Consider the following 288,358-nt stretch of genomic DNA (forward strand, 5'->3'; position numbering starts at 1 on the left):
TTGTGGTTGAGATGTTAAATGTTTCATATTGTTGCTATGTGCCTGGCTGAAAAGATTACGCTGTATACTATCAATTGTACTGACTGTGTGCAGTGGATCTGCGGTTTTCCTTCCCATACAATAAAACCCCGGCTCGAATTCTGTGTAACCTTCAAAAGTGCCATATTGGCCGATATTCGTTCTGTTCATGTTGGCTTTTCCCGAATTTCTTCTGTCATAGCTAAAGAGGGGAATGCTTTCTTTGCGTTTTTGACTCCTGTTTTGTATTCTTGTGTTTTTTTGTTTTTTTTCTTTTCCATTGACAGATTTTGAAGCTTTTACAAATGTTTGTAAATATTTTTTTAATGTAAAAAGAAAGTCTAAAATGTAACAGCCCAGTAAAGCGAAGCTGTCCATGACATCGAGGTGAATAAAAACACTGAAGTAAAGGCTGGTCTCTTTATTGAGTTGAAGCTGCTGCTGAGTAATGTGCACCACACAGGGTACAAACTTCACCCCAAATGTTCATAGTTCAGAAACTTCCTGGACTTTTTTTTTTTTTTAATGGTCCTGGTGGGCAGTTTTCTCCTTCCTTTAGTTAAAGGATTAGAGTGCAAGTTCATCTTTACAGAAAATCTGTAAGGTGAACTTACACTGGACCCCCTTCCCATCGCGCCTGGTCCCGCTAGCCTGGAGTCCGGCGATCACCCGTTCTGACAGATCGTATAGCTACTTTTACCAGTCTGGGGATTTGAAATCCCCACGACTTTCTCTCCTCTTCGCCAGTGGTGACAGAAAGGGCTGCGTGTGTTCTGATTGGTCAGCCCTGCATAATTAGAATGTTTCTATATGTACCTCCTTACAAGGTACATGAGATTCAGCCAAGGGGATTTCTAAGCCCCAAACCGGTTAGGCGGCAATACGAGGTCTCCTAGCAGGTGATCGCTGAGTTCCAGGTCAGTGGGATTTGGGGAGGGTCCAGTGTTAAGTTCACTTTTAAAGATTTTTCTGTAAAGACTGGAAGTGTGCAAATGTCCACCTATTTTAAGGGGGAAAAAGTGCGTGTTATACGCTGATAAATACGATATATTAATAAATTTATTTTGTTTTAAAAAATTTACATACGTGCCCTTAAAGTCCATCTTTGCAAACTCTACATACCCTATAGGACGTGGCACCTTTTTATTGTTTTAGGTGCCTCACTACCATCTAAAGGCACCAACCACCCAAATTTCCATGACATCATATTCAGGCACGGCCTCTGCCAGTCTAGCCCTCCTCCCCCACTGGAACTGCACATGCGTGGTTCCAAACTGATGATCACAGCCATATTTTTTTACTGGCAACCTTTTCCTGTCACTGGCAGGAGAAAAGTGCCTGTTTTTTTTTTTTTTTACTGGCTACTAGTAAAAATACTGACGGTTGGCAACACTTTTTGTTTTAGATGTTCACACAGAAAAGATTCTTCAGTTAATGATTATGCATAAAATATGTTAAAAGCGCATATAATCTTATTAGAAAATCGTTGTTCAAATGAATGGTGTGGAGACAGGGTCTCTTTGAGGCCCCATTCACACTTGAGCTCAAGTTATAAATACTGTGTAGCTGCTGACTTTTTCTTGTTCAAAATTTTTACTAGATAGGTAGTATATTACAGCAAGGAATACCTCATTCATGAATAGAGAGGATAGTGCCTTTACACAGAGAGGATCACAGAGCACTGGTTATGGGTTATAGCAAGTAGCACTACATTGACTATTAATATCAACATCAAGATTCTCACATCAGGACAGGAGTGTAGCAAACAGAAAATATCTCAACAGTATATCTTCTGTATTAACATTAAGACACCGGAGTCATAGATGTCTATCGGGGGTTATAACCCCTAGGTGAGCCTGAGAACATTTTACAATGTATCCAAAACATGGGGGGGGGACAGGAAAAGAGGATAAATAGCAAAAGAGAAGGGTAAGGACAAATAGGGAGGGGGTAACATGGGTTGGGCACCAGGCAGCGGGACCAGCCCAAACAGGTTCAAAATCAGATGGCTCTACCTTTCAGGGTTCCAGTAGGGTTTCATCAGTCAGGGCGCAAGAACTTGTCCATTCATGGCTGCTATATTTTGACATAGCCACGGACCTTGTCCTGGAGGGTAGCCTTAATCCTTGCATGTATAAATATTTGCGGAATTCTATGTTTGGTTGCTGGAGAGCAAAGCTTGGTGTCCTCCAAGATCTAGCAATTATTTGTTTAGCAGCCGTTGTGACTTGGAGGAGTTTAAATTGGCCTTTGATCAAGTCTGGCGGGCAACTGTTTAACAGTACAGCGAGACTGTGATATTAAATAGAGAGGAAATAAATTAAAATATGTTTATTTCCAGAAGGCTTGCACTATAGGGCAGGTCCACCACATGTGTAAATGAGTACCCGATACCCCCACAGCCATGAAAGCAGTGGGACGGGTAACCTGGAACATTTTTGGCTATTCTCTCTGGAACAAGGTAGTTGTCTCCAAGGCTGAAATGTCTTGAGAGGAGCTGTGGGTGGCTTACCAAATGGCGGTCCAGTCTTCTGTCTCTAGTGTAAGGTTTAAATCAGCCATCTATCTGTTAATGTAAGTGGGTCCAGGAGCATTCGAGGCAGTAAGTAAAATTTTCTAGTTTGGAGATCACTCCCATCAGTAGTTTCTTACTTAATAAAATGACACTCAACTGTCCAGGGATCCAGCACTGTCTTCACTTGAGCCAGTTCTTTGCCAGTCTTCAGGTCCCTGTTGCCGGTATGTTTAGTGTGGGAAGCCGGATTCACACTGCAAATGCACAAACTGCACCTCACTTTGTAAATGGTCCTGCAACCTTCTGGGACTTGTGATGTGTCCCAGAAGGCTATGGGCAAAGAAGGGCAGGCTGAACTTCTGCTCGGATCGCCTAGTCGGAGAGGGTACCTGTCAAAACAAGGTACCCGCTCCCCAGAAAAATAAAGTGCCAAAAGTTGAAGAAGAGGCAGGGAGGAGGTGGAAAAGCAGGACTTTTGGGTGAAATTCCCTTAAAGCGGAGATCCACCCAAAAATTGAACTTCCGCTTTAAGGGAAGGTGACCCCCTGACATGCCACATTTGGCATGTCATTTTTTTTGGGGGGGGGGGGGCGGTTACCCAGCTCCCACTTCCTCCCGATGCACAGCGGCACCGGAAGGGAGATCACCTCTCCCCCCTCCCTCTCGGCAGTCATCTGGGACATGTCACAGGTCCCAAATGACTGCCCGGCCAGTCACAGCACGCCGCATGGCTTGTGCATGCGCAGTGCGTGCCCGGCTGTGAAGCCACAGCTGGGTGCCACAGTGACAATGACAGCGCTGCAGAGAGGAGGGGGAAAAGAGCAGGGCTTCGATCCCCCGCATCGCTGGACCCTGGGACAGGTAAGTGTGCGATTATTAAAAGTCAGCAGCTGCAGTATTAGTAGCTGCTGACTTTTTTTTTTTTTTTTAAGCGGAACTCCACTTTAAGGAAAGGTTCACCTTTAGTAACATGTTACACTTGTATTTGGGGTGTAACATTTACCATGCTATGCTATAGCCCTCCTCACCTCCTAAACCCTCCCTGTGGCAGTGGGCTGGGGGTTCTTCTTGCCGTCGCTGTCGCATTCCAAGATCAGTGCGGCTGTGCGAGGCTCTGCCTGCACAGCTGCATCCGTCATTCACAGGTATCTGTAAATGAATGAACTACAAGTCTATCTTCCACTGCGGCAGATGACATGATGTTTTTTTAATGGACTGCAAAGGTACTGGTGAGTACCCTTATGGTGGTTGTGGGGGTCTGCGGGCGGGGGGCTTATCGAAATCTGGAAGCCCCCTTTAACAAGGGGACCACCAGATCCCGGCCCCCCCCTGTGTGAAATGGTAAGGGGGTACTTACCCCTACCATTTCACTAAAAAACTGTCAAAAATGTTAAAAATGACAAGAGACAGTTTTTGACAATTCCTTTATTTAAATGCTTCTTCTTTCTTCTATCCTTCTTCTTCTTCTTCTGGTTGAGGGCATGTGGCCTGGTACGGTTCAGGAGGGGGGGGGGCCCGCACTCTCGTCCCCCCCTCTTTTCCTGCGGCCTGCCAGGTTGCGTGCTCGGATAAGGGTCTGGTATGGACCTTTGGGGGGACCCCACGCCGTTTTTTTTTTTTTGGCGCAGGGTTCCCCTTAAAATCTACCAGACCTGAAGGGTCTGGTATGGAATTTAGGGGGAACCCCACGTCATTTTTTTTTTTAAATTTTGGCCGGGGTTTCCCTTAATATCCATACCAGACCTGAAGGGCCTGGTATGGAATTTAGGGGGACCCCCACGTCATTTTTTTTTTTTTTTTTAATTTTGGTTCGGGGTTCCCCTGTGGGGAATTCCCATGCCATTTTTATCAATGAACTTCTATGTGTATTGTCGGCAATGCAATAGCCGCGAGTAGTTTTAAATGGGTTTTTTCCTTCGAAATGTCATTTTGCTGTCAGACTGTTCTAAACACGGGAAACATGTGCCCCTTTACAGGCATACTATAGACACCCCCCAGCTACCAAATTTAAAGGGATATTACACTTTTATTGTTTGACTTTAAGCATTATTAAAATCACTGCTCCTGAAAAATGGCCGTTTTTAAAACTTTTTTTTGCATTGATCCATGTCCCCTGGGGCAGGACCCGGGTCCCCAAACACTTTTTATGACAATAACTTGCATATAAGCATTTAAAATTAGCACTTTTGATTATTCATGTTCGTGTCCCATAGACTTTAACGGTGTTCGCGCATTCAAACGAACTTTTTTCCTGTTCGCATGTTCTTGTTTGAACCGAACAGGGGGGTGTTCGGCTCATCCCTAGATTTGATTTAAAATATATATTTGTATGAAAATTTTAAAATTGTATTATTATTTATTTAATATTCATTATTTATTTTTACTCTGTAGTCCAAAGGTGTTTTTTGTTTTTTTGAACATGTGACCAACAGCAGAGGACTAGAAGCTCCTCCTGCTTATGTTTCCCTGCAGACAGGCTGTGAAGATCCGGGTCATGTGACAGCTGTATATCGATTAGGAAAAAGGTACTTTTTTTTTTTTTTTTATTAAAGGGTTTGTTACCCCATCCATATAAAACTATGCCAGCCCCTCTATTAGAGGCGGGCATAGCACACTATGTCAGTAGTTTTAAAAAATCTTATTAGAAAACTTGAGTTATAAATACTGTGTAAATACCTCATTTGAGCTGTCTTTAGGACGCTTTACAGCTCCGATGGATTGCTTCTGTGGAAGGGGCCATGATCTCCCTTCTGGCATCAGATGGGGAGATCACGTGACCGCTCGTCTAGTCCACAGAAGCCATGCATCATAGCTTTAAAGCGGCCGCCAGTCACGTGACCGGCCTGAAAACAGCTCAAATTAGGAATTTACAGCGCTCATTTTTGAAAACTAGTGACATAGTGTACTATGCCAGCTTCTAATAGAGAGGCTGGCAGTGAAATTTTTTTAATTTTAATTTACAATAATAGTGGCGGGGCGGGGGGGGCTGGGCGAGTCAGAGACAGACACAGAGGGGGGTGACAGGCAGGAAGGAGGGGGGAGAGAGGAGTGAAGAGCAGGGCAGCCTATCACAGAGGGAGGCACTTTGACCACGATGATCAGGGCAGAGTAGCCCTGATTTTCGTGGTCTGTTTAGAGAGGCCATACAGGAAGTGGCATGTTCAGTTTTTTTTTTATAGTTTAGATGGGGCAGATTACACAGCACAAGCTCTGTGCTGTTAAATCTGCTTTAAGGGATCAGAATCTGCATTTTTTTGGGGGGTTAACAAACACTTTAAAGTAATTACAGTGCCATCGTCCACATACAGAAAAGGGGCATTGTAAATTAAACAGCGTGTGTTTAGTATCACATTAAGGATTTGACCTCTCCTCTCTAAGACCACACCCACTTGTCTCTGGTCACACCTGCTTTTTGGCCTGCATACACTTCCTCTTCATAGAGTGTCCCTCATTGTCAAGTTCAAAAGTAGAGAGATATGCCTATGGGAAGGTATTTGTTGAAATTAATCACCTGATGACAAGACTCTGTACTTGCATAAGCAGTTTGCTAATTCACCACAAGGTGGTACTGTGGTATCATTTATGGTAAATCTGTTACTAAAAGTCCATTGGCTTTGTCTGTAATAGGTTATTGTTACTAAAGATTGAATCAAATAACTGATGATTCTCCTTTATAGTTGCAAATATATGCATCTTCTCAGCATAGAATCCGGGAATCCAAGTGAATCATGAATTGTTTAATCTTCTCCTAATTGGACAAACCTGCATAGATATACTCAGGCCAATCAAAAATGTAAAATGTCAAAATGTCAAATGTCAAAACGCCTCTGCACTCCTCTCATGCTCTGCACTCCTCTCCCGGACATACTCGCACCTTACACCCGGTATACTCTTCTCCTGCACATACTGCCACCTTACACCCACAACATTCTTCTCCTGAACACACTGCCACCTTGCACCCGGTACACTCTTCTCCTGCACATACTGCCAACTTACACCCGATACACTCTTCTCCTGCACATACTGCCACCTTACACCCACAACACTCTTCTCCTGTACATACTGCCACCTTACACCCACAACACTCTTCTCCTGTATATACTGCCACCTTACACCCGGTACACTCTTCTCCTGCACATACTGCCACCTTACACCCACAACACTCTTCTCCTGCACATACTGCCACCTTACACCCACAACACTCTTCTCCTGCACATACTGCCACCTTACACCCACTACACTCTTTTCCTGCACATAGTGCCACCTTACACCCACAACACTCTTCTCCTGCACATACTGCCACCTTACACCCACAACACTCTTCTCCTGCACATACTGCCACCTTACACCCACAGCACTCTTCTCCTGCACATACTGCCACCTTACACCCACTACACTCTTTTCCTGCACATAGTGCCACCTTACACCCAAAACACTCTTCTCCTGCACATAGTGCCACCTTACACCCACAACACTCTTGTCATCTCCCTGACACCCCTCTCCTACACATACAACCTGTCATCATACCTTCTCAAGCACATACTGCCCTCTGTCATACCCTCCACTAGAGTTTGGCAAACAGTTTGAGCCAAGCACAAGTTCAGCCCGAACATCGCCTGTTCACCCGTTCAGCAAACACCGGAATATGCGCGGAACTCGGAAGGATGTTTGCCTGCCATGCGCCCCACAATGCACTGCGTGCTGCACAGTGCATTCTAACCCCTGATTGGGCAAAGTGAATAGTTGGTTGTTAAGGAGTGGGCCGGGAAACTGTACGCTGCGTCCTTAACAACGGATGAGTCAATGGGCTTCTCCTCTGACAGCAGAATGAAGAAAACATTGCCGGCAATAGAAAAATGTGAAAAAAAAAATGGCGTTGAGTCTCCCCCCAGTCATACCAGACCCTTACCCGAGCACGCAGCCTGGCAGGCCAAGAAAGGGAGGGGGCGAGTGAGCATCTCCCCCCTCCTGAACTATACCAGACCACATGCCCTCAACATGGGAGGGGGGTTTGGGGCAGGGAGGTCTCCCCCCCACAACACCTTCTTCCCATGTTGATGGGGGCAAGGGGGCCCCTTCCCCACAACCCTGGGCTGTGGAGGTCTGCGGGCAGAGGGCTTATCGGAATCTGGAAGCCCCCTTTAATAAGGAGGCCCTCAGATCTTGGCCCCCCATGTTAATGAGCATGGGGTAATAATAAAAAATATGATGTAGATCCATCGTCACTCACGATGCCCACGTCACTGCTGGACCTGAAAAAAGAGAAAAAAAAAAAAGCTCTGTCCACAACGATGGCTAACCGACATCGGCCTGCTCCGCCCTCTGACAGTTCTTAAATAGGTAAGGGACGGGCCACCTGGCGACGTCACCTGGTGGCACTGCCCCCATGTGACGTCACTGACCCATCATGCACCGATCGGTGATGTCACATGTGGGAGGTGCCACCAGGTGACGTCGCCAGGTGGCTCTTCCCCTTAAATTTTAAGAACTGTCAGATGGCGGTTAGTCTGTGTCACAGATGGAGCTTTTTTTTTTTTTTTTCATAGTCAGGCAGTGGCAGCGGCATCATGATTGACGATGGATCTACATTGGGGGACATTGTTTTTTTGTTTTTTTTAATAAAGGAAAACAAAAACTGTGCTTGTGTTTTTATTTCTTTTTGACACTTTTTTGGTGAATAGATAGGGGTACTCCATACTCATTCACATGGAGATGGCCGGGATATAGGGGCACCCTTGTTAAAGGGGGCTTCCAGATTCCAATAAGCCCCCTGCCTGCAGACCCCCACATCCACCACTAAGGGTTGTCAGGAAGAGGCCCTTGTCCTCATCAACATGCAAAGCACCCTCTCCATGTTGAAGAAATGTGGCCTGGTATGGTTCAGGAGGGGGGGCTCGCTCACCCCCCCCCCCCTTTCCTGACCTGCTGGGCTGCATGTTTGGATAAGGGCCTGGTATGGGGCCATGCCATTTTATTTTAACATTTTTGTATTGCCGGAAATAGTATTTTATTGCTGGCAATTTAAATGTCTTTTTTTTCTTTATAAATGTCAGTTTGGCTGCAGCAGGTTTCATACACGGTACAGAAGAACTAAGAGTACCCTTCAATCACAGGGACTATTATGGGCACAACGGACAAATAACCCCCAAGGCAAGGATATGTAAAAAATATATATAAATTTGATTAGGTAACAAGATAAAATAGTCTAAAATAGAGGCAAAAGACAGGGCTTATATGCATATATACAGCAGCAACAAAAGGACCACACACACAGAAGACCTTAAACATAATTTGGAAGATAACGTTTTGATATTTCAGGTTTACAATCTTCAGGGATGCTCGTATGCTACGTATATAGGCATTCTATAATGCAAAAACAGTATTAGGTCTACAGTAAACACACGGTATCTCACAAAAAATGAGTACACCCCTCACATTTTTGTAAACATTTTATTATATCTTTTCATGTGACAACACTGAAGAAATGACACTTTGCTACAATGTAAAGTAGTGAGTGTACAGCTTGTATAACAGTGTAAATTTGCTGTCCCCTCAAAATAACTCAACACACAGCCATTAATGTCTAAACCGTTGGCAACAAAAGTGAGTACACCCCTAAGTGAAATTGTCCAAATTGGGCCCAAAGTGTCAATATTTTGTGTGGCCACCATTATTTTCCAGCACTGCCTTAACCCTCTTGGGCATGGAGTTCACCAGAGCTTCACAGGTTGCCACTGGAGTCCTCTTCCACTCCTCCATGACGACATCACAGTGCTGGTGGATGTTGGAGACCTTGCGCTCCTCCACCTTCCTTTTGAGGATGCCTCACAGATGCTCAATAGGGTTTGGGTCTGGAGACATGCTTAGCCAGTCCATCACCTTTACCCTCAGCTTCTTAAGCAAGGCAGTGGTCATCTTGGAGGTGTGTTTGGGGTCGTTATCATGTTTAAATACTGCCCTGCAGCCCAGTCTCCAAAGGGAAGGGATCATGCTCTGCTTCCGTATGTCACAGTACATGTTGGCATTTATGGTTCCCTCAATGAACTGTAGCTCCCCAGTGCCGACAGCACTCATGCAGCCCCACCACCATGCTTGACTGTAGGCAAGACACACTTGTCTTTGTACTCCTCACCTGGTTGCCGCCACACACACTTGACACCATCTGAACCAAATAATTTTATCTTGGTCTCATCAGACCACAGGACATGGTTCCAGTAATCCATGTCCTTAGTCTGCTTGTCTTCAGCAAACTGTTTGCGGGCTTTCTTGTGCATCATCTTTAGAAGAGGTTTCCTTCTGGGACGACAGCCATGCAGACCAATTTGATGCAGTGTGCGGCGTATGGTCTGAGCACTGACAGGCTGACTCCCCACCCCTTCAACCTCTGCAGCAATGCTGACAGCACTCAAACGTCTATTTCCCAAAGACAGCCTCTGCTTTTGGCACTGAGCATGTGCACTCAACTTCTTTGGTCGACCATGGCGAGGCCTGTTCTGAGTGAAACCTGTCCTGTTAAACCACTGTATGGGCTTAGCCACCATGCTGCAGCTCAGTTCCAGGGTCTTGGCAATCTTCTTATAGCCTAGGCCATCTTTATGTAGAGCAACAATTCTTTTTTTTAGATCCTCAGAGAGTTCTTTGCCATGAGGTGCCATGTTGAACTTCCAGTGATCAGTATGAATGAATGAGAGCGATAACACCAAATTTAACACACCTGCTCCCCATTCACACCTGAGACCTTGTAACACTAACAAGTCACATGACACCTGGGAGGGAAAATGGCTAATTGGGCCCAATTTGGACATTTTCACTTAGGGGTGTACTCACTCTTGTTGTTAGCGGTTTAGTCATTAATGGCTATGTGTTAAGTTATTTTGAGGGGACAGCAAATTTACACTGTTATACAAGCTGTACACTCACTACTTTACATTGTAGCGAAGTGTCATTTCTTCAGTGTTGTCACATGGAAAGTCATGAGAATAGGCCACTGGCCAAAACTTGCCCAGTATGCAATTGAGCTGCTGGGCTGCCCTGCATCCAGCGTGCTTTGCGAATGGGCATTAAAGGGGAGTTCCAATTAAAAAAAAAAATAAAAGTCTGCAGCTACAATAAAAAATTACCTTACCTGTCCCAGGGTCCAGCGATGTGGGGGAACGAAGCCCCGCTCATCTCCCCCTCCTCTCTGTGGCGCCGGCATTGTCACTGTGGGCGCCCGGCTGTTGATTTACAGCCGGGCACGCACTGCGCATGCGCAAGCCGCGCTGCGTGCTGTGACTGACCGGGCAATCATCTGGGACCTGTGAGGGAGGGGGGAGAGGTGATCTCCCTTCCAGTCCCAGTGCGCCGGGAGGAAGTGGGAACTGGAACCCTCTAAAAAGAGGGTTTCTGCTCCCCCCCAAAAAAATGACATGCCAAATGTGGCATGCACCTTCCCTTAAAGCGGAAGTTCCATTTTTGGGTGGAACTCCGCTTTAAGTGCTGCTGGAGGTTTTGTTACTTATAATAGAGCACATCTGTCCACAGACTCCATGGACCGGCTGACATTTGTCAAAATTATTCAGTCCTGGATTACCAGCAGCTATGAAGCCCCTGATGCCGATGATTAAGTGTTTTTGGGATGTGGAATCTCTACAAGATTTCTAGGCTGCCTAGCTTTGTGGTTGTTGATTTCATCTGGAAGAAATTTTTTGGTGTAGGTTTCATGGGCACCATGGACACCCAAAGACCATTTTTTCAGCACCTGTTACTTCTATCCAAAATCTGCAGAAGAGACACCAAAATGTATCCAAAAATCTCTAATCTTGTTCCCAGTGCACTACATTGTGGCCTCATCATACAGACTAGCCCCGCAAGCCGTTGCTTACAAAATAAAGATAGCTTGCAGGGAAAATGTCCTTAGCAGGTTGGAGCATGGATGTATATACAACCCTGGCCAATTAGAAGGGGATGCAACCCAAGGAATGCTGGGTACCTGTATTTAAATCTGAACAGCACAAGGGCTCGTGGTCCAGTCTCCATCATTACATCATTACGGTGATGTAATGATTAAGCGCACTTGGAGTGTGTGAAATGCAGCTACCAGCTTTCTGTCAACACTTTGGGATGTTCTGAATAAAAGAATTTTGATCGAGTACAGAGTGCGGACATTTCTTCTTTAGAAAATACCATGTAACTGGCTGTGGATTAATCAGTGGGAGACCCAGGTACAAATATTCAAACAGCTCCTGTGGGGGTAGTTCTACATATATATTTGTATTTTTGTATAAACCCAAATGGTTCTCCACTCTTCTAGAATTCAGAAATTAGAGGAATTTATGGGACATCTGGGGAAAGCAGAAATCCCAGGACTTTTCCAGTCAACGACCTGTGACTCTCTCCTCGGCTATCAGGAACAGTTGGTAACCATGCATCACTCAAAGGATGTAAATGTATATTTAATGATTCTTACAATAACCATTTCCTAATATATTCATTAATTTGTTAATGAGTCATCAATTAAAGCAAATGATCTTCCTAAAGAGTCCTCCTCAGCCGTCATGTCTTATAGAGAATGACATATTTGCTCCAAAGCACTTTGGCGGTAATTGAACATGCACAATGGAGGGCTGTCATAATTACCACACTAATCGTTTATTTTGCAGAGAAGTGAACGCAGTGTGACAGGCAAGAGGCTGCGGAGGAATGCAGTGTTTGGCATGCTATAAACAGGTCTTTTACTGACAATTCCGTCTCTCTGGTAAACTGCAGGGGGAAATTATTAGAAAGGATATAGACTTAAAATTTAAAGGAGAACTCTGGCCAAGAGTGGCCTATATGGCCAAAGCATTGTGGACACCTGACCATCACACCTATATGAGCTTGTTGGACAATGGACATCTCCTTTCAAAACCATGGACATTAACCACTTGACCTCCGGAAGGTTTTACCCCCTTCATGACCGGGCCATTTTTTGCTGTTTAGCACTGTGCTACTTTAACTGGCAAATGCTCGGTCATACAACACTGTACCCAAATGAAATTTACATAATTTTTTCACACAAATATAGCTTTCTTTTGGTGGTATTTCATCACTACTGGGTTTTTTATTTTGTATTATATAAATGAAAACAGACCAAAAAATTTGAAAAAACCCTCATGTTGTAAAGCACTGCGCAAACTATTGGCGCTATATAAATCCTGTATAATAATAATATCCAGTAAAAATCTAATTTCTACATACATCTAGGCCAAAATGTATAATGCTACATATCTTTGATAAAAATAAAAAAATCCCAATGAGCGTATGTTAATTTTTTTGTGAGAAATTTATAAGGTCTACAAACTATGGGATATATACTGGAATTTACACCGCTATAGACATTATACTAGTTATGGTGGTGATCAACAATTTATAGTGTGACTGTGATAGTGTGGCAAACAACCAGGCGCTAACTGACTGATGTCGCTAGTGACACTAATACAGTGATCAGTGATAATACTGTAAATTCTGATTCCTCCTGAATCCTCCTGTATTGAATTGTATTGTATCTGTACTGTAATGTCTGCCCTCATGTTGTAAAGTGCTGCGCAAACTGTTGGCGCTATATAAATCATGTATAATAATAATAATAAACTGTATTATTGACACTAATGGGGGACAGGGGTGATCAGAAGGGCAATCAAGGGGCAGCTATATGCCTACCAAGCGTATGTGTGCTGTTTTTACTCACAGGATCTGGCTGTTTTTTCTCCCCGAACTCAGAGCTGATTTCAGGGAGAAGAAACGGCCTGTGCTGTGATTGGCAAAATCATTGGCTGTAACCTGCGGACAAACTTGTGCTGTGTCTAATCACAGAATAGATCAGCAGGGGGCATGTTTTTAGATTGGCTTTTAAAATGTACAAATGCAGCAATTTAGAAATTAGATGAAAGGTTTAGCACTGGGAAACACTTTTTGAAAGATAAAAAGTGCATTTTATATACAACTATACAGATATACATTGCTCCAAATCAGGGACAGTTGGGAGCTATGTCTATGCACTAACCCAAAAAAAATAAAATAATGGACAGGTAGTAGTTTCCAAAACACATTGAACACATTGAACTGCAGCACAGAGATCGGAACAGGGTCTATTTTTATTATGGGGCACCTGAGTGTGTTTACTCGCAATGTAATGCATACGTTACAATGCAACAGTGTGAATGGGCCCTAACGGTTAGGTTTGATGTATTTCTTTGGTCATTTTTGTGCACAATTCTGTTATATATCGATAAATGTACCTGAAGTTTGAAGCTTTGTCTAGGCTAAGGAACCTTGGAGGAAAATACAGAGACAGACTTCTGGTAGTTATATTAGCAGGACTACAGTTACGTTGAATCATGCCAGTGAACCTGTGAACTGCAGGGTGATTCTTAAAGTGGTTCTAAAGTCTACATTTTTCTTTTACCTTACTGCATTCCCTGCATTAAGGTTAAAAAAAAAAACAACAAAAAAAACACCCCTATCCCCCCCATCCCTAAAGACTTACCTGGCTCCTTTCACCGATCCAGCACTGTCTCGGCAGCAGCACTGCTCCTCTTACTTTGGCTTGGGCCTTTTTTTGCCTAAACCCCTGAACTCCCTTCAATAGAAGTCTATGGGGTTGATTTACTAAAGGCAAACAGTCAGTTGTGCCAAATCTTAGTAAATGAGGTAAAGCTTCAGTTTGCAAAGAATACCCAATCACATGCAAGGAAAATAAAAAAAAAACAGCATTTTTCTGCATTTTTGCAGAAGTCAGCAGAACATATGCTCATATACTAAGCTCTGGAGCAACTGCAGTGTATTTGCCTTTAGCATTCAAGAGAGGAGCTTTAAGGGATTTAAAAAGGCAGAGTGCACCTAAACGCATCTAGGCGTGCCTAAGCGCTAGGCACGTTTGACGCTTAAGCATTTATTCCTTTCAATGACCAGAATAAATTACAATTCTGTACAATTAAATAAATGCCCAACTGCACCTGAACACATCTAAACAGGTTTGAAAAAATTGCAACCCAGGTACATTTTTAATGCTTATTTTTCCTGTCAGGAGAAACAGTGTTTACAATAAACCAGTTTGCATGAGGGCTAGTGCCCCGTACACACGAGCGGAATTTCCGTTGGAAAAATCTTGGGTGGTTTTTCCGACGGAATTCCACTCAAGCTTGGCTTGCATACACACGGTCACACAAAAGTTCTCTGAACTCTCAAGAACGCGGTGACGTACAACACTACGACGAGCCAAGAAAATGAAGTTCAATGCTTCCGAGCATGTGTCGAATTGTTTTCCGAGCATGCATGATTTTTTTTGCGCATCGGAATTGCATACACATGAACGCATTTTCCGATAGGAACTTTTTCCAACCGAAAAATAGAGAACCTGCTCTCAATCTTTTGCTGGCGGGAATTCGGCCAGCAAAAGTCCGATGGAGCATACACATGGTCGCATTTTCCGACCAAAAGCTCACATCGGTCTTTTACTGGTGGCATTTCCGCTCGTGTGTACGGGGCATTAGAGGAAAAAAGCTTTCTGATCCAAAAACTCAGGTCACCCAAAGAGTTCATCTTTATACCATGGCAAGTCCTGTTCCGTGCCCTACATATGTACTATACCCCCTTCCCTCTGTACGGTACCAGGAAGGCCATAAGAAAAGAATAAGGTAATGGATGGAGTCTGGAGTGGTTTTTAGGACAGTGCTGCTTTTCAGAGGACAGGTATGGTAGCCCTGAGCATCATTCCAGTGCGTGGGGCCCTGATGCGATCAAATGGCAGAAGGAATGAACTGCCAACTGAGCAAATTCCTTTCATACAAAAGGCCTATTCTCCTCCACAATCCTATTCCTGGCTTTTCACTGTAAATGCTTTGATTTCGGACTGTTTACCAGCAAAACACATTGACCTCCGAAACACCGCACAGCCCCTCACAACCCTTTGTCGTCCATATAGCTGTGGCATCCATTTTGTGTGTTGCAGCTCCCAAAGCAACTGCTGAAAGCGTTGCAGAGCAGATAAAATGGCTGCCACAACATATACAATGTGATCCACAAATTGGCTGTGTCGGGGAAATACTGGCTCTGTAACTGGTAGAGGCCACAAAGAATAAAAGGTTGTTAGGTGTGAGCCCAGTGTATGAACTGATTTGGATTTCCAGGTCCGCCAATAAAGTGAGCCGCCATTACAGCCATGACAGAAAGTTTAGTCAGACCAGTCAGCTTCAAACACACAATTAAAGGACGTGTTCAACAAGCTAAACTGGGGATCTCCAATACAGGGGTGGAGTTCAGCGTTCAAAACAGAGATACTGTAACAAGACGGAAACTCTGCCCTTAGTGAATCCACTGTAAAGTACCTTTATGAGGCCTGCCACTGTAATATAAAACAGGGCATTCCATAAACAATTATTTTTTTCCACTTGCAATGTGTCTCAACTAGCAAATTTGACTAGTCAGTTCCCTAGCACAACCCCTTACCGTCTGTGCTGGCATAGCTCCTCCACCCCTCCCCTCCTCGCCTAATAAATCTTTTATGCAGCTGCCAGTGGAAGAGTGAAGAGGAATACTATAGAGGGGCACTTGAGTGACATCTATAAATCTGCTGGGGCTGCTGACATCATATCCAGAATGGCGGCACCTGACAGTGATCTCAGGGCTTTTGGATGTCTACACAAGGGAGGACTTTACAGGTAAGTACATTAAGGGCTCCTTCACACCAGCAAGCGACTCTGAACACAGTTACTGGTGTACACTGGAAGGAACAGTATTTACAGAACTCTATTGAAATGTCAAAAGTGACATTTAATATATATATATATATATATATATATATATATATATATATATATATATATATATATATATATATATATACATACACACACACACACAACCAATCAGCCATAACATTATGATGACCCCCCCTAATATTGAGTAGGTCCCCCATTTGCTACCAAAACAACCTTGCCCCATCAAAGCATGGATGCCACTAAACCTCTGAAGGTATGCTGCACCAAGCTGATGGTAGCAGATCCTTTAAATCCTGTAAGTTGTGCGGTGGGGCCTCCATAAATCAGACTTGATTTTCCAGTACATTTCACAGATACTCTTTGGATTGAGAGCTGGAGAATTTGGAGGGCAAGTCAACACCTTAAACTCATTGTTATGTTCCTCAAACCATTCTTGAACCATTTTTGCAGTGTGGCAGGGTGCATTATCCTGCTGAAAGAGGTCACCTTCATCAGGGAATACCATTTCCATTAAGGAGTGTACTTGGCCACAATGTTTATGTAGGTGGTACGTGTCAAAGTAAACATCCACATGAATAGTAGGACCCAAGAAGCAGAAAACTGTCACAAAATAGGCTTAGAACTAGCACTAAATAGGCTGAAAACTGGCGCTAAATGGACTGAAAACTGATGTTTAAAAATGCCGCTAAAGAGGCTTAAAACTGGTGATAAATATTAATGTTGAAAACAGGTGCAAAATAGGCTAAAAACCGGTGCCAAAAAAAGGCTGAAAACTGGCACTAAATGGGCTGAAAACTGATGCTGAAAACTGGCACTAAATGGGCTGAAAACTGGCACTAAATGGGTTGAAATCTGATGCTAAAAACTGGCGTTAAATGGGCCAAAAATGAATGCTGAAAACTGGTGCAAAATAGGCTGAAACTGGTGCTAAATGGGCTGAAAACTGATGCTGAAAGCTGGCACTAAATGGGCTGAAAACTGGAGCCAATTAGGCTTAAAACTGGCGCCAAATAGGCTAAAAACTGGTGTTAAATTAGATGAAAACTGATGCTCAAAACTGGCGCTAAATAGGCTGAAAACCGGAGCAAAATGGGCTTAAAACTGGTGCTGAAAACAAACACTCTTGCGCACAAGTATGTTGATCAGGTGATCTACAGTTCGAAAAGGGATAATGTCTCAGGCCTTGCTGCCCTCCAGGATGGGGGTATCCTAGCAGTCAAAAGAGGAATAGAAAAAAGAGGGCGCACCAGCCTTGTGCATTATCCTTAGATGAGTTTATTAAATAACAATATAAAAACTACTCACAAACATGTGAAAGAAACTGCAATATAAGAAGCCTTTAAGTGATGGCAATCGGTTTGATGGCCACAGTCTCCAAATGATGAGAGAGGACACAAAGACCACCGCTGGCTGACGCGTTTCGAAGGATAACCTTCTTCCTCAGAGCCTCTGAGGAAGGTTATCCTTTGAAACGGCTCCTCAGAGCCTCTGAGGAATAAGGTTATCCTTTGAAACGCGTCAGCCAGCGGTGGTCTTTGTGTCCTCTTTCATCATTTGGAGACTGTGGCCATCAGACCGATTGCCATAACTTAAAGGCTTCTTATATTGCGATTTCTTTCACAAGTTTGTGAGTAGTTTTTATATTGTTATTTAATAAACTCATCTAAGGATAATGCACAAGAATGGTGCCCTTCTTTTTTGTTTTCCTCTTAAAACTGGTGCTAAATGGGCTGACAATTCATGCTGAAAACTGACACAAAATTGGCTGAAAACTGGAGCAAAATAGGCTTAAAACTGGCGCTAAATAGGCTACAAACTAGTATTAAATGGGCTGAAAACTAGCGCTAAATTGGCTGAAAATTGATGTTGAAAACTGGTACAAAATGGGCTGAAAACTTAGTTACATAGTTACATAGTTAGTCAGGTTGAAAAAAGACACAAGTCCAGTTCAACCATAAAAATAAAAAAAAAAATATTGTACAATCCAATATACCCAATACTATACCCACAGTTGATCCAGAGGAAGGCAAAAAACCCCAGCAGAGCATGACTGATGAACTGATGCTGAAAATTGGCATTAAATGGGCTGAAAACTAGTTTAAAATAGGCCGAAAAATGGCAATAAATGGGCTTCAAATTGATGCTGAAAACTGGTGCCAAACAGGCTGAAAACTGGCACTAAATGGGCTAAAAACTGATGCTAAAAACTGGCACTAAGTAGACTGAAAACTGGTGCTAAATGGGCTAAAAACTGGTGCAAAATATGCTTAAAACTGGCACTAAATGGGTTGAAACTGGTGCAAAATAGGCTGAAAAATGGCAATAAATGGGCTTCAAATTGATGCTGAAAACTGGGACAAAATTGGCTGAAAACTGATGCTGAAAACTGGCACTAAATGGGCTAAAAACTTATGCTGAAAAATGGCACTAAATGGGCTGAAAACTGGAGCAAAATAGGCTTAAAACTGGCGCTAAATGGGCAGAAATTAATGCTGCAAATTGACACTAAATGGGCTGAAACTGGTGCAAAATAGGCTGAAAATGGCAATAAATGGGCTATAAATTGATGCTGAAAACTGGCACAAAATTGGCTGAAACTGGTACTAAATAGGCTGAAAACTAGCGCTAAATGGGCTGAAAACTGATGCTGAAAATTGATGCTGAAAACTGGCACTAAATGAGCTTAAAACTGATGCTGAAAACTGGCACTAAATGGGCTAAAAATTGGCGCTAAATAGGCTGAAATCTGGAGCTAAATGGGCTTCAAATTGATGCTAAAAACTGGCACTAAACGGGCTGAAAACTGGTTCTAAATGGGATGAAAACTGATGCTGAAAACTGGCACAAAATAGGCTGAAACTGGCACTGGTCTGATGAGTCTCAATTTCAGCTGCGACATTCAGATAGCAGGGTCAGAATTTGGTGTAAACAACATGAAAGCATGGATCCATCCTGCCTTGTATCAACGGTTCAGGCTGTTCCGAAGGTGAGGGTATCATGCTTTGCTTCAGTATGTCACAGTTGGCATTCATGGTTTCCTCAATGAACTGTAGCTCCCCAGTGCCGGCAGCACTCATGCAGCCCCAGACCATGACACTCCCACCACCATGCTTGACTGTAGGCAAGACACACTTGTCTTTGTACTCCTCACCTGGTTGCCGCCACACACGCTTCACACCATCTGAACCAAATAAGTTTATCTTGGTCTCATCAGACCACAGGACATGGTTCCAGTAATCCATGTCCTTAGTCTGCTTGTCTTTAGCAAACTGTTTGCTGGCTTTTCTTGTGCATCATCTTTAGAAGAGGCTTCCTTCTGGGAAGACAGCCATGCAGACCAATTTGATGCAGTGTGCGGCGTATGGTCTGAGCACTGACAGGCTGACCCCCCACCCCTTAAACCTCTGCGGCAATGCTGGCAGCACTCATACATCTATTTCCCAAAGACAACCTCTAGATATGACGCTGAGCACGTGCACTCAACTTCTTTGGTTGACCATGGCGAGGCCTGTTCTGAGTGGAACTGTCCTGTTAAACCGCTGTATGGTCTTGGCCACCGTGCTGCAGCTCAGTTTCAGGGTCTTGGCAAACTTCTTATAGCAGTGGTCATAAACAGGCCAGGTTTGCAAGATAACTGAAATACATCACAGGTGATATCATTTGCTGCTCAGTGGTTGCAGTATTCTAGTCTGCATCTCCCCAAGGTAATACATAAAACCTGGCCTGTTAGTGGGCCCTGAGGACAGGGTTGATGACCACTGTCTTATAGCCTAGGCCATCCTTATATAGAGCAACGATTCTTTTTTTTCAGATCCTTAGAGAGTTCTTTGCCATGAGGTGCCATGTTGACATTCAAGTGACCAGTATGAGAACGTGAGAGCGATAACACCAAATTTAACACACCTGCTCCCCATTCACACCTGAGACCTTGTAACACTAACGAGTCACGTGACACCGGGGAGGGAAAATAGTTAATTGGGCCCAATTTGGACATTTTCACTTAGGGGTGTACTCACTTTTGTTGCCAGCGGTTTAGACAATAATGGCTGAGAGTTGAGTTTTTTTGAGGGGACAGCAAATTTATACAGTTATACAAGCTGTACACTCACTACTTTACATTGTAGCAAAGTGTCATTTCTTCAGTGTTGTCACATGAAAAGATATAATAAAATATTTACAAAAATGTGAGGGGAGTACTCATTTTTGTGAGATACTGTATATACACACACACATACAGCGGGTAAAATAAGTATTGAACACGTCACCATTTTTCTAGGTAAATATATTTCTAAACGTGTTATTGATGTAAAATTTTTACCATACAGGGTATCAACCCATGCAATCCATACATGCAAAGCCAAACATCCATACATGCGAAACCAAAACAAATAAGTTCAGAAATTAAAATTTATGTGTAATAAAATGGAACGACAGTTTTGAACATGCTAACCGAAATGTATTCAATACTTCTTACAAAATCCTTTGTTGATAATGACAGCTTCAAGACATCTGTATGGAGAAACTGTTTTGCATGCATTGCTCTGGGGTCAGGGCCGTCTTTAAGGCAGGGCAAAAGGGGCAGCTGCCCTGAGCTCTGTCATTGTTGTGGGGCCCAAAGCAGCTGCCTCATACTTGCCAACTATCCCAGTTTAAATTCCCTTGTCCCTTGAAGTTTTAGTCCTGTGCTGTGTCCCGATATCTCAGTGTGAAGCGCTGCTAATAATGCTGCTCAGCTCTGCCCTATTGTTGTGTACAGGTGACTCACCCGCAGACCCCGTGTTTACATGTAAATAACCGCCATTCATATGTAAATAGCGGAGGCATTCATAAGTAAATAGCTGCAGCTAGCGGCATTGATATGTAAATAAAGGCGGCATTCATATGTATATCATGCCTCCCTGCAGTGAGGAGATGATGTGCTGTAACCTCTAGCAACCAATCAGTGAGCAGTATTACTGTACAGTAATCTCTAGCAACCAATTAACAAGCAGAAATAATTTGCTGTAACCTCTAGCAACTAATCAGTGAGCCGTAATGTGTGCTGTAACCTCTAGCAACCAGTCAGTAAGCAGTAATGATATGCTGTAACCGCTGGCAACCAATCGCAATTGCTGCCTGATCTGATACAGTAACTGATTTTAAGTCTAGCTGCTATTTATTGTATGTCTCAGAGTAGGTGAAGAGCGAAATTGCATGGGGAGGCCCAAGAAAATTTTTGCCCAGGGTCCAGTCAATATTAAAGATGGGCCTGTCAGGGGTTATTTTGGCCCATTCTTCCCACACAGTCTTTAAATCTTGAAGCTTTCATGGGCCTCTTCTATGAACTCTGATCTTTTGTTCTTTCCATAGATTTTCTACTGGATTCAAGTCAGGTGATTGGCTGGTCAATTCTAGCAGCTTTTTTTTTCTTTCATTGAAACCAATTGAGAGTTTCCTTGCCTTTGTATTTGAGATGATTGTCTTGCTGAAATGTCCACCCTCGTATTATCCTCATCATCCTAGTAGATGGCAGCATATTTTTATCAAGAATGTCTTGGTACATTTTTCCATTCATCTTTCCTTCAACGATATGAAGTCTGCCAATACCGTATGCTAATAATACGGTCCCACGCCATGATGTTCCCACCTCCAATCTTCACTGTTGGTATGGGGGGTGTTTTTGGGGTGATGTACGGTGCCATTTGACCTCCAAACATTGTGTGCATTATGGCATCCAAACAATTCAATTTTGGTCTCATCTGACCAGACTATATTCTCCCAGTATTTCACAGGCTTGTCTAAATGTTGTGCAGCAAACTTTAAACAAGCTTCAAAATTCTTTTTCTTCAGCAATGGAGTCTTGCATGGTGAGTGTGCATACAGGCCATGGCGGTTGAGTGCATTACTTATTGTTTTCTTTGAAACAATTGTACCAGCTAATTCCAGGTCTTTCTGAAGCTCTCCACAAGTGGTCCTTGGCTCTTGGAAAACTCTTCTGATAATTATTTTCACTCCTCTGTCAGAAATCTTGCGAGGAGTACCTGGTCGTGGCCAGTTTATAGTGAAATGTTGTTCTTTCCACTTCTGGATTATGGCCCCAACAGTGCTCACTGGAATATTCAGAAGTTTAGAAATCCTTCTGCCATCAGTATATTTTGCTACAATAAGGTTGCGAAGGTCTTGAGAGAGCTCTTTGCTTTTACCCATCATGAGATGTTACTTATTTGACACCTTGGTATCGAGACACGTTTTTATAGACCATCAGTTGAGACTGAACCAGCTGATCTTAATTTGCACTGACATACGGTCAGGATTGCTGTCTAATTACTGATAGATTTGAGCTAGTGTCTTGGTTTTCCATGCCTTTTTACACCTCCCTTTCTTCATGTGTTCAATACTTTTTCCCTGTGTCATTCCATTTTATTACACATAACCTCATTTCTGAACTTATTTGTTTTGGTTCCTTTGGATTGCATGGGTTGTTACTGACATGGTGAAAATTTCATGTCAATAGCGGCTTTAACAATATATTTACCTAGAAAAATGGTGACGTGTCCGATACTTATTTTACCCACTGTGTGTGTATATATATATATATATATATATATATATATATGTGTGTATATATATATATATATATATATATATATATATATATATATATATATATATATGTGTGTATATATATATATATATATAAAAATATTCTTTATTATTATTGTTAAAATGGATGTTCCTGCCTAAGAACAGCTGAAGGATTATCCCGGCACCCCCTTTTTTTTCCTTCTTATACCCTTATGTATCTGACAAACTTTGAAGAAAAATCAATGCTCGTGTATACAGAGTTTTTAATATACCGGCATAAAAGGAATATATTTTCTCTGTCAACTTCTACGGAATCTAATACAGTGTAACAAAATAGAAATCCATCCACTTTATATACAGCACTTTGGAGGAAAAAATACAACAAAAAAAGTATTTTGGTCTTTACCAAATAAAAATCTACAAAGTCCTTTTTAAGATTTTTTTTTTTTTGTTCCCAGATATCCTTCAAATAAAACCTATACCAGCAATGCTCTGCTCTGGAGAAAGTGCACAAAACACAAAGGGTTGGAAAACGATCCCAGAATTCTCGAAGCTACGCTTCTTATTCTATACAAAAATATCCAGATTTTTTTGTTCCAACGCTATTAAATAAAACAATCAAAATTCTTTGTGTGGTTTTCCGTGGGGGGAATTATCCAGTGTGTAGCTAATTTGCCTCATTAAAAGGTCGGAATGGTCAAACAGAAGTAATATTTGCACAAAAATTCATTGGTTGGTCTAAAGTCAGGTGGGGCACAAGCGACAGCTGTTTGGTCAGGCTAGACATTGTAGTCCAACAGGTAAAGAGCCAAAGACCCCCGAAGGCCCCCATCTTAACTCCAGAACAGTGATCTATAGGATGATGTTTGTGTGAGAAGAAGGAGACACTTAGTGGTTTTATATCCCCCCTCTTTTTTATCTACCATATGTACAAGTGATATAGAATACAAAATAAAGGGTCCAGTAAAATCAGCAGACATATGTACACTCTATTGTGTCTCCAGCTTATCTAACGACCTCAAGTCACAGTATACAGAGTTCATTAATACAAGTGCCTTGGACAAATTCTTCCTCTAAGGGAAGAGTAGGGAGATTTTGTTCTACAAAGGTCCTTTGAACTGGTTTCCGGACAGATGTTGCCTGATTGAAGGTTTGGAATTGGCGGCATCCCCCAGTTTTCTCCATACCACCTGCAAAAGAACAGACAAATGTATGTACAATACATAATAATACAAATACATAATAAAAAGCACAGACAAATCAAGTGTTATAAATGTTTTATTGCAGAGGGGGTTTTTTTGTTTTCCTTTCCATAAAATACTTTTTCAAATTCACTTGCAATGTGTCTTTGAACTTGCGAGAAAATAGAATGAATCCAGGAAGAGTCAATTCCCTAGCACAGCCTTCTCCCTCTATGCAAGTCACAGCCCTTTCCCCTTTTGGGAGTGTCCAGTTACTTTCTGTGCTGGCCAAACTCCTCTGCCCCTCCCTATATTATCACAATATCACTTCTGCGCTAAGGTGTGGCAGCAATCCTGATGGAAGAATTATTTTAAAATTACAGGCATCTCCGGCACACAACCCAGTTCATAGTCTTCTAGCAACCACTTGGCCTTGTTGCCCACCTCTGGCTGGGGGATCCATACACATTGGGGTTGATGTACTAAAACTGGAGGCTGCAAAATCTGGTGCAGCTCTGCAGAGAAACCAATCAGCTTCCAGGTTTGTCAAAACTTAATTGAACAAGCTGAAGTTAGAAGCTGATTGGCTACCATGCACAGCTACACCGGATTTTGCACTCTTTAGGTTTCGTAAATCAACCCCACTGTACATAAACAAAAAAAGGGGGCACCAGCCTTGTGCATTATCTAGGATACCTTTTCTTTAACAATACAATGTAATATACTTCTTTTTAGCTCTGAAGAAGAGGGGGCACCCTTGAAATGCATAAGTATCTTCAGGACTCAGGGACATCTTTCTATCAAGAGGGGTGTTACCAGTTCTGGCTGAGTTGTTGGAAACTTGCATTGGGCTTAAAGCTCCAAGTGTCTTGGGAGTATATTACTTTTTATTGCTAAGTAAAAGGTGTCAGTTAACCTCTTGCTGATCACCAGCGGTACATTTACTGCTAGCGGCCGGCAGCCCCAGGCATTGCGATGTACCCGTACATTGTAGTGTACTTCCTGGTTTAGAGGCTCATATGCACGCACCCCCTGCTAACCTGTACAGTGATTGGACACAGCACAAATTTGACAGCAGGTTACAGCCAAACTTGGCTGTATACCTGCTGATTGGCTGTGGCCAATCACAGCAAAAAGATCTGGATGGATTTGTCCCTGCTATCAGTTACCGTACAGAAATGGAGAGACCCAGCCAGATGAACTGTGAGTAAAAGCAGCACACATACACTTGTTAGGTACACAGTCAACCCCTTGATTGCCCCCCTGATCACTTCTGTCACCTAGGCAGTGTCATTAGTACAGTGTACATTATTATCACTGATCACTGTATTAGTATCACTAGCGAGTCAGTGTCAATCAGTGTCCCTCCCAGCCAGTGCCAGTTAGCGACAGATTTCCCACCACACTATTATAGTCACAGGTTACCGATCACCACCATTACCAGTATAGTGTCTGTACGGATCATTATCTTGATCAAGAGCAAAACTATACTGGTGTCCCCAAAAATGCAGTGTTAGTAGGATCATCCCAGATCACTGTGACATGTACCAGAATAAATTTTGCCCTACACTTATGAAAAAATTTGATTTTATTAGGGATTTTTTTTTCTAAATTTTCGGTATTTCTTTTTTATATATAATAAAAAATAAAAAAATAATAAAAAGTGATCAAATAGCACAAAAATAAAGCTCTATTTGTGTGGAAAAAAAAATTATATAAATTCCATTTGCGTACAGTGTTGCACGGCCGAGCAATTGCCAATTAAGTAGCATGGTGCTAAATAGAAAAAAAAATACCCTGGTCTTGAAGGGGTTAAAACCTTCCAGGGCTCAACGAGTTAATGCACAAAGCAAGTGAGCCCTCTTGTTTTTTTATGTAAGTGTATGGACCCATCATACATTACTTTTTATATAGCTGTTTGTGTCATGGAGGGCCCATTCACACTAGATGCGGTCGGACTGCATTGGGCAGCTATTCCATTGCAGTCCCACCACATGACAAGGTAAAATGCTTTGTCTCCTTCTCTCGTCAGTTCACACCAACGCGACTTCTGAGAAGGAAACTCGGGGCCAAAGCTATTTTATAATAAGTTGTGGGTCACAGCAGTACGATCATTTTGTCCTCCTGTGACCCAGTGTCAGTTGAAAACAGCCTATTACCTATTAACAGCTGACGGGGCCAGAGCTCGAGAAGCATTCCTGACAACATTGTCGGGATCCACCCTGGGATCCATGGTCTTTCAGCGTGTGGGTGAGAGCCAGAATCAGCTCTCACCCACACGCTCCAGACTGATGCTCCAGTAAAACTGGCAGCCACTGCTCTCCACTTGGAGCAGACTGAGAATTAATCAATCAGCGATCATGTGATCACTTAGTTCCCAAGCTTACAGCTAACATGGGACAGCTGCAGCATCACACTGATGCTGCAGCATGGATGTAAGTATGTAGGTTTTTTTCTTATTTTTTTAAAATCCTTACTTGTATGTACTCTTAAGTCAGAAAAGTCCCTTCTATTCTTTTTAGCCTTCTCCAAATTCCTTTTTTTTTACTTGGTACCTGGTACTTGGTACCCCTACCCATTCACCTGGGGGAAAAAGTGTCAATAAAAAAAATACACTACACAGGTTTTTAAAGTAATTTATTAGACAGCTCCGGGGGTCTTCTTCTGACTTCGGGGGTCTTTTTCCGACTTCGGGGGTCTTTTTCCGACTTCGGGGGTCTTCTTCCGACTTCGGGGGTCTCTCCGGTCTCTTCTCCTGGTGTTCGACCTCTTCTGCCAGCTCCTCTGCTATCTTCTTCCGCTCTTTTGCTAGTGGTGGCCTGGACTTCTGCCTTCTGCCTTCTTGTCTTCTTCCGATGTTGACAGAACGCTCTCTCTGGCTCTAATGCTCTCTGAGCGCTCCGCTATGACTTATATAGGCGGTGACCACGCCCCCTTACGATGTCACAGTCCCTGGGCATGCTGGGACTATGACGTTTTAGGGGGCGTGGTCATCGGGTGATGTTGACCACGTCATAGTCCCAGCATGCCCAGGGACTGTGACGTCTTAAGGGGGCATGGTCACCGCCTATATAAGTCATAGCGGAGCATTCAGAAAGCATTAGAGCTGGAGAGAGCGTCGTGTCAACATCGGAAGAAGAGAAGAGGGAAGAAGACAAGAAGGCAGAAGTCCGGGCCACCGCTAGCAAAAGAGTGGAAGAAGATAGTGGAGGAGCCGGCAGAAGAGGTCGAACACCGGGAGAAGAGATCGGAGAAAAGAAGACCACCGAAGTCGGAAGAAGACCCCCGAAGTTGAAAGAAGACCCCCGAAGTCGAGAGAAGATCCCCAGAGCTGTCTAATAAATTACTTTAAAAACCTGTGTAGTGTGTTTTTTTATTGACACTTTTTCCCCCAGGTAAATGGGTAGGGGTACCATGTACCCCATACTCATTCACATAGGGTGGGGGGCCGGGATCTGGGGGGCCCCCTTATTAAAGGGGGCTCCCGGAATCCGATAAGCCCCCCCGCCCACAGACCCCAACAACCAACGGCCAGGGTTGTTGGGAAGAGGCCCCCCTCCCCCAAAGCACCCCCCCATGTTGAGGGCATGCAGCCTGGTACGGCTCAGGAGGGGGTGCACTCGCTCGTCCCCACCCCCTTTCCTGCCCGGCCGGGCTGCGTGCTCGGATGGGGGTCTGGTATGGATTTTGGGGGGACCCCACGCCGTTTTTTCGGCGTAGGGGGGTTCCCCTTACAATCCATACCAGACTAAGGGCCTGGTATGCCCCGCGCTTGCCGCAATAGGAATATTTGTTTTTCCTATTGCAGCGAGCGTGAGATGCAGTACCCTGCCTTGCGTCGTATCTGGTCCGTCGGACCAGCATACAGACGAACGGGCTTTCCGTCAGGAACTGAGTCCGGCGGAGTTACGACATAAAGATTTGAAGCAAGTTTCAAAGCTATAGTCCATTGGATTTCTGACCGAAACGGTCCGTCGGAAGTCCAATGCAGCCCACACACGGTCGGATTGTCTGCCGGATTCGATCCGTCAGGCCAGTCCAGTCGGAAAGTCTGCCGGTGTGTACGCGGCATTAGACTGACTACGTTTGTTCTCCATGGTCCCACTGTATGTAGGAACATGGCTACCCTCTCTTGCTCACTCTTGAGATAAACTATGGACTATGGGATCTGTAGTCAGCATAGAACAGTAAACATGACAGCAACTAACATGCCCTGCTCATTCCCAGAAGCGAGGGGGAAAGTTGTGTTTGGCAGGACGTTATAAGGAGCCAGAAAAAGTAAGAAAAGCATGAAAAATAGATTACAGGGCCATTAAGTAGGGGATGAGTATCAAATATTTTGTGAGAATAAGAATATTGCTTAGTGTCACTTTAAAGCGGAACGTCAGTAATTTTTTCATCTTTCCATCTATTTAATCTTCTGCACTTGTTGTTTTAACTTTGATTAGTAAAACATTTTTTTTTTCTGCCAGTAAATACCTTATACAGACCACTTCCTGTTTCTTGTCTGGTCATTAGCCTAGGCTTATGACATCATAGACAGCTCTCTCTCTCACTCTTGTGAGAGTTTGCCAGAAAGGGGGGTCATAAGAGGGCCAATCAGAGCTGCAGAGCTGGAGGTGTGCCTCTGTGTAAATCCAGGAAGTAAACAGGCAGTGGCTTCAGCTGCCCACAGTTAAAATGGCTGCAGCCAGTCTTAGTGGAGGGAGATCTCTGCAGCATAGTAAACAAGTACAGAATCACAGTATATATATATATATATATATATATATATATATATATATATATATATATAAAATAATATGCAAAGTGGTTGGAGGGAAGCTATAGAATGGCATAGATGTTTTTATTACAAATTATATGAGCAGACTGCAGTTCCTCTTTAAGATGACCATACACTATTAAATTTTTTTTCATTCAGCCTGTAGGCTATACAGTATGGTCTGACAAATCGCCCCCCTGGGCTATTGTATACCCAAACAGCGACTGTACCTGACTGCATGCAACTGCTGTTTGGCTGACAATTTTTCACCCAGCTCCTTCTATTAAAAACTCGAAAGAAACCGGGTTTCTTGTCAGGTGGGTGGGAGTGAGCCAGCAGGGCCACCCACTAATCGAATTTTGGCAAGTTCATCAAGATCCGGCCCCCCAATTCAATCAATGTATGGCCAGCTTAATATCGGTTGCATCAAGATACCCAATTCCAGCGGTAGGCGGCGCCATGGGTGAAATCTGTAACTGCAGACCCTCATTCTACAAATGCCAATTGCTTGGCTGTCTGTGTCAATACTTTTTCTTAAGCTGAACAAGCAAAGTTATAACTACGGATCTGCATACTGGTTCTGGGTCAGTGATTTGGAAAATTATTGAAGCCAGTGAGTCGGCACAACAGCCAGGTACCTGGTATTTTCCAGAGAAGAGGTCGGCAATGTCCTCATTTGCATTTCTTTCAGTAAAAGCTTCCTTAAAACCATGTAGAGGACACTACTGCCTGTGCCTATGTGAGGTTACCAGTGAAACACTGGCTGAACAGTATGTACTTACGTTGCACATTTCTCGGACAATTGCCTTTTCCTTCTCGCTGAGGTCCTCCTCATAGCTGTCCGCTACCTGTCTGTCCAGATTTTCATGCACTTCTAGCACCTGTGCGGGAAAAAAAAGTGTTTGTGATCCACATTTTCTATAAGACTAAACAACTGAGAAATGGTATATTCTATAGGTAGGGCTCTCCAGGTGGCTGGGGACTTTGCAGGGGCAGTGTAGGAGACTGAGGCAGGTGGGGGCAGTGAGGGACATTGTTAAGGTTTAGGTCACTATGGGGGGGCTGAAGGTGCTGCAGGGGGCTGGGTGGCACTGTAAGAGGCTGGAAAGTACCATTTGAGGTTGGGGGGGGCACTGTGGGCCACTATGGAAGGTTGGGGGGGGCACTATAGTAGTTGGTAGGCACTATGGGAGGGAAGGGGATCTGCAGCTGGCCGGAGACCTGGAAAAAGGGAGGCCACAGCCTGGAAGTAGACCATGGCCCGGTGGTTGAGGACCAGTGTTATAGAGTTACATAGTTGATAAGGTTGAATAAACACACCGGTCCATCCAATTCAACTTGTGTGGGTGTGTTTATGTCAAAACCATTTCCCATATCCCTGTATATTACATTCTTTAAGCTGTCCATCTAGGAGTTTTTTTTTTTTTTTTTATTGACACTTGCCACTGACACCACGAATTGTGGAAGGGAGTTCCACATCCCCACCGAAAGAAAACAAGTTGTGATTTTTTTTTCAGTGAAAAAAAATATCTGAATATTCAATTTTATGAACTTTCTTAGGCAAGCTTGAGCAATTATTATTTTGATCTTTTTTTAGCTTGATCTGCTTTAGGTCTTATGCCGTGTACACACGGGCGGACTTTTCGACCGGACTGGTCCGACGGGACGAATCCGTCGGACAATCCAACCGTGTGTGGGCTTCATCAGGCCTGCAGCGGACTTTTTTGGTTGAAAATCAGACGGACTTTAGATTTGGAACATGTTTCAAATCTTTCCGACGGACCCAAGTCCGGTCGAAAAATCCGCTTGTCTGTATGCTAGTCCGATGGACGAAAACCGACGCTAGGGCAGCTATTGGCTACTGGCTATGAACTTCCTTATTTTAGTCTGGTCATATGTCATCACATATGAATCCGTCGGACTTCCGTCCGTCAAAAATCCGTCGGAAAGACCGTCGGACCTTTGATGCCAAAAAGTCCACCCGTGTGTACACGACATTAGGCTAGAGAGTAGGATTTGCCCGACCTGACATACTGTTTTGGAGCGCCTGCTTTTAGTACCGAACATTCATGTGAACCTTGTGGGGGTGATTAGCTGCATAACCCGGCAGCCTCCCATTGCTTTCAATGGGGCTGCCTATACACAGCTAATCGTGGGAACCCTCGCTCGGGTTCTTGTGGCTCATCGCGCACACGGTGCGTTCGCAAGTGTGAGCGCACCCTCAGTAACCCTTCATTCACAAAATAGTACAGAAGACAGGCATCATGCAAGTTGTCAAAACAGGACTTACATCAGTTTCAAGATATAACCCAAGGCTTGGTTCACACCTACAAGAGCGACCAAGTGTGGGTGCGTCTCCATGGTAGGGCAACCCATTCATTTCAATGTGCTGCCCTATGAGCAAGAAACACAGAAAAGTAGTTCCTGATTCTTTTCCAAAAATGCAAAACACCGAACCACACGGTGAACACATCTGCAGATGCTTTGGCGGTGCTATCAACAGTGAATGGCATCTGCTAAAGGGCCGCGCATTTCTGTGCATGCCAGGAAGGCGCGAGAGTTTTCACACATTTCCGACACGCATAGATGTGAATCTAGCCTAACTGGAATCTTGGAGCTGCTTCAATATTTTCTCTTTTTCCCTATCTACGTACCTTCATCGCATGAACTACTGCTTCTGGTTTCTGCACCACTGAGATGTAACCAGTAGGGGGAGTGGATGAGATGTCTGATGTTAACCGTGCCGGACCCTATAAGACAAATAACGACAAGTCAGCTTGCATCACACTATTTTCACAAAGCCATCACAATTCAAGCGCAATTAAACCCTCCTATCCTTTACAACCATGGAAGTTGCCATCTTAGCCTCTGATCTGCAGTCATCATGGAGCTGCATATGTAATCAATTATGACACTAGACATTTGATGGCTTGACGGTTTGTTTGAAAGCACAAGCAACTGTGACAGTCATCATTCACGGCATACCTTGGATGGAAATTGATGGGTTAAGCTCCATTTTGAGATGCAAGAAAAGCTAAAAAATTTTTCCCCAATTGGAGTGCTACACCTCCTCAACCCTATACCCGGAATAAACACCCTTCTCCATCTCTGGGCTCCCTCTGACTTCAGACTAAACTACTGATATGTTGAAGGCTGTCTGTCTACAGCGATGGCTGGGTGCCATTTCCTAGGATGGATTTCCCAATGGTGGTAACAGTGGACCATGGCCCTCTAAACTCTACTGTTTGGGTGGTATTGTAACTGTACTGTCCCCCTTCTATAAATCCAGTATAATAATAATGCACAGCTCAATGTACAATTTTGGCATCTACGGAGACAAATGATCTCTCGCTCATATGCAGGAGTGACGTCATCTCAGCCCAGCCAATCAAATCGGCCAAAGAACGGAACTCGGAAGAAAATGAGGAAGCTCCAGGACACTGCAGTGCCTTAGTGAAGGGGAGTATAGTTCCACTTTAATCACTTGCGGACCGGCCACGCTACATATACTACGGCTTGGCGGCCGCTTTGTGCCAGATCACATACCTAGGATGTGATCTGACACTTCCGGTGCGCACTGTCCTCTCCCGCTGTAATCACACACAGTGGGAGCCCAGCGGCAGGTACAGCGGACTCGATGTCCACCGGCACCCCTTGATTATACAATACACAGGCAGATTGCCGTTCTGTCAGTAGGGAAGGTATTAATCCTGTGTTCCTGCAAAGCAAGATCATGGATCAATGCCTTCCCCTTGTCAAAGCACCTCCCACGCAGTGAGAAAGCACAGGCTAGGTACACAGTTAACCTTTTGATCGCCCCTGATGTTAACCCCTTCCCAGCCAGTGTTATTAGTACCGTGACAGTGCATATTTTTAGCCCTGATCACTGTATTAGTGTCACTGGTCTCCAAAAAGTGTCAGTGTCCGACACGTCCACCGCAATATCGCAGTACTGCTATAAGTCGCTGATCGCCGCCATTACTAGTAAAAGTTTTTTTTTTAAATAGAAAAAAATAAATACAAATATTCCATAGTTTGTAGACACTATAACTTTTGCGCAAACCAATCAATATACGCTTATTGGGATTTTTTTACCAAAAATATGTAGCGGAATACATATTGGCCTAAATTGATTAAGAAATTCGATTTTTCCATTTTTTTTATTGGATATGTTTTATAGCAGAAAGTAAAAAATATATATATTTTTTTCTAAATTGTCGGTCTTTTATTGTTTATCTGCTGGATTTTGCTTCTAATCCCCTTGTGGAGACTTCCATTTGTGGATGGACATTTTATGGTTACATAGCCCATCACATTGCTTTAATCTTTTTATATGGACTATAGACTGAATGACCTATAAATAAATGGTTGTGGAACTAATCATTTGAGTTTCCATTATTTCTTATGGGGAAATTCGCTTTGATATACTAGTGCATTGGATTACAAGCATGTTTCCGAATTATGCCCGCAATCCAAGGTTTTACTGTATAGATGTTTATTGTCACATAGAGTATTTTTCACTAATCAATAATCAATCACATCAATTTTGTATTTTCACTAAAGAGGGTCCACCGCATAATTGTGTATTAATACTGCTGGGGTATGGGGGGCAGAGGACAAAAAAGATTTAAAATGAAGAGTGCACCTACCAGAACGAGGGACAATGTGCTGTGGATTTAAAAATATATATATATATATATCTAAGGGCTCTGCACTAGCGGTTTGGGGGGCAGTAACCCCATGATTGAGCCACATTTTACCACTCCACCTTTAGCTGGAAACGCAGAGGCATGGGGGGGGTTACATGCTGCGGCCACAATGCATTGTTTCGTGGCCGCGGCAGAAACTATACCCCCCCCCCGTTTGGTGGGCACTAATGCCCGCCGAACGCGACCCACTCAAGTGAAAGGGGGCCATGCTGCAACGACCCTGCAACCGCGGGCGATCATTTAAGAGGTTCAGACAGATGGTGAGTAGGTGATAAAATGCTTCTCACCGCCTGCAATGCCCTGTACACACGGTCGGACATTGATCGGACATTCAGACAACAAAATCCATGGATTTTTTCCGACGGATGTTGGCTCAAACTTGTCTTGCATACACACGGTCGCACAAAGTTGTCGGAAAATCCGATCGTTCTGAACGCGGTGACGTAAAACACGTACATCGGGACTATAAACGGGGCAATAGCCAATAGCTTTCGTCTCTTAATTTATTCTGAGCATGCATGGCACTTCGTGCGTCGGATTTGTGTACACAAAATCAGAATTTAAATCGATCGGATTTTGTTTTCGAAAAATTTTATAGCCTGCTCTCAAACTTTGTGTGTCGGAAATTCCAACGGAAAAAGTCCGATGGAGCCCACACACGATCGGAATTTCTGATCGCACATTTTCCGGCGGAAAATCTGACCGTGTGTACAGGGCATTAGTCTGTTTGGAATGGTGCTGTTGGGTCTCTTGCACACCGATGCATACATACAAAGACTGTAAAGGAAATTTGTAAGTTCTGTATATAACTGTATTCTATTTTGTATGTATTGCACACTGCCCTCACTGTGCACACGGCACTAATAATGTTTTCATTACATGTTTGCATTCTTTCGAGTCCTGATTAGAATTAGTCTGCCTATGTTACGCCCCTTGTTACCATAAAAGTACAAATGTAATATTAATATGATACCTACATAATCATGTGTATAAAAACCTTCAACTGCGTCATAATAAAGCAGAACAGTTATTTGGAAAGATGCGGAGTGTATCTTTTGTGTCTGTTCCCTACTGCAGTAGTTATTATTAATTTGGAACCACTAATCAATATAAGGATAGGAGTTGCCCATCTATAAATTCCCAGGTCACTATCCATTCTCAAGTTTTTTAAGCAGGAATCGAATGTTCATACATCAATACTGTGAGCAAGTACATGAATCTTAACCCCCCCAAAAAAAGTGTTTTCACTGACACCGTGGCATATTATTTTCTCCAGCAGTACAGGTGCTCTTTGAAAAGTAAAATGCCGGGATCACTAGGCAGCTGTGTGCTGAACACCCAGCGGAGTAGGTAAAGCAATGTCATCCACGAAAGGTCCTGTCTCAAGCCGAGCGCCGTCTCTCAGATCTAACACAAAATGTGACAGCTGTAGCATCTGTTCAGCAATCATTCTGGTTATGTAAGGTGACACCTTGGAGAGGGAGCGATCACGCACACAGATGGGCACGGGGGAACGTTAAGGAGAGATTCTGAAGCGGCTGGACCACTGCCAGCCATCATTAAATAAGCCAAAATAAACCTCGCATTAAAACGAACCTGTCAGGATGCCGGTTATCTGTCACAGCCGAGAAGCCACCGCCGGGCCGACGCGGAGAAGCTCCAAGGCAGAGCATTGCCCATACAGCTTACTGCACGGTTTATAAACACAATGACCACCGGGGCTTGCTGTCACATAAATGAACCAATTAACAAACAGCCCCAAGAGAACAGAATCATGGGTATCTCCCAGAATCCCACGGGCCAGTGTTAGGGATGATTCTCTATTGGAATTAATCTGGCCCAGCATTGATAAGGACTCGTTAGAATGAATTGAGGAAAGTGGAAAATGGCACTGGACCCGTAGCGTTAGCTGACTGGTATTGCAATCTCCAAGTATTGATGTGGATGTAAATGTTCTGGTTCCCGGGCAGGCACCCAAGAGGATCTCCACGGCATATAGTGCAATGTAACAAAAATGGAAATTGAAGCGCCACACCACTGCTAAAAGGTCTAGATACAACTTTATTCCAATAAAGGTCAGGAGGACAATCCAAAGATTACCCAACGCGTTTCAGGGGTCCAACAGCCCTTCACCAGGGCTTGATTGACAACAATGTGAATAGCCTAGACGTGAACCGAACCTATAATGGTATTTCTTCCAGTGTGATTACAAGCACAGGCCTTGTCAGCAGCTGGTTTAGTAGCCTGCTAAACCACCCCTGGTGAAGGAGGGAACCCTTGGACCACTGAAACGTGTTAGGTACTTGTGTATTGACTTTTATTAGAGTAAAGTTGTATCTGGACATCTTAGCAGTGGGGTGGTGCTTCAATTTACATGTTTGTTTCGTTATTAGAATGGTTCCATTGTAGAGTAGAAGCCGCACGGTAATCACCTTCAACCCCACACAGGGCAGGATCAGTAAAAACAAAAGCACCCCCCAAAAATGACTTTTTTTATTTTTCATTTTTATAAAAAAAAATGGCGGATGGGTAGCTGCGTTAATTTTTCCACCCTATACAGGCAGGTCTTCTTTGCTTTAATCTACAACACTGACCATCATAGGTGTGCACAGGGGGTGTGCAAGGGCACACCCTAATCACTACATGCCGATTTCCCCTACTGACCGGGCTCCCCACGTGTTGCATCCTTTCCCCCCAGCAGTGCCGCTAGCTTCCCTCCTCTCCTCTCATCTGGCTGCTGCAGGGGATGTTTCAGAATGGAGAGTAGGGGAAAGGGCTAGTAAATATTTCATTTACCTTCCCCTTCCTTTTCTAAATGAACACAGTGAACACACTCACTCAATGTGTTCATTCTTAACTGAAGCATGGTAAACTGTGTTCATTATGACTCAGTTTGTGAATGAACAGGAAACCGCTCAACACAGAGCACTTCCCATTCATTCCCTGTCCTGTGCAGCTGAGGCTGCAGAGAAAGTCATGCGTGTTTGAGCTTTGGGATGCATAACATAACAGGCTGCGCACACCTATACTGACCATCCAATGGACACCTCTTACCTCCATTTACGTGGGCTAGCGGATACATTGCACATAAAATCCCCCTGTGTTTCTGCCTGTCCTCCTGGGTACTGTGACCACGCTGACCAAAATCTCTTTGGAATGCCGCCCCAGAAGAAAGGAGCCTCAAAAGGATTCCCCTTGGTCAGCACTGTCATATGCTCAACTTTTTGACCCCGTCCCCGACCTAACCTTAACCACTCCACAGATGTATACTTACCTCAATCAGGCGGCTGCAGTTCCACTGTTTGTTTACAACCAGCACTGCAAGTCTTTACCACCCTGGCCAGGCTGCACTTGCACATTACAGCCCTATAAACTTGTATGGGACCACCTCCCTTCATCTCCAGCCTTGGGGCACAGTCCTATAGGGGTCTATAGGGCAGTGATGGTGAACCTTGACACCCCAGAGGTTTTGGAACTACATTTCCCATGATGCTCGTGCACTCTGCAGTTTAGTTGAGCATCATGGGAAATGTAGTTCCAGAACATCTGGGGTGCCAAGGTTCGCCATCACTGCTATAGGGCATTAAGATGCAAATGCAGCCAGGGCAGTACTGCTGAATGTAAACCAGTGGTCTCCAAACTGTGGCCCGGGGGCTGGATGTGGCCCTTTGCTTGCCTTTATCTGGCCCTTGGGGCACTGTTCCACCAATTGACACCAATGATGGAGCACCATTCCCCCTACTGACACCATCATTGGGGCACTATTCTTCTCATTAATCTCAACAATAGGGCACTATTCCTCCTATTAGATCCAATGATGGGGCACTGATGCCAAAGCATTTTCTACTCCCACTGGCCACAGTCTGGCCCCCCTAAAGCCTGAAGGACAGTAAATTGACCCTTTGCTTAGAGAGTTTGGAGACCCCTGATGTAAACAGAGGAACAGCGGCCGCCAGATGAAGTAAGTCTGTGAAGGGGGATGGCCTCTGCTTTCAGAAAAGATCTGTTTGGAGGTTTTAACTAATCTTCAGGCCTAAAATATGGATTGAATGCACGCAACAACAAAAAAAAGAAAAAAAAAGGTAAAAACAGCCCTGGCAGTGATAGGATAATATAGGGTTGATAGGGTTAAACTTTGGGACAAGGTGCACTTATCCTCTTTGCCGCCTTCTCTTAACCTGGCCCACCCTTCCTTTCAACAGGTCATACTTACCTCAAATTCCACACACTTGTTTCCAGCGTTTGTTTATGTCCAGCCATGCAAGTCTTACCCATCGTGGATGCACCCGCTTATTACAGTCCCATCAACTTCTGTGGAACCACCTCCGATCGTCTCTGGCCTCAGGACACAGCCTCATAGAAGTTTAGCAGGTTTTCAATATGCAGACAATAAAGGTTAGGTCAGGAAAAGGGATGAAAAAGATAAATGCACTTTGTTTGAAAGTGGACTTGTGCACATTGTTTAAAAGTGGACTTATCCTTTAAATACACAGCTTAGCAGCCAAGTGTCCCTGGAAATAATACAGTACAAAGCGTAAAAGCCCACTCGTACTTAGGACGCAGACTTACATTGTATCAGCCGGGGAGTTAAAAAAAAATAATTGAAAGCCACAAAGAGAAAAATATTCTCTTTGAAAATCTCCACGGCAGATGTCTGCGAAGACGGTAACAAGTGAAGGCTCTCTTTGGGAAACAGATGTGTAATGTGTTTGCAATCCTCAGTAACATTAAAGGATCAACGCGCTTTTCTGTTTCCAAATCCCGTGTTACTCACTTTCACTCCACTCCTGGATGGTAAAAGTAGAACTATGGGCAACATCAAAAATGGTTTATACGCAACAGTATGTCAACCAGCATTAAAGCTGAACTCCGGGGACAAAAATATTTTTGCACATGTGCGATCTGCCAACAAATGACCCCCAATTACGTGTGCCCCATGTGTGGATAGCTTGTTAAAGATGTAAGTTTCATTCATTCCTGATAATAAAGTGCTGAACCTCCGGCACTTACCTGCGACCTCATACAGTGCATACAGTAAAAAAATATATATAAAAAATACAAAAAATACTGTATCGCGTGCACTCCTACTCCTCCATTCAGAAAACAGCTTGTATTCTTTTCGCCAAACACAAGGTATTCTGTGATTGGAGGAGAGGGGTGGATAGACAACACAATCTCCAATCACAGAACACCCTGTCAAGATTATACAAGACATTTTATGAATAACCGGGGTGTGTAGACTTTTTATATATCCACTGTACTGTACCTTCTTCATTACATCAAGTTTTAATGTTTACTTGTTTCATTTTATCTAAAGGAGTAATATCACTATCGCTATGTAGCACAAGTAGCTAGTGTGCTAGGTCTAAATATGTTTACTTGTTAATGCAGGAAAATTTGGCTTGGCTGAGAGCCAGGCCTGGGTTGTGAACCTGGGTCAGGGATTAGTGACTTAGGGGCTGGATGACTCATCCTGACAGCTCTTCTGGTGCCTCCCCCTGTTCTCTGGAACATTGGAAATTGTTCTAGACATAGTGGGTGGAAACTAGGAGGGACTGTTAGGAATATTTATGAGGACCTCAGCCTATCCCCAGTAGGGGGGTGGCAGGGGGCATGCCTCCTCATGCCTCCCTAGTCTGGGGGGGGGGGGGGGGGTGACCTCGGACTTGGGACTCGGGTGCTGGAAGAATCCCCCTACAACACACAGAGGAAACCCTTCCTGGAGGCACAGGCACAGTGGGAGCAGGTCAGCACGTCCAGGAGATCTCCTAAAAGTCAGCCGGGTAGGTTGGTGAGTGTCAGTCTAGTGGGCTGACAGGGCCTGAAGAGGTGGTGCTGGGATCAGTGATCACAGAGAGAACGTGCTGGGAAAGTGTGAGCTGTGTCACCCTATCTGTTCTTCAAGTATAGGGGCTGCAAGTCCCTGCTGTAATGGGCCTTTGCTACAAAAATTACTACCGGGTGCCATACCTGGGTTCTGCCAGCAAGAGTGTGCTGGAGGAAGAAGAGGAGCTGTATATAGAGACTGTATGTAGGAAGAGTTGTCCCTGATGTTTGTTCTGAAGTCAAATGGGCATCTTATATTCTCCCATCTCTATTCAAGTTATTACCCCCAATAAAACATTTTGACCCAAGTGTGCCTGTGAAGATTGGTTGTGCCTGGCTGTGTAGGGTGGGGGATCCCATGCTACTTGTGGCTCCTTAGGGGGTGCACTAAAAAAAGAACCATGTTTGTTTAATAAAGACTAAGGCCTTACATGGGACACCTGCACCTGTTTTATTTAACCACACCCTGCCCGGCCTACAGCAGAATGAGGGCCCAGTGAAGGATCAGTTATCCTAAATGGGCGTTATATGACGTCCAGCAGGATAAGCTGCTCGTACGCGCCCCTGGGGACGTGCAGAGCGCCAATCGGTTGTGTGATGTGTCACTCTGACACACCACATCTCCGATCTTGGTAAAGAGCTCATGACGTAGGCTCTTTACCAAGTGATCAGCTGTGACCAATCCCAGTGGTAACCAGGAAGTGCTGGTAATCGGCTCTCCTCAGTTCGCGCTGACAAAGCACGGCAGAGGAGAGCCGATCATCTCCTGGCCCGGGGGGTGGGGGTCTGCGTTGATAATCGGAGCATTGGTTATCAGCACAGCCCCCATCAAAGGTGCCCACCACAGATGCCAATCAGTGCCAGTCTATAGAAGAATGTTCCATTTCCTATATAATTGCTACTATATCATATTGTGACCCTGTCACATACCTAAACTATATTCAACCAGCATGTAAAGAACAGAGGGAATACTTACCTTTCTCGCTGCTCAGTTTTCCAGGGAACCATTACTCATGAGTAGGGCGAAGTTCACAGGCGAAGGTAAGTATTCTCTCTGATCTATACAGGCACATGCTTGCTGGATATACAGTATCTCACAAAATTGAGTACACCCCTCACATTTTTGTAAATATTTTATTATATCTTTTCATGTGACAACACTGAAGAAATAACACTTTGCTACAATGTGAAGTAGTGAGTGTACAGCTTGTATAACAGTGTAAATTTGATGTCCCCTCAAAATAACTCAGCACACAGCCATTCAACCGATGGCAACAAAAGTGAGTACACCCCTAAGTGAAAATGTCCAAACTGGGCGCAAAGTATCAATATTTTGTGTGTTCACCATTTTTTTTCCAGCACTGCCTTAACCCTCTTGGGCATGGAGTTCATCAGAGCTTCACAGGTTGCCCCTGGAGTCCTCTTCCACTCATCCATGACGACATCACAGAGCTGGTGGATGTTCGAGACCTTGCGCTCCTCCACCTTCCATTTGAGGATGCCCCACAGATGCTCAATAGGGTTTAGGTCTGGAGACATGCTTGGCCAGTCCATCACCTTTACCCTCAGCTTCTTTAGCAAAGGCAGTGGTCATCTTTGAGGTGTGTTTGGGGTTGTTATGTTGGAACACTGCCCTGCCGGCCCAGTCTCCGAAGGGAGGGGATCATGCTTTGCTTCAGTATGTCACAGTACATGTTGGCATTCATGGTTCCCTCAATGAACTGTAGCTCCCCAGTGCCGGCAGCACTCATATAGCCCCAGACCATGACCCTCCCACCACCATACTTGACTGTAGGCAAGACACACTTGTCTTTGTACTCTTCACCTGGTTGCCACCACACACGCTTGTCACCATCTAAACCAAAAAAGTTCATCTTGGTCTCATCAGACCACAGGACATGGTTCCAGTAATCCATGTCCTTAGTCTGGTTGTCTTCAGCAAACTGCAGGCTTTCTTGAGCATCATCTTTAGAAGAGGCTTCCTTCTGGGACGACAGCCATGCAGGCCAATTTGATGTAGCGTGCGGCGTATGGTCTGAGAAGTGACAGGCTGACCCCCCACCCCTTCAACCTCTGCAGCAATGTTGGCAGCACTCATACGTACATTTCCTAAAGACAACCTCTGGATATGACGCTGAGCACATGTACTCAACTTCTTTGGTCGACCATGGTGAGGCCTGTTCTGAGTGGAACCTGTCCTGGTAAACCGCTGCATGGTCTTCACCACTGTGCTGCAGTTCAGTTTCAGGGTCTTGCAATCTTCTTATAGCCTAGGCAATCTTTATGTAGAGCAACTATTCTTTTTTTCAGATCCTCAGAGAGTTCTTTGCCATGTTGATCTTCCAGTGACCAGTATGAGAGAGTGAAAGTGATAACACCGAATTTAACACACCTGCTCCCCATTCACACTTGAGACCTTGTAACACTAACGAGTCACATGACACCGGGGAGGGAAAATGGCTAATTGGGCCCAATTTGGACATTTTCACTTAGGGGTGTACTCACTTTTGTTGCCAGCGGTATAGACATTAATGGCTGTGTGTTGAGTTACTTGTAGTTTACATTGTAAAGTGTAATTTCTTCAGTGTTGTCACATGAAAAGATAGAATAAAATATTTACAAAAATGTGAGGGGTGTACTCACTTTTGTGAAATACTATATATATATATATATATATATATATATATATATATATATATATATATATATATATACACACACACACACACTATACATAGACACACACACATACAGTGTGTGGGTATGCTGGTCCTTTCAAACAAATTGCAGTTTCAGCAATGGCCACATGGGGCAGTGTTGTATTATTTATAAATATTTCCAGCTCCCAACCCATTAACCCCCCAAAGCCCGCAGCAAATGTTGATGTGTGTTATTAGGTTATTTTTTATAAGGGTAAATAGCATTCATAGGCCATTTATATGTACAACTCCAAGCCACACCAGACTATTACAAAATGATTCAGTGTAATAACTCGGCTGTAAAATGCATAATTACAGAGCTGGGAAGGGAACAAGGGATGCGGGACTGTAAAGGCTCTTTATACGCTGGGTTTTGTCACCATCACAAATGCACAAAGCTGACATTAAATTTCCCCATCCCAGTCACTTCCTCCCGGTAAATTCTGTCTTCCTTCTGCACCTTATCACAAATGGGACTGGCTTGTCAGGGGCAGACAGGCCGGACAATAAAGCAGATTATATTATATAAATTCTTCAGCAGCAATTTATGGGAATCCTTGGGGATGAGGTTCTATACATATTCATGATCTCCGCTATTAGGGGGCATAAATCCCCCCTCATTGTCTGCGCTTATAAATATTCATCCTGATGGAGGAGAGGGAATGGGGACCTGTCTTCTCTTCCTGCCATATATACACACATGTCACCAGTAAATTAGAGGCGGCGGAGGGTTTCCTTACGTTCTCCTGGTAGGGTGTGAGCGATGACAGCTGGGATTCTGAGTGGTACGGCGATAAGCCTTTCCGTAAACTCCTCAAGTCATTGTGGCTGGAATGCTAAAACACAAAAAGGAAAAGCGTGACGTTTTTTAGCAGGCGAGGGGCAGACAGATAATTATAGATTTATCGAGATTATGAAATGGGACTACAGTTTAAAATACATATATGAGAGCGGTTTTACCTGCCAAAAGGATTTGTATTTCTGTCCATCCAGTCCTGAGATGTACACAGCTCTGCCACACACCCCACCCCTATCTGGCAGGGCAAAAGAGCTTATTTTTCTTTGTGTACGTTAAAGCGGTATTAAACCCAAAAATGTAATATATTGCAGCTTAGCAAATCATTAGATGTGGTGGCTGCATTCCTTTTTCTTTTTTTAGGCTTTTGTTTTCACTTGGTGATCTGGCCAGTAACACATCTCCTGTTACAGAGGTACAGAGCATGGATACTAGGCTGAGGGTCAGGTATGGAGCATGCATACTAGGCTAAGGGTCAGATAAGGAGCATGCATACTAGGCTAAGGGTCAGATAAGGACCATGCATACTAGGCTTAGGGTCAGGTAAGGAGCATGCATACTAGGCTTAGGATCAGGTAAGGAGCATTCACCCTAGGCAAAGGGACAGGTGTGGTGCATGCATACTAGGCTAAGGGTCAGGTAAGGAGTATGCCTACTAGGCTAAGGGGCATGTATGGAGCATGCATACTAGGCTAAGGAACAGGTAAGGAGCTTACATACTAGGCTTGGGGTCAGGTAAGGAGCATTCACCCTAGGCAAAGGGACAGGTACGGAGCATGCATACTAGGCTAAGGAACAGGTAAGGAGCATGCATACTAGGCTTAGGGTCAGGTAAGGCCCATGCATACTAGGCTTAGGATCAGGTAAGGAGCATTCACCCTAGGCAAAGGGACAGGTGTGGTGCATGCACAATAGGCTAAGGGTCAGGTAAAGAGCATGCATACTAGGCTAAGGGTCAGGTAAGAAGCATGCATACTAGGGTAAGGGGCATGTATGGAGCATGCATATTAGGCTAAGGAACAGGTAAGGAGCATACATACTAGGCTTGGGGTCAGGTAAGGAGCATGCATACTAGGCTTAGGATCAGGAAAGGAGCATTCACCCTAGGCAAAGGGACAGGTGTGGTGCATGCATACTAGGAGCATGCATACTAGGCTTAGGGTCAGGTAATGAGCATGCATACTAGGCTTAGGATCAGGTAAGGAGCATTCACCCTAGGCAAAGGGACAGGTGTGGTGCATGCATACTAGGCTAAGGGTCAGGTAAGGAGTATGCATACTAGGCTAAGGGTCAGGTAAGGAGCATTCACCCTAGGCAAAGGGACAGGTACGGAGCATGCATACTAGGCTAAGGAACAGGTAAGGAGCATGCATACTAGGCTTAGGGTCAGGTAAGGCCCATGCATACTAGGCTTAGGATCAGGTAAGGAGCATTCACCCTAGGCAAAGGGACAGGTGTGGTGCATGCACAATAGGCTAAGGGTCAGGTAAAGAGCATGCATACTAGGCTAGGGGTCAGGTAAGAAGCATGCATACTAGGGTAAGGGGCATGTATGGAGCATGCATATTAGGCTAGGGTTCAGGTACAGAGCATGCATACTAGGCTAAGGAAAAGGCAAGGAGCATGCATACTAAGCTTAGGGTCAGGTAAGGCCCATGCATACTAGGCTTAGGGTCAGGTAAGGAGCATGCACCCTAGGCAAAGGGACAGGTGTGGTGCATGCACAATAGGCTAAGGGTCAGGTAAAGAGCATGCATACTAGGCTAAGGGTTTTGGGTAAGGAGCATGTATTCTACGCTAAGGTGCAGGTATGGAGCATGTATACTAGGCGTTGGGTCAGGTAAGAAACATGAATACTAGGCTAATTGTCAGGTTAAGCATCATGCACCCTAGGTAAAAGGCCGGGTAAGGAGCATGCATACTAGACTAAGGGTCAGGCAAGGAGCATGCGTACCAGGCTAAGGGTCAAGTATGGAGCATGCATACTAGGCTAAGAGTTAGGTAAGGAGCATGTATACTAGGCTAAGGGTCAGGTATGGAGCATGCATACTAGGCTAAGTGTCAGGTAAGGAGCATGAATACTAGGCTAAGAGTTAGGTAAGGAGCATGTATACTAGGCTAAGGGCCAGGTAAGGAGCATGCACCCTAGGCTAAGGGACAGGAATGCAGCACCCCTTCTAGGTAAAAGGAAAGGTAAAAAGCATGCACCCTAAGCTAAGGGTCAAGTATGGAGCATGCATACTAGGCTTAGGGTTAGGTAAGGAGTATTCACCCTAGGCAAAGTGATAGGTATGGTGCATGCATACTAGGCTAAGGGCCAGGAAAGCAGAATGCGCCCTAGGCTAAGGGACAGGAAAGCAGCATACCCCTAGGCTAAGAGACAGGAAAGCAGCACCCCTCCTAGGTAAACGGAAAGGTAAAGAGCATGCACCCTAGCCAAAGGGATAGGTAAGAAGCATGCACCCTAGGCTAAGGGTTGGATAAGGAGCATACACCCTAAGCTAAGGTGCAGATGAGCAGCATCCAACCTAGGCTAAGGTACAAGTAAGGAGCATGCACTCTAGGCTAAGGGATACATAAGGAGCATTCACATCTAAAGGGATGCCTGAAAAGCCTTCTTCATATATTTACAGGAAACATTACAGCTTTCTCCTACTCCCATCAGCACATGTCCTTGTATTCATTTTTGCGGTATTTCACTGCATGTACTATATAAAAAAAATGATTTTATGGTTGCTAGAACTGAATCAACCAGTTATGAAGTGTAACAAAATAGCAGAATTTAACAGAAAAATAAACTATTGTCCAAATAATGAAAACAGAAATATAACAAATATCAGTTTACCATGTATACATCATTGTCCTTTCTAGCAGAAATCTGTAAATATCAGTATTTTTATCCAAAACATGCAAACAGCAGACAATGGCAATTTAGCACCCAACCCCAGAGCCATCGCTCTGTTCCCCTGATTGCAATTTTACTTAAACCAAAAAAAAAAAAAAAGAACATGTATAAAACAAATAAGACCCAAGTCACAATGCACATGGGGCCATTTGCCAGTAGACGCAGGAGACCCAGCAGGAATTCCCTTCTGCTAAGTCCTGGGTGGGAAAACCCATTGAAAACAATGGAAAGCTTACAACTCCTGCAGCCATTAGCGGCCGCTCACATGTAATCACTCATTGAGTGTTTAACTGCGAATGATCAGTTCTGGACGCAGATTATATAAACAATCTTCTCTTATGTTTAAAGGTCAGTCAGGTCACACCTATGAACTATAAATTATATTCGGAGAGCAGTTCTGCCATCCCTATACATTTTGACGTTATTAATCAAATATGGAAATCATCAGGGGGATCGGTCATGTGATGGCGATTTCACATTCCAAGTTGGAATTAATATTTTAAATAAACACAGACTCCACGGTTTTCATTCTCTCTTGAATGGTAGAGTTACTGCTTTATAAATATACTCCTTTATGTAATTTCTTAAAAAGAAAACAAGATTCTGATTTCTGCCATTAGATAACATTATATATTACTTAAGAGAGAATGGGGAGGGATTTGGCTATAACGCAACATGTTATTTACCAGCTTTACATCTGGGCTTAGATGACAAAGAAGGAAAAATGGCAATAAGAAATGTAAAACTGATAAGATTTAATAATTCTTTTTAAAGAGAAGTGAAAGAAAAACTCCACATAAACATTTAAAAGTCAATCTTTAACCCAGGTATGTATTTATCAAGTATTATTAGCATAACACATATATCCTAAATGTGTGTTTATATTCGTTTATTATAATCCTTGTACAGCAGGGCTCAGTTGGGAAAGGCAGCACTGTGAGCAAGTCATTATTTGTTGCACTGGATAGTGCTGTCACTCTAACAGCGAATTTACCTACATGAGGTGAGAGCACAAATTGTTCTTTAGGTGTGAGGGGGAGAGGTGACCAAGGAAGCTGAACTTCAACAGCCATTTTTGTCATCAGATATCTATCAGAAGCACATTAATTGTTAAAAAAAAAAAAAAAGAAGTCAAGCTGGTCATTCACCATTCAAATTTTAAGCAAGTTCCTACTTAATCAGCTGAAATTTGCACAGTGGATGCCCTCTTGGCCGCTTCCTGGCCAACATCCTTAAACTGAAAAATCATTTCAACCATTGTTGTTATGTATGGATTTTCTCCTGGATGCCTGCAGAAATTCAAAAGGTATGCAATGGGTCACTGCACTAACACCAACTGGCCACTGTAAATATTTTTTAAAAAAGCTAACCTGTAAATACGAACAAAAAGAATTGGTGGACTCTGGTTCTGGCTTATGTAGAGAGGGAAAAACAAGAGTAATCAATCATATTCAATATATCCCCATGGCTAGTCAGTTAACCCAGGGCATGTACCACAATTGTCTGGTCCCTATAGGTATCTTAAGCCTTCCCAATGACTGTGCCACTCTAAAGCTACCTGCAACCTTCCCAATAATGATCAGGTCACTTTAGGGCTACCTACAGCCTTCCCTATAATGATCAGATCTCTCCAAAGCTACCTAGAGCCTTCCCAATAATGATCAGCTCTCATACCTACAGCCTTCCCAATAATGAGCAGGTGTCTTCAAGGCTACCCACAGCCTTCCCAATAATAATCAGGTCTCTTCAATGCTACCTACAGCCTTCCCTATAATGATCAGGTCTCTCCAAGGCTACCTACAGCCTTGCCAATAATGATAAGATCTCTCCAAAGCTACCTAGAGCCTTCCCAATAACGATCAGCTCTCATACCTACAGCCTTCCCAATAATAATCAGGTGTCTTCAAGGCTACCTACAGCCTTCCCAATAATAATTAGGTCTCTTCAAGGCCACCTAGAGCCATCCCAATAATGATTAGATCTCTTCAAGACTACCTACAGCCTTCCCAATAATGATCAGGTGTCTCTAAGGCTACCTACAGCCTCCCAATAATGATCAGGTCTCTACAAGGCTACCTACAGCCTTACCAAATAAGTTTGTGTCACTCTCAGGCTACCTTCAACCTTCCCAATAATGATTGGGTCTCTCCAAGGCTACCTACAGCCTTCCCAATAAAGATAAGGTCTCTCCAAGGCTAACTACAGCCTTCCCAATTAAGTTTGTGTCACTCTAAGGCTACCAACAGCCTTCAGATAATGTCTGTCAATCTAAGGCAGCCTTTCTCATCCTTAACATGGATGAACCCTTAAAATACTTTTCTGGGTTCAGGGATCCCCTGATAATAAATTACTACATCTACAGCTCACAGTACAATAGTGGTGGTCGGTAGGAAGAATGCAACGGAGTTCCAACGAAACGGACTTGCATACACACGATCACACCAAAGTCCGATCGTTTCGAACGTGATGACGTACAACCGGACTAGAATAAGGAAGTTCATAGCCAGTAGCCAATAGCTGCCCTTGCGTCTTTTTTTGTCCGTCGGACTAGCATACAGATGAACCGATTTTTCGATCGGACTCAAGTCCGTTAGAAAGATTTGAAACATGTTCTATTTCTAGGTCCATCGGAATTTGACAGAAAAGGTCAGATGAAGCCCACACACGATCGGAATGTCAGATGGAATCATTTCCGTCGGACCTTTTCTGCTGGACAGTCCGCTCCTGTGTACGCGGCATTAGAAGTTGCTCCATGCTCAAGGAGCCCCTAGCAACCACTGGAGGAATCCTTGGGTTCCACAGAACCCTGATTGAGAAAGATTGTTGTAAGGCTACCCTACAACCTTCTGAATAATGATTGGGTCACTCTACGGCTACCTACAGCCTTCCCAATAATGATCGTGTCACTCTTGGGCTACTGGCAGCCTTCCCGATAATGACTGTGTCACTCTAAGGCTACCTACAACCTCAGAAATAAGCTGACACATTTACAAGCATGTAAAGACCTTCTCAAACACCAGTGACTCTGATACTTGCATTTCATCATGTCACCTCTGAAGGACTTTAAACCAGTTTATTAGTCAGGAACAGCCCTTGGTATGTGCAGAAGAGATGAGACACAAGCTAATTATCACATTTGTCGCATCAGGAAGGATTATAAAGATCAGAGAATAGGGAGGATTGCCCAGCAGGTGATAAACTCCTGGATGCTTCTGAAAACTGGTCCATGAACTGCCAAGCTGCACCTGTCCAGGAGTATAAGCCCCACCTAATCACTTAAGACTTGACACCAAGTGAGTCTTCTGCAGTGAACTTCCAACCTTGCATAATCACGTCACATGACGTCTATTAAACCAGATCCTCTGCATGTCTAGAAATACAGAACAAAGACTCTGCAAAACACAATAGGAAGTGCTGGAAATGTGTTTGAAGAAAGAACAATTCTTGTCCATAGACACCAGATTGTCCGTCTTCATTTTTCTATACGGCACTAGAGAACTGGAAAATGGAAGCCAATTGATTGCTACTGGCAGCAGGAACACCTACCAAAATGATTATTTTTAAATAAAAATAGACTCAATTAGACCCAATCACATCTCACTGTTCACCACCAACCTGCTTTTATCGATACAGAATAAGTTAGAGGAAAAATCCTCCTGGGTCTTAAGATTTTAACTGATGGTCTTTATGTGTATCATTAGTTCATGGGGCCAAAATACTCAACACTTTCAACACACATAGGTATGGGGGGGGGGTTGGGGCTCTGTGGCCAATCTAATCACCAGGCATTTTGAGGGAAGTGGTGGGCCCTTAGGGCTCCAACCAGATTGACTTGGGTATCATGAAGGGCTGGTCTCTCCAGCAGTCAACCTGAGCAAACAGTGGGTGAGTATATGTGGGGTGGGGGTGGGGTGTCCTGTACAGCTAAAGAGGGCCTGTTGCTTTTCCCAGGAAAAAAAACAAAAACAATATGTATACACGGACAGAGCACCAGACCAAAAGACAAAAGAATCCAGATTCATTTATTCGTTTTGTGCTAGAAGACAGCCAACGTGTTTCGGGGGTCAAATGAACTTAAATGAACTCCCTCTTCATCAGGGCTTCAGTTAAAAATGAGAACCTTGAATTGACGCAAAGTAAGCCTTTCCTGTGTGAATCTGTGTAGGGAAGCTAAATGCTGGATTAGAAGGATTTGTATTCCTGTCCATCCTGTGCTGAGATTTGATCTGTAGGGCAAAGCAGAAGACCTGATTTTTTTTTTGTTGCCGTTAACTAACACTTACAGGTCTTGTCTCTCCCCCCAGCCAGTGACTTGACAGTCAAAGGAGAAGACATTCTGTTCTATATTATTTTCAACATGTGCATCACAGCACAACTGACTAATTTCTTGTGCTGCTACTCCCTCTCCCAGGCTGTTCCTGACCCACTTTTATGTATTTTTTCTGTGTTTTATTGAACGGCATGGGGGTATTATTGTTCTATAACATGCTGACATCTTGTGGCGATCTGGGCCACTACAGCTTGTTTACTTATGTAAATTGTTATCTCCCTCTGTCCTCCCCTCCTGTTTAGTGCTAGTTAGTTCAGTCCTAACTAGACCCTTCCTGTTTCTTCCACATTCCCTCAGTCTCTGTAAATGAGTTGCAGAGACAGTGCTTAAAGTGTTACTAAACCCACAACAGTAAAATCAGTCTGTATATGCAGCATAGCATGCTTGTTATACTCACTGTGGAACTTAAGGGGTTCATCCTCTGCACTGGGTGCAAAAAGGCTGTTTTATCCTGTATGCACAGATCCTCCCCCTCCTGCACTGTCTATCTGGGAAGGCCAGCTAACACAGGCAGTGTAACCGACCTGCACATGCTCAGTTGTGTCTTTTATGCTGGAGAGAACAGTTACTTGTTCTCAGAGCTAGCCAGGTCACATGATATTGACATCACACGTATGGGTGTGTATACAGGCTGTAGTGGAAATTTCCTCCCACCTGAACTCTCAGCTCTGGAGAAACTGTGCAGTTTATCATGTAACCGTGGTAAGCAGATCATCCGAAAAGGTATATAGTGATATAGTGGCAGTATTTTAATGTAAAAAGAAGATTTATAAGCTGTGGGCACTGTGGGGGGGGGGGGGGGGGGGGGGGGTTGGGCAGGCGGGTGAACTATTTTCATATAACTGGGTTTAGTAACACTTTAAAGTGTTACTAAACCCAGGACTCTGCATTCACTATATCTGGTCTCCCACAGTACACAGAACATGGAAATGCAATTATTTCAGAAAATATAAACTGCTAAATACCTTTTCTCATCAGCAGTATATAGCAGTCTTATGACTTCTATCAGTGCCTGGTTAAAGCGTGTAGGAGGAGGTTTCATACAGCACTGGCTGTCCTACGAGGATGCAGGACCCCTGACCTTCTGTCTGGACAGTACTGATTGGCCCTGTTTTGATCACATGCACTCTCCCCAGAAAAAAACTCTCTAGAAATACACACCAAACTGAACATGTGCAGCCTGACTACAGTAACTCTGCCTTATAGAGAACATGTTTTGGAAACGATGCAAGAAGAGGAGGCTCTGTGCATACAGGATCAAACAGCCTTTTTACACAATGCAGAGGGTTAACCCCTTAGGTTCCACAGTGAGTATAACAAGCATGCTTTACTGCATATACAGACTGATTTTACTGCTGTGGGTTTAGTAACACTTTAAGGAAGTTATTGTCTTGTTATAATTCAAAAAACTGGAAAAATATCCTTTGTACTGCAATTATCTTAAGTAGAATTGTGTTGGATTCAACTTCTGTGTCTGACTGAAGAGTTAAAACGGAGGTCCGTCCACCGCTGCAAAAATTAAAAGTCCGCAGCTGCACATACTGCAGCTGCTGACTTTTAATAATCGGACACTTACCTGTCCTGGAGTCCAGGGATGTCGGCACCGCAGCTGATCTTTCCATCAGCTGTCGGGTGCTGCTGCCTCCATTGCGAGTAAGGGAATCCGGCAGTGTAGCCTTGCTGCTTCACGCCGGGAACCCTACTGCACATGCGCGAGGCACCGTTCCTCTCTCCTACTGGCCTGGCAACAGGGGGAGGAGGAGAGAGCCCCGCGGTGTTGTCAATACCCGTGGCTGAGGCTCCTGGAAGTGGGGACAGCATACCTGTGAAAGACAGGTATCCTGCCCCCCCCCCCCCAAAGGCGCCAAATGTGGCACCGGAGGGTGGAACTACGCTTTAAGCGAATTTTTTTGGCTCAACATTTTATATCCCCCTTTTTTCTGTGGTATCAATTTGATATGCTAATTGTTCAAAGGTGGAGTCTGTGTAGGTGTATGTGTATATATATGTCTTGCCATATCGATTTCAAACTAGCTACGGCTAAGGCTATTGCCGAAACGCGCCCGGGCTATTGTTTTGCTGTCACTCTGATGTACCAATAAATGGCACTTCAAGGATTTCAGTGTTGCCGGCTCTTCTTACTATTTATTACGTTGGAGTGTGATGGGATACATAGAGCCTAAGCACCTGTGAGTGGATCTGGTGTATGGATTGGGTTCTCCCTGCAGAGAGCACTGTTGCCTTTCTCTCTCCCCAAGGAGTTAAGTTGCCTGTGGATGGTGCCAAATCAGCAGGTGACCATAATATCTGGAAAGACTGGGTCTAAGGAGGTATGTCAATGCGTAAAGCGGCATTTGAGACCAAACGCAGTCTGAGTTCTGCTGTAGAAGAGTCTGAAAAAGGCTAATACAAAGTACATAAACATTTCAGGATGCAATAATAGATACAGAGCTGCTAATTTGTATCTAATATATCTTTTATAATCAGCTTTAAAGACACCAGATCAGCATGGCAGCCAGGCAACTAGCATTTTCAAGACAGGTCAGCAAAGGCAGCTTCAGTATTCTTTTATTACAGCTTTCCTTTAAGTCCTTACCACAACGGTTTTTCTTTGGAAATGCTGTAACACCTAATGTGGGAATATATTGAAGGTCAAAGAAAACAGAGCGGGTGACATCAAATGGTTGCTATCTATATCAACGTGTTCTGTTTTTTGATAAAGCAAACACGCAGTGCTGAAGAATTGCCTGGCTTCCTTCTGATCTCCAGTGTGAATAAACAGACAGCTCTGGATGAGTCTTCAGAATAAGCGTGATGTATTTTCACTTGGAAGAGACTGACCCAATAACTTGTCTGAAGCAGAAGTAATGCGCTGCTATGGAAATAGTGCTTTCTGCTTACTGCCAAACTTCACGTGCAATTAAATCACTCCTCTCTCTCCTTGCCAGATAAAGCGGAAGAGCCTTAAATCTCCTCGCCCTGCCCAGATAAGCGGTGATGTGGAGGCACAGGACGCCTGGAAAAGTCTTTAGAAACCTAAAAAAAGTCAATGGCACCCTGTGTGGGATTGTTAAACACCAGCTAATATATGATGCTGTGTTGTCATGACTAGATATTAAAGCAAGCTCAATGCAACACAAACTCAGATATATAAGTAAAAGAGCAGTAAATTTAAGCAGCTAGTGAAAAAGTGTTCTTCATTGTGCTCACTATGAACCAATGACAGGCTGTGTCAAGAAAAGGCAAGGCAGGGACAGGAAAGAAAGGAGAGACGAGGCAGGGAGGAAAGAAAGAAGGGGAGACGAGGCAGGGAGGAAAGAAAGAAGGGGAGACGAGGCAGGGAGGAAAGAAAGAAGGGGAGACGAGGCAGGGAGGAAAGAAAGAAAGAGAGACGAGGCAGTGAGGAAAGAAAGAAGGGGAGACGAGGCAGTGAGGAAAGGATAAAGGATAGACGAGGCAGGGAGGAAAGAAAGAAGGGGAGACAAGGCAGGGAGGAAAGACAGAAGGGGAGACGAGGCAGGGAGGAAAGGATAAAGGATAGACGAGGCAGGGAGGAAAGAAAGAAGGAGAGACGAGGCAGGGAGGAAAGAAAGAAGGAGAGACGAGGCAGGGAGGAAAGAATAAAGGATAGACGAAGCAGGGAGGAAAGAAAGAAGGAGAGACGAGGCAGGGAGGAAAGAAAGAAGGAGAGACGAGGCAGGGAGGAAAGAAAGAAGGGGAGACGAGGCAGGGAGGAAAGAAAGAAGGAGAGACGAGGCAGGGAGGAAAGAAAGAAGGAGAGACTAGGCAGGGAGGAAAGAAAGAAGGGGAGACGAGGCAGGGAAGAAAGAAAGAAGGGAGACGAGGCAGGGAGGAAAGAAAGAAGGGGAGATGAGGCAGAGAAGAAAGAAATAAGGGGGTACGAGGCAGGGAGCAAAGAAAGAAGGGGAGACGAGGCAGGGAGGAAAGACAGAAGGAGAGACGAGGCAGGGAGGAAAGAAAGAAGGGGAGACGAGGCAGGGAGGAAAGAAAGAAGGGGAGACGAGGCAGGGAGGAAAGAAAGAAGGGGAGAAGAGGCAGGGAGGAAAGAAAGAAGGAGAGACAAGGCAGAGAGGAAAGAAAGAAGGGGAAACGAGGCAGGGAGGAAAGAAAGAAGGGGAGACGTGGCAGGGAGGAAAGAAAGAAGGGGAGACGAGGCAGGGACAGGAAAGGAAGAAGGAGAGACGAGGCAGGGAGGAAATAAATGCAGAAAGGTAGAAAATAAGAGGCAGGGAAGGAAGAAAGAATAGGAGAGTGAAGGAAGAAGAGGAGGGGTAAGGAAGGAAGAAGAGGAGAGCCAGGAAAGAAAGAATGAGAGGATAGACAAGGAAGAAAGGAAAGAAGGATAGGTAAGGCAGGTAAGGGAGAAAAACAGTTGAGGTGAGTCAGGGAACAAAGAAAGAAGATGGCTAGGGAGGGACAGAGGAAGGAGAGGTGAGAAAGGAAAGAAAAAGGTGATGTGAGGCAGGGAAGGGAGGAATGAAGGAGAGGCTAGGCAGTAAAGAAAGAAGGAAGGAGACGCTAGGCAGTGAAGAAGGAAGGAGACGCTAGGCAGTGAAGAAGGAAGGAGAGGCAAGACAGGGAGGAAGGAAGGAAGGAGAGGCAAGACAGGGAGGAAGGAAGGAAGGAAGGAAGGAAGGAAGGAAGGAAGGAAGGAAGGAAGGAAGGAAGGAAGGAAGGAAGGAAGGAAGGAAGGAAGGAAAGAAAGAAAGAAAGAAAGAAAGAAAGAAAGAAAGAAAGAAAGAAAGAAAGAAAGAAAGAAAGAAAGAAAGAAAGAAAGAAAGAAAGAAAGAAGAAAGAAAGCAGAGGCAAAGCAGGAAGGAGAGGTGAGGCAGGGATGGAGCAAAGGGGGAGAGGCAAGGCAGAGAGGAGAGGAAGGCTAGCAAGAAAGAAGGAAAGAAGCAAGAAAAGAGTTAAAGAACAAATAGGAGAGCCAGAGAAGAAAGACAGAGGGGAGGAAGGAAGAAAAAACAAGACAGGGAAGGTAGAGGGGAGGCAAGGAAAAAAGGAAGGAAGGAAGGAAGGAAGGAAGGAAGGAGAAGCAAGCAAGGCATGTAAGGAAGGAAGGAGGAGAGGCGAGGTGAGGAGAGGAAAGAAAGAAGGAATGAAGGGGAGGCTAGGCAGGAAGCAAGGAAGCAGAGGTGAGGCGGAGAAGGAAGAAAAGGGGGGGCAGTGAAGGAATGACGAAAGGAGAGGCAAAACTGGAAAAGAATGAAAGGAAGGGAGGGAGGAAGGATGGAAGGAAGGAAAAAAAGAAAGAAATGAAAGAAAAAGGAGAGGTGAGGCAGAAAAGGAATGAAGTACCAAGAGGAGAGACATGAAAGGAATGAAGGAAAGGAATGCGAGGAAAAGCAGGGAAGGAAGAAGAGACGAGGCAGGGGATGAAAGGGAAACAAGAAAGGAGAGACGAGGAAAGGTAGAAAGGAAGGTAAAAAACAATGAATGTGGAGAAAGAAAGATATGATTATGACAAGAGAGCAGAAAGAAACAAAAAAAAAAAGGGGGGAAGGAAAGGAGACAGGAAGGATACAATGCAGGATGAATATAATAGGAAAACAGATGGAAAACAAGAAAATCACAGATATTTTATGTCTAAATCCAGAATTACTTCAGCACATGAAGACCTTTAGTGCTTGGACTTAACTGCAAATAAATTGTGAGTTTGGTCTCAGTTGCTCTGCAATACAGAAAAGAAATACTGCTATTATCTCCCTCTCCTTTATGACTGTTGAAAGCCATAAGCTACTACTCTTTTTGAAAAACTGTTCAGAGGGGCTCATAGTAAACGAGAATATAAAATAATAACCTACTATACAGCAGCTGCTATTTTATCTATAACACACGTTCATCCCATTATGACCTGGGGATCAATTAAAATCAATTAAACGTTTCACAGATCAAATTTTATATTTCTGTGTCTGGCGAATTCCTCGAGGTGACTCGGAGTGATCTGAGGACAAGAACATTATTGACAGAAGTGGGAGTAAATGAATATTGCTTTGTATGGATGCCTTCAACAAGGGTGTATCAACATCCATCTCTACCTGAACAGATACAGGTTTCCATTAAAACAGTGGATGATTTTTCACAATTAGAGGGAATAAAATACATCTATGGAACTGCCTATCTCTCTTCCTTTCTACCTTTCTCAAATAAGGTCAATTGTGATATTTATCAAATTCCCTTCAATGTAAACTACTGCAGAGACATTAAACTAAATGAAACCACAACTAAACATTTTACTATTGTATTTTATTTTTTTTGCACAATTGTACTAAAAGCCTCAGTCAAACAGGCTCTTACACCCATAGTCTGTGAATTGGCATGGTCTTTAAGTAGCTGGGGCCACCAGGTGCTGCATGCAGACGGGCCGGCCATTCATTTGTATGGGAAGGCAATTGCTGCACAAACAGTTTAAAAGCCGCGCGGGTGAGAGTGAGCCGCCCCAAATGCACGTTGTCTGCATTCGGGGCCACTCACTCACACCCACATGGATGTCAAATTGGGAGGTGTGGCTAAAGCTGGCAATACATTGACCATTATTTTTGGTTGAACAAAAAAAGAAAAAAAGACCCAATTCCCCCATCCACACATCCGAATCAGGTGGGGAATCACTCCCACTGAGTTATTGTGTTCTGCTGATGAGTAGACTTCCCCGCTGTCAGAATATACTAATCAGTGCTGCTGGCTATAGCCGGCAGCACCGAGCGTTCGGGAAAAAACAGAGAGGCTGGTTGTACAGAAGTCGATCTGCCCATACATGGATCAAAATTCTGTGGATCCCTGCTGAACCAGTTGAATTTCGATCCATGTATGGCCGCCATGCAGCCCCTGCCTATAGACATGCATCAGCTGCCTGCATGCAGCAACTGGCAGCTCCAGCCATTTAAAGCCAGAGCCCATTCATGGAGTGCAAGTGTAAATAATACCTAACAATTATGTTTAAACCCAAAAGCAAAAATGTAGTATACTGGAGTTTACCAGTCCCTAATGTGGTTGCTGCATTCGTTTTCTTTTTTAACTGGCAAGAGCAATAGATATTTTATATGCTTCTTCTAAGCCTGAAAAATTAAAATGAATGCAGTCACCAAGCTTACCAGATAAGAACTGGACAGATGCAATATATTACATTTTTGTTCTTGGGTTTATTTATCATTCTTGTAACAAGGATGTTAACTATATTAAAATAATGGCACATGCCATAAAATGGATATAAATAATGTTAGAGATGCACTGAAATTCCTTTTTTTTCAGATAGAGAAAAAGATGCTGATAATGGCACTGAAAACACACACGATTTTTCAGCGATTTTGCCACAATTTTTCTGTGCATATGGTGTATTTTTCATAGGTCGTGTGACTCAAATACCGCATCAAAAACAAAACGTGACACAAGTGCGTTATTGATGTGTTCTTGCTGCGTTTTCAATGCATTTCAACGGGGAGGTGCGTTTTTGGGGCAGTTTTTTTAACTGGTCAAAAAATGCAGCAAGCAAGATTTTTACCACCACAACAGAAGCGCAATGGACCAGTGTGAAGACATACATAGAATTTAAAGGGATGCATTTTTCTTGAGTTCTTCTTGCGCTAAAGGTGCCGATAATGGTCGACAATAAATTCATATTCATTTAAAATTCATATTAATTAAAAAGTCGAATATAATACAATTATGTATAAAAAAAATATATATTTTTTTAAATGACAGTTTTTAGTTTCAGCCAAGTGCATCCTGAATTTTCTGTTTTGGCACCTCTAAAAAGTGTTTATGAAAACAGATTTATTAGGCAGTGAATCTGATATTTACCAAATATTCACTACAGATTAATCTTTCTGGTGCATGTGTTTTAAATGACAGTGATTTATTCACCACCAGTAAATGGTGAATATCCACAGCTTTATAAATATGCCCCTTAGGGCTCATTTACTAGCTGCGCCCTCTGAAGCGCAATCCGTGGTTGATCAATTTTCAGAGGGCATTTGACTTGCGGTGAGGAGGTGTCATGTCGCCTCCTCACCGCCTGTTTTAACCCCTAAACACCCGCACCACCACGCTGCAAATGGATGCATTGCATGGGTCGCTTTCAGCAGGCAATACTGACCACTAAATATGATTGGGGGGGGGGGGGATGTTTGGTGCAATGCAAAGCATCAAACAAATGTTTTCACTGTCCCCCCAACCACAAGTGAAAATCTAGCCAAAAAGTGTAAAAATATATACTTGAATAACACTACAAAATTAGCACTAGCATTAGTTTTCCTTTAGTGCCTTTATCTCCATAGAATGCCAATGTCATTAGATGGAAAAACACCAACAACAGAAAGATGAACCGAGAAATAATCAAGTAATCATTTCTAGAACACATGCCTTCCATGGCGTGTTGAAAGCTTTTTATGTGCTACTAAGTGTTTCTTTTTTAATGATAAAGCCACTTAGATGCTTTTCACAAAACTTTCAGGATGCCTGCATTTTACAGTGTGGATGCAAGGAGGGTAATCAAGGATGTATTGAAATCTCAGAGGAGGACTAGACCAAATATAAAGAGAAGATAAAACCAAGAGATGGGGAGAGGGAAAAGCTGATGAAGGAGAGGAGAAATCAGGAAGAAAGAAATAAACAAAGGAAGGGAAGAAAGGTAAGGGAGAGAAGAAAAGGAGGAAAGGTACAGGAAGAAAGGCAATTGAGGAAATGCAAGGGAGGAGGGAAGAAAGGGAAGGGAGGAAAGGAAGGGAAGAAAGGTAAGGGAGGAAAGGAAGGGAGGAAAGGAAGGGAAGAAAAGGAAGGGAGGAAAGGAAGGGAAGAAAGATAAGGGAGGAAAGGAAGGGAAGAAAGGCAAGGGAGGAATGGAAGGGAAGAAAGGCAAGGGAGGAAAGGAAGGGAAGAAAGGTAAGGGAGGAAAGGAAGGGAAGAAAGGTAAGGGAGGAAAGGATGGGATGAAAGGTAAGGGAGGAAAGGAAGGGAAGAAAGGCAAGAGAGGAAAGGAAGGGAGGAAAGGAAGGGAAGAAAGATAAGGGAGGAAAGGAAGGGAAGAAAGATAAGGGAGGAAAGGAAGGGAAGAAAGGCAAGGGAGGAAAGGAAGGGAAGAAAGGCAAGGGAGGAAAGGAAGGGAAGAAAGGTAAGGGAGGAGAGGAAGGGAAGAAAGATAATGGAGGAAAGGAAAGGAAAGAAGAAAGCGATGGCAGGGGAGGGGAAGAGAAGAGGGGAGGAGAGGGGAGGGGGAGGAGAGGACAGGAAAAACAGAGTAAAGAAAAATGAAGAAGGGAGGAGAAGAGAGGATGAATGATGGAAGGGAAGGGAATAAAAGAGGGGAGGAATACGAGTTGATCCACACCTATGCATGTATGGACACTCATTGGGTCACTCATAATGAGCCGTTGAAAGTGACTGTTGCTATTTAAAAAATAAAATGTTATGCTGCGTACACACGACTGGACTTTATGGCATACTTGGTCCGGCGAACCGGAGTCCGTCGGACAATTCGATCGTGTGTGGGCTCCAGCGGACTTTTTTTTCTCAAAAGTTTGACGGACCTAGAAATGAAACTTGTTTCAAATCTGTCTGACGGACTCGAGTCCGGTCGAAAAGTCTGCTCGTCTGTATGCTAGTCCGATGGACTAAAACCGACACTAGGGCAGCTATTGGCTACTGGCTATGAACTTCCTTATTTTAGTCCGGTCGTATGTCATCACGTGCGAATCCGTCGGACTTTGGTTGATTGTGTGTAGGCAAGTCCGTTCATTCGAAAAGTCAGTCGTAAAGTCCATCGAAAAGTACGCCGAACAAAGTCTGCCGTAAGGTCCGCTCGTGTGTACGCGGCAAAACAAGCGAAGCCAGCAAAAGAAAAAAACAGTGGGTATGGAAAATAATCACCCCCATTAAAATAACAACATTTTGTTGCTTTGCAGCCCTAAAAAAAATTCAAAAATGGAATCACTAAGTTGGAAAAAGTATCACCAACCCTCCCCCCCCTTCTAAAAATGACTTGAAAACTCAATCAGGTGTAGCTAATCACCTTCTCAGTGGCACACAAAGCCATTTGACTTTCAACTGTGATATGCTGTGGTCATTTTAATTAGCTCAGCATGAAAAGAACTTTCCTGGAGCTTTTCAGTCCCTGATAGTACAACTGAAGCAAACAATCAACTATAGGTGGCAATGCACTGTCAAAAGATCTCCGGAATAAAGTTGTGGACAGGCATAAATCAGGAGATGGATACAAAAAAAAAATCAAGGCTTTATCAATGCCTAGAAGCACAGTGAAGTCTATTATTAGGAAGTGGAAGGTATTTGGTACAACACAGACCTTCCCTGGATCAGGACGCCGCTGGAATTTGGATAAAAGAACCAGGAAGAAACTGGTCAGAGAGGCTACCAAGAGGCCTACAGCAACTCTGAAGCAGTTGCAGGAATTTATGACAAAGAGTGGTCATTGTGTGCATGTGACAACAATATCACAAATTCTCCACAAATGTGGCTTGTATGGGAGGGTTGCAAGAAAAAAGCCACTCCTCAAAAAAGGCCACATGTAGTCGCAACGGAGCTTTGCCAAAGCGCACCTTGAAGATTCTGAGGCCACATGGAAAAAGGTGCTATGGTCAGATGAGACTAAAATTGAATTATTTGTCCACAACACCGAACGATATGTCTGGCAGAAATCCTATACAGCTCACCATCCAAATAACACCATTCCTACAGTAAAACCTGGAGGTGGTAATATCCTGCTATGGGGTGTTTCTCTGCAGCAGGGACTGGAGCACTTGTCAGGATAGAAGGAAAAATGGATGGGGCAAAATACCATCAACTTATTGAGGAAAATCTGCTGCCCTTTGTCAGAAAGTTGTCAATGGGAAGAAGATTTATCTTCCAACATGACAATGACCCAAAGCACACAGCTAAAATGACCACACAGTGGTTGAAGGAGAAAAAGGTGAATATCCTTGTGTGACCGGTCCAGTCAGAGTTCAGACTTAAACCCCATTGAAGATCTGTAGAAGGCACACTACTAATCCCATAGTCCATAGTGGGACCATGGAGAACGACTGTAACCATCCTCTAAAAGGAAATCAGAAAAAAAAAAAAAGAATTTGGAGATTTGGTGGAGGCTGAGAGCAATAGAAGGGACTTTTTTTGAAAACTTATGTGAATGTGAATTGAATTTAGTGTAATTTTAAGCTGGCCATACACTAATAGAATTTTGTTCAAAAATGTTTGTTTTTCTAATGGTTCGTGGGGTCAAAACAACGATTGTTTGACTGTACAGTAGTAATGAGACAATTTGAAGGAGCCGGAAAAAAATGTTTTTCTTGAATAAACCAATTTCTAACAGTGAATGTGGTTTTTGTTCAGGAAATTCTGTTCATTCCAAAATCAAATATTTAAAGCAAATCAAATTTTTAAGTACTTTCAAGCGAGCATTCGTCAAGTATCTGTTTTCGTTATGGAATACACAGATGAGATTTTTAGTATGAATGTTGGTAGAAAAATCTACTAGTCCACAGCCAGCTTAGCTGATTGGAGACTTTTTCAATTGTGTTGTTCAGCGTGCTTGTCCCACCCTCAGACACCCAGATGAATGGAGTATTGATCAATGACCGTATTACAGTGGCGTCACAAATCTCAGCAAAGCACAGCTAATGAAAAACATTAGGAAAGATTTGGAGAGTCATTTATAATTTAATGACTTAATTCCTGCTCAGAATGGGAAGGGCAGCGTCCTATCTCTGGCCAACTCCTGGAAGCAGATGAGACCTCTGCTAATATATGTATGGGCAATTCAAGCCTGGACCTATAAAACAGACCATAAATAACAGTAGATACATTCCCGATGGCAGCTTGGAATAATGGTTTGAAATAGGATGGAATCACATCAGTGCTTCACACTGCCGACCCTAATGAACCACATCACTATCTGAATTATTACTAAACATCATCATTTATCTAATTGTTCTGTCAATACTGTCACAAGCAAGCCTAGGTCAGGGATCTCAATGCAAAACACAGGAAACATACCTAGACTAGAACTACTTCGTCTGCCAAGATATTTCCACTATTTGGAGCCATTATTGTGATTGACAAGCCACAGAATAAAGCCACTGGGTGACCCCACTATTGCAACGCACTATTGCTTGATTGACTGACACCAATGATGGGGGACTATTCTTCCCACTGACCAATGATGGGGCACTATTCTTCCCACTGACACCAATGATAGGGCATATTCTTCCCACTGACCAATGATGGGGCACTATTCTTCCCACCGACACCAATGATAGGGCACTATTCCTTTCACTAATACAAATGATGGGACTCTAGTCTTCCCATTGACATCAATGATGGGGCACTATTCCTTCCACTAACACCAATGATCGGGCTCTATTTTTCCCCCTTACACCAATGATGGGGCACTATTCTTCGCACTGACACCAACGATGGGGCAATATTTCTCCCACTGACACCAATTATAGGAGACTATTCCTCTCACTGACACCAATGATGGGGCACTATTCTTCCCACTGACACCAATGATAGGGCACTATTCTTCCCACCGACACCAATGATAGGGCACTATTCTTCCACTAATACCAATGATGGGGCTCTATTCTGTCACTGACATCAATGATGGGGCATTATTCCTTCCACTAATACAAATGATGGGACTCTAGTCTTCCCATTGACATCAATGATGGGGCACTATTCCTCCCACTAACACCAATGATCGGGCTCTATTTTTCCCCCTGACACCAATGATGGGGCACTATTCTTCCCACTGACACCAACGATGGGGCAATATATCTCCCACTGACACCAATTATGGGGGACTATTCCTCTCACTGACACCAATGATGGGGCACTATTCTTCCCACTGACACCAATGATAGGGCACTATTCTTCCCACCGACACCAATGATAGGGCACTATTCTTCCACTAATACCAATGATGGGGCTCTATTCTGCCACTGACACCAATGATGGGGCATTATTCCTTCCACTAATACAAATGATGGGACTCTAGTCTTCCCATTGACATCAATGATGGGGCACTATTCCTCCCACTAACACCAATGATCGAGCTCTATTTTTTCCCCTGACACCAATTATGGGGCTCTATTCTTCCCACTGACACCAATGATGAGGCTCTATTCTTCTCACTGACACCAATGATGGGACACTATTCCCCCTCCTACTGACCAAAGGCACTATGGAATTTTTTTACTCCCACTGACCACCAAGTTAATGCACCACACCAATGAGGAGGACTATTTTTCCCCCTAGCACCAATGATGGGGCACTATTCTTTACACTGACACCAATGATGGGGTACTATTCCTCCCACTGATACCATTTATGGGGCACTATTCCTCCAACTGACACCAATAATGGAGCATTATTCTTCCCACTGACATCAATGATGGGGCACATTCTTCCCACTGACACCAATGATGGGGCACTATTTCTTCGGGGACTTGTTGGGTTGACTTCGGTACAATCAGCCTGCCCCATACATGGATTGACATTCGGCTGATCCCTGCTTAACCAGATGAATTGCAGTCTATGTATGGCTGGCTTAAGGGGTAGTTGTCAGCCAACTCTTTTCAATTAACTCTGAAGTTTGACCATATTTTGAAAGGAAATCGTTTGGAAGCCCTATCTGCATATAGGTTCCAAGGGTTGCACAATACGTGGCACTGCAAGTGTTAATAAAAATTAATAAGAAAAAAAACGCAATAGTGGACGACACCAGAGAACATCTAACTACACAACAACACAAGTCCTTTTGACATTCTCTGCCAAGATCTCCGGAATAAATCGCCAATTACACGCAATTATTCAAGCGATTACAAGGACCGTTATCAAGAAATTATCTTTGCTAAGAAGAAGAAATTAGATCAGACACAAAAGAGAAAAATCAATTTTCCTGGTTTAATTAAAGTAATCCGTATAACGGCGCCCCAGTGATTAAGTACGCATTACCGCGCCTGCCATGCGGTTGCAACTTAGTAACAAAGTATGAATAAACGCTGGACGAGGAAGGAGGAGACGTCTCACCTGTGACAGGAGTTTATTGTCGTCCTCCAAGAGTTTCACTTTGGTCTCGAGCTGTCGGATGTATGTGGACGATGAATCTATAGAGAGAAAAATGAAATACGATTAAATGTTTCCATTCAAACCCTGGACCATGCATTCGAAAAAACAACGGGATCCAAACCCCAACTGGATGACATTTAGTTTCCAAAAGCGAAACGCATTAAAACACTGCAGCTTTTTTTCCCCATAAAACCAGCTTTACATTTTTTTTTATTTTTGGAAACAAGTTCTACTGTTTTGCTCCAGCCTTTTTCAGCCATTTCCTGTCTCCATGGACTCATTTATGGCGGCTGCACATCATTGCTCTGATAGGGACAACAATAGACCAGCCTGGGCCTGTGGTGCATGTGGTAGGTTGGTGATGTAGCAGCACAACTGAGAGACAATTGTCACCTTTCAACAGGAAGTGCCTGAACAAGAACCTTCATGGCAGGATCCTCAGAGCATCCATATAGGATATGGCAATATACAGTTAACCCTTTGATCGCCCTGTTTAACCCCTTCCCAGTCAGTGTCATTTAAACAAGGCAGAGCTCTGTCCTATCAGCAGGGAAGTAATTGGATCCCCCCCCCCCCCCCCCCCCGGCAAAGCTGGGAATATTATTATTATTATTATACAGTATTTATATAGCGCCAACAGTTTACGTAGCGCTTTACAACTTGAGGGTAGACAGTACAAATACAATACAATTTGATACAGTAGGAATCAGAGGGCCCTGCTCCTTAGAGCTTACAATCTAAGAGGGAAATATATAATCCATTACTTCTCTTAGTAAAAGCACCTCCCGCAGTACACCAAAACACTGGCTAGGCACACATTTAACCCCTTGATCACCCTAGATGTTTGACCGCTTCCCAGCCAGTGTCATTAGTACAGTGACAGCACATATTTTTTTAGCACTGATCACTGTATTATTGTCACTGGTTCCCAAAAAGTGTCAAAAGTATCAGAATGTCCACCGCAATATCGTAGTCCCACTATAAGTCACTGATCGCTGCCATTACTAGCATTTAAAAAAAAAAATAAATAATTGAATACAAATTCCATTATATATCCCATAGTTTGTAGACGCTATAACTTTTGCGCAAACCAATCAATATACGCTTATTGATTTTTGTTTACCAAAAATATGTAGCAGAATACATATTGGCCTAAATTTTAGATGATTTGATTTATTTGAAAATTTGATTGTTTTAATTTTTATTATTGGATATGTTTTATAGCAGAATGTCAAAAATTTATATATTTTATATATATTTTTTTTCAAAATTGTCGGCCTTTTTTTGTTTATAGCGCACAAAATAAAAACCTCAGAGGTGATCAAATACCACCAAAAGAAAGCTCTATTTAGAGGGAAATTTTTTTTATTTGGATACAGTGTCGCATGACCGCACAATAGTCAGTTAGACCCCTTTCACACTGAGGCCGTTTTCAGGCGTTTTAGCGCTAGAAATACCCCCTAAATAGCACCTGAAAACCACCTCCCATTCATTTCAGTGTGTCTTTTCACACTGGGGCAAAACTGGGGGTGTCTTTTCACACTGGGGAAAAGTCCTGCAAGCAGCATCTTTGGGGCGGTTTGGGAGCGCTGTATTTAGCGCTCCCAAAGTGCCCTGCCCATTGGAATGAATGGGCAGCGCTTCCAAAGCTCCTGAAAAGCAATTCGGAAGCAACGCAACACGGGCGCTTTTAACCCCTTCCTTGGGGTTAAAAGCACCTCGCTAGCGGCCGAAAAGCTTTGTTTAAACAGCGGAAAGCATCGCTAAAACGAGTGGCACTTTAGCGCTAACGCAGCCCCAGAGTGAAAGGGGTCTTAAAGTAACGCAGTGTCATGTCAGAAAATATGGCCTGGTCACATAGGGGGGTAGATCTTCCGGGAGGTCAAGTGGTTAAGCAAAGCAAGGCCAGCAAAGCATTGCATCATTTTACTGAACTGTTCTAGTGGTACTTGGACATGGTTTTACATTAGCAATCAAAGATCCTGAAAGATTAGCGCAGTAACTTAATATTCTGTACACATACAAGATATGTGAAAAATGCAATGAAAAGGAGGCGAGCTCTGTACTTCCAGAACACGGGCGGAATATTGGAAAAATCAAATGTTTAGAGAAGGTATTGAAGCTTCTTCCAGGAAAACCTCTCCGATCCGCCCCTATAGGTCTCAGATGTTACATCTCAGGAGACGGGCAAGCCAATCTATATTTTATCCGCCAGATCAGTGAAGTAACGCAACTTTACCCGTATCAGATTATAATGGGGGATGATGGAGGTGGTAACACAGGAAGGAGATACACAAAAACAAACTCTATGTTGGCAATAAAGTTGACTGTAGACCTGAGCTGGTTCGATTTTTACTTGAACGTTCGTATAGAAATTCAGAAAAATCGTTCAACAGAACATTTCTTCTTGCCATCGTTGAGTCAACTCATTTCATTCATCATTCAAACACCCTAAAAAATTTGGTAAACAATAGTGCAACACTAAAGGATATATCTATCTATCTATCTATCTATCTATCTATCTATCTATCTATCTATCTATCTATCTATCTATCTATCTATCTATCTATCTAGATATATATATATCTATCTATCTATCTAGATATATATATCTATCTATAGATATAGATATATATATCTATATCTATAGATAGATATATATATATATAGATATATATCTATCTATAGATATAGATAGATATATATCTATATATATATAGATATATATCTCTATCTATCTATCTATATATATAGAGAGAGAGAGAGAGAGATATAGATATCTCTCTCTCGATAGATAGATAGATAGATAGATAGATAGATAGATAGATAGATAGATAGATAGATAGATAGATAGATAGATAGATAGAGAGAGAGAGAGAGAGAGAGAGAGATAGATAGATAGATATTAAACCGTTTTCATTACAAAATGTACAATTTTTTCCCCCCAAACGTAAACCACGTTCACAGTTGGATCTTCATTTGTCTGACCAGAACTTTCTATCCTGCTTCTTCAACTTTGCTTGTCACTATGGTCCAGAACTGTCATCGGTCATAGAAAGTCCAACGAATGTTCCAAATATTAAAAATTAATTTCTAATGGTGTATTGCCAGCTGTAACTTAGATGAAAATTCCCTGGAGAGGTGACAATTCAGTAAGCCAAGTAAGTAGCAAATAGCCTAGACTCTTATTTAAGTGGATCAACCCCATTGTGATCCCTTGAAGGTTTGTTCCACTCAGGTTGGCCTGCGGCTCTATTTATTTTATTCATCCCCTGTCAGGTGGTTTGATGCAGGATTTTAATCAATGATTATTAGGGTGACGTATTATGTTTTGTAACCCTTTGATAAAACAAATAAAAAAGAATTTAAACACAAAAACATAAATAATTAACAAAAAAAAAAACATTAAAAACCTATATAATAATTCATATATAAGAAAAAACTGTATATTATTTTAAATAACCAATTACTATTGAATATATATATTGATTTTCTTTTCGCTATTATGTTTATTTTACAGATAACACAATTTCAGTTTGCTTTTCCTGAATGGTGCATTAAATAATTAACGAAATAAAACCATTAAAAACCTATATAATACTTCATATACAAGAAAAAACTGTATATTATTCTAAATAACAAATTACTATCGAATATATATTGATTTTCTTTTCGCTATTTTGTTTATTTTACAGATAAACATATAAAATATATATGTATTGTGTTTAAAAATGTATTAACACAAAGTACTAGAATAAAATAGGCCTGAAGCTCTTCTAGTTTTCCATACAGAATTACGCCGAGTATGATAAGGACGATCCTCCTTTTCCCATACTGGTAGTTCAATGGCCTCTCTATCCATTTGGAATGATATATATTCCATTCGTACAGCTCTTTGTGTCTGTTCCCCATGATATCTCTTTCAAGAGGATTTTAATAAAGCACCATTTATTCTGTAAGGTTCAGGTTGGTATATCTGTTGTGGTTTTCTGCTGGGACTCTGATGACTTGTATGTTCTCTGTGCTGTTTATTATAGTCCAGGGTCGTCATGTAGACATCACAGTAAATCTCTACAACAAGAAAGGGCCTGGGATTTCCAGCTACATGATCCTGGCCTGGGCTCACCCCAGGGAAATAGACTTTTATTACTGATGTTTCCTATCATGAAGAATTATACCAGCCATATCTGTCTTGGGGGCCTGTAATACATCACCTATTTTTGTTACCACCTTCATAGATACGTACAAACACAACAGAGATACAGTAAAATGATCCATAGTAATCAGGAAAATGAAAGCTGCACATGGCAGATATAAAAGACACAAATTAATCGTTAAATGTATTTTTTTTTTTGCAGGAATCAGTGCATTTGACTCCCCATCCACGCGATGGGCAGGTTTGTAGTGAGATTTGGTGATTTCTCCACTGTACTGCCCAATGTTCTCCTTCCTGGAGAGGAAGCTGTACCTGAGGACATGCAGTGCAAGGATCTCCCCGCTTCTGCTTCATTCATGCAGTGGGGATTTGTACTTTCTCCTCTCCTGAGGCTTCATGAATATTACCCTACCAGTCATTAGATCACCATCATCAGAGAGGAGCTCTGATATGAGGAAGCAAAGCCCTGCTCCTCTACCAAGATGGTCACAATCATTCGGAGACAGTGTGGAACAAGGCATGGCATGTCAGTAATGGGAAAATCAGCTGCAGATATATACAGCGGGTAAAATAAGTATCGAACACGTCAGCATTTTTCTAGGTAAATATATTTCTATTGATATGAAATTTTCACCACATGTCAGTAACAGCCCATGCACTTCATACATACAAAGAAACCAAAACAAATACATTCTGAAATTAAGTTATGCATAATAAAATTGAATGACACAGGGAAAAGTTATTGAACACGCTAACTGAAATGTATTTAATACTTAGTACAAAATCCTTTGTTAGTAATGACAGCTTCAAGATGCTTCCTGTATGGAGAAACTAGTCACATGTGTTGCTCAGGTGTGGTTTTGGCCCATTCTTCCACACTAATGCCCCGTATACACGATCGCACATTCCGACAACAAAATCCATGGTTTTTTTTTTCCGACAGATGTTGGCTCAAACTTGTCTTGCATATACACGGTCACACAAATGTTGTCGGAAATTGCGAACGTCAAGAACGTGGTGACGTACAACACGTACGACAAGCCGAGAAAAATGAAAACACGATCGGAATTTCAGACAACGGATTTTGTTGTCGGAAAATTTGAGATCCAGATTTCAAATTTTTTTTGTCTGAAATTCCGGAAAATGTTTGATGGAGCCTACACATGGTCGAATTTCCCACACCAAGCTCACATCAAACATTTGTTGTCGGAAATTCCGACTGTGTGAACGCGGCATAACAGTCTTTAAATCTTGAAGGTTCCGTGGGCCTCTTCTATGAACTCTGATCTTTAGTTCTTTCCATAGATTTTCTATTGGATTCAAGTCAGGTGATTGGCTGGGCCATTCTAGCAGCTTCATTTTCCTTCTTTGAAACCAATTTAGAGTTTCCTTGGCTATGTGTTTGGGATTATTGTCTTGTTGAAATGTCCACCCTCGTTTTCTTCATTATCCTGGTAGATGGCAGCAGATTTTTATTAAGAATGTCTTGGTACATTTTTCCATTCATCCTTCCTTCAATAATATGAAGTTTGCCTGTATGCTGAGAAACAGCCCCACACCATGATGTTCCCACCTCCAAACTTCACTGTTGGCATGGGGGGTGTTTTTGGGGTGATGTGCAGTGCCATTTTGCCTCCAAACATGGTGTGTATTATGTCATCCAAAGAGTTTAACTTTGGTCTTATCTGACCGTACTATATTCTCCCAGTATTTCACAGGCTTGTCCAAACATTGTGCAGCAAACTTTAAATGAGCTTCAACATGCTTTGTTTTCAGTAATGGAGTCTTGTGTGGTGAGCGTGCATACAATTGTACCAGCTAATTCCAGGTCTTTCTGAAGCTCTCCACAAGTGGTCCTTGGCTCTTGAATAACTCTTCTGATAATTCTTTTACTCCTCTGTCATAAATCTTACGAGGAGCACCTGGTCATGGCCGGTTTATGGTGAAATGATATTCCTTCCACTTCCGGATTATGGCCCCAATAGTGCTCACTGGAATATTCAGAAATCATTCTGTAACCAATGCCATCAGTATGTTTTACAACAATAAGATTGCAAAGGTCTTGAGAGAGCTCTTTACTTTTACCTATCATGATATGTTTCTTGTGTAACACCTTGGTAACGAGACATGTTTTTATAGGCCATCAGTTGAGACTGAACCAGCTGATATCAATTTGCACTGACAAGGGGAAGTATTGCTTTCTAATTACTGATGGATTTCAGCTGGTCTTCTGGTTTTCCCGTACCCTTTTGCACCTCCCTTTCTTCATGAGTTCAATACTTTTTCCATTTTGTTACACATAACTTTATTTCTGATCTTATTTGTTTTGGTGTCTTTGTATGGATTGCATGGGTTGATACTAGGGTTGTCCCGATACCACTTTCTTAAGACCGAGTACAAGTACCGATACTTTCTTTCAAGTACTCACCGATTCCCGATACTTTTTTTAATGTCATGTGACAGTGTTTTTTTTTGTTTTGTTTTTTTACAATTTTTACAATTTTTTGTTTTTGTTTTTTTTTAACAATGCTTTCTTTTTTTTCTTTTTTTTAGGGAGGGAGGGGGTGGATGGTGTATGTGTGTTTTTTATTTTAATTTTTATTATTTTTTACAATATTTTTTTTTATTATTTATTGCAATCCTTTTTTTTTTTTTATCAGCCCTGTTGGGGGGCTTTGTGAGATATCAGGGGATTAATAGACCCCTGAAATCTCCCCCTTGAGACAAAGAAAGAGACAGAGGATAGAGATTCCCCAGTTCCTTTCTCTGCAGCCTTAGCTGCACTGAAAATGAATGGAGAGAAGACAGCGGCTCCTCTCCATTCAGAAACTGAGACGTCGTAATCACAGGAGATTACAATGTTTCAGTTATGTGAATGGATTATGTTATGTTATGTGAATGATTATGTTATGTTCATACATCAAAGGAAGGAGGATGACATGGAGAGGGACAGCAGAACGGAGGGGGACACGGAGGAAAACTGGAGGGGGACAGCAGCAGAAAGGAGAGGGACAGCAGGAGAACAGCGGGGGACAGCAGCAGAAAGGAGGGTGACAGCAGCAGAAAGGAGGGGGACAGCAGCAGAAAGGAGGGGGACAGCAGCAGAACGGCGGGGGACATGAAGGAAGAAAGGAGGGGGACAGCAGAACAGAGGGGGACAGGAGCAGAACGGAGGGGGACACGGAGGAAGAAAGGAGTGGGACAGCAGAACGGAGGGGGCATGGAGGGGGACTGGAGGAGGATGCGGTGATAGTCAGCGGTGATCGTGTGTGGGGGAGTTACAAGCACAGATCACCGCTGTATATATTTCACTAAAGCAGCTGAAGGGGGGGGGGGAGAAGCTTGTAATTCCCCCACTCACCGATCACCGCTGACTGTACAGGTACAGGTACATTTGTACAGGTACATTTGCCCGAGTACAAGTACTCGGGCAAATGCTTGGTATTGGTGCCGATACCGATACTAGTATCGGTATCGGGACAACCCTAGTTGATACCGACATGTGATGAAAATTTCATGTCAATAGCAGCTTTAGAATTATATTTACCTAGAAAAGTGGTGACGTGTTCAATACTTAATTTACAGGCTTTATATACACACATACACACACATTATATATATTCACATCAAACTGGTCCATTTTTCATATTTATAGAGAACAGAGGGAAACAAGGGACTATACAATTTACAGAGTGCTTTTACTTCCTTGTTTTCATTTTGAAGCCCCCAGAGAGCCCCCTGGACTGTGATTAACGCCAGCGCAGGATTTTGCTGTAATGTTTTGGCAATGCCAACTGCGTGGTGCTATTGATTGCATTATTGAGGCAGTCAGCAGAATTGTAGCAGGAGCAGGCCAATGCAGGGGTGACGCTCCATTATCCTTATTATAAACACTAAGCTGGAGGTAATAAATCAATGTGCTCAGCTTCCAGCTTTCCTACTTTGAAGGCCTCCTGGGTTGGACTCCATTAGCAGAAGGATGGGGATGGGGGGGTCATAGAAACGGTAAAAAGGTCAGGAGTCAGGACTGCATTCCTTTTCCAGTAATACCTGGCGGGCTGGGAATACAGTCAGGAAAAGTCAGTAATAGCTCTGGACATCTCCTGGTAATGAGGTTGAAGAACAAGCCTTGTGCCTGGAAGGCTTCCTATGATCCAAAAAATTCTGCTCCTGACTCCACACTTGGCCAACATGGTATACAGGCATGTCAACCAACTATAAACAGAACATGCTGATTGGGGTAGTCTATAAAATCAAACTAAAAAAAAAATTATTATAAAAAAGTATTTATGGTCCAATGACGTCTAATAAATCAATGTGCTCAGCTTCCAGCTTTCCTACTTTGAAGGCCTCCTGGGTTGGTCTCCATTAGCAGGAGGATGGGGGGGGGTCATAGAAAAGGTAAAAAAGTCAGGAGTCAGGACTGCATTTCTTCTCCAGCAATACCTGGTGGGCTGGGAATACAGTCAGGAAAAGCCGGTAATAGCTCTGGACATCTCCTGGTAATGAGTCTGAAGAACGAACCTTGCGCCTGGAAGGCTTCCTATGATCCTAAAAATGCTGCTCCTGACTCCACATTTCGCCAACATGGTACACAGGCGTGTCAACCAATTATAAACATATAGGCTGATTGGGGTAGTCTATAAAATTAAACTAAAAAAAAAAAAAATTATTATAAAAAAGTATTTATGGTCCAATGACTTCAGATACACTGACATTTTTTTTTCAACGCATGCCAACGCAAGGAACTGTAAATAAAATAAATAAATAAGAAATTAAAAAAAGGTATGTGTGGAGCAGTGGTACACTAGGTTGATATGATTTGCAGTGGAAAAAAAAAAGTAAAGCAAGCCCTCCTGGGTGATCTATGTACATTGCAGGGATATTAAAAATTGTTGCAGAATTCTACATTTTGTTATTCTGAATAGCTGTTTGTTTGTCTGTGTCCATGTGTCTGTATGGGAGTGACTTTATCACTCTTAAAGTAGAGTTCCGACCACAGATTTTTTTTTTCCAGGCATCCCCTCACACTGCAGTAATAAACACACATAAACTATATGTGTATTTGCTAGTGGATAGTAAGCATTTTTATTTTTTTCATCTTATGATTTAAATGATCGTCTTCTAGCCATTGCCATAATGAGTGTGGGCATATGAAGCCCAATCGCAACCTCTTCCTGGATAACCGATCGATCTCTGGTTACCCAGCATGCACCTCTCGATCTCGCGCATGCGTGATGCTCCGAGGGCCGTAGCGCCGTTTAGCAAGTTGCCATAACAACGGGCGGCGACGGGAGGAAGGTCCCACCTCGTTGTTATGGCAACATAGATAACAATATCTATGCAGAGCGAAACCAGGAAGCCTTATCCTTCCAAGCAGCTCAATAATTTGCAGCGTTATGGATAAGGTGAAGTATTCCTGAGATCTTGGCACAAATACTCTTTATAATTATAGACATATATATATGTGTGTATATATATATATATATATAACCAAACACAATATATATATTTATTGATCTATCTATCTATCTATCTATCTATCTATATATATATATATATATATATATATATATATATATATATATATATATATATATATATAGATATCTATATATAGATCTATATCTATATATAGATATCTATATATAGAGATATCTACATATATCTATATATATATATATATATATATATAAAACAAAGGGCTTTGTTCCCTTTTTAAAAATGGCGCTGAGATCCGCCTTAAATCGTGTCATTTCCTGTCTGGAAATAACACGATTTTCACACAATCCTGCCCACTGACTCCTGGGAAATGGGGGGGGGGGGGGGAGTGATTCGGAGCACCACAGAGCCGGAAGTGGCAGATTAGGAGCCACCATCTAGCAACAGAGCACTTTTTTGTAAGTTTAAAAAAGAATTTCACTGCAAATATTTTTTCTTTTTTTTAAGTTATTTTTATTGTAATTTCAAGGTAAATACAAAAACAAAACACAGCCTATTGGGCATAACCAGGCTCGGTCATAAGAATTACACACTAATACAAAGAGAAAAAACATAAAAAAAAAACATATATAGAGAGAAATACCGTATTTATCGGCGTATAACACGCACTTTTTTCCCCTTAAAATAAGGGGAAAATCGTGGGTGCGTGTTATACGCCGATCCCCGCTATTTTGTGATCTGTCGGAGCGATCGCCACCGACATTCACATAGCTTGTATTTTTAAACATGGCGCCGCGGAGTTCGGAGGCACTCGGCGGCGCTCGTTCAGCTGAACGAGCGCCGCCGAGGACACAGTGACTGGGCGGAGCCGAGATACACATAGCCGAGGCTTCTCGGCTATTCTCGGCGCCGTTCACAGTCACGCCCAGTCCCGCCATTGGACCTGTGTTATGTCCATCATAGGGACTGGGCGTGACTGTGAACGGCGCCGAGAATAGCCGAGAAGCCTCGGCTATGTGTATCTCGGCTCCGCCCAGTCACTGTGTCCTCGGCGGCGCTCGTTCAGCTGAACGAGCGCCCCCGAGTCCCTCTGAACTCCGCGGCGCCATGTTTAAAAATACAAACTAAACGTTTGTATGTCCGCGGCGACAAGGCTGCAGGGACCACTGGGGACAAGGCTGCACTGGGGCAAAGCTGCACTGGGGACAAGGCTGCACTGGGGCAAAGCTGCACTGACAAGACTGCACTGGGGCAAAGCTGCACTGACAAGGCTGCACTGGACACTGGGGAAAGGCTGCAGATGAACACTGATGAGGCTGCATTGATGGGCATTTAAATGTAAGTTTTTTTTCCTTAAACTTCCCTCCTAAAAGTTTTTTTCCTTAAAATTCCCTCCTAAACTTGGGGTGCGTGTTATACGCCGGCGCGTGTTATACGCCGATAAATACGGTATATATTCTAACTAAACCACTGTACGCTCAACCACCTGTGCAGAATATTCAGAGTAGTTGCAAATGTTTTTTTATTATTAATAAAGGACTGGGAGGATGGAACTCCGCTTTAATTAGCCGCTGCACTTGCAAAGTTCTAATGAGAAAGTGGCAGGGTCTGCGTCTCTTTAGATGTGATTTCCTTTTGGGAGTGTCCAACCAAACATATGACATTTTTGTTGCAGTGGATACCCAAAATCTGACTTGTATCTTAGAGCAGACTTCTTGGAAAATCAGAGAGCCAATCACACAAGCAGGAAATGACATGGTGTACAGAACACCTTATTGGATTGCATTTTACAGTAAATTACAAAAGTTGCAAATTGAAAATGAAAGGTCATTTTAATAACATTCAATTACAATATGACTATATATTTTTTTTATTTGCTATTTTTTCCCCTTTAAAAGTGGAGCTACCCTTTAATGCAATGCATGTTAATGCAGTTTAACCGCTTCAGCCCCGGAAGAATTTACCCCCTTCCTGACCGCTTTTTTGTGATTCGGCACTGCATCGTTTTAACTGACAATTGCGCGGTCGTGCGACGTTGTACCCAAACAAAATTGACGTCCTTTTTTTTCCCACAAATAGAGCTTTCTTTTGGTGGTATTTGATCACCTCTGCGGTTTTTATTTTTCGTGCTATAAACAAAAAAAGAGCGACAATTTTGAAAAAAAAAAAAACACAATATTTTGTACTTTTTGCTATAATAAATATCCCCATTTTTATTTTTAAAAAAAAAAATTTTTCTCAGTTTAGGCCGATATGTATTCTTCTACATATTTTTGGTAAAAAAAAAAAAATCGCAATAAGTGTATATTGATTGATTTGCGCAAAAGTTGTAGCGTCTACAAAATAGGGGATAGATTTATAGCATTTTTTATTTTATTTATTTATTTCAGGTACTTATATAGCGCTGTCAATTTACGCAGCGCTTTACATATACATTGTACATTCACATCAGTCCCTACCCTCAAGGAGCTTACAATCTAAGGTCCCTAACTCACATTCATTCATACTAGGGACAATTTAGACAGGATCCAATTAACCTACCAGCATGTCTTTGGAATGTGGGAGGAAACCGGAGTACCCGGAGGAAACCCACGCAGGCACAGGGAGAACATGCAAACTCCAGGCAGGTAGTGCCGTGGCTGGGATTCGAACCAGTGACCCTTCTTACTGCTAGGTGAGAGTGCTACCACTACACCACTGTGCTGCATTTTTTTTAATTTTTTTTTTTTTTACTAGTAATGGCGGCGATCTGCGATTTTTATCATGACTGCGACATTATGGCGGACACATTGGACAATTTTAACACATTTTTGGAACCATTGGCATTAATACGGCGATTAAAAATGCATTGATTACTGTAAAAATGTCACTGGCAGTGAAGGGGTTAACACTAGGGGGCGGTGAAGGGGTTAACTGTGTTCCCTGCTACGTGATTCTAACTGAAGGGGGAGGGACTAACTACAGGAAGTGACGGATCGTGGTTCCTAGCCAACAGGAACACACGATCTGTCACTCCTGTCATTACAGAACAGGGACGTGTGTGTTTACACACACTCGTCCCTGTTCTGTGTCTCCTGGTCATGATCGCTCTTGGGTGGCAGCCATCACGACCGTCGGCAACGGCACCCGCGCCATGCAGCGGGCGCACGCGCCTACTATCCGGACCCCGCGAGCCAACGTACAGCTATGTGGTTTTGCGCAGGGGAGCCAACCTGCCGCAGTATAACTGTGGCGGCTGGTCCAGAAGCGGTTAACATGCGTGCAGTAACCAGTGCAAAGGGGGGTTTAATATTTAAATGAATTGCTCCTCAGGCAGTTTCTATGCCAGGCAGTACCCTACAGCAGGGGTCTCCAAACTTTCTAAACAAAGGGCAATGTTTATGATCCTTTAAACTTTGGGGGCTGGAGTGTGGCCTTCAGAAGTCAAAAATGTCCTAATATATCAGTGAAAGCAAAAAATGCCCCATCGTTGGTGCCAGTGAGAGATATAGTGCCCCATCGTTAGTGCCAGTGAGATATAATGCCCACATCTGGCCCCCTGGCTGGAGTTTAAAAACCACTGCTCTACAGTGTAATGCCAGTTGGCATAGAGGCTGTTCCTTTCATAATGATAGTTAAAGCTGCACTCCAGCCACAAAAACTTTAATTGAAATCTATTCCTCAGTAGTCACAAAGGATATACATGCACTCTGTGTGCACCAAACGCCTTTGTGTGACTCTATTAAATAAATTTCTGTATAATGCAACCAGTTTGGTGATTGACGTGCACAGAGTAATTCAGCATGTACGATGATACGGAGCACAGACACACCCGTCCATATCTTCGGGGGGATCGGGGGGGGGGGGGTTCCTGGCTCATGAAATGCCAAGTTTAATTTGCGGCCTATAAGGTGTAGTACGGGCACAACATGCTGAGTCTGCACTCTGAGCCTCACTAATAGAAAACCATGGCATCCCGGTAATTAGCCTGCGTTCAGCTTCATTACATTCATCTTTCCATTAAACACTTTGAGCCGGTGGATAAATGTCAGATAAATCTATGCCTGTCATTTATATTCGTATAACCACCCCCCCACCCCACCCCACCCCCAACCTCCGTTCTGCATCAGTTCTCTCCAACATAACTAACTGGAGCCCAAATGAGGAAAGGAGAGGGTCCTCCGGGGCTGATCTACACCAATAGAAACCAACCAGATCATCATCCATCTTTCATTTTCCATAAAAACGAAAGAATATCAGAAACCCAACCATAGGGTGTGCGCCCCAAAGCTCAAATGTGTGTGTGTGTATATATATAGATAGATAGATAGATAGATAGATAGATAGATAGATAGATAGATAGATAGATAGATAGATAGATAGATAGATAGATAGATAGATAGATAGATATAGAGATATAGATATATAGATATATACATATCTATATATCTATATAGATAGATATAGATATATATAGATATAGATAGATAGATAGATAATAGATATCTATCAGTAGATCAGTAGGGCAATGGACAGAGGGAAAGGGAAAGGGACTGAGGACAGAGATTCCCCAGCCCCTTTTTCCTCAGCCAAGCAACAGGGGGAGTCTGCACAGCACAGGATGATTAGGGTCAGGGCCGTTTTTAAGGCAGGGCAAAAGGGGCAGCTGCCCTGGGCCCTGTCATTGTTGTGGGGCCCAAAGCAGCTGCCTCATACTTGCCAAATATCCTGACTTAAATTCCCTCATCCCTTGAGGTTTTAGTCCTGTGCTGTGTCCCAATATCTCAGTGTGAAATGCTGCTACTAATGCTGCCTAGCTCTGCCCTATTGTTGTGTACAGACGACTCACCTGCAGACCCTGTGTTTACATGTAAATTACCGGCATTCATATGTAAATAGTGGTGCCATTTATATGTAAATAGCAGCGGCCAGTGGCATTGATATGTATATCATGCTCCCCTAGGTCATATCCACAGTAATCTCTAGCAACCAATCAACAAGCAGAAATCATGTGCTGTAACCTCTAGCAACTAAGCAGTGAGCCGTAATGTGTGCTGTAACCTCTAGCAACCAGTCAGTGAGCGGTAATGATGATACACTGTAACCTCTGGCAACCAATCACAACAGCTGTCTGATCTGATTCAGTAAACTGATTTTGAGTCTAGCTGCTATTTATTGTATGTCTCAGAGCAGGTGGAGAGCGAAACTGCATGGGGGGGCCCCAAGAAAAGTTATGCCCAGGGTCCAATCAATATTAAAGATGGCCCTGATTAGGGTGTGCCCAGACACACCTGGCACACCCCATGTGCATGCTTATGAACCCAACAATGAACTCACTGGGGGGAGATTTCCTAAACCTGAAGCACATAGAATCTGGTGCAGTTACCAATCAGGCATGCCATGCCAGGCAATAAGCTGCGACTCGTCATGAGATTCGACATATCAAATTGCATGACAAATCAGTTCAGTGTGAACGAGGGCTAATTGAACAAGTTGAAGTTAGAAGCTGATTGGTTACTATGCAGAGCTGCCCCAGATTCTGTGTGCACCGGTTTTAGTAAATCATCCCCTATGTGTCACAGGTATTTCCACCCGTTTTTATAACAGAACTTGAGAAAAGATAAAGATGGAGACAATAGGCTCAGGATTAGGCAAGACAAAAATCGGAAGCGCCAAGAACCTCCAACGTGGGCAACGGTACTGAGGAATATATGATGCGATCCCGTCTGTGCAAGGAGCACGTCACAATCTGCGTAGATGAAGACAAACTGTGAAATGAGGAATACAACACAGTCTGCTCTGCCATCTGCACCCGTCACCGCAACATGACCGCGTGCCAAACCCAGCAGGGGCGCCGGCAGCTGACTCCGCTTCATAAATAACCAAGTTTGAAGCATTCTTGAAATAAAACTTTTAATGGCAATTAAAAGAAACCTCCTTTTTTTTTTTGTACACACAGTAAAGCCTATCATGTTTAAAATGCAAGATTCTATATTCTGGTGATTGTATTTATAATCCTTGAAGCTATAGTGAAAATAAAGTGGACAGTCACCCTTTTTTCAATGTTCTCCCCCCTGCCTCCCCCTCCCCTTTATAGCACAGTTTAAAAAAAAAAAAACTTTTTTTTTTATAGTAAATATTTTATTTGGGAACCTATTAGAGCTGCACGATTCTGGCCAAAAATGAGAATCACAATTTTTTTGCTTAGATTAAAAAGATCACGATTCTCGCAGCGTAAAATCTTTCGCATTATACAAAAAAAATTGGGCTAACTTTACTAATCAGTTTTTTTTTAAATTCTTTAAAGTGTAATTTTTTTCCCAAAAAATTGTATTTGAATGACTGCTGCGCAAATACAGCGTAACATAAAATATTGCAACAACCACCATTTTATATTTAACCACCATTATATATATAAAATGTTTGGGGGGTTCTAAGTAAAAAAAAAAAAAAAATGATTTTAGACTTGAAACCAACAAAAGTCAGAAAAAGTTTTAGTGTTTAAGTTGTAATTATGTACTACTTACCTCAGATCGAAGCCCCTGCATCGGTCCACGTCTCCCCCTCCGACTGCCGACATGTTGTCGCGGAGTGACTTCCGGGTATCGCGGCTCCGGCGCTGTGATTAGCCGGAGCTGCGATGACGTCACTCCGCGCCATTGCTTCAGTTGTCTTATGCAGCGTACACACGAGCTGACTTTTCGACTAGACTGGTCCGACGGACCGAGTCTGGCGGACAATCCGATCGTGTGTGGGCTCCATCGGACCTTCAGCGGACTTTTCCAGTCGAAAATCTGACGTACTTTAGATTTGGAACATGCTTCCAATCTTTCCAACGAACTCGAGTCCGGTCGAAAGATCCACTCGTCTGTATGCTAGTCCGACAGACGAAAACTCACGCTAGGGCAGCTATTGGCTACTGGCTATCAACTTCCTTATTTTAGTCCGGTCGTACGTCATCACGTACGAATCCGTCGGACTTTGGTGTGATCGTGTGTAGGCAAGTCCGTTCGTTCAAAAGTCCGTCGGAAGTCCGTCAAAAGTCTGACGAAAGTCTGCCGGAATGGCCGTCGGACTTTTGTTGCCGAAAAGTCCACTCGTGTGTACGCGGTCTTAAGTGCGCATGTGCCACATGACGTCGGCACATGCAAATACAGGGATATCTCCTAAACTGCGCAGGTTTTTAGGAGATATCCTTGTTAGCTACAGGTAAGCCTTAATATAGGCTTACCTGTAACATAAAGTTGTAAACAAGGGTTTACAACCACTTTAAACTTCCCTCATTTACACACCAAAGTGTATTCCTTTGATATAAAGGACAAATCGTTACAATGTTTATACTTAAGTTCCACTGCTAACGAATGTTGTGATTCTTGGCTGACTGCCCTTTTTTTTTTTTTTCCTTTCTTTTGACGGCTATCGGCTTGAGCAGGGCAGAGAGAATTCTCTGCATAGAAAGATTGGGAAATCGAAAAATACTTTGTCGAGATCGCAAGGGGGAAAAAAATCACGATAACGATTCTTAACGATTATTCGTGCAGCTCTAGAACCTACAACAAAGTACTAGGGGTGCCGCTCCAGCCTCTTGTCTGTCCAAAACCTGGGACTGCCCGCTAAGAGTACAGGCTAGGGAAGAGCCTTTCTTGGCTCAGTGAATGCGATATGAAGAAGAAATACCCCACACCGACAAAGCCCAACAGTCTCTATAGTGAAAGCAGCCTCAACCCAGGCCATGCCCTCCAGAGCGTTTTGTCCTGCCCACAACGGACTGGACGTCCTCTGTCATTCTCCTGACACGGGCTGACTGATGGGATTGAACCTTTTTTTCGCCAGCATAGACACAGATGTCTGTGCCTGTATATGAGGATCTGTCTCCATTTTCATGGGATTCAAAAAAATGTTGTTCCTTTGATTTGTTACAATATATGGAAAGGTCATATACCATGTATAGATAGTGGTTCTGCCTAAGATCTAATATCACATACCATTGTGTATATCCTTGGACAAGGTCGGGGATAATTTCCATGATTCGAATAACTCCGTGTACATATGTATACAGTATCTCACAAAAGTGAGTACACCCCTCACATTTTTGTAAATATTTTATTCTATCTTTTTATGTGACAACACTGAAGAAATGACACTTTGCTACAATGTAAAGTAGTGAGTGTACAGCTTGTATAACAGTGTAAATTTGCTGTCCCCTCAAAATAACTCAACACACAGCCATTAATGTCTAAACCACTGGCAACAAAAGTGAGTACACCCCTAAGTGAAAATGTCCAAATTGGGTACAAAGTGTCAATATTTTGTGTGGCCACCATTATTTTCCAGCACTGCCTTAACCCTCTTGGGCATGGAGTTCACCAGAGCTTCACAGGTTGCCACTGGAGTCCTCTTCTACTCCTCCATGATGACATCACAGAGCTGGTGAATGTTAGAGACCTTGCGCTCCTCCACCTTCCGTTTGAGGATGCCCCACAGATGCTCAATAGGGTTTAGGTGTAAGTGTATTTTTCCCCAAAAAATTGCATTTGAAAGACCGCTGCGCAAATACAGTGTGATAAAATATTGCAATGACCGTCATTTTATTTTCTGGGGTCTCTGCTAAAAGAAAATAAATTATACATATCTATAGATATATATAATTTTTGGGGGTAATTTTTTAGCAAAAAATACTGATTTTAACTTGCTGTAAGCAATAAGTGTCAAAAAAAGGCCTGGTCTCCAAGTGGTTAATATCACTTTAAACCTTAATAAAAATGTATCTGCAAATGTCATTAAAAACTCTCCTTTGTAACTCAACGTGTAACATACGGTATGATTAGGCCTTTCATTGTCATGTTTTCTTCTCTGTATGCAAATCCCCTTCCAGAGCCACTATTGTCTGCTGAACATGTATGATGGCAACTTCCTGTTCTAACAAAGGAGACGGTAATACGGGTGAGGTAGGTGGGTGAAGAAATACAATTGTGTAGACTTTAATGATTGTCTAGGTATAGTATGACATCTCCCAGGAAGGGAAGTAAAGAGGACAGAATAATAATAATGCAGCCTCATGTACACTGGGAGTCAATGCCACTTTTAGGAGCATTTGACTTTTTTTTCTGCCTTTAAATGCCCCTCAATGTTAGCCTATGTGTCCATGCAAACAGGCTTTTACAGGCATTTAAGAGGCAAAAAAAATGCCACTGCCAGCGTGTTCAGGAGCAGCACCGTTTTGGCAGAAAAAAAACAATTGATGTGCCTAAACACACATTTAGCATTTGATAGTCACCGTAATTCATTTTAATGGTCAGAATAAATTATTATTCTGCCCAATGAAATTAAAGTGATTGTTTTTTTTTTTTTTGTTTTTTTAATAACAAACATATCATACTTACCTCCACTGTGCAGCTCGTTTTGCACAGAGTGGCCCTGGACCATTGCCGCCGAATGTATGACTTGGCCCCGCCCCCCAGCGCCCGCGTCATTGGATTTGATTGACAGCAGTGGGAGCCAATGGCTGCGCTCCTATCAATCTATCCAATCGAGAGCTGAGAACCCCAGGCAGAGAGACAGCGCGTCCCCGTCGGGTCAAGTTCCAGGGCTCAGGTAAGTAAAACGGGGGGGGTGGGGGGTCGGTCACTGCCAGGTGTTTTTTCACCTTAATGGGATGCATTAAGGTGAAAAAACACGAAGGTTTACAACCCCTTTAACTGCCATGCTGGAAGAACTAAGGGGGCATGCTGGAGGAACTAAGGGGGCACGCTGGAGGAACTAAGGGGGCACGCTGGAAGAACTAAGGGGGCATGCTGAAGGAACTAAGGGGGCACGCTGAAGGAACTAAGGGGGCACGCTGGAGGAACTAAGGGGGTACGCTGGAGGAACTGAGGGGGCACGCCGGAGGAACTGAGGGGGCACGCTGGAGGAACTAAACGGGCATGCTGGAGGATGTGAGGGGGCACGCTGGAGGAACTAAGGGGGCACGCTGAAGGAACTAAGGGGGCATGCTGGAGGAACTAAGGGGGCACACTGGAGGAACTAAGGGGGCACACTGGAGGAACTAAGGGGGCACACTGGAGGAACTAAGGGGGCACACTGGAGGAATTAAGGGGGCACACTGGAGGAATTAAGGGGGCACTCTGGAGGAACTAAGGGGGCACGCTGGAGAAACTAAGGGGGCACACTGGAGGAACTAAGGGGGCACACTGGAGGAACTGAGGGGGCATGCTGGAGGAACTGAGGGGGCATGCTGGAGGAACTGAGGGGGCACGGTGGAAGAACTAAGGGGGTACTCTGGAGGAACTAAGGGGGCACTTTGGATTAACTAAGGAGGGATCAAAAGTGCACCAATAATGTAGTATGCAGAACTTTTCAAAATGCACCTCAACCGCAATGAAGTGGTATGAAGAGTCCCATAGGATTTAAACGGAAATATTTTATTGCATTTTTCTTGTGTTTTTAGCAAGGTAAAAATGCATAAGTGTGAAAGGTCCCTAAAAATGCTGCATGCTCCATTTTTGGTGCATGTTTAAAAAGCGCATCAAAAATGCATCTACCCATTAAAATGAATAGAAAATACATCAAAAACTCACTCAGTAATGCATATTTGATGTATTTTTTGGGTCACCTGTCCAAGTTTCACAGGTGCATGATGGCAGTCAGGAATCCATAAAAAATGCACTGAAAACGCATTAAAATATTCTAAATGCATTTTCGCAAACCACAGACTGCTCTTCTAAGCGCACCAGTGCAGTGTGACAGGGCTCTTTAGAGATCCTCGGAAAACACAGACACATAAGACAGCAACTAATGTTAGTAAAATAATGTATGTCACTGCTACAATTTCCAGACGTAATAACACCAACATATTGAAGGAAACAGTTACTTGGTGACAAACGCAGAATGAATTACAAGGGGAGTCGCTGTATTTAGAGATGGCATTTTAGAGTTGCAGTCATTGTGTAGGTGTGGACTGTTTGGGTTGGCAATCTGTTACTGTCTGTTTACCCTCCGCATACAATGCTGCGACTCCACGCTGACGGCAATGAATGTTTACAGACTCTCCTCTTATTAGCTTCAAGGAAGATGAGTTCATAGTCTAGTAAGTCAATTCAGAATTTTCAAAAAGAAAAAAAAAAAGTGATAATTTTGCATGGTGCTGTTCCATATGCCACGCTGCCCTTGGCACGTGCCTTTTGTCATATAGTCTTCTTTTGCAAAAAGAATATTTTACGTGTCTGCAACACAAAGATCCACTATTCACCAATAAAAGATAAAATACAAAAACAAAAACAGCTGTTGCTGCAATATTCACCTCCAGTCCAGAGATGTACCCACTAGATGCCCTCAGTCTGATGGCCCAGCATCATTAAACCCACTTCCTCTGAGCCTAGGTTGTTTTGGACCCACCCCAGGGTCTGTTTTCTCTTCCTATCCGCACATTAGTGTGTAGCAGTTTGTCAATTCATGAACTGATTGGCTCCTTGGGCTGCTTCTTCTACAATCTGAGCTCTGCTACAGAGATGGTAAAAGGCTGAAACCAGTCAAACTCAGAAAAAAACAAAACAACTATTTATGTATTAATGCCTCCAGAGCTGCATTAACTTCCATCTTTTATATATGCTTGGAGTTCATCGGTAATGCTTACTTTGCCATAGAGAGTATTGTGACTCCTCTTAGCAGGCATTGCACAAACTCCCCACTGCAGCTCTTCAGTCAAGTTTAGGCAGATCTTAAGCCAAAAGGTTTCTCATTTCGTTTTGGACAGAGCAGGGAATGGCTGTCTGAAGAGGAGAGCTCTCTAATGGAGAAAATCAGCGCTGAGATAACTGCCCCCAGAACAGGTTTCCCCTTCTGAAGATTTTCCCTCACTTGCTGTTCCGGTGACAACCATAACGCTTTGGATATCTCAACACTTTTTGTGGTCACAATGACAAATAAATGGGTGAATCTCCCCTAAGGAGACACAGACAGCAACAAATACCCGACAGGGGTCCTAACCCCTCACTACTCTCCCGAAAAATATGTCATTCTTCATACATGCCTTGTCATTCTTCATACATTCCGGGGGAAAAAAAACAGGTTTTTACAGCAGCATGTTGAAACATTTTAAAGAAGACATTTGAACCAAGAGATTTTCTACATCTATTTAAATGATTGGATAAGCAACGTTGAGAAAATTGGTTCAGGTGAGATTAGAAGAAGGGATTTTAGGTAATCCAGACTCAGGTTAATGGTCCAGCCATGATCTTTACTGCCAATCAATGTCACAAGTTCTTTAATCCTACTGTGACCACAGACCCCCTTCCTCCATGCGTGGGAATTAAGTGTTAAAAGTATACAGTATGTCAAACCTCACCTTGTAAAACAACCCATTCAGTATAAAATAGAAATGCATGATAAAAACATTTGTGTGTATACATAAAAAAACATTCTAAATACCTTTTTATTTTCTTTTTTTTATAAGTGATCACATAATATCTGTTCTTGGCTGCATAAGAGGCTTAAAGAGGTAGGGGATGGAGAAATAGCAGTACACTGATTTTCCCAGTGAATGGCTGTGCGGGGGGGGTGTCAGCACACGTTTGGGCCATGGGAGGACAGGCAGTCTGAGCTTCCAGCATAGCCAGCAATCTGACCACGCTTGGATGGATGTGCTCTCATCCCTAGCGTGGTCAGTTTGAAACAGGAAATCAGGAGAACTGACAGGATCACCAGGTATTTCACACAAAGGAAGCAGTACAAAGAGAACAGGATACCTTTTAGCACAAGTACGTCGTACAACAGACACATATCAGAAATATGAAATGTTGAGGTAACATACCCTTTAAAGAGGAAGTAAACCCTGGTGGGTTTTACTTTCTCTTTATTTCCCTGCAAAGGTAAAGCATAATGGACTACTATGCATCGCATAGTAGCCCATTATGTGTCACTTACCTGAAACCGAAGCCAGCGATGTCACCGCTGTCCCCACTAGCAGGGAGCGTCCATCTTCGCCCATCTTCCTTCCGGGGCCGTGAACTCCGGCTCTGTGACTGGCCGGAGTCGCGTGACGTCACTCCCGCGCATGCTATTAGAAACGGCACGATGTGCCCTTTCTAAAGTGCGCATGCGCCGATGACCTCGGCGCATGCACCATGGTCATCGGCCCTCTGCTTTTTCGTAAGGAAAGATATTTAGTAGATATTTCCAGCACCTACAGGTAAGCCTTAATATAGGCTTACCTGTAGGTAAAAGTGGTTGTACAGGGTGTACAACTGCTTTAAGTCAGGGATGGTATTGCCTGAATTATTAGCCCCTGAAGTACTCCAACTGGACAGGGGGGTGATGATGTCAAATGGGAACATGTACACATGAATTAGAGGACTTCTGGAAGAGGGATGCAATGTTGAGAGCCAACTCTCCCAACCAAAAGAACACAGGCACCAGGCCCGAGGAATTCCCTTTTGGGCTCCTCACAATTTTCTTGATGGCAGTGCGTCTTGACTTGTCATTCCCTGCCCCAAGACCCCTAGAGAGATGCTAGTAGACACCATGCATAACCCATGACATTGCTGCAATTTGAGGAATAGCACCCAAAGTTCCAATTGTTAAAGGCACATTCCCACTCTTCTTCTGGCCTTTGGGTGACTCGTGTCTATTGTGTTACACACGGACAGAGTTAAAATGACCCACTGGGTCATGCACTCCCCACTAAGCCTCTTTGTGTCCCTCGTGCTATCTTAATCTGCTTAGCATGTGGCGACACTGGGTCACATGACCAAGCAGCTCAGCCAAGCCGATTACTGGTTCCTAGTAGCCCGTACAACAACGCTACCTTCTATTAGATGGCGTGATCTCTTTGTCTGCCCGGATCACATCCCCCAACTAAAACCTGTAATTGCTTAATTATAGAAACAGCAGGGGGTAAAACGTTCGCCCTGTGTGATACAAGCAACAAAGCTAAACACAAATGGCCACAACAATTTCCTTATACAGCACAATTCACAGCAACAGCAACAAGACAGAAAAACGTTGAAATTGTTCAACCGTATAAATTGCCAACAAGCACTTTTCTCAGAGATCAATACAGAGACCCCTGGGGTCCAACCTGCAGTCCTTTGGTATAGAATGTGCGACCCTCAGACCTCATCAGTCTGTAGTGGGAACATTGATTAGGGTAATAGCATTGATCTCTACTAGCCTCATGTTAACATCTTCCCAGCCAAAAATGTAGCATGTGCACACCCTCTGACCCTCACGTCTTCTGTTAGGTCTGTAGTTTCTGACAGTCCTCTCAAGCATTACATACAGTATCTCACAAAAGTGAGTGCACCCCTCACATTTTTGTCAATATTTTATTATATCTTTTCATGTGACAACACTGAAGAAATGACACTTTGGTACAATGTAAAGTAGTGAGTGTACAGCTTGTATAACAGTGTAAATTGGCTGTAACCTCAAAAACTCAACACAGCCATTAATGTCTAAACCGCTGGCAACAAAAGTGAGTACACCCCTAAGTGAAAATGTCCAAATTGGGCCCAATTAGCCATTTTCCCTCCCCGGTGTCATGTGACTCGTTAGTATTACAAGGTCTCAGGTGTGAATAGGAAGCAGGTGTGTTAAATTTGGTGTTATCGCTCTCACTCCCTCATACTGGTCACTGGCAGTTCAACATGGCACCTCATGGCAGAGAACTCTCTGAGGATTGGAAAAAAAATACATTGCAGCTCTACATAAAGATGGCCTTGGCTATAGGAAGATTGCCAGGATTGCCAGGACCCTGAAACTGGGCTGTAGCATGGTGGCCAAGACCATACAGCAGTTTAACAGGGCAGGTTCCATTCAGAACAGGCCTCGCTATGGTCAACCAAAGAGGTTGAGTGCACGTGCTCAGTGTCATATCCAGAAGTTGTCTTTGGGAAATAGACGTATGAGTGTTGCCAGCATTGCTGCAGAGGTTGAAGGGGTGGGGTGTGTGTGTGTGTGTGTGGGGGGGGGTTAGTTCGTCAGTGCTCAGACCATACGCTGCACACTGCATCAAATTGGTCTGCATGGCTGTCATCCCAGAAGGAAGCCTCTTGTAAAGATGATGCACAAGAAAGCCCGAAAACAGTTTGCTGAAGACAAGCAGACTAAGGACATCGATTACTGGAACCATGTCCTCTGGTCTGATGAGACCAAGATAAGCTTATTTGGTTCAGATGGTGTCAAGCGTGTGTGGAAGAAACCAGGTGAGGAGTACAAAGACAAGTGTGTCTTGCCTGCAGTCAAGCATGGTGGTGGGACTATCATGGTCTGGGGCTGCATGAGTGCTGCCGGCACTGGGGAACTACAGTTCATTGAGGGAACCATGAATGCCAACATGTACTGTGACATACTGAAGCAGAGCATGATCCCCTTGATTCATTCAACATGGTCCACATATTACTAAAGCCCAATTGGGCCAGACAGATCCTAAGTAGTGCATTTTTTTCCGATCACAATTCTTTTTGAGTGCTGGTTTAAGACACACAGAGTATTGTGCACACATGACTGAATATCATCTTCTGTCTGTAGACATCTTAATTCTCAAATCTCAACCTTAATGAAGAATTCCAGGTATGAATATTTTATACATACTGCTTGGACGGATGCAACTATATACAGTATAAACCATACCTGGTCGATACCCCTGGAAGCTGGAAATTACTGTAGTAGACACGGCTACTCCAGCAATCTCCACTAGCTTCCAGGTCCTATGCAGAGTATCTCACATGCTGCATTGTGAACACAGACGGTCAACCGCTGGGGCTCCATTCAGGGAATGCTTTGCATTCTTGGATTGTCCCCACGACTCTCCACCTAGACCAATCATTGCATTGGCCAGGTATGGTATATGCATAGTTACATTGTTCCAAACAAGACTAATGCAACTATGTATAAAATATCTGTACCTGCAATTCCTCTTTAAAGAGGAGTTTCAGTCTCCCCCCAATTTTTTTTTTTTAATTCAGCAGCTACAAATATTGTAGCTGCTGACTTTTAATATAAGGACACTTACGTGTCCAGGGGTCCAGCGCTGTCCTCACTCGTCACTGGACTTCAGGTCCCTAGCACCGGCATCTTAACTAAGGAAAACAGGCCGCGAAGCCTCACAAGGCTTCTCATTAAGCATGCACAAGCCACGCTGCACTTTCCCATAAGGCTGCTGGTGAAGGGGGAAGGGTGAACTTCTGGTTGGATCGCCTAACCAATCCGGGCGGAAGTGCAAGCATAATGTGGCATATACCTATAAAAAAAAGTACCCCCCACCAAAAAAAGAAAAACAAAGTGCCAAATGTTAAAGAATGGGGGGGGGGGGGGGGGCTGAGGCAAACAAGTGAAGCTTCCCCTTTTGGGTGAAGTTCCACTTTAAGTTTTAGATGTGGGAATTAAGATGTCTACAGACAGAACACAATGCAACAGGCCAGATGCTCGGCATGAGACCTGGAAGCTAGAGGAGATCATTGGAGTTATGGTGTCTACTACAACGATTCACAGCTTCCAGGGTCAACCGCCAGGTATAGTATATGCTGTATTATAGTTGCATTGGTCCAAAATGGACCAATGCAACTATGTACAATATATCCAAGTGTGGAATTCTTCATTAAGGTTCAGGTTTGGGAATTAAGAGGTCTACAGACAAAAGACGATGTTCTGTCATGTGTACACAATTGTGGCCAGAAAACAATGCACTGCTTAGGATTTGTTTGGCCCAAATTGGGCTTTAGTGAAATGAGGTACTCCAGAACCATGGTATTATCTGTGTTTGCAAATTCATTTTGGTGCACACAAGGTGGATTTATATCCTTTGTGGCTAGTAAGGAAAGCTTTTGTGTTCAGCTTTAACAGTAACGTGTTCTGGAAGAACGTGTACCAATATCTGGCATCCAGTTTCCAGCACTCATTTCTTCTGTCCATGTTTGAAATAAAGACCGGTTTCTTACTGGCTGCTCTAGAGAACCAAAAAAGCTCACTTTTCCCTCACCATCTCTGGGTTCCCTAAGGACAATACAGACGATTTCTTGGAGTGGCATGAATCCCGGCATTAAACAGGTTTGGAGACAGTTGATTTAATAGAAGGTAAATATTTTGTATTAACACAAAAATCGGCATGCAGAGTGGCAATTGTATAATTGCACATACTGTCAATTAGACATCATTATACAATGCGGGTAATTACTATGTATGCTGAGTGTTGTAAGACCTCTGTGGAATCTGGGAGGCAGCAAAGGCTTAAATATGCAATTATTACTCAAGCTGCAGAGTCTCTGTACACAGCAACCACATCAATGACTGCGGGGAAGGATCTATAAACTTTTCATTAATCCCGCAGCGATCCTACCATACCTGGAGAGCAATCACTAATAAGCAACATTTGCAATTAAATCCTATTAAAGTAAACCTATCGCAAAAAAAAATACATATATTAAAATATTTTTCAAAAATCATGGGATGGAGCACAGATCTCATCATCCCATTTTTTATTCAAAATTCTATATCATGAGGAACAAAGAACAACAGTTTCAGGCAACACTGCCATTTCTCAAGTTCACCATTTTTCTTTGCACCTTGGGATATGGAATTTTGAAAAACAGAATAAGAAGTTCTGTGATCTATCTCATCTATTTTTTGGGATTGCAAAAGTATTGGGATGCCTGCCTTTACACGCATATGAGCTTTATTGGCAACCCAGTCTTAATCCGTAGGGTTCAATATTGCGTTGGCCCACCCTTTGCAGCTATAACAACTTCAACTCTTCTGGGAAGGCTGTCCACAAGGTTTAGGAGTGTGTCTATGGGAATGTTGACCATTCTTCCAGAAGCACATTTGTGAGGTCAGACACTGATGTTGGATGAGAAGACCTGGCTTGTAATCTCCGCTCTAATTCATTCCAAAGGTGTTCTACCAGGTTGAGGTCAGGCCAGTCAAGTTCCTCCACCCCAAATTTGCTCATCCATGTCTCTATGGACCTTGTTTTGTGCACTGGTGCGCAGTCATGTTGGAACAGGAAGGGGCCATCCCCAAACTGTTCCCACAAAGTTGGGAGCATGCATTAGTTCAATGTCTTGGTATGCTGATGCCTTAAGAGTTCTCTTCTCTGGAACTAAGGGGCCAAGCCCAACCCCTGAAAAACAACCCCACACCATAATCCCCCCTCCACCAAATGATTTGGACCAGTGCACAAAGCAAGGTCCATAAAGACATGGATGAGCGAGTTTGGGGTGGAGGAACTTGATTGGCCTGCACAGAGTCCTGACCTCAACCTGATAGAACACCTTTGGGATGAATTTGAGCGGAGACTGTGAGCCAGGCCTTCTCAGTGCCTGACCTCACAAATGAGCTTCTGGAAGAATGGTCAAACACTCTCATAGACACACTTCTAAACCTTGTGGACGGCCTTCCCAGAAGAGTTGAAACTGTTATAGCTGCAAAGGGTGGGCCAACTCAATATTGAACCCTACAGACTAAGACTGGGATGCCATTAAAGTTCATGTGCGTGTAAAGGCAGGTGTCACAATACTTTTGGTAAACAAAATACACAGTTAAAGTGGAAGTAAAGTTGTTGCTGAATCAAATAGCTGACAGGCAGGGTATTTATGACAGAAGAGACCCTATTGGTCTCTTCTGTCATAAATGCATCCTTTTGCCTGTCAGCTGTCATGTTCACTGAGGGGCGCATGCGCCCCTCAGCAAACATTTACAACCCCGATTGGGGTCTGATCTGTACCGCGGTGATGTGACTCCCGTGCGCATGTGCTGGAGTGGGGTCATCGCAGCCTGGTCCATCGTAGGGCCGAAGACACTGGACCTGGAAGGAAGAGCGGGCGAAGATGGTAGCGCCGGGGGCCTGCCAGATCAGTTCCAGAGCGCTGTGCTGGAGGACACCATATGACAGATAAGTCTGCCATAAAGAACTAATATGCTGTGCATGCTAGTACATTATGACATAACCCTCCTGGGGGGGGCCTTAAAAAAAAAAAACAATTATACTTCCGCATTAAGAAACACATTTGCCTTTCAGCAAACTGAAACACGTGGGTGTAAATGTTCTGTGCGTTGTGAGCTGCTTTGGCCAAAAACAGTGCAGGTACTTTTTAATGTAAAGAGCTTATAAAGGACCCATTCAAAGTGGATGAGCCACCATAATGCAATGCACAAAAATACGAAAAACAAAAAAAACAAATAGGGCTTCAACATCATAGTTTTTGTAGTGCTAAAAGAGATTGCAAGGTGCATAGTGAGCTGTACAGATTCTACCGGTTACACTCTTATCACACCTCCAGGTAGATTTTGCATTTGCCTTTGCTTGCAGTGTGCTATTACTGCGTTTAAGTCGCTATGTGTGGAATGTAATAAAAATCAGTCTCCTGAGGGCTCGGATCAAATGCTCAGACTTTCTATCTAGTCCAAGGATTATCATAGCAGCTCATCGGTAGGTCTGGCACTCGTCCAATTGTGCCACGGGCCATATGGTGATTTTTATGTCATTGAGGAAAATTGTATCCAAAGAGGTTAAAATGAAGATGGTAGTTAGACGGAACATACACCGTGGAGTTGTGTTTATGACTGACATTCAGAAACTGATACCTCTTCTTGTGTAAAAAACCATCAGGAGCATTCCATGAGGTTCAGCGAGTCTCCATTACCAACATCAACCAATTAGAATCTCCATTTCATGCTCTAATCTGAACGAGACAATGACCGTCCACACACACAAGGTCAAAGAAGATTGTTCCCTATCTAAAAAGGTATAAAAGGGAAGAGTTCCTACATTAGCTGCAAATTCAGCAAGTTTAGGAATTAAAGACCATCTCTAGGCTTTAAAGTGATATTAAAGCTTAATTTTTAAGCAATTTCTACTGCAGATGTTAAGACTTCCAATGTATGCCACTTCAAATGATAGATTGGGTGACACTATATCCGGCACCTCATCCCTATTTATTTAAAAAAAACAGCAACAGGATGATTAGGATTATAGCGGTGCCCATAATTACAAAGAATACATTTTTTTTACATAAAAATAGAACGTTTATTCATAAAATAACACAATTATTGGGTTCAATAAAAAAAAAAAAAAAAAGGAGTATGAGACATATCACGTTAGCGGTCACTGGTGTCCAACTATAAGGTGATCAATACTTGATGTTATATCCCAACGTGTTTTGCCAACATTGGTTTCTTCAGGGGATTTTCACGGACCACCACTTTTCTTAAAGCTCTAATAGAGATAAGATTATATACATAATCAATAATTATTTATACTGTTACAACAATTTTAATACATATTTACATATCATGGTTTATTCTGTCCCTTCCCATATCAAACTCACCCAGAGAGACACGAAGAAAAGTCATCAAGCAAGTCCCCTCCATATTTCTGTGGACTTGCTTGGTGACTTTTCTTCATGTCTCTCTGAATGAGTTTGATATGGGAATGGACAGAATAAACCATGATATATAAATATTAAAATTGTTGTAACAGTATAAATAATTATTGATTATGTATATGATTTTATCTCTATTAGAGCTTTAAGAAAAGTGGTAGTCCGTAAAAATCCCCTGAAGAAGCCAATGTTGGCGAAACATGTTGGGATATAACATCAAGTATTGATCACCTTATAGTTGGACACCAGTGACCGTTAATGTGATATGTATCATACTCAGATTTTTTTTTATTGAACCCAATAATTGTTGTTATTTTATGAATAAACTTTCTATTTTTATTAAAAAAAAGTATTCTTTGTAATTGTGGGCATCGCTATAATCCTAATCATCCTGTTGCTGCTATTTTCAATGTATGCCACTTGTTTTATTCCATGTCCTATCCCACTGATCTGTATTTTTCCATTGTTGTATTAAACTGTATCAGGTTACTGCTATCCAGATGTATGTTGACAACTAGCTAGTGGTGGTGGAGGGAAGCGGGGAGGATGCAGGTACATAATGTCAGAAAATAAATTTTATATTACCATTTATGAAGGATAGGACTGTTTGACTGTGCAAAAGTAATTTTGTTACTGATATGCTGGTGTTAAAAAAATAAATAAATCAGGCTTTAGTGCCACTTTAAATGAAAGGAGTCTCCTAGCTCTTCCCTATTCGAGAAAGGCTACACTTTTTTACATAATTTTACACCTGAACACTTTCTACGGGGGAAAATTAAGTTTTAGTTATTACCACAATGCTGATTACCAAAGTGCTCAAAACTTTTTTCCCATGGAGTTAAGCAAGTGTGGGTGCATTACCTAGCTTCACTCTGGAGCTGTTCTCTACAGTACTCTTTTCATAAGATATCCCCAGTCTTCCAGGCATTTTTCAAGCAAGATGACTGAACCTAGGGTAAGTGTAAGGCACCATGGGCCCACACCATGGTCACCACAGCGCCCTGCATCATATAAGTGCAGGTCTTTGGATCAGGGAAGATTGTCCACTGCTGGGTGAAGACCAAAGAGAAAAACAACCCAGAATATCATATAAGTAACATTGGGAATGTAAAAGAGGAACTCTGGGGTGGGACTGAGCTCACTGTTGGGCTTTATTCCACTCAAAGCCCATTGTTTCCATTTAGTTGCACATGCCTACCTTGGAGTCTTCACCCTTAAAACATGTCAGTGATGGCAACGGATATTACTTGTAAGTCCTATAAATGCCCGTTCAGCAAGACAGACATCCAAGACCAATGTTTTCGCTATATCTTCCCACAGTAGAGGGTCACCCACAGGGGATAGCATTATACGGTCACGATATCTCAACATTATCATAATGAGCTACCATCCAGTCCTGGTGTGAGAGGTGACCACACTACACGGTTATCTCTCGGGTGCAGCTGCAGGCCAGCATCAGGAAAAACTGTATGCGGGTAATAAATATTCTAAGCCCAGCGGACGACGACTAGCATCATGTTTTATCACATCAAACAGACGGACCAGAATTTAAAGGGCTTTTACATCTGAAGTACCTATTTAGTTAATAGCCGGCAGGGGCAAATTCTAGTATAGCGCGTTCCACACTAGGCACAGAGTGCTCTGGAGTGAGAGCAAAATGTGAACAGAATTTTTTCGTGTCGATTGGGAAAGAATATAATTTTGCATGTGTGTGCAGTGTTTCTGTTGATGATATAGCTGAGTGCTTTGGTGGAGATGAGTTGAGCCAACATCTGAGGTTTACCTAAAGAGTGTGGAGTCTAACTTCATCTGGAGTGGCATGTGAAACGTTTTACGTATTCATTTAATGGATGATTACCAAACACAGTAGTGACGTAGAGGTCAGCAGGGGTAAGTATTGAGCGCAGCGGGGGAACCAGGAGGTCAGAAGTGTTGGTTTTCCAGCAGACTTCATAGAATAATATCTTGGGATCATAGTAGCATTCAGTGGTGCAGCCAGCAGGAGGGGCGAATATTCTGTTTTTTCTTTACCGGTACATAAAGATGGATCTATTACTTAAGTGACACAATCTCTTTATGCCGTACACCTTGGCACAGGCACCTGATTGGGCGAAGAAGGAGCAGTAGTACACCAATCATTCACCAGCCTGCTCTCTTCCTCCTGTCTGCAAGTTTCCAAAGTTAGGCTGACAACACAATGCACTGCAGCAGAGCCTGACTGGATCCTAGTGCTGGTCAGGATGGAAACAAGGAACTGGGATACAAGTCTTTGGTCAATGGAAAAGAGTCATTATTTAAAAGAGAACTATGGGTTTTTCTTTTTTTGCCTATTACCTAGGTGGATGCAGCATTGGTCCGATGCTGAATCTGTCCCCCGCCATCTCTGCACTGAGAACCGAGCGATCGAACATCCCAGAGAGAAGAACTGGTGACTGTCAATCAGAAGCTCTTTTCTCTGCTCCTCCACACTGAACTGTGGAGGGGCGGGGATCTCCGTCTCAGTCTCTCAGCGGTTCGCTGAGAGGCTGAGACAGCCATCAGTCCAGGCACCTGGTGGATCCAGACTTCATTGTCGTGATGATGTGGTGCCTGGACTGATTTCAGTGACGTCAGGAGAGAGCGGATTTCAGACCGCTCTCTGCTGAAAACGGGTCGCAGAAGTGTAAAACAAATTACACTCCTGTGACCCATAGGAGAAGCCCAGCCAAACAAGCTCAGGCTGGACTTCTCCTTTAAGCCTGATTGATTAGGATTGGAAGTTCTACACAAGACGAGGGTCCTTCAAAAGATGGGGTCACCAAGATTAAGATAATATTATAATGTGTAAAAGAATCAGTAATAGTGCCAGGACAAGGTCTTGAGAGTCCAATGCCTTCATTAATTCCACAGGCTGCCTGTTGCTTTCCTGCAAAATTAATAAAGGGCTTTGGACTCTCAAGATGTTCTCCTGGCGCTATTACTGATTTTATTACTCATGGTGCCTAGTTCAGTCTCTCCCTCCCCATGTCAAAATCCTGCTGCAAAGAGGACTACAGGAAGCAAATTTAAAGGGGAACTTTACCTATAACAACTTAATAGAAAATAACATTCTTTAGCAAGCAACATACATTCCACAACAATAATTATGCTACCAAAATTATTGTGTGCTATAAATTGCCTCCAGCATTCTTGCCAGAGGTTGCCATTTTGCTGAAGCCCAAACCCCTAAGCCTTTAGTGGCTCTGATTTTCAGCACAATGCCAAAAAAGAAGAGCAACTGAGCATGTGCAGAGCAGGGTGAGACAGTGTATTACTAGATTTTATAGGTATAGGTCCTTTAACAGTTTACATTGCTATACCTGTAAAAAGGTGGAAAGAAACAAGCGCACACCATTTTTCCTTCTAATTCTTTAGATATGCCAAGGACACCCCCAGTCCTAGAGGGCTGCAAAGCCTGAAGCATTACCCCTGACCAAGTGGACCTCCACTTCCACCTAAGCTGGGCCATCATACTTAAGGTGCAGAAGTGGGTTTTTTTCCCGTTTTGTACCTGCAAGAGGGGTCAGCCTGAAGTGATCTTAATTTTCTGACTAAAGACAAGTTAACTTTTTAGGCTTTTCTAATATCTCTAAACCAGGGGTCTCAAAGTGGCGGCCCTCTAGCTTTTGCAAAACTACAAGTCCCATCATGCCTTTGCCTGTGGGAGTCATGCTTGTAACTGTCAGCCTTGCAATGACTCATGGAACTTGTAGTTTCGCAACAGCTGGAGGGCCGCCAGTTTGAAACCCCTGCATGGCCCCCAGCCAGTGATTAGGACATGTATTACAGAGGATAATTGTATTCTAGGATCATGCTGCAATACCACTGGATGCACCAGGTCTCTGTCCTCAGAGATGCTGCCTTGAGTTGTCACACTCCATGGTACTTCCAGTATGGTTAGAGTTTCAGGGTATTCTGGGAAATTCCACATTGATAACTGATGATCTCTCCGGTAATAAGAGGAACATGTAAACTTTTGCTCACTTCCACATTTCATTTTGTGAATATTCCAGAGTGATATTTCAGAGAGGTGAACTTAAGATTAGTAATTAGGTTTTAAATTTGATTTGGACTTTAGATGAAGCTCCAAAATCATGTGACCCTACCGTGATTCATGATAATGCAGGCGCCTCTTTAGAACACACTTCGTCTTAGCTGTGATCTCAATGTCTCGGTATTTTAAGAAAAAGTAGAAATTAAGGTATAATTTTCTTATCTGTTGTAGTTCTTATCATAAATCAGCGTCCTTTAGTTTTTACATTATTGCTCTACTGTCAATATTCTTGATATATAAGGCTCCATTCACACTTGTGCGACTTGTCATGCAACTTTGGACATTAAAGTCGCCTGACAAGTCCTTCCCCATGTTTTCTAATGATAACCATTGATATATGTGCAACGTAAAGTGGCAGCGACTTCAAAGTAATTCATGCACTACTTTGGTCCGACTTGCATGCAAAATGAGGGCCATAGACTTCAATCTTAACCCTCAAAAGTTGCACAAAAGTCATACCTGAATGTTATACAATGCAACAGTTGAGTAATAGTTGTCTATTATCACTGGTCAAGGCCAAAGTTGCGTCAAAGTTGCACCCATCCAAAGTTGAATGAAAGTTGCACTTCAAAGTCGGCTCAACTTTGGAGTTGTACAAGTGTGAATAAAGCCTTAGGCCCCTTTCACACTTGTGCGACCTGAAAGTCACACAATTTTTGCTGTGACTTGAAGCAATGCCTGTGTAATCTTGATGTCTGTGGACCTCAAGTCGCATCAAAGTCGGACCAAAGTAGTGCAGGGACTACTTTGAAGTCACAGAGATATGAATAGTACTCATGGGGTACGACTTGTCTTTGGACTTTGCAATCCCAAGTCGCAGAACAAGTCGCACAAGTGTGAAAGGGGCCTCATGGTGCTACATTTTCTGTGTAATTCACTCCGCACCTGCACCAGAGATGTGTGAACTGGCTTCATTGAGAGCCAGTCACAATCTCCTGTCATGCGAATTGGATGCGGGGAAACCTAAAACTGAGACTTCTTGGTGATGGTTGGACTGCATACCTCCCAACTTTCTGAGCACTCCTAATACCAAAAAGTATGTGGGCAAAGGACACCCCCCATCCCCTGTTATATGGAGAATTAGTATACAAAAATAAAATGATTGGTTAGGCCCACAAGTGCTTATTTACCACTACCATTTGCTTTACACTGGCTTCCGAAATTACCAAAAGCAATCATTTAGAAACTGGGTAAAATATTTAGAGCAGTAAAACACTTTTCAAAGATAAAAAGACCAAAGGAGGGACAATGGGGGAGGAAAGAGACAAAGGGACTTGACTCCTAAACAGGAAGCTATAGGCTTGGTCCACAACAATTTTGGTTCTTTAAAGCGGTGGTCGCCAGATGTGGCCCTTTGCTTGCCTTTATCTGTACTTTGGAGCACTATTACTCCCACTGATGCCAACGATGCCGATCCATTCCTTCCACTGACACCAATGGAGGGGCATAATTCCTCCCACTGAAACCAACAATGGGGGCATAATTCTCCTCAAAGACACCATCAATGGGGGCATAATTCCTCCCAATGACACCATCAGTGGGGCATAATTCCTCCCAATGACACCATCAGTGGGGCATAATTCCTCCCAAAGACACCATCAGTGGGGCATAATTCCACCCAATGACACTGTCAGTGGGACATAATTCCACCCAATGACACCATCAATGTGGCATAATTCCTCCCAATAACACCATCAATGTGGCATAATTCCTCCCAATGGCACCAACAATAGGACATAATTCCTTAAGGTTTAGGCATCAATCCTCCCACTAATGCCAATGATGGGGCACTATTCCCCCTCTTACTGACCACTGATGCTAATTTTCTTTACTCCTACTGATCTCCCAAGCGGAGGCATTGTTTACTCCCATTAATGTTGGGGCATTTTCTACTCCCACATGGCCACAGTCGGGCCCCTCTAAAGTCTGAAGGACAGTAAACGTGACTTTTTTATTTTTTGGAAGGTTTGGAGACCCCCTGTTTTAAAGTTTTGGTCAAATAAGAGTCTTGGTGGGTCCAGACAGATGACCACTATCCACGTTACATAAAGGAGAATCAACATTGCTGTTCTAGAGTTCTTCATCTTCATATATACAAGCGGATAGGTAACAGATGGGAAAGTCGGTTATTGCCCATACAAGAAATTGTTTCACAGCAGAGAAAGTCTACAACTAGCTTGCTATCTCATTCAAATAATGCCTAATGAGGATGTTGGCTTAATTTGCTTTCTTATTCTCCAGATAAATCAGACATAGCTCTCCTGAACCACCCGCTAAAGAAGAACAATGATAAATTAAGAATTTTATGCACTAATTAGCAGAAGAGCTGCATTTTCATTGCTGTACAATTTTTTTCAGCTCTGAATATAATATCAAATAGATCTTGTTGGGAATAAGTGAATCAAAGATTGTTCTCTGGAAACACTTCCTAAAATTATACCACATCCATTAAAATGTAAAAATATTTCTTATGAATTATTTCTTAGTGTTTGCAAATGAGCATGTAGATCATTCTCAAGAAAATTAATACAGTACTACTTTGTAAAGCACTATGCAATTTGTTGGCGGTATTTAAATCCTGTATAATACGTTTTCTTCATCAATTTTTGACTCTTTTCTCATCTGTGCCTTTATATGCTTATGAGGTTTACAGAATTTTAACATTTTACCCCTTGGGGTAATTTCCCTGTACTTCCTGTCTCACATAGACAATAGTAAGTAAGGGGAAATCTCTCCATGTTAGGCAAATTAAGACAGTTGTCACTGGAAAAGTAATTCCCACTTGAAGGTTTCCCTTTTATTCTTCTTGGAATGAACTAAAAATTTGGGATTTTCAGGAACCAAAACCTGATAAGGTGGTGAATATTAAGCAACCCTATCTAAAACAAAAAAAAAAAAAACAATAGGTTTTCTTCTCTAAAATTCCAGTCACGTCAAGTCAATAAAATCGGATATTCTATGCCGTTCCTTGATATTGGTGATCCCAACAAACGCTCGCCATTGCGGAACAGGTGAAATCTAAAGCCGCGTACACACGGGCAGACTTTTCGATCGGACTGGTCCGACGGACTTTCGAACGAACCGACTTGCCTACACACGATCACAGCAAAGTCCGACGGATTTGTACGTGATGACATACACCGGACTAAAATAAGGAAGTTTATAGCCAGTAGCCAATAGCTGCCCTAGCATCGGTTTTTGTCCGTTGGACTAGCATACAGACAAGTGGATTTCTGGGTCCGGCGGAGTTACGACGTAAAGATTTGAAGCATGTCCCAAATCTAAAGTCTGGCAGACTTTCGACAGAAAAAGTCAGCTGAAGGTCCAATGAAGCCCACACACGATCGGATTGTCCGCCAGACTCAGTCCGTCGGACCAGTCCGATAGAAAAGTCCGCTCGTGTGTACGCTGCATTAGTTCCATAATGCACATTGTAAGCCTAACTGCAGGATATGATAATATGGACCACTTTATTAGCATGTAGACCACCTGGATGGTACTTACGATCATATCACTGAGATATCATATGCTATTAGGGAACTATTTTCCCCAAACCTGGCCATGGCGGAGATGAAGAAGGAACACCTCTTCCCTGACTTACCTCCCTTCCCCCTTACTTTTTTTTCACCCCCATCTTATAACCCCTTATACAATTCTATCATTAGTGAATACCCGCTGATCCAGCCTGTATGCCTCACAACACCTATATTTCCAAGATGGAGCCAATATGACAAAACATATGGGCGACTTATTTTTACTTCCACACTTGGTATTGGTAATGGCCTAATATTTTGTTTCTTGATATTACTACCTCCTAATTTATATACCAATGTACAAGATTTACCACCCATGTCATGCCATTAGTTTCTACAATGTATTTCACAAATTACAGACTCAAATTCGTTTGAAAACTGTCTTTGTTGCAAGCAGTTTACAGAAGGAAAAAAAAAAACAAATAAAATTAGATTGAACCAAGTAAAAAAAAATGTTGGCTTTGGATACACTTTACTGAGATTTTCCATAACTTCCTGTTGTGACAACTGTCTGTTAATAAAAATGTTTTATCTTCTCCACTCTATCCAAAACAAAAAAAAGTAGTAGCTAGACTTTAAACATTGATATCCAAAATAGATTCATAAAATTCACTCAAATTTGTATTGGAATATGTCAGAATATATTATGAAATGACACTTGTATCCTCCACGCCAGTGGTCATCATCCCTGTCCTCAGGGCCCACTAACAGGCCAGGTTTTATGTATTACCTTGGGGAGATGCATACTGGAATACTGCAATCACTGAACAGCAAATGATATCACCTGTGATGTATTTCAGTTATCTTGAAAACCTGGCCTGTTAGTGGGTCCTGAGGACAGGAGTTGATGACCACTGATCTACGGGATGCAATGTGACCAGACAGCTGGTAAAATAGTGACATTGTTTTACTCCACCCTACTGGCATTACGGAGGAGACTGTGAAACGTGTCCCCTTTGAACCTGTGCCCTAATCTAAGAAAATTTCAGCTGCAAATTTGTGGTTCCCAAAACAGATCTTTTACTGGTTCCTAGACTGACCTCTTCATGTACAAAAAAAACTGAAAATTGATTTGTTCCTGTACATTAGTCAAATCCTCCAGAAGATCACAAAAGTCTTTAACCTCATAACAGGTGGTCCATCTCTACAGCCAGCTTCCCAAATTATAAACACAACAAAGCCATGTAATAGAACTTCCCTGGATAACCTGAGACACTCGTCGTGATCATCAAAAACATAAAACAAAAACAGGTGATCATCAGAAACATGAAAGATGAGCCATGGGACTCATGGAAACTCTCATCTCAAGCATTACCTATTCATATTAAAATGAACCAGCTGAGGGAACTTCACTATATTTACGACATGCATTTCATTTGAACTAGTTCTCCTTTATGCTGCCTGAACTGATAATGAATTCAACACTATCATTACAATAAAACGTAGGTTCCCCTAGTAAGGTCAATATACTTACCTGTCCTGCCATCCATGCCGACATTTTTCCTGCTTTTCAAGAGCTACGGCGCACAGAGAATCGTCTTTATCCAGCACAGTTCCATGTTGTTTGCATTCCTGGTACCCTGTCGTGACCTGCAGTCAGTTCCCTTGGCTGCTATGTCACCAATGTGTTCTGCAGTGGCATGGGGGGGGGGGGGGGGGGTCTGTGGAAGAATTCACAGTGTTGGGGTTGAGCTTAGGGTTGAGTTTTTAGGCAGCAGTGTGCAAGAGGTCTTAAAAAGTCCAACCAAATATACGTTTCATTGTTTTGATATATATTTGAGAGTAAAAGCTGAACTCCAGGCACAGAGCCAACTATGAAATCAAAATACATACACAGGGGTTGCCTTACATGGCCAAAGGATTAGTAATTCCGTTAAGCCGGTCCATAGATTTACACAAGTCTGCCTTGCATCACATCCTACCTGGTGACCTGTCTTTTCTCTGCTGCATTTAAGCAATAAATTGTGGCAACTTTTCAACCCCCAGCCTGTGACTGCATAGTGAATGAGCAGTAGCAGTTCATAGTTCAAAAAAACTCTCTCCTCCTGTCAACATCTGATTGGTTCCTAATACTGCTCCCCCCCCCCCCCCCCAACAGTAATACCGCACAGAAGGGTAGAAGAACCTGATATCAAGTAAAATACTGGTACTTGACAACACACAAAAGTACCCTTGACCTCTGTCTGGAAGCAGAGGTCTCTCTTCAGAGGTGCAGAGGCTCAACACGCCCCCTGCACAGCTCTGGATCTGACTCAGCAGGGGGGGGGTCTGTCACGTTGGACCTCTACAGAGAGACTACTGCTTCCACACAAGAGAGAAAGGGTCCACCTCTGCAGCTGAATTATAATAATTAAAAAAATGGCATCACACTTTTTTTTTTTTTTTTTATGCACCTGGAATGTAGCTAGCATATTTCAAATGAAATTTAATTTGGGCTTGTAAACCCTTCCATATACCCAGTGAAGTAACTGGCCTCAGATGATACACAGAGATGAAACAAATCATCCTACATAAGTTGTACCTGTTTATCAGCAGCCTTCTCTCCTATACATTCATTCAAAGTCCAGAATTTATAAACTTGCCTGAGCTGTCAGAAACAAGGGCATGGATATCTGAAGTTGGAGAGCTCTGAGAGCTGATTGGAGGCAAGAGACATGCTCCCCTTCACATAGCACATAGGAACAGAGCTGAGGCTGTCGATCAGCTGGAGGTCCCTCCCTTGTCACCATTGTTCTCTTGGTGTCAGAAGTGATTCATGCTATTAGCAGAGGAACAAAGCAACAGACAGAAATGACACCTAGTGCTCTTATTGAGACAAGTACACACAACAGAGGGATATACTTTGTTCATGTTTCATGTGTGAGGTTTGCAGCCACTTTAACACATAATATGTTCTTATGTCTCTCTGGGACCCTAGCAGTGATATTTTCAGCACTGATGGTATAAAGGACATTTTTTTCCTTAGCAGTTTGGCATAAGGGAAATGTATAAACTGGTATATGAAAGTTAGGCCTCTTTCAAACAGGCACCTTCCAATCCAATCAGCAAAAGATTTGTGAACATATCCTCTACGGAACTTGAGCAGAACTGTGCGGGTGTCACTTTTGTCAAATCCTTGCTGGTTCCGTTTTTTTTCTGCACAAGCCAGAGCTTTCCAGATCCATATTGGTTCTATGGCTGGCCCAATGGAAACGGCCTTGCGTCTCTTGAGATCAGACTACCTCCAACCTGTCACAATTGGGTCCATAAAAACAGAAAAAGGACACAGACCGACTCGGTGGTAGTCGCATGTAAATAGACGCACGTCTGATCACATCTGCCTGCTCATGGACTTACGTGGAGCTTCCCAACAGGTCCATCTAAAAAACTGTGTACATGAAAGAAGCCTTAAGAAAAACAAATTACGGTAATAAAATTGACATTTAGGTGAGATTTTTAATATTATTAACGCAAAATGTACATAAAAAAAATATATATGTGTATCCTGTCATTTTATCCAGCATTTGTAGCAAGCGCTTGTTCTACTTTATTATAGCGTTGCTGCACAGCTGTTTGCATTTTGGAGCAGGGCCGGGCTGCTGCCCTAAGAAAACATATTTAAATATTGGACGTGATTTTATGTTTATGCTGCAGGGAATGTCCAGGGCTTGTCAGGGATCCAATTAGTCTCATTTCAAAATAAATAAGGTCCAATGGGACTTGGCAAGGCAAATCAAATTGATTGGTAGGACAGCAGCAAGTGAGCGCTTCTGACACATAAAAAAAAAAAAAAAAAAAAAAAGAAAAACAAATATATAGGCAAACAGGTAAAAACAAACAAACAAAAAACTACCATTTAAGAAAATGTATCTGCTGTGAATTCAAAACTGTACATATGTCTTAAAGTGACACCAAACTCTGATTTAAAAAAGAAAAATCTATTCAAGTATGAATTCTTAACTCAGAAAAAAACCCTTCTATTGTTCCCAGCCTACTCCCAGTGCCTAGGTGAGGTCACCAACCTTACTCCTGGTGCCTTAGTGAGAGGGAGGTCACAATCCATCTCAGCAAAATTCTGGTATACAGTATATCCCAGTATGCCCCAGTTGAAGACCTTTTGTTGTCGAAACACGTCGGGCTAGCATTTCTTTGCCTTCCACATTGCTTTTAGATGTTTTTTATCGTTTTTTTGGTGATCACTTTTACATTTCATATCTTGCATACCGCTGTAAGATTTTTTATCTGAATAAACCATCCCTGGTTGACCTGCATCATATGGAGCCCTCTTCTTTTTTTCCTGTTACTATTTGGTTTTGCTGACCATTCGCCCACCTCTACTTCCTGGATTGTCCTGGACCCATCCAGCTGTGGGGTGTCCGTTGCTTCTCGTCTTCACGATTTGGAGCCATACACCTTCCATCATATCCACAGTGACATCTCCAAGAACTGAGGATTTTCGAGCTTGTTTGACTCACTGCCATACGGTATGTGGGTCCCTCATATCCGGTAAGGGTACCCCACCTCTTATTTGTAAATCCACATAAGTGTCCACAGGCATACCATCTGGCCTATCGGGAGTATACATTCCAGCCCATTCAGGAATGGGGGAATAACCTCTATCTCCACTTCTTATGGACTTGGCAGTTAAAATGGTCCCCTTATGTTTTTTCAGCTGTTACGGTATAGGATGCTAAGTCAATTTAGTTTGGCTCCTGTGTAGTCTAAATATTTATGCGACCCAGCCAATCTCTCGGAGGCATGCCCAGTAGGTGGCCAAACAGCACATAAATAGTCTGACGCCTGGGGCAGAGTGAGCTGACCCTGGGTCAAGTCCTGCAGGAGGAGCCCCCTTGTCTAGAGGGCCCTTGCCTCTAGGACAGTCTTCTGGATGTTCATTGAAGTCTTAGCTGTGGCATAGCTGGAGGGCCTACTTTTCTAAAGTTCTAGACTGGGATTTTGGTCTGGAGAGTGCTCAGTGAAAGTTAAAGGAGGGTATCCAGCTGGGTATCCATGAGGGTATCCAGGAGGGTATCCAGCTGTCCTGTGATATCCTTTGTTTCTCCCTCACTGAAGAGTACCCGGTGGATATCAGATGGTGGCATTTTGCATACTGACCTAAATTCTGAACCCTAGTGTCTGTAAGCTGGTTCTCTTTTTTCAGAGGGCTCTTGTAACTGTTCTGCCTGAGGTGGCCTTTGAGAGAAATTGATTTCAGATACTTCTCCTGCCCTGAGGCACAGAGACTGTTAAAGTAGAACTATAGGCAAAACATTCTTTTTTATTTTGGATAGAGCAAGGGAAGGTTATAACCCCTGTCAGATTTTTTTTCGCCATCTGTTTCCCATTGTGGATATTTCCTTTCACTTCCTGTGCCATAGCTAATCAGGAAGTGAGAGAAAATCCCTGCAAATTAAGGGAATTCCTTGGGGACCCCCAGGTGACCAGAACTAGTGTCCCCATTGGAAGATTTGCCCTCTATTAGTTGTCTGGGGACAACCCAAAATTTGGGATTTTCATTTACTTTCACTTTCAATAACAGTAAACAGGACAAATAAGGAGAGTGAATGTCCTTAACGGGCACAGAGAGCGATAAAAACTGATAAGCGTTCTAATCCTTTTCCATTCTATCCAAAACAAAAAAAATAATGTTTTCACTTTAAGTAGTAGGAGAGATGTCCTTGGATTATTCAGTGTTCTTGGGGTATTCCAATTTCCCCCCACTCCTTTCAAGTTTAAACTGCAATTAAAAAAAAAAAAAAGGATATAAGACACTCCCTAGACTGTTATTGAGTCAGAGAGAGCAAGAAAAAATGCTGAGCACCTGGCTATCTTTGCACTAAATTTGGGCAATATATTGTTTTTATCATTAGTGGCTTCTTTGGGGTGCGCCAGAGAGTTTTCCTGGGGTTCATAACACATATCCCATATTGGATCAGATCTGGATCCCAGCCACAGCCTTGACAACCATGGAAGGAAGACCTCTTTGCCACCAGATACTGAGGCCCCGTGGATCTCCATGTAGGCGGAGGGCCGCATCATCTTGAGTTAATCGCTGGCTTTTAGAAAACCCAGGCAGCCATTCCCAGCTTCCTTTGTCTGCCAGACAAAAGGCCCTGCACAGATGGCATGGAAGCGTGAATCACACGCCTTTCACTAATTGTTCATTCTGGATGGAGACGGCGGGGATCCTGGAAACTCAAAGACAGAACTGTGTCTCTGCAAATGATCTAGAGATGCTAGCATCTGCTCCCCTCCGCTCTTCAGTCCAAGGCCTGCTCAGGAGGGTACACTAAATCACCGTGATCCTGTCACTTAGCCTCCGCTTTCCATTCACTGTCTTCTCCAATGCTTCTGGGAAAAACGTTGAGGGCCTGTTCACCAGCGTCACTCCGAAAACACAGACTGGCATTTCACAAAACAAAAAAACGCATCCCCCAAATCAATCCATTTTGTGACCATTGACTCATGCCCAACCACACGGTGTCATCGGCATTATTTGAGCAAAGGGTCTATTAAACACCAAGGCCATTTTACTAATGAACTTTCCCTGACTTACAAGCAGATTTGGCACAACTAGAATAGCAAGGACAAGCTTTGCCTTCTAGCGCCAGGAATGTACCCACTCTGCAAAGCATGAAAGGGAATTCAGTGTTGCAAGTTTGTACAAGACATGTTCTACCTTTATATTTAACCTGCAATTAAATTAAGTACAAATACTAATTAGGAAAATAAGGTTCACTTTTGCTAAACTGGAGATAAAACCGGAGCTTTACAGATATAGGGCAAACCAGATTCACCTAAAAGAGATGTAGGAGTTCTTTTTTTTTGGAATCTTACTTACCTAGGTGTATGCAACATCCGTTCAATGCTGCATCTGTCCCCCGTCACCTCTAAAACTGAGAACCGAGCGATCAAACACCGCCAATCGCTGGGTTTTCAGGGCACTCTGAGCAGAGAGCTGGTGACTGTCAGTCAGCAAATGAGCTTTGGCTGTACTACTCCTTTAAAGTGGTTCTAAAGCCAAAAAGTTTTTTCTGTTATCCCAATGCATTACCTGTTCTATTAATTCTTCAACCCACCCCTCCCAGTCTTAGTCCGTAGGGTTCAATATTGGGTTGGCCCACCTTTTGCAGGTATAACAGCTTCAAACTCTTCTGGGAAGGCTGTCCACAAGGTTTAGGAGTGTGTCTATGGGAATGTTTGACCATTCTTCCAGAAGCGCATTTGTGAGGTCAGGCACTGATGTGAATGAGAAGGCTTGGCTCGCAGTCTCAGCTCTAATTCATCCCAAAGGTGTTCTATCGGGTTGAGGTCAGGACTCTATGCAGGCCAGTCAAGTTCCTCCACCCCAAACTCGCTCATTCATGTCTTTATGGACCTTGCTTTGTGCACTGGTGTGCAGTCATGTTGGAACAGGAAGCAGCCATCCCCAAACTGTTCCCACAAAGTTGGGAGCATGAAATTGTCCAAAATAGTTGGGAGCATGAAATTGTCCAAAATGTCTTGGTATGCTGACACCTTAAGGGTTCCCTTCACTGGAACTAAAGGACCAAGCCCAACCCCTTCAAAACAACCCCACACCATAATCCCCCATCCACCAAATTATTTGGACCAGTGCACAAAGCAGTTTATAAAGACATGAATGAGCGAGTTTGGGGTGGAGGAACTTGACTGGACAGAGTCCTGACCTCAACCCAATAGAACACCTTGGGATGAATTAGAGTGGAGACTGGGAGCCAGGCCTTCTTGTCCAACATCAGTGCCTGACCTCACAAATGCTCTTCTGGAAGAATGGTCAAATATTCCCATAGACACACTCCTAAACCTTGTGGACAGCCTTCCCAGAGGAGTTGAAGCTGTTATAGCTGCAAAGGGTGGGCCAACTCAATATTGAACACTACGGACTAAGACTGGGATGCCATTAAAGTTCATGTGAAATCGGACCTGAAATGGTGAATGGAGACGCTGCGATCTTTAGTGTAAACCCAGCCTTAATAGGTCATGTGTATGGCTGAAAGAGCCTTGTGACGGTGGGAAGATTTATCTACAGGAAGCCTCCTTTTTACAAGCTGAGGGTTTGTCTTGTTTCATTATCTTTCATTTGCAAAAAAAAAAATGATTTTCTCATGTTCTCTGCCAAATCAGCACAATAAGAACTTTTCACAGCATGCAGAGCCACAAACTGTGCCGCATGGTTTACATAACTGCTGTCATAATTGCCTGTGCATTAATTGTTATCATCCAGCATTCTCCGCAGTGCTACACAGTTCATTACACAACGATTCAAAACGGAGGTGAAAGTACTCTGGAGGAGATCAAAGGGGCCTATTGTTTCAGGTTTTTTTTTAAACAAGAGGACAGCCTTCATCTTAGACCGGCCATACACAGAGCATTTACAGTTGTGTGAAAAAGTATTTGCCCCCTTTCTGATTTATTTATTTTTTGCATATTTGTCACACCTAATTGACTCCAATCATCAAACTCATTTTATTATTACACAAAGATAACCCGAGTAAATACAAAATGCAGCTTTTTAAATGAAGGTTTCATTTATTAATGCCGCGTACACGAGCGGAATTTCTGTCAGAAAAATCTTGGATGGTTTTTCTGACGGAATTCCGCTCAAACTTGCCTTGCATACACACGGTCACACAAAAGTTCGCTGAACTTTCGACCATCAAGGACGCGGTGACGTACAACACTACGACGAGCCGTGAAAAGGAAGTTCAATGCTTCTGAGCATGCGTCGAATTGTTTCCGAGCATGTGTAGGAATTTTGCGCGTCAGAATTGGTACAGACGATTGGAATTTCCGATCAGAACTTTTTCCGACCGAAAAATTGAGAAGATGCCCACAATCTTTTGCTGGCTGGAATTCCACCAGCAAAAGTCCGATGGAGCATACACATGGTCGCATTTTCGGACCAAAAGCTCACATCAGAATCTAGCGGAATTTCCGCTCGTGTGTACGGGGCATAAGGCAAAAAAAGCTGTCCAAACCTGCCTGGCTTTATGTGAAAAAGTAATTGCCCCCTAAACCTAATAACTGGTTGTGCCACCCTTGGCGGCAAAAACTGCAATCAAGCATTTGATAACTGGCAATGAGTTTTTCACATTGCTGTGGAGCAATTTTGGCCTGCTCTTCTTTGCAGAATTGTTTTAATTCAGCCACATTGGAGGGTTTTCCAGCATAAACGGCCTGTGTAAGGTCAAAATACAGCATTTCAATTGGATTTAAGTTCGGGCTTTGACTAGGCCACTCCAAAACCTAAATTTTGCTTTGTTTGAGCCATTTGGAGGTGGACTTGCTGTTGTGTTTCGGATCATTGTCCTGCTGCTTATGCACTTGAGCTTGAGGTCAAGAACTGATGGCCGGACATTCTCCTTTAGGATTTTCTGGTAGAGCTCAGAATTCATGGTTCCATCAATTATGCAAAGCAGCCCCAGACCATCATGCTACAACCACCATGTCTGACTGTTGGTATGATGTTCTTGTTATGAAATGCTGTATTATTTTTATGCCAGATGTAACGGGACGCACACCTTTCAAAAAGTTACATTTTTGTCTCATCAGTCCACAGAATATTTCCCTAAAAGTCTTGGGGATAATCAAGATGTTTTTTGGTAAATGTGAGATGAGCCTTTGTGTTCTTTTTGGTCAGCAGTGGCTTTGGCCTTGGAACTCTCCCATGGATGCCATTTTTGCCCAGTCTTTTTCTTATTGTTAAATCATGAATATGGTTCTTACCTGAGGCAAGTGAGGCCTGCAGTTCTTTAGATGTTGTTCTGGGTTCTTTTATGACCTCCTGGATGAGTAGTCGTCGCGCTCTTGGAGTAATTTTTGTAGGCCGGCCACTCCTGGGAGGGTTCACCACTGATCCAAGTTATCTCCATTTGTGGATAATGGCTCTTCCCGTGGTTCACTGGAGTTCCAAAGCCTTAGAAATGGCTTTGAAACCCTTCCTAGACCGATACATGTACATTACTTTGTTTCCAATCTGTTCTTGATTTTTTTTTAGATTGTCATGATGGCTTGATGTGTGGCTTCTTGTGACCCTAGCGAAAAATGCAAGGGAATCCAGCAGGCTGGTTGTACCCAAGTTGATTCATCGATCAACCTGGTACATTAAACCTGCCCATTAATGATTCGAATCAACAGGAACCGGCCGAGATTTGAACCATGTATGGCCGGCCTTACTCATTCTCCTCAATTGACTGATGTGATTGACATCCTCTTCTGATCGGTGGCACTGCTCAGGCTTGGGAACCTCACAGCGTGGAACTCACATTCACGCCCCAGACACAAGTCCATGTAGTTCATCCAATGGAAAAAAATAAACAACTAAAAACATCCATGTACACAACCCTTTACCCACAGATGATCCAGAGAAAGGTTAAAAAAAAAACAAAAAAACAAAACAATAAAACATGGTCCAATTTGCTCCAACCGGGGAAACAAATTCCTTCATAATCACCCAGGAGGAAAATCCTCTGGATCAATTAAACATGGTGTTATTACGTGGAAGCGCTGATTCACACCAGATGCAGTCCAGTGGGTTTATTTTTTTCTGGACGCTCGGACAGTAGATTATATGGATTCCAATAGCCAAGTTCATACCAGTGCTGTCAGTTCCAGTGCAGGAAAAAAAAAATAAAAAAAAGTAGAACATGCTGCATTTTTTTCCTGCACAGAACTGTACTGGAGCGTGACAAAACACATCAAAAATGCACCGGAAAGTAACTAAACTCACAAAAAACCTATTACAGCAAGAAAACCTCCCAGGAAACTTTGAAAAAAAAAGGAGGGGAAAAAACGCATTGAAAACACATGAAAAGTGCATCAGAAAGCATTTAAACTCATAAAAACCCATTACAGCCTCCCAGTAAAAGACAACCTCCCAGGAAACTTTGAAAAAAAAAGGGGGGGGGGGGGACACATTGAAAACACATAAGAAATGCACTAGAATGCAGCAAAAACGGGCATGCAGAATCGCATCCAGAACGTATTCAGACTGCGTTTCTGTGGTGTGATCCGGCCCTAAATCTTAATATCCACTTATATTTTGCACATTTACCCTTCATTCACATCTATGTGTTTTGTAGTGCATTTTGCAGAAACACACTACAGTCCATTTAACATGGTTTCCTATGGATCTAGTTCACATCTGTACGCTTGCAGATTGCAGCAGATTGCATTTTGCATGTAATAGACTTCAATGCACCAAAAGCACGACTGTTGTGTTTTTGATGCATTTCACTTGCGACTGTGATGCAACTTTGATGCTCAAAAACACAACACATTGCAAAGCGCACCGGAAAAATGCATCAACCGCAAACTGCATAGACGTGAGCCTAGCCTTAGGAATACATCCAACACAATCTACTGAACTGACCAGAACCAGTTCTTGAGGGAGTCTACCCCACATTTCCACAGCTCTTACCCTAATGCCGCGTACACACGATCGGAAATGCCGCCAGCAAAAGACCGATGTGAGTTTTTGGACGGAAACTGCGACCGTGTGTATGCTCCATCGGACTTCTGCTGGCGGCATTTACGCCAGCAAAAGATTGAGAGCAGGTTCTCTATTTTTTGGTTGGAAAAAGTTCCTATCCGAAAATACGTTTGTCTTTATGCAGTTCCGACGTGCAAAATTCCTACGCATACTCGGAAACAATTCGACGCATACCCGGAAGCATTGAACTTCATTTTCTCGGATCGTCGTAGTGTTGTACGTCACTGCGTACTTGACGGTCGAAAATTCAGAGGACTTTTGTGTGACCGTGTGTATGCAAGTCGGCCCATCCATTAGGGAGCGCCACCCCCTCTATCCATGGCCACCACCCCCCCATGCTCTATCCACAGCCGCTATTTTGCAGGACGCCCGGCATGTGAATTACAGCAGCGGGGGTGTTTTTTTTGAAGCACCTGATTAGAGCCAGAGGTTTGCCGCCCCCCCCAAAAAAATTTACCACCGGTGGCCACTGAGTTTTGGTGTTAAAAATATATATCTGATTCCTCCTGTATTGAATTGTATTGTAACTGTGCTGTCTGCCCTCATGTTGTAAAGCGCTGTGCAAACTGTTGGCGCTATATAAATCCTGTATAATAATAATAACATATATCCTTTACATCCGCAAAATTTTCAGCAGTAAGGACTCTTGTCCTATCTGCTTTGTCCTTCCCAGTAGGAATCTATTTGTGTCGTTCAAATTCCAAGCTGCACACTCACGGCGGCGTGCCTGGCTGCTAACGAATTCATCGAGAACTTCATTAACAGGCAATTCCTGTGATCTAAGTAACTGCAGGGGGAAAAAAAAAAAAAAAGTTGAACTAAACTTTTAGAGGTTGCGGCGTCTTTGAGAATGGCAAGGTATCAAAGCAAATTAAACAGAGATCCAACTTCACAGTCCACCACCAGCCTCTGAAGGATTACATTTCCTCGGCGACGGCAGAGCGAGGGTCCCTTTTAACAAGATTCTTTACAATTCGCAAAGACCAAATTTAATTCTGTACCGAGAATGACCTGCTCCCCTATGGTGCCGCTTCTCTATTCTAAAGAATCCACGAAATTTGGACTTAAAGGCAACCTCCCATCAGAACATACAGGACATGCATTAGAAGATGTGGATGACCTCTTCTGTACTTAGTAATACATTGAATAGCCAATTTCTTCTCCTCTTGTTACTCCCGATACACCTATAAGCATGTGGTCATCTTCTTTTGAAGTGGTAGAATGATGGCGTTAGAACTTAGAACCATGGGTAACTGGTGCTTTACTACCCGAGATTGATTGTATAGCAACTACAATATACTGATAATGACGGAATAGGGCATCTGGATGATATGTAGGCTGCTTCTTTACACCGAGGAACTGCCACAGAAACCTCAGAATGTGAAAGCGTTGTTTGAGCCTAAAAACTGAAGAGCCACACCAAGAATTATGCCCCGTACACACGAGCGGAAATTCCGCCAGCAAAAGTCCGATGAGAGCTTTTGGTCCGAAAATGTGACCGTGTGTATGCTCCATCGGACTTTTGCTGGCGGAATTCCAGCCAGCAAAAGATTGAGAGCAGGTTCTCAATTTTTCGGTTGGAAAAAGTTCCCATCTGAAATTCCGATCGCCTGTACCAATGCCGACGCACAAAATTCCTACGCATGCTCGGGGGCATTGAACTTAATTTTCTCGGCTCGTCGTAGTGTTGTACATCACCGCGTTCTTGACGGTCGAAAGTTCAGCGAACTTTTGTGTGACCGTGTGTATGCAAGCCAGGCTTGAGCGGAATTCCGTCGGAAAAACCATCCAAGATTTTTCAGAGGGAAATTCCGCTCGTGTGTACGCGGCATTAGTGTTCAAAAAAAGGTTTTATCCCAAATATATAAAAAGTACAATAGTCCAGTAATATGCTGTCTCACCCTGCTCTGCACATGCTCAGTTGCTCTCCATTTTTTAGGCACTGTGCTGAAAATTAGAGACACTGGAGGCCAATCTGCCTAAAGATTTACTTCTGCTCAGGGGCTCCAGACTTCAGCAAAACGGCAGCCTCTGGCAAGAAGAGACAGGAACAATGCTGGAGGCAATTTAACCACTTGCCGACCAGCCGTTGTCATTATACTGCGGCAGGTCGGCATGTTCCCACGAATCGCCGTAGATGTGCGTCGGCTCCTTTAAGAGCCACTGCAGGCGCACGCGTTCGCCCACTGCACTGCGGGAGACAAGATGCGCGTGGCCGGCGGTCACGATGTCCGCTGGCCACACACGATAGCAGGCATGAGAGCCAGAGCGGGGATGTTTGTGTGTGAACAGAGTCAACAGAGGAGAGACAGATCGTGAGTTCCTAATAAGTAGGAACAGCGATCTGGCTCCTCCTCTAGTAAGTCACATTTTCCCCATACAGTTAGAAACATCTAGCAGGGAACACATTTAACCCCTTGATCACCCCCTAGTGTTAACCCCTTACCTACCAGTGACATTTACACAGTAGTCAGTGCATTTTTATAGCACTGATCGCTGTATAAATGTCAATGGTCCCAAAAATGTGTCAAAAGTGTCCGATCTGTCCCCTGCAATGTCGCAGTCCTGCTAAAAATCGCAGATCGCCATTACTAGTCAAAAAAATAAAATATAAAAAAATGCCATAAATCTATACCCTATTTTGTAGGTTATAACTTTTGCGCAAACCAATCAACATACGCTTATTGCGATTTTTACCAAAAATATATAGAAGAATATATATTGGCCTAAACTGAAGAAGAAATTTGTTTTTTTTTTGGGGGGGGGATATTTATTATAGCAAAAAGTAAAAAATATTGCTTTTTTTATTAATTGTTGCTCTTTTTTTAGTTCATACCGCAAAAAAACCCCCAAAAAACAAAAAACGCAGGGGTGGTCAAAAACCACCAAAAAAAAGCTCTATTTGAGGGAAAAAAAGGACGTCAATTTTATTTGGGTACAGCATCGCACGACTGCGCAATTGTCAGTTAAAGCAACGCAGTGCCGTATCGCAAAAAATGGCCTGGTCATTAAGGGGGAAATTTTTCTGGTCCTTAAGTGGTTAAAGCACACACTAATTTTCATATAATAATTTTAAATGCAACATGTATGCTTCTTGCCAAAGAAATGTATTTTTTATCAAGTTGTTATGGGTAAAGTTCCACTTTAATAATGATATCTGTCCAGCACTGTCATTAACACAAGGAATCTCTAAGTTCCAATTTCAGAAATTTTTACATGCGCCAATTCAAGTTTGCATGACCGCTTATCGCAGGATCTACCATTGGTCTTTGCATGGGCAGACCCTTACCAGCATACATTAAAAGCTGACTCGGGATATCTTCTGTGTGTGTCCCACCTTGAAAAGCATTCAGCTCATATAGAAAAAGAAAGGATTCCTCTGCAGTAAACTGGCAAGCGTGGCTCATTCTTAGAATGCCGATATCTGTATAGGCGAGAGTCCTCGGAATGTAACACATAAGAGGTAATGACTTCCAGACCTGCTGTGAGTCATAAAGGCATTCATTATTATAGCAGAGACTCAGCATCACAGCTCACACAGCTCAGGAGTCTATAGAAGAATCTTCCATTTCCTATATAATTGCTACTATACCATAACGTGACCCTGTCACATACCTAAACTATATTCAGCCAGCATGTAAAGAACAGAGGGAATACTTACCTTTCTCGCTGCTCAGTTTTCCCGGGAACTGTTACTCATGAATAGGGCAAAGTTCACAGGCAAAGGTAAGTATTCCCTGTGATCCATACAGGCACATGCTTGCTGGATATACATTGTAGTTTAGGTATGTGACAGGGCCCCCCTTTAACCATTTCACATCCTTAGGACGTATTAAACCATCCGGGACTAAAACAAATTAAATAGGAAGTAAACTCTCCCACTCTGATGCTGCTTTTCATTTAGTCCATTTTAATAAATAATTATCAAACTATAGCAACTGTAATCCAGCCCAAATCGCATATTACTTATTGTTTAAAGAAACTTTAAAAAACTTGTTTCCAGGGGTTAGGCAGCGCCATCTTAAGTATTGTTTTCTGAGTCCACAGTAGAGTGTATTTCCGCCCTTACATTGAGCACTTCCTGTACTGTTAACCAAGCCTCCTTCTCAATCCAGCGTTTCTATGGCAACCCTGTTTCACTGCTCATAGCTGACTTGTTTTATTTCATAGTGTTTACTTGTGCCTATGATCTAGTGTTTGCCTGTGTCCGTCTTATCAGCTTCAGCTGATAAGGCTGCAGTAATCCTGTCCGATGCCCAAGTTTACACTCCATGTGATGTCACATGGTCACATGGGGTGTAGTATGAAGCTCTGAGTGATTATGCAGTCTCGTGGGATTTCAGAGTTGTGCCCTAGGAAGATCTGATAATAGACAGATAAGTACACAGAGTGTGCGTAAATCAGGGGAGATCTGGGCATGCTCAGTGAAGTCATTCTAAAGAACAAAAAGGATTACAACAATTTTAAGCAAGTAAGGAGATATCTACAAGCAGTGTTCATTAGGGTTTTTTAGGCTGATTTACATGGGACAAAGTTGTCGGGGAGAGTTTACAACCACTTTAATGGCTGCAGCTGCTGATCACTTTCATGGTAGTGAGAAAGGCCGCCACCCCCCAACTCCCACCGCTGCCTGCGTTGGTTCCCAGGCTCTCCCATTCCTCTAGGGAGCCCAGGACCCAGGTAAACAGCTAGAGTAGTGCAAGATCTCCTCTGTGGCCAATGAACCAGGAAGCCACAATGATTTTACAACTTCCGGTTTCAGAGCAGTCATTCCCTGGCTATTGTAGCCAAGGATGCAGCTGAACAAGCATGATCTGTGCTTGATTAGCTGCTTTGGAGAGCAGGGGAGAGCTTATAAACCAGTGTTCTCCAAACTGCGGCCCTGGGAACAGATGTGGTCCTTTGCTTGCCTCTATCTGGCCCTTGGGGCACTATTTCATCCACAACTAACACCAAGGATGGGGCACCATTTCTCCTACAGGCACCAATGATGGGGTGCTATTCCTCCCACTAATAACAATGATGCACTATTATTCCTACTGACACCCACAATAGGGCACTATACCTTCCACTAATACCAATAATGAGGCGCTATTACTCCCACCAAAACCAATGATGGGACATTGTTTACTCCATAGACGCTGAGGCATTTTTTACTTTCACTGGCCACAGTCCGCCCCCCCCCTCCCCCCCCCAAAGTCTGAAGAACAGTAAACTGGCCCTTTATTTGGAAAGTTTGGAGACCCCTGTTATAGACCCCTGATGTCTTCATAAAAAGGACCTGTCACCTGTCCATGTTATCATATAGGCTGTTCTTTAACCCCCTTGCGATAGCAATAAAGGCAACAAAATCAAAAAGTGTAAAAGATATATAAAAAAATAAAAATAAAGGTTAATAAAGTAATTAAAAAAATAAAATTAAAGGTTCCCCTGCAGCCCCCCCCCAACCCCCCGGTGCATATATATAATCACACATGTAGGTTCCGTGTAAACAGCAGATGCGCTACACACGTGCGGTATCACCATGATCGTTGGAGTGAGACCAATAATTCTAGGGCCATAATTTATGGTCAACCCTAAACTGATAACCTGTAAAGGCTTTAAAGTGTCTGAAAAATGTTACAATAGTTTGTTGCCATTTTTTGGTCGCACACAATTTTTAGTCTGTACATGTTTGGTATCCATCTACTCGATGCACCCCCATCTTTTATATTTTAACAAAAAAATTTTTTATTATGTGTGTACTATAAAATTAATTTTGATGCATTTTTTCCTGAAAATGCAACGGTTTTGTTCTCCAGGGCCTCTGCTTTCAGAGAATATAAAATGTTTGGGGGTTCCTCTGGCCAAAAATCTAATTAGAACGGTTCTATTGCCATGAATGGGGCACGACTTGTCAATCATGCGACTTTGAACTCTCAAGATGACTGGATGACAACACAGAAGCACAGCTGGAAGAAAGGGACAGAGAGTTGTCACCCTATGCCAGGAAGTGCTTGAATAAGAATCTTCATCACCAGGTATTTTAATGAAAGCTGAGATTTGAAATCCAACTCTGGCCATTCACAGAACACCAGGTTTAACAATTGAGCACAGATAACGTTAGTTCACAGATCAACACTTAGCAAAATTGCTGTGCTCAGAGTTGGGCTTTAAAGATATATATGAAATAATAGGACAACATTTAAAATTATTGGGTTTACTTCCAAATTAAATAAGCAGTGTGGGGACCCCCCCCCCAATCTCCCCATCTTCCTTTCAATGGGGGCCATTACCCATTCTGTGCTTTGTGATTCTGTCTTCGGCTGAGACTGGAGGGAGTTTTTCGGTGAGCATCCTGGAAAGCATTGAAATGACAGCACCTCTGCTGGAACCGGTCACATCTCTCCTTTTATAAAGGATTGTGTTTCTCTGTATAACTTGTTCCAGCAGCCATTAAATCTGTGCCTTCCATCCTACAGCTCTTCGGAATTTCAATTTGAAATTGGATTTCCAATTCTTTCCACTTTAGAAGGAGCCAGAGGAGAGCCGGGAAAAGTCGGCCCCCAACTGCGAGGCAGTTAGATAGACTCCAACAAATTTCTGAGCGGTTTGTACCAGGAATTTAACCCCGTCTGCTGAGAGCTTTGTAAAGCGAGGGACCCCGTTATAAAAAAAAAGAAATGCCTTTTATTCCTGCCTGCTAAACCTTACCTGTTTTACCTTTTCCCTATTGAAAAAAGTTTCAGAAGCTAATATGTCAAAAAGGCTAAGGTAGCTGATATACTAAGGAAATTAAAAGGAAAAACAGAATGCACTTCTAAGTGCAGTATTAAGGAGTATTTATTAATTAAAAACGGTTAAAGACACTTACAATGTATTAGATCAAATGAGCATATCAGTCAGCATAATAGGCATCCTGTAGAGCCCTTCACCTCTAGGGGGAGGGATTGCTGGCCCGCAGCTGTGACAGGAGAGGGAGAAGCAAGGAAGCAAGATGGCTGATGGATTTCCAGAACCACGCTGGAAAGCATAGACCAGAGCTGACAAGGGGGCGGTAACACGTTTCGGAGCATGAGCAATTCGCTCCTTCCCTTCGAAAGGCAAGAGGGAAACCCTCCCTTCAAAAGGCAAGAGGGAAACCCTCCCTTCAAAAGGCAAGAGGGAAACCCTCCCTTCGAAAGGCAAGAGGGATACGCTCCCTTCAAAAGGCAAGAGGGATACGCTCCCTTCAAAAGGCAAGAGGGATACGCTCCCTTCAAAAGGCAAGAGGGATACGCTCCCTTCAAAAGGCAAGAGGGATACGCTCCCTTCAAAAGGCAAGAGGGATACGCTCCCTTCAAAAGGCAAGAGGGATACGCTCCCTTCGGGAGGCGGAAGGCAGACGTTGGCCTTGGGAGGCGGAAGGCAGACGTTGGCCTTGGGAGGCGGAAGGCAGACGTTGGCCTTGGGAGGCGGAAGGCAGACGTTGGCCTTGGGAGGCGGAAGGCAGACGTTGGCCTTGGGAGGCGGAAGGCAGACGTTGGCCTTGGGAGGCGGAAGGCAGACGTTGGCCTTGGGAGGAGGAGGGCAGACGTTGGCCTTGGGAGGAGGAGGGCAGACGTTGGCCCTGGGAGGCAGAAGGCAGACCTTCACTTTGGAAAGTGAATGTGACTTTTTTTTTTTTTTTTTACTGTATCACAAAAGGGAGATTTTCCTTTGCTTTTAGCTTCAAACACACTATATGAACTGAGAATAAATCTCCCGAAGGGGAGATCCCCTTAACACACTGGAAACAGGTATCCCTGTAGGAAGATTCATACACACACACCTCCCATTCCTGAGACAACTTTATAGCCTAGTACTTTCTTTAAAGACAAGCTTTTAGGGTCAAACCTGTTTTTTCTTGGTCCAAGCAGTACCAATAAACAAAGGTTTATGTATCAGTAGTACTTGGATTTAGAAGGAGGTAAACCCCTTAAGAGCTTGACCTTAAAAATATGAACTGAAAAAAAAAAAAAGTACTCAACCGTGTTGTTGTAAATATGGCTGCAAACACCTTATAACACCTTTACAACCATATAATTTAGCAAATTTTGGAAATCAGGGAGAGATGATAGCACGGCACTTACGGCTAGCCGACTGCAACTTTCCTTGAAGGTGACTAAGAGTCCCTGAAGGAAAATTATAGTTTAAAACAGGTGGATCCTGCATGAAATAGCACGTTGTAACACTTTCACATATTACGTAAACATCTGCATACGTGTGTGCGCCGGTTCTAATATCCCGAGGGGATGAAATTCACCTTTGCTCTCTGTACTTCCTTCAGTCTGCAGAACTGGAAGTGCAAATGTAAAAGTGAGTCATTTCATACTTTACATATTACCATAGGCTTTAAAAAGGTAACATTGTAATCTGAATGTTTAGATAACGTTGCATTCAGAAAGGTAACAGATAAGAATAAAATTCAAAGACCGGGGTTTTTTTCTCACATGGCTGCCTATTGCCCATACAGTATGTCACCAAGATAGTTTAGGTTGGAATACACTATATGACCAAAATGCTGTGGACACCTGGCCATCACACCTATATGGGAATTAATGTGGAGTTGGCCTCCCCTTGCTTTTATAACAGCCTCCGCTCTTCTAAGAAGGCTTTCCTCAAGAGTTTGGAGTGTTTCTGGAGGGGAATTTGTTGAGCCAAAAGTTTGAGGTGATTGTAGCTGTATTAGTGCACTTGCGACAAACCATTAAGTACTGTCCGTAATACTTTTTTTATTTGCACTAACATACAATTTTTCAGGACAAAGGACCTTGAAGAAGGGGACATACCCTGAAAGCTTGTCCTGAAAAACTGTATGTTAGTGCAAATAAAAAAAAAAGTAGTATCACAGACAGCACTCAATTGTTTTTGAGCCAAAAGAGCATTTTTGAGGTCAGGTACTGATGTTTGAGGGAAAGACCTGGCTGGCAATTAACGTTACAATTCCACCCAAAGGTGTTCAGTGGGGTTGAGGTCAAGGCTCGGTGCATGCCACCCAAGTTGCTCCACCACATTCTGGAACATATAAAGACCTTTTTTTCAAACAGTTTTCACAAGGTTGGAAGCACACAATTGTCTAAAACAGCCTCGCTACCATTTTGACATGGGGGAACCCTAGGAAGAACGCTCTCAGGGAAACCCTACTAATAATTACTACATCTTTAACTCATGGGTTATCAGTGTAGTCAATAGGAAGCACATTATATTTGTGGTCAGTAGGAAGGCTCCCTGCCCTTAGAGATGGACAAAAAAGATCACTGGTGTCAATATATAGCTACTTATCTGAAAGGTTGAAATAGTTAATTTCTTTAAGCGGAACTAAACCCATCAATTTAACAATTTCATATACCAGTTGCATTCCCAGCATGCCGGGAATGCTGTCACATTTCCTTGTGCCATCAACCAACCTGTCAAACCATCAAATAGCTGGTGACATAACTGGTCACATTTGCAGCGTCATGGCAGTTGCAGGTCAAACAGAAGCTAAGATGGCAGCTTTCTTGGCTGTAAAGGATAGGAGGATTTAGTTCTGCTTTAAGGAATCCCTAGCAACCTCTGGAGGAACCCTCAGGTTCCATGAAACCCTGGCTGAGAAAGGCTGGTTGAAAATGTCTTTGTATGCTGTAACATTACCACTTCCCTTCATTGGAAACACCAGAATTCAAACTTGGATGAGTTTTCACATACTTTGGGTCACATAGATAGATGTGATGGTCAGGTGTACCTTTATCCATGGCAGTAGAAATGGCAGTTGAAATGGAACACCCTTGGGGAGGAGTCTACAGTGATATTTGCAATCGTTTCCTCTCCAAGAGCTGCAGGGCCAGATTCCTGTGCTTAATCTGTAGTATTACGTGAATCTCTCCCAACTCCGTTTCCAGAAGTCTAACCTTTGCACATCTATTTCACTTTCTTAGCATGTGCCTCTAGCAATACAGCCTCTGCTTCCACAATTAACCTGTAATTGGTGCTTCTGATGTGAGAGCCCGAATTAAAGAGGACACTCAATCCACCAGTGAGTTTTATATAATCTACTGCAGCCACAAGTAACATGCTTTCCACAAAGTTTATGGGGAAGCACTGCAGTCTTGCAGCCTTTTCCTCATATGATTCTGTGCCATCACCACTACAGAATTAGAGTGCTTGACATCTGTGAACACTTTCACAGGTGTAAATTCTTGCAATTTGACCATCGAAATTAAAGAAGAACTTCACCCCCTTTGTGTTTTTTTAACTCCTCCTAACCCATTATGCTGGGTTGTTCCAGATTCACACACTCACCTGACCAGTGAATCCGGTGCTTTCCTGCTGCTCAGGTGCATGGGTCCTGTATCGCTGACTTGGTCCTCCTCAGTCCACGGAAGTTGGCTAACTCTTCTGGGTTCAGACAGCTGGCGCTCGAAGACCTACTGATCTCTGTGTGTCCTACACCAAACTTTAGTTTTAAAAAAAAAAATATTCAAGTATGAACTCAGTACCTTCTATTGCTCTCAGCCTCCTCCAGGTCTCCTTATTCCTCTCTTTTTTTTTTTTAGAGGGTGGCTACATTCTTTCTTTATGGTCCCATTGTATGTAGGAATGTAGCCATCCTCTCTTCCTCGCTTCCAAGATGTACTAGAGACTATTGAGATTTGTAGTCGCAACACCATAGCGTGAGCAAGCCTTAAAAGACCTGGGGTCAACTGGTGTCAGAGTGGGGGGGGGGGGGGGGGTGTGACATTAGCCCCATCTCATGGAGGGAAGCTTGGGCCTAGCGATTTGTTACAAATATTTATATTTTCTTCAGCCAATCCAGTAGTAGGTTTATGTCACTGGTACATGCTGGGGGAGGAGATAAATATATTGGGACAGGCCATGTGCTAGCTCTCTTCCCCTGGGCTGAGGACTAGGGAAGTGCTGCTGGATGGACCTCTGCTGTTAGGTCCAATAGCCTGGTTTGGGGCCTAACATCTGCTAAAGTGGTCCCAAAGGTGTCCTGCCTGGTCTGGAGGAAGCTGTGCCAAGGAGACCCGGGGGGGGGGGGGGACCCTTGCTGGAGAGAGCCAGGAGGAAGGCTGGCCTCTCAGAAGGGCTTGGCAGCTCACTTGGAGGACGCACTGAAATTTGGGAACGTGCTTACAGTGTTGCCTTAAAGGTTCTGACACTGTGCAGCTGGACATTGATCTGGAGAGTCTGTAAGTGTTCTGAAATAAAACTTTAAAAAGAGAAAAAGTGACTGGTGCCCAATATCCTTTCTTGGCCCTCCATTTTAGCCCTGGTGTGGAATGCTAGCCCACCCCTGGCATGTGGAGGTGCTATCCTACCTTTGGGGTGTCAGAGAGGTGCTACTACAGCAGGACTGGGGGAGTATCAGGGTGGCCACCGCCTCTGCCCTAAACAGGCAAACTGTTTGTGTCTAGGACAAGGTATGTAAGGATAGGTTTTCAAAATCCTTTGCTTTGAACTGTGCATATCCACTGTAGCTTGCCGCTTTGTGATTTTTTTTTCAAAATAGCGGGGAACTTCTCGCTCCCTTTCAAGTGACAAAACAGATATCTGTCACATTCAACCAGAGGTGGCTGTTAGCACAGTCTGTCTCAATCCCGCAGGTTTTCTAAAGCCTCACCAGGACAATTTCCAGATTCAGCAAAATCTACATTATACCTGCTCTTTCCCAGGAAGCCGGTGCACCTACACAGCCCTTTCACAATAGCGCTGAGCTGCGGGAAGGACTGCTAACAATGCAGCCGGAATGAAATCCTGCAGTGACTGATTAGAGCAAGACATTTACCATAACACAGCATTGGCCCCGCGAGAGCTCAGACAGCAGAAGAAGATGGATGGGGCCCCTTTGCTATATCTTTTAGTGTTATTAAATGTAAGTAAAAAGTCATTGAAGGTTTCCCGCATCTGTTACTCGTGCGCCAGCTGGAAATTCATCTAATCAATGAAAAGCACGCTGCAGATGTCAGCAAAGCGACACAGCCATTTAAAAAGGAAGCGAGAAAGGTTTAGGGTCAATTTTATTTTACATTTTTTTAAAAGTCCAATTCATTTTTTTTTCAGCTTGAGTGGGGAAGAGTTAAAGCAGATACTCCAGCCAAAAATAAGTCAAATGAATTGCTCTCTAAAAGATAAAATAAAATATCACCTTTTGCTGCAATATTCACCTTCAATCCAAAGATTTTCTTCTGCTACTGTCCTCAGTCTAATTGCCAGCATCAATTAACTTGCTTATACTGAGCCTAGGTCGTCCTAGATCCACCTCGAAGCCTGTGATTGGACAGTGAAAGGAGATGCAGCTCAGTGATGATTTCTCTGACTCTGTTCTCTCCTCCTATCAGCGTACTTCTGGTCAGCACATAAACTGATCGGCTCCTTAAGCTGCGGTTTCTACTCACATTCCAGCCCTGCTGTAGACTGCTGACATCTGATACCAGGTCCCATTCAGGAACTTTGCTTGCATCTAAAGCAATACATTTACTGATGTGTTGTTGATTACAGAGCTGCATTCATTAGTGTATTTTATATCTGTCTAGAGTTAAACTTTAAAGTGGTTGTAAAGTCAGGTAAAAAAAACTTTCTGCACGAAGCTCCTCCGGCAGACTACATACATATCTGAGCCCAATCTGGATCCAGCAATGTGCACGAGAGCAGAGGCTCTCAACCTCCTCATTGGTTCAGATACAGCAATTGGCTGCTGCTGCTGTCAATCACAGGCAGTGATAAGGGAGCTGGGGGCGGGGCCGAGCCCTGCTCTGTGTGTCTTATAGACACACAGAGCTGGGCTCAAGAGCGAGTACACATAAGTGCCCCAATAACATGCGGCTTGCTATGGGGGCACTCGTCAGGTGAACCAGGAGCACTGACGGGGAACCTGAGAGGAGAAGGATCTGGGCTGCTCTGTGCAAAACCATTGCACAGAGAAGGTAAGTATAACATGTTTGCTGTTTTAATAAACAATTTAAGCTTTAATATTCCTGTCAGTAGTTTTTTCTTTAGTGGCTCCCCGCTGCTCCATTCCTGAATGGAAAAATGACGGGGTCCTTTATACTGTACCCAAGCCCAAGAGTAAAAATGTAATACATTGCAGCTTACCTGTTCTTACATGTGATGGCTAAATTTGTTTTGTTAGGCTTTATTTCCACCTGCTGATCCTGCACACAATGACTCACCATAAAAACCCAAAAACTGGAAGAACACTGCGGACTGTGATGTAAAGGAGAACACTGCGGACTATGATGTAAAGGAGGAGAATACTGAGGACTCTGATGTAAAGGAGGAGAACACTGCAGACTATGATGTAAAGGAGAACACTGCGTACTCTGATGTAAAGGAGAACACTGCGGACTATGATGTAAAGGAGAACACTGCGGACTATGATGTAAAGGAGGAGAATACTGCAGACTATGATGTAAAGGAGGAGAATAATGCGGACTATGATGTAAAGGAGAACACTGCGGACTATGATGTAAAGGAGGAGAATACTACGGACTCTGATGTAAAGGAGGAGAACACTGCGGACTATGATGTAAAGGAGAACACTGCGTACTCTGATGTAAAGGAGAACACTGCGGACTATGATGTAAAGGAGAACACTGCGGACTATGATGTAAAGGAGGAGAATACTGCAGACTATGATGTAAAGGAGGAGAATAATGCGGACTATGATGTAAAGGAGGAGAATACTGCGGACTATGATGTAAAGGAGGAGAATACTGCGGACTATGATGTAAAGGAGAACACTGCGGACTATGATGTAAAGGAAAACACTGCAGACTATGATGTAAAGGAGGAGAATACTGCGGACTATGATGTAAAGGAGAACACTGTGGACTATGATGTAAAGGAGGAGAATACTGCGGACTATGATGTAAAGGAGGAGAATACTGCGGACTATGATGTAAAGGAGAACACTGTGGACTATGATGTAAAGGAGGAGAACACTGTGGACTATGATGTAAAGGAGGAGAATACTGCGGACTATGATGTAAAGGAGGAGAATACTGCGGACTATGATGTAAAGGAGAACATTGTGGACTATGATGTAAAGGAGGAGAACACTGTGGACTATGATGTAAAGGAGGAGAATACTGCGGACTATGATGTAAAGGAGAACACTGCGGACTATGATGTAAAGGAGGAGAATACTGCGGACTATGATGTAAAGGAGAACATTGAGAACTCTGATGTAAGGGGGAATGCTGTGGTCTCTGGTGTACAGGGGGAACTCTGATGTAAGGTGGTCCCTGGTGGTCACCAGAGCCCCCCCCCCCCCTTTACATCAGTGTCCACAGAGTTCCCCTTTACGTCAGGGTCTGCAGCATTGCCCCTTACATCACAGTTCCCCTTTACATCAAGGTCCGCAGAGTTTCCCCTTGCACTGCTGAATCCTGCAGACTCTGGTGTAAAGGGGAACTCTGAGGACACTGATTTAGGTGGGAATGCCGGGGGTGGCACGTCCAGCAGCTCCTATTACCCCCACAGCACTTGAGCTGCGGGGGTATGGTGGGGTAGTGGGTGGAAGTTTTCAATTAAGAGAGAAGCCACCTGCACAAGGGACACTTCTCATTCAATGTAAGCACCATCCTTTGTGCAGGTTGAAAAAAATATGTTTTTATTTATTTTTATTTATTTTAGTATAAAACACCTGACTTCAGTAAATGGCTGCTATAGATTGCTAAACTTGGCACTGAGCGCTTTGAATCTTGCATTGTTTATTGAGTAAGACCAATACTGTAAATTTCCACTTCATTATGTAATGAATAGTACGCTTTACTACACACATAGTGCTTTCAGTAAAATACAAACATTCGTAAATACGCGTGTGTAACAATTACGCCTGTGCCAGGTGTACAGTTGAAATCTTGGAAAACACTGAAGCTCATTAATTCCTTTTTAATCTACTTAGATATTCCCTCCATATAATCCTGCAATGTTTACTTCCTCCCCTCACGTAATCTGAAATCCTGTAAACAGGTTCAGACGATCAGCAGGGACAGAGGAAAGCTCACACGCTTCTCGTTACTTATTATCCACTCAAGAAGGTCCTTGAACACAAGCATTTTCGTTACAGGGAACATCTAGCCTTTTTATTGTTTATTGTATAGCACAGTAAAGCCTTCTTAGTTTCCCACTGATTTGGCTGAAGGGCTTCTTTATTCCTTTAGTCCCATTTTACCATAACCTGCAAGGTTATACTGTCCTGTTGGGTTCCAAGCCCTGCTCTGTAGAAGGCATAATTTATATACAATGCACTTATAAGAGCCAAAAAAAACCATCGGAACCTCCTTCTAACGGCTAGTTTACAAATATCCGCTACTAAAAAAAAAAAACATGGATCAGCCAGCATGTGAAAATGTGACATAAGATTAAAGTCGTTGGTGAAGTTTGGAGAGGTCAAAAAGCCAAGGAGGTTCTTAAGAGGACACCATCTGGAACATGGTTCAGTTTTAATGTCTTGTCTAGTAAAACCTCCGGCTTGTAACTTTTTAAAATCGGCTCAGTAAGGGCAAGTCTTAGCTTTTTGATGTTCTTTAAAATTTATGAGCCTGATCACCTGTTGTCTCTATAACCTCGTCACGACTAATAGTTAGGGGGGGTGGAGACAATCTTTTCTGTTGAGTCAATAGTCTACCCTTCTGTGGTGGTCTTGTAGCACAAGAGTTCTGGATCCTGAGCTATCTGCATATTTTGAAGTTTGTACGGGTTTATTCGGATTGCTTTGGTTTCTTCAGTTCCTGCCCTTAGGCTCCATTTACATTTGTACAACTCCAAAGCCGTGCCACTTTGGAGTACAACTTTGATGCAACTTTGGATGGGTGCGAGTTGGATGTGACTTCTAGTCCCTCTGCAAAGTCAGACCCACTGTTGCATGTAAAACATTCAGGTACGAATTTCATGCAACTTTTGAGGGTTAACATTGAAGTCTATGGGCTTCAAGTTGCATGAAATTTGGACCAAACTGGTACATGAACTACTTTGAAGTAACTGCTACTTTAAGTCGCACATATATGAATGGTTATCATTGTCAACTTGAAACTCTGATGTCCAAACTCACATGACAAGTCGCACAAGTGTGAATGGGGTGTAATGGTATTTATTTTATTATTTTATTTTATTTTATTTCAGGTACTTATATAGCGCTGTCAATTTACGCAGCGCTTTGCATATACATTGTACATTCACATCAGTCCCTACCCTCAAGGAGCTTACAATCTAAGGTCCCTAACTCACATTCATACATACTAGGGACAATTTAGACAGGATCCAATTAACCTACCAGCATGTCTTTGGAGTGTGGGAGGAAACTGGAGTACCCGGAGGAAACCCACGCAGGCACAGGGAGAACATGCAAACTCCAGGCAGGTAGTGTCGTGGTTGGGATTCGAACCAGTGACCCTTCTTACTGCTAGGCGAGAGTGCTACCCACTACACCACTGCGCCACCCGGTATCCATACATGTTTCGTTAAATGGTCGATTTCTTTTATCAAAAGATCTCTCCCAATAGGAATAATCTATCTACAGTCAACAACACACAATGGGAATAATCAATCTACAGTCAACAACCTATTCAATCAACATGCCACACTTGGAGACATTTGTGGGCATTGCAGACGGAGAAGAAGTCAAGAGGAACTTCGTTCATGTACAGCAGGGGTAGGCAACCTTAGAGAGGTGGATATTTACCAGAACAACATGGGAGAAGTCAAAGATCACTAGGCACAGTGTGGCCCAATGTCTCCTCCTGACACCGGATTTAAACCTTTAATTTCCATACTACTGTGTCGCAATCACGTGCATTGTAAGGCAATTATGGGTTTAAATCAGGTGGTGAGGAGACAACATATCGCCTCCTCACCACTTGTCAAACACACTCGGATCACTTGTTTGAGAGGAGTAATAGTCCCTGCTGCACTTGTGAATAAGCCCTTTTCAGAAAGTGCACTAAACCTGCAGAATATAATAGAAGTCTCTGGCTAAGCGCAGGAAACCTGCAGGTACACTGCACTGCACCCGCAGTGTGGGTAAACCACAGCGCATCAGTGTGAAAGCAGCCCTATACTATTATGCCCATCGTATTGCTTTACACTGACCTGAAGATCTCTTCTTTCCTGTAGCTGGCACCACTCTGGAGACCGCTAGCCGGGATAAGAGATGGAGTGCAGTTGGTATCACTCCACATGGGACAGGAGCCAACACTACAGAGGAGGCATCGGCTTATGTGGCTCTTGCTTCCTACTACACCTCCAACTTAACAAGTAGTTTCTATGCATTATACTCTGTTTGATGCTCTGGAATGGCGGGTCAGCAAGCCCAGACCCTGATCTACCAGTCACCTGTCCCAGATCTACTGGTAGATCCCGATCTACAGGTTGCTGACCCCCACTCTATGGTTTCCTGGGTCACAGGGGGCAGCTATCCGATTGGATGCTGGCACCCCATTAGACTCTAGTGGACATCTAGGGTCAGGCAGAGTCTATTTAAGACCCTGGCTCCTGGATTTGGCATGCATTTTGTGTGTGGCTAGAGTAGGGACAGGTTACCCGTCTGGCAGGGAAAGTGCTTAGCATCAGGGAGAGGTTCTGGAGGAGTAGGAGAAGTGCAGGAATATGCCATCCTCCTATCTGTAAGCCTCCCCATTTGGGTACGAACCAGCCAGGCCACATTCCACCCTTGAAACAGATGCTGTCGGCACACCTGAGGCCTACTTCTACTGACACATCGCTGCATACTGTTAGTGCTTCCGGTTGGGTTACCTCACCGCTGGGCCTGTACTGTATTGTCAAACCTAAGTTACAATATATTTCTGTTCCTCCTCACTTGGACTTTGAGTGTTTCTCTGCCACCTCACCACGCTGAACCCACCCACAAGTGGATTTTGAACAATAGTTGGGAAATACAATTGTAAGGTATCGATCACAACTCTGTTTCCAACCATAAGGCTGACCATACATGCTTATATTTCTCATTCAACCCCAAAGGCTGAACAAGAGAAACCAGTCGATTCCACCATCCACGCTAAACAGTGTGGATGGAGGAATCGGCAGTGCCGGCTATTGTATTCAGACAGCCACAGCATCTGTGACAATCTGAATGCCTGAATGGCGACTGCATCTGATTGGATGCAGTCACAGTTTGGAGGACTATTTTCCACCCTGGTGCCAACCTGGCCACTCATAGCTCCAATATAGGCCACTTTAGCAGGAACCAACTGAAATTTGAGCTTTACAAACACACTGGAACCTTGACTGACAGACTCAAAGTAACGATCATTAATATGCATGGAAATTACATAAAAGACAAAGGCTTACAATTCTTTATAAAAACCTCATCATCATCATCAACAATAACAAAAAGCATCCAACAAAAAACAAAAACCCACAAGGCTCTAAAAGCAAAATAGCCATATTCTGATAAAAAAATACACTGTAGAGTTACCATGGAAACTGAACACTTTCCTCCCTTAGAAAATAAAAATGAACCTCTCATTATTTGCCACAGACAAGACCTACACTTTAAGTCTCTACTTTTTAAAAGCAGAACAATGTTAATCTGCAACACAAATTCTGCTAAGGGCCAGCATTATACATTTCTACACATCTAAATGTTAGAGATTACGTGTATTATAGGGCTGAGGACCTCCACAGTGCAGAACTTGGGCCTCCACAATCTACTAAGAGGCTCCTGGAAACGTTCTTCAATGCCATCTTTTCCTAAAAAATAAGTGGGTGCCCCGGGATTTGAGTGTCCTTCCAAAAACCTCACTAGCAGAGCCTACAAAGTGAATCTGTGGCCAGGCTTTGGGCATTTAAGTATTTAACCTATTCTCAACAAGAAGTAAAGGAACTTTAGAACAAACCCCCACTGACCTTTGTAGTTTCAGGCACTGTAGAGCACTTTAGCCTTATGCCCCGTACACACGGTCGGATTTTCCGACGGAAAATGTGTGATAGGACCTTGTTGTCGCAAATTCTGACCGTGTGTAGGCTCCATCACACATTTTCCATCGGATTTTCCGAGAACAAAATCCGTTGTCGGAAATTCCGATCGTGTGTACACAAATCCGACGGACAAAGTGCCACGCATGCTCAGAATAAATAAAGAGATGAAAGCTATTGGCTACTGCCCCGTTTATAGTCCCGACGTACGTGTTTTACGTCACCGCGTTCAGAATGATCGGATTTTACGACAACTTTGTTCGACCGTGTGTATGCAAGACAAGTTTGAGCCAACATCCGTCGGAAAAAATCCTAGGATTTTGTTGTCGGAATGTTCGAACAAAGTCCGACCGTGTGTACGGGGCATTAAAGTTCACAACAGAATCACTTATGTCCTTCAAGTCATTGATTGTCTCAGGTGCTCAGTTTAACCTGCCAAGACAACCAACTAGAATGACTTTAGTGCTTCCACTGTTAACTTTAAGGATGAACTGCTCCACAATGCCTGTAACTAGTGAGGTCAGTAAGGGATTTTTAAAAATGTATAAATACTTGAATATCTAGGTCCAGGTCATACATCCACATTAAAACATTATCCCATTTTCACCCAGTATGTCCTACATAACCCTGGTGCTATGTTGTGGTCCTATTTGGCATATTGGTGTAGAAAGTTTTGCCACGCAGCAGGCAGAGGCGGTTAGTTGCCATGTTTGCTAGGTGGGTCTTGCCCTGACTGGTAGCCAAATAAAAGCAGCACTGATGGCAAGCAAACCAAAGCTATTCAGGTAAAGGGGAGGACCTGGAAGGTAAGACAGACAAGAAGTAGGAATGTGTACATTTCTTTTAGAGGGAGTAAGCTATAAACACTTCTAAGCTTCAGCTCCCCCTACTTTCCCTCTAAAACTGCCCTCATTTTGTTAAACGTAAAAAAAAAAAAAAAAAAAAAATTCCCAGAGATCTCCAACGTGTTGAAATGGGTGGAGCTTTCAGCCCTTTTTACCCTTGTGAACTCATCACCTGATTTTTGTTTATTGTCACATTGTAAATCTTCCCATCCGGTTTGACCTGACCCTGCACTCCCCCCTCCAAAAAAATAAAAAAATAAATAAATCTTGTGTTCAAAACCGCTGGCCTCAATCAGCTAAAAAATCCAATTAATGTGACAAAGAACTCGAGCCAAAGCCGTTCTCGCAGGGCCCGGCGACCCGCACCCTCCGATATCCCCAAACAACTGATGGCTTTGTTTTAATACAGTCATTGTCCTAGATTCTCTCATCTAAGCACAAAACATACGCCGGGAAATGGGGGGGGGGGTTGGATTATGAATGGGGCCTTTGGTACAGGCCAGGTTTGAAGTTCAGCACTAATCACAAAAGCTGGGAGTTTAAAACAACATGGACTACGCAAAGCCAAAAGACCACAAAACAAGTCCAATTTGGAAAGTGCCTACCCCCCCCCCCCCCCCCCCCCAATGTGTTCACAGCCCACCCCCACTGTATTTATCCAGTATATATTACATGGTAAGTAAATGATCATATTTTTCAAAGACAATTTGTAATTTTTGCAAGGAAAGCCACTTCTTGTGACATGTTATAATATCTCACTCCCATAATATTGAATCTCTTCCAACAGCCTGGGAGAACGTAGGGGTAGGCTAAAAAAGCTTTGGTTTGTGACACTCCCACAGCTTTCCATTAAATTCTGTTTCAGATATTGACCATAGCTCCCAATTGTCCCTGATTTTGAGGGACTGTCCCTGATTTGGAACAATGTCCCTCTGTCCCTCCTTCCTCCTCATTTGTCCCTCATTTTGGTCTAATCCATATAGTTGTATGTAAAATGCACTTTTTATCTTTCAAAAAGTGTTTCCCAGTGCTAAACCTTTCATCCAAATTCTAAATTGCTGCATTTGTACATTTTAAAAGCCAATATAAAGGAATAGTAGTGGTAAGAAAAAGCCCTTGTAGATTTATTAAACCTTTTTTTTTTTTGGTTAATTCTCCTTTAAGGGGGTGTGGCAGGGGGGCGTGTCCTATGTTTACATATGTTTGCTAGTAGGTGTCCCTCATTCCCGTCTCAAAATGTTGGGAGGTATGTATTGACTTTTCAATCACAAGGAATATTTCAAACACATTTACTATGAATTGTTAAACAGAAAAGAATGGAATAGCACGTGTATGTGATAAGAAAACATGGTCACCACAATTACTACTTTTAAACCCATATATAGTGATCTGGAGGAAGTCAGATGTACAGGCCTAATATACTATACATGGGAACATGATATATATTAAAAAAAAAAAAAAAACACAACATCCTATCAATGAATTTGAAGCCTCAGATTGTAAGCTCCTTGAGGGAAGGGACTGATGTGAATGTAAAATTTTATATATATATATATATTAGGGCTGCGGAAATTAGGAAATTAACGATTAATTCCTCGATTAATCGTTCATTTTTTTGATCGATCAAAATTCTTTTGATCGGTACTCACTTCTCCGTCGGCTTCCGGGTCTTCAGGGAGTTCCGAAGGAGATCTGGTGACGTCACGGACATCGACGTCACTGGACTCCTCCCCCCTTCCCCAAGTGCCTCCGTCTGCTAACGAAGGGAAGGGGGGAGGAGTCCGGTGACGTCGAAGTCTGTGATGTCACCGGACAGCCTGGACGTGGTTAACTGGGATAATTCAGTGAGCTAAGTGTAGGCAAATTTGATAACCTCCGTTTTTAACATTGTTGTCCTTAGAGGCTGATAAGCTGTGATATTTTTGCCATGAGGATCAGTTTCTGCTGTTGCCATGACGGCGGCGCTTGCTTTTGATTGACGTGTGACGTCCTAGCCATGCCCCGCTATGTCCGGCTTCGGCCGTTGCCATAAAAACGGTGCTATTTAAATAGACTGTAGAGCGACATCGTAGCCCTGCCCCGCCTGAGGAAGTTCTGATTGAACATAACGCGTACGGGGGAGGAGCTACGCATGACGTCACCCGCTGCTGCCCTACGGAACTAACACGATTGTCGGCTTTACATGCTCTGTTTTTATCATCTTTATGTGAGTAGTTTGTGTTTGAACACAAAAATTTAATCTTATACTTAAGCAGTGAGCTCTTATATCTTTTCTTTCTACCCATGACTAGGGTGACCACATTTCCAAAGTGCCATTCAGGGACACCCCCCCCCCCCCCGCGCCGCCCAAAAAGGATGGTTTTTGATACTTTTTTTTGCCAATTTTTGGGGGGACAGCAGGATGGATGGGGACACGGAGGAAGAACGGAGGGGGACAGCAGGACGGAGGGGGACAGCAGCAGAATGGAGGGGGACACGGAGGAAGAATGGAGGGGGAAAGCAGATTTCAATTTACAAATACTGTACTGGTGACCCCACAATAGGGATAAAACTTTTTCGCAGAAGAGAGTTTAATAAGACTCGTGGCCACTCATTACAATTAGAGGAAAAGAGGTTTAACCTTAAACTACATAGAGGGTTCTTTACTGTAAGAGCGGCAAGGATGTGGAATTCCCTTCCACAGGCGGTGGTCTCAGCGGGGAGCATTGATAGCTTCAAGAAACTATTAGATAATCACCTGAATGACCGCAACATACAGGGATATACAATGTAATACTGACACATAATCACACACATAGGTTGGACTTGATGGACTTGTGTCTTTTTTCAACCTCACCTACTATGTAACTATGTATGTAACTATGTAACTATGTAGCAGGACAGAGGGGGACAGCAGCAAAACGGAGGGGGACAGCAGAATGGAGGGGGACAGCAGCAGAATGGAGGGGGACACAGAGGAAGAACGGAGGGGGACATGGAGGAAGAACGGAGGGGGACATGGAGGAAGAACGGAGGGGGACACGGAGGAAGAACGGAGGGGGACACGGAGGAAGAACGGAGGGGGACATGGAGGAAGAACGGAGGGGGACACGGAGGAAGAACGGAGGGGGACACGGAGGAAGAACGGAGGGGGACACAGAGGAAGAACGGAGGGGGACACGGAGGAAGAACGGAGGGGGACACGGAGGAAGAACGGAGGGGGACACGGAGGAAGAATGGAGGGGGACAGCAGCAGAACGGAGGGGGACACGGAGGAAGAACGGAGGGGGACACGGAGGAAGAACGGAGGGGGACACAGAGGAAGAACGGAGGGGGACACGGAGGAAGAACGGAGGGGGACACGGAGGAAGAACGGAGGGGGACACGGAGGAAGAATGGAGGGGGACAGCAGCAGAACGGAGGGGGACACGGAGGAAGAACGGAGGGGGACACGGAGGAATAACGGAGGGGGACACGGAGGAAGAACGGAGGGGGACAGCAGCAGAACGGAGGGGGACACGAAGGAAGAACGGAGGGGGACACGGAGGAAGAACGGAGGGGGACACGTAGGAAGAACGGAAGGGGGACACAGAAGAAGAACGGAGGGGGACACAGAGGAAGAACAGAGGGGGACACAGAGGAAGAAGGGAGGGGGACACAGAGGAAGAACGGAGGGGGACACGGAAGAAGAATGGAGGGGGACACGGAAGAAGAATGGAGGGGGACACGGAGGAAGAATGGAGGGGGACAGCAGCAGAACGGAGGGGGACACGGAGGAAGAACGGAGGGGGACACGGAGGAATAACGGAGGGGGACACGGAGGAAGAACGGAGGGGGACACGGAGGAAGAATGGAGGGGGACACGGAGGAAGAATGGAGGGGGACAGCAGCAGAACGGAGGGGGGCACGGAGGAAGAACGGAGGGGGATACGGAGGAATAATGGAGGGGGACACGGAGGAAGAACGGAGGGGGACAGCAGCAGAACGGAGGGGGACATGGAGGAAGAACTGAGGGGGACACAGAGGAAGAACGGAGGGGGACACAGAGGAAGAACGGAGGGGGACACAGAGGAAGAACGGAGGGGGACACAGAGGAAGAACGGAGGGGGACACGGAGGAAGAATGGAGGGGAACACGGAGGAAGAATGGAGGGGGACAGCAGCAGAATGGAGGGGGACACGGAGGAAGAACGGAGGGGGACACAGAGGAAGAACGGAGGGGGACACAGAGGAAGAACAGAGGGGGACACAGAGGAAGAACGGAGGGGGACATGGAGGAAAGATGGAGGGGGAGAGCAGCAGAACTGAGAGGGAGTGTGGAAGACAGCAGAAGATCTGAGGGGGGTGGGGGACAGCAGCAGAACTGAGAGGGAGTGTGGCTGTGTGGGGGACAGCAGCAGAACTGAGGGGGGTGGGGGTCTGGGGACAGCAGCAGATTTGAGAGGGAGTGTGTGTGCATTGCTCACTAGGTAGTGTGGAAGTTACACTAACCCGAAGTACTCTGGCGCCTGGCGGGCGGACCTCGTGGGCGGGAGGGAGGACTCGGATCAATCAGGAGGATGGACGACTCACTCTCTCAGGACGGGCAGCTCGGAGGGTTGCGCTTGCTGGCTGGCAGTGGCAATCAATGTTCGGCTGCTGGAGTAGCTGTAGTCGGCTCGGCGGCTCCGGGAGGCACTGTCCACCACTGACTGGGGCTTGGCGGTGCGCACAGGGCAGGCTAGTAAGTAGACTCCGACTCACTGACACTGGCAGGCTGGTGGCTGCTCTCTCTCTCTCTCAGAGGCGCGCTGCTCAGCCGTAGAGTGAGTCTAGACGAGTGCGCCGTCGCCGCCGTGCCGTGCGGGTGCCCAGTGCCCACTGCACTGACTCCAGTCCCACGTGACTGATGGTGCCAGCTGACGTCACTGGTTGCTAGACGCGGGGCGGGTGGCCCTAGCATAGCAACCAGTTAAGGCACTTGTGTATACTGATATAATAAGGGTGGCAGTCAGACTCGGAGACAGAATCGGCGGCGGTGTGGTTTTTTTTCATTCCGGGACACTGTATTGTCCCCGAATGAAGGTACCCGGGACACGGGACAAATATCTAAAATAAGGGACAATCTCGGGCAATCCGGGACATGTGGCCACCCTACCCATGACCTGGCGTCCTTGCTGAGATCTAAGGAGATGTGAGAGAAGTTTATGGTCCGTGTTAACCCTTTTGATACCTGCTTGCATGACCACCTGTTTGCACAGGGGTCCATGCCATAAGGTGAGAGTGATTAGTTAGACTGGAGGTGGAGGGATTGTCACGCTACTGTGGACTGTTTCAGCACTGGTGGAACAACTTGTGGATCTGGCTTTTTACCTTCTCTCTGGACTGCTATTTCATCTCTCTAATTGCGTTCAGATTTATTATAATTTGTTCTGTTACTGACTTACGTCAGTGCTACAGTTTGAATTTAAAACGTATTTGTGTGAACTGTGAAGTTAAGTCATGGATTGTGGAAACAAACTAGTGTGGGGTGATTGTATATAGTGTATACCACATTTACCACTGACTAATGCAGAGTTGCAATGCAAGGAGATCAGCTAAAAGTAGTTGGATCTGTATGTGCGTTATAGTTAATCGAAATTAGTCGATTAATCGATTAAAAAAAAAAAAGATTAATTGAACACGAAAATTTGAATCAGTAACAGTCCTAATATATATATATATACACACACACACACATACACACATCAGTCCCTTCCCTCAAGGAGCTTACAAATTAATTAATTGATAGAATATAGTGTTTTTGTTTTTTTTTTTTAATATATGTCATGTTACCATGTATAGTATATTAGGCCTGTACATTTGACTTCCTCCAGAACACTATATATGGGTTTAATTGTATATATTGTATATATATAAAATCTATGATTGATATATATATATATATATATATATATATATATATATATATATATATATATATATATATATATATATATATACACTGGATTCACTTCCGATTATCGCAAGCGGCTTCTTCACGGTCTTCTCCTGCCAGGGGGAGAAGACAATGTCTCGGCAGGAGGGATTCCCCCTCTCAGCATTGTCTGTGCTTATGGGGGATCTTATGGGGGGGGTCGTGCAAGTTTCTTTCCTGCAACCTGTGGCTGCAGGAAAGAAATTTGCACCGTCTATGGCCAGCCTTACAATCTAATAGGGACAGCTGGGAACTCCAAGACTCATTAGCCAGCATGCAATTGAACCCAGCAAACATTTAGTTCAGTCCATCAATTGTATCCTTTGTACAATAAAAAAAAAAGTCTTTGATAAAGTTGAAAGTTCCACATACCGCTGGCTGGCAGTATCTTAGGTGACACTGAACACACCAGCAATAAATGACAATAAGACAGTAAATCTTTTTATGAGAAGACAACACAGTTGTAAAACAATCATGACTATCAACAATGAGGGGGAAGATGTAGTGTGGGTGAGCAGACTTGTGAGCAGTGAATGGATTGGGTGTGACAAGTTTCTACGCACAGCATAGAGTGTCACACAATCACGTAGAGGAGCTTAGTGATATCACACAGGTGGTGGAAGACATTTACATTTTTTATTTTATTACAATAAGTACAAAGATATACACCCCCCTCCTAGAATTCATCTATAGCCTGGCCACATAGCCAAAGTAGCACCCTAAAGTTGGCCATACATGCACAGATTTCATCATCCATGGACACGTTTCCTGCCGGCTATTGTATTCTGACAGCCACATTAGCAGTATTAGGATATCAAAAAGGTTCATTTTTAAAAAACAAAAAAAAACAAACATGTCATACTTACCTCCTCTGTGCGGTTGGTTTTGCAGAGAGTGGCCCCGATCCTCCTTTTCTGGGGTCCCTCAGCGGTGCTCCTGGCTCCTCCTCTTCTCAAGTGTCCCATTGGAGAGACGCTCTCCCTCGGGGCACTTGTGGGGGGCGCGCTCCTGTCGGCTGCTGCTGCGTGTATTGACACAGACAGCAGGACTCGGCCCCGCCACCGGGCTCCAGCATCATGGGATTTGATTGACAGTAGTGGGAGCCAATGGCTGCGCTACTATCAATATATCCAATCAGGACCCAAGACGCCGGCTGGAGCTATAACGCATTAAGGTGAAAAACCTTCAGGGTTTACAACTCCTTTAAAGTGGTACTAAACTCAGCACCCTGCATTCACTATATCTGGTCTCCCACAGTACACAGAACATGCAATGCAATGAAATGAAATGCAATGAAATGCATGAAATGCAATTATTTTAGAAATGATAAACTGCTAAATACCTTTTCTCATTAGCAGTATTTAGCAGTCTTGTGACTTCTACATGTGTATAATCATGTATAGCGTATGCCCCATGTGGTTAAATCTTGTAAGTAGAGTTTTCATTCTCTTCTGACTGTCCTATGCGGCTGCAGGACCCCTGACCCTCTGTCTGGACAATGCCAATTGGCCCTGTGCTGATCACATGCACTCTCCCAAGAAAAAAGCAAGCAATACACACCAAACTGAGCACATGCAGAGTGCCCCCAAGGCTCAGCAGATGGATTGGGGACAGTGGAAGAAGGGGAAAATCAGAGAAGTCAGGATCAAACAGCCTTTTTTCACAATGCGAAGGATTAACCCCTTAGGTTCCACAGCGAGCATAACAAGCATGCTTTTCTGCATAAACAGACAGATTTTACCGTTGTGGGTTTAGTAACACTTTAAGATGGTCATAGACAAAATCGAGTCTTGGCTGATTCAGCAAGGACCCGGCGAGATTCGAACGGTGTATGGGTGGGCTGAATGTTCCCAAGTTGATTGATCAACTTGGGTATAACCAGCCTGTCAGATTTTACATGTGATTATTGCTATCGCCTATTATATCACTGCGTTCCCTGCCTATGACTGCTCCACCCGCCGTGGTAGCAGGAAAGAAAATCACTCCATCTATGACCGGCTTTACATAGGGACCACCGGAGCCCATTTAATGCAATTCCCCACGCATTTCCATCAGCTCATCCCCACAGTTATTACCTTTTGTACCCCTTGCCCCACCCTATTAGATTGTAAGCTCTTATAAGCAGGGCCTTCTTAATCCTGTTGTATTTGATTGCATTGTAACTGTACTGTTTCCCTTTATATTGTAAAGCATTGTGCAAACTGTTGGTACTATATAAACCCCATATGATAATAATAATAATAATAATAATAAATAATATTAATAATAATAATAATAATAATAATAATAATAATAATAATAAATAATATTATTAATAATAATAATAATAATAATAATATTGCCATCACCCAGATGTAATGCATGAATGGCCATGGGCCGCTGTACTCGTGTATATTGCGGGTTCAGGCACCTCTCCAATCCATGGGAACCGCACCCATTCACTTCACTTAATCAAATATTTTCCTAGTTTTTTAGCACATTCCAGACATTTCTTTATAGGGAAAGGAATATCTGATGCATGTAATGTACAAAACACACATACAACCACATTCCAAATTTTATACTGTTTTCACAATACGTATATAAAAGTGCCAAGCATGTCATTGTAGTTGATTTACTAAAGGCAAATAGACTGTGCACTCTGCAAGTCCTGTCGCTCCAGAGCTTAGTAAATGAGGGGAAGCTCTGTTAACTTCCATCATCCAATCATGTGCAAGCAACAATGCTGTTTTTCTATTTTCCTTGTATGTGATTGGGTATTCATTGTAAAGTGAAACTTCACCGTATTTACCAAGCTCTGGAGCACTTGCAAGGTGCATAGTCTATTTGCCTTTGGTAAATCAACCCCATTGGCTCTTTGCAGTATGTGCAGCGCCTGGGTTCCCTGCATAGACGGATGACGTATTGAACAAACCAAATGCAGTAAGGCAGGCCATAGATGATTTTTTTTTTTTTTTCATTCAGCCATCGAGTTGAACAAACAAAAAACAGGTTCCTCCATCCACACAAGAGAGGTTAATGCAGAAATCACCCCCATTGTCTCAAGCTAAGATCAAGATTAAGCTGTGACGAGCAGGGCCCTCCGATTCCTCCTGTATTGATTTGTATTGTAATTGTACTGTCTGCCCTCATGGCACAGACCTCCTTTTTCCACCATTCCTATAAGACAAACATTACCTTATTTATTTATTTTTTTCACTGTATCAGCATCACTTTAATATATTGTTTATGTTACTCCTTTTAGGCAGTCCACTTTGGCGCTCTACTTTGTTTTTATCACTACTTGGGCCCCCATGTCTCAGGGGGGGCTTGTGAGTAACCACCTCGCCAGCACTGACCCCAACATACCTCAGCTCCCGGGACGGATGCACATGCTTGGCCCTGGCCCAGTACCAGCCACACTTTACTGTACGGACTTCATGTAAGTACTTAGGGTGTTTCCCACCCTTCCTTGCTTGTCACGTTCAATTATCAGTAGACTCACCATAGAATTCATTTATGCTTTAGATGTCCCCCGAACACCTGTCCCTGATGAGTGTCTTCTACACGAAACGCGTCGGACATATGGGATCTAGACACATGTCTACAACATATTTTCAACTCAGAACATCGTTTATTGCTCCATTATATGTTTACTGTTCTTTTTTACCTGTTTTCCCTCCACCAGTGCTGCTGTATTTTTACATGTGTATATATATGAAATGTTTGTATGTATTATCGATCAAATGAGACCACAATGTGGCGCCAAGTCTGATATATTCTTGTCGCCTTTTTTGCATATGCACATACTTATGTGTTTGCAATTCACTATGAAATGATGTTCTCTACAATGTCTTTCTTCATGTGGCCTCCTTATATGGTTTTTATGTTTCTCATTTTTTCCAATAAACATGTACTTTTACTCTAGTTGCCTTTACTTTGTCCACGACCTCATCTAAAGTCCCACAATTTCCAGTAATTTCCGCATTAGGGATGGAGGCACATTTCAATATGTGCCTCATTTAAAGTCCCGAAATCCCCCCTCTTTTCTCATGTTGTAAAGTGCTGTGCAAACTGTTGGCGCTATATACATCCTGTATTATAATAATAATAATAATAATAAACTAAAACATGATTTCAGCCCCAATTTTGGCTGAATTTGGACCTGAAATGGACCAAAAGATGCACAGGGCCCCTGTGCAAATCGCACCAGAGCTGCTGTGAAGATGTGTGCTCCATTGAGAGCCGGTCACCATCTCCTGCTGTGCGAACTGGATGCGGGGAAACCCCACATCCAATTCGCACTGGTGTGAAGCCAGCCTAACGCCGACTTTGCAGTGCCGCGTTGATTTGAAAAATTAGTACATGCACTAGTTTTGGCGATTTGCATTGCAACTTGAATAGACATCTGTGCATGAAGCCGCACAGTTGTCTTCAAAGTCGCGCCTGAAGTCGCACTGACATCCGGCTTTGAAATTGTGCGATTTCAGATGAAGTCGCACGATTTCAAATCTGCAGTCAATGTGAACGGGAGCTTGTTCTCAAAGCTTAATTGAACAAGCTGAAGTTAGAAGCTGATTGATTACCATGCACATCTGCACTAGATTCTGTTTTGACCGGCTTTAGGAAATCTCCCCCACTGGATTCTAACAGAGGGATTCTCTGCTGTCAAAATACACTGAGCAGAGGCTGCAAGCTGCTGATCGACAAAAAGTTTTCCCAATGTTCCCAATTGACAATAGTGAATCTAACGGTTCACTTTTGTCAAATGGGGACACCCGCACATGGATTGAGTCAAATTTCCATCCGTCTATGGCAGTGTTTCTCAATTCCAGTCCTCAAGGCGCACCAACAGGTCAAGTTTTCAGGATTTTCCTCAGATTAAAACGGCTGTGGTAATTACTAAGGTAGTGAAACATAATAGAAAGCCTGAAAACATGACCTGTTGGTGCGCCTTGAGGACTGGAATTGAGAAACACCGGTCTATGGCCAGCTTTAATTTGCACTTGTGGTTGGGGAGCAGTAAAAAAAAAAAAAAAAAGGCAGCTGGACTACAGTTTAAATGCACCCCCCACCTCCCAAAAAAAAAAAAAAAAAACGCTGGATATACAAAAAAATTTAAAAATAAATAAATAAAAATATAGGTTGCGCTAAGCAATCATATTAAACCAATAAAAATGCTTCAAAGTGATTTGAAAACAGTCCACAAGTGATGTGATATGTTAATCATAATGTCTTTCTGCACCGTCCACCACCATAGTGATCATTAAAACATCAGTGCCTCAACCAACAGCTGAATGGCTCGCTTACCAGCTCCAGTTGATCCCTCATTACAAGGGATCATATGAGCTTGTGGCTTTAGCCCAGCCAAGGCCCTTGGCACCTTTTTAGATAAAAGGATTTCTCCAAAACAACAAAATGCTCCACAGTGTAAAATCCTTATAAAGTTTCTTTGAATGTAAAAAGAATGCACTTACAGCTGCCGCTGATAACATGCTCCTTTTTTTTCTAGTGTATCGGTTGGTACACAAAACAAACCCGTCCTTCTAGAGAACGTGTGGGATTGGTGATGTAGCAAGTCGCTCCTCCCTACGCGTTTTGTCATAAGATGATGTCGTCCAGGAATATACACATGCCTTGGCCACTTTGCATTGTGTCGTGGCAAAAAATGACCCTAATGCCCTGTACACACGGTCGGACATTGATCGGACATTCCGACAACAAAATCCATGGATTTTTTCCGACGGATGTTGGCTCAAACTTGTCTTGCATACACACGGTCACACAAAGTTGTCGGAAAATCCGATCGTTCTGAACGCGGTGACATAAAACACGTACGTCGGGACTATAAACGGGGCAGTAGCCAATAGCTTTCGTCTCTTAATTTATTCTGAGCATGCGTGGCACTTTGTGCGTCGGATTTGTGTACACACGATCGGAATTTCCGACAACGGATTTTGTTGTTGGAAAATTTTATAGCAAGCTCTCAAACTTTGTGTATCGGAAATTCCTATGGAAAATGTGTGATGGAGCCCACACACGGTCGGAATTTCCAACAACAAGGTCCTATCACACATTTTCCATCGGAAAATCCGACTGTGTGTACGGGGCATAACCACCTACCAAATGCAACCAATTCAAGCAAATGGGACCATAGTATAGCCACCGCACAACCACGTACGTTGCACAGTGGTACTGGCTTTTAGTGGTTAAAAACCGGTGGTGAGGAGGCAACATAACACCTCTTCATTGCCTGTCAAACGCCCTATGAGAAGTGATCCCCCATAGAAAAAAACTGCCTGGTTTTACCGCCCTCTCGCGTCACCTATGAACAAACCTATAGTGTCACGCGATCTTACATGCATATCCATTGTGCAAGTATAAAAGATTATATTGCATAACTGCAAAATCATACAAACCCAGAGACATCTTATCCTAATCTCCATCACACACACACCTCAAGCTGTCACTCGATATTACACATATAGTGCAGCCATCACCCAATCTTACACTTAGAAGCAGAGCATCATATAAAATTCCAAGAGTCTCCGATTTAGTCAAGATAGACACTATCAGCAAATATTTCAGTAAAGGACATGCCCTTGCCACGCTCCAAAGAACACAGATCGCAAAAACAATCATGTGTCAAAAGCAATCAGTTAAATGCACCAATGCTTTTCTCACCTCTGCCTTATCCAGTGTGTGCCTTAAAGTAGATGTAGATGTCAGCCCCAACTGAATGAGTACTGAATATTATAAGCCATTGCAATATTTTTTCATCATGTTGCATGATCTTCTGCATCCTCTTTGCAGTCTTTTCCTGCCTACATGCACTCTAGTAATGGCTGCATGGCAGTTTTCAGGAAGGCTTCAACAAAATGGCGTCCGTAAACACACACACACTTCCTGTTGCAGGAGTGTGAGTGGAATGGGTAAAAGATAGCTTCAGCTCCTGTTCCCCATCTGTAGAGAACTCCTCAGATGCGTTTTGCCCCTTTTAGGGCTTTAATCTAGTGGACCATGTCTTGCAATGTGTATTGAAAGGGTTACGTGTAGTCTCTATTGGAAGCCTATCACGGTGACAACACAAGAGAACAAATGGGAGACAAGGACATAGGCCCGCTACAATACTGATCTGTACATTTTATGTCAAGTTACAGTTTGGCCTATATTTGGTTTATGGTGATGTATATGTGGTAGTTGTACTAGCTTTTGTTGCTAGGAACCTTTAGCTTCACTTTGTCTATTTAAACCTTTGTTTTGTACAAATAAAAAATCTATACTTTTAGATGACTTGGTTTGTTGTGGTGCCTATAAAGTCCATCCCGAGCCCATTGGTCCAAAAAAGGACACCATGTTGTCACCCAACAAAAGAGGAGCCCACACAAGGACCTTTATGGCAGGATCACCAGGCAATATTTTAATAAACGCTGCGGATTTAAAAGACATTTTCAAAACTTTTATTTGAAAGAAAATTAAAACTTATGAGATTTCAGTGATGAGGTTTACATGTGCTTTAACCCGTTGCCAGGGTGGATAAAATCAATGATTTAAAAAAACTAAATTTTTTTTATTTTAATCTGATTTTTTTAAATCTGATTTTTTTGTTATTACATTTATTTTAATAAAATGCTTTTGGAGTTAAAGCGGAGGTCCGCCAAAATAATTTTTTTTAAGTCAGCAGTTACAAACCTTTAAAATATGGACACTTACCTGTCCAGGGCGGCCGCAATGTCGGCACCTGAAGCCGATCTGTCACTCGGCTCTCGTGTACCTTCTTCGGTAAGGGAATCAGCCTTGTGGCTTCACTTCCCGGTTCCCTACTGCGCATGCACGAGTTGCGCTGCGCAATCCGGATGGTCCCTGCTGTCTCTGGGACCCGTGTGTTTCCCAGCAGACAGCGGGGGGGGGGGGGGGTGGGTAGAGGTGTAGACTCCCTCTCGGGAGTCTATGCCCAGAAGTGGATGCAAGTACCTGTATTATACAGGTATCTGCACCCCCCTCCCCCCTGAAAGGTGCCAAATGTGACACCGGAGGTGGGGAGGGTTCCGAAAAGCGGAGGTTCCATTTTTGTGTGAACCTCCACTTTGAATAGAAAACTACCTTTAGATAGATTTTAAGATACATTAATAATTTCATTTTTTTCAGCATGAAATGGAGCTTAGTTATGTAGTATGAGGCTGTATATTCTGCAATATTTACATTTTTGGTAAACTCATTCAATGGATCCAATCTCTGCAAACTGAGATGACATGCACTGCATTGATGCATTCACACAATTTCACAGTAACCATGAGATAAAACAAAGTTCATGAATATTCCTTTATCCCATTGTTTTGCAAATCTATGTACACTACAAACTGTATGATTGAATCGGTTCTGATATCGCTGTTACTAACCTGACAGCTTATTATTCTAAATAGGAAACCTTCATTTTGTTTGCAAATATTAAATATTCTAACTACCAGCAAGAATAAGTCCTTACACTTAAAGAGCACCTGTCATTTCAGATCCATCATGGCAGCGCCTGTTAGCAGCATCCATTCACCTGCTGCCGCCACGTCCCTCACCTTGTTGTGTCACTGCCACATCACCAGCCGTCCCATTAAAGTGAAGACAGAGATGACAGTTGCTGTTTAAAAATTATGATTTAAACTGAAGCGATTTAAATCAAGCCTTTTTACTGACGATTTAAATCGACTTGATTTAAATCAAACCCACCCTGCCACTTGCTGACTGTATAACTTACATATGCGGCGGCAAGGCGGCTCTCCTGTGTCAGATCACTTACTAGGTACGGGATCTGACATTTCTGGGTAGGGGGTGCGCGGGTGCCACTGGTAACCGGCTGTTCTGTTTTTATACACAGCAGATGCCAATCAGCGGGTGATGGCCAATTGATTACTGCCAGCACCCGCCGACCGTCAGCAAGACACACAGGACAGAGCCCTGCCTGTAAACAAGGCAGATCGCTGTCCAATCAGCAGGGAAGTAATGGATTTTTTCCCCCGCAAAGCAGGGAATATAATCCATTACTTCTCTTAGTAAAAGCACCTCCCACGGTACACCAAAACACTGGCTAGGCACACATTTAACCCCTTGATCCTAGATGTTTGACCCCTTCCCAGCCAGTGTTATTAGTACAGTGACAGTGCATATTTTTTCACAGCAGGAGCAGGTCGCCAGCTCCAGACCTCGTGCACAAAATCACGTACAGGTACGCGATTTCGTGCAGCTGAGCCGCCCTGCCACAGTATGTCTTCGGTGGGCATTCCAAAAGTGGTTAAGGCACCATAAATGAGCTGTAAACGCACCATAATGGATGAAAAAAAAAACACAAAGACTCCTTGTCTTTTGAACAATGCAAGGCACCACAACGCACGCCATATATACTGTGGTGCTTTGTAATGCATTGGGCTCTACTGTACAATGAATTAGATTGCCATGCACAACGACATGCACCGCACGTGTAACAGGTGCATCGCCATCCGTTGTGGCAACACGTGTTAATGTGTGAAGGGGCCCTCAAGCAAATTTGATTTCTTGAATAGGCAAAGTGTTTCTGCGCAAGAATGGAAATCTACCAGCAAAATCTATTAGTTACATGACTGGACCCGATACAGACTGCCACTGTAATCTTGCCTTTGGTGTTTCCACAGGGATTACAAACATCACATTTTATGAACACAATAGCAGTATTGTCAGCTGCCTTCTACCTGTAAACAGGACAAGCTCGCCCAGGTCATCCATACTAACCAGATGCAAAAGAGACAAAAGAGCACCTGTCGTTTTGGAGAAAATGATACGGTGCAAAGAACTCAAAAAGGTACTCAAGACGCAGGCCCTGCCCCCGTTATTTAAAGTTTAACTCCAGACACAAAAACGTCCTTTAAATATATTCTTCCAACGCCACAAAGGATAAAAATCCACTTCAAATGCTTGGTCAACCTCATTTATTACCTTTTAAAAGTTAAGCCTCGTACACACGATCGCACTTTCCGACGGAAAATGTTCGATGACAGGCTGTTGGCGGTTAATTCTGACCGTGTGTACGCTCCATCGGACAATTGTTGTCGGACTTTCCGCCAACAAATGTTGGATGGCAGGTTTTAAAATTTTCCGCGGACAAATGTGTGTTTTCGGATTTTCCGAGCGTGTGTACACAAGTCCATCAGACAAAAGTCCAAAGTACAAATACGCATGATCGGAAGCAAGGACGAGCCAGAAGCGGTCGGTCTTGTAAACTAGCGTAATGGAGAATTAACATTCATGACGTGGAAAATTATGAAATCTGGAAATAAAGCGCACAATTCTCTTCTTCTTTAATGGGATAATAATGAAGCTGCTTTGCTGGTGATACTGATGGAGTTATTGCAAACAAATTTTCAAAGGCTTTTTTTTTCTAGCGATATCAAGAATAATATTATTATGTTTTGTTTTTTTTTTAATTTGGGCAAGTTACCACAACACCATTATCTCGTAGTTTTTAAGATCAAAGATACAACTATGTTGGTGTCCCTTGTCAATTTTACATTGTATTTTTTAAAATGTAACTGCCGACTCCCAAACTGTCATTTGAAGTAAAATGCATAGCCAAATATTATTCTACACAATTTTTTTATTGTGCATTAAAAAAAGGAAAAAAAAAAATTAGACATGCTATCTGCCAATAGAACTTAACCAAAAAGTGCATTCTATGCATCCAAAAATATAGAAAATATACCAAATCAAATCATTATTCAACCAAAAAATAATATCAAAGCAATAACTCCACAGCCAATAATAAATAACACGTTATCTCCTCCGATTCCGCAACATGTCTGGTTGACGAGCGGCCATTCAGAAACAAACTGAAAAGCACAAAATGAAAAACGCGAAAAGAAAAGCACGAATCAACACTCACCAAACTTCTACCAACACGAAATTAGCAGAAGGAGCCCAAAGGGTGGCGCTTATGAGCTGAAAAACCACGTAGCACGTCACTACATTCGAAATTGTTGGCCAACAATTGTGTGACCGTATGTATGCAAGACAAGTTTGGGCCAACGCCCTTCAGACAAAATTCCACGGTTTTGTAGGCCAACAATCCGATCGTGTGTACGAGGCATAACAGTGACATCTCCACTGTACTGTACATAGCCTGCGCAGAGAGCAGAGCTGTGGGAGGGACCCAGCAGCCTCCATCCACTAAAGAAAACGACAGGAGTGGGTGGAGACAAGACCCGTCACCCTGCACAATAAGAGAGCAGCAGTGACTGGTCTTCATTACAGGAGGCTCCTGCACAGAGGAACCAGCAAGCTGTACTGATTGCAGGGCCACTGGTGTTCACTGGGAGACACAAGGCTGCTGCACCAATTCCGGTGTTCTGTCAAATTAGCCAACTCGTCAGAAACTCTAACCACGTCACTTCCGGTTTCTTTAAACCATCAGTAATTGGAACCAAAAACCAAATACAGTCTGGTACAGGAAGATTTAGCTGTTTTGACAGCACAGCGGCGAACGAGGACAAAGTTGACGCCGCCTTGGAGGCGACCATTTTGTTGGCTAGTATCGGAGTGGAGTAACAATCTCAGCTCATAATATCATACACCGGACTGTATTCGGTTGCCGGTGTGGTGTCCAAACAGCAATTTGTCAAAATCTCCAATTACTGATGTGGTAAATAAATAAAAATAAAAATAAATAAATAAAAAAAGTATCACGGACAGTACTCAATTTTCTCTGATGTGGTAAAGAAACCGGAAGTTAAGTAGTTGGAGTTTCTGACGAGTTGGCTATTTTGACACAACACCGGCGCATTGCTCTGTTTACTTTTTTTTTCCCCACAACTTTATTGAAATGTCACAGTTGAACAGTGTAATCTGCATCCTGTTAGTAACAATATATGTGCAATACATTAGTGATGTGAATGTACAATGTATGTCCTAGATTGTAAGCTCTAACGAACAGGGCCCTCTGATTCCTCCTGTATTGAATTGTATTGTACTTGTACTGTCCTCCCTAATGTTGTAAAGCGCTGCGTAAACTGTTGGCGCTATATAAATCCTGTATAATAATAATAATATGTAAAGCGCTGCGTAAATTGACGGCGCTATATAAGTAACTGAAATAAATAAAAAATAAAAATCCTCAACAGCAATGACCGATTGAATCGGAGTTTAGCAGAACTCATACTGGACGATGCAGCGGTTTCCCAGAATGCTTTCCTGCCGGAGACAGGTAATCTACGCTATCTCTGCTCCTGTATAATTTAGTGGCCAGTGTGCCGGGCTTGTAGCTCTGTTCAGTCACTTGGAAACCTGCTCTTTCTGGTGCCATTATTTAACAAGTGACCTCTCTCTCACCTCCAATACCTCCTGCTTCAGCATTACATCCAGCACAAAAGACCGACCAACCGCCGGCGTCACAGAAAGTAAAAATTGTGCGGATGCCTTTACATTACATCTCACTTTTCCCCTAGCCTAGAACATAACCTAGTGCTGACTTTTGTTACATTGTTTCTTTGTGATGCCAAAACCTTGTTGGTTTTTCAATTCAATCCTTTTATAAATAATTATATACTAGCAAACAAAATTCAGTGGGTATTGATACCAGAACCAATACAGCTTATTTTAGGCTAGAAGGATGGGCCCTGATTTACATTTTTTAGGGTCCATTTGCATTTTATATTCATAAAAGAAAGAGGAGAGAGAGAACTCTTCTTTCTTGAATAAATGTATTTTTTATGAGTATGCTTCTAGACAACTTCAAAGTGAACAGCAGGTACCAATCGGACAAGTGAGAAGACTTTTGATCCAACTGTCCCTTCCAAGATTAATGACACTAATAGCATCCTCCTCCCTTCTCCAACAGCCAACAGCATAAACCACTGAGCCAAGCATTCATGTTGAATCCTGGCGGTTACATTGCCCTGGGGCTGTCAGACTCTGTCCACACATTTAAGACATTGGTTGCATGACTAGAGAAGGCCTTATATTTTTTTCTATCTCAACTTTTTCAACCGTCACTTGAATTTTTCAGTTGGGTAAAAAAAGTGTTCGACACCAAAGAGAGTTTAAGACCCATTTAAGACATTGGTTGTATGACTAAAGAAAGTCATGGGTAAAAAAGTGGTCGAAGACCACTTTTTTACCCAACTGAAAAATTAAAGTGACGGTTGAAAAAGTTGAGATAAAAAAAATGTAAGGCTTTCTCTAGTCATGCAACCAATGTCTTAAAACATAACAATGATATCTTCTGATGGGGCTTGAGAGATTGAGCAATGACCATCCACACCGTCAGAGGGATTCAATCTTATTCCTTAAGGAAGTACTTGAAATGCAAATTCTGAAATGCAGCACTCATAACAACTTTTTAAAACCCATCGTCTTATGGTTCAACCTCAACATAGTAAATTCTGACTGGTTTCTTTGATACTACACCTTAATGGATAAGGCTGCAAGTGACCATTGCAAAGTCCAGCATTTCTCAACTTTTTAACCCAGGGAAACCCTTGAAATTTTTTTAGGTCTCAGGGAACCCCTGCTAAAATTATTTTATCAGGAGTCAGTGGGAAGAATGCCCCTTACATTGGAGGTCAGTGGGAAGAATCCTTACAGTGGTGATCGTAAATGCCACCATTAAGGGGGAACTTCACCCAAAAGGGAAAGTCAAGTTTTTTCTCCCACTTTTGGACACTTTTTTTGGGGGGGAGAGTGGGTACCTAGCTTTGTCGGTTACCCAATCGCACTTCGTAGGCTATCTGAGCGGAAGTTCTGCCCCCCTTTCATTGCCAGCAGCTTTCTGGGACCATTCACAAAGCCCTCATAGATATTAATCTATATTCCCATCACACACGTTCCTGGAATGGGCTCCTAAAAGTACCACCAGCTGAACACTGTCGCATACCTGACAAAGGGGTCCTGCACAGCTCTGAAATGTTTTACTTTTTGATTGTGATGAGTAAATTGTGATTCAGTAAAAAAAAATTCAAACTTATTCTGAAGATCCATGGTGTGCTTGCAAATATTTACACTTTGTACATATACAAAGCGCAATCGCAGTGGGAAGCCACAAGGAGTCACAGTCAAAAGCGGGGTTGAAGGTCTTCTTTAAGACGGCCCAAAAATTGGTTTCATGCTGTTAACTTTGCCAAAAGGTGCTAGATCCAAAACTATGCAGGCACCATTAAATAGGAGGTCATAGAAGGAACTCTGAGGGAGGCTGTACTAGTCAAACTAGTTTGTTGTGATGCCTAGTACACACGAGCCAAATGTCGGGAAACATAGGCCGGTTCAATAAAAAACAGCCGACATTCGGCCTGTGTCAGCCCGTCAAACATGCTTCTGTCGGACGAGCATACTGGAAAACCAGCATCCCGACCAGCCCTTTTAGCCAATGGCTGAGAGCACTGATCGAAGTGTTCTGGCGTTGGGGGCGTCTCCCTGCCAGAGCACAAGAGCTCAGCAGGGGAGATCGCTGTACTAACGTCGGATCGTTAGTACAGCAACTCTGACCAGAGCTGTCAGTTTCTGTTGACCGGTTTTTATTGAACTGCCCGATGTCGCCTGACATACCGCCCATGTGTGCTAGTCTTTAACCTACACAAGCCACCTTTATTCACCCGCTATCTTTAACAAGATCCTTCCTTAATGTCCTTTCTACGGCCATCCAGATAACTGCTAGAATGAAAATGTTTCCCTTTTATTTGGAGGCTGTGCCTGAGGGGTGGTAATGGAAGGTCTATTAATTCCTGGCTTCGTTAGTGTTTTTTGTTTAGAGTAGGAAGTCATTAAACGCCCAACAGGCACGTTCTAACTGAACCTCTGCAGGGTTGAGAAATAGCTGGCAATTCCTGTTAGTGAAACCTGTATTTTTACTCTGCAAAACAACAAGTGAAATCATCGAAAGAACCGCCGAATCTAACCAGGAAGCAACTGGAGCTGTTCAATCAAGTTATGTAGTCTGAATCACATGTTATCTATTGTAGTCAAATGTGTCTCATATACTGTATGCTTTAGGGTGGGACTGCAGCTATGTGTTGTATGATTCTGCACTATGGGATCTTTCTCCCAATAGTGGTTATCAGAAAAAGGCAAGATTAAGCCGACCGTCACTAAAATAAATAATAAAAATCAAGTCCTCCCTGGCCCTGCAAAGAAGCGGGTTTTTACTTTCTCCCTTTCCCTCTTCACACCACCTACCCATAGCTCCCAACTGTCCCTGATTTTGAGGGACTGTCCCTGATTTGGAGCAATGTCCCTCTGTCGCTCATTCCTCCTCATTTGTCCCTCATTTTGGCCTGATCTTTATAGATGTATAAAAAAAGCACTTTTTATCTATCAAAAAGGTTGCTGCATTTGTAAATTCCAAAAGCCAATATAAAAGGAATAGTAGTGGTAAAAAAAGCACAAGTCCCCTTCAAGTGGGCGTGGCAAGGGGTGTGTCCTATGCCTGCATACTTTTGCTGATAGGTGTCCCTCATTCCCATCTCAAAAAGTTAGGAGGTATGTCTACCTGTTCTCTACTGCATAGACAACACTGCGATGAGTAAGCACTTTGTATAAGTGTGAAACGCGTCAGCTGTTGTGCTGTACCACTCCAGTGGTGTCTCATGTAACTTATGATCCTGTTTTACAAATAAAAAGAAGAATTTAATCTACTTATCCCAGTGTGCGGCTGTCCAGATCTTCACATTCATCCACACCTATACTAGCAATTGCCAGCACCTGGGGCTCTCTCTCTTCTTCTGAAGAGCGAGGAATCTTAGCTTGGTTTGTCCGGAGCGGTGGTAACTATTTTTATATAGACAACACTGCGGTCTTCAGCATTCATCACACTTTTTGGTGTGTGAGTTGCTTGGTCCCCCCTCCCTTTGCTCAGCAGTTCATCCCGCCAACCCCTAAATCACACTTCTGTCCCATAATGACATGGTCCGACATACACCCCTTACTGAGTCAGACTGAGCTCACCAATCATCAAGGAGCTAGAGCTTTGCCATTTGTCCATTTATAGGTCCGATTCAGCAGGGGGCATGTTGGACCTCTGCAGAAAGGCCACTGCTTCCACATACAGAGCAAGGTTCCTTCTCTGTAGCATACTGGAAAGGGACAGGCTTCTTCTGCTCAGGCTGTGACTGCTTTTTAAAGAAGTGTAACTTTACACACCTTTTGTTTTGATGCACATGGATTTTTTAACTGCATCAAACTGAAAGCTGTGGGATGCCCTGTTGCACTACAGACTGAGTGGGTATGCAATGTTCCCTAGACATACTAGTTTTCTCATTTCAACCACTGTGGAGGTGCAGCCACCAGATATAAACGTACAAATCCCAACTGCCATTATAGGCGTACGCACAGGGTGTGCCAGGTGTGCCTGGGCACACCCTAATCGCCTTGTGTGGTGCATATTCCCCCCTGTTATATAAAGAATATAAATACAACTACTGACACTGTCCACTGCCCTACTGACACCATCAGTACATATACACATGCATATGTATTTGAGCTTTGGGGTGCACACCCTAATGCAATAGGCTGCGCACACCTATAACTGCCATATTGCAAGAATCTGATGGGCTGTGTGTGTGCAACACAATTTTGATTTTTCTCGTCAAATTTGTTTATTATTTTTTAAATATAACAAATATTGACAAAATTGAGTACATATAAGGATAGCCGTACAATATTCAAATAGCAATAAAGCTAAACATATCGATTTATGAAACGGAGGAGTACATAACAATGTAAAAATGTAACAAGTAGAGCAACAAATAAACCAATAAAGTATTACATCAAAAGCATTATAAAATTTCATCAGATGGAAAAAAGTAAGCTAGCCACTATTGGTTCATTTTGCAAGAGCAGTAATAATAGGTATATATTAAAAACAGAAGAAATAATCTGTTTATAAGTAACACACGATATGAAAATAAAAAGTAGAAAACAAAAAATAAGAGTAGATAGAAGAGGGTAGAAAAAAGGGGGGGGGGGGATGGGGGGTTTACAAGTGGTGATGCGATCCCAAATGAATAGAATGTATAGTAAAGGCAAATAGAGTAAAATTACCAAGGCCAACATTTTGATTTTTCACATAATGAATGCTCATTGCTCATGTGGGCATCATCTATAAATCAAATCCTGATAATCAAATCCTTCAAGAGGTATTGTAGCTCCTCTACTATGTTGGCCATTTGCAATTTAACTACAAGCTATTGCAAACAAGCCATTAAAAATGAAAGTTGTCTTGCAGTGTGTGATAACATTGATTCCTATTATGACCTGATAAACAGATGTTTAATTTACCAGAAGCAATGAACAAAATTCCGCCACAGCTGATAAATTTGGCTGAGTGGATCACAAGTTCACTAAGGGCCGGTTTCACACCAGAATGCGGTGTGGGAAAATCACGTTCTGTGCACATTTCCCACAAGGCATTCAAAACGCACTGCCTTTGCAAGCTGCTTTTGGTGCCAATACATTGTTAATAGGATTAAAATGGCAGTGCGTTTGCGGGCACCAGATCGCGTCGGTACTGCAGTATCATGCGATTTGGTGTGGCACGTTTTTTTTTCTAAAGTAGTACATGCATGACATTTTATGCATTTCAGTGCAATTTGTAGGCCATTTTCAAATGAATGGGCTGCAGAATTGCACTGCAGTGGAACACGCAGGAATCGGTGTGAATCTGCTCTATTTTAAGTTTAATTTAGTGGCATCGATTGATCAATTGAATTATCACATCAATACATGTGTGGCCACCATTAAGCCTCGTTCACACCGGACATTAAAAGAAAAAAAATACTGCATACAGATGCGTGCAGGGTCTAGTTCTACTGGCATCCGTAGGCAGCAGAATCAAATTGAATTAGGCCATTCAGACGATTGTATTTGGGCCGGTATGTAACGCTGCATTTAGCAGCTTTGAAAAAAAATTAAATAGAAGACCAGAGATGTGTCTTTGATGGCCACAAAGTTTCTGCCTTTTTACTGTCCATGGCCTTAAAGTGCATTTGCACATGTGCGCTTGGACATACAGTAAAACCTTGGTTTGAGAGTAACTTGGTTTGAGAGCGTTTTGCAAGACAAGCAAATTTTTTAAATAAATGTTGACTTGATATACAAGCGATGTCTTGATATAACTGAGTATAAAAGAGAAGAGAGGTGCCTCTAAGTGTAGCAATATGGTTACATTTAATGAAGGTACAACATTTAGCAACATATTGCTACACTTAGAGGCGCCTCTCTTCTCTTTAAGCCTCATTCACACGAGGCGGACTCCGCTTCCACGGAGTCCACCTCGGTCCGCCGGCTCAGTGGGAGATCTCTCAGTTGATCTCCACTGAGCCGGTGGATGACAGGTCCCTCTCTGCTCACTGAGCGGGGAAGGGCTTGTCAGGTGCCGCTGCTGCCTATGATCAGATCTCACCCGATCCGATCCGCCAGCAACGGACCTGGACGTAGGGCCATCCGTCTGCTTTTTGCGGATCGGACCGGGTCGGATGTCAGAGGACATGTCTCTGCTGAAATCCGTCGCTCCATAGGCTAACATGAAGCGCCCGTTCAGGTCCGCCGTCAAAACTGACAGGCGGACCTGAACGGTCCGATCGTGTGAAAGGGGCCTTATACTCTGTAGCTCCTGCTGGATTTTGCTTCTAAAGCCCTTGTGGAGGCTTCTATTTGTGGATGGACATTTTATGGTTACACAACCTGGTCACATTGCTATAATCTTTTTATATGGACTATAAACAGAAGGACCTATGAATAAATAGTTGTGGAACAAATCATTTGAGTTTCCATTGTTTCTTATGGGGTAATTCGCTTTGATATACAAGTGCTTTGGATTACAAGCATGTTTCTGGAACGAATTATGCTCACAATCCAAGGTTTTACTGTAAATGCATTTAAATGCAACGGCTATAAACGTGTCTTAATGCGTCTAAACAGATGCATTTTCCTGCCAGCAGGAACCTGCATGCCCTTCTGAAAAATGCACATGTCCATGTGAACGAGACCTAAGGTATGCCCTAGTTAGTTGTCCTGTCTGTACCTTTGACGGGGCCCTTTATACCCACAGAGTGGTAAATCTCAACAGCAGCAACATTATTTCTGATAGAAGGCAGTAATGTTGGTAGAGGATATGGGAGGATTTTTGGCACCGATCATGCTGCAATGTGGTAGACGGATTCATTGCTGAATCAATAGCTCATCTTACAGCGCCAGCATCATGAAAGCGAGAAGGACTGAACAGACTGTTGACCCAATAACAAGACAATCTCCTGCCAGACACAACTCACATTGGCAAACACACCAACAGAGACAGGCCGAGGGGAAATTCAGGAAAAACATACACAGCCAACGTGGCTAAATTATTACTCCAGGTGAATATCAAAGGGTCTTCGTTTAAAGTGCCCCTGTCATTAAATTCTACTTTACCAACAGCCCGTCAGCAAGAACCTATAGCAGAACATGGGGCAGTCTAGAATCTCATTCAAAAAACAGGCTCTTGATTTTAAAGCCTTGTCCTGTCCACCTTCCTCCAGCTATCCAGTGGCATGGCCCATGAAGCTTATTTAGTAAGTAGGGCAGATGAATCAATGAAGGTTCTAGGGTCCAGTCACATCACATGTATGCACATTCTCCTCTGCATTTATAAACATTTTTTTTTGGCATGTTGAGTAGCGCAGTGGTTTTAAGGGTAAGTTTGCCTTTTCAAGAAAAAATAAAAAAGTGAAATACCTCGAAGTATCCTTGTAGGTGAGCCTTAGGCAAGGTACTCAGTCAAGGACAGACCACACACACACACACACACACACACACACACACATTCCTTTAATGTTACTCATTTTCTTGTAAATTGGGTATAGGTAAGGAACCAATGAAAAAAATGACAGTTCTTGAAGGCACGGATATAAGGCAATGCAATCGTTTGTGTCTCACAGTGTTACCAGGCTTAGGCCTGTATTACCAGAGGTTGGGCTTTTGTTGGAGGGTGAAACATGAGTACCTGGAGGAAACCCATACTGGGAGAACATGCAAACTCCAGGAAGGTAGTGCTGTTGTTGGGATTCAAACTAAGATCTTGGTACTGCTGGGTGGAAGTGCTAACCACTTAGCCACTTTTCTGCCCAAGTGTAGCACATTCTGCATGTCAATCACAAACTGAGCAAAAAGAGAGGGTTGAGCAAAGGCCCGGTAATCTACCTTGCAAGAAAATGCCAAGAAATTCCTACAGAAAAGGCTTTTGATGGGATCAGACATGGTGTCCAGAGAGCTGGCCATAGAATTGTAGAGTAAGATAGGAATGTACATTTATACTATAAATACACATTGCCATGTCAGGAAATTTTGTGTTGAGCATTCCCATTAATATTCCGAGTAACATTCCATTGCACCAAGCGTGTTCATATTGCATGCACTGCAGTAAGCTGAGGTGCATTTGTAAGCACATTGGACAGCCATTCAAAATTAAAGGTAATGCAAATATATACTGCGTGTTGGCATGCATAAAAAGTATGCATGTGGCGCTAATGTTGTATTCCAGGCAAATAGATAAATACTCAGGTTCATCTGACAGCCCACTTCCTGCGTTGCCGATTAAATTATTCATGCTCTCCTACTGCAGCCTTGAGGAAAAACAGAGTGTAAGCGCTGGGCTATAGCTTACCAAAGGCTAAGGACCTTCCTCCACCATGCAGCAAGATTTTTTTGAACTGGCCATTGGGCTGCTGGCTACTGCATCATGGTAGGAAAAGAATGGTCTCTCATATCCAGAAGTAGCATAAATCTGACCAGGTTTGGTGGGCAAATTAGGCATTCCCTCAATAGGTAAAGTGTAGGCTCACCATAAACCTATAGGGCCACAGAGAATCCTCACCCAAACGTTTGCAAAGCTTGTTTGCAGATATTGTGTAAAGCGGCGAGGAAACAAATGGTTAAATTTGTACACATCAATGGAGGAAAGAAAAAATATCTAATGAGAACATTTCATTAATTTTTGAATGCTTTGCTGATGCATTCCCTTTAAAGTTGGCCATGAGATGAAATGACTCATTACTTTTCAGCTGCAATGAAAGCGATGTGAGAAGTTCAGCGGTGGGTATAAATAGAAGCATGGCACATGGATAGGAGACTCGCTTCAGCCTTTAGCGCTGCAGGGGACGTGAATGATGCACATGAAGTGATTCTAAATGCAGCGAACTGACGGTGGGAGGGGAAGACTCAGGATGCCACAGGTGATAACCCATTGCGTGTGGAGGAGAGGTGGTGGGGAACTGTACTGACTGCTAGAGAGGGGACAGAGAACTTTTATAGACTAGGCAATTCATATTTTAAATAAAATGATATCTAAAGCAAAAATCAAAGTGGGAAACCATGGTGTTTGGGTCCCCTGACCCTGTCCTCTCCCCTTTGGGCACCACCTCCACTTACATTAGAATTTTTTTGTGGAATATATTGAGTGAAGAGTGGTTGGTCAGTCACGTAATACAGAGCAGGTAAGACCCACATGTGATGCTGAAACTCCAAGATTGAAAGAACGAAACTTAAAGGGGCAGTTCAGTGATAGTCATGCTGGAAAGGAAAGGGCTAGATGATGTTGGATGTGTTGGATAGAGGTTCAATCTACACAGCACCCAGTTTTATTTTCACAACCACTTTCTGGGCTGGGCCTTATGGCTGAGACCAGAGGAACTTTTTTACTGGCCAGAAGGCCCGCCAATGTCTTGCATTTGGCACTCACTTGCACTCAACTCACTCCTTATTAGTAGGATGTAAATCCTTGGACTTACCCAGAAAGTTCTTTGGGGCACATGGCCTTATGGTCATTTTCTTCCTCTCCCATGGGGGGGCTCACCCTTTGGGGAAGCCCCACCTAGTACTTGGGTGGACCTTGCTATGGCAAGTCCCTTGAAGAATGGGATCTGCTTGATTTTGGCCAGGTTCACTACTAGTTCCCCAATCCTAGTCAGGAGTCTTGCACCTTATGGTCAGGTTCTTCTTTTCCCATGAGGGTCTCCCTTTGAGGAAGCTCCACCCAGTACTTGGGTGGACCTTGGTACGGCTCGTCCCCTGAAGAATGTGGTCTTCCTGATTGCAGCCAGGTGAACCAAGAGTACCCCAATCCCTGTCAGGAGTCTTGCACCTTATGGTCAGGTTCTTCTTTTCCCATTAGGGTTTCCCTTTGGGGAAGTTCCACCTAGTACTTGGGTGGACCTTGGTACGGCAGGTCCCCTGAAGAATGTGGTCTTCCTGATTGCAGCCAGGTGAACCAAGAGTACCCCAATCCCTGTCAGGAGTCTTGCACCTTATGGTCAGGTTCTTCTTTTCCCATTAGGGTTTCCCTTTGGGGAAGTTCCACCTAGTACTTGGGTGGACCTTGGTACGGCAGGTCCCCTGAAGAATGTGGTCTTCCTGATTGCAGCCAGGTGGATGAGTACCCCAATCCCCGTCAGGAGTCTTGCGCCTTATGGTCAGGTTCTTCCTTTCCCATGAGGGTCTCCCTTTGGGAAAGCCCAACTTAGTACTTGGGTGGACCTTGCTTCGGGAGGTCCCCTGAAGAATGGGGTCTGCCCGATTTTGGCCAGGTGGACCAAGAGTACCCCAGGCCCCATCATGAATCTTGTGTCCTGGGGAATCAGGGCCAGGGTCCTTTTTCTTAAGAAGAGAACCATGTGTACCTCTTGTGTACTTTTGTATGGTTCTGATTTTGTGTAAATATGAAATAACAGCCTCACTTTCCCTATACTCGTGAGCAAGCCAGGAGTGGTGAAACGCATCAAAAAAGTTTGGTTTTTGGGTGGATACATTGCTGTATGCAGTAAATTAATTGATTTTTTAAAAGTACTGTAGGAGGAGCCAAGTGAAGTGCGGCTGATTCTCATTCATATTTTCAATGGAGAGTGGAGACGGACTATAATGGCCAGCACCCAGGTTGTCTGTGTACAAGAGCGGCCAGTCTTGAGCAGTGCTATAGATCTCTGTGTGTACTTTTCTTTATTGTTTAATTCTGAGTGTCACTGCACTGCAGAGCTTAAAAAGAAAAAAATGCGGTAAGCTAGATCTGACTTGCTGCAGCTTCTAATGCACACTGTGAGAAGCTCACAGTGTGCAGTGAAATCAGAGAAAGTCATTACACTACAGGAGATGAGGCTGTACAACTGTGCAAGACTGAAGGGAAGACTGCAGTTTAATTTTAAGCCCTGAAGATATTTGGTGTCTGCTTTCTTTTTGTATGTGTGTATCATATGTGAGGATCGTGCACAAACATATTGGCTTGAAAAAAAGAATGCTGGCCAGCATATGGAAACTTAATATGACAGTGTGCGCAGCTTCGTCTCTATGTCACAATAGCACAGCATCCAGCCCGGGAATAACTCGGAGTGATTCATCCTCTCACACCTTGCCGTTATTCAACTGTCTTGAGAATGGGGCCAAATATAACATCCGATCGCAGTCCTTTCTTTTCAGCCTCTTATTTAACTCTTGATAACTCCAATAGAGTGATAATTAGTCACACATCGGTCATGTCTTATTAAATCCATCCTAACCAAAGGCCATCATTCTACAAGACGGATAAAATAATCCATGTTTTATTGTAGACAAAAGGGTATAAAATCAAGAAACATACGTAGAAAAGTGCCATCTAAAAAACATGCATTCATATTAATAGATAGTTTCAGGTAAGTGAGCCCCTGTACATCAACGGGTTTCGCTGATCCATTTTCTCAGGACACACAAAGGGAAATGAAGGAAAAACAGGTCTCACTGTACAAAGAGAAAAAATTTGTATACATGTATTTGCATTCACCTAGTCTGGATATGAATACACATGAGCATATCCAGACAAGGTGAATGCAAATATATTTGGTCTCCATATATACTGTGCTTGAGGTGTCTATCATGGATATTGTTGTATGTAACAATATATATAATGAAACATGACTTTTATGTATGCAAATTATTCTGTTCGTACAGTGAGACCTGTTTTTCCTTCATTTCCCTCTGTGTGTCCTGAGGAAGCGGATCAGCGAAATGCGTTGATGCACAGGAGCTCACTTACCGGGAACTATCAAAAACAACCACATATCTAACAGTAGTGTTGGCTCTATTTTCTATACATATGAATATATGTGATATGTGATTAGATGGCACTTTTCTATGTATATTTCTTGATTTTATACCTTTTTGTCTACAAATAAAATATGGATTTTTTTTCAATATAAACACTGTGGTCATAAAGGCCTTTAAAATCTGACCTAGTGGGCCCCTTTTCTCTCTTTTGTTTCAAGTTAGATTTATGGATGTGGCAAGGGAGAAATTCTAGTAATTGTAACAAAGCCTCTCATTTGTTTTATCTCTTTATAGTTATCTCTTTATAGTCTCCCCCCCCCCCCCCCCTGTTAAGATTTGTGATACATCTTTGCTTGGAAATGACTTGACATATCTTTAAATCTCTGCTCCCTGGTCTCACACTGCAGTCCCCTGTACTAGCAGAGCTGAGTAGCAGCCACACCCCTTATTGCAAGTATTCAGAGAAGGGGAGTGGGCGTGTCTGGCCAGCTGGTTTATATAACTGGGTGCTTACTGAACTGCACAGCTGCTGTGACATAGGGGAGCCAACTCTTGAAAAATGGGGGTTGTAGTACAAAGTCTATATGAACACATGTCTATTTCAGTGACTGCAAATGGGCTTCAACAGAACCTGTTGGATGTGAACTTGCACTTGCCGAATAAAGTACCTATACCAGCTTGTAGATGGGTCCCCTCTGAGATCTCCTCTGCCCAGGACAGAGCTTAAATATCAACTCCACTCTTTTCTTGCAGTCTTGCACAGTTGTACAGACTACTCTCCTGTACTGAAACTGCTTACTCTGATTTTACTGCACACTGAGCTTCTCACAGTGTGCATTAGAAGCTGCAAGTCAGATAGAACTCGCCTCATTTCCTGGCTGGAGGATGTCCAGTATTGTTCGGCCCTTTCCTCCCCAGCCTGACTGCCCCTGGCCCAACCCCTTTCATTGACTGGAATTCAGTTATGGTGGATTACAGCCTGCTTTGAATGCCCGCTCCTTCAGACTGACACCCACCCATCAATTTTGATATTTGAGTAACTCCTCCTAAGAGCCAGCCCACTACATGCATCAGGGTGGAGGGTTCTAGAAAGAAGTACTGAGGCAGAGTGCTGCGATATTTTTAGGAAGCTTTATACAGCACCCGGCCAGCCCCTCCCGCCAGCCATGATCTGCCTGCCTTGCATAGAGAAGCACAGAGACCCAGCGATGGCATCACTGGGTATTAATGTGTGTAATGAAAATGGAAGGGTTTTTATATTTTTTAATAAAATAAATATAACAAAAAAAATAAAAAACAAAAAGAAAGGTTTTATTTAAACATTGCATCAGCATGTTAATGAAGGGTGAAGGGAGAACCAGGGAAGGCAAAATTTAAGCAGATAAAATTTTCGCTTAAGGAGACCTTACCAAGTCTATACCAAATCTAGATGGTCAGCCCTTCAGCTGTATGCACATAACCAGTGGCGTCGCTAGGGGGGGTGGGGGGGTGTGCGGCCCACACCCGGGTGACACCCGCCAGAGGGATGACACCCGGGGCACATCCTTTATCTCTGTGCAGTGTGTGCAAGCCTGACCCCACTACACACAGTTATCTGGAACAAATCTGAGCCCCGCAGGTGTGCCTATGACTGCATTGTAATATTAACCCCCACACACAGCACACAATGCCGCTCCGGGTCAACGCTGTAAACACTGCCCCCCCCCCATCTCTCCTGACCAACTAAAGTGATCACAGGACTGACCAGCAGCATCGGCCAATTGGAAGAGATCGGGAAAGACATACACTGCCCAAGAGGGGGATAGGGCGAGCGATGTGTATGACAGCTCCTTCTAAAGTCCAGACTACACACCTTCTGTAAGTTATAGCTGCTCTTCAGCAGCAGCCCCTCTGTCCTCCCTTCTGTGTATCATGCAGTACTTAACTTTTTTACACTCTTGAGCCTTGCACCCTGTACTTTGTGAGTTTTTGAACCCTGCCCCCTGTACACAGTGAGCTTTTGAACTCTGCACCCTGTACGTAGCGCCATCCTGAGCCTTCCGCCCTGTATACAGCGCAGTCCTGCACCCTGCGCGTAGCGAATACCTGAGTCCTGCACTCTGCGCGTAGCACACACCTGAGTCCTGCACGTAGCACGCAATTTGGCCGCACCTACCCTTTTATACAGTGTGTTCCCCCTGTGGGGGGGGGGGTTGTGGTGGGGGCATGGTTGAGAGTTGGATGACACCATCAAGTGCACTGTGGCAGGCTGGACAGAAGAGCCTTATGTGCTATCCTTCCAAGTGTTTACTGCTCTGTTCTGCTCATGCTGTCACTCTGCAGCAGCAGGACAGAGCACTGTGGCAGGCTGGAGGGGAAAGCCGCTCCGATGCAGTAAAACATGGGGGGGACACCATGTTTTACCGCACCAGGTGACACCAACCTTAGTGACACCACTGCACATAACATATGGGTGGCATAGTGGTATAGTGGTTAGCACTTTCACCTAGCAGCAAAAGGGTTGCTGGTTCATATCCCAACCACGACACTACCTGCCTGGAGTCCACCCTCCAAAGACATGCTGGTAAGTGAATTGGATCCTGTCTAAACTGGCCCCAGTACGTGTATGTATGAATGTGAGTTAGGGACCTTAGATTGTAAGCTCCTTGAGGGAAAGGACTGATGTGAATGTACAATGTATATGTAAAGCACTGCGTAAATTGACAGCACTATATAAGTATCTGAAATAAATAACACCATGGCCCAAGAGCCAACTTGTGGGTGACTCCTCCAGAGTTGTGACATAGTGTCAGCCTGTATTTCACAGAGAGACACAATGAACCATCGGTTTCCAGCACGGTATTACATACAGTACACTGGGTGTCATTGCTGGGAAAAGGTCATCCTGCGCCCAAGGTAAAGATACCAAACTGCACCCCCCCTTCCCTTAGAGTTAGGGTTAGCAGTGATGTTGCTGTCACTACTCCTGTCAGCAACCTGATCCCTGCAATAAACCACTGCGCCCAGGGCAGCTACCCCCTCTTGCCCACCCCTTGTCCCGGCCCTGCTGGGTGTTGTGAATGAATGAATGATTTGTAAAGTGCTGCAAATGTGAACTTAGTTTTTTCCTGAAACCTAATGGTTTTCTTCCAGTTGTGTGCTCTAGTTTAGTAGTTTAGAATTCATTGCCTCAGTTACTACAAAATCAAAAAACAGATCCATTCAAGCTCTTTTTTTTTTTTTCTTCTTAAGAGCAAAGATTTAAGACTTCTGAGATGACTTGCAGATGGATGGAGAGAGTGTTCAACACAAACATTTATCTCGACTAATAAAAATGTCACTCAGTTGTCATTAGTGAGAAACTCCATCATCAGCTGTCAGACAGAGGGGTGGACACAGCAATAGGGAGTATAAATGCAAAGCCAAAAAGGTGACCAGATTACATTGGAATGTTGCATTTAAATTTAGCATTTACATGAAATGGTTTATAGCGCTCATTTGCAGACAAGTCCTATAGAACACAACATAAAGCCATACGGTTTCAGCTGGAGGCAGGATACTTCTGGGTTATTTTCCGAGTTCACCTTTTGAATAAAATGTAACAATTCTATGCATGAAGCGAATGCCCACGGGACTTTTAAAGAGTCACGGCAAGAAAAAGCCAACATTTTTAAACCATAATGTATAAAAAAGTTTTACTATTTTAAAATTAAATATTACATTTTTATTATTCACATTCCATATGGGACATTAAAAAAGGATATAAAAACTACATCTAGACATGAATAAAAAAAAAAAGTATGCATTGATCTATAATGCCATATAACAAGCTGTAATTTACATAGCAGCAAAAGTGTATGATATAAACCAGGCACTGATAAATATTCTCTCTCAACGTGTTTCTTGAAGCAAAGTTCACTTCTTCTGGAGATAAACAAAGATCAAGTTGATAAGCACCATTTGTGGAAAGACCATGTCATTAAGGCAATTCACTAGCGTTTACCACATGCGATAACACAGTCACGTGACTCATTTGCATAAATTATTACATTCAGTAAAAAAAAGTCAATTCACAAAAAAAAAAAAAAGATTATGCGTTAATGACCGCAAAATGAAAAATGTGCTGGTAAATATCGCCAATACACTATGCGGTCAGCTCTTAAAGCGGAGTTCCACCCTGAAAAAAAAAAAATCACCAGAAATCCTAAAAAAAATAAAAAAAAAAAATGTGAAAAAAAAAACAATTTTAAAACTTACCTAAACCCTTGTTGCTAGGCAGTCTTCCTAATCTGCCTCTTCCTATTCCGCGGCGTGTTCTTCTCCTCGGTAAGCGGCCCCATTGTCATCTGGGAACTGTGTGTGTTCCCAGAACACCACGGGGCCATTCACAGAGCGGAGCGCTCGCGCGTGCGTGCGCAGTAGGAAACTGGCAGTGAAGCTGCAAGGCTCCACTGCCTATTTCCCTTACCTAGGATGGAGGTGCCGGGACCCGAGAGCCGAGGGACAGGTCGGCCTCGGGCGGCCAACATCGCGGGCACCCAGGACAGGTAAGTACATATTTAAAGTCAGCAGCTACAGTGTTTGTGGCTGCTGACTTTTACATTTTTTATTTCAGGCCGGAATCCCGCTTTAAGTCCAATTCACAGACAGAACAGAGAGTAAAAAAGCATGTGATATTTATCACCAGGGTTTTGCTGGTGGTATAGCATGTGGTATTTGTCAGAAACAGTGTGGGTCCAGTCCCCCCCCCCCCTCCCCACATAGCTAGTTGCTACGGTGCGGGCCAGGAAGCCGGCCACCGTGTCTTTATTCAATGGATGACTCATCAGCTGTCAGCGGGTTTCCCGCTGACAGATGAATGTAAAGAAAATATGCCAGCAATTAAAAATGATGAAAAAAAAACAAAAAACAAAATGCCCCCCCCCTCAAATGCATACCAGGCTTTTCAGCAGAATCAGGGATTTTTCCCCCCTTTCTCCTCTTTTTCAGGTTTGACGGGTGTCAGGATTGGCGATTTTCACTTGGGGTGGGGGTGGGATCTGATTACCCCCCTGCCCGCAGATCCCACAACCACAGCCCAGGGTTGTGGGGATGAGGCCCTTGTCCCCATCAACAGCTCCCCCTGCCCAAAAGCACACCCCCCATGTTGAGGGCATGCGGCCTGGTATGGTTCAGGAGGGGGGGGGGGCAGTGTTCGCTTGTCCTCTCCATTTCCTGATCTGCCAGGCTGCATGCTCAGATAAGGGTCTGGGGGTCTGGTATAGATTTTGGGGGGGGGACCCAACACTTTTTTTTTTGTGGCGTTGGCTTCCCCTTAAAATCAATACCAGACCCGAATGTTTTTAAATGAAAAAATTTTAAATTACTGGCATTTTTTTTTACATTCAGTTGTCAGCGGAGGATCAGCTGACAGCTGATGAGTCATCTGTGGTTAAGGATGCGGCGGCTGGCTTCCCAGATAATTTACAGTAATTATCGCATTATCCAAACTTCACCACAGTAGTTATTTACCGCACAATTCTTAGTGAATTGCACTTTCAAAACTGATTTAACGGAAGAGCTATTTTACTGCATTTTATTTGCCGTTATTTAACTCTTAGTGAATTGACCCCATAGTGTCCAAACAAGTGTGCCCAAAAAAAAGCAAAAAAGGGAACACAATCACTGTACTCAGCTCAGGTATGCAGAGTTTATTTTCCAATTAGAGCTGCACGATTAATTGTTAAAAAATCGTGATCTTGATTCCACCCCTCCTGATGATCTCTATTGCAGAGTTTGCCGATTCTTTCATGTAACAAGTGGAGAGACTTATCTGCTCATTCAGCTGTCAAAAGAAAACATCTGGGCAGTCTGCCAAGTTTTTAACATGATACATTGGAACTAACTCTTCCTTCTTAGGCCCCTTTCACACGGGGCTGTCCGTTTTCCCTCCTCCGCTTGCTCAGCAGGGATCGCTCCGTTGATCCCTGCTGAGCCGGCGGATGACAAGTCCGTCTCTGCACTCTATGCATGGACGAACCTGTCATAGTGTGGCTCTCCCCTATGGGGGGGAATCGGATGATTAAGGACCGCCTGTCCGGACATGTCACCGCTGACATCCGTCGCTCCATAGAGGTCTATGGAGCGCCCGTTCAAGTCCACCTAAAAAACTGACAGGCGAACCTGAACGGTCCGCGGGTGTGAAAGGGCCCTTAGGCCCCATTCACACTAGCGCGTTTTTTGATGCATTTTGCATTTTGCAGAAATGCACGGGAATTTTTTAACATGGGTTCCTATGGAACATGTTCACATCAATGCTTTTTTGTATCTCAGCGTTTTTGGAAAGGGTCGGGGACTTTTTTTCATGCAAAAAGCAGCGTTTTGCATGTAATGGTTTTCAATGGACAAGCATCAAAAACGCAAGTGCTGCGTTTTTGCAGCGTTTTTGATGCGTTTTTGATGCGTTTTTGGTGCGTTTTTGCCGGTTTTTTGTTTTTTTTTGTAATATTTTTGTAAGACTGTAAAAAAAAAAATGAAAAAAAAAAAAAAAAAAAAAAACGCAAAACGCAAATCGCGGCAAAAACGCCGCAAAAACGCCGCAAAAACGCCGCAAAAACGCGGCTCAAAAACGTGGCAAGCATGAAAAAAAAACCTCCAAAAACGCTCAAAAGCAACATGCATAGGTGTGAATCGAGCCTTAGATCAAAGGGATAAACTTCTGTGTATAAAGAAAAAATTCAGGCAGTCTGCCAAGTTTTTAACAACGTGTATGCAGGAAGTTTAACCACTTAAAATCTAAATCTTTTTCTTAAAGTGGAGGGCCACCCAAAAAAAAATAAATAAAAAAAAAAAAGGTGAAAAAAGAAAAAAAAAAAATTTACTCACCTGAAACCCTTGTTGCTGGGCAATCTTCCTAATCTACCTGTTCCTATTCCGCGGCGTGTAATGCTCCTCGTGAGCGGCCCCGTTGCCTTCTGGGAACTGTGTGTGTTCCCAGAAAACCACGGGGCCATTCACAAAGCGCCGCGCCGGTGCGCAGTAGGAAACTGGCAGTGAAGCCACAAGGCTCCACTGCCTGTTTCCCTTACTTAGGATGGCGGTGCCGGGACCCAAGAGCCGAGGGACGGGTCGGCCTCGTGCGGCCGACATCGTGGGCACCCAGGACAGGTAAGTCTACTTATTTAAAGTCAGCAGCTACAGTGCTTGTAGCTGCTGACTTTAAAAAAAAAATTTAGGCGGCCGGAATCCTGCTTTAAGTTAAAATCAATATTTTTTGCTAGAAAATGACTTGGAACCCCCAAACATTATATATATTTTAGCAGAGACCCTAGGGAATAAAATGTCAATTGCTGCAATATTTTATATCACACTGTATTTGCCCAGCAGTCGTTCAAACGCAATTTTTGGGGAAAAAATACACTTCAATGAATAAAACAAAAAAACAAAAAAGGTAAAGTTAGCCCAATTTTTTTCTTTTAATGTGAAAGATGTTAAGCTGCGAGAATCGTGAGAGAATCTTCTAAGCAAAAAAATCGTGATTCTCATTTTAGCCAGAATTGTGCAGCTCTATTTCCAATGCAAATAAAAACTAAAAAAATTCTACTTACACACCAAATCACAAAATCAAGATGAGATTGGAAGCATCTCTTACAGGATGACAGGCACCATGGATGGGCACCACTAGAGAAGACTTGCCCGGGAGCTGTGGGTGGAGTAGAACACCAAACAGAGGGCACACAGAAAATAATGGAGAGACCAGTGGGTAGAACAGTGGGCTGTGACCAATATATAAACTAATGAGGTAAGGAAATGTGACCTGGATTTTCCCTTTCTAGGAGTTTCAAAGAGCCAGGATGAGCTCCTTCTTCCGCCTGCACCCAACTGCAGGAATCACCAGACTTTTTGGATGCATGTCTAGAGCGGCACCCCCAGCTAAATGTAATAAAAACAGACTTAAAAAAAAGTAATTAGCATGTTGATGATGGAGGGAAGGAAAAATATAAGCAGATTAAACTACAACACATCCACCATAACGTATAGTGCATGGATTGTAAAACCTAGAATCCTTGGTTTTCATCCAGTAATGGGTAGACATGTTGAAGAATGTAAAGGCTTGATGTGTAATTTTAGACTGAAGGGAAATAAAATCTCAAAGGACGCTAAATTAGACCAGCTTGCTTGTCCGCACTTTTATTCTGTACTTCTGGGGTCCTCCAACCATACCATAGACACTTATGCCATCTGCGCAATACAATCACATGCTTTGTAGGGGTAGATGAAAGTAAAAATGCATATTCTCCGCTCGGCCAAGAAGCTTTCAACGCGGCAATTGGAGCAATGAAAGAAATCTCCAAAAAAATGCCCAGATTTCTAATGCAAATGTCCTACCTCCGAGCTGTGATCCAAAGCTCCCTTGTACAGAAGGCTCTCCTGCTGGTTACAGGAGACAATGGCCGGTGGAATGTCGTGTAGAGCTTGTAGCACGCAGCCACGCACTCTTTGTAAAACAAGATGGCTTTAATACCCCCAGCTTCCCATTTCACCTTCATTCCAGTTATCTAAGAGCCGGCCACAAAGAAGACCATTCTCTGGGCTCTGAAATCATATCTGAGCTGCGATACAGTTACGGATGAGATTGGCGCGACAGAAAGACAGTAGACCTATCTGTGTGTTTCCTAGAAGTCTTGTCTACCTGTCTGAGGAACAATTAGACATAGGGAGGTCGATGGGAAGAATGACTGACTGCGCCGGGGTTATGGTTTGAACAACAAGAGCAGGTCTTGCTCTCATAATTGTTTGTTGGACACACAGCGAGAAGTCTTCTGGCTTAGTAATTGGATAGGGAAATAGGCACAGGTGACCACAACATGCACTGAGCTCATCCTATGCGGTCTTAATCCATATGGTTTTAGGCTAGGTTCGCACCTATGCACGTTGCGGTTGATGCATTTTTCCCAGGCGTGTTTTGCGTCACAGTTTGCACTTCTTCACACATATTTTTGATGCGTTTTTGATCCATTTTTGTTGTTGTTAGGGGGAGGTGTCTGTTGTCATGCTGGAAACCAGCAAAAATGAATCAAAAATGCAGTGCGTGCATTTTTAATGCGCTTCCATTGAAGTCTACCTGCTGTTGGCAAAAAGATCCTTTCCAAAAAAAAAATGCACTGGTTGAAAACGCACAGATGTGATTGTGACCCATAGGGAATTAAGTATATGGACTGTAGCAGTGGCAGCCCATCCATTAGGGGTGCCTGGGCGCCTCCTTCCTCTGTCACGCCACTCCTCTGTGTAGAATGGATAGATTCATGCATGGCATGAATAGGCTTCAAAATAGGTGGACTCGGAGTGCAGAGCATTGCGCTCAGAGCCCACCTAGGTGTGTTAGAAAAGCGAATGAATATTCGCTTTTCGAACACTGAACCGCCTCTCAGCCAATCAGGAGGCGTGGGTCTAATACCCGTCACCTGATTGGCTGAAGGCACAGGCACTCCGATTGGATGCCTAGCAGGAAGGAAGAAGAGACAAATGGAGGACACAGGAGCCTCTGTCTGACCCGCTGCTCATCCCACAGCTCGCCGCCGTCACCTGCTGCCTGATCCCCCACCAAGATGGGGTAAGAGGAGGGCAGGGGAGGTCACAGTGGCTGAATCTGAAGGGGCACAGCGGCGGCATTTGATGGGCACAGTTGGCTGCATTTGACGGGCACAGTGGCTGCCCAGGCACACCTGGCACACCCCCCTGTGCACGCCTATGTTACTACATGAATGCCTGTTATGAACGCTTGCAGGTCACTGTAATCCCCCACCCTAGACCTTCCTTCACCACCACCGTCTTAATCTATTGAAAAAGAAATACACCACTCCAGGTCACAAAATTCCTCTACTCCACTACCTCTGCACATGGAAAGGGTGCTGGCCCTGCATGCATCAGGAAAGAAAATAGTGAAAAGTCTGGATGATCGCACTCCCATAAAATCACCTTTATTGATCCATGATAGAAAAGCAACAATCCATACAGCAATGGGGGTACAAATACAGCACAGCTAACGCCTTTCACACTGTCCCTCGTGCTTAGTCATAGCTTAGTCATAGCTATGACTAAGCAGCAGGGAAGGTGTGAAACGCGTTAGCTGTGCTGTATTTGTTTTAATATCAATGTATTAATTTGCCCATTTTAGTTTTCATTAGGTGACTTTTTCCTTCACCGCTGTAATTTTATAACCGCATGTAGGTATAATGATTCACGCGTTTGTACAAATTTTGTGCTCCCGGCACCAAAGCTGTAAACTGAGCCGACGTTCTTCAATGGAGCTTTCAAATGAGCAGATTTAAAACTGGAACAGAAATGGATGTCAGCTCGCACAATGCAACAAAAGCTTTATTATTCTGTTCGAGGTAAGCTGTTCTGTTAACTGGAGTGAATCATCACGATGGGGAAGAGAAGGGTGAGCACAGGCACACAGTTATATATTCATACATTATGAAGGTGCCTTGTACTGGGCTGCACATTGCACCCTCTACCATTGGTAACACTTTTAGGGCTCATTTAGATTTGCGGTTTGGGGGAGTGGGAGGGGGGGTGTCAATAAAAACAAAAGGTTGAGCTGTATTTTTACCGCCCATCTAGGCAGTGGATTGGGGGGTTACATTGAGTTCGGTGGGCAGTACTGGTGACGAACGTGCCCCATTTAAGCCAACGTGCAGCAACCACCCTGCGATTGTAACGCATTGGTGTGGTATATACAGGGAATAACCCCTATTTTTTGCTATCCATGTCCCATTGGGGAGATCTCCCTTTGCTTCCTGTCCCCTAGCCAAAATAGGAAGTGTGAGGAAATCCCTCCAAAGTGAGGGAATCTCTGGTAGTCACCAGAATTGGTGAATCTCCTCTATTCCTGTTTTGGTGACTCAAGATTTGGAATTTTCTTTGACATTCACTTTCAGTTATAATAGTCACCAGTACACATAGAGAGGGTGAATCTCCCTAATGGAGGACACAGACAACAATAAAAAACCTGACAGGGGTTCTAATCCCTCTCCACTCTATCCAAAAAAAAAAAAAAAATTTTTGTCTTCAGTTAAACTTTAAAAAGTGACACTAAAAGTACTTTTTTTTTTTAAAATAAGAAACATATACTTACCTCCACTGTGCAGCTCGTTTTGCACAGAGTGGCCTTGAACCTGGTCTTCTGGGGTCCCTCGGCGTCTCTCTCGGCTCCTCCTCGCATCAGATAACTCCCTAGGAGAAGCACTCACCCGGGGGGGGTTACCTTGCGGGCCATCCATAGACGCCAAGTGCAGGACTCTGCCCCGCCCCCCGGCGGCCGAATCATTGGATTTGATTGACAGCAGCGGGGGCCATTGGCTGCGCTGCTATCAATCTATCCATTCAACAGCCGAGAAACCCCTAGCAAAAATGCATTAAGGTGAAAAAAACATGAACCTTTACAACCCCTTTAAGAAAACCTGCAATGGCAGAAGAAAAGAAAGGGCAATGGCTGTTATTGTTCACCTCTCCTTCTGGAAATGCTAGTCAGTAGTCACCTGGCAGTCATCTTGACCTCCAATACTTTTAGTCACCGACCCGAAACAAGTATGTTCATAAGCATTTATGACATAATGTGGATTCTCGCAGGATTTCGTGCACCCAGGTTTCCTGGGAGGCAATGGTGAGGTTCAATGATATCATCGACACCTCCAGAACATGGACAGAAGCCAAGGCAAGGTAAGTATTTTTTTAATTTTTTTTTTTTTTTGCTCACTCTTTTTTCAGGAGATGAGGGTTTGCCATCACAGATGGTTTTGTATTTCCATAAAAGGTCCACTTTAACTGGATCAGAGTTCTTCTATAAAAAAAGGAGTGTGTAGCCCCTCATCCTAAACAGGGGCTTCCATGCCAATTTAGGTTTTGGCTGGGCTGTAGCTCGGACTGATTGTATAGATTTTCACCTGGTTTTCCCTAAGCTTAAGTTGTCTTGCGATTTCTCACCATCACCAGTAGATGTCACTGGTATCAATGGTCATAGTATAACATTTCATCAAAAAAAAAAACTAAACATGAATATTTATATTTCCTTCAGCCAATCCTGTAAGAGCTTTAGGCCACTGGTGCATGCTGGGGGAGGATATAAACACTTGGGACAGGCCATGTGCTCTCTCTCTCTTTCCCTGGTCTGAGGTCAAGGTAGGTGCTGCAGGATGGAGCTCTGATGTTAGGCCCGATAGCCTGTTTTGAGGCTTACCGTGTGCTGAAGTGGTCCTGAAGCTGTCCTGTCTGGTCTAGAGGAAGTTGTGCCAAGGAGGAGAACTAGGGGAGGCCCCATTGCTGTAGAGAGCCAGGAAGAAAGCTGGTCTCTCAGAAGGGCCTTGTGACTACTTGGAGGAGGCACTGAAATTTGGGAACGAGAGAACAGTGTTGCCTGGGTCGGCTTAAAGGTTCTGACACTGTGAAGCTGGACATTTATCTGAATCTGGAAAAGTCTGTAAGTGATCTGCTAAGGTATTTGGGACCCCTAATCCCCACCTCCGTAACCATTCTGCAATAACACTTTAAAGAAGCAAAAATTGACTGGCACCCAATATCTTGTCTTGGTCCACCCATTTTAGCCCTGATGTGAAATTCTAGCCCCCCACACACACTTCTGGAGGTGCTATCCTGCTATTGGGGTGTCAGAAGGGTGCTACAAGCGTATGTTGGATGAAGGCATTTCCTATATACTATATACTGGAATTCTGAATCTACCATGTACAGCCATCCCTCTGTCTAGTGAAGAGTCGGCTGTATTATACACTACGCTTTGTTTTTTCCTTTTTTTTTTTTCTCCTTTTCTCAGGCATAACATGGAAACGGTAATGAAATGAGACAGGACTGGGTGATCTGCGCACAGAGCAGGGACTCTGCCTCAACACTTTGATAAGAATAATTCTGTTGCTATGGAGGGACTGGAGCAGAAACCGTCCTGAGCGCCAATGAAACATTCACAAAAAAATATCAAGTCCTCCAGACAATGGAATGCAGAATAAATGGGGAGGGGGGCACTCTGAAGAGAAAAATTTGAAGAAATTCCTTTTTTTTTTTTTCGCTTTTAGTAAAGGTAAGTGTACAGTTCTTTAAGGAAACAATGTTTTTAGTGACTTATTTTAAATGTGGTCCCCCTTAATCCATGGCCCTACAATTCCAGTTGTGACGATTACCCCCCAAAGCCGCTCTTCTTTCTGGACTGTGACTGATTGCGTTGCTGCCCCTCTTGCTGACATTATTATGTACAATGCAGGACCAGCATTGAACAGGATAACGAGGACCTGCAATGGAGAAAAGAGGAAAGAACACCCGGTGATCCCATGACATCTAGCAAGGCAAGTAATGTATTCGATTCTTGCTAAACAAAACAAGAATATTCGGCATAGGCTTGGGTGGGGGCATTTTGGACTAGTCTTGAGTTAAAGCGGAGTTACACCCAAAAATGGAAGCTCCGCTTTTCTGCTTCCTCCTCCCCTCCAGTGCCACATTTGGCACTTTTCGGTGAGGGGTGGGTGGGGGAACACCTGAGAGCCAATAGATTCCAGGACAGGTATGTGTACTAATATTAAAAGTCAGCAGTTACAGAATGTGTAGCTGCTGACTTAATTTTTTGCTGGGGGGGGGGGAACATTGCTTTAAGCTTTAATACATGACAAAGGAGTCCCAGAGCACTACGGCCAAACAAAAAGAAGCGCAGAGTATCTTACCTTTAGGATCCCAATTATTGCTATCAATATTTAATTTCCTCTTTCGGACATGTGTTCGTTTTCAGTTTATGTAATAATTGTAACTATGAAGCACTGCGTTCTGTAAACAATAAGCTTCTCTTAGCACAGCTGACAGTGATACACGGCTTTATGTGTGAAATGGATGCTTGAGTTTTACTGGATGACTGGATATTAGACTACAAAATAACATACAAGTAAAAAATATTTCAAATGATATAGTTAAATAATGTAGATAATGTTAAATAAAATGATATGTGAATAACAATATTAATGAATAGGACATGTCTTAGTGACCTAATGTCAACAGGGAATGTCCTGCTTCGGACACACAAAGGGTTGACACTGGTAACTAAAAAGCAACATAGAAAATAAAAGTGTTAGCTGCTTGGCTGTGCCAATTAGAAGACGGACTGAACAGGATCACAAACCGCAGTATTAAATATGCTCTGTATTCAGTGCATTTTTACATGCTATATGCTGCAGCAAGGGTTAAACAAACCCTGTGCTAGCAGCACTCTGGAGAGTCAGACCGCTGCTCTCACACACAAGCCGTGTTTCGAGTCTCCAGCAGTTCAACATCGACTCCTGCACACTGCTCCAATCAACAGTTCTGCTAAGAGAGCGAGAGTATTGCTGATTGGAGCACTGTGCAGGGGGCACATCGGACTACTTGAGAGCCTGACTGCTGTTTGTGTGTTAGAACAGATGCCTGACTCTCCACTGTGCTGCTACCACAGGGTATTTTAACAATTGCTGCAGAACTTAATATCATGAAAGAGGAGTATATTTATTATTAGGGTGCTGGTTCACATTTGAGTCGCACAGAATCGCATGAAAAGAGACGTCACATTATTTTCAAAGGTGCCCATTCACATCTGTGCGCTGCGATTTTGGAAAAAGTTCCTGTGCTACTTTGGTGCGATTTGGCTAGAATATGCTAATCACCATCCAAAGTTTCATCTAAAACCAATCACAGTAGTGTGAACTGAGCTTAAATCAACCATGTTCAATCAGGGTGCTATCTTGAACATAATTCCCAATTCCATGGGGTTATCCACCAACATATCAGCTATCAAAGCAGAAATACAGTATTCTTACAATGAACTGGTTTGACTAGATAAGCTGTTCTCAGCCAGGGTTCCTCCAGAGGTTTCTAAGGGTTCCTTGAATTGTGGCTGATTGACCTTTCATCTGCTGGTGCCTACATAGTTTTGGATCCAGCAGCACCTGGCAGTGTAATGCCCTGTACACACGATAGGATTTTCCGACAAAAAAATTCATGTTTTTTTCCTGACGAATCTTGTCGGAAATTCCGAACGCGAAGAACGCGGTGATGTACGGCGAGCTGAGAAAAATGAAGTTCAATAACCAATGCGGCTCTTCTGCTTGATTCCAAGCATGCGTGGAACTTTGTGCGTCGGAATTGTACACACAATCGTAATTTACGAGAGCGGATTTTATTGTCGGAAAATTTGAGATCCAGATCTCAAATTTTGTGTATCGGAAATTCCGATGGAAAATGTCCGATGGAGCCTACACACGGTCGGAATTTCCGACAACAAGCTCCCATTGAACATTTTCTGTCGGAAAATCCTATCGTGTGTACAGGGCATAAGTTGGGTAGCCTCAGTGGCGTATCTAAGGTATGGCAGCCATGGCAAGTGCCATGGGCGCCATGGGGGGAAGGGGCGGCAAAAAGCCGCCCTCTGCATGAAAAAAAAAACCCCACCTGTCCTCCCAGACTAATATAGCCACCGGCGCCGTGGTCAGCCTGCAGGATTGCGGCACTGGTGTTTTATCAGATGGCTGTCGGGCTCGGTTTAGGCTGAGGGAGGCTCTGTCAGCAGGGAGGGGTGGGGCAGGGAGCTCCACTGACGCTCTGACCCTGCCCTGCCCCGCCCCATGTACTCTGTATGTGCTCAGAGCACTGGCATTGCCTCTCCTGGACCACGAATATTCCCGCCCCCTACCGCCGCAAGCCCCGCCCCTACCGCCGCAAGCCCCGCCCCTACCGCGGAAAGCTCCGCCTCCGGACCTCTGAGAGGTGAGCCCGGCTGGTCAGGTAGGTCTTTCTACCTATAGACTCAGTGTTACTAAACCCTCCCTGACAATGTTCTTTATCCCCCGTATAGCTGTGCATTGCTGAAAGCTTAGATTTTTAAACTGGCTACTTGGTCATCTGCTGTAGTATGTCGCATTCACAGTCTGGTCATCTGCTGTAGTCGCATTCGCAGTCTGGTCATCTGCTGTAGTCACATTCGCAATCTGGTCATCTGCTGTAGTCGCATTCGCAGTCTGGTCATCTGCTGTAGTCGCATTCGCAGTCTGGTCATCTGCTGTAGTCGCATTCGCAGTCTGGTCATCTGCTGTAGTCGCATTCGCAGTCTGGTCATCTGCTGTAGTCGCATTCGCAGTCTGGTCATCTGCTGTAGTCGCATTCGCAGTCTGGTCATCTGCTGTAGTCGCATTCTGGTCATCTCCTGTAGTCACATTCGCAGTCTGGTCATTTGCTGTAGTAAGTCACATTCGCAATCTGGTCATCTGCTGTAGTCGCATTCGCAGTCTGGTCATCTGCTGTAGTCGCATTCGCAGTCTGGTCATCTGCTGTAGTCGCATTCGCAGTCTGGTCATCTCTTGTAGTATGTCGCATTCGCAGTCTGGTCATCTGCTGTAGTCACATTCGCAGTCTGGTCATCTGCTGTAGTCGCATTCGCAGTCTGGTCATCTTCTGTAGTCGCATTCGCAGTCTGGTCATCTGCTGTAGTCGCATTCGCAGTCTGGTCATCTGCTGTAGTCGCATTCGCAGTCTGGTCATCTGCTGTAGTCACATTCGCAATCTGGTCATCTGCTGTAGTCGCATTCGCAGTCTGGTCATCTGCTGTAGTCGCATTCGCAGTCTGGTCATCTGCTGTAGTCGCATTCGCAGTCTGGTCATCTGCTGTAGTCGCATTCGCAGTCTGGTCATCTGCTGTAGTCGCATTCGCAGTCTGGTCATCTGCTGTAGTCACATTCGCAGTATGGTCATCTCTTGTAGTATGTCGCATTCGCAGTCTGGTCATCTCTTGTAGTCGCATTCGCAGTCTGGTCATCTCCTGTAGTATGTCGCATTCGCAGTCTGGTCATCTGCTGTAGTATGTCACATTCGCAATCTGGTCATCTGCTGTAGTCGCATTCGCAGTCTGGTCATCTGCTGTAGTCACATTCTGGTCATCTCCTGTAGTCACATTCGCAGTCTGGTCATCTCTTGTAGTCGCATTTGCAGTCTGGTCATCTCCTGTAGTATGTCGCATTCGCAGTCTGGTCATCTGCTGTAGTCGCATTCACAGTCTCTGGTCATCTCCTGTAGTATGTCGTATTCGCAGTCTGGTCATCTCCTGTAGTACTTCGCATTCGCAGTCTGGTCATCTGCTGTAGTCGCATTCGCAGTCTGGTCATCTTCTGTAGTCGCATTCTGGTCATCTGCTGTAGTATGTCACATTCGCAATCTGGTCATCTGCTGTAGTCACATTCGCAGTCTGGTCATCTCCTGTAGTATGTCGCATTCCCAGTCTGGTCATCTGCTGTAGTATGTCGCATTCGCAGTCTGGTCATCTGCTGTAGTATGTCGCATTCGCAGTCTGGTCATCTGCTGTAGTATGTCACATTCGCAATCTGGTCATCTGCTGTAGTCACATTCGCAGTCTGGTCATCTCTTGTAGTATGTCGCATTTGCAGTCTGGTCATCTCTTGTAGTCGCATTCGCCTTCTGGTCATCTCCTGTAGTATGTCGCATTCGCAGTCTGGTCATCTGCTGTAGTATGTCACATTCGCAATCTGGTCATCTGCTGTAGTCGCATTTGCAGTCTGGTCATCTGCTGTAGTCGCATTCGCAGTCTGGTCATCTGCTGTAGTCGCATTCTGGTCATCTCCTGTAGTCACATTCGCAGTCTGGTCATCTCTTGTAGTCGCATTCGCAGTCTGGTCATCTCCTGTAGTATATCGCATTCGCAGTCTGGTCATCTGCTGTAGTCGCATTCGCAGTCTCTGTTCATCTCCTGTAGTATGTCGCATTCGCAGTCTGGTCATCTGCTGTAGTTGCATTCGCAGTCTGGTCATCTCCTGTAGTACGTTGCATTCGCAGTCTGGTCATCTGCTGTAGTCGCATTCGCAGTCTGGTCATCTGCTGTGGTCGCATTCGCAGTCTGGTCATCTGCTGTAGTCGCATTCGCAGTCTGGTCATCTGCTGTGGTCGCATTCGCAGTCTGGTCATCTGCTGTAGTTGCATTCGCAGTCTGGTCATCTTCTGTAGTCGCATTCGCAGTCTGGTCATCTGCTGTGGTCGCATTCGCAGTCTGGTCATCTGCTGTAGTCGCATTCGCATTCTGGTCATCTCCTGTAGTATGACGCATTCGCATTCTGGTCATCTCCTGTAGTATGTCGCATTCGCATTCTGGTCATCTCATGTAGTATGTCGCATTCGCATTCTGGTCATCTGCTGTAGTATGTCGAATTTGCAGTCTGGTCATTTCCTGTAGTATGTCGCATTTGCATTCTGGTCATCTCCTGTAGTATGTCGCATTCACAGTCTGGTCATCTCCTGTATTCGCAGTCTGGTCATCTCCTGTATTCGCAGTCTGGTCATCAGCTGTAGTCACATTCGCAGTCTGGTCATCTGCTGTAGTCACATTCGCAGTCTGGTCATCTGCTGTAGTCACATTCGCAGTCTGGTCATCTGCTGTAGTCACATTCGCAGTCTATTTAAAAGTAGTACCTGCTGTTGCACAAATCACTTTATTACACTTTTATTTCTGATATTTATGGCTATGCATATTAATGTAATCCATATTGAGCACCATATTTGATTGGCTGCTTGTGCTTGGCATATACACACAATCAAATAGTGCTCAATATGGATTAAATAAATAGATATCATAAAGTTTAATAAAGTGATTTGTGCAACAAGCTCCTTAAACATTCTACATTCAGTGAAAGTTCATGCAGTGCAAACTTTGCAGTACACTAACTTTCACTGAATGTAGAATGTTTAATGACCAGGGGCGAACTGATCCATTGGGCAGTTTATGTAGTACTAATTTGTTAATAGAAGGATTAAAGAGCTTGACTTGTAGTTTTGTTAGCTGTTTTTTTTTTGTTTTGTTGTTTTTTTTTTGACAGGGGCGCAGTTTCAGTGCTTGCCATAGGCGCCATTTTCACTAGATACGCCTCTGGGTAGCCTATCATCTGGTTCGTACTTCCCAATTCCATGGGGTTGTCCACCAACATAAACTATCAAAAGCAGAACTACAGTATACTTGAATTGAACCGGTTTGACAAGATCAGCCTTCCTGAAACTGGGTTCCTCCCGAGTTTGCTAGGGGCTTCTTGAGCTGTGGGTGATTGAGCTTGATGGTGACTGCATAGTTCCAAGACCAATGCTACTTGACACCAATTATCTTTTTAGTTGTCTGTAGGGGTGGTATTCTGACCACCACTGTAAAGAAACTGGCAGCTCAGGTCAGAGCCACTGTACTCATTATGCGAAATGTGAAGCTAGTACAGCAATCTCCCCCACTGAGCTGTTACACTCCGATCAGCGCTCTCTGCCCGTGTGTACCAGGCTTAAGTCTTTTCATTCTATTGACCACCAATGCAAGTTCCATGTTTGACCCCAATGAATTGGTTTTAGTGAGGGTTCCCCAAGACCTAAAAAATATGTTTTGGGGTATAAAAGGTTCAGAAAGGCTTTACCAAATATATGCAGCTTGCGCGCCTTACGGTGATAAATATAGAGGCTTTAACTGGGCTTTAAAGTGTATCTTACCCTAAATACTTTTTTTTTTCTATGTGTGTGTTCACGTGTGTGTTTTATAAATGATAGTCCCTATCAATTTCATGTACTTCTTCCATCTGGGAAAACCTGGTTGATTCTGCCATCTTCTTTGTTCTAAACTGACCATGCAAAACAGAGAGGCTGATCTGTTTTAGTGTTGCATCTCTTGGCTAGCCATTTAAGAGGTACAGGACACTGTGCAGACACACAACATGCCTGTATTGGGTAGTTTGTTCAGTCACCACTCCCCCGACTAAACACAGCCCACCTGGCTGGCACACATCCCCTCCCAATCTTGAACATTCCCCCTACTCAAGCACAGACTGTATCTTGCCTCAGGCTGAACAGACAATGAAATACAGGCACCCTGTGTGTCTGCACAGTGTCCTGTAACCCCGCCCATACTATCAGGAAGAAGACGTATGGCCACATGACAGAATTTGTTAACCATGTAAAAAAAGGTAAGATAGATCATTTCTGAAACTAAGGAAAAGCAGTTATGGTGCCGGCATAGTTTTAACTGTATTAGAAAGTGTATATATCATTGTATGTTCACAACTACATATAATACAGTCTCTCTTTATGAAGACATTTCCCATGCAATGGATGGCATTCTGTTGTCATGCGTTACTATAGCTTGGGCAAAGCTAATACAACATTTTCTTACCCAAAGCTTGGAGGAGAGCAAATGCCTAATGTGCAGATTGTGCAGTCTATAGAGCTATACACTCTTCAGGTTAAAGGATCAAGATAAGAACAATGAAGCTTTAAATGAGATCAATAATATCCACAGGGAACGTCTCTGCGACTCTGACACGCCGCGCTCATACCTTGTGCGCCGGGAGCGAGATACAGGTCAGCCCAGCAGGGAGACATTGTAGCTAAAGTTCTTTATTGAAGTCTAAAGGATTGAATTATGTAAAGTGTAGAAGAATCAATTACTGCTGCTTATTCATTAAATCTTCACTCAAAAGCATTGAGCGGTGTAAAGCCAGCCTGTTTTCTGAAGCTGGACTCGCAAAATCAGGTTCAGCGCCCGCGTAGGAAACTACATCTGAACCGTCCCAACTGCAGATTCTTATTTACCGTCTCCAACAGCAATGGCTACTTGCATTGTCTACATGCCGGCCAGTAAAAATCTAGTGCCAGGTTACCTACGCTATATTCTGTACCCTCCATACTCTATAGCAGTGGTCTCCAAACTGTGGCCCTTTGCTTGCTTTTATCCACCCCTTGGGGCACTATTTTCATCCACTGATAGCAAAGGGGTATACGTTCCCCCACTGACACCAATGAAGGGGTAGATTCCTCCCTATTACATCAAAGATGGCACACACTTCCTCCCAATAACAGCACCAACGGGGCCCATTGACACCAACGATGAAGCACAATTCCGTCCATTGACACCAACAATAGGGGCCAATTCCTTCCAATGACACCACCAATGGGGCACAATTTCTTCCACTGGCACCAACGATGGGGCACAATTCCTTCCATTGACACCAACAATAGGGGCCAATTCCTTCCAATGACACCACCAATGGGGCACAATTTCTTCCACTGGCACCAACGATGGGGCACACTTCCTCCCAATGACAACACCAATGGGGCCCATTGACACCAACGATGGAGCACAATTCCTTCCATTGACACCAACAATAGGGGCCAATTCCTTCCAATGACACCACCAATGGGGCACAATTTCTCCCACTGGCACCAACGATGGGGCACAATTCCTTCCATTGACACCAACAATAGGGGCCAATTCCTTCCAATGACACCACCAATGGGGCACAATTTCTCCCACTGGCACCAACGATGGGGCACAATTCCTCCCACTGACACCAATAATGGGGTGATATTCCTCCAAATAACACCAGCGAAGGGCCATATTTCATTCCCACTGATGACAGGACCATTTCTACTCCGAGAGGCCACAGTCCAACCACCCCTTTAAATCATAAGGACAGCCTTATTCCAAAATTGATTAAATTCATTATTTTCCTCAAAATTCTACAAACAATACCCCATAATGCCAATGTGAAAGAAGTTTATTTCTAATACATTTGCAAAGATTTCAAACAAAGAAACTACAAAAAATCCCATGTACAGTTGTGCTCAAAAGTTTGCATACCCTGGCAGAAATTGTGAAATTTTGGCATTAATATTGAAAATATGACTAATCATGCCAAAAAACTGTCTTTTATTTAAGGATAGCAATCACATGAAGCCATTTATTATTACATAGTTTTTTGGATCCTTTTTAAATCATAATGATAACAGAAATCACCCAAATGGCCCTGATAAAGTTTACATACCCTGGAATGTTTGGCTTTGGTACAGACACAGAAGGTGGCACACACAGGTTGAAATGGCAATTAAAGGTTAGTTTCCCACATTTGTGGCTTTTTAAATCGCAATTCGTGTCTGTGTATAAATAGTCAATGCGTTTGTTAGCTCTCACATGGATGCACTAAGCAGGCTAGACACTGAGCCATAAGGAGGTAGAAAAGAACAGTCAAAAGACCTGCGTAACAAGGTAATGAAACTGTACAAAGATTGTAAAGGATATAAAAAGATATCCAAAGCCTTGAATATGCCAGTCAGTCATGTTTAATCACTTAACAAGAAGTGGAAAATTTAGGGATCTCTTGATACCAAGCAGAGGTCAGGTAGATCAAGAAAGATTTCAGTCACAACTGCCACAGGAACTGTTCAGGATACAAAGAAAAACCACAGGTAACTGCAGGAGAAATACAGGCTGCTCTGGAAAAAGATGGTGTGGTTGTTTTTAAGGAGCACAATACGATGATACTCGAACAAAAAAGAGCTGCATGGTCAAATTGCCAGAAAGAAGCCTTTACTGTACAAGTTCCACAAAAAAGCCAGGTTACAATATGCCCAACAATACCTTGACATGCCTCTTTGGCTTTTTTTGTGGCATTGGCACAGTAAAGACTTCCTTCTGGCAGCTCAACCATGCAGCTCTTTTTTGTTCAAGTATCGTTGAGTTGTTCTCCTTAAAAAAAACCACACCGTCTTTTTGGAGAGCAGCCTGTATTTCTCCTAGGTCACCTGTGGGTTTTTCTTTATATCCTGAGCAATTCTTCCACCTGTTGTGGCTGCAATCTTTCTTGGTCTACCTGACCTTGGCTTGGTTTCAAAAGAGCCCCTAATTTTTCACTTCTTAATAAGTGATTAAACAGTACTGACTGGCATATTCAAGGCTTTGGATATCTTTTTAAAGTTTCATTACCTTGTTACGCAGGTAAAAAGCCACAAATGTGGGAAATTAACCTTTAATTGCCGTTTTAACCTGTGTGTGCCACCTTCTGTGTCTGTACTAAGGCCAAACATTCCAGGGTATGTAAACTTTTGATTAGGGCCATTTGGGTGATTTCTGTTATCATTATGATTTAAAAAGGATCCAAAAAACTGTGATAATAAATGGCTTCATGTGATTGCTATCCTTAAATAAAGGACAGTTTTTTTGGCATGATCAGTCATATTTTCAATATTAATGCCAAAATTTCACAATTTTTGCCAGGGTGTGCAAACTTTTAAGCACGACTGTACATAAGTATTCACAGCCTTTGCTCAATACTTTGTTGAAGCACCTTTGGCACCAATTACAGCCACAAGTCTTTTTGAGTATAATGCTACAAGCTTGGCCCACCTATTTCTGGGCAGTTTGTCCCATTCTTTGCAGGACCTCTTAAGCTCCATCAGGTTGGATGGGGAGCGTAGCTGCACAGCCATTATCAGATCTCTCCAGAAATGTTTAATCGGGTTGAAGTCTGGGCTCTGGCTGGGCCACTCAAGGACATTCACAGAGTTGTCCCGTAGCCACTCTTTTGTTATCTTGCTGTGTGCTTAGGCTTGTTGTCTTGTTGGAAGATGAACCTTCCCCCCAGCCTATGGTCCAGAGCGCTCTGGAGCAGGTTTTCATCAAGGATGTCTCTGTACATTGCTGCATTCATCTTTCCATCAATCCTGACTAGTCTCCCAGTTAATACCGCTGAAAAACAACCCCACAGCATGATGCTGCCACCACCATACTTCACTGTAGGGATGGTTTTTGCCAGGTGATGAGCAGTGTCTGGTTTCCTCCAGACATAATGCTTGCCATTCAGGCGAAAGAGTTTAAGCTTTGTTTCATCAGACCAGAGAATTTTATTTCTCATTGTCTGAGAGTCCTTCAGGGGCCTTTTGGCAAACTCCAGGTGGGCTGTCATGTGCCTTTTACTGAGGAGTGGCTTCCGCCTGGCAACTCTACCATATAGGCCTGGTTGGTGGAGTACTGCAGAGATGGTTGTTCTTCTGGAAAGTTCCCCTTTCTTCACAGAGAAACACTGGAGCACTGTCAGAGTGACAATCGGGTTCTTGGTCACCTTCCATTTATGGGTGATGGAGGCCACTGTGCTCATAGGGACCTTCAAGGCTGCAGAAATGTTTCTGTACCCTTCCCTAGATCTAAGCCTCAATACAAGCCTGTCTTGGAGGTCTAAAGAGACAATCCCTTGGACATCATGGCTTGGTTTGTGCTCTGACATGCACTGTTAACTGTGGGACCTTATATAGACAGGTGTGTGCCTTTCCAAATCATGTCTAATCAACCAAATTTAACAAAGATGGACTCCAAGTTGTGGAAACATCTCAAGGATGATCAGTGGAAACAGGATGCACCTGAGCTCAATTTTGAGTGTCATGGCAAAGGCTGTGAATACTTATGTACATGGGGATTTTTTATTTTTTTATTTTGAATAAATTTGCAAAGATTTCAAACAAACTTCTGTCACATTGTTATTATGGGGTGTTTATAGAATTTTGAGGAAATTAATGAATTTAATCCATTTTGGAATAAGGCTGTAATATAACAAAATGTGGAAAAAGTGAAGCGCTATGAATACTTTCCGGATGCACTGTATGTTCATTGGAGCAATTGTCAGCTGGATCATACATACAGTTAGCAGCCATATAGTGTCTGTAGGAAGCAATAAACAGATTCCAGAAGGCTGATGAACACTTTTTAAATGCTTTGTAATTGTTGGCCAAGTCTACTACCCCCAAGACTGGCATTTACAAGGAGAGATTAAAAAACATATTTCCGCACAGGCACTTGACACGGCGTCCAATTAGCAGCTTTATTCCACTACAATGGAATATTTTAAACCAATTACAGGCAATTGGAAGGGTTTGATATACTCAAGGTTAACGCTGACTAATTTTAACAGTAACTTATCTGTATTTATACAGAATGTGAATGTTATGTTTCAAAGGTCGCCGCAGCCTCCCTACCAATGAGGACAGGAGGGGGGGTTGAAGTGTGACAAATGACACAATGAAGATAAGTGTATGACTGTCAGCGCTCAGAATCTAGTTTACCCAATGCCATAAAATATACTGACACACAATATAAAATTATTGCTGTTTATTTCCCAGCCATGTGAATGCAAACATATGGACTCAAGGCCATTACTGGCCAGCTACAGTACTTCCAAGTAGCTAAACTGTAGTATCCAATCTACTTTTCATAGATCACTAAGACCAGAGGGAGATAAAAGAGGGGTAGTTGTGAAATGGCCTCAATGGCGCACCAGGTCACATGTCACAGAGCCGCCATGCTGTGTCAAAGGACTCAGGTTCCAACATTAGCAGAGACTCCATTGACAGTATATGAAGGACTATGCTGATGTCAAGTTATTGACCTTCCACACCTTGTAGTAGTATACCCCTAGTATATGCTCTCCTATTGTACCTCTAGTATATCCTCTCCAACTCTTGTAGTAATATACTTCTAGTATACCCTCAGCATCTCTAGTAGTAATATACCCAAGTATATTATTTTCACCCCTTGTAGTTGTATATCCTTAGCATAGCCTCTTCACCCTTGTAGTAGTATACCCCTAGTATATAATCTCCACCCCTTGTAGTAATGTACTTCTAGTTAACCTAAGCACCTCTAGTAGTAAATTCTTCTAGTATATCCTCTTCACCTCTAGTAATAATATACCCCTAGTATATCCTCTCCACCCCTTGTAGTACTATACCCCTAGTATAACCTCTCCAGTCCTTGTAGTACTATACCCTAGTATATTCTCTTCACCCCTTGTAGTACTATACCCCTAGTATATCCTCTCCACCCCTTGCATTACTATACCCCTAATATAATACTCTCCGCCGCTTGTAGTACTATACCCCTAGTATATTCTCTCTACTCTTTGTAGTACTATACCCCTAGTATATCCTCTCCACCCCTAGTAGTAGTATATCCCTAGTATATCCTTTCCATCTATCATAGATGGAAAGGATATACTAGGAATATACTACTCTAAGGCGTGAAGAGGATATGCTAGGGGTATACTACCACATAGATGATCTATGTGGTAATATACCCTTAGTATATCCTCTCCATCCCTTGCAGTAGTATTACCATGGTATATCCTGTCCATTTGTTGTAGTAGTGTCCCCCTTGGTATAGCCCCTGTACTCCTCTTAGTAGTATACCCCCCTGGTATATCCCCTCCACTCCTTGCAGTAGTATACCCCCGATATATCGCCTCCACTCCTTGCAGCAGTATACCCCCGATATATCGCCTCCACTCCTTGTAGTAGTATACCCCCGGTATATCGCCTTCACCACCGGTATATCGCCTCCATTCCTTGTACCACCGGTATATCGCCTCCATTCCTTGTACCACCGGTATATCGCCTCCATTCCTTGTAGTAGTATACCCCCGGTACATCGCCTCCACTCCTTGTACCACCGGTGTATCGCCTCCATTCCTTGTAGTAGTATACCCCCGGTATATCGCCTCCACTCCTTGTGCCACCGGTATATCACCTCCACTCCTTGTAGTAGTATACCCCTGGAATATCGCCTCCACCCCTTATAGTGGTATACCCCCGGTATATTGCCTCCACTCCTTGTACCACCGGTATATCGCCTCTACTCCTTGTACCACCGGTATATCGCCTCCACTCCTTGTACCACCAGTATATCGCCTCTACTCCTTGTACCACCGGTATATTGCCTCCACTCCTTGTACCACCGGTATATCGCCTCTACTCCTTGTACCACCGGTATATCGCCTCCACCCCATATAGTAGTATACCCCCAGTATATCCTTGCCTCCCCTTGTATCTTCCTTTAGCGCAATTGCAGTGTTTTCTAGACAACCTACTGGTTTCACTTATTGCTTGAAATGGCTCGTTCATATCTATAGCTCTTCCACTCATGTCAAAGTAAACTGTCAGAAGTAGACAGATTAGCAAGAAACACAATTTTAATGTTTTGTAGCACTGGAAGAAAACATCGGCCCAGGTACAATGACAACACTCTACACAGATCTTAGCCAGGCAGACTCTTACAGGAAACTCTTATGTGGAATACAATGCTTCTGCTGAGACAATGGATGAACTCGACTTTCTAGATTCCTAGAATTACACCTGCAGCGCTCCGTACACAAACACTTGCCATGTGTTCCCTCCTGTCCACAGGAATCCGCTGTCAACGGCAGCCAGATCAGAAGCACTGTACGGTATACTGGTTCCGGTGTGGACTCTGAACCGGCTACACCTGTAACACAAGCCTGCAGCAGGAAATGACTAATTGTTTGTCCAATCCACAGAGGTAGGAAATAGAAGGTGAGGTCATAATTTGGGTCCTTCAATGTGACACTTCAAATTAGTACTTCAGGGAAGTTACTGTGGGACCAAATACAATCTAAAGTGGTCACTAAAGTCGACAATCTGTAGTAGTAGCGGGATCTCAGCCAATTAGCAACCCCTATAAAAATGGGCTATATATACACTGTATCTCTCCAACCTGTCCCAGGAGGACTGGATAGCAGCTGGAAGAAACTGGTTCTCTGATGTCATTAGTTTCCCAGACAAATTGATACAATTTAAAACGTATACACAGGTTCCAATTGTTCCAAGTTGTTCACAAATGTTCCAATTGCCCGCCAAGTTGCCACAAAGATGCAAATAGATTTCATTTTCTGGAATGGTTTGAGGATTGAGAGCTATTGGTCAACACTTCATGCCTTCTCGGATTTAATGCTACTCCTGAAGTATTTCTATTGAACATCCTGGAGGACTATATTAGTCTAAAGAAGACATTTTCAACCAGGGTTCTGGAACACTAGGGTTTCTCTAGAGCAGGGGTATTGATTTAAAATTCAAGGAGGTCCAATCGCTAAATATTCTTCCTGCCCAGGTCAGAATCTCAAGTTTGTGCTATCAGAGTGTCCCCTTCCATCAGGTGCACTCATCAGAGTGTCCCCTTCCATCAGGTGCACTCATCAGAGTGTCCCCTTCCATCAGGTGCACTCATCAGAGTGTCCCCTTCCATCAGGTGCACTCATCAGAGTGTCCCCTTCCATCAGGTGCACTCATCAGAGTGTCCGCTTCCATTGGGTGCGCTCATCAGAGTGTCCCCTTCCATCAGGTGTCCTCATTATTGTCCCCTTCCATCAGGTGTCCCCATTAGTGTCCCCTTCCATCAGGTGTCCCCATTATTGTCCCCATTAGTGTCCCCTTCCATAAGTTGTCCCCTTTTCATGTGTCTCCATCAGAGTGCCCTTCTACATCAGGTGTGCCCATCAGAATATCATTATAGATTAGTTGTGACCCATTACCTCATATGTCCCTTGTAGACAGGCAGGCAGAGTGAGGGGGGAGGAGCTAGGAGAAGAAGCATGCTACAGGGGCCAGGAGCTGGGAAGAGCGATTTCTGCGGGGGGGGGGGGGGGGGCACACGGGACGTTATTGGCTGCTAGGACACAGGCGCTCCTAGCAACTCAGTGACTGCTAGACAGTGGGGGTCTGGCAGCAGATTGTCGGGCTGACGGTCTGGACTGGAGGGTCACTTGGTCTGTGGCTGGTCCGTCATATAATGAGGGCTGCTCAAGAGGGTACTAGGGGTTCCTGGAGCTGTGGCTGATGGACCTCCCATCTGATGGTGCCTGGACAGTCTTATTTGGGTAGAGTGGGACAAGGACAAGTGTAAATAAGAGGGTGTACAGATAGCCATACATGGAGCGATTTCGCTCATTCTGCCCTGCAGAAAATCAATATTTTCCTCCATCCATGTTTTGTGTACTTCTTCCCAATCTGTGCAGTGATCCAGTGTGCCGGAGGTTCCTGTAATAAAGACCTCTCACTGCTGCTCTCTCTCCTTGTGCAGGGTGACTGGTCTTGTCTCCGCCCCCCTCCTGTAGTTTTCTGCAGGCAGGCTGTAGTGGGTGGAGCTATTGGCCCCTCCCACAGCTCTGCTCTCAACGCAAGCAATACATAGCACAGTGATGTCACCACTACTTTTACAAGGTAATATCTGGGTTTGTAAATGCATTTGATGCGCACAAGCTGGGTTTATGCACTTAGTGGCTTTAGGGGAATATATTTTACATAAAAATGTTTGTGCCTGGAGTTCAGCTTTAGACAGGTTTGCTTTAAACCTATCATGGCAAAATTGTGGGATTGTAGTGTGCCATGGGGCTCCAAGACATTATCTTGAAAAACTAGTTTAGCTTCACCACTTCAATGTCCCCAGAAGCTATCTCCGCTAAGAATTTTGGTTGCTATGTACAGATTGAAATAGAATTATTATGGAAGCTTAAGTTATTTTGTCTGTTTTAGGCTTAGTTTACACTTGCGGTTGGGGGTCAGTGAAGAGGCGGTTGAGCTGCAATGGCAGCCATATGGTGGTATACACATACTGGCCATGATGCATTGAATTGTGGCACAGCAAAAATAATCTATTTGGCGGGTAATACCACCTGCAGAACGTAGCCCACTCTAGTGAATTGGGTCCCTCCACAACCCCGTGCAATACATGTGGATGGGGCCCGATGCTGCAGGATTTTTCTTTTAGGGGGTTAAAACAGGCAGCGAGGAGACGTCATAACGCCTCCTTACCGGCCGCCAATCTATGAACAGCAATTCACTTCAAAAAGACTACCGCATGTGTAAACGAGTCCTACAAGTCATGGGAAGCTGGAAATCTCCTAAAGACTATCTTCTTCAAGAAACAATTTGTTTGACATTGAAGAGACAAACAATCGCCAAAAGCAAATAAGGCACAAGCGACGTCTTCTTGACAAAACAGTGTGGAGGAAGGGCTGCTTCTGCCCAGGTTTAAGTAAATATTCTTTTCATAAGAGACGTTATTCACTCTGCTCAAACTTGCTCCTATGATGACGGCAACGCAGCACATTTCTCTCCATTCCTGAAATCCAAAAGGCGTTAGCTTTATCTAAACCCTAAAGGAAGGAGATTATTTGCTTAAGTACCGTGCATCATAAATGTCTTTTTCTATAAAAACTATTGTTTTATCGATAAAACATTGTTTCCACCTGTTTTTATTAGTGATGTTGACCTCCTCTAGCCTTTTGCAGTCACTTCCAGTCTACATGCGCCTTACTCCAGCACTGGTCTAACATCAATGCTGTAGATCGAATCTCTGCCAGATTTGAACCAAGACAGCTTATGCCCTGTACACAGGAGCGGACTTTTCGACCGGGCTGGTCCAACGGACCAAATCCGGCGGACAATCCGACCGTGTGTGGGCTCCATCGGACCTTCAGCGGACTGTTTCTGTCGAAAATCTGACAGAGTTTAGATTTGGAACATGTTTCAAATCTTTACATTGGAACTCCGCCGGACCCAGTTCCTATCGAAAAATCAGTTCGTCTGTATGCTAGTCCGACGGACGAAAACCGACGCTAGGGCAACTATTGGCTACTGGCTATCAACTTCCTTATTTTAGTCCGGTTGTACGTCATCACGTACGAATCCGTCGGGCTTTGGTGTGATTGTGTGTAGGCAAGTCCGTTCGTTAGAAAGTCGGTCGGAAGTCCGTCGGAAAGACTGTCGGACCTTTGTTGCCAAAAAGTCCACCCATGTGTACACGGCATTAGGGCAGGGGGTCTCAAACTGATGGCCCTCCAGCTGTTGCAAAACTACAAGTCCCATCAGGCATTGCAAGGCCGACAGTTACATGCGTGACTCCCACAGGCAGAGGCATGATGGGACTTGTAGTTTCGCAACAGCTGGAGGGCCGCCAGTTTGAGACCCGGTGTCAGTGCATTAACTTCCAGGCTTCATTGGGGGGCACACGTGACAGGGTGACATTTTAGGAGCATAACAGGGAGACTGATTCCCCCATAATGGCGGGATCACAGGGTATAATTTTAATGCAAGCTGCAGATTTTAAAAAGTTGAACACAACTTCTGGATCGACATTACCATATTAAAGCCTATGTGAGAATTTAACATTAAATCAGAGAAGAGCAACGTTAGAAAAGAAAAAAAAAAAAAGAAAAGAAAGAAGGATCAACTGGTCCATCAAATCAGATTCATTAAAAAAAAAGTATTAATAATAATAATAATAATAATAATAATATTATAACACATTGTGTGTGTGTATATATACAGGGAGAGGAGGAGGGAGCCCTGTGGTGATGTCACACGGACTCCCGGAAGTAGGAACTGGATACCTGTCTAAGGCTCGATTCACACCTATGCATGTTGCTTTTGGGCATTTTTGGAGGTTTTTTTTTATCATGCTTGCCACGTTTTTGAGCAGTGTTTTTGCCGCGTTTTTGCCGCGATTTGCGTTTTGCTTTTTTTTTTTTTTTTTTTTTTTTTTTTTTACAGTTTTTTTTTTACAGTCTAAAAAAAAAAAAAAAAAAAAAAAAACGGCAAAAACGCATCAAAAACGGTGCACTTGCGTTTTTGATGCTTGTCCATTGAATTCTATTACATGCAAAACGCTGCATTTTGCATGAAAAAAGTCCCTGACCCTTTCCAAAAATGCAGAGAAACAAAAAGGCAATTGTGGCACTGGAGGGGGAGAGGAGAGACAAATGAGTGGAAGTTACACTTTTGAGTGGAACTCCGCTTTAACCTGTTAGGGGTCATGATGATTATATATGTACATTTTCACAATGAACTGGAATGCAATAAAAGAACTGATTATAGCGGACTAGTTATTAAAGAGTTCTGGACTGAATTTGTTTTGTAACTGCTTGGTGCAATCGCTCTCTTATGTCGTGCGGACTTTTCAGCATCAAAGGTCCGATGGTCTTTTCGACTGTCTTTTGACAGACTTCCGACGGACCTTCGAACGAACGGACTTGCCTACACACGATCACACCAGTCCGACAGATTCGTACGTGATGACGTACGACCGGACTAAAATAAGGAAGTTCATAGCCAGTAGCCAATGGCTGCCCTAGCGTCAGTTTTCGTCCGTCGGACTAGCATACAGATGAGCGGATTTTTCAACCGGACTCGAGTCCATCGCAAAGATTTGAAACATGTTTCAAATCTAAAGTCCATCTGATTTTCAACCGAAAAAGTCTGCTGCAGATCTGATGAAACCCACACACGATCGGATTGTCCCGTCGGAACAGTCCGGTAGAAAAGTCCGCCCGTGTGTACACGGCATAAGGCTGGATTCACACCTATGAAGTTTTAGTGCTTTTTGCATTTTGCAGATCTGCACTAGAGTCCATTTAGCATAGTTTACTATGGAACACGATCTGTAGTGCAAATCTGCAAAATGCAAAAAGCACAGAAAATGCCTAGGTGTGAATCCAGCCTAAGGCCGGGTTCAGACTGATTATGACGTACAGTGAGCCAGCACATTCATTTTAAATAAGCTGCCAATACACCCCATCGTAGGCTTAACTCCACCTGCAATTGCTGTGAATTGAGACCGCTGCAGGTGCTTTGCCTTTGTGTATTGTACGCTGACACATGTAATGTGCATTACTACAGCTCAAAAGTATTACGTATTTGCATAGAAGCAATCTGCATGCTATGAGGCTGGAAAACTGGTCATGTTGTGTGTGAAGGCCCCTTTACACTCAGGAATTTGTGGCATGTTCTCACACCTATGTTTCATTAAGGCTACTTTCACACCGTAGGCTGTAGCCGCTGTGCTTTAGCGGCGCTTTTCGGCCTCTAGCGGGGCGCTTTTAGCCAGCGCTAGTGGCTGAACAAAGGGTTAAAACCGCCCGTATTGCGGCGCTTCCGAAGAGCTGCCCATTCATTCCAACGGGCAGGGCGTTTTGGGAGAGCTGCGTACAACGCTCCTACATCACCCCAAAGATGCTGCTTGCATTCCCGTGGCATGGGAGGCAGTTTTAGGCACTTTACATGCGCTAATTTTAGCGCTAAAATGCATGAAAACCGCCTCCAGTGTGAAAGTAGCCTTAAAGTGGTTGTAAACCCTTTTGTTTGTCTTTTATCTATAGGTAAGCCTAGAATAAGGCTTACCTCTAGGTAGTGGAAATATCTCCTAAACGTGCGCCGTTTATGGAGTTATTTCACTTGTAGTGTGTCTATGTCGTAATCAGGGAATGCGCTGTGAAGAAACGGACCACCATGCTGCTTCTTCCCCCAGCGCGTGCCGTGACGGACGGCTAATTGTATTAAAAAAGGGTACCCCGCGCGGCCAAAATAACCACTTAAGGACCAGCCTCCTTTTGGATTTTAGGTGTTATATATTTTTTTTCTAACACCCTAGAGAATAAAATGGCGGTCATTGCAATACTTTTTTTTGCACCTTATTTGCGCATCGGTCTTATAAGCGTACTTTTTTTTGGAAAAATTCACTTTTTTGAATAAAAAAATAAGACAACAGTAAAGTTATCCCAATTTTTTTATATTGTGAAATATAATGTTACGCCAAGTAAATTGATACCCAACATGTCACGCTTCAAAATTGCGCCCACTCATGGAATGGCGTCAAACTTTTACCCTTAAAAATCTCCATAGGCGACGTTTAAAAACTTCTACAGGTTGCATGTTTTGCGTTACAGAGGAGGTCTAGGGCTAGAATTATTGCTCTCGCTCTACCGGTGGCGGCAATACCTCACATGTGTGGTTTGACCACCATTTTCATATGCGGGCGCTACTCACGTATGTGTTCGCTTCTGCGCGCGAGCTCGTCCAGACAGGACGCTTTAAAAAACTTTTTTTTTTCTTATTTATTTTATTTTATTACATTTATTTTTGCACTGTTTTTTTTTTTTTTTTTTTTTTTAAGAAAATTTGGATCACTTTTATTCCTATTACAAGGAATGTAAACATCCCTTGTAATAGAAAAAAGCATGACAGGTCCTCTTAAATATGAGATCTGGGGTCAAAAAGTCCTCAGATCTCATATTTGGACTAAAATGCAAAAAAAAAAAAAAAAAAAAAAAAAAAATTTTTGGAAAAAATGACATAAAAAAAAGCCTTTAAGAAAAGTGGGCGGAGCTGACGTAATGACGTCGCCTCAGCCGTCCAATGGTATGGAGACGGGTGGCGGCCATCTTAGCCTCACTCGTCTCCATACCCAGGCACAGAAAGGTCCCGATTGCCTCCGCCGCTACCGATGGCTCCGGTAAACGCCGCCGATAACAGTGATCTCACGGTGAACCCGCCACAGAGACCACCATTATCGTACACAGAACCGGCTCCTGTAAAGATGGATACCTCGGTTGTGGCAGCAGCTGCTGCCGTTGCCGAGATATCTGTCTTCAAAGTGCCGACATATATGTACAGGAGCCGGTCGGTAAGTGGATAAGCGATAGCAGCTAACACAATAAACAGATAATTTTGCTACTTGTAAAGGTAACCTAAGTGTAACGCTAAAGTGTTAAAATTGACTAAACTAAACGTAACCACACACATATATATATATATATATATATATATATATATATATATATATATATATATATATATATGTATATATATTTTCACAAATGACCATAAATAAATTAATATGTCACCTTATAAAGTGATAATTAATACAATGTGCAAAAAATAAATAAATGCATGAATAAAATCAAAAAATTCCACAAATGTGAATGACTAAAAATTAAATATTGTAAAAAAAGTGATGATGAAAAGGAAAAATGCAAATAAATGTGTCCGTGAATAAATGAATGATGTGACTGACGGCTCCTGCGACCCCGGCCAGTCACAGACCTGGAGTCCGCAGCCCTGGAAGGAAGAAGGGTAAAGATGGACGCGACCTGCACAGGGGACAGCGCGGGCTTTGCAGGTGTCATATAATGGGCTAGTATGCGATGCATTCTAGCCCATTATGCTTTTCATTTGTAGACCTTTTGGGGAGCAAAAGAGGAAGTAAAACCCATCAGGGTTTACTTCCTCTTTAAGTGGAACTTTACCCATAACAACTTCATAAAAAATAAAGTTCTTTAGCAAGGAGCACACATTCCACATTAATAATTATGCTACCAAAATTAGTGTTTGCTGTAAACTGCCCCCAGCATTGTCCCTGTTTCTTCTTGCCGGAGGCTGCCATTTTAAGCCCAGAGCAGCAGTAAATATAAAGGCTGTCAGCACCGAGACTGAGTGAAGCTTGTCATATACAGAGGAAATTCACCTGGATCCTTGATGAATTGCCCAAATTTCAAGCCACGGGTGGCGTTGTTGATCTGAAAGTCGAAGGAGCCGGCTAGAGAATTTGACAGCCTAGCAGCTTTCACCAATCAGATGCAGTCACTGTTCGGGTATTAGGATAGCTGTGGGTGCCAACTGTCAAAATGCAATAGCCATCAGCGGAGATTCCCCCATCCATACAGAAATGGATCTCAAGGTATAAATGTTATTATCAGAGTGGGTGGGAATTTTGGAGTTGGAGCACATGGGAAACATTTCAGGTTTATAAAGTATAGGATGCTGCACTGGCTGCAGAGCTTCCTGTACCTGGAAGAGGGAAGATGATATCTGGCAATGCTCAATGTGTATTTTGCAAATGAAAGTGATATTAAACCCTCAGCTGATTTCATCACTTATTGCATATGCAGCTTTTTATCTTTTAACCAATTAAGGAGCGGAAGGATTTGCCCCCTTCCTGGCCAGGCCCTTTTTTTGCGATACGGCACTGCGTCGCTTTAACTGACAATTGCACGGTCGTGCGACGCTGTACCCAAACAAAATTTACGTCCTTTTTTTCCCACAAATAGAGCTTTCTTTTGGTGGTACTGGAATACCTCTGCAGTTATATATTTTTTGCGCTATAAACAAAAAAAGAGCCACAATTTTGAAAAAAAGGCAATATTTTTAACTTTTTTCTATAAATAATATCCCCCCCCAAGAAATATAAAAAACAAAATTTCTTCCTCAGTTTAGGCCAATATGTATACTTCTACACACTTGTGGATAAAAAAAACCCAAAAAAACTCAATAAGCATATATTGATTGCTTTGCGCAAATGTTATAGCGTCTACAAAATAGGGGATATATTTATGGCGTTTTTATTATAAATATTTTTTTTTTTACTAGTAATGGCGGCGATCTGCGATTTTTATTGGGACTGCGACATTATGGCGGACAGATCGGACACTTTTGACACTTTTTTGGGACCAGTGACATTTATACAGCGATCAGAGCTAAAAATAGCCACTTATTACTGTAGAAATGTCACTGGCAGGGAAGGGGTTAACACTAGGGGGCGATCAAGGGGTTAAGTATGTTACCTAGGGGGTAAATATAACTGTGGGGGTGATGTGACTGCCTGAGGGAGGAGACCGATCATTGTTCATACTTAGTATGAACAACAGATTAGTCTCCTCACCCCTCACAGAATGGAAATGTTTACATTGACAGATCTCCGTTCTGTCTTTCTCAGGAGCGATCGCGGGTGCCCGGTGGACATCAAGGCCGCCGGGCCTGCACAATACGATCCGTCGACGCGCCACGTGCCCCCTAGCGGTAATAAACTGACCAACATATAGCTACGGCGATTTGCCCAGGAGAGCCAACCTGCTGCAGTATAACTGCGGCGGCTGGTCCTCTAGTGGTTAATCCTTGTATATGTTCATATTCCAACTGGTGCCATACCGCAGGTTTCCTGTTTCAGGGTGGCTCTTTTCTCTTGCAGTATCCTATATAGCCACTCTTGCATGCAGGGACTTGAGTTGTTTCTCCCTACACTATGTGCATCAATAGAAACACACATCCCATAGCCTAAGAAGGCAAGACACTCTCTACTCTTGCCAAGTTAAAGTGGCATTAAACCCAAAGGCAAACATTTATTAAAGTGTCGCTTCTCACTCTCCCAATCAACATTGATTATTTGTAATCCTCATGCTGCTAGCATTAGTGAATAAATAGGGAAGTAGATTACATTTACTTGTTTAAACTTTTTTTTACTTTTTCTTCAGTGACTTCCTGGTTTCTTGCCTAGGCAAATGATGTCATACATCCCAGGAGAGGAGGGGGGGGGGGAGGAGGGGGTTCTCAGCTAAGCAAAATCTCCTGCATGCGTGCCTGAGAGCAGATGGATTCCAGGAAGTAAATGCTACATCCTTATTCAAGATGGCACCCCTGCCAGTGGTAAATGGTTTGACTCATCCAAGGTAAACTAATACATTTGCAAGAAAACTTGTTCTGTTGAAAAACAACAGACTTGCTGGCCAGATCACCAGGTAAAAATGATGGAAAGAAAGCCTTAAAAAGAAAATGAATGCAGCCTTCTTTCCATAATTTTTACCTGGTGATCTGGCCAGCAAGTCTGTTGTTTTTCAACAGAACAAGCTTTCTTGCAAATTTATTAGTTTACAATGGATGAGCCAAACCATTTACCACTGGCAGGGGTGCTTACAATGATCAGTTTTTATTTATTCATGTAACGCCTGTAACTTCAGTGTGAACTGGAGTTTGACTTCAATTTTCTAAGTGTATCTAAGTCTGCTAATACATCTAAACACTCCCCTCCCCCCAGACTGACAATGCTGCTGTCCAAAGGTGCCCCCTTTGCTCCTTCATCCAGAGTGGGGACACTCTAATACAGGAGGTGTCTTACTGGCCAGATCACCAGGTCAAAACAGAGGGGGGTAAAAGAAAAAAAGAAAACAAATGAAGCCAACACATCTAATGACTGGTAAGCTGCAATATATTGTTTTTGGGTTTAATATAATTTTAATAGAGTGTCTGGAGACTGCACTGTCCATTGTTAATTATTTCCTGTGGAGACTGGAAATTCAGGGAAGCAGCTCTTAGAGAGCAGGAATCAGTAGTAAACTGCAAGCACTGGGGAAGGGAAGTTTAACAAATAATTTGCTGGGGAACAGGGCCGGGACAAGGGGTGGGAAGGAGGGGTGGCCACCCTGGACATCACAGCTAACCTAAGGCTCCGTTCACATCTTGCCATTCCAAATCATGGGCAGAATCGCTGCGATTCCACCCACAATTTGGAACACCAAGAGGTGAGTGGAGCCTTAAGGAAAAGGGGGCACCGCTTGGCATCTTTGCCCAGGTGCATCAAAGCTACTACCTCCTGTGCAATGCCTGGTGAGCCTCAAGAACACAACTCAACCTGTGAAGTCTCGGTAAACCTCCATATAGACAATGCAAAAAAGGAGAAAGTCTGGTGACATGGAAGTCGGCTAAAACAGTTTTATTATTGCACGTGAACAACAGTCAAAAAGAAAGCCAACGCATTTCGGCCATCAGGCCTTAATCATGGCTGATTAAGCCATGATTAAGGCCTGATGGCCGAAACACGTTGGCTTTCTTTTTGACTGTTGTTCACAAGCAATAATAAAGCTATGTTTTATCCGACTTCCATGGCACCAGACTTTCTCCTTTTTCACAGGGCACTTAATGACCTTGTCTCGGCACTGCTGGGGAATGTTTATTTCAATTTTTCTCAATGTGTTAAACTCTGAGGGTTTAATACTATTACTTTTTTTTTGGTAGCTAAACAGTATTGTTGTTTATATAATGGTCTTCTTATAAATCTTTCACAATTCTGGTGACCCTGATCTTATATTTCCAGATACAGGTCTTGCCTCTGCTGGGGCCACCTACATCAGGCTCCCCAATGTGTGCACACAGTTCAAAAGACTAAAGCTGCAAGGTATTGTGTACACGGCTTATCTCCTACTGACACCGAACGAATACAAACAGACTGGTGGAAAGGAAAGCCAAGATATCTAGTAGCTGATCCTGTAGCACTACATCCAATACCCGGACAGAGGACTCGGTTACATTATTGTCGAACGCAGTGGCGTAGCGTGGGGGGTGCAGGGGGTGCCGTGGCCCCGGGCGCGACATTTAGGGGGGCGCCAGGATGTGTCACTGGCTGCCTCCTCCTAATTTCGCGATCCTGTGTCCCCGGCCCGGCCGCCATGTTAAGTGGCCGGCGCCCTGTGATTGGGCGTATGGGGGTCATGTGAGGCGTTGGCCGGCGCCCTGTGATTGGGCGTATGGGGGTCATGTGAGGCGTTGGCCGGCGCCCTGTGATTGGACGTATGGGGGTCATGTGAGGCGTTGGCCGGCGCCCTGTGATTGGGCGTATGGGGGTCATGTGAGGCGTTGGGCTGGCCTGTCCTAGATCGCTCCTGAAGTCCCGCCTCCGCACATGACCCCTCATACGCCCAATCACAGGGCACCGGACACTGAACATGGCTGCAGCCAGAGCGCAGGGGAGAGAAGAATTTGAGTCACTGCTGTCTTCTCCTTCTTCTCCTCCTCCGGATCGATGCAGGCAAGATAAGAAGGTAAGTGAGAGTCTTGTTACTGGCGGGGGGGGGGGGGCGGGAGAGAGAGAGACTGTAGGCAGGACAGTGTAGTTTAGTATGGAGGTCCGTGTAGTGTAGCGGTCTGTATGGGGGGCAGTGTAGTGTAGTATAGTGGTCAGTATAGTGTAGTTTAGTATGGAGGTCAGTGTAGTATAGTGGTTAGTATGGTGTTTAGTGTAGTGGACAGTATAGTGGTCAGTATAGTGTAGTGGGCAGTGTAGTATAGTGGACAGTGTAGTGTAGTATGGTGGTCAGTATAGTGGTTAGTGTAGTATAGTGGTCAGTATAGTGTAGTTTAGTATGGAGGTCAGTGTAGTGTAGTGGACAGTACGGTGGTCAGTGCTAGTGTACAGTGTAGTATGGTGGTCAGTATAATGTAGTATGGTGGTCAGTGTAGTATAGTGGTCAGTGTAGTATAGTGGACAGTGTAGTATAGTGGACAGTGTAGTATAGTGGTCAGTGTAGTATGGCGGTCAGTGTAGTGTAGTATGGCGGTCAGTGTAGTGTAGTATGGCGGTCAGTGTAGTGTAGTATGGCGGTCACTGTAGTATAGTGGACAGTGTAGTATGGTGGTCAGTATAGTGGTTAGCATAGTGGTCAGTATAGTGTAGTTTAGTATGGAGGTCAGTGTAGTATAGTGGTTAGTATGGTGTTTAGTGTAGTGGACAGTATAGTGGTCAGTATAGTGTAGTGGACAGTGTAGTATAGTGGACAGTGTAGTGTAGTATGGTGGTCAGTATAGTGTAGTATAGTGGTTAGTGTAGTATAGTGGTCAGTATAGTGTAGTTTAGTATGGAGGTCAGTGTAGTGTAGTGGACAGTACGGTGGTCAGTGCTAGTGTACAGTGTAGTATGGTGGTCAGTATAATGTAGTATAGTGGTCAGTGTAGTATAGTGGACAGTGTAGTATAGTGGACAGTGTAGTATGGTGGTCAGTGTAGTATGGCGGTCAGTGTAGTGTAGTATGGCGGTCAGTGTAGTGTAGTATGGCGGTCAGTGTAGTGTAGTATAGTGGACAGTGTAGTATGGTGGTCAGTGTAGTATAGTGGACAGTATAGTGTAGTATAGTGGTCAGTGTAGGGTAGTATAGTGGTCAGTGTAGGATAGTGTAGTATGGTGGTCAGTGTAGTATGGTGGTCAGTGTAGTGTAGTATGGTGGTCAGTGTAGTATAGTGGACAGTGTAGTATGGTGGTCAGTGTAGGGTAGTATAGTGGTCAGTGTAGTGTAGTATGGTGGACAGTGTAGTATAGTGGACAGTGTAGTATGGTGGTCAGTGTAGTGTAGTATGGTGGTCAGTGTAGTATGGTGGTCAGTGTAGTATGGTGGTCAGTGTAGTATGGTGGTCAGTGTAGTGTAGTATGGTGGTCAGTGTAGTGTAGTATAGTGGACAGTGTAGTATGGTGGTCAGTATAGTGTAGTATAGTGGACAGTGTAGTGGACAGTATAGTGGTCAGTGTAGTGGACAGTGTAGTTCTCAGTGTAATGGTCAGTATAGGAATCAGGTAGGTCAGTACTATTGTATTTGAAGGGACTTGGGGAGCGCTAAATGTCCGCAGGTTGGGGGGCACAAATCACTTGCCTTGCCCTGGGTGCTGACAACCCACGCTACGCCACTGGTCGAACGAGACTGGAAATACAAAATGATGTAATCGACGCTACTGCGCAATCCGTCCAACGATCAGGTGAGGGTTTCCCACCGTCATTTCCAATTTGTCACATTGACATTTAGTGTGTTTTATGTGTTATACTCTTTAGTGTTCCCCTTTGTACCTCTCCTGGCTGCTACAAGAAAGGTTGTGTAGAGAGAGGCAGAGGAGCTAGTCCAGCACAGGCAGTAGAAATGCGTAGGGGAGGTTAGGGCTGTGCTAGGGAACTGACTCTTTGTGAGGAAGGCAGATTTGCTAGCAAAAGTTCAGAGGCACATTGCAAGTAATGTAATAAAACAAACCTGCTGCTTTGAAGTGCTAAATGTTTATAGGTTTGTAACTTTATTATGAAAATCTAAATAAAAAGAATTAAATTAAAAAAACAAAACAAACAAGCAAGCCCGTGACACCCAATCACATGACCAGTGCCAAAGCATTGGTCACATGGTCTTTGCCAATGCCAAGGATCCTGGGGGTTGTTCAGGCAAAGCCACCAACTGGTTGGTTGCGCTAGAACATCAGTCCTCTAATATGCTATGCCTGAGACCAGGTTAGAAAACCTTAACTTTTTTTTTGTTGTCATAGAAAATCTGGCATCTCTGCTGTACCTGATCACATAGATGTGCGCAGGGGGTGTGCCAGGTGTGCCTGGGCACACCCTAATCACTACGTGTGGTGCTGATTCCCTCTACTGCCTGGGCTTCCTGCCCTGGAGTGCTGCTGGCTTCCCTCCTCTCCTCTCCCCCCAGATGTTTCAGGATGGAGAGTGGGGCAAGGGGGTAGTAAATATGTCATTTACCAGCTTCTTTCTTATTTAAATGAACACAGTGAACACACTCACTCACTGTGTTCATTCATAACTGAAGTATAGTAAGCTGTGTTTACTGTGCGTCAGTTTGTGAATGAACAGGAAGCCGCTCAGCACAGAGCATTTCCCATTCATTCCCTGTCCAGTGCAGTTGAGGCTGCAGAGAAAGGCATGTCTGAGCTTTGGGGTGCACACCCCTAATGCAATGTCCAATCACATGACCTGTGGTAAGGGTCGTTTCATATCTGTCAATACTCAGAATCATGGGAGATGTTTAGGCATCCCTGCTTTACCCAAACACATGACCTATGGCAAAGGTCATGTGGTATCTGCCAATGCTCAAGATCATAGAGGATGTATAGGCATAGCAAGAGTGGTGGCTGGTGGTATATTATTTTTTTGGGGGGGGCGGCAAACAATGCATTCACCGCCACCCCAGTGGGCAACGCAACCTCCCCCCCGGTCGGTCATCAGCCCCGCACTTACACCATTTAGGTCGCCATCTTCCTCTGGGCGGAGGCTTACTCTGTGTCTCACCCTCCTTGGCATCACGGCGACTTCCGCTGTGTGTCTCCTCCCTCCTCCTAGGTGGCCAAAAGGATCGCTTCTCCTCTCGGCCAATCAGGTGACGGGTCTCAGGACCCACTTACTGATTGGCTGGGAGGAGAATCAGGAAGACAATAGCAAATATTTGCTATTATCACACAACTGGGTGGGCTCAGGGTTAGAGCTGCACGATTCTGGCTAAAATGAGAATCACAATTTTTTTGCTTAGAAGATAGATCACGATTCTCGCGGCGTAACATCTTTCACATTAAAACAAAAAAAAATGGGCTAAATTTACTGTTTCGTTTTTTTTATTCATTGAAGTGTATTTTTTCCCAAAATAATTGCATTTGAAAGACCACTGGGCAAATACAGTGTGACATAAAATATTGCAGCAATTGCCATTTTATTCCCTAGGGTCTCTGCTAAAATACATAGTAATTTTCTAGCAAAAAATATTGATTTTAACTTAAGAAAGAAGTGTCAGAAAACGATTTAGACTTTAAAGCCCCGTACACACTATCAGATTTTCTGCTGAGTTTTTCCTTCAGATTTACCAAAACCATGTAGTGCAACGGCCTGCCTGATTGCATTCACGTTGAAACTCCTAAGGTTTGACCTCATATTATATGGTTTTGGTAAATCTGAAGGAAAAACTCAGAGGAAAATCTGATAGTGTGTATGGGGCTTAAGTGGTTAAACTTCCTGCATTTACAGGTTGATGAAAACTTGGCAGACTGCCCAGATCATTTATTTACACAGAAGTTCTATCCCTTTGATCTAAGAAGGAAGCTTAGTTACAATGTTTCAAGTTATAAACTTGGAAGAATGCCCGGATGCTTTCTTTTGACAGCTGAGTGAGTAGATAATCTCTGCACTTGTTTATATGAAAGAATCGGCAAACTCAGCAAGAGAGATTGTCAGAGGGGGTGAATCGAGATCACGATTTTTAAACGATTAATTGTGCAGCTCTACTCGGGGTGCAGTGCGCTGGTACTGAATGTCAGTCCTCTAATGGCAGCCATACATGGTGCAAGAAAATAAAAAAAAATCAATTCCCGATTTAACAAAATGATCAAATTGGACAAATATGGCACAGATAGTGACGATTTGATCAACCCAAGTCAATCGGTTTTGGTGGAAAAGTACGATTGTATAGGATCATGTGATGGCATTTTGCTGCTCCATGTGAATCACATACAACCAATTTTACCTGTAAGGGCATGAAAAATCGCAGATCTATTTTTTTCCACCACAACTGATTGTCACGAAACAGTCACTATCTGTCGTTCATCCATGCCATTTTTGTTTCACTCGATTGATTTTTCAATCTGATCGCTTTGTTTAATTGTACATCCTTCAGTTTTATTGCACCACGTATGGCCTGCCCTACACTTTACCTTAGCGCCAGCCACGTGAATGGGCAGCAGAATTGACTTTCAGAAAAGGTGACTTTTTTTTGCGCGCATTTCATTAATAAAACGCCCTTTCACTTTTGCTTTTGTTTTTTTGTTTTAAAAGGAATCAGTCATCAGAATATAAGGCTGCATTCACACTTTCCTGTTTGCATGTGATTTTGCGTGTCGCACATAGGACGGCCCATGAAGCCTACTGTGTTATGCCGCGTACACACGGCCGGACTTCCCGACAGAAAAAGTCTGATGGGAGCTTTCGGTCGGATATTCCGATCATGTGTATACCCCATCGGACTTTTTCTGTCAGCATTTCTGGCGGACTCAGATATAGAACATGTTCTAAATCTCTCCGTCGGAAAAGTCCGGCCGTGTGTACGGGGCATAATGCTCCTGCTCCTTTCTGGGTGACAAGCGTGGTACATTTTGTGACAATCACGGCAGAGACGCACTGCGTTATTAAGAAACAATGGTACACACGTCACACGTTCTGATCCCAAATCATAAGAACAGGGCCCCGGTTTCATATTCATAAGTTCCAAATGCGATAACCACTAGGCCCCGTTCACATTTTGCGATTTGGGATCTCTGCGATTCAGCCTGGGATCCCATATCGAGGCTGAATGCGCAATTTTTTTTGGGTGCCTGCAGATTCTGCAGCGATCGTGAAAAAAAGGCAAGTTTTAAAAAACACACGCCACACTCGTTGCCATTCTTTGCGGGTGACAAACGCTCATAGGGCAGCGCCGTGAAGTGAATGGCCTGCCCTGTGTTTGAAATTGCATGCAAATCGCTCAACAAAATTGCGAGCTGGAACATGTGTTCCCACTATGCAAAGTGTGAATGCACAGGTCTCATTGTGTGTGGTTTTCTTATACAAAATTCTGAACTATCCCCGATTGCTCAGGGATAGGATGGCACATAGTGTGCGCATGCATCATTGCAACAATGTAACATTTAGAATTTCTACTGAAACTTATTGCATAAACAAGAATACAAAATGTTTAAGTAAACAAGTTAATATTCATATAAAAACACAACCTCCCTACGAGCTTCTGAAAATGTTTTATGGGATGGATGATAGAAAACAAATCCTTGCAATCATTTGTAACACAAATACCGCCATAAGATTACCGTTGAGTTATGCAATAAATTATGTATTCAGACCCAAATAATCACATTGTATAGTTGATCCATGCAACGTTAACATTCCTCCAGTCAATAACCTTCCTGTCCTTACTCAGCATGGAATCTTGGTTGTTTCTGCTGAAACTATTCATTGTATAAATCCGATCGAAAAAAAATAAAAAATTCCATGCAATGATAGCACATACCAAGGACATGTATAGAGCAATCACCACCAGCATGCTGCAACCGTCTAAGAAACCAGTGCAAGTACATTCCACCCATAACTGATATATTCATTTCTGCTAGGAGCTGCTCAATCGGCAGCCCAGGAATTCCATGTTTGTTTTTTTTCGGTTGACGGCTCCCCCATCGCCCACAGCCAATAAGAGTGTTCCCACTTTCCTTGTTCTTTTGTTCATGCATTTTATTACTCAACCCGGGTTCCATGGAACACTAGGATTCCTCCAGAGGATGCTAGGGGTTCATTGAGCAATTTCTATCTCTTAGATAAGTAACCACGGACACCAATGCTCTTTTCATCTCCATTAGGGTGACTCCACACACACACATTACAATCTGATTGTACAATTTCCTTTAGATATAGCATCAACTATGTAGTACAAGGGCCTGCCAGACAGATAGGTATAAAGTGAAGTATTGTTTGGCTCTGTTCTCATATTATAGTTAAGGTTTGTACATTTAGAGATTGTATCGTTTATGGTCAGCTTAAAGCTAACTATGCAATCACCTTAAAGCGGTAGTTAAAGTGTTACTAAACCCAGGACCCAATATTCACTATATCTGGTCTCCCACAGTACACAGAACATGGAAATGCAATTATTTTAGTAAATATAAACTGCTAAACACCTTTTCTCATCAGCAGTATATAGCAGTCTTGTGACTTCTATCAGTGTCTGGATAAAGCTTGTAGGAGGAGTTTTCATTGTACTCTGACTGTACTAGGAGGCTGCAGGACCCCTGACCCTCTGTCTGGACAGTGCTGATTGGCTCTGTGCTGATCACATGCACCCTTCCAAGAAAAAAAAAAAAACTCTCTGGCAATACACACCAAACTGAGCATGTGCAGAGTGACTCCAAAGACTCTGTCTCATCAGGAAATTGATTGGGGACAGTGGAAAAAGGAGGAGGATCAGAGAAGATAGGCTCAAACAGCCTTTTTACACAATGCAGAGGATTAACCCCTTAGGTTCCACAGTTAGTATAACAAGCATGCTTTTTCTACATATACAGACTGATTTTACTGTTGTGGGTTAAGTAACACTTTAAGTCCGCTATGTTTTTCTCTTTTTAGGGGCTCCTGGGTGGATTATGCCATAATGTGTTAGTATGCACAGCATATTAGCACATTAGAGCAGACTTACTTGTCAAACGGTGGCCTCCAGCGCTGTGGTGTGATTGAACTGGCGGGCCCCTGGCACTACCATCTTCACCTGATCTTTCTTTATGGTTCCATGCCTTCAGCCGTTTTATTGGTCGCGATAACGTCACTCCCGCATAGGATACACAGTGCCGTGGCACAGATTTGAGGCCGTGTGCTGCGCATGCGCGGCTCAGTGGTTGTGACGGCTGACAGGCATGAAGAAGCATTTATTACAAAAGAGACCCATCTTCTGTCATAAATACATTGCCTGTTAGCAATTAAAAAAAAAAAAAAAACAGCAGGTTACTACCACTTTAGGAGCTACTATTAGCCATGTAGTACAAGGTCTGCTTGATTACTGATTGAATTACTTATTTGGTGTTTGCCCTCATATTACAGTTTTTGAAAAGCTAAATGAGAATGTACAGAGATTGCACAATTAGATTGTATAGTGTATGGTCAGCTTAAGGAGCGGGGTTCTTCTAACTGACCACAAATGTAGGGAACATTCTTCCAAATGACCATCACACTAATGTACCATAAGCTGTGGATATAGTAATTATTAGCAGGGGTTCCCCAACACCGGAAAATTATTTTAAGGCTTCCACCTAGTTAAAACAGGTTAAGGAATGGATGGACTAGAGACTAGGCAATGATCACCTCAAGTCTTATCCTGTAAAAATTTTGTAGCTATCTGTAAGAGTGGATTCTTCCAGGTGGCCCAAAGTGTGAGGAGCATTCTTCCCAGTGACCATCACAATGATGTACCACGAGCTTTAGATATAGTAATTATTAACAGGGGTTCCCTGACACCAGAAAATTATTTTAAAGGTTGCACCATTTAAAAAAAAGGTTGAAGAAGGATGGACTAGAGACTTGGCATTGGTCACCTACAGCCTTATCCCGTAAAGATGTTGTAGCTCTCTGTAAGTGGGTATTCGTCCCAGTATGCCCAAGGGTGAGGAGCATTTTTCCCAGTGAACAACACACTAATGTATCATGAGCTTTAGATATAGCAAATTATTAGGAAGGGCTCCCCAAGACCGGAAAGTTATTTTAAAGGTTCTTCCGTGTTAAAAGGGCTGAGAAAGGCTGCTTTAGACTGTATCAAGAGAACTGAGCCTCTAAAGATCTGGGGCATCTCTCCATTGACCACCCAGGAAGTTGGGCAATTCAACTTGCCAGCATTGACTCAGCTGAAACATCAGTGGACCCTTAAAGCAGAACTTAGAAAAGATTTATTCGCCTAATTATATCCACCAGTACTCAAAATGCAATTTATAGATAACAGAATGCACTGTACAATAATGAAGGAAAACAGAAACTGGTCAAAACAACATAACGCTTCATTGGAAACAAGGAAGAAACATTCGTATAATGGGAGAAGAAATGTTTCATTGAAATAGAACACCTATAAAAAGTTTGTATCTTTCTTCCCTGGGAATATGGTTATTTTCAGGCTAGCTTTGTCAAGGAAGGCGAGAAAATTGCTGCTTTCTCGTTAAAAAGCAGGTTATTTCGAACACTTCAAACACAAATTAGCAGACATTGATGGCCAATGGGTGGGCACTTACCATTGAGTCCATTGGGAATACTCCTGTGGTGGGGTAGGGTGGAAAGGTCATCTGCGGATCTCCTGATGGCCCCAGACTTACTGTTCTCCACCGGTTTATGGTGATGGTGGTGGTGGTCAGGGCTCCCTGCACTACCGGTGCTGGAGGTGCTGCTGCCATCGCCTACATCCCTGGTACCAGAACCCCCATTGAGGTTGGTGAGGCTGGTCTGGCTGTCTATGGAACTGCGAGAACCAGCTCCATTCCTTTCTTCGTCCAGCATGAGAACTATCTCCTTCAGCTCCAGGTTGTCCCTCAAGAGAGCCTCCTGTTTGGCCTCTAGCTCCTTCAGCTTTTGCTGGTAAGCCCCCATCTCCTTCCACATCACGCTGGCTGTGTGCCTACCAAACCTTTGCCATTCCCTGGACAGCTTCTTGCCCTTCTGCCGGTCGTCGTCCAGGAAGCAGCAGAGTTCCCTGAGCTCCTGGTTGTCATCCTGAAGTTTCTGGTTGACCTCCTTCAAGCCCCTGATCTCATGCAGGTGGAGCTGCAGCCTCCTGTTCACATCCTTCATCAGATTGCCATGCTCCACCATCAGGTTCATCTTCTCAGTCTCCACTTTCCTCAGCCTCTTGATGAGGTCCTCCTTGTTCCACCTCAACAGCTCCTCATCCGAGATCTTGTTGAGCTCCTCCGCAGACCCTCCCTGGGCATGCTTGGCCATGGCAGGTGGTTCAAAAATATATAGATGGTTGTATACAGCTAAGGGTGCCCGATCAAGATCAAAGTTCCCTTCTGCCAACTAGCATCACTGTGCTGCTATACAACACATGCAAGGTCCAGAGGGCTCATTCATTGCTGACTGCAACTTGTGCAGAGGGGTCTTCAAGGGATGTTCCCTCCCCAAACATTTACTCCAGGGGGTTGTGTCCCTGTGTCATGGAGACTGAAATCCTCCTTCTGTGCAGATATAATCCTCCAGCTCAGCCAGGGCTGATCTTACAGCTCTGCTGTCTCCAGCTCATCTGAATCCGCCTCCACCCTCCCAGTCCTGCCTGTCCTCCAGCACTGCCAGCTTTTTTTTTTTTTTCCTCCTGGATCAAACAAGCTTTATTGACAATTACCTGGCGTACAGCCCAAACTAGGTCAACGTTCTACTCCAGTTGAAAAATAACAGAGAGGCATGAGGCTGCGCTGAGCTCTGACAATGGAGAAACTTCATTCTGATCAGCGTCTGATCTGACGCTACTCACAATATCTTATGTTTTTTATTTTTTGGTACTCCAAAAACAAAATAAAAAAATATTTTGTTTTTGATCCTTCAGTATCAGAATATTGAATGAATGGGCTGCAAAATCGCACTGCACAGGAATTGCACAGGAACGCAGCACACGAGGGCCAGTTCGCGGCAGAACGCAGTTCTATGTTCTGTGCGTGTTTTCCTGCACTGCATTCAAAATGTACTGCCTTTGTGATCTGCTGCGGGTGCCAATGTATTCCTAACGACACCCAGAATGCAGTATCTTTGCGATCACCGAATTTGTGCGTTTTTCTGCATTTTCTGCGTTTTTCTGGCACTACATTTTTCTGCGTTCCGGTACAATTTGCAGCCCATTCAACTAAATGGGCCGTAAAAATTAAATAAATAAATCGCACTGCACAGAAACGCGCAGGAATCGCACATGGACCGGCCCTAAAAGGGAAAGCTTTTAGTTTTATTTAAAGGATTATTATAGTCAATATGTGCACGTTACCTAGAGCTTTCATTAGGGTCTGTTCAAATCTGCACACCTGCTCAGCACATCAAAAGTGCAAGTAAAACAGTCCCATTTAATTCCTATGTAACTAGTCAAGTCTGTGGCTGTGGCGCGGCACACTTTTGGAAAATCGTGCTTGTTGCATGTTTAGTGCGTTTTGCGAAAAACGCACCAAACGAGCATCTTCCGTTATATTTAATGGTAGTGCACCAAAAACGCACTTTCCATTATAGTCAATGGTAGGGCACCAAAAACAAACTTTCTGGTATAGTCAATGGCAGGGCAACAGAAATGCACCTTCCATTATAGTCAATGGTAGCACACCATAAAACGCACCTTCCATTATAGTTGATGGTAGCACACCAAAGATGCACCTTCCATTATATTTAATGATAGCACACCAAAAAACGCATTTGACATTATAGTCAATGGTAGGAAAGTAAAAAAGCACCTTCCATTATAGTCAATAGTAGCGCACCAAAAACCCACCTTCCATTACAGTCAATGGTAGCGCCTCAGAAACGCACCTACCATTATAGTCAATGGTAGCGCACCAAAAACAAACTTTCTGGTATAGTCAATGGCAGCGCAACAGAAATGCACCTTCCATTATAGTCGATGGTAGCACACAAAAGATGCACCTTCCCATATAGTCAATGGGTAGTGCACCAAAAATGCACCTTCCATTAAAATCAATGGTAGCATACCAAAAACGCATCTTCCGTTATAGTCAGTGGTACACTAAAAACGCAAGACGGCAGGAATGGGGCCCGCTGCAGAACACGTGAAAGGATCCCACTGCAGGGCCATAATAAAGAGCCCCACGATGGGAGTAAAGGACCCTGGGCTGAGAGAGAAGACGCTCGGGACCAGTGGGTCGGGGGGGGGGGGGGGGGGGGCCTTCATGGTTTCTTGCACCGTGGCCCTGAAGGTTCTAGTTACACCTCTGGGTGTAGCCCCATTCACTTGAATGGGGAGTGTTCAGCAGTGCTGCTGGCCACCAACCCTCATGGGGATAAGTTTTGCCATGGCATGTGAACACCCCTGTCTGGTGCCAGTCTAAATGAGCCCTGAGGCCCCATCCACTCTTCACGTAACGGAAACTCCCATTTCCACTCGCGATTCTGTGTGGTGATTTTCACGATTACGCGTTTTGCACATAGGGCAGCCCATTCACTTTCTATGCGCGTTTGTCACCCAAAAGAAGCTCCTGCTCCTTTTTGGGGTGACAAGATTCACGTAATTTTTAAAGGCTTGTTTTACCACGATTGATGTGCGATTCCTGCGCATGACAATCTCAACAAACTTGCACGGTGTTTGGGCTGTCATTTAGTATGAATGGAACCCAGGCTCACATTGCGCTTTTTGCAGCAATTACTGAATAGTTGGCAGAATCGTGGCTATTGTGCCTGCGATTCCAAATTGCCAAGTGTGTGAACGGGACTTTTGGGCATAGCAAAATAGGGGTTTCTGCCCATGTTTCTGCAAAAGCACAACAATCTCAACAAATTTGCACCGTGTTTGGGCTGCCACATAGCATGAATGGCACCCAGGCGCGCATTGCTCTTTTTGCAACAATTATTGAATCGTTGGCAGAATCTCGGTTATTGTGCCTGCGATTCCAAATCGCCAAGTGTTTGAACGGAACTCCTTGGCATAGCAGAAATGTGGGTTTCTGCCCATGTTCCGCGTGAAAAATGTGCTAAAACGAGCGATGCGCTTGCGATGCCAATATTTCCTAAGAACACTCCAAGTGCAGGTAGCAGCTGCACTTGAATGCGCTGCCCTACAGGCGACAAATGCCCCAAAGTAGCTCCAGAAACTTTTCGAGCTATGGAGAGTTGGGCATCTTTTTTCAGTATGTTTTGGCGCCGTTCGAATTGCGTTTTGTCGCCCAACCAACACTTGGCAAAATGCTCCTCTGCTCCCACGCTTGGGGAGCCATTAACAAATAATGGCATTGCAAGCACGACCCACGATTGCAGCTCATTTCCAAAATGCGTGGAAAAATTTGCGTTTTGTGTGTTTGTATTTAAGAAACGTACAGGTGTGAATGCAGTCAGTAATTTTAAATATATATATATATATATATATATATATATATATATATATATATATATATATACATATGTAAGCTCTAACGAGCAGGGCCCTCTGATTCCTCCTGTATTGAATTGAATTGTATTGTACTTGTACTGTCTGCCCTAATGTTGTAAAGCGCTGCGTAAACTGTCGGCGCTATATAAATCCTGTATAATAATAATATATATATATATATATATATATATATATATATATATATATATTTATATATTTATTTATATATACTAACTATATATATTTAGCAATCTATTTCTATCCAGAGAGATATATTTATAAACATCATATAAGATATAAAGCTAGGAGTCTCTGGGAGGTTAGGTGGTGGAGTTGTGTGAAGGAAGGCTGGGAATGAAGTGTACATTCCAGGAGTGAATGGGGGGCTGCGGGGTCATTTGATGAGTCCTTTGTAATGTCTGAATTCATTTCCATGGGGGGTGGTCCGACCTCTCATCCCCCCACCCTGTAGATAACACTAAGCCGCTTTCATTCCAGCATGCAGGCCCCTTGCTTGTCTTAGAACCACCTGGGTTTCCTCCTCTGAAGTTTAAAGGCATTTAAATCCACAGCAAACAGGACTCGGCCAGGCGCTGCGCCATCCGCGCCAAGGGAATTACCGACTTTGATACTGAAATCATTTTATAAATTCATCTCGGCAAGAAAGAATGTGACACAGGAAAGATAGCGCAGGTTTAATAGGTGACTCTTCCCATTTAGAAAGTCATTATTGCACATCCCTTAAATTTTAACTAAAGGCAACATTTTTATTTTAGCTTTTGATAGAGTGGAGAGGGATTAGAACCCCTGTCAGCTTTTTATTGCTGTGTCCCTGTTAGGAACAGTGTTAATTTCATCGACTAAAATATTTTCGTCTACTAAATTAATACTTCTTTAATCTACTAAAATACGTCTAAAACCAAAACAATTCAGATGACTAAATAAGACTAAAACTAAAATGGCATTTTAAACAAAAGCCTAAAGCCCCATACACACTATTCGATTTTCTGCAGATTTTTGTCTTCAGATTTACCAAAACCATATAATAGGAGGTCAAACCTTAAGAGTTTCGATTTGTATGCAATCAGGCAGACCCTTACACTACATGGTTTTGGTAAATCTGAAGACAAAAATCTGCAGAAAATCTAATAGTGTGTATGGGGTCTATGACTAAAACTATCAAAACCAGTGAAAATTAAATATATATATACTAAAGTGCATATATAACAAATTTCACAGTAGCGTAACAATAACACCTAATTAATTCAGTGTTTAATACAAAAAGGTAATAGTCGAATATGTATAATATTCCATGTGCAAAGAAAATATAAAAAAAAATCAAAGATAATAAAATGAAAATGTCATAAAAAGAAAACAAAACAAGAGTCCAATAGCAGTCCTCTTTAACCACTTCTCGCCTGGCCGTCATTCTCCTATAGGCGGTGGTTCTGTTATCCTGACTGGGCATCACATGACGTCCAGCGGGGGGGCAGGGGGAGCGCAGCGCAGCGAACAGAGGTGTTGTGTGTCAGTCTGATCGTAGTAAGGAGCCTCTGACGGAGGCTCCTTACCATGTGATCAGCTGTGACCAATCACAGCGTGAACCAAGAAGTGCCGGGAAACAGCTTTCCTCAGTTCTCGCTGACAGGGAGGGCCAATCAGCAGCTCTCCCTGTCAGAGGGCCATAAACCATGCCAATCAGTGCCCATCAGCTGCCAATCTGTAACCCATCAGAAACCCCTGTCAGTGCCCACAACAGTGCCAATCAGTGCCCACCACAGTGCTAATCAGTGCCTATCACAGTGCAAATCATTGCCCATCAATAAAACCTGTCAGTACCTCATCATCAGTGCTGCCCATCAGTGCCATCTATTAGTGTCCATCAGTGCCACCTGTCAGTGCCAATCAGTGCCCACCAGTTCCGCCTGTCAGTGCCCATCAGTGCCACCAATCAGTGCCCATCAGTGCAGCCTATCAGTGCCCATCAATTCTACATATCTGTGCCTACTCATCAGTGCCCATCAGTGCCGCCTCATTAGTGCTCATCAGTGAAGGAGAAAACAACATTTTATAACAGAAACAAACAAAAACTTTTTTTTCTCCAAAAATTTCGGTCTTTTTTTAGTTTGTTTAGCAAAACATAAAAACCCCAGAGGTGATCAAATATCACCAAAAGAATTGTGGGAAGAAAATGATAAAAATTTAGTTTGGGTACAGTGTTTCATGACCGCGCAATTGTCTTTCAAAGTGCAAGAACGCTGAAAGATGAAAATTGTCCTGGGCAGGAAGGGGGTGAAAGTGCCCGGTATTGAAGTGGTTAAACAACAAAAGAAATGGGATGATATTCCCAGCGATATCCTAATTAAGAAAAAAACACCGTAAGGTATCCACCATCGTATGTGTTGCATCAGACTCACTCCCATCAGGTGGAAACTCACCAAATTTATTTGCCTACCACTCCCATGGTTAGGCTAGTAAGCAATAAGAATCGGTTGTTCAAGGATTCCTTAATAAGCCAATCCACTTCTCCATAGTTCCATGTAGAGAAGGTGCATATCCATGGGTACATGAAAAAGAATGGCTCCACTATTTGCCGACCAGCCGTCGTCGTTGTTATACGGCCGCAGGCTGGCTCCTCTGCACGAATTGCCGTAGCTGTACTACGGCCACTTTGAGGGGTACAGGGGGCGGGTGCGCCCATTGCATGACGTCGAAACTGATGCAAGTGGCCGACGACTGTGATGTCCGCCGACGACCTGCGATCGATCCTGAGGGAGACAGAACAGGGATCTGTCAATATAAACAGACAGATCCCCGTTCTGTCAGGGAAGTAGAGAGAGATCTGCTGTTCCTATTGATCAGGAACAGCGATCTCTCTTCTCTACTCCCTGTCAGTCCCCTCCCCCCACAGTTAGAAACACCTCCCAGGGAACACTAATGCCCCGTACACACGGTCGGATTTTTCGATGGAAAATGTCCGATCGGAGCGTGTTGTCGGAAATTCCGACCGTGTGTGGGCTCCATCGGACATTTTCCATCAGATTTTCCGACACACAAAGTTGGAGAGCAGGAGATAACATTTTCCGACAACAAAATCCATTGTCGGAAATTCCGATCGTGTGTACACAAATCCGACGGACAAAGTGCCACGCATGCTCAGAATAAATAAAGAGATGAAAGCTATTGGCCACTGCCCCGTTTATAGTCCCGACGTACGTGTTTTACGTCACCGCGTTCAGAACGATCGGATTTTCCGACAACTTTGTGTGACCGTGTGTATGCAAGAAAAGTTTGAGCCAACATCCGTCGGAAAAAATCCTAGGATTTTGTTGTCGGAATGTCCGAACAAAGTCCGACCGTGTGTACGCCCTATAATTCCACGTACACTTGGGCGGACTTTTCGGCAACAGGTCCGAAGGTCCGACCGACTTTCAACGAACTTTCTAACGAACGGATTTGCCTACACACGATCACACCAAAGTCCGACGGATGACGTATGACCGGACTAAAGTTAGTAGGGCAGGAAAGTTCATAGCCAGTATCCAATAGCTGCCCTAGCGTCGGTTTTTGTCCGTCGGACTAGCATACAGACGAGCGGATTTTTCGACTGGACTTGAGTCCGTCGGAAAGATTTGAAGCATGTTCCAAATCCAAAGTCCGGCAGATTTTCGAAAGAAAAAGTCCGCTGTAGGTCCGATGGAGCCCACAAACGGTCGAATTGTCCGACAGATTCGTTCCGTCGGACCAGTCCGGTTGAAAAGTCCGCCCATGTGTACACGGCATTAGGCTGCATTGACTCCTGAGCGTTTTTAGCTCATAAAACGCTTGTAAATGCCCGAAAAATGCATGAAAAACGCCTGAAAAACGCCTAACAAGCAAAATCCCATTCAGTGGCACCTGTTCACGTCTTAGCGTTTTGTTACCTGAAGCAAAATGCCTGAAAAATGCCCTAAGCTCAAAAAAGAACATGAGCTTCTTTGGGGCAGATTACAGGTGTTTTTCTGCCTTTTACATTGGTGACCTGCAAAATTGCGGTTAAACTGCGCAACTTTTAAATGCTCAGGTGTGAATGCAGCTTTAATCCCTTGATCGCCCCCTAGTGTTAAACCCTTCCCTGCCAGTGTCATTTATACAGTAATCTGTGGCTTTTTTTTAGCTCCGATCGCTGTATAAATGTCAATGGTCCCAAAAAAAAGTGTCAAAAGTGTTCGATCTGTCCGTCGCAATGTCGCAGTCCCGCTAAAAATCGCTGATCACCGCCATTACCAGTAATTAAAAAAAAAATGCCATAAATATATTCCCTATTTTATAGATGCTATAACTTTTGTGCAACCCAATCAGTATACACACACACCAAAAATATGTAAAAAAATACATATTGGCCTAAACTGATGAAGAAATTGTTTTTTTACATTTCTTTTCTGGATATTTATTATAGCAAAAAGTAAAAAAATATTGTTTTTTTTTTTTCAAAATTGTCGCTCTTTTTTAGTTTATAGTGCAAAATATAAAAACCACAAAGGTGATCAAATACCACCAAAAGAAAGCTCCATTTGTGGGAAAAAAAAGGACATAAATTTTGTTTGGGTACAACATCGCACGACTGCGCAATTGTCAGTTAGTGCGGTGCAGAGCCATATTGCAAAAAATGGGCTGGTCATTAAGGGGGCAAATCCTCCAGTCTTTAAGGGGGTAATCTAAAAACAATACCCAGTCCACTCCCATAAAACATCTTGTATCAAACATTGTATAGCTCATGGCATAATCAAGCGATCCCTTCAGTCTCACCACCTCCACGCTGGCTGACGACTATCCAGGGAAACGCCAATCGCTCTCACAATGTTAATGCGATGATTCCAGTTGCCGTACAGTCACACACCGACGTACGTTTCGTAACTTTTTCTAACATTATATTTTAGATTTATATTTTATAGAATATTATATATATTTGATCATTACATTTTTGTATTGAACATTGAATTAATTAGGTGTTATTGTTGCGCTACTGTGAATTTTGCTATATATGCACTTTAGTATATATATTTCATTTTCACGGGTTTTGATATTTAAGTAGCAGCATTGGTTGTAATTTTTTCTTTGTTGTTTGGAGTGCAGGAGATCACTATTATATATGATGAAAACTACATTGAAATTTGATGTCAAAATTAACACTGCACTGCCACATAAGAATATATAGGGGGCATCTACTAAGCTGCTGAAATAAAAAAAATTAAGAAAAAGTTTTTTCTTATTTTTTTTTCTTAATATTTAATGTTGGTAATGCTGATATTCAGGTAATATGTGCAATGGCATTACAGCCAATAGAGTTTACAGTTTTTTGTTTTTTTTTCAAGCACCTTTTGTTTGTTTTTGTTTGTGTATAAAACTTGATTTTATTTATAAAGACGTTATATATCACAACAGCTAAATCTGTGTCTGTAATGCATGTTCAAACCTTATTACTATAAATAAATAAATATGTTATTCGATTTTCACTCCAGGAGTATATGCAGTCAACCTCCGCAAAGTCGCGGTTCAGAGTTTGCGGTCTCAGTCGCTCGTGGATTTTTTTACCCTACTTATACCAAAGAAAATGCGCTTGCATGAATTACAGTACATATAGGGGTAACATCAGTATTTTACACTGCTGGAGACATAGCAGTACAGTACTGTACAGTATACGGGTTTATCATTACATTCTTATTTTTGTTTTATAAGGGTAATGTATTAAGCTGAGTTTTAAATGAAATGAAAGTTTTTTAGGAGCATATTTGGAGGGTTTAAACGATAAAAATAGGCTTTTTCTGATCACGAACACACCAATTTGATTTTAGCGCCACATCCCAGGATTTGATAGTAAAAAGAAAAGGAAACTGGGACTTTATGGGTGCAGAATAAATTGTCAAAATGTCAAATATAATGTATAATAATTATTTTATTTTGAGAAGCAAAATCATTTTTTTTTTTTTTTTTTAAATACAGAAATGGCCGGTACAGTTAATCAAAATTTCATCAAAACAGCAATATAAGATGGACTTCCCAACATATGCATAATAATAAAAATGTAAATGTTCATATATATTATATAAATTTCAAATCATATGATGTGTATATTTGTTTGTGTTTTCGAATAGAAGGTTTGTACCCCTTAACCGGATAGCATCCCTGAAGAAGCCCGACATATCGGCGAAACATGTTGGGAAGTCTATCTTATATTGCTGTTTCGATGAAATTGTGATTAACTGTACCAGGCATTTCTGTATATATTTTTTTTTAAATGTTATTTTGCTTCTCAAAATAAAAGAATTTTTATACATTATATTTGATATTTTGACAATATATTCTAATCTGAACCCATAAAGTCCCCAATTTCCTTTTCTTTTTACTAAAAACTTAGGCATTTATAGGCAATTTTTTTGCCCACATCCAAAATTTGCCTTTTTTTTATAATTTGCGGGTGCTCTAAGGAGTGTAACCCCTGCAAATTTCGGGGGGGGGGGGGGGGGGGTCGACTGTAATGTTCGGCAGTTCTAAAGGAATAATTCATTAAATTTTAACTAAACCCATTCGGTTTTAGTCGCCTAAAATATACTGGAGATTTTAGTGAACTAAAATACGACGAAAACTAAAACAATTCAGGTTTATGGTATTTTAGCCAAAAGACTATAACTAAAACGTAGTCGAAATTTGACGGCAAAATTAACACTGGTTAGGAAGATTCTCTCTCTCTGTTTGTCCTGTCTGCACCTGAAATAGAAAAACCCAAATTTTGGGTCGTCACCAGAACAGGAATAGAGGGGAAATCTTCCAATGGGGGCACTAGCTCTGGCGACGACCAGGGATTTCCTCACTTTAAAGCAGGGGGTCTCAAACTGGCAGCCCTCCAGCTGTTGCAGAACTACAATTCCCATGAGGCATTGCAAGGCTGACAGCTACAAGCATGACTCCCATAGGCAGTGGAATGATGGGACTTGTAGTTCCGCACATTCTCCTGCTACATGCATAGGTCAGCCCATTCATTTCAATAGGCTGCCTGATGCGCAACAAACTCAACAAAGTAGCTTGTGTGCTTTTTTTGGCGTTCAGCTTCATGTGTCTTTTAACCACTTCAGCCCCGGAAGGTTTTACCCACTTCTGGATCAAGCCATTTTTGCGATTTGGCACTGCGTCTCTTTAACTGACAATTGTGCGGTCGTGTGACGCTGTACCCAAACCAAATCGACATCCTTTTTTTCCCCCACAAATAGAGCTTTCTTTTGGTGGTATTTGATCACCTCTGCAATTTTTATTTTTTTTGCGTTATAAACAACAACAAAAAAAAATACAATATTTTTTACTTTTTGCTCTAGTACATATCCAAAAAAAAAATATATAAAAAAACAAATTTATTCATCAGTTTAAGTCAAAATGTATTCTTCTACATATTTTTGGTAAAGAAAAATCGCAATAAGCGTATATTGATTGGTTTGCGCACAAAATAGTGGATAGATTTATGGACTTTTATTATTTTTTTACTGTTTTTACTAGTAATGGTCTCGCGATCTGCGATTTTTAGCGGGACTGCGACATTGCGGCGGACAAATCAGAGCCTATGTGACACTTTTTGGGGGCCAGTGACATTATTACATTGATCAGTGCTAGAAAAATGCACCGATCAATGTATAAATGACACTGGCAGGGAAGGGGTTAACACTAGAGAGCGATCAAGGGGTTACCTGTGTTCCCTGGGTGTGTTCTAACTGTAGGGGGGGATGGGCTGCCAGGGACATGACAGAGATCGCTGTTCCCGATCACGAGGGACAGCAGATTTCTGAGATGTCCCTTGTCAGAACGAGGATCCGCCTTATTTACATAGGCAGACCCCCGTTCTGCCTCTGTGTACCGCGATCGTGGGTCGCCGGCAGACATCGAGTCCACGGGACCCACGGGCGCTCTCCCGCGGCGTGCAGCGCGCGCGCCCACAGTTTAGCATGCACGGCGGTTCGCACAGGAGAACCAACCTGCCGCAGTATAACTAATACAGGAGGTGTGTTACTGACCAGATTACCAGGTGAAAACAGGGGGGGAGTCTAAAAAAAGAAAACGAATGCGGCCACCACATCTAATGATTGGTAAGCTGCAATATATTAATTTTTTGGTTCGGGGTTTAATATCGATTTGAAGGCGCTCTTTCCCCTTGTCCGTTCAGTGTTCGGGGCTGGCAGTTGGGCCTGAGCATTACATCCTGGGAAAAGCAGTATCTGCATACCTCCCAACTTTTTGAGATGGGAACAAGGGGCACCAATTAGCAAAAGGTACGTAGGCATAGGATACACCCCCTGCCACGCCCCTTTAAAGGAGAATTCTACAAAAAAAAATGATTAGGTAAACCCACAAGTGCTTTTTTTTGTTTACCACTACTATTACTTTATCTTGGCTTTTGAAACTTACACATAGAGCAATTTAGAAATTGGATGAAAAGTTTAGTACTGGGAAACACTTTTTGAAAGATAAAAAGTGTATTTTATATACAACTATACAGATCAGACCAAAATGAGGGACAAGTGAGGAGGGACAGAGGGACTTTGTTCCGAATCAGGGACAGTCCCTCTAAATCAGGCACAATCCCTCAAAATCAGGGACAGTCCCTCGAAAATCAGGGACAGTCCCTCGAAAATCAGGGACAGCCCCTCGAAAGTCAGGAACAGTCCCTCGAAATCAGGGACAGTCCCTCGAAAATCAGGGACAGCCCCTCTAAATCAGGGACAGCCCCTCTAAATCAGGGACAATCCCTCAAAATCAGGGGCAGTCCCTCGAAATTAGGGACAGCCCCTAGAAAATCAGGAACACTCCCTCAAAATCAGGGACAGCCCCTTGAAATCAGGGACAGTCCCTCGAAATCCGGGACAGTTGGGAGCTATGGTACCTGCTATGGCTGCTACGGATCAGTGAGGGACAACAACGAAGGTGAGCATAGGCGAGTAGAAAGCTGGGCTAGAAGATTATATTGTCATTTCACCAATTTCAACTTTCCAGCATCACTTGCAATTGTTAGGACACGTTTGAACACCCAGAAATAGGTTCATGCCTTTGGCATAGAGAAAAAGGAATGGAGTGCATGCCACAGTCTTTGCAGGGTGAGGATTGTAATGGGTTACCGGACACAAGCAACTAATTGGAGGTCACTGTAAGAATCGGTTGGTGAGTTATCTGTCCGTCTGTGGCCACCATTATACCTACCCAACTTTAGACCATGACCCCCCCTTTTATTTCCTAACATTATAAGCTAAACATCAAGTTACAGATCTATAACAGGATGGGTGGGCAACACTGCCACCTAATGGTCATTATACAAAACTTACAAATTCATCATCTCATATTCACTTTTTCTAAAAAGAAAAATAGGTAGACTGTCATTGCTGTCCTCACCTTGTGAAAATGCTAGTTACCTGGCTGCCTCTGGAGTCAATACAAGTCACTGACCCAGAACGTATAATCAGCCAGTGAAGTCAGAACCCCAGATCTGCAAATCAGTTCCAGGTCAGAAGCCCAGAAGATAATAAAACAGAGGGAGCAGCATGGCAGGCAGCTAGCTTTTACAGGGGAGTTATGCAAAGGCAGCCTACAAATTTCTCCCTTGACATGGTTTCTCTTAAAGAATAACTAAAGGCAAAATGTTTTAATTTTTTTTGGGTTTGGATAGAGTGGTGACTGAGGTGGTAGAACATCTGTCAGGATTGTGTTGCTGTCTATGACCCCGTTAAAGAGATTCACCCTCTCTATTTGCCCTGTTTACAATTATCACAAAGAGTGAAAGTGAAAGAAAATCCCACATGTTTTTGTTGTCACCAGAACAGGAATAGAGGAGAAATCTTCCAATGGGGACACTCACTTTGGAGGGATTCCCTCCCACTGGGATACGGGCAGGAGTTACAACCTTTCCTTGCTCTATCCAAAAGTAAAAAAAAATGTTTTGCCCTTAGTTCTACTTTAAAGGGGTTAAAAAGGTTTTTTGTTTTTTTTTTTTCAAATAAAAAATAACAAACATGTTATACTTACCTGCTCTGTGCAAGGGTTTTGCACAGAGCAGCCCCGATCATTCTCTTCTGGGGTGCCCTGCCAGCGCTCCTGGCTCCTCCCCTTCATAAGGTGCCCCCCACGGAGAGCCGCTTTCCATGGGGGCACCAATGCGGGCTCGCTCCCGAGTCCTGCTGCTGCATCCCCCGCCCCCGTCACTGGATTTGATTGAGCCAATGGCTTCTTCTGCTATCAATCTGTCCAGTGAGGAGAGAGAGAGTAGCAGCATCAATCTCAATCAAATTGCAGTGATATTTTGTTCAGCTTGCATGAATGTTTACGACATTCTTACATTCTTTACAGCCACCCGCCACGCGGACCATGGTGTGACACCAACATCACCCACCCCCCCCCAGGGAGGATGGCGTCGCGGCACCTACCTGATATAGGGCTGGCGTGCTGCGGTGTCCTCTCCCGGGATGGAGCCGTGTGTCTTCTTCCTGTTCTTCAAAAGCTAGGCATCCAATAGGATCGCCTGACGCTTTGGCCAATCAGGAAACAGGTCTCATGACCTGCCTCCTGATTGGCGGTGAGGAACGTTGGTGTGAAAATAGCGACAATGTATTTGCTATCGTCACACAACAGGGTGGGATTGGGACAAAGTGCTCTGAGCCCCGAGCCCACCCTATTTTGAAGCCTATTAGAGCCTCTGGCTGTAATCAGGTGCTTCAAAATACACACCCCCTGCCTATTCTCGCCATAGTAATTAATGCGCCTGGCGTCCTGAAAGGGGCCGGGCGCATGGATAGGGAGGGTGGCGGAAATGTTACCAGGGGCGACGCCCGTGTGCCCACAATGCATAGGCCGCCACTGGTTTAGGGGTGTGCTACTGTATGTACAGAGTGCAAGGTTCAGGGGTGCATTGTGTACAGAGTGCAGTGTTTAGTGGTGTGCTACATACGGAGTTCAGGGGTGTGCTACACACAGAGGGCAGAGTTCAGGGGTGCGTTATGTACAGAGTGCAGGGATTAGGGGTACACTACATAAAGAGTGCAGCATTTGGGGGAGTGCTGTGTACAGAGTGCAGGGTATGCAACCCCAACCCCCCTCCCCCAAATCTTCCTCGCATCTCTCCTACCTGGTCGGCCCTAGTAACTCCCAGTATAGGTGGCACACCTTGCAGGGAGATAATTTTTTCTCTCTCTCTGGAGATCTGTCCCCGCCGTGAGCGCGTGTAGGGATCTGTTAGATCCTGGAGCCACTGTTTACAAGTGACAGCGGGTAGTGGGAGAGGAGGGTGAGAGCCGGAGTTTGCAAACCTGGATGCAAGGGCCACATGGCAAGCCCTGGAGGGCTGCATGTCTTTGATATGTGTGACCTAAATTAATTACCGCATACTAGTTCTGGGACGGTGAAGCTGCACATGTTCCAATGTCGCTACCAGGGCCGGTGCTACCACTAGGCAAACTAGGCAGCCGCCTAGGTCGCACTGCTGCCTAGGGGCGCCCGGCCGCTGGTTTCCCTCCGTGTCTGCATGCTCTGCAGGCTGCAGCATGTAACTAACTCAGTCCAACCGGTAGTGTAATTAGAGGTGCAGCGCAGCGCTAGAGGAAGCAGAGCCAATGCTTCCTGTATAGTGGCGCCTTCTGTCACATGGGCAGGGCAAAGGGGGTGGAGTCAGGGATGGAGCCAATGGGGCGGCAAAATGAGGTTTCGCCTAGGGTGTCAAAAATCCTTGCACCAGTACTGGTCGCTACACATAAGCAGGCTGGTGGCCCACTTGGAAGGGCCCAATATGTGAACTGCTGTTTTTTACGCACATTTGCCAAAAGAATCCTTTCTAACCTCCTTTGGCAAGTTTGGAATGGGAATCAGAATCCTTATTTCATTTATGCGGTGAAACCTTATTGGTGGGTGGCTGTGCTATCATTCCGGTAGGTCTGATAGGGATGAGTGTTCAGCTGGGAATAGTATTGTTTGGGAGTCCTTAGCAATGTCCTTTATCTAGATAGGACACTGAGATTAACTAAATACAATAGAGCAACTGGCGATCTTTAAACAAAGACTAATGGAAAACTTCCTCACTGAAAGCCTTTTGTAAAGGGAGATTCAAAGCTCTGGGGATCGTAATGTGAGGATGGCCAAGATAAGGACAGAGAGAGAGAGATCAGTACTGCAGACAGCAGATAAAGAGGGATGAATGACATCCTTCAGAATTTATTCTCATAAGACCCCTTCCACACTGGGGCGCTTTGCAGGCGCTACTTTGCTAAAAATAGCGCCTGCAAAGTGCCCTGAAAGAGCCGCTGCTGTGTCTTTAATGTGAAAGCCCCGAGGACTTTCACACTGGAGCGGTGCGCTGGCAGGACGCTGAAAAAATCCTGCTAGCAGCATCTTTTATACACCGCTCCTTCACCGCTCCTGCCCATTGAAATCAATGCGGCAGCGCCGATATACCGTCGGCATAGCGCTGCTGCAGCAGCGCTTTGCGGGCAGTTTTAACCCTTTTTCGGTTAAAACTGCCCCACTAGGGGCCGAATAGCGCCGGGCAGCCTATTCACTTCAAAAGCTCCTGCTCCATTTTGGGCAACAAGCTTAGCGTGATTTTTAAACGCGTGTTTTGCCGCAATTCTGCCATGCGTCAGTCACGGCAGAATTGCACCGCATTTGGGTTGCCATTAATGGCATCCAAATGCGCATTTTGCCGCAATACGGACTGGCAGGCAGAATTGATTCCAAATCACCGAAGGCAGGTGAAGAGGTCTAAAGCCTCGTACACACGATCAGATTTTTCGACGGGAAATGTGTGATGACAGGCTGTTGGCGGAAAATCCGACCGTTTGTATGCTCCATCGGACAATTGTTGTCGGATTTTCCGTGGACAAATGTTGAATGGCAGGTTTTAAAATTTTCCGCAGACAAATGTCTGTTGTCGGATTTTCCAAGCGTGTGTACACAAGTCCGTCAGACAAAAGTCCAAAGTACAAACACACATGCTCGGAAGCAAGGATGAACCAGAAGCGGTCGGTCTTGTAGACTAGCGTTCGTAATGGAGAATTAACATTTGTGACGTGGCAAATTATGAAATATCGAAATGCAGCGCACAATTCTCTTCTTCTTTAATGGGATAATAATGAAGCTGCTTTGCTGGTGATACTGATGGAGTTTTTGCAAACAAATTTTCAAAGGCTTTTTTTTTCTAGTGATATCAAGAATAATATTATTATGCTTTTTTTTTTTTTTTTTTTTTTTTTTTTTTTTATTTGGGCAAGTTACCACAACACCATTATCTCGTAGTTTTTAAGATCAAAGATACAACTATGTTGGTGTCCCTTGTCAATTTTACATTGTATTTTTTTAAATGTAACTGCCTACTCCCAAACTGTCATTTGAAGTAAAACACATAGCAAAGTATTATTCTACACATTTTTTTTATTGTGCATTAAAAAAAAAGAAAACAAATAAAATTAGACATGCTATCTGCCAATAGAACCAAAAAGTGCATTCCATGCATCCAAAAATATAGAAAATATACCAAATCAAATCATTATTATTCAACCAAAAAATAAAATAAAAGCCTCATGCATGTGTCCTGCTTCTTAATATAGAGGGTCAACAATGCCAAGAGTTGGTGAAAGCAGGGGTCCGTCATCCGGAGATAATTCTGAAAATCATCCAGATTTGACATAATTGGTCACAATTAATAAAGCAACCAATTTTTGGTCCAAGAAATCCTCCTCCTGTTCTTGGACTGGACTTGGGTCAAAGCAATAACTCCAATGCCAATAATAAATAACACGTTATCTCCTCCGATTCCGCAACATGGCTGATTGGCAAACGGCCATTCAGAAACTAACTGAAAAGTGCGAAATGAAAAGCGCAAAATAAAAAGCACGAATCAACACTCACCAAACTTCTACTAACACTAAATTAGCAGAAGGAGCCCAAAAGGTGGTGCCAAAGAGCTGAAAAACAACGTAGTACGTCACTACGTTCGTATATGTTGGCCAACAATTGTATGCCTTGTGTATGCAAGACAAGTTTGGGCAAACTCCCTTCGGACAAAAATCCACGGTTTTGTTGGCCAACAATCCGATCGTGTGTACGAGGCTTAAGGCTGGAGATTCATTATGCAATTTTCTTTCCTTTAACAATGGGTTGAAGGAACACACAGTGTTGATGGGGGAATTCCTCCCACTGAGCTATTGTATTCTGACATCGTAAGGTTTCCCCATACTTTCCAACTTTTTGAGATGGGAATGAGGGACACCTATTAGCAAAAGTATGTAGGTATAGGACACACCCCGCCACGCTCCCTTAAAGGAGAATTATACAAAAAAAAAAAAAAAAATTGGTTAAACACATAAGTGCTATTTTTTTACCACTGCTGTTCCTTTATTCTGGTTTTCAAAATTTACAGATGCAGTAGTTTAGAAATTGGATGAAAGGTTTACCACTGGGAAACTTTTTAAATCACTTCCATACCGGGCCTATTCTGGCACTCCTCTTCTACATGTAAATATCATCATTTTTTTTTATAAAAAATTACTCAGAACCCCCAAACATTATATATGTTTTTTTAGCAGACACCCTAGAGCAGTGGTCATCCACCCTGTCCTCAGGGCCCACTAACAGGCCAGGTTTGCAAGATAACTGAAATACATCACAGGTGATATCATTTGCTGCTCAGTGATTGCAGTATTCTAGTCTGCCTCTCCCCCAAGGTAATACATAAAACCTGGCCTGTTAGTGGGCCCTGAGGACAGGGTTGATGACCACTGATCTAGAGAATAAAATGGCAGTCGTTGCAACTTTTTATGTCACATGGTATTTGCGCAACAATTTTTCAAACGCGTTTTGGGGAGAAAAAACATGAATTAGAAAATAACAAACCAGTAAAGTTAGCCCAATTTTTTTTTTATAATGTGAAAGATGATGTTACTCCAAGTAAATAGATACCCAACATGTCACGCTTAAAAATTGCGCGCACTTGTGGAGTGGCGCCAAACTTTGGTACTTAAAAATCTCCATAATCGACGCTTTAAATTTTTTACAGGTTACCAGTTTAGAGTTGCAGAGGAGGTCTAGTGCTCTTGCTCTAATGCATGCAGCAATACCTCACATGTGTGGTTTGAACGGCGTTTACATACGCGGGCACGACTTACGTGTGCGTTCGTTTCTGTGTGCGAGCACACGGGGACGGGGGCGCTTTAATTTATTTAATTTTTTTACATTGTTTATTTTACTTCGATTTTTTTGTTTACACTTTCTCTTTAAAAAAAAAAATTTTGATCATTTTTATTCCTATCACAAGGAATGTAAACATCCCTTGTAATAGGATTGGTGTGTGACAGGTCCTCTTTGTGGAGAGATGCGGGGTCTATAAGACCCCGCATCTCTCCTCCAGACTGGAAAGCATCAGATCAAGAAAAAAAATGAACGCTCTGATGCTTTCCAGACGAGATCTGGGCTTTGTTTACATCCGCGGCCCGGACGTGGCGTCATAACGTTGCGCCCGGGCCTCGGATGGTCATAGAGATGACTGGTGACCATCTGGTCACCGGAAATCTCTATGCTCTTCATCCGGCGGCGGCGGATTCTTTCTCCGGGTCCCCTATCGCACGGGTGAGCCCCTTACGCCATCTGTAAGAACGATCAAGCGGCTGAACTGCCGCTATGATTGTTCTTACGGTGCACAGAATCGCCGGCTGAAAAAGAAGATATCTGAATGATGCCTGCAGCTGCACCCGTCATTCAGATAACCCCACGGAAAGTCAATCACGTCATATGACATCCGTGGGCTGGAAGGGGTTAAGGCTAGAAAGTGCATTTTGTATACAACTATATAGATCAGACCAAAATGAGGAGGAAAGAGGGACAGGGGGACTTTGTGCCGAATCAGGGACAATCCCTCGAAATCAGGGACAGTTGGGAGCTATGGGTTTCCCCACTGCTAGAATACAAATGATCAATGCTCGTGGCTATAGCATTCAGTGGGCCCATGGAGGATGAGTTTGGCCACTCTCTAATGCCGCGTACACACGAGCGGACTGTCTGTCAGAAATGGTTTGACGGAACGATTCCATCGGACATTACGATCGTGTGAGGGCTTTATCGGACCTTTTCTGTCGAAAATTCCGACGGACCTAGAAATAGAACATGTTTCAAATCTTTCCGACGGACTGGAGTCCTATCGAAAAATCCGTTCGTCTGTATGCTAGTCCAACGGATGAAAAACAACGCTAGGGCAGCTATTGGCTACTGGCTATGAACTTCCTTATTCTAATCCGGTCGTACGTCATCACGTTCGAATCAGTCGGACTTTGGTGTGATCGTGTGTAGGCAAGTCCGTTTCGTCGGAACTCTGTCAGAACTCCATTGAAAGGTCCTTCGGAGTTCAGTCCATTGAAAAGTCCGGTCGTGTGTACACGGCATAATAGGAAGTCTGATCACAGCAGCAAAAAAAAAAAAAAAAAAGGGAACTATGGCCATGTTACAGCCCTATTTAGGGTGTGACATGTAAGATGCTCTTTTACACCCACCTCCCGCCACCAGCACTCCCCTCTCTATGACAACGGGGGGTGTCACTTTTTGAAAACAGCGCTCCGCCATCACAGCCGCGTCATTCATTCACAGAATCCTGTGACTAAAAAAGACTACAAGTATCATCCGACACTACTGGGCTGCGAACGAGCTGCTCAGCACGCTCATCGTTCATCCAGCCTTCTTCTAGCTTTGTAACTGAAAGCCAGTATGGGGATATGGGCACAAAACTAGGGGAAGACTGTGCAGAAGCCCGTCATTGCACCTGCAATCTGCTGGTCGCGGGTGCAATGCTCTGCAGGATCAAGTAAAAAAAAAAAAAAGAAATGAATGCACATTTCTTACTTGCAAAAAGTTGTGTATTTATCAAATTTTTTTTTTTTAAAAGGTGACCTTTAAAAACAAACCCAAATCTCACAGAGATGAAGGAACCAGGGAAAGGAAGAGAAAAAATTGGGGTCAGCCGAGTTCTGCTGTGAAGTCCCTGATCTTTGTCCCCTTCATAGGTGAAATATGCAATGATCAAAGAGAGAAAGGGTGGCGGCAGAAATCACAGGAAACACACCAATGTTTATTTTAATAAGACAATGCAGGAGATGGGAGGATATAGGGGGGTATTCGCCAGAACAGCCAGCATAAGTCAACTCCAGTGGGGATAGCACATCCTGTTCTCTCTGGTACTGGAAAGATTTAAAAGACATCAATGTGTCCAGTCTGGAATGAATAGAATGGATGGCTACCTGTCACACAGCAATGTGATACTGACACGATGGGGGGGATCCACTGACACTGCCTTGCACACAGACCTCAACTGCACAACATGCCTTGGAATCCAAATAAACACCACGCCATCACCTCTGATCAGTGGGATCCATCACTAGCACATATTCAGACTATCGACCATGGAAACTAGGGATAAACAAAAAGAAGAAGGATGAGAAAAGTGCCACTACCTAAGTGTAGTATTTATTAAAACATTTTTAAATGAAAAACAATAATTATGCACTTACATGTACAAGGTATTTGAAAAGCATATCAATAAGTCTCCAACAGGTGGCGACCTTCCAGGTTGTCAATGGTGAGCAAGCCTGGGTGGATGCGTTGTAAGGTGCTTGGAACCAGGAAGTTAACCAGGGGAACACCAGGAAGAGCCAACAGAAGCAGTATGCAATTGTTGTAGGCCAACCAGACGGACATGATGACGTCATATGTGATGTAAATGGGTGTGGTTATGCATGGGGTGTGGCCCCCTTTGTCAAACTAGGGACCTGATGAGTGTACTAACATCATTAGTTGGCAACAATTTAACCACTTCCCATCCGGGCCAATTCTGACATTTCTCTCCTACAAGTAAAATTCATAATTTTTTTGCTAGAAAATTACATAGAACCCCCAAACATTATATATATATATATATATATATATATATATATATATTTTAGCAAAGACCCTAGAGAATACAATGGCAGTTGTTGCAACTTTTTATCTCGCACAGTATTTGTGCAGCAATTTTTCGAACATGTTTTTTTTGGAAATTTTTCCAGTTTTATGCTTTAAAAAAAAAAAAATTAAAAGTTAGCCCAATTTTTTTTACATAATGTGAAAGATGAAGTTACGCCGAGTAAATAGATACCTAACATGTCACTCTTCAAAATTGCACACGCTCGTGGAATGGCGCCAAACTTCGGTACTTAAAAGTCCCCATAGGCGATGCTTTAAAATTTTTTATTGGTTACATGTTTTGAGTTACAGAGGAGGTCTAGGGCTAGAATTATTGCTCTCACTCTAACGTTCGCGGTGATACCTCACATGTGTGGTTTGAACATTGTTTTCATATGTGGGCGGGACTTGTATATGCTTTTGCTTCTGCGTGCGAGCACACGGGGACAGGGGCGCTTCACATCTTTTTTTTTTTATTGTTATTGTTTACTTTTCTTTTTTTTTAGTTTGACACTTTAAAAAAAATTATTTTTGATCGCTTTTATTCCTATTACAAGGAATGTAAACATCCCTTGTAATAGGAATATGGCACGATCGGTCCTCTTTACAGTGAGATATGAGGTCAATAAGACCCCACATCTCACCTCTAGGCTGGGAAGCCTGAAATCCAAAAAAAAATAATAAACGATCTCGGCTTCCCAGCCGAGGCGGCGCCATTTGTTTGAATGCAGAGGCCGGGCGTGACGTCATAACATCGCGCCCGGCTTCCGAACCATCATGGAGACTTTGCCGACCATCTGGTCCACCGGAAATCTCTATGGTAAACATCCGGGGCCAGCGGATCCTGTCTCCGACTCACCAATGGAAGCGGTGAGTCGGTAGAAGCACCGGAGGGCAGCGGGAGGGGGGGGGGATGTCCCCTTTCGCCGCCTGTAAGAACGATCAAGCAGTGGAACAGCCGCTATGATCGTTCTTATGGTGTAGGGAATAGCTGGCTGAACAAGACGATATCTGAATGATTCCTGTAGCTGCACCCATCATACAGATATACCCCCGCAAAGCCAAGGACTTTGGGCGGGAAGTGGTTAAAGTGGTTGTAAACTCAGACAAAAAAAAAAAACCCTGCAAGACAAAGGCATAATGAGCTAGTATGCATCGCATACTGGCTCATTATCAAATACTTACCTGAGATCAAAGATGATACATCGGTCCTCGCACACCGATGGGACCGGCGACATGTCTCCCGGAGTTATTTCTGGGTTTGTGGGCTCCAGCGCTGTGATTGGCTGGAGCCACGATGATGTCACTCCCGCACATGTGCAAGGATACTGAAAAAACGGCACCAGCGGCCCATTTCTTCAGTGCGCATGTGCTGATGATATGGGCACATGCGGATACACTGAATATCTCCTAAACTGTGCAAGTTTAGGAGATATTCACGGTACCTACTGGTAAGCCTTATTATAGGCTTACCTGTAGGTAAAAGTGATGTAACAGGGTTTACAAGCACTTTAAGCACTTGCCGACCGCCGCATGTACATATACGTCGGCAGAATGGCACGGCTGCGCAAATGGGCGTACCTGTACGTCCCTTTGAATTTGCCGCCGCGTGGTCGCGTGCGCGTGAGTGTGATCGCGGGTCCTGTGGACTCGATGTCCGTAGGGATACCCGCGATCGTCTCACGGAGCTGAAGAACGGGGAAATGCTGATGTAAACAAGCATCTCCCCCGTTCTGCCTAGTGACACTGTCACTGATCAGATCACAGCTCCCTGTAATCGGGAGCGGCGATCAGTGTCATGTCACACGTAGCCCCTCCCCCCCTCCCACAGTTAGACTCACTCCCTCGGACACACTTAACCCCTGCAGCGCCCCGTCCTGGTTAACCCCTTCACTGCCAGTCACATTTACACAGTAATCAATGCATTTGTAATCGCTCTGATCGCTGTGTAAATGTGAATGGTCCCAAAATAGCGCCAAAAGTGTCCGATCTGTCCGCCATAATGTCGCAGTCATGATAAAAATCGCTGATCGCCGCCATTACTGGTAAAAAAAAAAAAATTATTAATAAAAATGCCATAAAACTATCCCCTATTTTGTAGACGCTATAACTTTTGCGCAAACCAATCAATAAACGCTTATTGCGATTTTTTTTTACCAAAAATATGTAGAAGAATACATATCGGCCTAAACTGAGGAAAAAAAATGTTTTTTTATATATTTTTTGGGGATATTTATTATAGCAAAAAGTAAAAAATATTGCTTTTTTTCCAAAAATGTCGCTCTTTTTTTGTTTATAGCGCAAAAAATAAAAACCGCAGAGGTGATCAAATACCACCAAAAGAAAGCTCTATTGGTGGGGAAAAAAGTACGTCAGTTTTGTTTGGGAGCCACGTCGCACGTTCGCGCAATTGTCAGTTAAAGCAACGCAGTGCCGAATCGCAAAAAGTGATGAAGTGGTTAAGGGCCAGTTCACACCAGAACGCAGGGCGGGAAGGGTGCATCCTGCGTGCTGCCCTTGCGATCTGCATGTTGGTGCCAATGTATTGTTAACAGCAGTCCAACACAGATTGAAAAATGCAGTGCATTTGCAGGCATCAAAACACTTGGTACTGCATTTTTAAAAGGAGTGCAGGCACTACTTTTTATGTGGTCTGGTGCGTTTTCCAGGCTGCAAAATCACGCTGCAGTGAACTGGACCTAAAGGTCATCATAATAGACATTAAACAATTCATTCAGACCCCATCTTCTCCATTCTCTGCAGACCCTGCATTTTGACTTGACAGCTTTGACTGTAGGTACCTGCCACCAGATAGGTGGCCTGTTTCTCAGTTCAAATATCTCACAAAAAGAAGAAAAAGTCTTGCAAGCTATAGAGCCATCTTCTCTTGAGGTCCCAGAGCCTTTCTTGCAGCTGTCATGTATCCGCAAAAGTCTCAACTTGCACTTGAGAGTTCTATTTTTGTGGAAATAAATGGAAGTTATTGGCAAGTGTCTAAAAATAGCCCTTGTTCTTCGTGCTTCCATCCCACCCCAGCACGAGGATCAGGTTGCCTAGTGATTCCAATAAAAGAGAACAAAGTCAAAACTGAACAGAATAAAGATTTGCTGGTGAGCCACCTTCTCGTATAACACTCTGGTCAAGATTACGGCTCACATTTCTCCCGTAGGGAATCAGAGGAAAAGCCGGAGTCGTATCTACAGGCATAAGACAGTGGGGACACATTTACATTTAGTGGGTGTGCACGGTGGTCAGTAGGCAGTGGTGATGTCATTGTACTTAGTGCCCACTGTCGGCACCTTGCCATTGTAACAAGGATGCCCATGGACTTCTTTTTTTAAGCCCCTTAAAGTAAATATAAGTTGCTTCCAAATAGGTGTTGCATTTACTCCCGAAGGAGCCACAGATATATGGGTCCCCTATTTTCAGATGACAATGATGTTTTTGGCAATGCCACACCTTCTGACACACCAAGGCCAAAGGAGAAGGATTTACAGTTGTGCTCATAAGTTTACATACCCTGGCAGAATTTATGGATTCTTGGCCATTTTTCAGAGAATATGAATGATAACACAAAAACTTTTCTTTCACTCATGGTTAGTGTTTGGCTGAAGCCATTATTATCAGTCAACTGTATTTACTCTTTTTAAATCATAATCACAACAGAACTACCCAGATGACCCTGATCAAAAGTTTACATACCCCAGTTCTTAATACCGTGTATTGCCCCCTTTAACATCAATGACAGCTTGAAGTCTTTTGTGGTATTTGTGGATGAGGCTCTTTATGTTCTCAGATGGTAAAGCTGCCCATTCCTCTTGGCAAAAAAAGCCTCCAGTTCCTGTAAATTCTTGGGCTGTCTTGCATGAACTGCACATTTGAGATCTCCCCAGAGTGGCTCAATGATATTGAGGTCAGGAGACTGAGATGGCCACTCCAGAATCTATAGCCAATGACAGGTGGACTTGGCCTTGTGTTTTGGATCATTGACATGTTGGAATGTCCAAGTACGTCCCATGCGCAGCTTCCTGGCTGATGAATGCAAATGTTCCTCCAGTATTTTTTGATAACATACTGCATTCATCTTGCCATCAATTTTGACCAAATTTCCTGTACCTTTTGTAGCTCACACATCCCCAAAACATCAGCGATCCACCTCCGTGTTTCACAGTAATAATGGTGTACCTTTCATCATAGGCCTTGTTGACTCCTCTCCAAATGTAGCGTTTATGGTTGTGACCAAAAACCTCAATCACTCCAAATGACTTTGTGTCAGTAAGGTTAAGGTTTGTCTCTGTGCTGTTTGGCGTATTGTAAGCTGGATACTTTGTGGCATTTGCGTAGTAATGGTTTTCTTCTGGTGACTCGACCATGCAGCCCATCTTTCTTCAAGTGCCTCCTTATTGTACATCTTGAAACAGCCACACCACATGTTTTCAGAGAGTCCTGTATTTCACCTGAAGTTATTTGTGGGTTTTTCTTTGCATCCCGAACAATTTTCCTGGCAGTTGTGGCTAAAATTTTAGTTGGTCTACCTGACCGTGGTTTGGTTTCAACAGAACCCCTCATTTTCCACTTCTTGATTAGAGTTTGAACACTGCTGACTGGCATTCTCACTTCCTTGGATATCTTTTTATATCCCTTTCCTGTTTTATACAGTTCAACTACCTTTTCCCGCAGATCCTTTGACAATTCTTTTGCTTTCCCATGACTCAGAATCCAGAAACATCAGTGCAGCACTGGATGAGAGGTGCAAGGGTCTGTCAGGAGTCCAGAAACTCATTGACCTTTTATACACACACACTAATTACAAGCAAACAGATCACAGGTGAGGATGGTTACTTTTAATAGCCATTCAAACCCCTTTGTGTCAACTTGTGTGCATGTTATCAGGCCAAAATCACCAGGGTATGTAAACCTTTTATCAGGCTCATTTGGGTAGTTTCTGTTGTGATTATGATTTAAAAAGAGTAAACACAGTTGATTGATAATAAATGGCTTCAGCCAAATGCTAACCATGAGTGAAAGAAAAGTTTTTGTTATCATTCATATTCTCTGAAAACCAAGAAATCATAAATTCTGCCAGGGTATGTAAACTTATGAGCACAACTGTATATGGGCTACACACCCAACAATAACCAAAAACAGCAATGAATGGTTACATGGTAAAACAGATTTGTACCATACAACAAAACAATGAGAGGACCAAGTATTTTCTGTACCTGAACCCTAAATCTGAGTGTGGGGGGGTAACTAAAGGTGGTAGTAGAAGCTGAAGGTCCTTAAGTCTCTCCAAAAATCCTTCCCACTGGCCAGTGTGGTGCTAAACATTGGGGCTCAGAGTCTTGCATTGGAGCGCTCGGGTATATTTGTATCCCATAGGAAAGGGCTTTAGTCCCCAAACTAAGTCCCAAGTTAGGGTGATGCTGTTCCTTTAAATGAATGGTGGGAAGGTTGTGCCCAGCGGCCTCTCACCATTATGCAGTCTGGTATGAAGCCTCCTCCTGCTCTCTGATGACCGGAACCTGTTGCATTATCAGCGACCCTGAGCTCTGTAGCAGTGATCTCATGCTAAACCAGGGACGCCCCTTTCCTCCAGCTCACTGAATCTTTTCAAAAGCTGTGGCCTGCAAGGGAATGTGGGTCATGCTTGGTAGGTGCTATACCCACCAATCATGACATATAACTATATAACTCCTGCTGCCGCTGCGACATGTGTACACCCCTGGCCACTGCAGCTAAAGGAGGTGTGGTTGGGGCGGGGGTGATAAAAACACGTCTTAACTATAGTGTTTTACCACCCCCCAAACTGCAAATGTAAATGAACCCTTACTGTTCATTTACATTTGCGTGTCAAGTCTCTAGCAAGAGCAAAGTAGCAGTGGTGAGTCTACAGCAAGAGCTCTGCAAGTCTACAGCATGAAAATTCAGCCACAGTGAGCCCTGTAACAGGTGCATGCGAGCTACTACCTCCTGTGCAATACCTGGTGTGCCTCAAGAACACAACACTCAGCCTGTGAAGTCTCTGTAAACCTCCATATAGTCCATGCAAAAAGGGAGAAAGGCTGATGCCATTGAAGTCGGCTAAAACATTGTTTTAATTATTGCATGTGAACAGTCAAAAAGAAAGCCAACGTGTTTCGGCTGTTGGGCCTTAACTATGGCTCATGACGTTGGAAACGCGTTGGCTTTCTTTTTAAATGTTGTTCACATGCAATAATAAAACAAAGTATTAGCTGACTTCCATGGCACCAACCTTTCTCCTTTTTTTTACAGTGCCCCCTGTGGTGGGATGACTATTGCACAACATAACTGAACCAGAACTTACAGCAGACTTGCAGAATGTTTGCAAAGAAAGTTGATCTGAAGTCATGCAATGCAGATTTGCTGCAGTTGTGCAACTTGAGAAGCCTGGCAAGTCTAGCAATAGCTTAGCAAGTCATTTTCAAAATTGCAGCCCAATTGCATGCTATCTGGGTATAGCAAGATATAGCAGAAGTGGAATGATGATATCCTTAGGAGTTTTTCAGTCAGGCTTCAGGAGATATGGAAATGGCCTATACCTATATCAAGGGCATTATTCAACTTTGGTCAAAGCTGCAGTTTGTTTTTATCTACAGGCGCCCCTTACCCACATAGGCAGTGTTATTGATAAAGGTTAAATATGCCTTTTAATGTAATAACAGTCCTGGTCTGTAGGTGGACTGCTAGTCACTAGACCTGAAGTGGTTAAACAAAGTCACCCTAATTCACAAAGACACAAAATAATTGGAAACAGTAAGCTGGATACCCCGGGGCCATGCTGTGACCTTGATAATAAAAACGAATACAGATCAGGATAAAATGACGAAATAAATACACAGGTAGATTATTACTGGGCCGAAAATGTTTGTTGCTATGGGAACCAGGCAAGTAATATTGTCACCGCACACAATAACATCCTTTTCCTGGTACTCTGCGGTTTACATTTGAATATTTGGAAAAGTCTTGAAATGGAGACGTGGAAAAAAAAAGCACAAATTGTTGAAAACAAAGTCCATGTATGAAGAAAGGTACAACAAACAAACGTCCAAACTTTCCAAATGGAATAAATAATAAAAGACGTAGCAGAGTGGAAGGACGGTTGTCACTTTCCAGGAATAGAACGAGACTATTATTGGGTGAATACAGACTGACGCTTTATTTTATTGCACAGGAGCGTGAGATTGTATATGTGAGTGCAAAGCCTGAGCATTTTTCGGGAAAACTCCATGGAAAACCGACCACATGCTGGCTTCCTATTTATGTTTGGGAGTCCAGTGCTGAGATTTCCAATCAGAATTCCTCTATACATTATTTCTTGGTGTTAGAAGTCTGCATTCAGTACAAGGCTTCTGGCACCCCCATTAATATTGATGGTGCCCTAGGTTTTACCCACCTTACACTTAGAAGTGTATTTTTTTTTAAATGTGCTGTGCAAACATCTCAGAATTTGCGCAGTCATCATGAATAATCCCCGTATGTTTATTTTTCATGGTATGTCAGCTCCATCTAGTGGCCATAATATGGTATTGTCCTGAAAAACCTCAATCTGGAAATACCACATTATGTCCACTAGATGGCACTGATGATCAACAAGAAAAAAAAAATATTAGATACATTACAGGGATTAGGATGGCTGGGTGAATGCTGAGGCATGTGCACAGCAAATCTTTTTATAAATAGACCCCTGAAAGTAGAACTACATACATCTTTTTTTTTAATTATTATTAATATTGTAAAGCAGGGGTCTTCAAACTTCGTAAACAAAGGGTCAGTTTATTGTCCTTCAGACTTTAGGAGGGCCGGCCAGCGGGAGTGGAAATTTTCCTGGCATCAGTGGAAGTGAACATAACGGCATTTGCTATCATTGGGAGGAATAGCGCCCTATCGTTGGTATCAGTGGGAGGAATAGTGACCCAACATTGGTATCATTGGGAGGAATAGTGCCCCATCTTTGGTATCATTGGGAAGAATAGTGCTTTATCGTTGGTATCATTGGACGGAATAGCGTTCCATCTTTGGTATCATTGGGAAGAATGGCACCCTAACATTGGTATCATTGGGAGGAATAGCTACCTATCTTTGGTATCATTGGGAAGAATAGCGCCCTATCATTGGGAGGAATAGCATCCCATCTTTGGTATCATTGGGAGGAATAGTGACCTAATATTGGTATCATTGGGAGGAATAGTGACCTAATATTGGTATCATTGGGAGGAATAGCGCCCCATCATTGGGAGGAATAGCGCCCCATCATTGGTATTGTTGGGAAGAATAGCGCCCTATCGTTGGTATCATTGGGAGGAATAGTGCCCCATCGTTGGTATCCTTGGGAGGAATAGCGCCCCCATCGTTGGTATCATTGGGAGGAATAGTGCCCCATCGTTGGTATCATTGGGAGGAATAGCGCCCCATCATTGGTATCATTGGGAGGAATAGCGGCCCATTGTTGGTGTCATTGGGAGGAATAGTGCCCCATCTTTGGTATCATTGGGTTGAATAGTGCCCCATAGTTGGTATCATTGGGTTGAATAGTGCCCCATTGTTGGTGCCATTGGGAGGAATAGTGCCCCATTGTTGGTGTGAATGGGAGAAACGGTGCCCCATTGTTGATGTAGGATGGCAGATTAGTGTATCAGTGGGAGAAGTGACCCAAGGGCCGGAAAAGGCAAGCAAAGGGCCACATCTGGCCCCCAGACCGTGGTTTGGAGACCACTGGTGTAAAGGATGGTAATAACCCGACAGTTTCTTTTTCCTTTCTATTTATCAAACAATTTGCTGTGGAAGCGTCTTGCCATTCACACAGTCGTTTTGAATTCCCCCCCCCCCTAATGTTTCTAATATGTTTATTTTTTATGTTAGCTCCATCTAGTAATAAGGTATTTTCCCGAAATACCTCAGTCTGGAAATACTGCATTATGGCCACTAGAAGGAGCTGACGATTAACAGGGAAATAAACATATTATACATATTACAGGGATTATTCATGATGGCTGTGTGAATGCTGAGGCATGACACTTGGCGAATACTTTTATAAATGTACTCGTGAAAGTAGAACTAAGGCCAAGTCATTTTTTTCATTATGAATAGTGTTATAACCCCTGTCAGTTTTTTTCTCCTTCTTTGTCCAATTTGACATATATTACCCCTTCTGGAGTGATGAGTAGTATCCTCACCCTATGAAGACCATTGAGGCACACTATTGAACCATACTTCTCTACCCTAGAAGAAAAATTTACTGCAGCGCGGACATATCTGGGCAGTTTTCTTAAAGTATGTCTTAATACAAAACGTTTTCTTTTCACTGCCACAGACAATCGCATTTTCGGATAGGAACTTTTCCCAACCGAAAAATTGAGAGCATGCTCTCAATCTTTTGCTGGCTGGAACTCCACCAGCAAAAGACCAATGGAGCATACACACTGTCACATTTTCTGACGAAAAACTCTCATCGGTCTTTTGCGGGCCGAAATTCCAACCGTGTGTACGTCACATAAGAGTAGATATAAATCCAATCACAAAAAAGTCGTAAAATCTTTAACAAGTTTAAGTGTTACTAAACCTACAACAGTAAAATCAGTTTGTATATGCAGTTAGGCTCGGTTCACATTGCTGTGACTTTGCCAGGCGACTTTGGCACAACTTTGGCGCGACTTTGAAGCAACGTCAAGCAATGCCTGTGTAATCTTCCTGTAATGTTGGATCCAAATCACATCATTTAAGATGAGGATCCAACTTGAAGGCAACTTCTATTAAAGTCTATGGGCACAAGTCGGATAGAAGTCACCTTGAAGTAGTACAGGAACCTATTCTAAAGTCGGAGCGACTTTAGTAGGGCTAATTAAGACAGCTGTCATTGACTAACATGGGATTTCACATGTCACGCGACTTGGGGTCTCACAAGAGTGAACCGAGCCTAAAGCATGCTTGTTATACACACTGCCTTAATCCTCTGCACTGTGTAAAAAGATTGTTTGATCCTATCTTCTCTTGATCCTCCCCTTCTTCCACTGTCCCCAATCCATCTCCTGATAGAACAGAGCTTTTGAAGTCCCTCTGCACATGCTCAGTTTGGTGAATATTGCTAGAGAGTTTTATTTTTTCTTGGGAGGTTGCATGTGATCAGCACAGGTTCAGGGGTCCTGCAGCCTTATAGGACAGTCAGAGGAGAATGAAAACTCCTCCTACAAGCTTTAATCAGACACTGATAGAAGTCACAAGACTGCTATATACTGCTGATCAGAAAAGGTAATTGGCAGTTTTACTAAACAAATTGCATTTCCATGTTCTGTGTACTGTGGAAGACCAGATATAGTGAATGCAGGGTCCTGGGTTTGGTAACACTTTAATGTAGTTTCAAAAGTAATTTTAAATATTGGAAAATTTGCAACTTTCTTTAAAATAACACCCACTGCTCCTGCCATGCCGTGAGTGCCCTTAATCAGACACTTCCTGTAAAAGGATGACAACCCTCTGTACCTGTCTCCCAATTGTGTAACTTTGTTTTCACCCTGTCACATGGGCTTCTAATAGAGACAAGTGGCTGATCCAACACGCACTGTGCAGGCATGGTACACTGTTGTCACTATCAGAACACCCACCCTAAGAAATGCCATGCAGCCATCGCTGGAGTGCATGTAGATGAGAAGTGGCTGCAAAGAGCCTGCAGGAGATTCAGATTTTGCCCTTTTTTCCCCCATTCCTGCTGAAGCATTCAAGATGGCTTCCTCTTCTGCCTACCCTTTCATCCCAACCTTGGTACCCATTTGCTTCTGTGGCATACAGCTTGGCCCGTTAATGTCAACAGAACATGTCCTGGAGCCATGGAACGGTGGGTTTCAATTCAAATTCTGGGGCCCAGTCCCCCAGAACCCCGGATAGTTGATGGGTGGGGAGATGCATGCAGCAGTGTGGATGTCTATACAACTATGGGGCTGATTTACTAAAGTCAAACAGACTGTGCACTTTGCAAGTGCAGTTGCTCCAGAGCTTAGTAAATGAGGCAAAGCTTTGTTTTACAAGGAATACACAATTACATGCAAGGAAAATAAAAAAAACTGCATTTTTGCTTACATATGATAGGATGACGGATGTCAGCAGAGGTTCCCCTCGATTACTAAGCTGTGGAGCAACTGCCTTTAGTAAATCCACCCCAATGAGTATTAAATTACAAGTAAAACCTCAGCTGAGCTGCCTAAAAGCGCAGCAAGTCTTCAAGTCGGGAACTCCACCTTCTGGACAATAACCAGGCTGCTCCACACCTCAGGCTATTTATGTGCGCTTCATCCACCTACTGGGCACACCTCCCCAGGGATTGCCTGAGACCACCTAAATATTCAGAGACAAGATATACCTGTGCCCATAAATATTTAGACTGCTCATTTAACCTGCTCCACTTCTATGTTCTGAAGACTTCCAGAAGGCAGAGAGAAGCAATCCAACCTGCAGCCCATGAGACCCTGATCAGTCCAAGACAATCAGCAACTGCTCCAATGATTACAGAGGAGCCCAAGAAGAACTAAATTTACCTAGCATCATAGCACCTAACAAGGAGGGTGCTACACCATTGTACTCCCACACTCCAAAGACATTCTGGTTGGTTAATTTGCTCTTGTCTGGATTGGCCCTAGGGTTGAGGATAGACCTTCAGACCTACCTTGCGGAAAAATGTATCAAGAAAATTCTATGGAAAAAGGGTCTCAACAATGCCCAGAGAGCCTGGCCTTAGAATCGCTGAGAGTCGGATACAACTGAACGAATATACACATACATGGCTGTGGAAGCACATCTGCATCCTCGATTCCCATGCACCCATGCTGGATGGAAGGACAATTATCGAAAGGTTGGTGGTCCTTAAGATTGTGGGGAGGGTGCTTACCACCTAAAATTCTGCTGAATTTATTCTCACCTCTGGCTCAGAAAGAAGCAGAATATTATATGAGAAATCTGAAAAATATTTCTAATATTCACTTATCACTCACAGGCTTCCACTGGTTTAAGAATAACATGCTATGGTAATATCCCTTTAAGGGGGATCATACGTGACAAGGAGAGGTCTGACCCTGGCCTCAGAGGACTTTTGTACACGTACCGAAATTCCAGAGCAAAAGTCACTGGCCTCTAGGTGTTTATTGTATCTCTCCAGCCGGTTCTGCTACAATGAGATATAAATGTAAAAGATGATCTGTTCGCAAAACAGACATAATTGAATCATTTTGATTTAAAGTAGGGTTAAATCAAAAATGTTTTCTTCCTTTTTTTTTTTTTTAGATGGAGTAGAGAAAGGTTGTTATTCTTTTTTTTCCTATTGATGAGATTTCCCATACTTTCTATCCTATAAACACAACAGAAAATAGGAGAAAGCATACATTGAACAAGCCATAACCTGATATGGAGTAGGTCCCTCTTTTGCTGCAAAATCAGCCCTGACCCATCAAGACATGGACTCCACTAGACCTCTGAAGGTATGCTGTGATATCTAGCCTCAAGCCATCAGTAGCAAGTCTGTTAAGTCCTGTAAGTTGCGAGGTGGGGCCCCCCATGGACCGGACTTGTTTTTCCACTTCCCATAGATGCTCAGTTCTATTGAGATCTGGAGAATTTGGAGGCCATGTCAACCCTTTGAACTCGTTATTTTGTTCCTCAACCATTCTTGAACCATTTTTGCAGTGTGGCAAAAAGAGGCCACTGCCATCAGGGAATACCGTTTCCATGAAGATTTGTACTTGGTCAACAATAATATTTAGGTAGGTGGTGTTAAGTAACATCCACATGAATGGCAGGACCCAAGTTTTCCTGGTAGAACATTGCCCAAAGCATCACACTGCCTCCACCAGCTTGTCTTCTGCCAATTCTGCATCCTAGTACCATCTCTTCCCCAGGTAAGTGATGCACGGGCACCCGGCCATCCACATGATGTAAATGAAAACATGATTCTTTAGAGCAGGCCACCTTCTTCCATTGTTGTGCAGTTCTGATGCTCACGTGCCCATTGTAGGTGCTTTTGGCTGTGGATACAGGTGAGTATGGACACCCTGACCTGTCTGTGGCTACACAGCCCCATACACATCAAACTGCGATGCCCATTTTTTTTCTGCTTTCAACACATCAACTTCAGGGATAACATGTTCACTTGCTGCCTAATATATCCCACTGACTTTGAGATGCTATTGCAACAAGATAATCAATATTATTCGCTTAACCTGTCAGTGACCATAAAGTTATGGCTGATCGGTGTATACAAATTGATAGTTAAGCTGGTCATACACCAATTTTTTCTCAAATTTGCTCAAAATATTTAGTTTTTTTGTAACATTTGTTCGATGTTTTAATGATTAGTGGAGTCAAATTCATGCTGGTTTTCCACCACAGTGACAAGAAAATTTGAAAGTACAGGATTAATTTTTTTTCCAAACATGTGAAATTCTAACTGTAAATCTGGTTTTCGTTCATGAAAAATCGTACATATTGTAATGAAACCGATTTAATCGGTCTGGGATTCCACTGAAGTAGCAGGTCTGGATGAAATTTTAGGCTCCATTCACACTTGTATGGCTCCAAAACTCGTGGGACTTTGGAGTGGCTAGGTGTGGCTTGAATGTGACTTTGACCAATGATAATGGACAACTGTTGTATGTATAACATTTAGGTGCGACTTCCATATGACTTTTGAGGGTTTACATTGCAGTCTATGGCACTCGAGTTGCATGAAAGTCAGACTGAAGCAGTACAGGAACCTTTTTAAAGTCGCTGCACCTGTAAGTCACATATATTTGAATGGTTCTCATTGAAAAACATGGGGTGCAATTTGTCGTGCGACATTAGTGTCCAAAGTCGCATGACAAGTCCCACAAGTGTGAATGGAGCTTTAAAGGGCTATTGCATAACATTAGCGGACTCAATAATGGCAAGATAGAATGTTCTGAGGAACGATTATTCTGAATTTCTGTACGAATAATTTGAACTAAAATCAAACTGTGTATGGCCAGCATAAAGCAGGTCTAAGGCCCTGTAGCAGAAACCCGCATCCCCTCATGCGTTTTTTGGCACTTTTTTTGCTGAACTTGAATAGGCTGCCCAGTGCGCGACAAACACACCAAAGAAGCTCCAGAACTGTTTTGAAGCATCTGTAGCACCTTTGTTGTGTGGCAAAATGTTTGGCGCCATTAACAATTAATGACACCACAAGCGTGACGCATGTTTTTCATGCGCTCTTTGTCCGTTTCTAAAACGTGGGCAAAACACATTCCCGGAAACGCAAAGGTGTGAATGCAGCCTAAAGTATGCAATACCTTACCTCTCCTTCAAAAACCTGATAGAGGTGCTAACGCTTTCACAATTTTTGGCTTTAGGTTTTAAAGCCCAACTCCAGTAATTTAAAAAAAAAACTACCCTTGCACTAAAGGCACGTTCACACCAGGCAATGCATGCAAAATTGTGCGTTTACCTACACCGCACAAAAACGCATTGTCATTTTCAGTGGCAGCTGGTGTTTTTGGGGTTTTTTTGCAGCCACGTGTGCCCATCAAATGCACCCACTTGTGCCCATCATATACAGCCATTGTGTATATGATGATTTTTTTTTAGGACTCTGAAAAGTGACTCGCACACTCGGAAGAGCGATTCACAGATTTAATATTTTTACTTTTGTATTTTGGCTGTTTCTTTTCATTTTGAATCTCTCACATGATTATTAGCGCAGCTCTTTTAACCCTCTTATTTATTCATGTAGAACCTTTATCAGCTGTAACTGATTAAAAAAAAGTGTGAGCTGGAGTTTGGCTTCAATTTGTTTGTGGTTTTAATTTGGCTAATACATTTAACACTCCCCTCCCCCCCAGTGATGGCTGGTGCTCAAATTTTTTTTTGGGGGGGGGAGCAAACTGAAAAATACTGAAACCCCCCTCCCCATCAATTGCAGCCTCACTGTGCCCATCAAATGCAGCCACTTGTGCCCATCATATACAGTCATTGTGCCCATCAAACGCAGACACTGTGCCCATCAAATGCAGCCACTTGTGCCCATCAAATGCAGCCACTTGTGCCCGTCAAATGCAGTCACTTGTGCCCATCATATGCAGCCACTTGTGCCAATCAAATGCAGCCACTTATGCCCGTCAAATGCAGCCACTTGTGCCCATCAAATGCAGCCACTTGTGCACATCAAATGCAGCCACTTGTGCCCATGATATGCAGCCATTGTGCCCATCAAATGAAGCCACTTGTGCCCTTTATATGCAGCCACTTGTGCCCATCAAATGCAGCGACTTGTGCCCATCATATGCAGCCACTTGTGCCCATCATATGCAGCCACTTGTGCCCATCATATGCAGCCACTTGTGCCCTTTATATGCAGCCACTTGTGCCCATCAAATGCAGCCACTTGTGCCCATCATATGCAGCCACTTGTGCCCATTATATGCAGCCACTTGTGCCCATCAAATGCAGCCACTTGTGCCCAACAAATGCAGCCACTTGTGCCCATCAAATGCAGCCACTTGTGCCCGTCAAATGCAGCCACTTGTGCCCAGTATATGCAGCCACTGTGCCCACTGACCCCCCCACTCGCAGGGCTCTGGCAGTACCCCCAACCCCGCGTGTGGCTGACAGACCCCCTGGAACTTGCAATCAGGCAGCAGCTCCTCTCAGTGCACCAGAGCGGCGGAGATCTCCACTCCAGCGTATGTCTCCTCCGCTCCCTTTCCTAAGCTTTGGCCAATCAGGAAACAGGTCTGAAACCTTGCCTACTGAATGGCGGGGAGAAAAGTTAGTGTGAAAATAGTGAAAATTAATTCGCTATCATCACACAATTGGGTGGGATCAGGGCACACTCTCTGCGCCCCGAGGCCACCCTATTTTGAAGCCTATTAGAGCCTCAAGCTCTAATCAGATGCTTCAAAAAGTACCACCCCCTCCCCCCCGTCATAGGAATTCATGCATCCGGTGTCCTGAAAGGGGCCTGGGCGCATGGATGGGGGGGTGGCGCCCGTGTGCCCACAGTGTACGGGCTGCCACTGCCCCCCCCCCCCCCCCAAGAGTGGCCATGCTGCTGTCCATATGTGCCTCCTGTGCTCCTTCATCCAGACTGGGGATGCTCTAATACAGGTGGTGAGTTACTGGACAGATCCCCAGGTAAAAACAGAATCTAAAAATGAAAACGAATGCAGCCACCACATCTAATGATTGGTAAGCTGCAATATATGACATTTTTAGTTTTGGGTTTAATAAGACTTTAAGTGTCCAGACATGTGGACAAGTCATTCCTCCTGCTGCTCCTTTGCAGTCCTGATCCGGCATCACCGGGAAACAACATTGTAACAATTTAATGGGCCGTCATAAAATGTCATATTTACTGAGGAAAGTAATTATCTGCTCTGCAGCCTAATAGACGGCTCGGGGCTGTAAAATGCCCTATTGCTTCCCTATGCTGGGTGATAAAACATTTCCCATCACTCCACCAGTCTCTACACTAAACAACCCACCAGATCCCTGGAACATTTCCCACACATTGAGAACAACAATCTACACTATTCTTCCACTCCGGGTCATTGAAAGCAGATGTGGCCCGGCCTTGCGGGGAAAACATTTCTCACAAGTGTTTTTCTCTACAAGTGACTGCAGAATGAAAGTGGATCAAAACATCAGTTATATCCTTTCATGGTAATTACATGAACGCTCCACACTTCTGGGTATTTATTAACTTTCCGAAATCCTAGTACTCCCTCTTACAATGCCTTCATCTGCATTTCTTTGTAGAATGACAGCACCACCTTTGTTCAGGCATTAGACAGCATCAGCGCCTACTTCCCGGACTGAGATGCCAGTTCAGAGATTACACAGCCATGTAAATCCTGGTGTCTGTAGTATTCCGGCTGTGTTCACAAATGTCTGACACAGATCAGCCCCTGCTGCAGCCTCTCACCTTGGGGGGGGTGGTCGGCAACCTACGGCCCGCAGGCCGCCAAATGTCCGGCCCATCAGTGCACGTGATGAATTCACGTGCACCCGGCCCGCAGGCATTTTAACCCCTTCACGCCAACCGTGCGCAAATATGCGGCCTCGGCTTGAAGGGGTTGTACTGGGGTGATGTATGCAGCTGCACGCATCACCCCGGTACCATTTTTTAGAGCCAGCGGTTGGCTTTCTTGGGATAACAACTGATGCGGCCAAGAAGCCGCTCGGCTGTTATCCCAAGGAGCAGGAGGGGACATCCCCCCCCCCCGCCGCATTCAACGGCTCACCAGTAAAGGGGTCCAGAGGTGCAGGGGCTGTGTACTGTAAAGGGATCCAGAGGTGCGGGGGCTGTGTAATCTAAAGGGGAAGGGGGCCAGAGGTGCGGGGCTGTGTAATGAAAAGGGGTCCAGAGGTGCGGGGGCTGTGTAATGTAAAGGGGAAGGGGGCCAGAGGTGCGGGGCTGTGTAATGAAAAGGGGTCCAGAAGTGCTGGGCTGTGTAATGTTATCTTCATTTATTATCAGGTGAATGCGGCCCTCCATGCATTCACATACATTGAATCCAGCCCTTAAGTGGAAAAAGGTTGCTGACCCCTGCCTTACATAAACCCAGTGAAGTGAATAGCCTCAGGTTATACACAGGGAGGGCTGGGTAGGGGGGGTGCTGTGTAATGTGCAGGGGGGCTGTGTATTATGCAGGGGGGCTGTGTAATGTAAAGGGGTCTAGAGGTGCGGGGGCTGTGTAATGTAAAGAGGGCCAGAGGTGTGGGGTTGTCAGAAACCATGAATCAGACAGAGACAGAAGTACAGATAAATCACACTTGTTTAATAATAAAAGTAAATAGAACAAACGTAGTCAAAACATAGCCAAAGTTCGGTAATCGGAATGGATAGTCAGACAAGCCAGAAAGTCAGGCAGCCAGGGAACAGCGTAGTGGAACAGCAAGCAGGATCTTTAACAGGAACGCAGGACATAGTCTCTGTGATGTCTCTGTGATGTTGACCAAGGCGAAGTCAGAGATTATCTGGGCTGGACGACTTAAGTAGGCAGGACTGACAAGCAGGATATCATCAACAGGTGAGTCACTGTGGAGAGATAGGAGTCAACAGCTGAGCGGCCAGCTCAGAGAAGAAAGGGCTGAGCCCAGCCCTGACAGGGGTGTTGGTAATGCAAAGGGAGCCAGAGGTGCGGGGCAGTGTAATGTAAAGGGGTCCAGAGGTGCGGGGCCGTGTAATGTTATCTTCATTTATTAGCAGGTGAATGCAGCCCTCCATGCATTCACATACATTGAATCCGGCCCTTAAGTGGAAAAAGGTTGCTGACCACTGCCTTACATACCCAGTGAAGTGACTGGCCTCAGGTGATACACAGAAATGAAACAAATCCCCCTACATAAGTTGTACCTGTTTAACTACAGTCTTCTCTTTCCTACATCCGTTCAAAGTCCAGAATTTATAAAGCTTGTCTGAGCTTTCAGAAAGCAGGGAGCGGAGAGCTGAAATTGCACTATGCAGAACTCAGTGAGGTGAGCTCTGAGAGCGGATTGGAGAAAAGGGACACACACCCCTCCACACAGCTCACAGGGACAGGGCTGAGGCTGTCAATCACAGGCTATGTTCTGGAGCCCTCCCCATCACCATTTTTCTCCTGGTGTTAGGAAAACCTCTCAGAAATGACTCATGCTGATAGCAGAGGAGGTAGCAGACAGAAATGACACCCTGGATTGAGACAAGTACACACTATAGAGGTATATGCTTTGTTCGTATTTCAGATCTGAGGTTTACAACTAAGGCCTTGTTCTCACTAGTTGCAATTTCAGATGTGACTTGAGTTGCACAGAATTGCATGACAATGGAAATCGTTTTGTTTTCAATGGTGCCTGATCACATAAATGCTTGTTTGATCACATAAATGCGGCGCTGCGATTTTGGCCCCATAGAATATGCAAACCACATCCAAAACACAACCACATCGCACTATATAATCGCACTGAAAATTGGATCAAATTGCAACCACAGTAGTGTGAACCGAGCCTAAATGATATCTCGATTCTCCAAAAATAATCCATAAATATTGTGGGGATTAGCCCAAGTGGGGATCACCTTCTCTTTCTCTCTCGCCTACTTAAAGCAGAACCTCACACTCTCAATCAACATTGACTTTTTTAATCCTTATGCTGCTACTATTAGTGGATAGATCGGAAAGTATATCATATTTAATTGTTATAAACTTTTTTTTAACCACTTGCTTACTGGGCACTTAAATCCTGCCCAGACCAATTTTCAGCTTTCAGCGCTGTCACTCTTTGAATGACAATTGTGCGGTCATGCTACAGTTTATCCAAATGAAATTTTTATCATTTTTTTCACACAGATAAAGGGCCGGGATCAACCCTTTACTCGGATCTGTGATCAGCCGAGTCTCATAGACTCTGTGATCACAGAGTGTGCCGTGCGCGACCCGCATTGACGCCCTCCTGGCATTTAAGGCCTGCGCTGCAGTCGTCTTTCGGCTATAGCGCGGGCGCCAATAGTTAACATTTCTTCAATTACATCCTGGTTCTGTGTTTCAGCTCTTAGGGGGTGAAACGCGTTAAGAAGTATGGCTGATGGGTGGTGGACTGAGCTGAAGCCTTTTTTTTGGATGCTTTTCATTGTGGTTCACTTTTACGGTGTGCCAGATTTGTGAGGACCATCATCTCAGCCTAGGCAAGGTAAGTGGGCTGTTTTTGACTGGAGTTCAATGACTGCTTTTTAACCACTTGCTAACCGTGCTATAGTCGAATGACGGCTACAGCAAGGACGGCTAGTTCTGGCAGGCTGTCATATGACGGCCTCCCGTGATTGCTCCCACCGTGCCCCCGCAGCAGGGTGTGGGCGGAGGACCCTGTGATCACAGATTGAGGTGAAGAGCCAATCTGCGGCTCTTTATCACGTTATGAGCTGTGTCCAATCACAGCTGATGAAGGATGTAAATAGGAGCCGGTTATTGGCACTCCTTTCCTCATTTTAACAGCATGAGGAGAGGAGAAGAGGGCTGAAAACTGGCTTCTCTATGAGGGACTTGTACACTGATAATCAGGGCACTGATTATCAGTACTGCCAATCAGTGCCCATCTGCCTCCTCATATGTGTTTCACTTATCAGTGCCGCCTACCAGTGCCACCTATCAGTGCCCATCAATGCTGCCTATCAGTACCCATCAATATCAGTGCCCATCAGTGCTGCCTATCAGTGCCCATCAATATCAGTGCCCATCAGTGCTGCCTATCAGTGCCCATCAATATCAGTGCCCATCAGTGCTGCCTATCAGTGCCCATCAATATCAATGCCCATCAGTGCTGCCTCATCAGTGCAGCCTACCAGTGCCCATCAGTGCAGCTTCCTCAGTGAAGGAGAAATATTACCTGTCTCCCAAATTTTATAACAAACTATGAAAATGTTTTTTATTTTTCAAAATTTTCAGACTTTATACGTTTATTTAGCAAAAAAAAAAAAAAAAAAACAGTGGTGATTAAAAATCACCAAAAGAAAGCTCTGTGTGAAAAAAATAATAAACATTCTGTTTGGGTACAGTGTTGCACGACCGCGTAATTGTCATTCAAAGTGCGACAGCACTGAAAATTGGCCTGGGAAGGAAGGAGGTAAAAGTGCCCAATAGGCAAGTGGTTAATGAAAAATACATAGAGCCTTTTAAAAAAAAAATATATATATATACTATTGCTGTATATTTTGTCATGTCAGGGATTTGGTAATGCAGACTTGCTGAAAGGTCCACTGATGTTACTGGAGTGTTGAGCTGCTCAATTTGCCCATCCAGTAATTAAGCCAAAAAAAGGCCAACTAATGGACACTTTCAAATTTGACATCGATCTATCCAGGCGTCCATTGTCAAAGTGACCCTTGCATGTCAGCAAACTGGGGTAATACACTGGGGATTCAATAGGGGATTGCCTGCACCCTGTAACATAATTGTCCGTTTAGAAAAAAAAAAGGACTTCTTTATCAGCTTCTGCCCTAATGAAGATACACTATATTGTCAAAAGTATTGGCACACCTGCCTTTAGGCTACTTTCACAATGAGGCGTCGGCGGTAAAGCGCCGCTATTTTTAGCGGTGCCTTACCGTAGTTTTAGCAGCACTATTGGGCCACTAGCGGGGAGCTTTTAACCCCCACTAGTGGCCGAAAAAGGGTTAAAACCGCCGGCAAATAGCTGCTGCAGTGGCGCTTTGCAGGCGGTTTGTCGGCGCTGCCCCATTGATTTCAATGGGCAGGGGCACTTTAATAGCGGTGCAGCTCCTACAGCGCTGCAAGGATGCTGCTTGCAGGACTTTTTTTACCGTCCTGTAAGCGCACCGCTCCAGTGTGAAAGCACTCAGGCTTTCACACTGGAGAGATAGGAGAGGCTCTTTACAGTCGCTATTTTTGGCGCTGTAGCGTCTGTAAAGCGCCTCAGTGTGAAAGTAGCCTTACCCGTACATCAACTTTAATGGCATCCCAGTCTTATGCCCCGTACACACGGTCGGATTTTCCGACGGAAAATGTGTGATAGGACCTTGTTGTCGGAAATTCCGATTGTGTGTGGGCTCCATCACACATTTTCCATCGGATTTTCCGACACACAAAGTTTGAGAGCAGGCTATAAAATTTTCCGACAACAAAATCCGTTGTCGGAATGTCCAATCGTGTGTACACAAATCCGACGCACAAAGTGCCACGCATGCTCAGAATAAATAAAGAGATGAAAGCTTTTGGCTACTGCCCCGTTTATAGTCCCGACGTACGTGTTTTACGTCACCGCGTTCAGAATGATCGGATTTTTCGACAACTTTGTGTGACCGTGTGTATGCAAGACAGGTTTAAGCCAACATCCGTCGGAAAAAATCCTAGGATTTTGTTGTCGGAATGTCCGATCAATGTCCGACCGTGTGTACAGGGCATTAGTCTGTAGGGTTCAATATTGAGTTGGCCCACCGTTTGCAGCTATAACAGCTTCAACTCTTCTGGGAAGTCTGTCCACAAGGTTTAGGAGTGTGTCTATGGGAATGTTTGACCATTCTTCCAGAAGCGCATTTGTAAGGTCAGGCACTGATGTCGGACGAGAAGGCCTGGCTTGCAGTCTCCAATCTAATTCATCTCAAAGGTGTTCTGTCGGGTTGAGGTCAGGACTCTGTGCAGGCCAGTCAAGTTCCTCCACCCCAAACTCGCTCATCCACGTCTTTATGGACCTTGCGTTGTGCACTGGTCCAAATCATTTGGTGGAGGGGGGATTATGGTGTGGGGTTGTTTTTCAGGGGTTGGGTTTGGCCCCTTAGTTCCAGTGAAGGGAACTCTTAAGGCGTCAGCATACCAAGACATTTTGGATAATTTCATGCTCCCAACTTTGCACGAACAGTTTGGGGATGATCCCTTCCTGTTCCAACATGACTGCGCACCAGAGCACAAAGCAAGGTCCATAAAGACATGGATGAGCGAGTCTGCGGTGGAGGAACTTGACTGGCCTGTACAGAGTCCTGAATTAGAGCAGAGACTGCGAGCCAGGCCTTCTCATTCTCATCAGTGTCTGACCTCAAACATTCCCATAGACACACTCCTAAACCTTGTGGACAGCCTTCCCAGAAGAGTTGAAGCTGTTATAGCTGCAAAGGGTGGGCCAAATGAATATTGAACCCTACAGACTAAGACTGGGATGCCATTAAAGTTCATGTGTGTGTAAAGGCAGGTGTCCCAATACTTTTGACAATATAGTGCATAAGGACCTTCCTTATTAAGCCAATTAGCAACCGCATTCTCTAAGTGAGCCAGCAATGGGCTGACTGCGAATATCAATGGGATGAAACAAAGCTTTTCCAAATTGTATTTTCTGAGATTTACTCATCACTGGATGCCAATGGAACTTCTGCTGCCAATGAGACATGGCATGAAACCTGGGCAGCAGCACGTACAGGCGCGCCATATTGCAAGCTCCCCGACCGAGACAGGCTCTGGCCAAGTGGCAACATGACATGATAGCAAGCGCATACATGAAGCTTCAATGACGAACATCAAAGGGGGGCCCCAAACAGTTCCTATTCACAGGCCGCGATCTACGTCCACCCCTGCTGGCCAATTATAACGCTTCAATAAATAAGGACGGGATTATACAGGCAAAGTGACATCTGTATAACCTCATTATAACGTGATTCTCCGTTCTCACTTTGATAACAGCGGGAAATGCAGACTTATCTGTATTGTGCAGTTGTGTCCAAGCTGCTGGAGACCGCTGAGATGTTTATTACTCTTCTCAAACTTGGATGGTTTCAGAATTTTCGAAACTGTCCTTGTGAGTGTCAAGCAGAGCGCTGGCTGAACATCTCCACATCTCATAGAAAATTTATATTATGGAGGCAGATTGTCCTGGTGCAAAACTCTGTTGTAAAAGTAAAGAATGACATGAGCATTTTTTTATGCAGATTTTTATATAGAGTTTTACATAATTATATATTTATATTTTATTCCAAATCACCCCAAAATGTGACGCATGTTTGGATGCCATTCATTCCTAATGGCACCCCAAATGCAGTGTGTTTTTGTCGCACAACATTTAAGGCTAAAAATATGTCCAAATAATTGCGCAAAACTCGTCACCTAAAAAAGGTACAGGAGCAGAAAAGCATGTAAATTGCCCCCCCCCCCCAAAAAAAAAAATCTTGAGTGGGGACACATGCTCTCATTATACGAAGTGTGAAATGGGGCCTAAAGAAGAATTATGGTATGGCATTTTTTAATGTAGCCTAGTGCTACATTAGGCTACATTAAAAGATTGAGACGTTTGAGTTTATTTACTAAAGCTGGAGGGTGCAAAATCAGGCTCACTTCTGTATAGAAACCAATCAGCTTCCAGGTATTGCCAAAACTTAATTGAACAAGCTGAGGTTAGAGGCTGATTGGTTTCTGTGCAGAAGTGAGCCTGATTTTGCACTCTCCAGCTTTAGTAAATAAAACCCTTTTCCTTTCATTCTCTTTCTTTACTGAGATACTGATGTGCACTATTCTCCTCTGGCCAGCAGGGGGAGAGCTAAAGCCAAGTAAGCCCAATGAAGGCCTCATGAGCCCCTTCCCTAGGGAAAGAGAGCCTTGACTGATGGGGGAACGATTGGTTGTAACATGGGGACGGGATGGGCCTGAGCTCAGGGAACGTGTGCCCCAGGGAATTCTGGGTCTTTCGGAAGAGTCAGTTGGAAGAGCTGCTCACCCTCCCGCCCCCTTTTTCCTCTGTTATGGTATGTCACAGCTTGCTGTGGTTTCTTGACCTTGCCAGCAGATAAAGTTGCTGTAATGGGCTATGTCCTTGATGGAAAATTGGAAGTAGGCTGTCTGTCCAGCACTTATGGTAAGGACAGGCCCCACTTCCCTCTTTTGGTTGAGTGTTAACAGTACGACTGTGACTGGCACTGGTTAAATATGTTCACATGTTATGTGTTGGAATTTAATAAAGCTGTGGCCTTGCCCTTTCCAACCTAATGGTTGTAAGTGTCTTATTTAATGGGGTAAAGGGCAAGGGTGGTGGGGGATTTGATCCCATTGTGTTACGTTAATTAGGACCTAGGCCCATTGCGCCTCAGCAGTCAAGACTTCTATGCAGAGCACTCAGAGCCCTGGCAGTTGTAGTTTGGGATGGCAGCCAATATAATGGGACCTATAAACTCTTTGGACTACAGATCCCAATATGCACCATGCAGTAGGAGGGGTGAAGTGAGTATTTTTATTAAACTGCTTCGGAAAGTTCTTCCTCTTCGCACTGAGAGAGTTAGGAGAGCACCTCTTTCTGGATATTCGCTTGCCATCTGGAGAACATGTTACTGGAGATCTGAGCCTGAGACTGGGAGTGAGAACACCTGGGGGGCAGGACTGCACACATCAAAGCACCTGCACCACTGCATCAGGGAGACTGGAGCGTCCCCTCACCCTCTGCTTCCCACTAATGTTCAGCAGAGGATTTCTGGGAGAAACTAACTTCCCCACCCCTCTACAGCAAGGTCACCACAGCATCCCGAGGTCTGATGAGGGAGCTATCCGCCCACTGCTGATACTGCTAGCATTGACCACGCCACTGAAAGCAGGATATCAAGTGTTCCCAAACCCATGCCGCACTCTAGACCACACGTATTCCAAACCTAGATTGCACCTATACCAACCTGTACCACATTATACCACATTATACCGAACCTTTACAGCATCTAAACAACATCTACCTTGCACCTGAGCCGAGACTATTCCGTAGCTATTCTGCACGCAGTTCAGCTGGGACTGTTGTTAAGTGCAAAAATGCTCTTAAAAGGCCCCAACGGTAGCCGGCAGAAGACCTTCTCAAAGGACTGCCCCTCCCAAAATAATTATTCTGCAAGCCCCTTTTGTTTCCCTTGTCCCCTCTGCTACCATCCTCCTTTTCTTTTAGATGCATAACAAGTCAGTCAGGACTAGCATTACCGCCAGAAATGTGCTCTGGCAGTATAGTTTCAGCACTCGGTAGATTAAACTTTACTACTGCTCACTGCTGCACTTGAGATGGCCTTGTTACTGTTTTTTGCTGACCTGGATGCCAAATGTCATTGTATGATTAGACCTTACTGTTTAACACTTTGTATGCTAAATTGTGATATTACCATTGTTAATCCATTTTATGCATGCCTAATTATCAACCCTATTAGGTGACAATATTTTAAGTTTGCCTTTACTACCTGGTTTGGTGCCTGTTTTCCTTGATGTAGCACTACTATTGGGTATTAAGTATTACTTTCCGTGATTTCCTGTGATATTGTATGGTTGTATACTCAACCTGGTGTGTCAGAGGGGCTGAGGTTCTTGAGAAGGTTGAGGCATAGAACAGAGGAGCCATCCTATCCAGCGGCTCCTATAGGGGTGACACTACATAACATTACATTGACCCAGCTTGTGACTATGTACAGTATCTCACAAAAGTGAATACACCCCTCACATTTTTGTAAATATTTTATTATATGTTTTCATGTGACAACACTGAAGAAATGACACTTTGCTACAATGTAAAGTAGTGAGTGTACAGCTTGTATAACAGTGTAAATTTGCTGTCACCTTTAAATAACACACAGCCATTAATGTCTAAACCGCTGGCAACAAAAGTAAGTACACCCCTAAGTGAAAATGTCCAAATTGGGCCCAAAGTGGCAATATTTTGTGTGGCCACCAATATTTTCCAGCACTGCCTTAACCCTCTTGGGCATGGAGTTCACCAGAGCTTCAAAGGTTGCCACTGAAGTCCTCTTCCACTCCTCCATGACGACATCACGGAGCTGGTGGATGTTAGAAACCTTGCTCTCCTCCACCTTCTGTTTGAGGATGCCCCACAGATGCTCAATAGGGTTTAGGTCTAGAGACATGCTTGGCCAGTCCATCACCTTTACCCTCAGCTTCTTTAGCAAGGGGGTGTTCATCTTGGAGGTGTGTCTGGGGCTGTTACCATGTTGGAATACTGCCCTGCGACCCAGTCTCCAAAGAGAAGGGATCATGCTCTGTTTCAGTATGTCACAGTACATGTTGGCATTCATGGTCCCCTCAATGAACTGTAGCTCCCCAGTGTAGGCAGCACTCATGCAGCCCCAGACCATGACACTCCCACCACCATGCTTGACTATAGGCAAGACACACTTGTCTTTGTTCTCCTCACCTGGTTGCTACCACACACGATCTGAACCAAATAAGTTTATCTTGGTCTCATCAGACCACAGGACATGGTTCCAGTAATCCATGTCCTTAGTCTGCTTGTCTTCGGCAGACTGTTTGCAGGCTTCCTTGTGCATCATCTTTGGAAGAGGTTTCCTTCTGGGACGACATCCATGCAGACCAATTTGATGCAGTGTGCGCCGTATTGTCTGAGCACTAATAGACTCACCCCCCTTAACCTCTGCAACAATGCTGGCAGCACTCATACGTCTATTTCCCAAAGACAACCTCTGGATATGACGCTGAGCATGTGTACTCAACTTCTTTGGTCGACCATGGCAAGGCCTGTTCTGAGTGGAGCCTGTTCTGTTGAACTTCCAGTGACCAGTATGAGAGAGTGAGAGCGATAACACCAAATTTAACACACCTGTTCCCCATTCACACCTGAGACCTTGTAACACTAACGTTTCACATGACATCGGGAAGGGAAAATGGCTAATTGGACCCAATTTGGACATTTTCACTTAGGGGTGTACTCACTTTTGTTGCCAGCAGTTTAGACATTAATGGCTGTGTGTTGAGTTATTTTTAGGGGACAGAAAAATTACACTGTTATACAAGCTGTACACTCACTACTTTACTAGCAAAGTGTCATTTCTTCAGTGTTGTTACATGAAAAGATATAATAAAATATTTACAAAAATGTGAGGGATGTACTTACTTTTGTGAGATACTGTATAACCATACTTGTAAGAAGCTGGAAGCTCTGTAATAGACACACACTTCCACACTTCTGGGTTCCATGCCGAGCGACTGTCCTGCTGCACTGTGAACACAGGTTTGCCACATGGCATGGCCGTCATTCAGAGACTGCATTTCATTTTCTCAACGAATGCAAAATATTCTCTGATCTGAGAAGGACGGGGGTGACCAGGGCAGGACTGGCCTACCAGGATACCAGGACATTTCCCGGTAGGCTGCCTGCCCTGGGGCCGCTTTGGATCTATGCCGTGGCACAGTAAGGCTGCAATGAGGGCACAGTAAGGCTGCAATGAGGGCATGATGAGGCTGCAATGAGGGCAAAGTAAGGCGGCAATGATGGGCACAGTAAGGCGGCAATGATGGGCACGGTGAGGCTGCAATGAGGGCACAGTGAGGCTGTAATGAGGGCACAGTGAGGCTGCAATAAGGGGAACAGTACGGCTGCAATGAGGGCACAGTAAGGCAGCAATGAGATGGGCACAGTGAGGCTGCAATGAGGGCATGGTGAGGCTGCAATGAGGGCACAGTAAGGCGATAATGATGGGTACAATAAGGCGGCAATGATGGGCACGGTGAGGCTGCAATGAAGGGCACGGTGAGGCTGCAATGAGGGCACAGTAAGGCGGCAATTATAGGCAAAGTAAAGCGGCAATGATGTGCATGGTGAGGCTGCAATGATGGGCATGGTGAGGCTGCAATGATGGGCACGGTAAGGCTGCAATGAGGGCACAGTAAGGCTTCAATGATGGGCACAATAAGGCTGCAATGAGGGTACAGTAGGTGTGGTGCTGTGTTGGGGTGCAGTAGGTGGGGTGTAGTGTTGGGATACAGTGTTGGGGTGCAGTAGTTGAAGGTACAGTGCTTGGGGTGCAGTCGGTGGGGTGCAGTGTTAGAGGTGTAGTGTCAGGGTGCAGTAGGTGGGTTGCAGTGTTGGGGTGCAGTAGGTGAGGTGCAGAGTTGGGGTGCAGTAGGTGGGGTGCAGTGCTGGGGTTGCAGTAGGTGGGGTGCAGTGTCGGGGCGCGGCGTTGAGGGTGCAGTGTTGGGGATGCAGTGTTGGGGGTGTAGATGGTGGTGTGCAGTAGGAGGGGTGCAGTGTTGGTGGTACACTGTTGGGGGGGTGTCAGGGGTGCAGTGTTGGGAGTGCAGTAGGTGGGGTTCAGTGTTGGGGGTGCAGTAGATGGGGTGCAGTGTCAAGGGTGCAGTGGGTGGCGTGCAGTAGGTGGGGGTGCAGTAGGTGGCCTGCAGTAAGAGGGGTGCATGTCAGTGGTGCACTGTTGGGGGTGCAATGTCAGAGTGAAGTAGGTGGGGGTGCAATGTCCGTGGTGCAGTATCGGGTGGAGTAGGTGGGGTGCACTTTGTCGGTGTTGCACTGTTTGGGGGTGCAGTAGGTGGGTGCAGTGTTGGGGGTGCAGTAGGTGGGGTACACTGTTGGTGGAGCACTGTGGGGGGTGCATTAGGTGGGGTACACTGTTGGGGGTGCAGTAGGTGGGGTACACTGTTGGGGGTACAGTGTTGGGGGTGCAGTAGGTGGGGTACACTGTTGGGGGTGCAGTAGGTGGGGTACACTGTTGGGGGTGCAGTGTTGGGGGTGCAGTAGGTGGGGTACACTGTTGGGGGTGCAGTAGGTGGGGTACACTGTTGGGGGTGCAGTGTTGGGGGGTGCAGTAGGTGGGGTACACTGTTGGGGGTGCAGTAAGTGGGGTAAATTGTTGAGGGTGCAGTGTTGGGGGGTGCAGTAGGTGGGGTACACTGTTGGGGGTGCAGTAGGTGGGGTACACTGCTGGGGGTGCAATGTTGGGGGTGCAGTAGGTGGGGTACACTGTTGGGGGGTGCAGTAGGTGGGGTACACTGTTGGGGGGTGCAGTGTTGGGGGTGCAGTAGGTGGGGTACACTGTTGGGGGGTGCAGTAGGTGGGGTACACTGTTGGGGGGTGCAGTATTGGGGGGTGCAGTAGGTGGGGTACACTGTTGGGGGGGTGCAGGAGGTGGGGTACACTGTTGGGGGGTGCAGTAGGTGGGGTACACTGTTTGGGGGTACACTGTTGGGGGTGCAGGAGGTGGGGTACACTGTTGGGGGGTGCAGTAGGTGGGGTACACTGTTGGGGGGTGCAGTAGGTGGGGTACACTGTTGGGGGGTGCAGTATTGGGGGGTGCAGTAGGTGGGGTACACTGTTTGGGGGTACACTGTTGGGGGTGCAGTAGGTGGGGTACACTGTTGGGGGGTGCAGTAGGTGGGGTACACTGTTTGGGGGTACACTGTTGGGGGTGCAGTAGGTGGGGTACACTGTTGGGGGGTGCAGTGTTGGGGGTTGCAGTAGGTGGGGTACATTGTTGGGGGGTGCAGTAGGTGGGGTACACTGTTGGGGGGTGCAGTGTTGGGGGTTGCAGTAGGTAGGGTACAGTGTTAGGGGGTGCAGTAGGTAGGGTACACTGTTGGGGGGTGCAGTAGGTGGGGTACACTGTTTGGGGGTACACTGTTGGGGGTGCAGTAGGTGGGGTACACTGTTGGGGGGTGCAGTAGGTGGGGTACACTGTTGGGGGGTACACTGTTGGGGGGTGCAGTAGGTGGGGTACACTGTTGGGAGGTGCAGTAGGTGGGGTACACTGTTGGGGGGTACACTGTTGGGGGGTGCAGTAGGTGGGGTACACTGTTGGGAGGTACACTGTTGGGGGGGTGCAGTGTGTCGGGAGTACACCGGCGGTGCAGAGATGAGCTCAGCCCAGGGGCCGGTCTTATTACATAAGCGGAGATGTGCGGAGGGGGTAAAGTCCGGGCGGTGCTTTCAGTCGGGATCGGTCAGGATGGGCTCCCCGGCTCTCTGGCTCCTTCTCCCGGTCTCTCTGCTCCTCTCCCGGCCGCCCCGGCTCCTCTCTCACCCGCAATGTCTGGACTTCAAGCCGCCGTTCCGCCCCCCCCAGGATCTGACCTTCTGTGTTCAGTACCGGGAGTTCGGCTGCTGCGACTCAGCCCAAGACCGGGCGATCCTGGACACCTTCTACCGGGTGATGGGCAATGTGGATACGGCCGGGTACGAGCTGTGTGCGGCGCATGTACAGGACATCCTGTGCCAGGTGAGGGGGGTCTGAACATTACGCTCAGCTTGGTGGGGGGGGGGGGGGCTGTGCTTTACACTGTGCCAGGTGGGGGACTGTACATTGCACTGTGCTTGGGGGGGGGGGGGGGGGGTTGTACATTACACTGTGCCAGGTGAGGGGGGTCTGAACACTACACTGAGCTTGGTGGGGTGGGCTGTACATTACACTGTGCCAGATGAGGGGCGTGTGCATTACACTGTGCTGGGGGGGGGGGGGCTGTATATTACACTGTGCTGGGGGGGGGGGGGGCTGTACATTACACTGTGCTGGGGGGGGGCCTGTATATTACACTGTGCTGGGGGGCTGTACATTACACTATGCTGGGGGGGGCTGTACATTACACTGTGCTGGGGGGGCTGTACATTACACTGTGCTGGGGTCTGTACTTTACACTGTGCTGGGGGGGGGCTGTACATTACATTGTGCTGGGGGGGGGGGCTGTACATTACACTGTGCTGGGGGGCTGTACATTACACTGTGCTGGGGGGGGGTGTACATTACACTGTGCTGGGGGGCTGTACATTACACTGTGCTGGGGGGGCTGTACTTTACACTGTGCTGGGGGGGCTGTACATTACACTGTGCTGGGGGGGCTGTACCTTACACTGTGTGTGGGGGGGGCTGTACATTACACTGTGCCAGATGAGGGGGGCTGTACATTACACTGTGCTGGGGGGGCTGTACCTTACACTGTGCTGGGGGGGGGGGTGTACATTACACTGTGCCAGGTGAGGGGGGTCTGAACTTTACACTGAGCTTGGTGGTGGGGTGGGCTGTACATTACACTGTGCCAGATGAGGGGGACTGTGCATTACACTGTGCCAGGTGGGAGGCTGTGCATTACACTGTGCTGGGGGCTGTTCATTACACTGTGCTGGGGGGGGGCTGTACATTACACTGTGCTGGGGGGCTGTACATTACACTGTGCCAGGTGAGGGGGGGCTGTACATTACACTGTGCCAGATGAGGGGGGCTGTGCATTACACTGTGCTGGGGGGGCTGTACATTACACTGTGCCAGATGAGGGGGGCTGTGCATTACACTGTGCCAGGTGAGGGGGGGCTGTACATTACACTGTGCCAAATGAGGGGGCTGTGCATTACACTGTGCTGGGGGGGGGGGCTGTACATTACACTGTGTCAGATGAGGGGGGCTGTACATATTGATAATTATACCCCGGTGTGTGGTCCGAGCTCGCAGAGTGTAACATTGTGGAAATCAAAGTATTTGAACATACCTGCGTGTCTTGCTGGATTCCCCTGACTGACAGTTCTGGTGAAATATACAAGGTATTACATCACAATGAGCCTCCAGGAGACTCGCATGTCATATGGCCGAGATTATCCTCAGGTCACCTTAGGAAGAGATCAGTGATGAATCTTATCACTAAAGTGTCAATATTTTGATACAAATTTACTCTTTGAATACAAAGTCTCTCCTTCCCGCATTGCTACACAATGGTTGTGCTTTACTTCTCCATCTCACAATGAAAGTCTATGGGTCAGCCGGGTCATAGACTCTTCCACAGCTGATAAAGAGAACCTGTAGTGAAGAAGACATGCCCTGTCCATTCCACCGGCCTGCTTGTTATACAAATCCAAAAGCTTCAATATTTTGAGTCGGTGATTTTAAACAAGTATGAAGGAGGTGTGACTTTCCTCTGCCTTCACTGGCTACATGCTTGTTTCAGATAAGTGATTCACAAGTCCAAAGACAGGCGGGTCAGCCCGTGCAGGTTTCTGAACAGCTAAAATATATATATACACGAGAACTGTCTTCCTGCCAAAGCATTTGCATAAAGTCCATTTTATCCTGATTTGTACAGCCAGCTTAGTGACTTGACTTTTCTCTACTGCTGTTAGGTAATTAGGTCCCTGCCCCTGGCCTGTGATTGGACAGTGGAAGAGCAGCAACAGATTGATGTGGACATCTCATTTTCTACTGTCATATGAGGGCTGGCGAGCGTGGGCTGCCTCGAAGCGAGGGGCGAGCACCGCCGGCAGGTGGGGTTGAATGGGAGCCGTTCTCCCAGCGATCGCCGTGGGGAAGAGAGGAGAGAAGGCGGCCGGATCATAAGAGCGCCGGGCAACATTGCTGTAAAAGCTCGAATTTTAATTGCTGAGTGTTCCCTGCACTTGTTGCTATACACAGCCCCGCCTCCTGGCCCGGGTACTTTGATAGACAGATCACCCATCCAATGCTGGGATGTGTGACGTGTATCAAAGTCCCCGGGCACGGAGGCGGGGCTGTAGGTTTCGGCGAGTGGTGGGAACTCTTGGCTATTCAAATGAATGCTGTTACAGTAATGTTTATTGGCGCTCTGATGTTCCAGCCGGCAATCATTTTCTTCTCCTCTCTTCCCCTGCACAGGTAGGCTGCATTGATGGACACAGGTAGGCTGCATTGATGGGCACAGGTAGGCTGCATTGAAGGGCACAGGTAGGCTGCATTGATGGGCACAGGTAGGCTGCATTGATGGACACAGGTAGGCTGCATTGATGGACACAGGTAGGCTGCATTGATGGACACAGGTAGGCTGCATTGTTGGGCACAGGTAAGTCTGCATTGTTGGGCACAGGTGAGTCTGCATTGATGGGCACAGGTAGGCTGCATTGATGGACACAGGTAGGCTGCATTGATGGGCACAGGTAGCCTGCATTGATGGACACAGGTAGGCTGCATTGATGGACACAAGTAGGCTGCATTGATGGGCACAGGTAGCCTGCATTGATGGACACAGGTAGGCTGCATTGATGGACACAGGTAGGCTGCATTGATGGACACAGGTAGGCTGCATTGATGGGCACAGGTAGGCTGCATTGAAGGGCACAGGTAGGCTGCATTGATGGGCACAGGTAGGCTGCATTGATGGACACAGGTAGGCTGCATTGTTGGGCACAGGTAGGCTGTATTGATGGACACAGGTAGGCTGCATTGATGGACACAGGTAGGCTGCATTGTTGGGCACAGGTAAGTCTGCATTGATGGGCACAGGTAGGCTGCATTGATGGACACAGGTAGGCTGCATTGATGGACACAGGTAGGCTGCATTGATGGACACAGGTAGGCTGCATTGTTGGGCACAGGTAAGTCTGCATTGTTGGGCACAGGTGAGTCTGCATTGATGGGCACAGGTAGGCTGCATTGATGGACACAGGTAGGCTGCATTGATGGGAACAGGTAGTCTGCATTGATGGACACAGGTAGGCTGCATTGATGGACACAGGTAGGCTGCATTGATGGGCATAGGTAGGCTGCATTGATGGGCACAGGTAGCCTGCATTGATGGACACAGGTAGGCTGCATTGATGGACACAGGTAGGCTGCATTGATGGACACAGGTAGGCTGCATTGATGGGCACAGGTAGCCTGCATTGATGGGCACAGGTAGCCTGCATTGATGGGCACAGGTAGCCTGCATTGATGGACACAGGTAGGCTGCATTGATGGACACAGGTAGGCTGCATTGATGGACACAGGTAGCCTGCATTGTTGGGCACAGGTAGGCTACATTGTTGGATACAGGTAGGCTGCATTGTTGGGCACAGGTGAAGCAGCATTGATGGACACAGGTAGGCTGCATTGTTGGGCACAGGTGAAGCGGCATTGATGGACACAGGTAGGCTGCATTGTTGGGTTTTTATAGTATCTGCCCAGAGTTTGGCTTTAAAGAGTCACTGTCACCTTTCCTATTCAGGTAAAAGTGACAGTGGCCTTTAAATGGGCCCCAACAGTAGTGACCTATGGCCACCAATCAGAAGATTTCTCCCAGTTATGACTGTACAGTACTAAACGCCTGAGATCCAATTCGCTGCTATGCTTCCAACAGCATGCTATGTGTAAAGCTCATGAAATTACATCTTCACCCTAAATAGATTTTCCAGATTTGGAATAAACCAATAGCTTTCTATACCTCATAAAGACTCTGCTAGTGAGCCTTCCTCTCTGTCCTCACAGTTGCTTGCTCCCTCTCTCACCTGGCACAGTGGAATCCCCCTCCCAGTTGGACTGGGAGTATAGAAAAAAAAACATAGTATTAAAGAATGTCTATTTCTTTAGTCAGGTAATTATGAAATATTGGATACTGGTTTTATGCAGTTTTTTAGTCCACCATTAGATGGAGCTCTAGTCTGCTTTTCACACACTCATCTATTTCAGCTTTCAGCTGTGCCTAAAGAAGCCGGTTCTTTACAGAACTGGAACAAGTCCTAAAGTGGTTCCAAAGGTAAAATGTTTTTTAACCCTAATTCCCTGTAAAAAAAATATTTTGGCACTTGCTACGCAGCCTGAGTCCCGTATTGATCCAGCCCTGTGCCCAGCTGCATCTGGTCTCTCCTCTCTCGCCGCTCTCACAGGCTTTGCTGAGGCAGAGGGAACCATTGGCTGCTGTCAGTCAAATATGTGAGGAGGGAGCAGGGCAAAGTTGGGCTGTGTGTGTCTATGGACTCACACAGTTCGGCTTGGGAACGTGCGTGCACGTCTGCCCCAATAGCAAGTGGCTTGCTGTGGGGGCACACACAGAAGAGAAAGAAGGAGGCTTCTCTGTGCAATAGCAGGTAAGTATGACATGTTTAATATTTTAATTAAAAAAAAATTCACCTTTACAACCACTTTAAAGTATAACTAAAGGCAAACTTTTTAAATATTTTAGATACAGTGAGGGAGGGTTGTAACCCCTGTCAGTTTTATTTTTGCAATCTGTGTCCCATAGGGGAGATTTCCCATCACTTCCTGTCCCATAGCTAAAACAGGAGGTGAGAGGAAATCCCTGCAAAGTAAGGGGATCCCTCGTGGTCACCAGAGCTCGTGTCCCCATTGGATGATTCCCCTATATTACTTTTCTGGGGACAAGTGTGCCCCCATCATGCAACCCTTGCTTACCTGCATAGAACCCCAAAGTGACATGTAAAATGTTAGGCCCGTTAGCTCGAAAACGCTCAACAAGCCAAATCCCATTCATTTCAATTGTCCTGTTCTGCCACCTGAAGCAAAACGCCTGAAGCTCAAAAAGAGTTTTTAGCCCCATAGACTTCAATAGAAAAGCCTGACTTGAACGTTTTATGAGCGTTTTCTGCTCAAATAGCAGCTCTCCACCCCTAGTTTCCTCTCCCTCTCCTCCCCCCTAGTGCTTTCTATTAGGGTTGCACCGATACCACTTTTTTAAGACCGAGTACAAGTACCAATACTTTTTTTCAAGTACTCGTACCGATATCTTTTTTTAATGTCATGTGACAGTAGCACTGATGGGCACTGATAGGTGGCACTGACTGATGGGCACTAATTTGCAACACTAATAGGTGGCACTGACTGATGAGCACTAATTTGCAGCACTAATGGATGGCACTGATGGCTGGTGCTGATGCTGGCACTGATATGATGGCACTGATGGCTGGCACTGACTGATGGGCACTGATATGCTGGCTCTGATAGGTGGCATTTATGGGCACTGATAGGTGGGACTTTTGGGCAATGATAGGTGCAACTGATGGGCAGGCAGTGGCAATGAAATGATGAGGGAGACAATCAATAACAGTCAAACTTCAAAGTTCAAACTTTCTCGATTATGCCAGTTCTGCGACGCCCATCTTGGTACACCCTGTACTCGACCTCAGTAAGCCAGCAGTTAGAAGGCAGCACCAGACATCTTGATACACCCACCCTGTATAGTTAGTGAACTATATAGAGTGGGTGTAACAAGATGTCCGCTGCCGCCTTGTGACTGCTGGCTTACTGAGGCTGAGTGCAGGGTGTACCAAGATGGGCATCATACTGTTCAATATCCGACAGAGACCGTAGTTTAGGGTTGCCACCTCATCCCTTTAAACCCGAACACATATTATATGGGGATATGTTTATAACATTTTTATTATTATTATTTTTTTTTACTAGTAATGGCGGCGATCTGCGATTTTTATTGTGACTGCGACATTATGGCGGACACATCGGACAATTTCAACACATTTTTGGAACCATTGGTATTAATACAGTGATCAGTGCGATTAAAAATGCATTGATTACTGTAAAAATGTAAAACTGTAAAATTTCTTCATCAGTTTAGGCCAATATGTATTCTTCTACATATTTTTGGTAAAAAAAAAAATTGCGATAAGCGTACATTGATTGGTTTGCGTAAAAGCTATAGCGTCTACAAAATAGGGGATTTTTTTTGGCATTTTTATTCTTACATTTTTTCTTTACTAGTAATGGCGGTGATCAGCAATTTTTAGGGGGACTGCGGCAGACAGCTCGGACACTTTTGAGACAGAGCTAAAAATAGCCACTGATTACTGTATAAATGTCACCGGCAGTGAAGGGGTTAACACTAGGGGGCGGTAAAGGGGTTAACTGTGTCGCCTGGGAGGTGATTCTAACTGAAGGGGGGACTAACTAGAGGAAGTGACGGATTGTCGTTCCTGGCTATTAGGAACACACGATCTGTCACTCCTGTCAGAACAGAACAGGGAAGTGTGTGTTTACACAAACTCGTCCCTGTTCTGTCTCTAGTGGTCACGATCACTCATGGCCGGTGGCCATCTCAACTGTCGGCCACGAGCATCAGCACCCCCGCTGTGCAGCGGGCGCGCCCGCGCACCTGCTGTCCGGACCCCGCGAGCCAACGTACAGCTACGTGGTTTCGCGCAGGGGAGCCAACCTGCCGCAGTATAAAGTTAAAGTAGCACAGTGCCGAATAGCAAAAAATGCCCTGGTCATGAAGGGGGTACCTTCTGGAGGTTAGGTGGTTAATATCAAGCATTGTTTTTTACAATTGTGTTTATTCTCTTGACTCCTCAGGAGTGTTCTCCCTATGCAGCCCATTTGTATGATGCTGAAGATTCCAGCACCCCTGTACGGACCATCGCGGGGCTTTGCGATGACTATTGCGCTGACGTCTGGAAGAAGTGCCGGTCCCTCTTCAGATACATGACACCTGACAAAGAGCTGCTGTCCTTGGAAGGGAACATGGCGAAGTTCTGCCGTCACTTGTCCCTGGACGACGTTGACTACTGCTTCCCCCGTTTGCTGGTGAACACGAAACTGACCAAAGATTTGGGTTTGGTGACGGCCGACTCAGAGGGCTGTCTGCAGCTGTGTCTGGAAGAAGTGGCCAACGGCCTCCGAAACCCTGTGGCCATGGTGCACGCCAACGACGGCACACACCGGTTCTTTGTGGCAGAACAGGTGGGCCTGGTGTGGACCTATCTCCCCGACCGTTCCAGGCTGGAAACTCCATTTTTAAACATCTCCAAATCTGTCCTCACCTCTCCCTGGGAAGGCGACGAGCGAGGGTTTCTAGGAATCGCCTTCCATCCAAATTTCAAGCACAGTGGAAAAGTCTATGTTTACTACTCGGTAGAGGTTGGCTTTGATGAAATCATACGAATCAGTGAATTCAGAATTTCCTCTCATGACATGAACATGATTGACCACAGTTCCGAAAGGTAATTTTCCACATGTTTATCACGTGGCTGCCCGGCGGCTCTTTAAATTATTAACGAGTGTTGGTGCTCTGGGCAGAACGCCCACCTGTCTGTAACCTCCGCTCTGGAACAGAAACATGGACTTTGCTGCCAAATTAGGAGGAAGGTTTTTGGAAGAGACTGCCAGGAAAAAAAATTCTGGATGAGTAGCTTGAAACGGATCACTTATTAGGCAGCCCCCTACGACCAGATTAAGTGCTAGCTGAAAGTAAAAAGAAATGAGAAATTGAAAAAAAAAAAAATTCCCTCTTTCACCCATGTGTGGCTTACCATCAGATTAAAAAGTTCTAGCTGAAAGTAAAAAAAAAATAATTCAAAGAAAAAAATAATGCCCTTTTACCCCTGCATGCACCTTACCATCCTATTAAAAGGAGCCAGCTGAAAGTAAAAAAAAAAAAAAAAAAAAATATAAAGAAAAAATGAAAAAAATGATTCCCTTTATAACAGGAACAGCCATTTAATTTATCAAACATTTAGTTTTGATTAAGCAGATATATTAGATTTTTGTTTTTTAATTAGAAGTCTTTTTGTGTAACACCAGAATAAAAAAATGTTATAGCTGAAATTATAAAGAATTCAAAAATGTTAATAAAAAAAATAAATAAATAATTCCCTTTTACCATAGCATGCACATTACTACCAGAAAAAAAAATTGAAACTCAAAAGAAATGAAAAATTGGAAAGAAAAATTCCTTTCACCCCAAAGTGCGCCTTACCACCAGATATGTGCTAGCTGTAAATAAAGGGAAATAAAGAAATTCAGAGAAAAAATAAATAATGCCCTTTCACCCCAGCTTGCACCTTACTACCATATTAACAGGTGCAATTAAGCTGAAATTAAAAAGAAATGAGAAATTGAAAAAAAAATAATAGTTCCCCTTTTCACCCGTGTGTGGCTTACCACCAGATTAAAAAGTAAAAAAAAAATAATTCAAAGAAAAAAATAATGCCCTTTCATCGCTGCATGCACCTTACCATCCTATTAAAAGGTGCCAGCTGAAAGTAAAACAAAATCAAAAATATAAAGAAAAAAATTATTCCCTTTCACCTCAGCATGCACTTTAGCACCACGAGAGTGAAAGTGGAACAGCCATTTTATTTATCAAACTTTCGTTTTGATTAAGCAGATATATTAGATTTCTTTTTTAGTTAGAAGTCTTTTTGTGTAACACCAGAATATAAAAAAAATGTTATAGCTGAAATTATAAAGAATTAAAAAATGTTAAGAAAAAAATAATAAATAATTCCGTTTTACCCCTGCATACACCTTACCACCAGAAAAAAGTGCTATTTGAAAGTAAAAAGAAATGAAAAATTGGAAAGAAAAAATCCTTTCACCCCAGTGTGCGCCTTACCAGCAGATTAAAATGTGCTAGCTGTAAATAAACAGAAATAAAGTAATTCAAAGAAAAAATAAATAATCCCCTTTCACCCCAGCTTGCATCTTACTACCATATTAAAAGGTGCTAGCTGAAATTAAAAAGAAATAAAAAAAAATCTTCATACACTCCAGTAATGGCTCCAGATTGGGTTTGGCTGATGGTGACAACAGAGGACCATGCCTATGTAAAGTGTGTTAAAAATAGATGTTTGGGCCCTCCATCGGAGGCGCGTGTGACAACACAGGAGCAGAGTTTGGAGACAGGTACAGAGTGTTGTCACCCCATAAACAGGAAGGACCTGAACAAGGACCTTAATGTAGGACCACCAGGGATTTTTTTTTTTTTTTTATGAAAGGTGCAGTTTAAAAGTGACTTTTACTTTAACAGTTTATATGGGATTTGATTGATTGGGTTTACATCTACTTTTTATTGACTCAAACATTTTTAGCTGTGATCTATGTTATTTTTGGTTCCAGCCGTATATGTTTTATACTTTGTTATACATTGTACTGTACATTATATAATGTATATTATTTTAGGATAATCCTGGAGGTGGAAGAGCCAGCGTCCAATCACAATGGCGGAGAGATTTTATTCGGAGATGATGGCTATCTCTACATATTTATTGGGGATGGAGGGATGGCTGGAGATCCATTTGGGAAGTTTGGGAATGCACAGAACAAGTAAGAACATTCACTGATGCCCTAAGGAAACTTGTACTTTGTATATTTATTATATCTCAGCTATTTATCCTGGAGGGGTTATTAATTCAGAATTCTTGCTCTGTTTTGAAGATATTACAAATGCCTTTTTGCTATGGACTGTTGAACATATTTTTGATATTAGGGTGTGCTAGGGGAGGATGATGTAAGTGCAGAGCTTGTCAATCAATGTAGCAAACCTGACACGTCAGTATTAAATTTTTACTTATTTATTACAGGTATTTATATAGCACCAATTTATGTACACAGCGCTTTACATACCGTACATTCACATCAGTCTCTGCTGCCCAATGAGCTTACAATACAACATTCCTGTCTCACATATACATACTGGGGACAATTTAGACAGAAGCCAATAAACCCACCTGCATGTCCTCCAGGTGTAAGATGAAACCCACATAAGCACAAAGATAACGTGCAAACTCCATGCAGACAGTGTCCTGGCCAGGATTCGAACCAGGGACCCCAGGGCTACCTAATGATTGACTATACTACATAGCACAGAAGGAGATGGTTGTATTGGGACTTTAGAGAATTTTCTTTCTTAGGAATTTTTACACAGTAACATAGCTCCCAACTGACCCTGATTCCGAGGGACTGTCCCTGATTTGGAACAATGTCCCTCTGTCCCTCATTCCTCCTCATTTGTCCCTCATTTTGGTCTGATCTATATAGTTGTATATAAAAAGCACTTTGTATTTATCAAAAAAAAGTTTTCCAGCGCTAAACCTTTGATCTGATTTCTAAATTGCTGCATTTGTAAATTCCAAAAGCCGATATAAAGGAATAGTAGTGGTAAAAAAAAGCACTTGTGGGTTTAACCCATCTTGTTTTTTTTTGTACAATTCTCTTTTAAGGGGGTGTGGCAAGGGGTGTGTCCTATGCCTGCATACTTTTGCTGATAGGTGTCCCTCGATCCCATCTCAGAAAATTGGGAGGTATGCAGTAAAAACTTTTAGCCCGGGTTCACACCTATGCGAATTAGATGTGCGTTTCCCCGCATCTAATTCGCATAGCAGGAGAATGTGACTGGCTCCCTATGGAGCCGGTTCACATATCTCCAGGGCGGCTGCGGAGTGCACTGCACAAAAACGCTGTGCGTCTTTGGCTCCGTTTCAGGGCCGAATTCAGGCATAGAATCGGCCCTGATTCGTCCCTGAAACAGGGAACAGGGACGCACAGCGCTCCTGTGCGGTCCGCAGCCCGTTATGGTGTAAAGTAGGGTTGAGTGGAGCAATCTTGCCATAAACGATTTTGCTGCAACAGTTTCAATTTTACTGTCAGCAAGGTTTTTTTAAGAAACTCTTGCTCACTGAGCTGCCTTGGTGAAATTTTCATTGGCTGTATTTATTATAGTTTACAATGTTTTGTTAAGGGAATATTTTATTTATTAAAAGTCCATTACACAAATTTCAGAAGCATTTGTGCAACCTGGACAAAATGGACCCATATTTTTTCTAATAGATTCATGTCTATGTTGTGAGCTCCATCTAGTGACCAAAATGAGGTATTTCTTAAACTGCATTTTAGCCACTAACTGCATTTTAGCCACTAGATGGCACTGACGGTATAGGAATTAATCAGTTACAGAAAATACTAGGGCATTTCAAGCAGCTTTTCCACGAATAATTCTAACATTTCCTCCAAGAAATTTATAAATAGACCCCTGGGTGTTCTCTGTATTTTTTCCTTTTCTAGGTACTGTCGTTGTTGTTATTTTTTTTTTTTAACTTTTTTTTCTGTCTATTGTTTCTTTATTTATATGAAAAGAGACCCCAAAATAATAAGGGGCTATTTTTGGGGGTGTCCAGAATAGTTCAAAGCAGTTTCTGTAACCCTCAGGAGCTGTTGAAAGCCCAATTCACCCTCAACCACCATAAATATGCCATAAATATGCCTTTCTTATTGACTTTGATGCCACAACCCCTCTCCTCTCCACTCCATCAAAAACAAAACAAAAAAAGGTTTTCCTTTTCGTTATACTTTAACTAAAATTTTGGGGAACTGAAAGTCGCCGTTCAGGTGGTAGGAAAGTTGAGTTGACTGGTGTAGTGCAGAAACAAAAATGTCTTTTCAAATTAAATTACCATGTTAAATGAGATTTTTGTGTCATTTTTTTTTTTTTTTTTACATTTTTTCCTCTTTTTCAGGTCCGCGTTGTTGGGCAAAGTTCTACGCATCGATGTCAATCACAACAACCACGGCCCCCTTTACCGCATCCCACCCGACAACCCATTTGTCAACGATGCGTCTGCCAGACCTGAAGTCTACGCTTATGGGGTGAGGAACATGTGGCGCTGCTCTTTTGACCGGGGAGACCACCAGACAAAGGAGGGGAAAGGACGCCTCTTCTGTGGAGACGTGGGACAGAATAAATTTGAAGAAGTCGACATTGTAGAGAAAGGAAGGAATTATGGCTGGAGGGCCAGGGAAGGATTCAGCTGCTATGATAAAAAGCTTTGTACTAATTCATCACTAGGTAATGACACCTTATCATGTGATACTGCCAGTTCAACAGTTAAAATGGTTGTAAACCTCGGACATGAAATATGAACAAAACATACTAATCTATAGCAGGGATATGCAATTAGCGGACCTCCAGCTGTTGCAGAACTACAAATCCCATGAGGCATAGCAAGACTCTGACAGCCACAAGCATGGCACCCAGAGGCAGAGGCATGATGGGACTTGTAGTTTTGCAACAGCTGGAAGTTCGCTAATTACATATCCCTGGTCTATATTGTGTGCTTGTCTCAATTAACCACTTTAGCCCCAGGAGGATTTGGCACTGCGTCGCTTTAACTGACAATTGCGCAGTCGTGCAACGTTGTACCCAAACAAAATTGACGTTCTTTTTTTTCCACAAATAGAGCTTTCTTTTGGTGATATTTGATCACCTCTGCGGTTTTTATTTTTTTCGCTATAAACTAAAAAAAAAAACCTGACAATTTTGAAAAAAAATATATTTTTTACTTTTTGCTATAATAAATATCCCAAATTTAAAAAAAATAAATACAATTTCTTCATCATTTTAGGCCAATATGTATTCTTCTACATGTTTTTATAAAAAACAAAAATGCAATAAGCGTTTATTGATTGGTTTGCGCAAAAGCTATAGCGTCTATAAAATAGGGGATTTTTTTTTGGCATTTTTATTTAATTTTTTCTTTACTAGTAATGGCGGTGTTCAGCAATTTTTAGCGGGACTGTGGCGGACAGATCGGATACTTTTGACACAGAGCTAAAAATAGCCACTGATTACTGCATAAATGTCACTGGCAGGGAAGGGGTTAACACCAGGGGGCGATCAAGGGGTGTAAGTGTTCCCTAGGGAGGTGTTTCTAACTGTGGGGGGGGAGTAGACTGACTGGGAGTACAGAGAGATCGCTGTTCCTGATCAGTGGGAATAGACGATCACTCTGTACTCCCCTGTCAGAACGGGGATCTGTTTGTTTACATTGACAGATCCCCGTTCTGGCTCTCTGTAGAGCGATCGTGGGTGGACGGCAGGCATCGTGGCCGCCGGCCACGCACATTGGTGACGACGACGCGTGCGCCTGCTATAACTGTTAAATGGACCGACGTACATCTACGCAGATTCGCGCAGCCGAGCCAACCAAACTTGCTGGTCGGCAAGCGGTTAAAGAGGATGTAAAGCGCCATTATATTTTTCTGACCTGCAAAAGTAAAGGCATAATGTGCTAGTATACATGGCATACTAGCACATTATGTTAAACTTACCTGAAAATGAAGGCCTCGCTGTCACCGCTAGAGGCTGCATCCATCTTCGTCCGTCCTCCTTCCAGGTCCACGGACTCCAGCTGTGTGACTGGCCGGAGCCTTGTGACGTCACTCCTGCACATGCGCGCGGGAGCCGGGGTTAACGGCACAGGGTTCTGTAGAAATGGCACGGATGGCCGTCAGCAGAGGGTGCACGCATGCACACCGCCAAACCAGGAAGTACGTAGCAGTGCCTGGCTGTGCCGCCCCCTCTACTGTGAGCAGGTGGCAAGTGGTTAAAGTGAAATGAAATAAAATGACCTCTATGATGCAGTCTGTCACTAGTAACCAGGACCGGGACAAGGGGTGGGCAGAAGGGACAGCTGCCCTGGGCACAGAAAGTTCTTTCTGCTATAAGGCTGACAGGAGTAGTGACATCAGATCAATACTTCTGTCAGCCCAGCGCTGCAAGAGGCTAGGAAACGAGGAGAGAGACGGGAAGAGGTGTGAGCTATGCTCTCTCTCCCCCCTCCTCCTAAGCTTGTACATAATGAAAAGGGGGGGGGGGGGCTATTTGGCATCTTTGCCCTGGGCACTGGATAATCTTGTCCTGGCACTGCTAGGAACACAGGGGTTTTTGTTTTTCTCAGTCCTCCCATTTATACCTGTTCATCCTGTCAGTAAATCCATTATTTTTCCACTTACTTTTGAGGGGGTGACAATATTGTTCATTCTGCAATAAAATTGTGCAGCAACATTGTCACCCTGTGGACAGGTTGGTTGTATATGTGCATGTAGTTTTAGATTGTGTTTAAAGCACAACTCCGGAATTTAAAAAAAAATATATATATTTATTACTCTATGACAGTTTGCCTTTTAAAAACGTATAAGTTCTCCTTTCGTTAAGTAAGTCATCTTTTTTCTTTCCTACAGATGATGTTCTTCCGATTTTCGCCTACCCCCACAAGCTGGGGAAGTCGGTCACTGGGGGATATGTGTACAGAGGCTGTGAATATCCAAATTTAAACGGTCTTTATATTTTTGGAGATTTTATGAGCGGGTAAGTCAAATGTGTTCAGTTTTTTACACTTACAAAATGATCAATACCGATCTTGGATGGCTCTGCCCCCCACCCCCTGCAAGGCCCCACACTTCAGTCGTAGGTGCTGATCCAACTTTGGGCTTCACGAGCGGCAATTCAATAATGAAACGCTGCACACCGCTCACCTTCTTCACAAAACTTTATTCAGACAAGGCAGAGATGCACCAACTGACTGTTCCAGACTGACGCATTTCACTTCCTACTGGAGTGTAAGCATAAAGTCAATATGAGGCAAAACCTGTCAGTGAGGAGGAGCAGGTTGGAGTGCCTGATGCTGAAAAACATTTCTGCAATCATGACGTGTGTGCTGCAGTGTGGGTGTGTTACCAGCTGCTGTAATTGTACGTTGGGAGCCATTCTTAATTCATGGAACCCGAAGCAACAATTCCACGGAAGTGGAACTCAAGAAAAAAAATAATGTTACCTCAAATTCTTGGTATACTACTCGCAGAGTAGATTGCTAAAAATGTGCATACCACTGGCGGCTATGATCTTCAGGCTCAGCTGATCATACTGTACAGTAGAGCTGCACGATTAATCGTTAAGAATCGAGATTGTGATTCTTCCCCCCTCCCGATCTTTTTTTTTTTTTTTTTTTTTTTTTTTTTGTGCCACATCAGTTAACTTTATCCAGAGACTTCTTTCAGAGTGATATTCATATATGTCTCTAATCCAGTCACATCATTGTGGCCATTCGAAGGTTTTTTTTTTTTTTTTTTTTTTTTTTTTTTTTTTAAGTGAGGTATTGTATAACCAAATGCATTTCAGAATGTAGCTAATTATAGAGGTGCGGCAGTACAAAGTATGAAACCAACATCCTACCTCTCAAAACCGGAAGCCGCACGCCCACGTATTACTATTGTGCGTATTAATGCATTAATACTTCTCTCACTAATGCACCCACCCCCCCTCCCCCCTTTAACCCCCCCACCCCCCTTTAACCCCCCCTTGTTGAGCCCTCAAGTTTCCAAAGCGCATTCAATGGCCAGAGTTAGTTCAATACATTGTTCTCTCTCAGCTCTGACCTCTAAGCTACTACTCGCTCGGCCTAGCCCCATCAATGGGGGAGGCAAGTGTGTTCATCACTAGGGTAACACTGCTGGCGGACAAGGCATTGCCTGAATCCACGGGTTCCACATTCTTACAAACTTGCTATGGTTGCCTAACCTAGTGTAGAATGTTCTTTCACTCCACACTGTGGAGTTGACAGTTCTGATCCAGTCTTCCGGGGTGGGGGGAGTTCTTGACTGCCAAGACTGTGCAATTAATTTCCTGGCCTGGAACAAACATCTTGCTGCCGCTACCACCGTACTACTGTCACTCAGTCCGTTAGTCACATGTCCCAGCACGCATGTCTTGGGATCTAACTCTAAATTAATTTTGAGCGTGGTATTTATTTTCTTTAAAATCTCAGGCCAGTACCTAGCTAATTTTGGGCACCTCCAGAACATGTGGATTAAGTCGCCTGTGTTTCTACATCTAGGGCACTCGTCGCTACTTCTGCGGCCAAAGATAAAAAGCTTTTTCGGTGTATAGTAGGATCTGTGCAGCAGCATCAGGTGAGAAGCTTTTTGTGAGGGAGAGACCGACACCTCTGGTCCAAGTTCCAGAATCCTTTTCCACTGTGTATCCGTGATTTCCCCCACGTCGGCCGCCCACCTGTCCCTACCCCCAAAAGAACCTACCTGTGTGTTTATTTTCTTTATTAGTTGGGTATATATCATTGTGATTAACCCCTTAGAGGTCTCTGATTTTATTGTTGCTTGTAATAATGGGATCTTGCACCATATAAGGGGTTGCCTTCCGAACTGTTTGCTCAAGGCATGTCTAATCTGTAGGTAGCTATAAAATACTCGGTTTGGCAACCCGTATTCGTGCCTCAGTTCCTCGAAGGATTTCAGGGTGTCCCCCTCATATAGCTGCGTCAGCCGGCGTATCCCGCTCCTTTCCCACAACTTGTTCCTATCGACTGATAGTAATTCCTGCAGGAACCTATTGTTCCAAATTGGTGAATATTCTGAGATTCCCTTGTACCCCATTACTCGCTTGGCTGTCTGCCAGACCTTAGTAATCATTTTAAGTGTTGGGGTCTCTCGTTGTAGCGAGTCTGCCTCCAGTGCTTCAACTAATGAACTATGAGGGCTTCCCTGCAAAATAATTTGGACACTCTTGCCTCCCCCTCCATCAGTGGCACATCCACCAAGTTGTTGTAGTTGGGCCGCCAAAAAATAGGCAAACGGGTGGGGGATCCCCAATCCCCCTTCCGTGGCAGGACACTGCAGTTTTTGTAGGCCTATCCTGGCCTGCCCTTTTTTCCAAATTAATTCCCTAAAGAGGGACTGAATTCTTTGGAACCACTTCTCCCCAATCCACACTGGGGAATTGTGGAGCAGGTATAACAACTGAGGCAGCCATACCATTTTAATCAAGTTAGCCCGACCCGCTATGGAGAGAGGGAGTCTACACCAGATGTCACATTTTTTTTTAAATTTCAATAGAAGAGGGACCAGGTTGTCCTCAATGAACGTGTCGGGGTCCCTAGATAACACAACGCCAAGGTACTTCATTTTCCCCGTGACTCTTAATTGAGGTAGGCTCGTTGGGATAGGACTGGCCAATGGGTCAACCGGCAGGAGCGATGATTTCTCCCAGTTAATGGTCAGACCTGAAAATTTACCAAAGTCCTCCACCAAATGGACTACTTTCTCTAATGAGGAGATCGTGTCCCCCAGGAAGAATAAAACATCGTCCGCAAAAAGCGCTATTCTCTCTTCCTCGCCTTTCCTATGAAAGCCCTGCAGATCGGCTGATGATCTCACCGCTCCCGCCAATGGCTCCATAGCCAAGACAAACAACAAAGGGGACAAGGGGCAGCCCTGCCTGGTTCCTCTTTCAAGGGGGAAGCTTTCCGAGTAGTCATTGTTTACCTTGAGTCTTGCCTTTGGATGGTTATATAGGGTTTTTAACCAGCTGATGAATACGGGGCCGAATCCAAACCTCTCCAGGACCCACCAAAGATATTCCCACTCCAGGCTATCAAAGGCTTTGGCGGTATCCAAGGACAATATGGCTCTAGACCCCGCATTCTCCGCCGGTACCTGAAGGTTCAAGTAGGCCCGTCTAATATTGGTACTAGTAGACCGACCGGGAATAAACCCCGATTGGTCTGGATGTACAAGTTTTGTAATGCATTTATTTAGTCTGGATGCCAGTACCCTTGCAACAATCTTAGCGTCCGAACACAGTAATGAAATTGGTCTATATGAAGAGACTTCCGATAAATCTTTCCCCTCCTTTGGTATCACCACTATATCGGCCTCCGACATCGACAAGGGTAGCCTTCCGTCCTTGGTCGACTGCTCCAGTACTTTTAGAAGCTCCGGAAGTAGCACCTCCCCATACTTTCTATAGACCTCCAATGGCAAACCGTCCGGGCCTGGAGATTTCTGGCCTGACAGCTCCGCAACGGCCTTTTGCAACTCCTCCAGGGTCAGGGGAGAATCCATCTCGCTCCTGTCCCTTTCCGAGAGCACGGGCAGCTCCACCCCTTCTATAAACTTGTTCATAACGCGCCGGTCCGACCCCCTGCGCGACCTGTACAGATCCCTGTAAAACGCCGAAAAAGTCTCTAGGACCTTGGCGGGGTCGGAAGTAATTTCTCCAGGCGGTGTCTTAATTGAGAAAATGGCCGATGGGGATAGGTTAGATTTGGTTATAAGTGCCAACATCCGGCCCACTTTCTCCCCTTCACCAAAATAATTTTGCTTCTGGAAGAGTCTTTTATTTTCTACTCTTCTATTGATTACTTCTCTATACTCTTGTTGTCTACTGAGCCATAGCGCCTGTTTTTCCGGAGTTGGGTCCGCCACGTATTGTGCTTCAGACTCCATAGCTTCCCTACTGGCCCTCTCTTCCCATTCCCTTGACATTTTCTTAGTTATGACAACCTGCTGGTGTAGCAGTCCCCTAAGAAACGCTTTTAAAGTATCCCACACTACCCCCACAGGGGCTGAGCCTGAGTTAAACATTACAAACTCTTTTAATTTAGAGGTTACTTCTACTGGGCTGTTTATTAAGTCCAACCATAATGGTTTTATTGTCCACCTTTTATGGCTAGATTTAGCAGCTAGGTTCAGAGTCAGGATCAAGGGTGAGTGATCTGAAATGCCCCTCGGCTTATACTCTATGTTCCCTATTAATTGCATAGCATCCCTGTTGCCTATCGCCATATCTATGCGCGAGAGAGTGGAGTGCGTCCCTGAATAACAGGAGTACTGTCGGATGTTTGGGCTGTGGGATCTCCATAGATCGCACCACCCAACTTCCTCCAGGAGTTGGCCTAAGCGGCCCTCTAATAGCCTTTCCGCCCGGTTCATGGGCGGGAACCGATCCAATTTATTATCCAAAACTGTATTAAAATCCCCTACTAATATGATCGGTACGTCTACTTTGCGCTCCACAAACTCCAGCAGGTCCAGAATGATCTCTGTTTTAAACGGAGGGGGGATGTAAATATTTGCTAACACCAGGGGCTGATTTTCCACAACGCAGCTCAGAAAAATATAGCGACCCAGTGCGTCTATTCTGGCTTCCCTGCAGGAAAACGAGATACCTCTCCCCACCAATATGCTCACCCCTCTTGAGTATGAGGTGTGAACTGAGTGATACTGTTCTTGGAATTTGTGGTTCCGAGCCTGTAGTTTGGTATCATTAGTAAGGTGGGTTTCCTGCAGACAAGCCAGTTCAACGCCGTGAGCTTCCATTGCCAAAAATACCGCTGCCCTTTTGGTAGGATCACCCATGCCCCTGATGTTCCAGGAGCCTATCCTTAACGTTTTAAGAGGCATCTAAAAAGGAGAAACGAGAAAAAGCAAGAGGGAAAGAGAAAAAAAAAAAAAAAAAAAAAAAAAAAAGGGAAAAGGGGGAAAAGAAAAAAAGGTTTGTTTGTGCATTTATGGGTACCGGGCTCGTCGTGAACTCTGTGGTTGTGTAAGCGAGAAAAAAATACAGAAAAAAAGTGAGAAAAAATAAGGTGAGAGGGGGGCAGGGGGCCCCCGCGTCCGGGGATCCCCCCCCCCCTACAATTCCTAGCTGCAAGTACAAACCATTGTGCTAATATACATTACATTTGTTTTTGTGAACCAACTCTTCATAACTGTATATACCTTGCATTTACACCGTTGCCTATCCCTATGACTCACTGTGAACCCCCCTTCCCACCCGCCTGCAGTTTTATCCCCCCCCCTTCTTCCCACCCTTATTCGTGATCCCCCCCCCTGCCTAATTAGGCTAGCCCTGGGGGCTACGCTTGTGACCCTATTCCCCCCTCCCAACCATACAAGAAGTGACTCCCCACACATATGCTGATAAATTACATTGTGACTCGCTACCACGCTCATCCCCCCCGCCCCCCCACCCACGACCCATTTCCAAGCCCACAAAACAACATACACAGCTAGTGGAATCACATCCTTCATCCGTGCCTTCACTCTCGTGCCCCCCCCCAACCCCCCGCCCCCGTGTCAACTGCTAATTACTATGAAAAAAGAAGGGAAGAAAAAAAAAAAAAAAAAAAAAAAAAAAAAAAAAAAAAAAAAAAAAAAAAAGGAAAAATAAAAAAATGAACAAAAATCGAAAAAAGAAAAAAGAAAAAGTTGCGTTTTCCTCCTTTCCTGTCCAGGTTTGAATAACCTTTTTTTTAACCCTTAACTCTGTAGGCCCATTTTATTGTCTTCCAGCCATTTTGTTGCCCCTGCTGTTGTATCAAAGAAATGGGTAGATCCCAAGGCAGTGATGCGCAGCCGTGCAGGGTATAGCAGGGCGTATTCTATATTGTAAGTCCGTAAGCTACGCTTAATATCCCTATATTCAGCCCTTCGTTTCTGGAGGTCTGGGGAATAATCAGGAAAAAATGAGATCTTGACTCCGTTATACAGAATATCCCCCAGTTCTCTGGCCCTACGCATCAATATTGCCTTATCTCTATAGTTAAAGAGCTTCATTATTATTGGCCTAGGGTGCCCCCCTGATGGCGAGGCCCTGGTTGGCACTCTGTGGGCTCTCTCAATTGCAAAAAGATGAGAGAAAGTTTCCGTCCCAAATATACCCCTAAGCCACTTCTCCAAGAACTCCTCGGGGTGAGGACCCTCACACCGCTCCGGTAGGCCTACCACTCTCACGTTATTCCTACGGGACCTATTTTCGATTTCCTCCATTTTCGCTTTGTATAGGCCCATCTGCGTTTTTAGTGACTTGATATCTTGCTTCAGTGGGGTTAAGTCGTCCTCAACCTGGCTTACTCTCTCCTCCAATTCAGATGTTCTAGTTGTTACCCTTTGCAGTTCTTGGCTTACCCTAATAATCTCTTCCTTTAGTCCCGTCAGCTGGTCGCTCAGGTCGCTTAAAGAGGCTTTACAAGAATTGACAGCACATAAAACGTCCTTCAGCGTGGGTTCACCGTCTGCTGGTGCGTTTTGCGCAGCGGCATTACTGGTTGCTAATCCCACGGGGTCGCCCGTGGTACCTTTACTAATCGCCATTTTCGTTGTGTGCATTGCAGTTGGTCCCTTTCCTAGGCTCTTTCTGTCCCCTGAGCCCCCTACTTGCGACCTGTCCTGGTGCTGCTGAGTGTTTTTAGGTGGCGATGAAGTGGAGGGGTGAGCAAATTTTTCCAGTTTGGCCGCTGCTGCGACTGCTGCCTGATTCGCCTTTTCTTTTGAAGTACGGGTCATTTGGGATCCAGTATTGTCCTGTTGTTGTAGTTCCTCTCCCTTTTTTCTAGTCATGGCTTGTTGTATGAGCCGGGGGGATATATAAAAGGGTTTAGCCGCTCGTGGGGTTAGTATTTCCCCCCCCTCTCCAATCTCTTCCCCTGCTCCTTTTCTCTTCACTTAGTGCAGTTACAAACTCAGTAGTATCCCTTATTAGTATAGCCCTCAACCAACCATCAGAAAGTGACTTTCCCCAAATATGCACAAATCACTATAAAATAGTGCAACAGGTTGCTTGAACCAGCCTGGGCTCAGGACAGGTCACAGAATGATAATAAATCAGGCTGGCTGAGCTCACCTGTACCTCCTCTCCCCCTTCATCCACGGCATTTAGGCTAATCCCTGGGGAGAGGGGAGAGACAGTCCACTTCCAGCACGCCCGCTAGTATGGTCACAAAAGCTGATACCTTAACGCTGCCGGGTACCTGGGCAGCACAGGGACGCTCCTGTTGGTGGCTCTTTTCTCTGTGAGTACACGCCGTCCCCACCGTCTCCTTCCTCTGATAGTGAAGCCTTAGCCGTCGCCCAGGCAACCGCCCCAAGCAGGGAGCCAGAGCTCCTCCTCTCCACTTCCGAAGGATCAGGGCACAGCTTCTCCCGAGCGGCTAGGATAATGTTCCGGCGTCACGCTCCGGGGGAGGCAGGGGCAGGGGGACCGAGCAGCTGGGTAGGCACAGGGTCCTGTAGGGGGAGAGATCGCTCACAGCCAGGTCGGAGGCGCTGGAGCGGATTGCTATAGACACGGAGGCATCGGGCTGGGGGGAGTTCGCTCACCCCTCCTCTCACTCCCACATCCGGTCACGCCCCGCCCCCCCTCCCGATCTTAACAAAGCATTTTTCTGATTCTATACAGAGTTCTCTTCTTACGTGGACAGCTGTAAAAAAAAAAAAAAAAAAAAAAAAAAAAAAAAAACGGGCAGTCTGCCAAGTTTCACAACATTCCTCAGCCCTGAGCTAACTATAAACATTGTAAGGTTTTGTTCTTTGATGAACTTCGGTCTGAAAATGAGGGAAGTTTTTTTTTTTTTTTAACAATCAGGTTCTTTTTATTGAGAAGATAAATTGCAGAACTAGGACATAAAAAAAAGAAAAGTAATCAAGATACAATGGCTAGATAACCAACAGGCATGACATTTTAGGTGACAGGTGAATTCAATTAACATCAAACAACCGTGTACAACCTAGATTACATTGGACTCATGTAGAGGTACTTAATGATAAGACCTATCCAGGTCTATTATTGTAACTAGGTATTATCAATGATGAATCAGGTGCAGAGAAGGGGGGGGGCAGGGTCCAGGCCCTTGCACCAGACTTTTCCTCTTAGGTCGATGTCCACAGCTACCACACTTTTTCAAATTTCCAAGGGCATCCTCTGCTAATGTATGTCAATTTGTAAAGTGGCATTGCTGCGTCGACCATGGCCAGCCAGGAGGAAACCGTAGGCAGACCAGGGGAAAGCCATTTACAAATAATCACCTTTTTTGGCATAGAACAGTAAGTATGAAATGAGCAGTTTGTTGTGGTGGGATCATTGATCGTCATCCTGAATCCCCAGCAGGGCCAGCTCCGGCGACAGAGGGATTGACATTTCTAATTTGACATTAAGAAGTTCATACACCTCCCTCCAAAAGATCTGTATCTTAGGGCAGTCCCAAAGCATGTGAAGGAGGCTAGCCATATGTACTAGGCATCGTGGGCAATAGGGATTCCTGTCTGGGTAAATTTTTTTGGAGCCTAACGGGTGTATGATATACTCTATGGATCAATTTTATTTGTATTAACTTATCCTTAGAAGAGATAACCAACTTGGGGCACTTTTCCAGAGAATCCTCCCAGTCCTCCCTATCCAGGGAAGGTATATAAGTCCTCCAATTGTCCCAAAGTTTCTCAATTTTGGGTGAGTCAGTCCTAAGTAAAATCCCATACAGAACAGAGAGCGGCTTCCCAAGATCCTCCTGTGAAAGAACCGTTTCAGCAGGGTCTAAGTGGAGTAGGGGCCTAGTGGGAAACTGAGCCCTAGCAGCATGTCGGAGTTGGAGGTATCTGAAGAACATCCATCCCGGTTGGGGAAAGGCCCAGCAAAGCTGTGCATATGTCAATAATATTCTGCCTGGCATTATGTCACGTAGAGTTTTAATACCAAACCTGGCCCAGATCTGAGGGTCAGGAATTGAGTTAAAGTGAGCCAGGTTTGGGTTCCCCCAGAGAGGCTGCACCGGAGACCACCTACCCTCCTGGAAGAAACGCTTCCTGGCTGCCACCAAGACTCGGAGTGTGGTTTTAGTGGGGATTGGCACCGTCTTGTAAGCCCTGACCCCCCTGTACGCTAAGTTACGTAGGTTCATCAGTGAGCCCAGAAAGGCGGCCTCAAGGCACACTGCTGCATTGGTCAAACCACCAGTATATCGATACTAAGAGCCCTTTCACACTGGGGCGGTTTGCAGGCGCTATTGCGCTAATAATAGCGCCTGCAAACCGACCCGAAAGTGCCGCTACTTTCATTCCAGTGTGAAAGCACCGAGGGCTTTCACACTGGAGCGATGTCCTGCCAGCAGCATCTTCGGAGCGGTGAAGGAGCGGTGTGTATACCGCTCCTTTACTGCTCCTGCCCATTGAAATCAATGGGACGGCGCGGCTATACCGCCGGCAAAGCGCCTCTGCAGAGGCGCTTTGCGGTGGTATTTAACCCTTTCTCGGCCGCTAGCGGGGGGGTAAAACCGCCCCCGCTAGCGGCTGCATACCGATGGTAAAACGCAGCTAATAATAGCGGCGTTTTACCGCCGACGCCGCCCCCGCCCCAGTGTGAAAGGGCTCTAAGACAGCGGCCCAATAATATACTTGAAGGTTAGGTAGAGCAAGACCCCCTAGTTGAGTAGGAAGTTGAAGAGTGGACTACTTGGGACGGCCCCATTCCAGATGAATGCACTAATACACCTATCCATTTCTTTGAAAAAGGAGACTGGGATCCATACTTGGCTGTTTCGAAACAAATAATTAAATTTCGGGAGCAGAACCATTTTGAAAATATTAATGCGCCCGAGGAGATTCAAAGGGAGCCCTGACCACACGAGCACTTCTCTTTAAGAAGAGTTAGTAGCGGGAAAATATTTCGGGAATAATACTGTGTTACTTCTCTCGTCACCACCACCCCTAGATATTTAAATTCTGATACCCAGCGCAGTGGGGACGGACTGGCAGAAGCTTGGTCGTCCAGCGGAAAAATGATCAATTTGAACCAATTAATTCTAACTCCCGAGAATTTCCCAAAAACCTCAAACGTTTCCAGGGCGGCCAAGAGCGAGGGCCCCGCATCATTCAAGTATAGCAGGGCATCATCGGCATACAGGGATATCTTCTCCTCCAGCCTCCCCACTGCCAAACCTCGTATCTCCTGGGACTCCCTGACCGAAATCGCCAGGGGTTCCAGTGCCAGGGCAAAGAGACTGGGGGAGAGGGGACACCCCTGCCGGGTCCCCCTGTACAGCGGAAAGGGCTCAGATACCCAAGTATTAGTGCGGACCCGTGCCCTAGGCCTCCCATACAACATCCGGATCCAGTGTATAAATTTGGGACCAAAACCGAATCTACGCAGGACCTCCCATAGATAGTCCTATTCAACAGAATTGAATGCCTTTTTGGCATCCAGGGAGGCCACTACGCGAGACCCGACTCGGTCATGAGTCAAAGACAAATTCAGGAATAGTTGTCGAATATTGATGTCATTGCCCTTACCCGGCATAAACCCAGTCTGGTCTACATGGACCAGGTCGGAGATTACTTTAGCCAATCGTACAGCAAGTATTTTGGCAAGGACCTTAGCTTCCACATTTAATAATGAGATAGGCCTGTACGAGGCACATTCTAAAGGGTCCTTACCGGGCTTAGGCACCAACACAATAACTGCTTCTGCCATAGAGTCTGGGAGGACACCCTGTTTAGCAAAGTCAGATAGGAGAGTCGTCAGTCTGGGGGCCAGCATGTCAACATGTTGGGAGAAAAACTCCATGGGAAGACCATCCACACCCGGGGTCTTGCCCCCTTGCAGACCTGCAATAGCAGCTTGGACCTCCTCTAGGGTGATGTCCTCCTCTAACCTTTTCTTAGAATCCTATTCCAGCACCTGGAATGCAATATCCCCCAGGAACTCCTGCAGGTCTGAGGGAGAATATTGTGCCCTTGAGGAGTACACTCCTTGAAGAATCAGGGAGAACCTATTATTTATACCCTCAGGAGATGTTATCGCATGACCTCCCTCATCCCTCATTCCAGCAATGTGAATAGAAGAAGTCTGTCCCCTGGCTAGCCACGCCAGCAGCCGGCCATTCTCGTCGCCGTGTTCAAATACCCTCTGGGCAGAGTACAACATTGTTTTTTTG

The 288,358-nt window shown here is 44.0% G+C and overlaps 2 protein-coding genes across 2 annotated transcripts in view; one reads left to right on the top strand and one right to left on the bottom strand.

Annotated features, from left to right (window-relative positions):
• Positions 1–23,082: 23,082 nt before the first annotated feature.
• CCDC85C (coiled-coil domain containing 85C) lies at positions 23,083–211,541 on the bottom strand. Its single transcript, XM_073609902.1, has 6 exons — positions 210,483–211,541; positions 64,106–64,182; positions 42,754–42,849; positions 31,434–31,529; positions 29,562–29,660; positions 23,083–24,026 (listed from the first exon to the last, which is right to left on the bottom strand). The coding sequence occupies exons 1-6, from the start codon at positions 211,183–211,185 to the stop codon at positions 23,937–23,939; spliced, it is 1,161 nt and encodes a 386-aa protein (XP_073466003.1). The 5' UTR covers positions 211,186–211,541; the 3' UTR covers positions 23,083–23,936.
• Positions 211,542–262,398: 50,857 nt separating this feature from the next.
• The window catches only part of HHIPL1 (HHIP like 1), a 55,924-nt gene continuing 29,964 nt past the window's right edge, over positions 262,399–288,358 (top strand). Inside the window, exons 1-5 of the mRNA XM_073609898.1 lie at positions 262,399–262,781; positions 269,598–270,244; positions 272,205–272,348; positions 274,538–274,866; positions 277,041–277,167. Of these exons, the coding sequence (XP_073465999.1) occupies positions 262,419–262,781; positions 269,598–270,244; positions 272,205–272,348; positions 274,538–274,866; positions 277,041–277,167 (1,610 nt within the window). The 5' untranslated portion in view covers positions 262,399–262,418. The remainder of the gene's footprint in view (positions 262,782–269,597; positions 270,245–272,204; positions 272,349–274,537; positions 274,867–277,040; positions 277,168–288,358) is intronic.

The sequence above is a fragment of the Aquarana catesbeiana genome, linkage group LG13 (genome assembly GCF_042186555.1).
Source record: "Aquarana catesbeiana isolate 2022-GZ linkage group LG13, ASM4218655v1, whole genome shotgun sequence".
Lineage (NCBI taxonomy): Eukaryota > Metazoa > Chordata > Amphibia > Anura > Ranidae > Aquarana > Aquarana catesbeiana.

Excerpts from the sequence above, each read along its gene's own strand:
- CCDC85C (XM_073609902.1), bottom strand. The coding sequence starts at position 211,185 with ATGGCCAAGCATGCCCAGGGAGGGTCTGCGGAGGAGCTCAACAAGATC. Across the intron at positions 42,850-64,105 it reads ACAATAAACTCCTGTCACAG|CATTCCAGCCACAATGACTT; the intron begins GTGAGACGTCTC and ends TTTGTGTTTTAG. Across the intron at positions 29,661-31,433 it reads CAGTAGTTCATGCGATGAAG|GTGCTAGAAGTGCATGAAAA; the intron begins GTACGTAGATAG and ends TTTCCCGCACAG.